The sequence below is a fragment of the Passer montanus genome, unplaced genomic scaffold, assembly GCF_014805655.1.
Source record: "Passer montanus isolate IOZ18808 unplaced genomic scaffold, ASM1480565v1 scaffold10, whole genome shotgun sequence".
NCBI lineage: Eukaryota > Metazoa > Chordata > Aves > Passeriformes > Passeridae > Passer > Passer montanus.
Genome location: NW_024356505.1, coordinates 30,260,549 through 30,548,906, shown reverse-complemented (window position 1 = coordinate 30,548,906; position 288,358 = coordinate 30,260,549). Strand labels below are relative to the sequence as shown.

Sequence of the window (288,358 nt, the reverse complement as noted above, 5' to 3'; positions counted from 1 at the left end):
AGGGTATTAGAATTTTACCATATTTTTGCTGGAGTAAGGTGACCTTTGCTTGACAATCCTCCTGCTTTCTGGGCCTCTGGAACTGCTCTGGATGGTTGCAATCAATGTGATCTCCAAGGGAAATGCCACAGTGGGGGTTATCTTGGAGCCAATTCTGGGTCAAAATCCATCAATAAAGTGCCAATAGAAGGAGAAATTATCTTCCTCAGGGTCCAAGCAAGACTTTCATCTGCTGGAAGAAGCCAATGTTAACAATAGAGCAATGACCACATTTCTGATTATCAGCCCAATCAGTGTCCAAACCTGATCTCAGGTCAAACAGCTCAATAATTTACTTTGAGGCTCCAAACAACCACTAACTCACCCTCTGCCAGAAAGCCCTGCACTGTGCACGGGAACAGAACACTCCCCAACCCACACCCCCTTTCTCCTGTGCCTCCCCCTCTGCAGAGACTGAAAGAATCCCCAGCCACCTGTCAAGCTGTGCTTTTCCTCCTGCACTCTTGGCATCTTGCTTTTTATTCCCTACCTGTCACACGCAGGCAGCAGAGCTGGCCACCCAACACCTTCTGCTGTGAGTCATCCCCCAGAAAAATGCTGCAGAAAATCCTCAATCCTGCCAATCATTTTAAAGAGCCCTTCAATAGTTTTCACAGTGGGTGGTATTTTTTTTTTAAGAGCCATGATTTTTTTTGTCAGTTGCTAATCTGGAAAGAAGGTCAAAACCTCTGTGAATATATACACTGTTGAAAGTTCTATTGCTGGTGTATGTTTAAGTTATCATAAAGACCTGTGAGAGGGAAAAGTGTCTCAATTTCTAATTGCAAAAGCAAAAATCTTCAGAAGGGGAGCAGCAGAGAAGATCAAGGAATTTGGCAGTGTATATACTCTGGAAACAAATGATTTTCATTTCTTTCAAGGGTGAATAAAAATGAAATATTAAAGGAGAGAAAAAAAAACCTTTTACAATAACTTTTGAGGCTATACCTCATCCTATTGTTTCAGTAATCAAATACTTTACCAAGCAAAAAGAGATTTTAATTTGCTATTTTAAAAATTCCCCAGCTGGAAATAGTCTAATCTCTAAAGGAAAGAGTGCCAGATGCATAGGACAAGAACAGTAAAAGCTCTAACCCAGCAGTCTTCCTCTTATCTTCACTGATAAGAGGAAATGAATGAGTCAGCAGATCAGAGAGGGAGAAATGGAGTGTGTCGCTCCAGCAGTTCTAAAACATGTGAACCCAAGAAAATGTCTGAGTTATCAAGCAAACTTTTAATGTTAATAAAGAATTTCTTTGGAAGTCAATGGAAGGATTTCAAGTTTGACAGCATAATAAGCCAGAGTTTCTTTGTACCCATCGCTATTTTGGACCTTGGTTCAGTAATACCTAATTCTCACAAAGTATTTTTCATCATTTAATCAGAGACTGCTTTAGGAAGTAGTTCAGTATTCTTCTGTTGCTAAATTGAAGCAAAAAATAGTCTAAAAAAGAAGTGAATCTTTATTGATAAGACATTACAAAGCTACAGAGGCATCAGTGTCATGTGATCTAAACTAAAAGAAAACACACAAACGAGTTTCCATATTTGCCTTTGATTGATTAGATTGTGCTGTTCTTGCAATGATAAGCATGTTAACTAAGATTGTAACATTTCTTAAATGGCAGGAAACTGTCAAAGACTCTAAGAAGTCTTTGACTAAATTAATTTAGTATTGAAGGAATGTTAAAAAGAAAAACATTGGGGGAGAGAAATAACCAAAACCAGTTTAAAGTAAAATTCTAAAAGCTTCAGAATTTTTTAGATAAATATTTCATGTGCTAAAGGTCAATCAATTTCTTTTAGCCATCAGTCTGATTGAAAAGCTGCAAATCCCACAAATTCTAAGAAGATTTCAAAAACTAGTTGCTGTCACACAATCTGGAATATTCTCAAAATACAAGTCTGTTTAAAAGTACTTTGGTGTTTTCACTTGTGATCATAGATGTATGTGTTATTTTTTTAAAATTCTTCCATTTTGGATTAAAGATATCAACTAAACCACTTCAAACCTACTAGGACAGCTGAATTTTTAACCTCCCTTGTATTTATTTAACTTTGCATGGATAGAAGCTACTTAACATATTTCTGATGACCTGTATATCATACGAACCTAGAATGAACTCAAATAAGGAGCTTTACCATTTTCCCATTTTTCCTACAGTCAATAACTTCAGAGATTCTTGTTAGTTGACCAACTGCAATAGTCTAATTATCTTACAATTTTAATTCCACAGTTTATACGGAAGGAAAAAAATTTCAGAAAATAAAAAATGGTAATCCAAATTGAAAAGGTGAATTCATGAGGCAGAATTTTTAGCTTGTTTTGGTAACCTGTGAGAAGGTGAAATTAGACCCCACTAGTTTTCATTTTGCTGTGGACTGGCTAGAGAAGTATGCCACTCATAATTAGAGCACGTGAACTGCTGTTTTTGAGGAGCTCTGACATTCTGTGTACATAAGAGGAGACATCTCAGACACTCTTGTTGCAAAACCAGGCCTCAGAAATGTAGGGTGAAACTCTCCTGCCCTGCAAAGGTCTACCAGGCAAAAGCCACCAGCTTTTCCAGGACAGATTTCTTCAAATGCTGGTAGGAGAATCTAGTACCTACAAAAATAAAAGCATTCTTGTCTCAGCTTGTTTCTACATTTTTCCTGAGATCTGGCACTGATCATGGTATTATGTATGGTGATTGCATTGACACTGTGCTCTCTGAGCACGGGCTCCTGTCTAGTTTCACTGGAATCACACTGAGCAGATACATTTCCTTTACCTAATGAAAATATATAGCCCCCCACCTCCATGGTGCCCACCAGGCAGCAAAGGTGGCTGTCACTGGGAGAGGACACTCTGTCCCCACTCCCCCTGCTCCTTCCTGAGCTGCATTTGCTTGACTTTCACAGGCAAAGTCAAACCTGGAAAGCGTGGACTCATTAACAGATTACTCTCAAATTCTTAGGCTGAAAGTCTAATAAACATGTCTGGAGAACCATTTTAAAACAGCAGCTCCTGGACATGCCATTGCCAGTAGCTAATTCTCATTCAAATGAAGCAACATGAATGAGAATCTGGGCTGCTTTATTAGGAGTAGAATCACTCAGGCGTGGCATTCAGCTTTGGTCCAAAATGAGCTTTCCCTCACCGAATGGCTTCCTTTAGCAGGGTAAACAGTGACCACCTGCTATTCTCTGAGCTGCAACCAAAGCACAAGGAGCACTTTTTTATTTTAACTAGCTTGCAGCCTGAGTTGCATATCCCCATGGATATTAATCAGCAAATTTAGAGCTGTAGTGCTATCAAAAAATGTAACGTTTTAAATTTATTTTCATAAAGTACAGGGTCAAAGTGAATGTTAATCTTTAACGGGATGAAAATATGTCATTTCCTTGTGGGAATTAAAAAGTAGACATAATCTATAACTGACTTATAAAGTAGACAATAAGGCAGTCAGCTTTATCCAGGAATAAAATATTTGGCATTTTAGAGGAGTATTTTCTATGAATTATTCAAAACAGAGATAGAACTATGCCTCGGCTGTGAAATTATTTCCTGGCATTCGTCAAAGCTCTTTTCCACTAATTAACTAAATATCTTCAATCAGTGATTTCTGTGTTTATTTATTAAATAGGCCACAATACATTGCAAGCCACATTGCCAAGCTGTCTTTTATTTTAAAGAAATAATATTTAGAAACCAAATCCCCAATTAGAATGCAAGCCTTTGAATTTCAGGGTGCCATTCAGATATTAGTAGAAATTACTTATGTCAGTGTTTATATCTTAGTCTCCTGCTACCTGTTGTGAGAGTCCCACTTTGGAATTCAGTATATGGTCTCTTAGATGATTTCTCTATTTAAAAACATGAAAATTGTTTACAAAATATGATCCATAAGTACCTTAAACAACTGTTTGATTGGTCACAGCTTTTCCATAGTTTAGTCTTCTAAAGTGAAAAAGGCAGGGAAGTTTAAGAGTATCTCTATTTCCTATAAAGAAAGAGAGCATAAGTTCTGACACGCACTGGGAAAAATCGTTTTAACTTTAATTGTGTTATGCAAATATAAAACTGGAGTGGTTGCACTAGTTATTTTTCCTGTTTTTAATTATAGTTTAGGTGTAATGATTGTTTCAGGGTTTGCTAGTGAGCTGAAATTTTATGAATTGTTACTCATTAATATAATACTTCAAAAATTAAAAATACTCCACAAAAATACACACTTCTGCACAGAAATCATTATGTCCTTTTTGGCAAATAATAGCCACTTTCTGTGTAAAGACAAAGCTACTGTTCAACAGGGCACAATGCCACTACTCAGTAGAGTAATAAACTGAGGATCTAGCTCTCCCTCTTACAATTACTGTTCAACAAGGCACAATGCCACTACTCAGTAGAGTAATAAACTCTCCCTCTTACAACAAACCTGCTTTCATACCCTTTTTGTTCTGCCTGTTTGCTGCCATCTAAATAAGGTTCAGGTTCAGATGCTCACAGGCACCAATGCCTGGGAGTTCTGGTTGGACTTAGGCTGGAGAATGTGATTTTTTTTTTTGTCAGGGTAGTAACATTAACCACATTTTCCAGACTCGGAGTTCTGGTTGGACTTAGGCTGGAGAATGTGATTTTTTTTGTCAGGGTAGTAATATTAACCACATTTTCCAGACTCGCTTTGTTTTGTATACATGGATGAGGAAGTAAATGTGGTGTTGGGGAGCTGTGGCGTGCCTGGGGAGGGGCTGGGGCTGCAGGGTCCCCAGGGGTGGGCAGGGACAACCAGCAGGGACAGGACAGGCTCGGTGGGGATGGGGATGGCTGAGGCTGGGTGGACATCAGCCCTGGGAGCTCCGTGGGGCAGGAGGCCGGGCAGGGCACAGCAGTGGCAGGGCTGGAGCCAGCACGCCATGCGTGGGGCAGGACAGGCTGAGGTAGGGCCCGGGCAGATGTGAAGGCCTGTGGGCGCCCTCAGGGCCCTGATAGCACAAAAGCTTGCTTACTACAGAGAAAGAGGAAAAAAAAACCTGATTTTAAAGTGTGGTTGTGTTGTTATTTGTCTTTAGAGCAAATATTTCTAGGTGGAACACCAGCAGACAGGAGGCAGGGGAGTGAAAGTCCAAACTACCCAAGGGCCAATTGAGACAATGAGGAGCATTTCCAAACATCCCATTTCAGAGGTGGGAGACACTCTCAGGTGCTGGCTGGCTTTGGTCAGAATTTGGAAAAAAAACTTTGGAAAATAGATAACCTTAGTGCACATTAGAAAGCATGCATCCCCCAAGACAAGAATTTTAGGGCAGGCAGAATTTTTTTGAAACCAAACCTCTCAGTTCAGTGAGTACATTTCTATCATTTTGAGGTATTATTAACTAATGATTGGCATCTCTTCTGCTATGCTCTTTTTCTTTAAATAAGCTGCTTTGAATTTTGTGACCTGAAGTGTTCCTGATACTTTTAAACCCTTATTTAAAAATGTGCAATTTGGCCAACTTAAAGAGAAAGACTTTTTCCCACAAATTTTATTTGCTCAATCTTCTTTTTACCTTTTTTACTGTCATTTAATATTTGGTTGGTGCATTCAGACAACTCCCCACAATTATTATATCTCATAAAAATATGTTTACAACCTTTCACAGTGTACCTGGAGCAAAACTTTCCTTTTTGTGCACACTTCCCTGCTTTCACTGACATTGACTTTTATTTGGTAAGTTATTCTGTAGTTTTTCATAGCTGTGAGATCCTTTTGTAACTTTTCAGAGTCAGCTTCAAGACAGACTATGCCAAAAATGTCTGTGTTCTGAAGAGACTTAAGAGTGACTGACAATAGATTCATCCTCATTTTCAGTTCCAGACTATGTTGAACTTAGATATGTCCCAGTACTGATCTTAAGAAGATTTAGGAAATTTTTGGGTACATAAACCTTCTCCATTTCTCCATTATATAAACATGTCATTTGTTTCTAACCTTCTTTGATCACCCATTAATCCATAAGAAATATTCCTATGTTAACCCAGGAGTGCTTAGTTTCTTTAAAAGAGATAATGTCAAATGCCTTTTGAAAATCCACATACATTGTATCCTTTGGATCAGCCATATGCACATGTTTTTTTATTCTTTTTTCAAATGTAAGAAAACTATGACTTTCACCAAAAGCCTATTCCAAAATATGTCATATTCTTCACTGTATTACTATATTTATTCATTATCAGGTCATTTAATGTCAATGGTTTTGTGGAAATCAGATTTACTGATTCATATTTCCCAGAATCATGAGGGGAGCTTTACTTTAAAGCTTGATGACATATTTCTCATGTTCTTTTCTCTGACAATAAAACAGATATAAACAATAACCTTGTGTTAATTAGCAGCTCAAAAATTTAATATTTACCTTTTTTAAGTCTAGGAGCAGTGCTACTAAGTTTTAGTGATTTGTTACTCTTAAGTGTGTTAATTTATTTTAAAACTCTTTCATTGACAGATCAGTCTGAAACATTTCCTCCAGCTCATTCCCTTTATAGAATGATTGTGATATAGGAATGATTCAGTCAGCCTGTCTGCAATCACTACATGTTAGAAAAATATTCTTTCTTAACAATATCTTGGAACTAGGCTGGCTTTCTTTTTCTGGCAGGTTTGAATAAGAAGCAGCTTCTCTTCACTAAAGATTAGTTTCTCCAAAATTTTGGCTTTTTTTTTGTGATTTTGGTTTTAACTTGGTTAAAGGATTATGGTTCTTTTTAGACTTCTTTCCTGGACATCTTTATCACATTTTGAATTTTAGACTTATCCCAGAATTTGCCCATATACTTGCACTTTCTTGTTTTTCCTGCACTCTAGTTTTTTTCCTTTCTTTTTAAATTAATTTTTAAAACATTTCCTTTAGTTTCCTTTTTAAAAAAATTTCCACTTTACCTAAAAATTTAGAATATGGGGGAGAACTTTTTCTCTTTTACATATGAAATATGAATATAGAAAATTTCTTCAAGAGAAGAGATTCTTTTATGTGAGCAGAGATCACACCATCAACAGGTTTATTCTCTATGTCTTCAGGTATGAATGGAGTACCTTTAAATAATGTTTTAATACACTTATGAAAATGAATTAACAGTAGGTGGCCTTAAAATCTCACTAACAAAACTTAAATCTCTGAGATGAAATTTAAGAGTCAAGCCATTTCTAATATCACCTGATTGATAGCTTTAAGAGGGGAACCTTACTTATTCCTAGTTCTCCCATTCACCCAAGACTACTAAAATAATCAGGTTTATATAGCTTTCTGTATAATTTACAGTCTGCTCACATGTGATAAAACTGAAGAATTATTATGACTAATAGATAAAATGGTTTCTTAGATTAATAGATTCCCTATATCTCTGACAATATTTAGCAGCCAGTCTGTAATATACTGCTCTTTAATTACCACCTACAAAGGAGAATTTTTTTCAATTTCATATTATTAAGGTTAATATTCATATAACTTTTAGGGATGAAAACTTCAAAAGGTTGAGCAATCTTGTTTTTCAGGAAGCATATGATTGCCTGAGTGTATCCCAGTATTTTTCTGGTTCTTCTACTAACTACTCTCTTCTGTCACACATATCTTTTAAGGAAGACTGTCTTTGAGCACCGGTCTTTGTATTTTTTTGACTTTGTCATTGACCTTGCAACCAGCTGTGTCTACTGGTGGAATTGTAAATTTAATAAACATTTTGGCTGACTCATGCAGGGTCTTTCAGACCTTTCCTACTCTCTTTAAAGGTTCTTCTTTTACCTTAACCTCATATGTCTTCACACAAACCCCACAGAGCTTCTCATTTTTGTCCCACTGTACTGTCCGTGTGACAGTAAGAGATGCAGCAAAGTCAGAAGAACAGTATTAAACCTATATAATTTTTCCCTTGATCATAGTGCATATAACATTGGACATCAGCTGACAGCCAAGAGTTGATTCCCTTAATGGCTAAAGCTCTTCAACAGAAGGGTCAAATGCCAAGGGAAAAGTCTGGATGGGAGTGTAAGTCAGTTGTGGGAGGTGGAGTCAGAAAATTACTCTTATCAGGGCAGTTAGAGCACAAGGTTAAAATTTCTACTTTAACTTACACTTGTGGTTTTTCCAAACTAATCTGTCACTCCCTAATTAATGCTAAGAAATAATAATCAGCAACATTATGGAGTGCCACCACTTAGGATAATGCTAGTATCCCATACTACCCATCTATAAAAATTCCCTCTGAGCCAGAGGTCCTTAGCCTTTTGTGCAGCAAAATACAACATTTACCACTCTGACAGCCTAAGGGTTGTGTTGAATTTGCATATACATCTAAATCTATTCACATACATAAGTTGTCTTACAAATGCTCTGTAAAACCCAATAGTTGTTATTAAGACTTAATTGAAAATTGTAGGTAAAAGCTGTATTTAATGACAAAAGAAAAAAGACAATACAAAGAGAAAGTGATGTGTTATAAAACTTATGCAATGTTTTTTCACAGAATATTTTATTTACAATTTAATTATGTCCATTCTGAGAATGGTTTCATAAGGGACTTACATAAATCCATTTCAGACCAAATAATTTATGGCTTAAAATGGACTAAAATGTACTTGGCATGTTTCTAGAAGCTGATGGATTTTCAACACTATTCACCAATTCTAAACAAAGTTCTTCTTTAATTGAACATTCTTTCCAGGAAAATACAACAAACAAACAAACAAATGAAACCAAAGACATGAAAATAGATACAGCTTGTCTTTTTAATTTTCTTTTTTCCTCTTTCCTTTTTTTTTCTCTTTTATTTTCTTCCTTCTGTTTCATTCTCACTCCTTGATTTGAAAGAGCTTTTACACTGTTGTTGCAATTTCAGCATGAGAACATGTTGACATTCCTGGGTAACCACAAGAATAGTGAGAAGAGAAAAGAGCATCTCAGAAAAGCCAAGCTCATTACAACAGCCTGTAGTGAGAGCTGGCAGGAACAGGCCTTAAGAGCTGCATGTGAACAGCTCTTCTGATCACTGATTTTTTCCTCCTGCAGGGGAAAGCCACTTTCCAGAAAGATTCCCATAACCCAGATTTGAAACAGAACACAAGCTGCAAACAACAGGTCCAAAGGCACGTGCACTGATGGCTTATGAGCTTTGTGAGGGAAATGTAATACAGTGCCCCCACACCTCACCACTTCATACATTTGGTGATCCCTTAACACAGGTGGACCTACTGACCTCCTAAGGGAATCATGGAATTGCTTTGAAGACAGTTGATTATGCCTGATGGTCAATGAATGGTGCTTGCTACAGAATATATTTTCCTGCCAGATAAGCTTTTTTCCAAAAGATTTCCGGTGGATCACTCAGAATGTTCCTGAAAAATAGGGGTGTGACCTGCTTTCCCAGTGGACCAGTTTCTCTTACCCCTTTCCTCAGATTTTCTGTTGGGAAAAGACAGTCAAAAAATGCAGTGTGTCTTCAAGTTTCATTTTTTTAATACCCCTTTGTTTTGCATCCAATTTTAAGATTTAGATGTATGTTTATTTTCATGTAGGTAAATATATCCATAGAGTGTCAGCATAATATATTTGTACAGTCCTGCAAAGATGCTCATAAAAACTGTATTGTTTTCTCTGTCTCAGCCTATGAATTTAGTCATGGTATTTATTGTCTTTAGCTGATAAATGGCCTCTTCCATAAATATTGCTTTCATATACAACAAGAATCCAAGTCTTACCCATAACATTGGCATTGTCACAGAGAGGAGATATATTTCACTTTTAGCAAGCAAAAAAATTAGTGATTTTGTTGGTGTGACTAATTAAATTTTTACTACATTTATGCTGTACTGAGGTATAATGATTTGGAGATAATTTCTGGAGCCCGTCAGTTTTATTTAATATTCTTCAAACACAGTCAAGAGCATCCAGAGTTTGAAACTGGCATTTATTTTGTTTTGTGTAGGTAAAAATCTAGGCTAGGTAAATTCTCCTCATATCAGCGTAAATCTGGAGTAATTCTACTGAAGGTAAAATGAGTCAGATTTGTGCAAAGACAGTAAAAATAAATTCAGACCTCATAATTTCTTCATTGCTATACCCAATGCCATGCTATGAACTTGGAAAAGATGGCTCTCTGTTTTTCTTAGTGGAAACTGACAGCATCTTCAACAAACATGCACCCCCATAGACATTTTCATACTTCAGGTAAGAGGATGTCTATATTAGTATTGGAACCTGAAATTGACAAAGTATGCTGAGTTTTTGTTCTGAAATATTTCACCATTGTAAAAGCCACAAAGGGTTTGCAAAAAAAAAAATTTTAAATTCCTACAGAATTTTGTTAGTGGTTTAAGCCTTTTAAACCTATATTTTGGCAGATACAGGAACTTTTTTCCAGCTAGAAATTTCGCTCAAGTAGAATTTGAGGACTGTGCACCTGATTATATTACAAACAAGATTTCCCATGATCATATTAGATCATATTAAATCATATTATATCATATAATGTGCACATTAGCATATTAGAAACAAGATTTGCCCAACAATCAAATCAGAGCAACAACAGAGCAACAGCATGTATGGGGATCAAGAGGACAGCAAATGCTCAGAAAGAATTCAGACAGCACTGCACCTCTCACAAATGTGCTGAATGGTTGTGGGAGCACATGAGTGTAAACCACATAGATCAGATGCTGCCTGGACCTGCTGGGCTTGTGAACTTCAGCCTGTCTGAGAAAACATGGAAAAGAATATGCCAGCTAGTCCTTACCTGCATTCCCCTCATTGATGAAGCAAAGCAATGGCCTCTCATTGGGAACTGATCCTGTTATCCTCTCTAGTGTAAAGCACAGGCAGTTCCCACCAGAATCTTTTGCATCAAAACTGTCAGAGACTGGAGCATGTGATGTGGGAGACTTGGTTCAGTGTCTTTCTCAGATGGAGATTATCCAGACTCCTATTTTGCACCTCCCAGAAGGGTGTCCTAACCATAGAAATAGAAATGAGGAACCTCTGAGCTCCTTAATGCATCTCCCAGCTATGCTGGGCTGCATTAAAGCAAGCCCACATCTGTCTCCATGAACAGCAACTACTGCCATGAGACTGTGCAGCACAGTTTGACAAGATGCCCAGATTTTAAGATTTGGATTTACAAATGCCTTCTCAGGTTTTCTATGCTTCCAAGGGACCTAGGGGACTGATTTCCACAGGTCCTTGGATATCACTAAGCATCCAGTTCCCTGCTCCAGCTGATGTGACTGCTTATGTGCATGTGTCAGTCTTGTATGTCTGCACAACTTACCCTCTTCTGTAGAGTGAGATGGGGTCTGGTATTGAATATGCATCAGGGACACATGGATCTGAGCCCATGGCAACCTTCACAGGAGTCCTGTGGAGCAGACAGAGAGGCTGTCAGGCTGACACAGCCGAGTGCCTTGCATATTATTATCTGTTTCTTCCAGTCTCCAGCTGACTCTTACTGACTTTGCCACTGGGGTTTAAATTTGTGACCACCTTACACTTCAAATCTTATTTATGCAGTCAGTTTAGTAAAATGGTATTAAAATAGCACCACTGCACCTCACATATTCACCATTCCTTCATGTCTGTAGTAGTTTAACCAGGGTCAGTAGTATTTTTAAATGACTTGCAGCAAATGTGTAAAGTACTTAAACAATAGGCTCCATCAGTTGCAGAAAAGCTGTTTTATTCTACTAAGTCAATTATCAGTAGTTTCAAAAGTCCCTAAATAAGTAGTTGTCTGACAGATCATAATAGCTCCTTCTGTTACTCTATGCCAACTCATATACTGCTGCAGAATAATTTGCCTTATTCTTTTGTTTAGTATTTGAAAAACAATCATGTTGAAAGGAAGCAGAAGAAATATTATAATAATGGTACAACAAAACAAAAGCAATTTGGAGAAAAATAAACTTCCTGCTCTAAATATTGCTGTGTTCTTTTAGCAATGCATTTTGCCATATAAGCAATGGATTTACCAAATCTCTCAGTTCTCTGGCAATAACATTAACATGCCAGGGTTGCATTGGCTGAAATCATCTTCCCCTTATTGCCATCAGATTGGTATTCATCACCAGCCCCTTTCGCAGCTGATGCTGAGCCTTGGGGAAACCCCCGGATTGTCTGTGCTGTAAAGGAAAAACCTCACTTCTTGAATATCTTTTATGCCAAAAGCATCCAGGCTGGAAGTAACACTACCAAAAAAGCAAAAAAAAAAGGAAAAGGTTGTGGCTTTATTAATGGGCTCCCATCAGGTGTGCTGTATCCTTTCACGTTCCATAATTGCTTTGGCGATCGAGCTTTGCTGAGTGTTCACAGAGGTCAGTCTTCAAATGCAATGTGCAAATGGCCGTGGTGCTTGGTTGCCCAGGATTAGCTTGTAGGCTCTCCATTCAAAGGGAGAAAAACAATACTGCAAGCCACTTGTGATCTGCTGTGGCTCTCCAAACCAGTCAGCAGACACATGAAGAAAACCCTTTGTGACCACTTGCCAGACACACCTCGGATAACGCCTGCAAAGCTATGGGATCCCCACGGATACCGTGGGATATGGACAGGCAGACAGCCTCTGAGATAGCAGCAACTGGAGCTGGCAGCAGCTTCAGGATCAAAGCCAAGGGAAGGTAATGCTGAGCAGTGCTGAGGCTGCAGCAATGTGCTCTTTGTAGCCCATAGCAGCAATAACCTGAATATAGCCTCTGAAGCATTTTCATGCGGTGTCCCAGATACAGGAACAGGAATTTCACCAACAATGAATTGAGGTGTTCATTACATCCTTAGCCAAGGCCAAATTTTAGGTTGGGAAGAAGCCACTGATTCCTACTTATAGCAAGAAGACATAGAAGAGTGGGATGTTTTGCCTTCCATTGTGCACATGGGACAAATGTGTAACAGGAACACAGTCATTTAATGAACAGAGGCACATACTCTGGTTTGGCTCCTCATCCCAATCATCCATCCTTTTCAGCCAGCATTATTCTACTCCTGCATGTCTGCTATTGGAGCCACTGCACCTACAGTCAGTATTGTGTGGAGACTCACTCTGTGAAAAACCAATGTCCAGGAAGGAGACAATGGATCCTCAGCTTTATTTCAATACTGGGAGAGAGTCTACTGGGGCATTCCCCAGTGGAGTTTCTCTCTTGAGGTTTCAGAGGACACAGCCTCCTTCAATGCTGAACTCTGGGTCTCATGTTACCCTCTTTCTTTCCCCACTGGCTGAGGTACTAGAAAGGTACAGCCTTCCTGAACTGCCTACCACATATTCCTCCCTTGACCATATCATTTTGCCCCAAAGCTCAGAAGTTCAGGCTGTCTGGGTTCTGTGGTTCCACCAGAAGTTCCGATTGTCTGGGCTCTGCAAAAGGCTTTGCATAGACCCATTTGTCTATTACCTTGAAGTTCAGGAGTTCAAGCTGTAGTCAAACTGTCTTGAGCTCTGTAAGAAATGTGTGGGGGTTGAGGTGGGCAGAGAATTAAGACTAATTTCAAAGACATTAACACCCATTTCTCCTAAAGACCTTCACCCGTCAAGTTTTTTGTTAAGATGTTAGCACTCATCTTTCCTATCAGTATCTGCAGGCATCGTGAAAATGCCGAGTTAGGACAATATCCAGTGAAAATGTTGATTTCAGACAATATCCATTTGGATGTGGATCACCACACTTCCAAATACTGTTTTTATGGACTTCCAGTTTTAGTCTAGAAGCACCTGCTAACCCCATAAATTTAGAAGACGTGTAGAAACCACTATAAAGGAAATTATAAAATAAACTGACATGGGCATGTGGAGACCCCTTTCTGAGCAGAAATCCATTTACAGTGGAATAATAAAAGAAAATAAATTCAGTTACCACAAATCTTCAAAGAATAGCTTAAGCTGGCTTTATCTGTGCTTGTTGCTGAGCAGAGAAAAGCAGACAAAAATTTGACCTGGTGGTTTTGTTTAGCTTATGCTTCATATGCAGTTCACTATTTGCCTTCATTGCTCACATTATCAGATGTCTTTCCCTCTCCACGCATGACATGTATTCCTACTGTCCAAGGTTTGGTTAATATTCATACATAAATCCAAACATTTGTAGCAACTCTTGGGTCAATTTGTGGAGAAGTTCTTGAAAATCCACAAGTTGTTCTAATGGGTTTGCATTCTTTGTCCCTCTTTCTGCATGTATTGTGATAGGGGGAAATGGAAGGAAATAATGTCTTCTTCATTAGAATTCAAAGACAAAGTTTCTTTGATGCTTTGCTCATTATTTTTATAAATAGCCATAAAATAGTGCATTCTTTATCCATACTTTAACAGATCACTATGTTTGCTTCCCCGTACTTTTTTTTTCCCCCTGCAAACTGCAGATAAGGAGTTACTCATATGTGGCATAAAGCTCTTTTTTAAAAAAAATTAGTCATGGTGACTAATAGTTGGTATCTTTCAAACTTCTGGCTATTCAGTTACTACATGATTGAGATGCAGAATCAAAATTCATAAGAAATATCAAAAGCCTTTTGTCAGACTCAGAAAACCAAAGGAGTATGGAGTTATATTATCTCAGAGACAGTTAGATGAGAAACTGTGGCATACTCAAATGAGAAATTTTAAAAGGTTTAGCCAACAGTACTCAATGAACATTGCTTTACTGAGACAAAATTATCTGAAATATTTCAGAACATTTCTTAAGGTTACCTATCAGGGCAAAAAAAGAAGAGGATATTATATATTATTAGTGTTGGGCTTTTAAATACATTTGACCACAGGCCATTGAAGCAGAAGATAATGTGTTTTTTTAGCATGAACATGTTTTCCATGCATAATAAGTAGTGATCAAAAATGCATAAAAAGGAGTAGCCCAATGATAGAAGACTATTTGTGGGTTTTCTTACTGTAATGGGAAATGGACTTTAATTACTTCTCAGAATTTGTATCAAAGGAGACTATTTTTATCTACTTGGCTGTTGTAGTCCAACACAACAGCCAAGGAGATAAACACAACTCCCTCCCTCTGTGTGGGAGGCTGTGCTAATGATCTCCACATACATCTCAAAGCATTGCTCTTTGAAAGAACAAATCAAATTTGAAGATATCTGAGACATTTTTAATTTCTTTTCTTTTGAGTGGACTTTTCAGCCACACACATATGTAGCCCATGAGAACTGTTGCTCACTGGCAACTAAATAGGCTGTCAGGCTAGGTGCTCACTTATTTTTCTAACAAGACTGAAAGCATACATATTTTCTAAGAAAAAACATGCTCCCTGGAAGAATACTTGAACCACTAGCAGGACACCCAAAGACTTTCTAAATTTTCTTTGATAGCTTTACCTTTAAATCATTTTGATGCCTTTCACGGAAAGGTATTGAAATTCTCAGTTATGTCTTAGGAAACTACTCTTGTGTCAGAGGAAATAACCAAAACCAAAACAAACAAATACACACACACACACAAAAGGTACCAACAAAATTTAAAGAAACCACAGATTTATATCTTCAGTGCCCCACAGGAAGCCCTCCAAGACATGATCCTTAGTGGTGATCCCTGGATTTCCCTGTCTGCAATCTATTTGTACTTCCCACAGCAGCTCCTTCCTGCTCTGTGCACAGCCTTCTCGGTCCACCTCATTTTTAAATTTTGCTCACTTCTTCTCCTATTGATCCCTCACTAACATCACTGTTTCTAAATCTGCTTGCAGGATTTAATCTCTCCGTCACATTTTCCCCATCATCCCCCCATGTTTCTCTTTTTCAGGGTACTTGTATGACTCTGTTTTCCAGGGCTCTCATCCTCCCAAATCTCCCCTACTGTTTGCATGGCACTTCCTTCTTAGACCTACAGACATCTTTCAGCTCCTCATTTGGTTCACTATTTTAAAAGCATAAGCCCTCTACTGCCTGTACCATCATTTGCTTCTCGTACTTGTCTCTCCCTCCTGGTGCTGCTCTGCACACATGGGCTGGGCAGCTGCAGAAAACATGAAATGGCCATTCTCTTCCTTGCCTAGGGGCAGGATTTATTAGATGCTGAACCTCAGAAAGCTCAATTCTCTCAAGATAGTTCAAGATATGGGGCAAATTCTCAAAAATGGCTTTTATGGGCCAGACTACAGGAGAGCAGTTTGGGCAGGCAGTGTGGGAGGAACACAGGAGCAGCATCTCTCCCTCCTGCAGCTGGGTGCTGGCAGAGCCAAACAGGGATTGCACTCTCCTGCTTCCCATCTCAGTGGGTTTCAGAGCAGAGGTGCAGGTTTCTCTGCTTTAGTCATTAGCACTGTTTATGGAGTTGTACTGTAGCCCTCCAGAAAGTGTAACACCAAGAGCCCTGGCTTTTTTTTTTCCTAGGTCAGTGCAACTTCCTGCATTCCCCTGGCTGTCACTGCTGTAAATACCCCTGACTGACCCAGTCAAAGCATGATACTTCTCTATGCAAACCAATGTTTTAGAGTTCCTGTGGATGAAAGTCTCTCATCTGAAGTCTATTATCTGCATGGCCATGTCATCTGCTTGCAAAGTATACCGGGCAGGACAGAGAAAAATATGACCCTAAAATACTGTTCAAATTTAGATTAATACTTCCCCAAGCTCTATTTCCATTAGTGCTAATACAGGAATGCATAGATCGTAAATTGTCCTTTCAGGCTCTGACAATTCTAAATTTAGTGCCAATGTTAATTAAGCAAGAGAAAATTAGGCAATGCAACAGATTTGGGGAGCAGGCAGTAGAAGGGGAGAGATAGGTCAGCAATTTCATAGTTTCGGGACGTAACAATTTAGTGAACAAATATCATGAAGATAAACCTGAATATTTCAGTGCTTTTAATAATTTGTAGCATTTAAGGACGGCAGATTATTTTTTAATTATCTGGATTCCATAAAACTAGAGAATAATCTTGATTTACCCTTCTCCTGGCCTTTTCTGTGTTGACAGAAAGAGTTCATTTGTTACTCTGACATACATGCTAATTACTGTGCCCATATGTACACCCAGCACGTTTTACTGACTACTGTATGAGAGAGATTTTGAGGGGTTAATAAATGTCAAAAATCTTATGTAAACATTTTCTTCCCTTTTCTTTCATACAATATAGGAGTCTGTTTAATAAACCCCAAATCAGTATAAGGTCACAATGTGTTTGGCTTTAAAAGTGAAGTTAGGGTAAGTAATTACAAAGGGTCCACTGTGTTCCTTATTTAGTTGCATATTACAGAGAACTGAATGGGATGATTAATAATCATGTTCTACACTGAAAGAATGTAATTTGTAAAGGTTTATGTAAATACAGCAGCAGAATTAGTTGTTCATTTGCCATTGCCCTGTTAGCACATATGAGAATTCTAGCATTTTTAGAAATCAACAAAGCCAAGATCCTCACAGGAGTTCTGTGCTTAAATACCTTTGAGAATGTGAGAAGGTACTAAAATAGCTTAGTATTATTGAATGTTTAGTTAAAATTAGACAGAATACTGGCATGTGTAGTAATGTTTGCTGAGAAGTCTGGGTTATACTGAGCTATGTTGGCAGTAGAAGAAGACTGGAGAGAATGAAAAGCTTTTACAAGATCATTGAACTGAAAAAGAGCAAAATAAATAAAATTAATCATCAGTATAGAGTAAATTGCATTTTTTAAATGAACATAACTCAGAATCCAGGACAGGGTGTTCTTTTAATTAATTCATTAATGTCAAAATTTTGATTTAAATCATGTTGATTTTTTTTTAATCAGCACGATCTGCAAGAAGCCTGGAAAAAAATGAGTTTTCTCCAGCATTGTCCATAGCCCATGGTGCACTGCCATGAGAGTAGTGAGGTGGTACTTACCTGCAGTAAGCACGAGTAGGCACATACTGACCATCAACACAATCAACAATAACTCTGCTCCGTCATGTCACTAATAGTAATTTAGGTCATTAAATTAGACCACAACAAATACATCTCTCTCACCTTCTCAATGGAAGCTGTTATCACACAGATTCAGTGAGGCTACAAAGATTTTGGTTCTTAAATATCTCAGTGGACCCAGGAGTTAGTAAGGAGTATGGTAAGGTAACTACTAGTTTCTGAGAGAGGAGTAAACTTGCTTCACCCTTCCTCATGAAGACTGAGTGCTAAGTAGAAAGTATTCTATAATTTTCACTTTGGAATACAGCATGGTTAGTCTTTTATGAAGATAACCAGATCCAGGGTTGTATTACCCTTTTAATTCATTATACTTTTTACTGCTATTCATAGAGTTTCATGTTAAGAGCAAATACCGAGTTTGTATCTATTTATATTTCAGATCATATTAAACTCCCAAATGTGGTTCATAAATAGGGCAGTAAATGGAGTTGCTTTTTTGAATGAAAAGTCCTTGGTAACTTATTGACCAGGTAATAAAAGGAAAGTGCTTGCATTCCGTACTGAAAAGGCTGGATCATGCACTGCCATGGCCGGTGGGAGTTCTGCCACTGACTTCACTGGGAGTGCATAGTGAAGCTGTTTTGTTCCTCATTCAGTTTGGTTAACAAGATTTGTGCTCCAGTTCCTTTTCACCAAAATGCTGGCAGGCTTCTTACAACATTACTGGAAACGAGGCCCTATACAAATTGCTAAGGCCTTTTGTATTTTAATGTCTTTTCTGTAATGATATTCAGTCCTTTGGGGCAGCTGCCTAAGAGAGACATTTGTCAACTTCACTTTGTTTTTAGGACAGATGAGCCAGAGCCAAAACCATAGACCTGAATAACTTGAAAATCCAGAGGAGCTTGGATCCAGATTTGAGCCCCACAATTTGAGGCCCTTGCTGATTAGCGGGCCAAAGTTTCAACCTCTGATCATGTGCTGTGCTTTAACAAGCTGTGCTCATGCTTAGAAAGGGGCTCAATATTTGCTGCCAGCATCGTCGGGATGGAAGCACAGGACTCCCTAGCAGTGTCCTGGCCCTGACACTGTCCTACAGCCATTGCCTACAAAAGAGTACAGAAACAGGGCAAACACAGCAATATTCCCCAGCACAGCTCCCCATCTTCAGCAGCACGCTGGGGTGGAGTCTTTGCATTGCCAGAAAATTTTCTTTGTTAGCACCAGCCATTCCCTTCTGGATTACCTATTGCTGTTCCTGGTCCTCCTGCTCCCGAGGCAAACATTTGTAAGGGAGAGCTTGTAAAATCCCACTGCTGCTATGTGCATGTGAGAGAGCTGAGATGAGCAGGTCTGAAACTGAGATCATGGGGAAGAACAAAGAGAGAAAGAGGAATGGCTGCAGAAACTCTGTGCTTGGAAAGATTAAAATCCCGGGCTCTAGGATACCCATGATAGCTTTATAGAGAAGCGTAACAATGGCCAGTTAGAAAATGGTTGGACTTAAATTAGTACAACATTCTTGTTTAGATAAAGTTGTCACTTATAACTGCAGTTCTGCCTTTTTAGGATAAATTACATGCACACAGACCAAAAAGTAGTGAAAGTAAGGGCAAAGTATTTGAAATTATGTCTGTGAAATGCATATGCAAAACTAATTAATTTATAGATGGCATTTGTCCATATCCCCCATGTGATGCACTGAGAATCTCTCTGGTATTGTAGAATTCAAACACTTTGAAAAGAAATTGCCCGAGGGATTGAATGTCTTTCCTTTACATTGTTTTTAAAAGGAAGAATTTCTCACACTGTGTTTATTTGCTGCTAAGATACTGTTACACTAGCACCATCACAGCCTGTTTCTCACTGCAGTATCCCATAAATTAGGTTGTTGCAGGGAGTATCAAGAATGTGCATACACTGCCTGACTGGAGCAATTTTATCTGAATAATGTTTTGTGACCTTTCTTGCAAAAAGGTCCTGGCTAAAAAAGCATAGATTTACCAGGCATCCTGGCTGTACTGAAAGATTGCAATTACCATTCTATTTTATCAGTATTAGTAGAGAGAATTCCTGCCCTGACATCCCCTCTCCAAACACAAATGAAAAGTTGGGAAGCTGTATGACTCAAGTAATGAAGTACATTAAATCCAGGTACCTGTTTCAAATTCAACAATTGTGGAAATGATGGAAGAGCCATCACCATCAAGATGACTTTCCAACAGGCTCAATGAGATGGTTTTGTGGACTCAGTCCAATCCTTAATGGACATAAGTCCACATTACAAAAAGCAACACACAACTGGCAGTAATTGATACTCTTTTGGCACTCAACAGAGAAGTGAAGTATTGAATGAGCATGAAGAATGGACTAACCTTTCACCTCCCCTCCTGCATTCCAGGTCAGGGATGAGACATCTGATAGAGCTACATAGGAAGCTTGGGCTGCTGCTCTCCGTGCCGCCCAGTGCTGTACCCAAACAAAGAACTTCCTTCTTAACAAGCATTGGGCTGACACTTTTCATGAACTTTAAACTTTTGTTAAAAATTTGGAGGCTTTGGAAGTTAGTGTATAACCCTCAGGATTCTGCCTAAAGAGTACAAACCACTGCTCCACATAAAGCTGTCTCTCCCTGACTGCCAGCTGCATTAAAATCTATTACATTAATTCCCTGTTATACATATGCATATATAATGTATATGTACATGCATAGCAGAAGTAAATGCATTAGTTATTCATGTATGTTTATACATAATAGGAAAAGTAATGCCTTTAGCTAAGATTGCCTAATGCTCATTTGTAAGAACTTACTCTCAATTACTTATACAGCTTGCCAAAATTTAACTGTTACAGCTTAAATTTTCCATGGTGGGTATCTGAGTCTAACTGAATTTGGTTTGGAAAGTCTTGACTAAAATGGCTCAGATAATTCCAAGAATACAGATAATAAAAATACATCCTTTTAGTCATATTAAGAACTCTTGCAGCCATCATATTGAGAGACTCTAGCATATCTAAGTTTTGGAGCTGAAGTTTGAAACTCCATGAGGAAATCACTTTGATGTCAACACTTATCTTCTGTCACTCCTGTGGAAATCTGATCCAGCTGTAATCTCCTAAAAAACTAAATTCTCACACACTCATATTCTGTTAAAATGTAAATTCTCCAAATACTCTATTTGCAGTAAGCGTGCTGTCTTTTCATACAGCTGTGACATCTGAGACGCAGTGTATATTTGCTTTCTCTGTGGAGAATATCCACACACACATATATATATATAAATACGTCCAAGGACTCTCCCTGTCATTTGTACACGTTGTGTATACCAGCAATGATAGCCCTACAGACCCATCTATCCACTGCATTAGAGTTCAGCTCTTCCCAGGGACTGTGTAGATGGTTTTAGTTACAGCCATGAGGACAGCAGCACCTGCAGTAAGGACCAGGAAACACCTGCACCATGGATCAGGATGCTTAAGCCTACTCTGAAGGCTTCATCTCACAGTGAACTCACTAGGTATTTAATGCCTCATGTCTCAAAGGGGCCGTGCCCAAAACCACTGAGGGCTGCCCTGATCAGTCTGTATGACCACAGCAGCCAACTGCTTTGACCTGAGCTTTGCTGAACCCTCTGCAGGGACTGGATATTGCTCGCAGGGTGCTTTACAAACAAGTTTAAGGAAGCCATGGGAAAAAGGGTGAGCAGTTAACATGTAGAAGGGTCGTTAAGTTCTGAAGGATTCAGAAGTGACAAAGTGCTTGAATTAACATTGTCATTTTAAGAGTTCCAGAGTGTGCAGGTGAGGTAGAAATCTACACTTCTGTAAGCACTGAAAATGAGGACTAGAGGCCAAAATATCCTAATGAGCTCCCACCCTCTGATCATTATATAAACACACAAGAGGAAGTGTAATGATTTTTGTTAGTGGTAAAGGTTTGAGTAGTGTGTATTAAAAGCAAAGGCTTAGACACATCACAAAGTGAACTAAGTCAGCTTAGAAAACACCAACATCTAATTCCTCTTTTGAGAGCTCTCTAAATCCAGTGCATTAAATAATATAAGGGCAAAATGGGAAAAAAAAGTTTAACTTACATAATCAAAGTTCTGTTTAAATGCATACTGAGGGAAAAGATAAGGTTATACAGACCACTTAAAAATTAGTATTTCCTCACTTTTCAATCCTTGTCTCTGTTAAAAGGGTTGGATAAGATGACCTATAGAAGTCCCTTGCAACCACAACCATTCTGTAATTCTAACAATCTCTTAATATAATTGGTATGATAGACATACATGTTTAATTTCTAGATTCCCCCTCTCCCCCCAAAAAGAAACTATATACCAAACATAATGTTTTCTTCCCTTTCTGTGACATATTTTGAATTTTGTTTGTTTTGCAAGCTAACTCTCATGCTGCAAGCACTTTTCCACTTTGCCAGCCAAATGAATATGATGAAAGGACACCTGTAGGCATACGCAGAAGCCAAGAACATTTTGTACATCCATTATTTATTTTGTTTCCTTCTTTAGGTCTTTTATAAAAGAAAAAAAAAACAGGTAGAAAGAGGAGAAAAGTTAATCTGCTATATGGCTACAGTAAGAAAAAGCACAGAAAACACTACTTTTGTTACCTTGGCAAATAAAATAAAAATGTTCTCCAATGCGCAGTCTGTGCAAAATAAGTCCCACAGGAATTATGCAAACACATTCTCATTATGGTAGTTATGATTTAGATTGCATTACAAAAGTGAAAACAATCATTCAGAGAGGCTTGGGTGCAGTGATTTGGAGTGAAGCAGCCACTGTGCCAAAAAGAGAAAGAGAGGAAAGGGATGGGGGCAATGAAAGAAATATATCCTGCCAAAATGAACTCATGCAAAGGTGAAGCCAAAATGCCAAGAGGTGCAGATTAAATGCTCTTTCAAATGTCCCAAATGTGTGTGTCAGCAAACTGCCCAAATAAGGTTTTGAACTGAAAGCTCAGGCTTCTGCTGGAAACTCCCAGAAACACAGAGATTAGATATTGTTTGGAAAAAGGGATTCTGGCTTGGTTGTCTAGAATGAGCATTGAAAATCACACATCTCACCAGAGCACATGTTAATGGAATAGAAATGGGGTGTTTTTTTTTGAAACTGAAAAACTGTCCTTTAGTAAATTCGCAGCACAAGAATTAAAGTACCACAGAAATTGCTTCCTTTTAATTCCAGTTCTATTTTTGTTAGGTTTTTTTTTTAAGTTTAAGGCCTGTAATGGCCATTTAAAAAATTGAATCATTCAGATAATTCTTTATTTGCCCCTGACTTTAATGAAAAATTCACAGGCAAAAAACTTCTTATCTTAAACATAGCTACAGCCCTCCAATATCTCATTTTTCTCACACAATAATCCCAGTGTTCAAAGTAGGTATTGTATTTATCATCTTTGTATGGAGCAGAATTTCACTTCACTTTTCTTTATGGTCTTATCACATCGTTTACAAACACTTTATCTCTGTTACTGAAAATAAATGAAATCCTGGGCTTTCGATGAAATGCCATGATGAAATGAATGGTCCAAAAATCTATATTGAGATGACTGACTCCTGTTTGTAGAAGACATGATAAATGTTTCACGCATATAAACTGAAGGATGATGGATTTAATGATCATAGTTTAACAGGGAAATGTTATTTTGGAATAATTAAGTTCTATCATTTGCAAGTCTAAATAGTCCATTGTTAGATGGTGCTTTTGTCTGTCAACAAGTCATTCCACTTTGTGAGGGTTATTTATTACTAAAACAATTGATGCAATGGAAATACACTACCAGTATATGTTGTTAACAACACATTTTGTGAGACCTTGATTTGAATCCATATTTCAGGAGTCGTTAATTGATGTATGTTTCTGTCTTACAGAAGAAATATATGGTAAGAATCTTTGAAGGATTGGAGGTGTCTTTCTCATGTGACGTGTTACATGTGAACTGTATTTATTATCCTTCCTATAAAGATTTTCAGAGTCAAAAATACCTCAGTTTTAAAGCACACATGTGAGAGGAGTTTACACTGGGGTGTACTGCCCAGTTTCCAGTTGTCACTCCAAGAGGGCGTAAGTATCTGCAGATTTTGGTTTGTGTCTGCTGGCCCTTACAACTGTCCTGGACACCCAGATAGTGTCTCAAATGGACGTCTTTGTTTACACAGGTTAATCTCTCCATGAGGAATATCTCAGTGGGAAGTACACTGTGCCTATGCTATTTTTTATTTTTAATATTGGCATCAAAACAACTGCAATCAAGACAGTTACAATATTCTGATTTCCCCTGTTGTGCATACACAATTTTTTATTGACTGTATAGAGAACTGAATGTGAGTGCCTTTTTTTCTTGGCATTCAATAGCAAAGAAAATAATAAGAAATATAAGTGCTGGGAAGTAATATAAAAAAGGTAATTATTTTGACCAAAAAAAAAGTGGTTATAAATTTGGTTCTGTGAGAATAGTGTGTGATATTTAATATCTGAATGATCATCAAAGCATGGGAAGGTATAAAAAAATATTAATTTGTATTTCAATCACAATCACTATTTTCTGGGTTGCATTATATTTATAAATATTAGAACACTCCATATATCTTCTTGGCTTCTGATACATATATTTTTTTACCACTCAATCCCAATCCAGGTTTAAAAGTATTTTGTGTCTTTTCTTCACTTCATAGTTAAGGACTAGAAGATATAAAGGTGAGGATCAGTGATAATATTTAACCAAAGGCTTCAATCTCCTGATTTCCCACTCTGCTCTGGTGAGCAGTGACTCTGTGAAATATCTTATCACACCCGTTTCTATACTTTGCCAGATACAGAAGCCTTTTAGCACAGCTCTGAGAGGCAACAGTCTCCTTTTTACTGTCCAGTTCATTGCCCTGCCATGAGTCTCTGCTCTCTGAACTCGTACAGCCACACACACGGCTAGCAAGGCTAGTCAAGCAGAAATCCAAGCACACACAGGTGTGGAAGCTGTGAAATGGATAGATCTGATCATCAATGATTTTGCCCTGGGCTGTGGGCAGAAGTACTGAAAGTGTTCCCAGATGCCTAGAGCTGGCATCCACAGTTCAGACCTTGACAAAACTGGCTGATATGTTGTGGTATATATATTTAAGTCTCACAGCTCTTTAGAGATTTCTTTTGCAGGTTTTCCCATGAGAGAGTCTTCTATGCCTCTGCTTTCAGGTCATTTTCCTTACCCTGGGTGTAGACAGGAAGGAATGTCTTCAGCAGTCCCTTGAGAAGAGGAAAAGGGGCAGCAAGGGAAAAGCGTGTCTGTTCCAAGAAAACTTTGAATAGGAGAGTATCGACAGGATTGGGGGATTTTTTTTCCTCTTTTAAGAGAAAATATTATTTGAGCTTTTTTACTGAAGGGCTTTTTCCTAGTTCTAAAGGATACTAAACTCTGATATTAATCATAAGTCTTGATTTAATGAGTGGGTGGAATTGTCAGGCATAGGATACTTTTTTTTTCTTTAAAAACATTTTGTCACTTTTTTTTTTAATAGTTCCACAAACATATGTAAGGTTAGCAACTATTTAGATGCATTGTCCTAATGAGACAAATACTCTGGAACTTCAACACAGCTTTTAGCATACAATTTTGCTACAATATAATTCTCCATTTATCTTTTTGCCATAATATCCATTTCTTGTTAAAATCAATTCTTTATTTATGGGCATAATCTATTCAATTCTATGCTCCATAGCCTAATTACCTAACAAAGATAAACTTTGTTCTTTTTCGAGCAGACTTCCCTGAGGGCCTGGATTTCAAGTCCATAAAGCCAGGACAGTTCTACAGAAATCCGACATGCTTTGGGGGGACAGTACCCTGAACTTGGAGTCACTGTCTTGAAACTGAAGCCAGTAAGGGAAATACTTCAGCTGGCCCCAAACACAGCTCCTTAATATCTGTAGGGTAGAACAAAGGACCAGTGGGGCCACATCTCACCCTGTTCATGCTGAGGATGCACAGAGGCCTGAGCAGAAGCTCAGTGCTGCCAGGGCATTGCTCCATTCCACAGTTGTCCCAGAAGAGGGACCTTTGTGCTCATCTTCCAGTTAATGGCAGATATTGCCACTTGTAAGGGAAAAATCATTTGTAGTCTTTCCAGCAAAAAGTAGTGAAGTATCATTATTTCACTGATTGCTTACACTCAGATACAATTACAATTTAGTTAAAGCAGAAGAGGCCCAGAATAGTCCTGATGACCCCGGTCTGAACAGACATAAGACCATAAACATCCAGGCAAACAAATAACCTTTGAGTTCCATTAGTCACAGAAATTAAGATGCTGAAATGCTCAAGCACTTGCAGAATCAGACATTTTGTTCATAGTCATCTCTAAATATGGCATAAAGAGCGGGTCTGAAGGAGTGATTTCAATATTAAGTCCATTTTTCATTCCTAAAACAGTGGAAGTCTTAATGGCAAACCCATTAAAATTATTTTCATGACACACAGTGAATATTTTGAATATATCAAGTCAAGGTTTCTGTTAAGTGTGTTCATAGCATGTCAAGCTTAGCAATTTATTGGCGAATCTTTACCTAATTTGATATAATTGATGTTAAAGCCTTTTTTCCTAATACACTGTTTGTGCATTCCTTTTAAATGTGGATAAGAAGAAATGGATTTGTAGAAGATATTTTTAATTGATTCCAAAGGGAATAGCTACCATGGAATCTGCTGATGAGTTCTGTGGGGGTCTAGACTCCAATCATTCAGCATCTATATTTTTAATGACAAGATGCTGCAGTGTTTAAAGAATGAATTTGAATTATGAACACAGATAATTAATGTCTGCTCTCTCGTAACATCTTATCAATAACCACCAAGCCTCCAGTTAAGGCAAGGACCTCTGTGTTGGCTTAGAGACTCAAATTGCATAAAAACCCAATGGCAGTAAAGCTGCATTCAAGGTCTTTGAAAGCTTCAGTCAGACACTGCATGTTAAATCCTTGATTTTCAGTTACAGAGGAGAGATTTTTTTGCCACCACTGGTTATTTTGGCTTTTTTTCCTCCTCAGTTTTCACATAGGTCAATATCCATTCAAAACTAAATAGTGTTAATCCTTTGGCTACCTTCTTTAGTCATCCTCTCTGTGTGAAGAATCTCACTGACTGCAGGAGAACAAGTTGTACAACTGAAGGGTGCTCAGAATTAATAATGACCAGGCTTGTCGTTTGTAGTGTGATGTAAGTCTACCTTTGGGTAATAAGAAGCAAAACTCTTGGGATGCTGCTGGTATTGATTCACTGTGTAACAACTGGACAAGATATTTAACAACATAACTTTAAAACCAAAACCACAGTGTTGTTATGCATCGCATAGCTGCAGCTTGATTTAGTGAATGCTTCGTATTACATTCTGTAGAGTCATCTCTCCAAACTGTAAGCATTTTGCTAGGATATGAATTTGTAAGCAGGAATGTAGCCTATAGGATATACTAAGTAATCTGTCACTTCAACAATGACAGGGACTTAGAAAAAATATTTCTACTAGTTTTGGCTAATATACTCCAAAAACCACCTGTGGACTTGGTGTGGATGCCTTGAGGAGAGGAACAAAAACAATCAGTGGAACAAAAAATATGAGCTATCAGGAAAGATTGACAGAAGAGAATGTACAGCCTAAAGCAGAGAAGTCTGTGGTGCCACACAATAACAACCTCCAGGTGAAAGAGAAAAGGAAACTGAACATGTGCACAAACAACATTCTAGCAACACACAAATAAGGAAGTGCAGATTTCTTGAGGATAATATTTTATGGAGTGTTTAAAGGATAAGACACCTGCCAAGAATGGCAAATATAATCAATGTGGTCTTTGGGCAGGGACAGACTAACTGAAAACTTCACACTGCTTTGTAATGTTACAATTCTACAGCTCTGTGATTGAAAGATGTTATATAAATGATTGAAAGATGTTATATAAATGAGAGTGGCTTTTGCATTACTACATTTTCACTGCCACTTACCAGTTAGATAAAATTACTGGGAATACAGGCATCACCTATACATGGAATTTGTTTAAAAAGTCACCAGGACCCTGCCTATCACTACACAGATTTACTGTAGTTAAAGAGTATCCAAAAAAATATTGCTTAAAAAGTAGGGCAAAATAGTGTGATACTTCCAGCTTGGCAAGGACAGATGGAGATGTACTCTATCCATGCAGGCATGAGCAGAGTAGAAGTGACCTGGAGCAGAAGGCCTGTTCAGACTGTGAGGTCCTGGTGAAAAAATAATCCACTTCTTATTTAACTCCTTATCTCCAAAATGTTTCCAAGTCCTCAAGTATTAGTCAGGTAAAGATCAGACAGAGTATGCCTTTAAAAGTTGAACAGATGGACACATCTCTTTGTTTGACAGGAAAATGTATGTGTTGCTTGACCTGGCAAACCCTTCGTGGTGCAGTGGAAGCATTGCACAAAATATCTCAGACAGTATCTGAAAAGGATCCCCCAGAAAGAAATCAGTAATTGGGATATGATGGTACAAAGCCAACAACAAAATTAGTTTGATAGTTCAATCTTAGTAAAGAGGCATTGTTCAGTTTGATGACTCTGAAATTAGCTGTGCTAACCTGTGCTACATGACTCTCTTGTTGTGTTACTCATGAGAGATGTTCCATTATTTTTTTCTTTTCAGTGGATCAAGTTCTATGAGGATACACTCACGACAAGGAAAAAAAATCAAAAAACAACAGAGCTAGTATTTTCAGAAAGGTATTCTACTCATCAGGGATTTGTTCCTTCCCTCTGTCTCTGATGATAATTTTAACAGGTAAATACTGCAAAGTTAGTTCTTACTGACTCAGGCCTAGCAATATGCCTCCAGTCTTAGCTTTCAGAATCATATAATGGAATTAGTTTCAATCTAATCCTATTTTTTCATTAAAAAGAGAGATTTCTGTCCTATGTTTAACACTTGCAGTGATATCTGCTGATAGCATCAATGTCAGTAATATAATTGTTTGGCATCAGGTGTTGGCACAAACAAGAAAGATATCCCTGTATCCATCAAAAATACTTTATCCTCTATCACAAAGAGATCCTTGGGTTAGTAGTGGCCAATCTGGTATAACACAGCTCTGATTTCTGCTGGAAATATTAGCTCTAGTCCTAAAAGCTGCATAATTACATTAGTGTTGTTCCATGCCTGAGGGAACCAGCTCTGCTTCTCTGCTGTGTGACCAGCCGGAGCTCAGCGCCGCTCCAAATGCTGCACCCAAAGTGGCTCAGCAATAACAGCAGAGCTTTTACTCTGCTAAAAATGGTGCCACATTTTGTTCCACAAAAGAAGTAGACTGAGTTTCTGAAAGTCCGGATTCTCCAGGTTTCCAAATCTACCTGTAAATTCAGTAGAAACTTTATTATTGTTGAAAATCAGATGCAGTGTCTGTATCGTGAGGGCATCAGGATTGCTAGTCACACAAGTCTTGCTTACTCACAGCACTGTCTCCGGATATTTTTATAAAATCTACATTCTCAGCAATAAAATATGTGTTGCTATGGGGCATCTGTTTATGTTTTTATGTGAACTGATAATTACCCTGGAGTTCCTTCTGTCTACAAAAATGGTAGAGTTTTACAGTGAGCCTATAAACAATTATCAGTCAAATGTAAGGATAGTCCTGAATTTATACGAGAAAAAACAAATACGTGGGATAAATCAGAGCAAGCATCTATCCAGGTAATTGCAGGTATGAATCATATGTTTTACATATGTGACAAAATACAGTTTTGGGCCTTTATAACCTTGTAAGCTCAGCTCTCCTTTGAGCTCAGGACACAGTGCATTCACCTGCCAACTCCTAGACCTCACAGCGAAGTATCCTAGGCGGGGTAGATCTCATTCTGTGTTTCTCTAAGCAACAAGTGCCAGGCAAGTGATAGAAACACTTCCATAGGTAGATAGGAAGATTTTATGTTTTTATATGTTTTATATGTCTATATGTATAGACAATTCTATTATGATATTCACAAGCTTCAAACACTGCAAAAATACAATATTTACTATGAATAAGTCAGGAAAAGGAAAGTAAAAGAAAGTAAACTATGGTTGCACCCAACTCACCAAGTGCAAATATTAATCCTGTGAGAGAAAATCTGCAAGAACAGATGGCCTTATGGGCCAGCTTCTCAATATATGTTTGGTGTTTTGGCCCCAAAGACACCCCAGCACTACCACAACCACTGGTACAGATGCTGTTGGTTAACTGCTCCTCACATTCTTTTGGTAAGTCCAGTCATGCTCTTTAGTATGAAATTTTTCTGACTCCATTATCTCACCCCTCAAATGCAGTTACAAAAAAGTTCTCTGAAAATGCTACCAAGAGTCTCACAGTTACATGGGGAATTTTTGATCCTGGATTTTTTCTCCTGTCACAGGACTCTGAGCGAGGATAAAGTCTTTTTTTTAGAGCTGACTTCCACAAGAAGTGCATTAAGACCTTCACTTTAAAAAAAATCATGATTTACAGCCTACTTATTCTGATTAGAGGTTTCAGTTTGTGTCCAGTTCATTTTTCCTTTAAAAAAGATAGGGTTCATATTTTCTTACAGCTTCCCAACTTTGTTCTGTTCTGTGTCCGATGTAATTGATGACAGATTAATGCCCATCTGTCACAGTTCCACACTGTTCATTTTTAGTGTAAATATTCTGTGCTTACTCTTCTGGGTGTTACAACCTGAAAAGAACCAAATCCAAATCTGTAATAATAACATTACCAGAATTAGATATCAATGACAAGTCAAGGAAGCATTGCATATGCACATACATATGTGCTTTGTAACACCATGGTCAGACAGAGAAAACTACCAGTGGCTCTAGGATAAGGGTGTATGCAACAGAAAGAACCACAAAACTGAGGAGCGAGGACCTTGGAACTACAGGAAGAAAAGGGGACCAGAGACCCAGCAGACAGACACAGGGATGCTGATTAAAACAGATGTGTAGATGCCCTTAAGGATAGCACAGGTAGAGTTTTAAGATAAATCCTTAAGATTTATCAACACAACAGCAACAAAAGCAATTTTTTGTGTTTAAGCTGTACTTCAGAATCAGGTGTGAGATTATGGCTCAGACCCTGTCCTCAACTCCTGTCTTAATGCTGCGGTAGTGGCATGACAGTGTTTAGTACTAGGGTATTACTGCTTTACTATGATAAACATAACTGTGTTGTTGGTGCCTGATTATGCATGACTGATCTGATGAACTCCTCTTGGGGCCTCACTTAACTCTGCTTGCAGCAACTGATGGAGGATGGAGACAATCTAGGAAACCAAGCAATGCTGAAAATATGACATGAGGACAGAAACATCCTCTACCTTGCTTGCATGATGTAGTTGCCATTCAGTCCCACAGCCCAAGTAAAACATTTGTCTTTTTACCTTCACCATTGGGTACTAACACTTTTAGGTATCCAAACACGCTGTGAAATCAGGAATCAGTACCAGATTCTGTAACAGACCCATAACAGCAAAAATTGAAAATTATTACAAGCTTTGTGTTGTCATATGTAGGAAACAGGAAAATGAATTCTCAGCTAGAATCATGGATCTGACAATGGGGGTCCCAACACATGAACAGAGGATGTTTTCCATGGGTCATTAGAAAATGCACTATGAGTTCTTAATGTCTAAGTGTTAATATGAAATGAGAAATTTGGTTACAATGTGTTCAAAAGATGAGACATTTGGATATCACAGTGTACAGGAGAAGGAACCAGAGCTAGAAGAAACTGAAAACAAAACCACAGACAGCATGGCAAAAAAAAAAAAAAAAGGATAAAAGAGCCCCAACAACATAGGACAAAGAAGGTAAATATTAAACAAAAGAAGATTAAAAAAATAATGAGAATCAAAGACCAGAAGGTGAACTATGGGAACTGAAACAGGAGGTAGAAAAAAAATAATGCAGACAATGTAGCAGAAAAGGACTCTGAGGAGCAGTAATGCTGAGGTTTCTAGAAAAAGGAACATACCATAATAAAAATGAATAACCAATCCTTGTAAGAGGAAGCAAGAACTAAACCAAAATTAAGTGACACCAGGCTACTTTCAAGTTGTGCTGGAAGATAAAAAGCAGAATCAGAGGAGAAATGTGATCACATGCTGTGTTACCAGGAAATATGAAAGTCTGAAAACATTTTTTAAAATACCAACTTAAAAGCATAAGCATAAAAAATAGATATTGCAACAGCTGTACGAGTGAGGAATAACAACTTGAACAGAGATATCTACTATGACCCAAATTGCATAAAACTTAGTGTGAATCCACAAGATTATCACACACTCTCTTCATTAAAAAGAGTATGCAAATTAGTAACATTAAAACAATAAAGAAAAGAAATAGCAAAACTAGTTATCACCAAATTAATTTCCAAATCAAGGACAAATTAACAAGTCACTATTGCAGCAGAACTGGATAGTGATCATGCTAGAACAACCAAAAAGGGACATAGAGTCCTTAAATAGGAAATCTGTACAAGTTGGGTAGTAGCACTGGAGGAATATCCAGGGCTAAACAGTGAAGATCAATCTTTAATTGATCAACCAGCCCAAACAAATTTTAGCTGGGATTTACTTACTCAAAATTGCAAAGTAACCCAAAAGGCAAAAGTGTATTAAGGAAGGGAACTTGACAGGTTTGACAGTTCATTTAAGGTGCTCATAAATTGTTGGTACATTTTTTCATCCTGCAGAATAAAGATCAAATTAAAATCACCAATGGATACACACAAGAAAATAAATTATTGGGTACCAGAACCAGGATATAGTTACTGAGAACATTGGTGAATATTTATAAAGAGAGTTTCACACTAGCCATACATGAAGCACTGAAGCAGGCTGAAGAGACAACTAAGCTCAGTAAATCCAGTAACCATGAAATTGGAGAATTTTGTAGATGTTACGTGAAGAGCTGAAGAAATTTTACCAGAACAATGTGAGGGTTAAAATCCTACCAAATTAATAAGTGGGGGAGTGGTGCAAAATTATTCAAGTGGTAGCATTCTCTAATCAATGTCTAAAGGGGTTGAAAAGATTTCACAGGTGAATAGAATCATGGATAAGACTGTAATGGATGCAGCTGTGTATCCAGCAAACAGGGTGAAAGCATTAGCCTGGTCCTAAAAGATACTGCAGACAAAAGCATGCGATGGCAGAAAGAAACAGCAAAGGAATAAAGAGAGTAATTAAATGTTTTATTGTTATTCTCAGTGAAATCCATGGAGAGAAGCCTACATATTTGAAGCCACCATGGAAAACGGAAAGGTTTTTTCAAATTTAAATACTTGCATTTTGCACAACTCAAATATTCCTTTGAACACAATTTTTTGAATTGGAACATATTTTGGGTTAAATCCATGCAGACAGTGGACTGAAAAATAGATGAGTGTGATGGAAAGATAGATACCTAAGTACTTTATTGATAATTGTGTGGGTAGTGAGCAGGACATTAAATAGTACAGATTTCACATGCTTACCTAATGTATTTGCATTCATCTTTGATGGGCAATGACATTGTGAAAGCATCGATATGGGAAAATGGAAGTTTACACATTCTAGGACATTACAAAGTGGGTCCATGTTCTTTCCATGTTCTTTATCTACTTTTCGTTAGTTCCAAGTGTTATATGCACTGCATAAGAATCTATCTGGATTGTTACCTGCCCTATGTGATGATCTGGTAGGCAAACCTTATTACAAAAGAAAATTTTCAAAAATTTAAAAAGAGTAACAATGAAAAAAAGTTGGCTTCAGGAAGATCTATTTCAGAAGGCTGCATACCATTATATGAAGCTTTGCAATATTATATTTTATTCATATTTTTTGTGATCAAAGACAGTTTCTATAGTGTTGTATTGGGAATATTTTGAAATAAAGATATGTAAGTTAAAGGCCTTGCATTTGTCTTAAGAAATACTAAACAATGGTAGAGGCCATAAATTCTTTAACTGCGGAGATATACTGATAATGAAAATACTAGGAATGTGTATGTGCAAGCATGTACTAATTTAGTAGAAAGATTCTTTCATTTTCAAGGAACTAATCAAGTGGCTTTAGAAATGTCCAACAATTGTTCTCTTGCTTCGGGAGAATAACAGCAAATATCCATCACCATGAAGAATCACTCAATGCAAAAGTTATCTTTTTCAGTCTGGAAAAAACACTCACTTTATGTACTTTGTCATGTGGTATCTTGGCAGTTAGATCACACTTTGTAATTGAAAACCAAACTTTATCCAAAGATGTTTGGCGCTCCGTGCTCTCAGTCAGATGGCTTCAAGTGCATAATAAAACTTTCACACTTGCCATTGTTGTAATTGAAAATAACACACTGGCTTTAAGCTCATTTAAAACTATTCCAACAGAGCCAATTGATGGAAGAAATTATGAAAAAACCCTTATACCTACATATATAATGAGCTATTCAGGAATAGAATTCCAGAAAAATTATGGGAAGCTTCAATAAATCCAGGAAAATGTTCAAACATGGGCATAACAATTTGAATCAACAGCAATGTTTTTATAGGATTATATATTTTGCAGTTCCACAGCATCTAAACTACTGCATGTCTTATTTCATCCACTCACTGCATTGTTAGTAATATAGGTTTGGAATCTTCGAGGTATCATTATAATATTAAAATGTTTATTAAAAAATTTTGCATATTACAGCAATGTTATTTGCAAACAATTAGCAAAAGGTCAGTATCTGGTGAAGCAAGACCAAAGCATTCACAATGCTGTCCGAGCAGCAGGTACACAGCAATAACCAGCCCATGCAGCTTTGAGAGTGCATGGTTTAGGCAACTGAATCAAAAAAATCAGCATTACCTGAATATACCTCTGTAGTGAAAGGTGTTTGAAACATGAACAGGACCAACATAGGAGAAAGCAATCCTAACAGTGCGGCAGGGATCCCCAGAAAGCCAGATACCAGAGACCCTTGGATGCAGGAAGAGGAGGGGACCAGAGACCAGGCAGACATTACTGCTCCCCACTGATACAGATGTGTATCAGTGCAATGAAGCTGTACCTATAACAGGTACCACACATGGGCTCATTTTAAGGTGTGTGTATTACAAGACTGCCATGAGAGCAACTGGTTGCCCTCACCCTGTATTTCAGAGCCACATATGCCCCCTACATGGTAAATACTGCTTGAATCAAAACTTTAAAGGGATCTGTGTTTGGGTGTTTGGGTTAACATTTTGTTAATTGAGTTGGGCTGGTTTGGCTGGATGCTTTTGAGGAGTAACTTAAATTTAGATGTATGGGAGATGAGTGGCTGGAAAAATAGATTAAAACTCTGGTGTTTTGTCCTTCTTCTTTGAAGTCTGCATATTTTGTGTCTGTGTAGGTCAAGAATTTCAGTCCTAAGTAAGAATGTTAACCTCAGAAGACTGGTCGCCTCAAGACAAGGACAGATTTGACAGGTTCAGAGGGCGATACAAATGAAAACACAGTGATGGTGAAGCCATCAGCTTTGGTGCTATTCATTTAAGAGTAATTTGTCATCAGTGTTAGGAACTCTATGTTGATGCTTGAGCATTTAATGCAATTGCAGAGATGTTTTAAAACAACTTCCAGTACAAAATGAAGTCGAAGCTTGTGGAGCTCTTCAGCAGAGAAAAATCCTTACTGAGCTGTATAGCAGTACGTTATAAATGAACATAGAGTGTCTGAGCTGGGACCAAATGTCCATTGCTAGCCAACTTTATTTTGTAGTGGAATTGATCTTCCTTCTTTCAAAGCTCAGCATTCATAAATTGTTCTGGAAAACCTCAAAGTTATTTGAAAAGGTCTATAGCAATATAAATTTCTCTATGCAAAATGGCTGTTTAACAAGATTGTCTCCTTGAACTTTTCACATGATTGTGACAGCCACTTTCATTAACTAATGGAAGTTTTATAGCGGATTTTCCCCACTACTCCCACATCACTGTTTACTATTATTTTATGGAGAATACTTTACCAACTGGGCCTTTGAAACAAAGGAAAAGGCATTTGGTGACATTCCCAGACTGCTTTGTGGCGTGTTAGTGGGGCTGCCCAAGAGACAGCTTTCAGGAGAACCCCAGCTCGCATGGGCTGCAAAGTTGTGCTGCAACTAATTGGCCCATGGGGGTTAATTCAACAGTCATTACGGTCATTGCTGAAAAACTCCTTTTGTGTTAACCCTGCTTAGAATAAAATTAGGAAAAACTGACGCTTCGTGAGGAATTGTTCCTCATCAGTCATGGTGCAGACAGCAGAAGGATGGTGTATGTGTGCAGTCAGATTTTACAATAATAGTGATCATTTAAGAGAAAAAGGAAGAGAGAAGTTTAAGGAGTAAGTGGTTTGGAAGGCATCTGAGGCTTCATGAACCCAATATCCATCATACTGTACCTGGATAAGTGTTGGAACTGATCAGGAACTGACTCTTTCTCAGCTCACCAGCAGAGAAAGTGTTCACTTGGTATTTTAGGAAATGTCCCTTACATTCCATCTGGAGAATCCCTGGGTAATTTTATGTGAAATGGCTGCATTCCCTCAGGGCAACAAGTAAAGTTGTTTTCAGTTGCCTGGTGAGAAAGAAGAGACTAGAAAAGAAGAAAAAATATTTGGAGAAAGAAGACAGCTAGTCTACAGCTAAGTGTAGCCTAGCATTTAGGGAAGAAGAAAAGTGTGAGTAACAGAAGTGAAGGAATGATTTATTTGTCTTTTATTTTTCCAAGTTATGTGTCTTTGTGAAGTCTCTGTTGCAAAAGACAAACCTCAAGTTTGCCTGATTTGCCATTTTTCATTTTGTGAAGGAAAGGCAGTAACATTTCTCCTAGCAACTAAAGATTTTTTCCTCCAATAAGTTACAAATGTGGGAAAAAAATAAATAATAAATGTTCTGACTTTGAACTTCAGTGGAAAATCTTGTTTTTACAGTCAAACTTCATCTTTCAGAACAGTAAAACAAGAAAGATGTTTACAAATGTAGTTTTGTTTTTTACCAAAAAAGTAGTTTTCATTTTCAGTGAAGTTTCAAAACTTCGCAGAACCTCGAATATTTTTTTATCAGTCCAAAAGAATATTTTGTACATTATTAAATGTGACAAAATGAACACTTCTTAACTTTGGAAGATGGGTCATCCTTCTGAACCAGGGTCATCCAAGGCCAATGCACTATCCTCAGCTCTAACAGTGTGAAGACTATGATTAATCATTTTTATACACAGGATAAAGGCATGAGACTGCATTTTCCTTCCAGGTACACTCATTACATTGCACAAAAATTGGTGGGGAAAAAATTAGCCTCGAGACAAGCAGAATGTCACATCTCTAATTGAGATGGCTTGTGCTTACTTCAAGTTTAAATTTGATATAGTGGTTGTACATTGTTGACTAAGAATCGTTTTGATTCTGGCTGTGTGGTTTCATAGCAGCAACATTCACTTTAATGCATACTGGTATCACTGTAATTAAATAAAATTCATAAAATACAGTTAATTTAAAAAAAAAACTTTTAATTTACTTTTGTTTCTATATAAATGCTAAAATTGAAAAATTTAAGCCCTCATAGTCACAGCAGGCACCAAGGAACTAAATATGCAGTCCTACTTCCAGACCCCTTAAATTGGCTACTGTTGAGGCACATCATTTACATCAAAAGGACAGAATTCCAGCAGAGTATGTCCTCATTCATTACTGTGGCAAGTGAGGAGATGCACGATCAGATTACCATTACACTATGTAGATGCAAAGGATCAGAATAGGACCTCAAAGACATATACTCTGGGCTTCTCAAGTAAAAGATTTCCTAAATGTTATGCAAAATATTATGTGTCATTTAATCTTCTAAGAGACTTAAAGAAAATGTCTTCTACTTTATAAGGGAAAAAGTCTTTTCTTCATCACGTTGAACAGAACTTTTATCCTTAAACTGTCAAGATGATAAAGGTATCAGCATACATTTAAATTCCTTACCTTGAAAGATGGTAAATGATGTATGCAAAAGAAAACCAGATTGCACAAGAAATTTCTTTACACAGGGATTGTACCATGGAATACAGTCAATGTAAAAGACGTAGGTGTGGGTTTCTTAAGCTAATGTTAATGCATGTAGAGGTCAAGTTCCAAAGAAATCCAGCCAACTAGAGGCTTTTTTTTAATAAGGAAAAAGCACACTTTTTTCAGATAGAAGACTTTTTTTGCTTTGCTTTTGCTTATATTGACAGACTGTGAAGGTCAAGAAGAGATTGATTCACAGAGGCCAGTAGAAGTTAGAAGTAATTTAATTAGAGTTGTCCAAATCTGAAATATCTTCTAATCCGATTATATACTTATTTCTTGAGGGACAGTGTGTGGGCATCTATATTTGCTATAAAAGATCATTTTTTGTAGTCTAAAGGATTCTGTTATCAAGTCTTTTTCAAGAAGCAGAATGAGTCAAGAAAATAAAAAGTTGTAGAATTTTTTCCATAGTTAAAAAATAGAGTATGCTTATATTAGTTTATATTTCAAATTAACTGTATGTATGTGTACATGTCTTTTGTACATTATATCTATACAACATTAAATAGTCTTTTGGAATCCAAGTGAGTGGAGGCACAGTTGCTTAGATGTGTCGTGAGGATCTGTTTTCATGGTGTGCTGCCTGCCTTATGTAGCTGGTGTGATTCATGTTAACAAAGGGCACGGTCTGGGACATTTAGAGATGTAATTTTGTCTGACTCTCTTAATATAAAATAGACAAAATGCTTTCTGTGAAGAGGAAGGGTGTCATCCATCAAACCTTTTTAATCCCTGCTTTGCCATGGTCATCCTTTGAGGGTTTTAAGGGTACAAAATGTACAGTAAGTGTGCATACAAAACCTGAGGTGACTCTTAACAACTGTGAAAGCAAATGAGTCATCATGTGAAGGTGAATATGCTGGAAATGAGAGCAGACAGGCTGAGAAGCAAACTGGAGTATTGACTAAGGGCAGTGCAGTCAGTATTACAGAACCCTGAGCTGTAGAGAAAGGCCTTCTTCCACTGCCCCAAAATAGCAGTGCTATAGAGAGGTTTCTAAGAATGCATCCCACCCTCAGATAAGCAGGAACTGCAGTACAGGAAAAGAAATTTGCTTGAAAACTGTTCACTAAAAATCCTGAGGTAAAGTAGGTTTGGGTGTATAGAAAGTATAGGAGAGTGAGTCCCTTCCTCTCCCTGTGCCTATTTGTAGAACCAAAATAGAAACAAAGGGGATTTTTTTAAAGAGTGAATTACGTTTTTTAAATTTCCCCTCCCTTTCTGTTCTTAAGTCCAGGGCCAGAAATAGCAGTGCCAAAATTCTGTGAGAAAGACCACTCTTGTCCTTCTGGGAAATACCATCGTTATCTCTATGAAGTCTGTTGCTATAAGATTTGGAGATGTTTTGCTGACTGCAGAGGTCTGGATGTTCTTCAGATAAGGAGTTGAAAGTTTGTCTCATTACCAGATGCAAATCTCCACTCTAAGGTCCATCCATTAACAGGTTAGACTGTTGAAGTACGTTGAAGTATAACTACCGTACAAATCTGGTCAGCTGTCCTTGACATGAGAGTTTGCAGCACTGCTTTCAAGAGATTTATAAATATGAATGGACTGGTGATGCCAGCCAACATGATTAAGATGCTCCCTAAATCAACACTACCAGTTGCCCACAAATGGCACAGAAATAATTTTATTTTGATAAATAAAATGTCAGAGATAAAAAGGCCTGTGAACTGAGTGCTGTGCCTCCTAAGCTTTCACTTTTTTACCTTAGATGAGCAACTGATACAAACAGCAATTAAGGGCTTACTTTAAGCAAGGACTTAAGTTCCATATGCTCAAGTGCTTTGCCAAGCAGGAGTGAGGTTATTCATATAATTAAATATTTTTCCTGCTATTAGACAAAGAATGCAAAGTTTATATCCATGCAAATTTATCCACATATAACAGTTTTGCAAATCAAGGAATGTGTTGTATTTTTTGGAGCTATCTGCACCCTGGGAAATGGAGAATATATTCTCTTTTTCACTGGTTATTTCACTGCACAACTGAATTTCTTGAGGAGTATTGGGCAGACCATGCATTCCTAATGATAAATATGCCAGCATGATAACAACTAGTTTTACCTTGAACATTTCCCTGAATAGTGAATTTTTTCTAAGCTGATAATAATATGGCTCAGTCTCCCAGAGGGGAATAAAACACTTTCCTAAGAGCCATGTTAGTCCATGTTGAATGAGTGCTCTAAAAGTAAGAAGTCACACGTATGGTTTCTTAGACAAAAAAAAAAAAAAAAAAAGAAAAAAGACTGGCCTAAAAGAGTTTACACAGCTGTGAGTGATAAAATATAGCAGCCATGGCAACCCACTCTCCAGTATTCTGATAATGCATCAGAAATGAGGCTATTAGAATTATTAATTCACATTAGCGGCTATTAAAATTACTACCTGCAGATTCACAGCCTGAAAATCCTTTTCTATTTCTAAGAGAAGGTTCAATTGCAGAGGGAACCTTTTTGCTAAATAGGTGCACTGTATTGTATGCTAGACATTATGGGAAGTCCAACAGATAATAAAGCTCACATTGAGCTTTATGAAGCTGCTTTGTAATGCAAGCTTAGCAGATGTAATACTTCATTCTTTTAATGATGGCAAAGAACCAATACACCCCTAATAGCAGTAACAATAACTGGACTCTTACTGGTTTCCTGGAAGCTAATACTAGAAATCCAACTTACTGCAGGGTATTTCATTAAATAGCAAGTGACATACAAAACGTTCTACACTGGTCGGTAATAAACAAAGCCAACAGAAACCAGCAGAAAAACTGAGCCAGGCCCATAGAAAGGTTTTGTAGAGATGCTGTGGTGAGACTCAGGGAGTCCTGCAGAGATTTGGCTACATCCTCTCCATCCCCCATTAACTTAACTCAAAATGCAATTGCATGCTGTTTTAAGTAAAAGAAGAAACACTATTACACCAAGGCCACAGCAGGAAATAATCAGGGGGAACAGCAACATGGCAGAGAAAGAACATTTTATTTATGGAAATGAGCAGAAAAGTAACACACCAGCTAGAAGCCAAATAGGTACCAGCAAAAATGAAAAACAAGCTAAGAACACGAACTTGGATCACAACCAGTTTTTAGGAATTCACATCACAGTCTATCTCCTTTAAGATCCCATGCACCAAAAATGGTTATGACATCCAATGTTCTTTTTAAAAACTATCATCCTCAGAAAGAGAAGAGGAAAACAAAAGTGACTGTAAAATGAAATTTAGCACATCCCCACAGGCTAGATACAGCAAATGATGTAGGTGTACACAATGGGGCTTGAGTAGCCTTAACACTAAATCCTATTCTAAATTCTTTTCCCCTGGTCACTACCTAACTCAAAAGCAGCCAGAATTTCTTAGGGATTTATTATTTTACAAAGCTCCCTATGTGCCTACAGACATCTGTTTCTACATATTCAAATTTTACTTCCTGTCAATAATATCTGTAGAAGTAGATATTTGGCCACCTAAGCTTCCTTTGGAGCATGGAATGAGGGTCTCAGCAAAGGAAGACACTTATTTTCAGAAATGGTGGCAAATAATATTCTAACAAATAAAAAGGTGGTAATGCTTAAGATAATTAATTAGATGACCTGGGGTTTATTTCTTGCTGGGGATGTCCAGACTGACAAACACTGGATGTGTATATCACAGTCTCCCCAAAGCTCTTGGGGCTGAGAAAAGTTTAGTGCCACCACAGAACAACTAAAGGTGCAATTATAATACTAAGAAGGCAGAAGTAGAAACTGGGCTTAGACCTGTTTGGAATGTGAAGTCAAAGAAAGTAGGCATGCTAGAAAATTTTATTTATGGTCCTTATAAGAGATGACCAAGTAACAAAAATATTTGTCAGTGACCTTAACTGTAAAATTTCCAAGAGCTACAATTCTGTGGTATCAGCACCCTGCCCTTTTCCCATTTCTCCTCAGGCATTCAGACAAACATTGCTGGATATGGCATTACTCACACAGATAACAGCATCCCTGCACAACCAAAGGGCTTCATGCATGAAGAAAAGTATTTGTTATTTCTCTTCCCCTACTTGCTGTTCATCAGCTCAAGTTCATGTCAGCAGGATGACTCACATGCTTCTGTTCAGCACGTGCTTAATGCTCAGCTGAGTGGAGCAGAGCCTGCTGTGGCTGCAGAGCCCAGTTTCCAGCAGGGATGGGAGAGCAGAGCAGCTCGTGCCCCACGGACCAGCACACTGGTGCCACCACACTGGCAATTACTGAGCACTGCTTCGTGCCGTGGGGAGTGCTCACCCAGGAGCCCGCAGATACAGCCACCCTTCCTAAGGTCACAGAAGTGTCAGGGAAGTATTTTTGCCTCAGAACTTGCTGACTTGTGAAAAATGAAAGTTTCAGCAGAAGTGGATTTGTTTTCACGTCAAGTTTTGTTTTGTTTTCCAAATTAATGCTGGGAAAAAAGCAATTAAAATATTAAAATTTTCTAAAAGGTGAAATTACCTTTCTCTATACAGTTTCTGCACAATGGACTAATGAGCAGTTATTTTTCCCTGGATCAAAAAGAGATTTTTAGGAAACATTTGAAGTAAGAAACAAATAAAACATTGGAGGGAATAGCTGGAGAGATCAGGTGAATCAGAGCAGGCATTCGAAAACAATACAGAGTGGAGTAGGCAAAAATCACAAAGTGTTTTTTCAACTTTTTCACCTTTTTTCAGCTTTTCACCTCACAAGGTGGAGACCCCAAAAAGTTGGCTGAAGGCGGCAGAGGAAGTAGTGGATGTGATAAAACACTTCCTTTTCTCTTTCTCATACACCATGAGTACATTTGCAGAGATTTTCAGTACGACATGATAAGCCCCTAAAAATACACCGGAGTACCTATCCCAGAAAGCAGCCCAGTACTGGAAGGAGAGGAAAAGTTGAAGTATCCAAGTACATTATCATTCCTTACAAAAGTGTCCACGGTTTAAAGAAAGAGTCAGGCTTATAATAAAATATAGTTAGACACTTGCTGAAGGATACAAGATGAAGTTCTCCAGTGGGCCAAGGGAGATGGACTCCAGGAATGCACAGGTCACTCCAGGCATGACTCCTGGGAGGTGCTCCCCACGCCCCACACGTCACTGCTTCAGAGTGGCTCTGCAGAGGGAGCAGACACTAGCACAGCAAAATGGGCTTTCCCCATTAAACTATTTCTGCTAATAATGTCATCTGACAAAAGCAGTTTAAAATCATTTGCTTCTTTTTACTTTAACATTTTCTGTGTGTTTTCCTTCAGATCATCTTTTACGTCACAACAAAGGAGTAGCTTCCATACATTGCCCGTTGACTAAATGACTGCTGCTACTTGTAGTCAATTTGATTTTAAATTAATCTCACATTAAAATCTAAATAAGGGATGATTTCAGCTTTTACTTGGAAGATGGAGGGAAGAGCAATGTGGGACTGTACCAGCTGCAGCTTTAGAGCTTTATTTGGAAGGCTACAAGGACACACTTTATTTCCTTAAGGATCTCAAAAGGCCTGAACTAATTAGTACTTATTAGAAAACAAATTAGAAATGCATTTTATTTCTCCATATGGTGAAAGACAGAGCTACAGTAAAGGGGTGGGATATCATAAAAGCTGAGATGTTGATTTGCAGTGCATAATTTATTTGACTAATTTTGCCTTTTCTTTTATGTCTGTGCATTGTCTATGAAGAGGTAACGACTTCCTTCAATGTAACCATTGTTTTGAGTTATTCATCAAATAATTTTTGCTATGTAATTCATCTGTGAACAATTCATTGCATATATTTGATCATTACAATTCAAAATTATAGTGGCAAAAATAATTGATATGCAGGTTACCCTATTTTTTTTTATAACATGGATACCACTATGACCTTTTTTATGTGAACGTGCTTGATTTTACTTTTTTCATTTTTGTCATCATAAATTCTTCAAAATTAACTTAAAACTGCTTGAACTAGAATTGCTGTGGAAGAGAAAACAGGTACTACCAGAATTAAGTAGAATTCACAGAAGTTCAGACCTTATTCTCACTGTTTTGTGAATGTTTTCCCCAAGATATTCTTCATGGATGTAGAAGGTAAACATAACCAGTGAGTAAACACAGATATAGAAATCTGATCTTTAAATGTTAATGAATACTCAAAGTAGAACTGATCTCAATAGCTGCTGTCAGAGACACCTTATGGCAACCCTGTCATAACCTCATAACCAATTCATTTGTTACATTCATTTACAAATTCTGTTTGTAAAAGACAGGGATTTCCAGTATTTGGGGCTGGAAGGAAGAATTTGCAGAATGCCACCATAGAGATGGCTCCTATCCTGTGCAGTTGGAGGTCAGATCACCTCAAATCCACAGCTCTTACCTCTCTTTCCTGAGGAGGACATCAACATTAAGCCATGGCTTTCAGCCCAAATCCTCACCTCTAGCTCTGGGACTAATTCAAATATGGAAGATGGTGTTTTCCCCATGCTCACATTCCAGGTCTTTAATTTCTGAGTAGACTGCTATTCAACAGGCTCTTATAGGAACTGTTTCTTGTAACCTGCCACCCACGTTTGTTGTGAACATCATGTGGTGTGGATGTCAGTATTGCCAGTGTACTAGGTGTGCTTTCAACCCACCTACAAAACAGGGTTCTTTAGGGAAGAATGGGCGCAAATGCTAGATTTGTTCATTGCTCAACAATTTCTCATATTTTTCGGCTCTAGGCAATTTCAAAAGAGAAAATTATGCACAGATAGAAGTAATTATATCTATATGCATGCTGACCATGTAATTGCAAGAACAATTATTCCAAATATTCCTTTTAATTCCCCCTACACCTGCCTCACTCTAAACTGTCATCTTTAGATCCCAGTGTATGGAGGGCAGCCTAGTCCCATCAGTAAGGCATCTACATCCTTTGGAAACAGCCACATACCCTTCACACTACTGAATGTTCCAAGAAAAGGCATTTTATATACCTACTACTAATATAAAATAAAAAAGCATCTATGTAAGCATTCAAATTTGGAGGAATTGATTTCACCCCTGTACTAAATGTTTTTTCACTATTTGTAGATTCCAGCCAGACATTATTTTACTCCAGTGAGAGGAAAAGGATAGGATGTTTGTTATCTTCCTTAAATTTTTTTTTTTGCTAGAAAATGTTTCTAATTTGTATGATGCATTTCTCCATCAATGTTATAGAACTACATGCTTAATTTATACAAATGTAACTATGCATGGATCATATATAGGTTTTCAAATTATGAAAAACTTGTTTTTCTCTGTTTATTTCCTTTCTTGACAGGACTGAGCTCACCTTTCAACCACCTCCTTTAACAGCACTTTGCTAATCTCTATGCAGTTTATAAACTCTTTTTTCTCTTCAAAAATGTTTTCTTGGGTATGTTCCACACTCTGAACTATATTTCAAAGTGCCACTTTAATCCTTTTTATCTTTCTGATAACTTAGGGGGTTGGTCATTACTTGGTTATTCTGGTCACATTTCACTGTTCTTCACTGAAATCTCAATAGAGAAAGAATGCTTTAGGCAAAATGAACTCTGAACTTTTGTGTCATCAAAATCTTAATGTAAGTATATTGAATATAGCCTGCACAGCTAAGCCTAAAATCATAAGAAACATATCACATCATAAAAATTGCACCAACGCAAAAGTGGATGATTTTGTGAAAAACAAATTTCATTTCTTGGTGCTATTTCTTACAACTCCAGGTATTTACTGAATTGAAAAATAATTTTTTTTAAAGTTTTGAAAATATTTATATAACATACAAGAATGACAATGCAAGGAAGATAACACCCAGAACTTTCTGCTACCTCCTATACAAAACATAATGATTTTTACTCTCCATAAACTATTAAATTATTTTGTTTTCTACAATTACAAAACTAGGATGTTTTCTTCATTTGAATACTTACAGGTCATGATGAGACCATAAAAGCTAATGTGAATGCTCTTTTTTAAATACCATTACAGCTCTAAGGAAGTAGTGCTTATCATAAAATTATGTTTAAATTAAAAAGACATATTAGCATGAGTTAAAGTATCCTTTTCTCTTTCATTCTTTTAATACTTTATCTCTCAGGGATCAGAAGGAAACTAATTGTTTTCTAAAATAGCCATTTCTGTCATAGGTGTTTAGGTATACACTTTTCATGTATGTCCCCACATCACTATTACATTAAATTATCACTTTTGAAAAGGATTTTGTCTTCTTCTCTTCATGTTCTGCATTAGTTATCAAACCTCCTGCTTCCTCCTTGGTACAGACCAATTTTTCACAGTTTAATACTCAAATTATTATCTTAAAATTCCTAAAATGCAGTTCCACTGTGGCTTAGCCACTGCTGCCGCTTTTAAAATCGCTTCTTATTAATGTTAATCATGTTAGAATGCTGGGTTTTCTTAACTAGTATAAGAGCTTAAGTTTTTAATCTGAGTCTTTTTTTCCCCCTCACAAATTTCCAGAAAATTGCTAGGATTAAAATACCACAAAGATTTCCTTTCAACCCATGTGAGCCTGTAAGCCAGGTTGCTGAGAAGCGAACCTTTTATCTCATTCAAAGGACATATGTGCAGACTGATGGAAAGCATGATCTGCAGTACATGTGTGCTCACTCCAGCAGGACATCTGCACACCTTGCATGCTGTGGTTAACGAAAAAGTAAGAACTGAGGAAATCTGGTTACAAGCAGCTATTTCTTCCTTTTCACCTTCATGCTGTATGTATCTATCACTTATTTTTTGTACACATTTTGAGTGTCATTCTAGGTTAAATACATAAGGCTTTTAAGCTGTGCAGACACTGAGGGATAGTGAAAGCTGGGTTTCCATTCAGAAGAATAAAGGTGACCCTACAGAGGAAGCCAAGACAATCTACTTCACTGTAATTGATTACCTGGGGGAAAGGAGATGGACAAATGAACCCTTCACCCTCAGTGCTCTCCAAGACAGGCAGTGTATCCACCTGTGGTCACACTGGGACTGCAATAGATAAATGCGACTTCTTCTCTGGCAATATGTCAGCCAGTTTAAGCAGCAGCTTGGAAGTTTGAGGAACGACTTAATTTTGTAACTTGGATTTTGGAACTGAGTTGAGCACAAATGCATTAGACCAGATATTTCTGATTCCTCATAAGACCTAAAGACAGCAAGACTATATAACCATTAGTTGTCTTAAACGATGCATGTCTCAGTCTTTGCAATTCTGTTGTTATTATATTGCTCCACAATCTCCTCTCTGTGGGTCTTCAAGAAGGAAGATGAGTATAAATAAACCAGTTTGGAGCCTTAATGTGTCCTTCAACTTTTTTTCATGTCCATTTGTGTTAGGAGAGGCTGTTCTAGTCTCACTGGTTGGTGGTTTCTCCCTTGCAGTGGACAAAATCTTAGATGTCTGTTGTAAATTCTTAGACCAGTCAGTGGTGTTTGATACCCATGGCCCTTGGTTGTGATAAACAGCACAGCTTTTATGCTATGACTCACTTGAGTGATTTTGTTCTTTCCTCTCCAAACGTCAACTCCAGTTCCCACTGAACTCAACTGCAAAACTGCTTTAGGCTTCAACTAAAACAGGTTTGGGCCCCAGGAGATGAAAGAAAGTGATTTTGATCAATTGCTCATCTGCCCAAAGAACACTTTCACACAGGTTCTGCCAGGCTATACTTTAGTGCACCTCCTCTATGTGATGCTGAGAGAGATAATAACACAGTTTGGGCTGTTGTGCTTTCAAGATGCAGGTGACACGCTGCTCTGTGCCTCATTTTCATCAAACCCAGATGGTGCAGCATCTTTGCTTTGCCTGCGCCTGGCAGAGATTGATACTTAGATAAGGGCAAGCCGACAGAAGCTTCATTTGGACAAGATGGAGGAGGGGCTATCGTGTAAGGGAAAATAGGTGTAATCTTGCTTCTTTTCCACTTCCCATTTGAGAGGATTTTGACCTGGAGTGCATTTGGATTCCTATTGGTATTTGAAATTGCAGGTGGCTTTGAGGGCCCAAGACAGATTTTCATATCTGCTTCAGTTAGACATCTATCACATTTCTTCTTGGCTTTGGACAGTGCCACCTCCAATCCATGCCTTTTTAAATTCCAGACTTAATTATTGTGATGTGCTCTATATGGGGCTACAGATGAGGACCAACTGGAAACAATAGTGCGTGCTGAAACCAGCTGCTTGCCTGGCTGGCAACGGGAACCGCTGAGCACATACTAGATAGCTTCTCTGGCAAAAGTTCTGTTTTCCTCCCCATCAAAGGAATGGCTCTCTCCCTATTGAAACTGGCTCCTACACTGAATTAGTGTTAAATGACCTGGGTCCTATCTTCTTGAAAAAACATCTCCTGCCAAGTGAAGTCTCAAAGCAATTTCTGACAGTATAATGTTAGAGCTCTAGATTTAAACAAATAGGAGGCAGTAGCAAGGCTTTTAAAACAAACAGCTCTCAGCTTCAAAATTGGCTTCCCCAACTACTCCAACAGAGCCCAAATGTGTTAAACTTGGCACAGTAAATGACCCTTCACTTTTCCCTAGCTTTGGATTATCACCACACTTATCACAATGGACTAGTTTGAGAATCCTGTAGTAATTGCCTCTGTATTCATGAGCTTTTTAACAACATCATTAATACTGCACTGGAGTTATGGACTCCTCATGAAATTATACTAAACTGACACCAAGAGCTTGAACTTTGGATTCTTATTTTAGAGATTCCATCCGTGACCCATTGCCCCTCAAAATGTGTGGTTCAGATAAGCACTCTCAGGATTCAATATTTTTCTGACCTGCCTCTTGGGTCAGCAAAGTGATTTGGAAAGCTCAAGAGAGTAGCCTTATTTATTACATTTCAACACTTATTTTTTCTAATTCTTGCTAAAACCAGGACCTACAGAAAGAAATTCTTAGGACATCAAAAATCTCCTCTCAAATTCCAGAAGGCCTTTTTGTTTAGTCTTAAGATAGGAAAAGCCTGTCATTTCTTATTGCAGCCAAATCATCAATTACAGCAAACAGCTTAAGCAGAATACCCCTTTCAGAAGTTTTACTACAATTTATCTAATGCAGAATACAGAAACATTTTCTATTAGACAAATATTGTTATCTGTATCCATGTAGATAATGCCATTCTCCATCAGCAGTGAAACTGCCAAAATGGTGTAAAATACTCAGGACTGAGCTATGATTTCATGAGAGTAACAGTGGCAGAATCTGTTTTTTATGATAATAGACCCAAGAATCTAATTCCTTCCTCCATTACTCCAGCTGACCAGTTCAGACATTGTTATCTGAATACAACGTCTCTGTCTCAAATACTCTGAGTAAATGGGATTTAGATGTAATTTATAATTCTTGGAAGGGAAAATATTTCATTACTTCCGATATGGACTACATATGCCAGTAATAATTTAAATTCCTAAAGATATGCAGGTGCTTGGATAGAAAAAGTAGACATTTTGATTCCTTAGTCCCTGCTTTGCTTAATTGGATTTTACTGAGCTTTTAAAATCGGCTGAGACTTTTGATCAACTGCACATTCGCCATCACTTCCAAGAGCTTTCACAACACTACAGACCTGAATATCTATCTGACAGACATATTTTTGAATCTACTAACAGTTCCTTACTAAGATATTTTCATCAAAAATGTAAAACCTTATAAAAAATTCAAATGTTTTGGTTCAGTTGAGGCCCTCAGTTGGAATAATGTCATCTCATGTCTACATGGCATGGTGTTGTTTTTATTTGGGGGCTTTTAATGCTACAGTGATAGTGATTTCAAAGGTTCTAGCTCCTTTTTAAGAGATAACTGCACTATTCTTGATTTTGATCTGTCACCACCTTGCCACAATATGATATTCCAGGTTTCTTGTTTTGAGTAAATGCATTTTTTTTATCATTGCAGCTTGATAAAACAGAAGCCCATTTTGAACAATAAAGCATAAGTAATGTATTTCTATTTTTATATGTTTTCTTGGACATGATTGCAATTTATGAGAAAAACCACTATAATTATGAATGCAAATGATTTCACAGTTACTGCAACAGATTTTGTTTATATATGTTAAACTATGCTGAGAAAGAGCCGGCTTTGATCTGGGAAACTCATTAATGTCTTTGCAAAACAGCAATCAGAACATGGTATACAGCAGCGATAGGGACTGTGGTTCACCAGGATGTGAGTCAAACAACGCCAGCTTTGAAATTCAGACACCCTCTTGTGTCAGTACACAGAGGTGGATCATAGGCAACATAGTAAGACTTTTTAAATGAAATTGTTTTAAGATTGTGTTTCTAGTCTGATAGAAATAATGCTGTCATTTATTAAATCAATAGAATTTTGTTTCTTACCAAGGCAAGGCAAAAGTTCCAGGGAGGACTGACAGTGCATATCCATTTCCCGTGAAATCAAAGAGGCTGAGGGTGCAAGCTTGAGCATTCAGCCCTTGATGTCTGCTCTCATTCTCTTTCATAGTGGTTTGGACTATTCCCCTTACATCTCTTCAACAGGAAGCTTGGGTTCATCCTGAGGTTAGCTTCCACCAAAGAGCAGCATGGATGAGGCCATACTGTGTTTAGCTGTCTCCATCTGTCACCATCCTCCAACATTAACCCAGAAGACCTCGTACTCTCACATGCAACCCAAAATATTCACACAACACTCCAGGGCATGTGTATACTCTCCACATCACACTTATTAAAATCCCACTCTTGAGGCTGTAAGGCGGTTTCCTCATTAGCAGCCTGGCCTGTGGACCCAGGCCTGACGACAAGTGCTGTTAACACCATGTCAACAGATGTCTGAGGAACACTGTGGAGCCAGCCTGAGCCTCACAGAGGCAGCAGCCCTCCTTTCAGCGTACAAAAGGAAAGCCCAGGAGGGGAGAGCCAGCCAGATGCCCCGAAGGAATCATCAGGGTATTGCACCATTCACAGGCCATACCAATAGCACCACAAGTTCAAAAACAGTAGTTACCCCAAGGTATCCCAACAGAGATATCTAAAAGTCATTCCTTACCCTTACACAGTTTCCTGATATCTATTCACACTTTGGTGCTTAACTCATTCACAGCTGGCCCAGGTGAGCTTACAAGGATGCAGGTGGGCCTTACACAAAGCATAGGGAATATCTGTGAGTTGTCCAGCAAACAGGCACGGATGGGCACTGTGCTGGACAGGCTTCAGACCTGGAAGAGAAAGCCAGAAGATATGGCATGAGAAGGGTCATTTACCACTGCCTTTGGTGTTTTCTCAGTTCTCACCACCACACAGATGGCCTTCTACAGCGTGGTGGAAACATATGCAGACCCCTCTTGTGGAAAATGTGAGATCCACTCCTGGATGTGGTGGGGAGCAGATCAGCACAGCAACATGGGGTGGTGCCCCTCTATCCCTCTCAAAGACACCTTCTCCTTCCAGCATTTGAAGTCACAGACACTGTACCCACTCCCCCTTGCCAAAGAGCAAGATCTCACACTGTGGAATACTGAAATGCTTCAGTAGACATGTCAGCCAGAGCAACTGAAAGCCTTGTGCACCCTGGTTTTTATACAGAAATCTGAGCTATCACCTAGTACATGAATAATAGGCATTTCAGAAGGGGAGGGATGATGAATCCTTTGCATGTCCTCATGCTCAAAACCCTCCTAGAAACCCTGCCTGGAGGTATCAGCAGAGGGACTGCTCTCCGCAGCGGGCAGCTGAGCAACAAGTGGAGGTATGCAGGGTCACCCTGCACTTTGATTGCTTCCTCTCCATACCAAAAATGTGTTCATCAAAAGTAGCCCCTCATTTTGGTTAACTCTCACATTAATAGTTTTCTGTTTGCTGGACAGCATCAGTTTTTGCAAAGATGTAGTAATTGTGCAGCTATTAAAGCTGCGTCTATATTTGTTGACCAAATGGATTAGAGATTGTGCCCTGGCCTGATGTCAAATAACTCACCTGCTTTCTGCAGGACAGCTTCATCCAGACTTCCTTTGGGGAATGCTTCCTGACCCATGCTGACTCCCCTAGGCACTGCCGGCATGCACTAGCTCACAGTGAGTAAAACCACACTGAAATCATGATGACAATTACCAGTAGTGCTCAGGTCCATCCCACATCCTCATCAGTATATCAGTATATACAAAATTAACCTAATATCTTTTAATACATATGAATTAGAGTTTGATGAAGACAATTTTCAATGGGGCATAGGCAAGCAGCAGAGTCTCAGAAACTTTGACTTTGTTCAGTGTTTCGTAGGTATATCTTCTGATTGGTTGCCAAGGAATTGTTTCTTTTCAATGTTTGCAGTACCTTACTCTTCAATGAGAGCCAACTATTGCTGGCAGCATTCTCATCCTGAGGCAGTGGGTCAATAGGTTAATGTCTTGGCTAAAGACCCTGAGTGTGTCTTGGCAGAGCAGCAGCGTGGGCCAGAATGCAGCCACAGACCATAATAGTGATCTTCACTGCCCAACACTCCCCTGTCACCTAGGGAGATAGTACACTCAAATATCCCCAGCCTCTCTAAATACCTGTTGCTGCTTTTCTGCTGGGTTTTAGCATCTACATGCAGTCTTGTCACTGTGTCTAGGCATACTAAACTTTTAAGCTTCTTTTTTTTTCTTTTTAAAGCAGTCAATGCAGAAAATCTCATTTCATTTGCAAAAGTGTGGGCCTTTGGAAAAATGAACTCCGGCATGCCGATGGTCTTCTTTAGCCATAAAAAAGATTACATTTAAAGCAGAAATTGTTTATTACCACCGTCTCATTACTAACCTAATTTATTTTTTTTTCAGGTACCACATTTACATAATTAAGAACAATTTATACACTTTGGTTCTAAATTTTAATTCACCTTAAATTCTCCAAAACAGTGTGTCTATACTTTACTTCAATGGAGACTTGGAGAGATTCTGAATATACAAATGAATGCAAAATGTGTTATTTATTCACTGATTGCAACCGGACCATATATGTGTGCCACAAAATTATCTTGTAAGACAAAAATCAAGGCAGCAAATAAAAAAGAAGCCCCTTCAATAAATTGAAAGTTCTGGTCGTTCTCAAAAATATTATTTCAATTAGATTCAGGGAGTGATACTGCACATGTCAAAAAATCAATTTCATTAATTTTCTCATGTTTCATCCAGATACTGTATCACAAAGGTCTGGAAGCCCTTTTCTAATTATGGGTAATTGGGTGAAAGAACATTTGAATTTATATTAACATGTGAACTTTCTGCATGAAAGATGCAGAGCTCTCCAGCAACATGCTCGGTGTTGTACTAAGGAGCTGAAAAAACATCAGCTCCTATCGTGTTGTAGGGCAGCTCAGGTTACTCACTCTTTTATAAGATTGCTCAGTATCTTGCAGGATTAATTTGAAGTGGGGTTCTTGGCCATTGGTCACAGCATGTTATTTTCTGCCTAGCTGAAATCATCTTCATTCCAGTCAATAAAACCCAAGCACCTTTTGGATTCACTACATGCAATTGCCAAGCTGTTAAAGTGGGCTTTGACCTTTTTCTAGTCTATATGTAGTACCTGGTTTTTGTCTGTTTATTACTCATTAAGATCTTTGTGATTGAAGAATTTGCCCCAAAGGAGGAGAAAATAATTGAAGGTTTTATGATATGCTATGGCATGATGAACAAGCCATGAAGGAAATCTCTAAAACAGCATAACATATAAATGTCAGAGAGTTTGTATCCAAACACAAATCTCACTAGAATAAATAAAGGACTGTTACTGATCAGAGTCTGAAATAATGTTAAAGAACAAAGGTATGTGTAAGACTTTAACTACAGGGATGAAAAAAGAGACTATGTCATGATTATAAATTCTACAATGATGACAAAGAAACTTCAACATGGTAAAGCCAACAGAGCAGTTGAGAACAAAAAAAGCAATGTCTCTGGATAGATTTAAAATAACATTGAATTTAATTTTTTTTTCACAGCAAACAAGATGTTCTCTGGCAAATGATATGAATCCTTTGTCAAGGCTGTCCAGATGGCCTTTGTGAATAAAATACTGCACACAGCAGTGACATACTTGTTGGACAGATAACTTGCAGATTTGGAAACAGCCTGTTGGAGAGCTTCTTCATTAAACTAATAATGTTTCTGGTGATTTGGTTACAAGAAGCCAAAGGCCTGGTGACAATTTCACAGAAAAGAAAGTTTTAGCTGCTATGACAACCTGAACAACTGTGTTTCTCCTCATGACAACCTGTCTGAATTATATAAAGTCATGAACCCACAATGGAAAATAGATTGCAGAAAGGTCTGTAAGAAATGTTAAACTATACCTGGGAGATGACAAAAAAAAAAAACTTAATATAATGATTCTGTTACCCTTTTCGTGAAATAAGATTGAGAAGATTGTAAGGATGTGGAAAGCTGCTTTGGTTATTGCTTTGATGCTTCTTTTACAAACCTTTTTTTCCCCAGCAAAATAGGTACAGCTCAAAACAGGAGTTCTTCAGTTGCCTTTATTGGCAACAAAGTGGTCTCAACACAGTTAAAAATAAAGCAGAAAAGACAGGATGAAGAAAAAAGATGAACAAGACAAATTTTTAAGAAAAGCGAGGCTTGAATAAAAGACAAACACAACAAATTTCCAATAAATGTGAGGCTTTTAAAAATATAATTCTCTATTCCTAAAAGACTGTCTTTTAATTTCTTTTTCTAATTCTATACCAGAGAGTTTGCCAATCCAATTTTCTAACACGCCCATTGGGTTTCTCTGATATCTCTCTACTTTCCCCTGTAAATTCAGCTTTAAAAAATTTTCCACATGTATTCCAAAATACCAAAAATGTCTTTCTTTTTTGACTGTGCCTTCCTGAAAAAGTAACAAAACAAACTTCCATGTTGTGATGGGGGTTTTTTTCAAAGAAATTTTATGAAACATGATATTTAATATTCCTACAAACATAGCAACAAGGAGACAATATTGAAAGAAACCAACATTCTGGAAATGAACCCAGTAGATCAGACCAGTATGTTTCTTGCTTTGTACTTTCAAGCACTGATGTGAAACAAAATTTACCCATGCAGAGCCTTAGAGCTCCTTCCAGATCTCAGTCCAAATTCTTGCACTGCAAGAACAAGAGCAGCAGACATATAATTTGTTTGAATAGTACTCCTACCATTATATGCAATCACCTGAATACAGATCTGTGTGCTAGTGGTTGTTTCCATCTCCTCCAATGAAGCTAACTGACTGGAGGTAATCCACTGCCTAAGAGTTAATCCCTCTGAATACGATTCCCTGAATTTCTAGTTAATCCACTATAGCCTACAAATGGGTTCTCCATTGCAGGTTTAACATCAAAGTCTGCCAATGTAAATGTTCCCTAGTTAATAAATAACCCAAACAAGCATTTAGCTGAAAAGCCATTTAACATCAGCTGTAATAAGTGACAAAGAAAATTATGATAGAGAACATCTCTTGAAGAAGATGAGAGAGGGCAGAGGAAGGGAATCTGATCTGTAATGAACGCGGTCCTACTGCTTGTTTACCCTGATTGCTGCACTGGAGCTAAAGGGGGTGCATGACAACCATGCAGTGTGGCTGTGACAGCTTCCATTCCCCTAATAACATTGCACCCTTCCCAGTATTATTCTATCAGGTGTAGCACGTATAAAGTAGTGCACATCATTCTCAATAATATGATATAATCACAAGGACCTTTATGGATGAATAGATTATTTGAGCAGGACACTAATTTTCCAGACAAAAATGGAGCAAGACAAGAAATACAAAGGTACATCTAGCACTGTTTTTTACCTACTTCTTAATGATTATAGACCTTCAGTCTGGCAAAACCTTACTTTGAAAGAGCTGCTATTTTTGTTTTTTTGCAGCAGTTATCTTTTAGTGTAAACACAGACACTGATATACCCATTATGCAAGCAAATGGAAACAACTGAAGCTGATAAAAACAAGTTTATAATCTAAGGGTCCATTATCATCATACAGGGCCTGCTTTTCTCCTTTGAAGTCAGTGGGATTTTGTCATTGCCACCAATGGAAATATAGTCAGATATTTAGTCCATATGGTGAATTTGCTATGTATTACTTCCTTAATCACAGAAACAGCTACTTCAGAACCTTTGAGTTGATCAGGCATTATTATTAAAAACCCTACTTTAAATCATATGTTGTATGTGCTGTCTACTTCCTATTTTAGATAAAAGCAAATTACTCTGAAAATATGCAAATATTAGTGAAGAAAGGAAAAAAAAAGAAAAGAAATGTTAAAAAGAGGAGTGGGACCATTTGGAGGAACATGGTGACCATGTCTAGATTTTGGCAGCTGTAGCAATGCAAGCAATAGAGGAATTAGGCTGTGGAGAGACCTGATGAGCTTGTTGTCAAATTGAAAATGGGAGTATAATGATATGTGAGATAATTTGCCTTTGACACAAATGAAAACATTGGACTTCTGATGATCAGATAATCAGCTAATAAAGCCTGGGGCTGTGCTAATTTTTTTGAGTGGAATGTGTTTAGACAGGATGATGGACATTGATAAGGCATTTATGTCATGGCACAGTTGTGATTCCAAAGAGTTTGGTAAGATATTTGTAAAATGAATCTGAGCCTAACAATGTAGTGAGTGTGGAGATGATATAAAAGCAAATGAATCTGATCTCTAACCAATAGAGACTAGGATATGAGTGTATATTGCAACACATGGCCATATGTAAATTTAAATAATGTATAAATCAGATGGCACAGTTTATGAAAATCAATGTATTTGCAGTGGTTCTTTGGAGAAGGCTAAGATGTGCAGTGAAAGAAGAAGGATCATTTAGATGTGTGTGGCTGTGCGTGGAAAAGAGGTGTAACGTGAGAGGACAGGGTGAAAAAGCATTGGGTGTGAGAGACTGAGTAGGAGGATAAAAGATGTAGGAGATAAAAGGGCTGAGAGAGGAGAGATATAGACAAGGTAAAATGTATGTCTGATCTTAAAGATAAGGGTAAATAGCTTTGGTTCAGTACAGTGAGCAACAGGAAGCCAAGTAGTGATTCATATGGCCAAAACAACAGAAGAGGAGATGACACAGAAGCCTAGTTTTGGAGAGATTATTGGGGAAGATAAGTGGAAAAAAAAAGGAAAACATTAGAGAAAAGGATATAAATGAGCATCAGACTGTATATGAAGATATTAGTAGACACAGTCATAAAGCAAATATACTTATATTCTGCACTACATACTCACAGGAAGTCTCCATTTTCAGGCTTTTAATATTATGGATGAGTTTAATTTGTTGTGTTTCTTTTTCAAAATAATTCCAAATAAAGGTGTCTTCAGCCATTGATTAATCATTTGCCAAACTTAGTTTTTAATTAAAAGTGCTGTGTGAGTACATAAAGGGATAAACATCAAAGTTGCTCCATTTTGCTATTGTTAAAATGGGAAAAATGGTTTTTTCCTTTGGAATTTTAAGTTTTATATTACATTATTTAGCCCAAGGCAAATATTTTTTTATGGCTGAATTATAAACTTCTTGAGAAACAGGTTTATAACAGAAGTGCAGACAATCTTCAAAAAAGCATTATAAACACCAAGTCAAATTATGAAGCAAAGATGGGCCTGAACCCAAACCCCAAAGCTAGCCACTCCATTAACTTTTACATACGTTGGATTCAGATTCAGTCTTTGTAACACTAACTTGCCATAAAATCCCATTACTGATGTGAAAATGGAGAGCTGAACAAATGTGTAAGCAGTTGCAGGATCAGGACCTAAAATTCCATGACTAAAATGTGAGAAGTGGATTATAAAAAGACACTTCTGAATGTTTCATTTGATGCCAGTTTATATTCAAGATTATTAAAGATTAAACATTTTCAGGTAAATACATGTAAACCAAGGGTAGAATGTCTTCACTCATCATTCCAGGGCAATTCATATACAGGAGAAAACTGTGTTTATATAGAGAGAAAAAGGTGGGTGGAAAAATTCGACTGGTGTCATTCATGTTATGATAGGGAAGGACATTAATGTACCAGACTCTGGTACATTGGCCAGGCCTTGAGACATCAACAGGGAAAAAATAAAATAAAGTCCCATTGTGGGATCCAAAATGCCCACACAGTGCTGAGGAAGGGCAGAAATCCTCTTCTATGGGCCATGGTAGCCCCAACAGAGGCCATTTCTGTCCAGCTGTCTCTGCAGCCTGTTGCACATCTCTGTCTCTGCAAGAAGAGGAAGCACTGATATTTGAGACCCAGGCATGTTGAAATAAACCTTGGTATATGGATTAGTGATTACTGGCTAGGCTCAGGTGATAAAAGCAACTTTCACCATTATTTTACAATTTATCACATTGTACCATCTTCCTTAATGTACATGTTCTGTCTGCATTTAAGTGTTTTCTTCCAGAGAAAGGAATTTCTTTAAAATACATTAGCTACTAAAAACTATGTCTCCATCTGTAAAATGCAACTTATTAATCAGACAGGGAAAAAAAAATCAATGAAACACAGTGGTTGGTTGGTTGGTTGGTTGGTTGGTTGGTTGGTTGGTTGGTTGGTTGGGAGCATCTTTACAGTGTACAGCTGGCAATGATTATTTCCTTTCTGCAGATTCCTAGAAATCACCTGACAGAAAATGCTAATCCAAAAGCAGGAGGGCCATCACTGTCCTGTAGTAAGTGTGTTTTTTGATGTACATGCTTTCTGGGTATTGTCACTTAGAGAATTAATCTTGGTTGCTGGAACTGGTTTTAAAACAAACATGTATCTATATATTTCTGCAAACCCTTAGTAAGCAACCATCAGCAGGTAATTTCTGTTTTCAAAAATAGATTTACTTTATTTTAAAAGCTATATTGTTGCTCAAACAATCAAACTACGATCAGGTCAGAACCCATTTATCTCAAAGACTGTCCAGCAGAATGAGTTTTAATAATCAGAAAGCACTGTTAACTCTCCTCTTCCCCCGTGTTCTGGGAATGTCTCTAAAAGAAAAAAAAATAAAGGGGGCTTAATGTGCTACCCATAAAATATACATCCCAATCAATCAGGAAAATGCATAAGTATTGCAAATGATGATCCAGAGACTGCCTAAAGATGGGGAAATGAGACTGAACCCAATAACTCAATCTGACTAGTTCCAGCCTGCCTGTTTCTAGCCTGCCTGCAGACACAGGCATGGGCAGAAGCAGGGTCATGGGCAGGGGCAGAAGCAGAAGCCAACAAAAGAAAGAATTAAGTGTACAGAGAGTATAACAGGATCAAACTGCATTTTAGTGTACAATATTAGGGAATTGTAATAATGGAACAGAAGGGGAATGTCTGGAAAAAACTCAGAAAGTAGTGGTGAGAGAGTATGCAGCATGAAACCAGCAGACAAATTTCCTAGAGACTTAATCTCCAGACTTCAGCTGACCTTAAACTCAGGGCTTCAAAAGGGCAGCAAGGGAGAGTGAGAGTAGAAATCTCAGACTCAGGGCTAGAGACAAAGGGATGGATTTGAGTATGGTTTCTGTACACAGATGTAACATGTTTGTAGTTAATCTGTGCGGCTGCAGACTGACAACTATGTTTGAAAACTATTTCTAACAGGGCTATATCTTCAAAGTGGACAGGGGTTTACTGCCTTTGGAGGATGACCCTGTCCCCAGCAAAACTCAGCTCTTTTCCCACTGCATCCTTCAGAAAAACTCCTTATGGAGTAGGTCTTCTATCAGGCCTTTTTCCTGAGGAAGCATTAACAGAGTTTGCCTTGACTGTGCACCAGTGACAAATTGTTTTCAAATTGCCCTGGGACATGACAGTGGCTGACATCACCACTGGCTGCAGGTAATTCTCCTAGCACAGACACATCTTTGGGAACCTTTAAGACTGTGTTTCAGCTTTCAGCCTTGGAGCTCTTCCTGTAACCCCTATCCCAGCAACTGGATTGCCCTCACATAGAGGGTGTGCAATGTACTCCACGTAAAAGAAGGAGTTGTGTTCAGCAAGGTGATGGCTCCCCAGGTGCAGGGACAGCCTGTAAGGCAGGGTAATAGGGCAAGGAAGAGACAGGGCCCGTAGGCTGTGAGCACCAGGCTGTGCAGCCAAAGCAGCAGGATTCAGAGCCTGATATGTCCCTGCTTTGTTCCACTCCTATGGTGCCAGAGTGGAGGGAGAATGCTCAGGAGGAGAGACACACTCCCCAGTGGGGATTTCACACTGCACAGCCTCCTTCGGGAGCAGAGCCGGCCCTGGGGGACCCCAGCAGCTCCTCAGCCTCTCAAGAGACTTCATGAGAGACAGACAGACTGAGGGGGGCAAAGCTGCAACGGGAGCTGAGAGAGACGGGAACGACAGCAAGAGTGGGTGAGAAAGGAGGTGGGAAAAGAGTCGGAAGGGAGGGGATACAGGGAGGTGCAGATATGCAGTGGCCAGATGAGCCTGACACCTGGGGCTAGGTACTCTGACGGGGAATCCTGGCAGCTCACCCCACATCAGCACAGCCTGCTTCCCCTAGGACAAGAAGGGACGGTGGTGTCCCAATGGGGAAAGGGCAGGGACTTCGAGGGACACGCACTCTCGCACGAAACAAAAAAAGAGTGTTGGAAGGGGTAGAAGGTGGCGGAGGAGGGAAAGGTGGCAGAGGGGATGGCCCGGGAAGGGACGGGGCAGGGATCCCGCGGGGTACCCGAGGCGGGCGAGCCGGGAGGTGGGCAGGGATGCGTGCGTGTGTGCGTGTCTGTGTGTGGGGCCGGGGCGACGGGGGCGGCCGGGCAGGGCATGGCAGGACACGGCAGGGCAGGGCTGGCAGGACACGGCAGGGCAGGGCGGGCAGGACACGGCAGGGCAGGGCGGGCAGGACACGGCAGGGCAGGGCTGGCGGGGCCGCGCAGGAGCCCGCGGGGCGCAGGTGGTGCCGCCGCCCGCATCGGCTCTACCTGCCGGGGCGGGGGCCTCTCGCCCCCCTGCGCTCCCCGCGTTCCCCCTCGCCAGTCCCCGCCTCGGCTGAGTGCCAGAGCTAGGGCTTGCCGTGTTTGTTTGTTCGTTCTTCCGCGCTGCCGATGTCTTGGGGGGCTGAGGAGGAGAAGGAGGAGGAGGAGAAGGAGGAGGGCGGGGAGGGGGAGGGGACTGGGGCTTGGGAGACGGCGGTTCCTCGGCCTCTCTTATTGCCGCTGAGTTGCGCTCCTCTTCCTCAGGCTGCGAGCAGGAGCCGCCCGGGCGCTTCCCACTTCCCCGCCGGCCGGCAGTGCCTGCTGCGGCAGCGCTCGCCCGCTCGCCTCCCGCCGGGGCAGGTGAGTGCGGGGCACCCCGGGCACCCCGGGCACCCCGGGCACCCCGGCACCGCCGCTCCACGGTCCGGCCCCGCTGGAGCCGCGGCCGCCGGAGAGCGGGCAGGCAGGGGGGACGCAGTTTGCCAAACTCCAGCCCCGGCTGGTCCCCGCTCACGGCCGCTTTCCCTTCCTTATCTCCCCTCTGCAGAGCACCCTCGCCCAGCAGAGCGCTCCCGAGGTGTCGGCAGCCGCCAGTATTTTTTTGTCTGTCTTGTTTGTGTGTTTGTTGGGTTTTGTTTTTGTTATTTTTTTCCCCTCGTTTTTATTTGGCTCTCTAGTCTCGCTGGGAATGGCAGGGGCAGCGGCTCCTGGAGAAGGAACAAGTGTGGGGAAAGGGAGAGGGAGCCGGAGCTAAATGACAGGATGCGGGCGGCTTGAGGCACAGAGAGAAGCCAGCCTCCTTCTGTCCCCGAGACTGCCCCTGCGGACCGTGCTTTCTGCTCCTCACTCCGGCTGGAGGATTTAAGGAAGAGTTGTGCGTGGAAGGCATTTTTATTTTTTTTTTTCCTCCTTTCCCTGCTGTCGGAAGGGAAAATGGATTGGGGACTTCTCCTACACTGTGCAGCCCTCACCTTCACCCTCGCCAGGGCTCTGCGGAGCGGTGAGTGTCACGGGGGCCGCCGGGTGTCAGCTCGGGCAGTGCGGGGCCGGGCTCGGGGCTGCCGGCGGGGGCGGGCGGCGGTGCCCGGCGGGCCGTGGGACCGGCACCGGCACAAACCCACCGGGGGGAACTTTCTGCCAGAGGAGGGATGCGCCGCATCCCCGACATTGCTCTTCGACTTTATTTTCTGCTTTTTTTGGGTTATTGTATAAAGCAGGCTGTTCATTCTCACTAGATTAGGACAGCCAATTATCTTAATAGCGTCCCGTCCCATAGGCAATTAAACGTCTCTCCTTCGATATCTGGAAGATAATGAACGCTTTAAAGGGAAGGCTCTCTTCCCCGCCCGCCCTTTCTGTTTTCCAAAGCGTAAAATTTTAGATCGTGCCTACTGCTAGCTGTTGTGTACCTGCGAATAATCTTCACACGGAGCACTCTCTAGAGTACCCCTTTCCCAAGTCTGCAGTTTACGTGCAACTTACACTGTGCCAAGAGGGGAGCTGAGCTTCTCTGAAGGCTCGAGACTCCCTTCCAAGAGGAGAAATCCCATAACGAATGAGTGGTGTGTCTAGTTTACTGTCAGGCAACCCTTGAAAACACAACTAATTAAAAGCAGCGTGCTCCTCCTTCCCCGAACAATGCCAGGGCACTGTGAATATTTTACTGCATGATGCATTTTTAAAGATGGTCTAATTGTGGGACTGCTTGACGTTTAGCTCTTGCACATGAAACAGCTCATGTGAGTCTTCCTGTCCGGAGAAATCCTGAGCAATTATTATTAACTAATTATCAAATATTTACTTTTGCCTGACTGGGTTTTCAATCAAAGTAATTAAAAGAAGTGAGCATCCTCCACTTACACTGGTATATTGTTTTAATAAGGGACCACAAGTGGAGTGTCAAGCAAGAGTATTAAAATCACGTGTTTTATGATGGAAGTTAATCTCTTTCCCAATATGTTTTGAGGAGGCTGCTTAGTTTAATCAGGAGCTTCCTCCTCCAGTGCTGTGGCACAGGAGCAAAGGTGCTAGAGGGGTGCATCAAGCCTGGTGTGGGGATGCTCTGAGAGGTGCACTTTGCTCATCCCCCCAGCCCAGCTCGGGGTGTGGGCAGCTGCCTCCCACATAGACCCATACTGCCACCCTGTCCCTCTGAGGGACAGAAGGGAGCCACCCCCATGCTCCTGTTGATCATTTCTCCCTGTGAAAAGAGGAAGAGGAGAGCAAGTTGCTGGGCAGAAGCCTCCACCACGAGTGGCTAATGTGGTGGTCCTGCTGGAGTCACCAAGGCCATTAACCTCCTCTACCACCTACCAGACCTACTAATGCCACCTTCACCTACACGCAGTATTAGTGTCCACTAAATTAATTCATTAACCTTATTTGGAACTAATGGTCCAAAGTCATTAGAAACTGCTCTTCTTAATCAAGTGTGAGAGAGATTGCACAGAGCCAAGGAGTCTAGCAGACTGCATTATCTTATTACACTGTCACTTTCCCAGAAGTCGCAGATTAAGGAGCGCTGGTGGTACTGAGTCCACCTCAGTGTCCTCTGAAGTGACTCTGTCAAGTGACTAGAAGCAGCACTGCTTTATTTCAGGCGTTTAACAGATGCCAGACCCTGCCATGATGTTTGCAGGGCTGGAGTGGGCTTAATGAGACAAGATCACTTTCCGAGTATGCTTACACAGGGAGGAAAAGGCAAGATTCCCTGAGAGCCCCAGACAGCGGATTAGCAAGATCGCCAGTGACAGCTTTTGAGCTTTAAGCACCAATGCCTTTTGTTCTGGTCAGAGGAAAACAGCCTGTTTGCAAAGGCACAGCAGAAATATAATAAGATAGCTTTTCCTAGAGACGTGCTTGGCAGTATCTTGGTTTTGACCATACATCTGAGTACCTATCAACCCCTTCCCTCCTAATTTATGGCAAATAATTTCTATAAAGAGTGTTGCTTTATGCATTTTTGATGTGTGCTTGCTCATTCATTTCCATTTGACCTGGTTTTTCCTACAACAAAATTCTGTATATTTATAAATTCATGCTGTGAGCAAGGATTGCCATTTTGCTTTCACAGGGAATGTATTAGATAGAGCACTGCAGTCTGTATATACCATTATTGAGATGTAGTGATATATAGTCTGGCTTTAGTGGAACATTCTTCCTACCCATAGTTTACTGTCATGTTTTATTGCTCAAAATTAAACAACCAACACTTGGAGAAAGTTTTTCCTACCTGAAGGTCCACAGAAAGAAATCCATAGTAGTAAAAAAGTGATAACACAAAATTGCACTGGACAGTGAAGTGAGTGACTGTGTGGAGGTTGGATGTTTTTGTCTCTTTTTTTTTTCTATGAACCTTAAAATGCAACCCTGACAATGCTGACCAAAGGAGCAAGATGCAGCATACCACATTTCACCGTCACACTTTGTGATTCTAGAAACTTTTGCAACTATTTTGCTATTAGAAATAAATCTTTGTTGTTGTTCAGGGGAGGAAGGAATGAGGGGAAGAGGAAGGGAGGTTGTTCTGCTCCATTACTTTGATGCAGTCTCCAAGCATGAACAAACGTCCTTGAAAGAGTAAATAGCGGATGATTTCTGCTTCACTAGAGCTACTTTGTTCTCTTCTATCCTGGGTTTGAAGAGCACAGATAGTTTCAACCTGCCTAGATTTATAGACTGATAAAACAAAGGGAGGGTGTCCTGCTTGGATCCACCAATACAATCCCAATGGTCGGTGACACAGACCAGACTTATCCCATAGCTGGGCAGGGGGTCAAATAGCATCTCTTAACATCTCCTCCCAGCTTTTCTTGAAACTTCACACTTAAGAAGAGTATAGTTTTTGGAGTTAGTTGTGTCCCATGTACACTTCTCAGCCAATATTTACGCTGTTATGAAGGGGCAAGGCCTTTACGCTGTAAGGGGTACTGTTGGAGTGGAGGGCTTTTTAAAAGCATACTGTGTAGAAATGGGGATGCCTTCTGCTATCTGCTGTCTCTCCAGCCACCGGATTTAAGGAATGGGAGACGGAGAGGGAGTCCTCTTCTCTCCGGTAGAAAGTAGCTCAGATGCCTTTAAAGGCAGAAGGATGCTAAGTTAGCCTGGAGAAGGCTGCGGCCCCGCAGCACTCCCACGGCAGTCTGCCGGGTCCGCTGCTGCCGGGGGCACTGAGACCAGCCCGTGTGTTCGCTTCCCCCGCAGACAAGTGTGGCGACACGATCAAAATTTTAAGCCCCGGGTACCTGACGTCTCCCGGCTACCCGCAGTCCTACCACCCCAGCCAGAAGTGCGAGTGGCTGATCCAGGCGCCGGAGCCGTACCAGCGCATCATGATCAACTTCAACCCGCACTTCGACCTGGAGGACCGCGACTGCAAGTGAGTGAGCCAGGGGCGATGGGCGAGGGGCGAGGGGCGAGGGGCGAGGAGCGAGCGGCGAGGGGCGAGCGGCGAGCGGCGAGGGGCGAGGGGCGAGGAGAGAGGAGCGGGCGAGCGGCGCCCGCGCAGCGCTGCGGAGCGCCACAGCGACACCTGCCGGCCGCGGCGGGCGTGCTGCGGGCCGGGGCCGAGCGGGAGGGAGCTCTGTGTGCGTGAGGGTGTTTCTGTGTCTGTGTCTGTCTCTGGGTGTGAGAGTGCTTCTGTGTCTGTGTGTGTGCGTGTTAAAAAGGTCTTCACCGCTTTCTGAGGTTTGCAAGCCGCGGCTGAGCTGCGCCCGCCCGGCGCGCTGCGGGCGGTGGTGATGCGCGGAGTGGGGGCGCGGCGGTGGCGAGGCAGCGCTTGCTGGCCCGCTGGCTTTTGTACGTCTCTTGTTTGAGTTCGAGTTTCAAAAAGGAGCTCCTTTTCCTTTTGTACCCCCACGACTACAAACAGTCCATGGAAGAGACAGGCCATTTATAAATGGGCAAATCTTCTTAACGCAGAGTTAGTCTGGCAATTACCCTCACCCTTCAAGGGGCGGCGGACTGCAGAACTGATAGTCGTATTTCCTTCTTTCCCCCTTTGCTGCTGATTTATAGCCAGTAGCTTTTCTTTCCCCTCCTCCTGCTCTCCTGTAGTGCCCTGAGAGGAGAAAGGAGGGAGCTGAGCTCCCTTTGTCCCCTGTCCTCGCATTCCCTTTGACCACCCATTCCAAAAGTGAGAAGGAGAATCGGAACCTCCCAGAAGCTGTTCTCCACTTTTCCCCAAATCTGTAAATCTCACAGCTTGCACAAGGCAACATATGGTCAGATCGTTCCCCTCTTCAACATGCCCTCTGAATTCAGCCAGCTTGTTACATGAAGAAAATATTTTAGTGATTCATTATTTAAATATTTCTGGAGTATCATAGTTATTTAAATATTTCTTGTATTTCATAATTTTTTATGCCCTACTGATAACTGCAAGAGAGTTGCTGTTGATTAATGCTACCAGTCAAGATTTTCTCTGCATGTCAGAAAGATTAAACTCAATAGCCAGGGGTGTTTGGTATTTCACGGTAGTATACAGGATTTGGTCCCATAAAATGATGCTCGGTTTATCAGGAGTGCTTGTGATAGACCATGAGATGAGAGTGTTAGACTTAGGGAAAGAGAGCAACTGTACTCAAGCACTTAATTTTTACTATGCATGTCTTTGTCCTATTATTTAATAAATCGATTACTTTGATCATAATTATAGTTTTCTTAAAATGAAGTTTTTAATGATGCATTGTGGTACTTAGGGTTTTTTTATTATATTTTATAACCACTTATAGATGAGCATTGCAGTGCCATAGTTATTCCTGATAATGCAGGAAAACCCTGTGCTCATAAAACTAAACTTTGAGAAGATGAGTTTTTACTGTGGTGTTGGAGCTGCAGCTCATATTCACACCATATGTTCACACGCTGACTTCCTATTCTTTAATTTTTAATGTCTTGTACTCAGGCAATGGTTCACTTCTCTGTGTCTTCTTGATACAGGTTTTGCTTTCATTCTATGGCATGCTGCTAATGCTTTAAAATATTTGTCAATCTCTGCCTCTTAGAGAGAAATTAGGAAACTAAATCAAGCATATTTCAGTGTCAAATCCTTTTTCTCCCTTGCTAGAATGCATGTTTTTCCAACTCTGTAAAACCAACATGGTCTTTGGCAGCAGTAAAATGGTGTACAGCATACAATTATTTGAAGAACAAGTAATCTTTGTGACACAGTGTTGTGCTAAACAGTGCTAGGCTGAGCTGAACTGGGTCCAGGGAAAGGACTGACTCCCTCCCTCTGTTTCTTCCTTCTCAGTGTTCATTGTCCACTCTCCCTGCTGTATTATTTCTGCCCCTGAAATGGAGCCCAAAGCAGTAATGAGATGGTAGTGGGTGGAAGGAAGTCTCTCAACAGGGTTGTTTGCATTGTGTTTGCAGTGTATGATGGTGATGACTTTACCATTATTTTCTCTGTGCTGAAACACTAATTTTCTAGGCTATGCTAAATTACTCAGCTGCTACTTCATTTATATTGAAAATTGCTCTTTTTAACTTGAGAGGGATTGTATTTGTGGGGAAAAAAAACCAAAAATAACAACCAAAAAAACCCCTTAGGACCAGAACAATTATTTCAGAAACAGGAATTTGTCAACAATCTCCGTGGTTTGAAATTTCAGCATCTACTTACAAAATTCACATTCCTTGTGCTGAATATTGAATACAACAGCGATTAATGCAATAAATGTATCACAAGATTTTTTTCTTTTCCAGCTAAGTACATTTTGTTTCTCTAATATGCTTAGCTTATTAGAAACCCGGTTTGCAATCTTGAAATGTGTGATTTAGGTTACAGTCTAGTTTATTGAAAGGTTTAGCACTGGAAATTAATAACCACTTAAATATGAAATGCAGATAGAAAATGAGAGATAAGGGAATTCATGTCTGGGAACAAAAAATGTCCCATACAATTAGAGTAGACTAGAGAAGATTAGCTTGCTGGCCTAGCTCCCAAAATCCTCTTTATAATGCTGTTCATTGCAACTTGGACCTTAGTTAGCATTGAAAACAGCTTTAATAACAGGGACCCCCTGAGCCCAGGAAGGGAAACATTTTGACTTTGGAAAGGTTACCTTCTTGTTCCGCAGTGCCAACAAGAAAATCAAGAGGCTTTGCCTAACTTTAAAAAATATTGCTCTATATAGAGAGCTATATGTATTGAAATGTAAAACTGGTGAAAGGTTGATTCTCTGGGGAGAATCAAAAGCAGCAGATTTAAGCACTAGCTGTTACTGAAGCTGTTCCCAGTTAGTCTCTTTGTATGTTAGGGTTTGGAATTAATTTAAGAATATGCCCTTGATTTACCTACTTATTATGCTATGCTTTAATGAATAAGTATTTCTCAAATGACTGCTAATAAAATTCATATATGTATGTTTTTCTGACAATCAGGACCATTTGAGTTGTTTTAAATTTCAAGTAAACATGGTGAAAATTCCTTTTTCTCTGGAGGTATTCCAAAGGACTCAACTTTCACAGTTTTGAAGAATAAAGATACGCAAATAATTAAAAATATGTTCATACAAGCTAGGTTCATCTAATAAAGAATCTTCTAGACAGAACCACTGTACCAGCATTATGGAAATACTGGGTTTCGAGAGGAAGTACAAAAACATGTTGACCACAGATTGTTATCAAGGACATATATAATGAAAAATTCACAGTGTCTTTTTAACATTTAACTCTAATGAGTGTTATGCCTCCTCTTCAGGAAGCCAAGAAACAGAAATTATGGTTGTACTTTAGGAGAAAAGTAGTTTTTGTTTGCCATTTTGCCTTTTCTCAAGCAAGTCCCAATAATAAGCATGCATTCTTGGAGTCAGGAACATGGTTTAAATGAATAGAAGAGACAAAACATATGGCCACATATTAGTTAAAATGCTCCAGTGTTTGTTGCATGTGGTAAATGCTTTTCAGCACTTAGTGCAAGCTGTATAAGTCTCGTGTTGCTGAAGTATCCTACTGTGTAAATGTAGCCATCTTGAATCTAGTAAAACTTTATACCTAGATAATAAACAGGAATGTCACTGATACAGTACTTTGAATTTATGGAACTTTTCCGGTTTCCCAGCAATGCACACTATCAGCATGATAATTTATAATGGTTTGTGACAAATGTTGCTGAGCAAAGAGGTGTGTGGTTACATTCAGATCAGATGTCATTATCTAGGGAGCAATAAAAATTTCACAGACACTAGGTTAAAAACATTAAGAAAATGAATGTGAAGCTTCAGAAGAAAAGGGCTTAAGAAAGGTGGAGGGTTGGGTAGAAAAAGCCCAACAGTGGTTTTCTTACTGACAAATTATTAACTTTGTTGCCAGACTTGACTGTATTGTTTTACAAGATTTTCATAGATATGCCACACAGCATTATTATTTTAATGGCCATCATTTATAGATGTAGTAAATAAATATCATTCTTGCTTAACACTTGTGGATTATATACAACAGTGCTGTCAAATCTCTCAGAATAGAAAAATTGCCCATTTTGGAAACATTCAAGTTATAGGAGAGATGTCATAGATAATTACTCTTCATACTGCATTTACTAGGGATTAGTTACACGAATGAGAGCAGAGCTGTATAGAAATTGCGGTCAGTTATAGAATACAGAGAAAAAAATATCTATGTTTGTTTATATAGAGGAAAATGCCTCCTCCAGATCCTTGGGTAAGGAAGAAAGCATAGGTATTCAGGCCTACAGAGTGAAAGTATAGCTCCACATAACTCCCACAGACCTTAATGATGTTAGAAATTCATTCATCCATTTTACTTCTAAATAATGTCGATGGATTTATGCTACAAATCTGTAGGTATAACAAACTCAGGCTGGTAAAATAAACAGGGGCAAGCGAAGTCATGGCTCAGTCTTCCTTTTAGTTTCTGCATAGTTTAAGCTTTCAATTGCTTTTGTCTAAATCCTGGTTCCTATTCTTCCATGCAGGAAGGTCTGCTTTGTGCGGGCCTCGTGCCGTGCGTTTGTTCCTTCTGTGCAGGGGCGGTTCCAAAGGCAGTCCCTTTGGGCTGAGCCGGTGGCAGTAAGAGTGCCCATGTCCTTGCTGCCCAGCTGCAGAACCATCCATGAGTGATCCTGCTGGGCTGCCACTGGGCCTGTCAGAAGCTTCTGCCATCAGCTGCACACAACAGCTGCTTCTTGACTGCCCCAGGGGCACCTGGAGCTGGACAGCCCTGAGCTGCTCCCACAAACTGCCCCAAGGTTTCTGGGATCAGTGCAGCCCCGCTGCCCATGGAAGCAGTGGGAACTTCCCACAGAGCTTTATCCCATCATTCATGGTGACTGTGGGGAAGGGTTCAGCACAGGATGGTTAATGACTGTATCAGTTGTTTGGATAGCAAATGTCAGTCAGAGCTTCCTAATTCCCTCTGCCTGACCACCATGGGGCTCGGCAGGCAGAGTGCCTGCAGCTGACAAGGCAGGAGGGGCAGCAAAGGAACAGAGTTGTTCAGGTCCGTGGAAGGTAGGGGTTGTGTTTGCCACTGCTGAGCAGAGAGGTCTGAAGGAGCCAAGGCCTCTGAGCTTTCCAACAGAAATATGGCTTGGCCCCATCAGCTAGCGTCAGCACTGGCCTTTAGTGGATTTCAGCAGGACGAGGTATCCAGGAGACATGGGAATGCCCTCCCCTCACTGCTGAGGGCAGCTGGAAGATGTCTGCACTCCCCCGCTTGCTCTGGACTGGATTCACTAATCCACCCAGCCCACAGGTGTGGAGTCACCCACCATGGGCTGCACTTTCCAGGCAGAGGTGGGCAGTGACCTGGACATCTCTCAGCAGGACGAGGTATCCAGGAGACATGGGAATGCCCTCCCCTCACTGCTGAGAGCATCTGGAAGGATGCTTGCACTCCCCTGCTTGCTCTGGACTAGATTCACTAATCCACCCACCGTGGGCTGCAGTGCCCGAGCAGAGGTGGGCAGTGACCTGGACATCTTTGTGTCAAAGCCAGAGTGGGATGTGGGCACTGACACACTGGGAAGGCCATATCTGGGTTAAAGAGGCAGCATCTTATCTTTTTTTGTCTCCCTCAAAAATCTATCCCTCAAGAGCTGTTTGGTGGTACCAAGAGATAATTTGAAATACTAAAGGGATGAAGGGGACCATCCTTCATTCTGTTCCTAAAACAAGAAACAAGTGGTTTTTGGCTTAGTTTGAGATGAGTTGTTGCAGTAGATTGGGGGCCATGTGGTATCTCATGTTTCTGGGGGTACTTTGAGGGCATTTCTCTGCTATATATATTAAGCACATGAAAAGCTTTCTCAGGGAGCACTCAGCTAGACCCAGACAGCCCTTCTGGAGACTTCTGCTGTTTTGTACCCTCCATATGGCTGCATGAAAGGTTCCTGTCAAGGAAAGGAATCAGTTCAGACCCTGTGCAGGGTCAGGAAAGAAGAAAACACTTGTACCCCAAAAACTTTTCTCTAACTTGAAGATTTTGCATTATGAAAGTATATATATAATGTCTCTTTGCCAAAAGATTCCACATGTATTTGCACACACAGATGCAAGTATTTAAAGATAAAGATGCTGTTATTTTATTGTAGGGACTAAATGAGAGTTAAAAGAAGTTGGAAAGTATATTATTTTCTGATTATACAGGGTAATGAAACAATTCCTTTTTTTTTTATCCAAGCATTTAACTCTAGTGAAAGTCTCTATTGACAAACTGTTCAACAATTTGTTCTTTTAGAGTAATTGTTTTAGTTTAAGTTTTCTCAGGAAAAGGTATTAGGAAATCCATGACCAAAGTGCCTGGTCATAGCTAGAGAGTCTGTGCAGGACTGTGTTCAGGGCTGAGGGGTGGGATGCAGAGCCCATTATTGCACTCTGTGTATGGGTGTATCCCCTGTAACAGCAAAGTCTTGACTTGGGTCTCAGCACAGCAGCACATTAAAACTGTAAAACCAGTCATATATGGATGTTTCTATTAATCCGAACACTTAACTGTGAGGACAATTGTGTCTAGATGTGCTACAGCCAGATGCCCTTCAGACGGGAAAAATTTGAGGGTCAAATGTGGATTCCCTTAAGCCTAATCCTTCATCCTTTCTGTGAACAGAGATAAACAAATTCAGAACAAAGGTCTAAGTCCTTTCTAAATTGAAACCCAGAGTTGTTGGAATTAGCTCTGTGAAACTCTCAATATGTTTTCAGTCAACCCCACTCTGCCCTTCTCTCCACCCTCCTCTCCTGTGCTAATCCAATTGGAACAAAAACCTATCTGTTTCTGTTAGTTTCTTAGTTTCTTAATTATAGTTCATTGAAAGCTATAACATTGGATCATAATTTAATAATTATGATATAGAGATCTTTTTACAGCTAATGCAAAACCAAATTAAATTATTTTCTTTTGCACTATTTCCAAAGAATGAAATTATGTCTGAAAACTGGATATATATGTACTTACATGTATATGTCTAAGTTTATACATCACACCAAACTGCTTGGATATAGTGCATATAGGCATATTTTATGTGCACCTTTTTAGGGCTGTGCATATATGACTGTATTTATGTATATGTTATAGATTTCTTAGTTTATGTAGAAGTTCCTAAAGCAAATCTACCAATTAAAGCCTAATACCCATCTTAAGGCTGATAATTAGGTATAAAGAGAAAAAGAGACAGGATTAGTTGTTCAGATCATGTTCCAAATGCCTCTTAATTGGGTGTTTGCAATCAATCCTGATTGCAAGAGGCAGTGGTTTGGCAGAATAAAGAATGAAAAAGGCTTAGCCCTACTATTCTCCTGTTAGTTGACTTGGCCGTAGTATTTTAGGACAGGATCCAGTGTTAAACAAGGTAATTTTGTCAGCCTTAGCAATCCTTATAAAACATTTAGAAAATATTTTCTAATGATATTTTTTTCAAGCTAATAACTCTCTCAAGCTAGAGAGTTATTTTTACCCATAATCTTAAAAATTGTTTTCAAGTGAACCACAGGAAAGACTTTGTTCTCCTGGCCTCTATCCACCACTGACTTCGGAAATCATGTCTGAGTTCACTGTGGGTTTTTCATTGCATTGACCTTGGTACTTTTCTCACCAAGCCACAGTTTTCCATCATAAAACCACACAGCTTGGTATAATGATTATTTCTTTATCCCGAGTAACCAAACAATTTTTTAAACAGAGTGACAGATTTCCCTCTTGCACTGTGGGAAGCAAGCACCTGGCCATTTCCAAATAGACTTTTAATTAACTTCCTGAAGGAGATTTGAGAGAAGTTTAATAAGTCACCTGCCAACTTTTTGGGAGCATAGGTCATTTGCTTTTCTGTAGGAATTCACAAAAATGTGAGAATAACCCCCTTCCCAAGTCCTAAACTTCCATGGAGGAAATTGATTTTCATGGGCAGTATCAAAGGTTTTTAAAAGTGTAACTTCAGAAATCGAATTTCTGATTGTTTCTCATGCATAAGGTACTGTGAAACTCTGTGATTCACAGAGCTGGTTATGAACTGCGTGAACTTTATAATAATTTATTTAAACATGATCAGATTGTGCATATTTAGACTCATCTTGAAGGTTAATATAATTACAAGGGTTTTATGTAATGCTATAAAATGAAGAATTCAGATGGCTCAAAAGGACCATTGAGAAAATATCTCCATATGTGGAAGGGACACCCATTTAATGTGATGATTTTGTCCAGAAGAAACGATGCACATCCCAGAAGCACAATAACCAGCTGCTGTTCTGGAGAAACTGGGCAGTTGTCTGCTGCCTTCCACACTGACGTGGAGTTGCAGTGGCCACATGTCCCACGCATTCCCTAAATACAGATGGGCTGAGCCTCCCTCTGAGTGATAGCCTGGTTTAATCTCTTCCCTACGCTCCCAGCACTGGGGCCCTGTTGCACATTTGTGCTCTGGGCTGCTCTGTGCCCCCACATGAAGACAGAGCCCCTCAGAGCTGTGCTGTGGCATGAGATTGGGGCACCCCACTGAAGGTGGGGCAGGACTGAGCTCACATCTCAGCCATGCCATTCTTTGAAAAAAATACGGTCCTTTTCCTTTTGTTTTTTTCTTACAACACTCTGAATTAAATTGAAAGTTGGTAACCTAGAGAAAACTAGAGCTCTGTTCACACCAGAGTGATTATTCTGCCTTGAGCTTTGAGAAATGCTCCCTCAAAGCCAGAGTTTTGCTCATTCACATAAACAGTCACACTGAAGTCAATTAAAACCACAGACTCACTTGAACAGGGCTAATGAGTAGGACATACATTTCTGGCACTACACAAATTAATAATCGCTTTTTATAACAGTGGTTTTCAGATGTTTGCAGAATAATTTACAGAACAGTAGAAGATTCAGCCTCAAACTTCATAGATCACCATAAATAGGTTATTTGTTATTCTCCAGCTCTTAGGTCTTACAAGGGGAACAAGTTCCTAAGTGCATGAGTAACAATCAAAGTTTGCCTTCTTATGCCAATCTGTCATTAAGCCAGACAACTTCTACTGACTTTCTTCTGATGTATTCATCTGTAACAAGGAAAGCAGATCAGCAATTTAGAAAAGGTTTAGTTTGATCGCCATGTAGAAATGCAGGCTACACTGCCTATTTCCATAGTGATCACACCACTTTGCCAGATGCAAAATGAGAGGCTTATATCCCTCATGCTAAAAGCCCTTCTTAGAGGAAATCCTAGGCTGTCGCTTCATTTGAGTAGCTTTAGCTAAGTCTAGAAAAATATGCAAAGGTACCTCTTAAATGAAAACTCTTCCTTTTTTTCATGTTTCAAAGTCATCTCTATAATCTCTTTTGGAGACAGAGGCATAAGATATATTAACATGGAAGGCGTATGTTCTGATTGCTGAGTGTTTTTTGACATTCCCAGAAAACCCCTGGGACTTTGTGTCACAGTTCTGTAAACTTTATCTATTTGTATATTCATATCTGGGCCTAAATCCAAAACTCCTTTACATGCATTACAGCAGACAGTTTAGGTTCATCTCCTTGTGTTCCAGATGGCAAGCAGTTAAATCAGGTACATATTTTAACCACTCCACATAGTCTAATGCTCTAATGCATTTCAAAAGTTTTCCAATGCATTCTTATAGGCTATAAAATGTACATATATAAAATAGATACAGGACTACATTGAGCTGTAGAGCAAGTGAAGACAGCTCCACTGATGCCAGTAGAGCTGCACCTGCTAATAGCTCAAACACAAAATACCATAAGTATATTGTATTATGTTCCTTACTGGTTTCCATTTTCATTTATTCTCCACAGCTACACTAGATGATGGCCTTCCAACAGTATAATAGTCATCTTTATCTCATTTCTCTGACATAATTTTCAAGCTCCTTATTACTGTTGAGCAGGGTAGCTAATAGTGCCCAAATTGCTTCTCATTCTTTTTATTATAGTAAGTCATTATTCAAGAAACCATCCTTTTCCGCACAAATAGCTCTCCCCTAAACTAAACTTAAAACTTACCTCCAAGCACCAGTCTCACATTTGCCAATTAGACTACTTCTACTGGCTATTACATTTATACTTTGCACATTTTTACACTTTTTTTACTAACTGTACCTGTCTACTCCTTGGAATTTTAATCTTTGTCTTCTAAGCCTAGTCTTCATGCTCTCATTTTTGGACCAATTTAATGATTTCAATTAAGGTTTTGTTTATGTATAGTTAAAATAATTCAGCATGCATTGGGGAATACATATATTCTAGTATAAAGGTATCTAATGCTAGTATTTTCCCAGAATAAACCTTGCTAATGTCAGCACTTTGCAGCAAACACTGTCCTGCTTTATCTAAAAAGGTTTCTAAACTGGTGAAGCTATAGTGCCTGTAAAAACAATGTACAAACCTACTTCTGTGTGACATAACTAGTCACCAAGGCTAGCAGAGGATTTGGGATCCTGTATGAGCCACATTTGTCAGCAAAAGTTAATTGGATTGCCTTACTGAAAAAATTGCAATGTAGATGTAGATGTGCATATCGAGGGCCTTCCTGACACATCCATTTTCTCCCAGGTTTTAGTCTTCAAACAAAAGCTTAGCCAAAGTGTCTAAGCTAAGCAGTTCCTCTGCCTGCTGTAACTTATGCTTTCCAGGAAGGGTTTTTTTGCACTTGTGTTACTAGGCAGCTACATAAATTACTGTGGTATGACCTTCAAGCACCTGACTTACTCCATGGAAATTATCCATATGCACACTCTCACCTTGTGATCTTCTATATGACATGCAACTTTCTCAGTTGTTCCTCCCCCATACCTGAAATTACAAAGTAAAAACATGCTCATAAGTGTAACCACAGCCCATCTGATGCTCAGAAATCAAACTCTGAGTACTCTGAAAATAAGGATCCGATTATCAGGTAACTTTTGCATGTCCCCATATGCTCAGCATAGAAAAGAAAACAAATCCTTCCTTTCAACATCTCAGGTTTAGCTCTTTCTCATCTGAGAAATACCATATAATTTTGATTTAAATATGTAAAGAAAGAAAGCTGTTTTTCATGGACTATATTCCTAATTTGTTTAAAGATCATTCCACTGAACTTAGTAGAACCCCAGTGATTTATATCAGCTGAGTGAGGAGCTGACTCTACACTTCCACAGTTCCCTAGAAATTCTCAGAAGAAAGGTCAGTATTGTAGCTGAACAAATGTTAACTCAGAGTGAAGGCAGTTAAAGTTTTGCCATTCATCAGGATTGCACTTTAATACTTAGATCAAATGGGTAAGAGCTTCTTAAAAGTAGATGAAATAAAGACAAAAGTAGTTCTGTATGTGTACAAAACTCTCTTTTCACTAACATCTTTAAAGAAATGCACAGGATTGGAGGCTGTGGTACTGTGACTCTTTATAGTGATAACTCTGTCCTAATGCTTGATCTTGGGACAGTCAATCATCATCTTTGTGCCTCTGTTTCCTTAGAGAGCATAATATTTCTCTGGTTTTCAAATATCTGAGGGTGTCCTTATTAGTGTTTGCAAAATCCTTAGAGACTGCTGGTGGAGATGTAAAGCAGTATAATAGTAATTTTCCATTGTTTTGTGGTGTTCATCTTCTAGCTGTTAATTTTTTTTAACAATATACTGCTATGTAAAAATGCATATGCCAATCTTCTAACGTTCAGAGAGAAGTGTTATCCAAACAAAAATAAAGAATAGGGCTCATGCTCACAGGAGACACATTATCTGTGATGAGGAGAATCTGTAACAGACATGGCACTAAGTCAAAACTGTGCAGCAAACAGCATCCAAATGCAAGCAATTTCAGATGTGTGTATATTGCCAGTACAAAACCAGGCCATTCTGCAAATGCAGAGTCCCCCAAGGAGCAGTGAACCTCACAGCAGCAGCACTAATGGCTGCCTTCTCATGTGCAGCAGGGGAAAGCAGCACTTTAGAGCCGCCTTGGGCAGCTGTTAAGTTATTCATTCTTAACTTACTTCTATAAAGCTGTTATTGGGTGGAAGCAGATGACACAGAAGATTTTGGACTTGTTCTGTCTGCTGTGGGGGGAGCATTCCCCATTCTTGCACACAGGGTGAAATTCTGACTTCTTCCAAGTCAATGGAAAAATTTCTCCCCAGTCTTGCTTGGATTGAAAAAAAAATTATTTTAGACCCCAGAAAACCCTTTTCTGAAGAACACTTTAGTGGTGCCAATGTCTCTTGTAGGATTTTTTTTCACTTTGGACATTATTTTCCTTTCAATGCACACTATTCAAAGGCATTTGTACTGCTAGAAAAATAATTAAATAAAATCCAAAAAAAAACAACCAACCACAAACAAAGCCAAAAACACCCCACAACCATTTTCTGTTGTTAGAGTACATGCAATGCATGAGGTACTGTGCTGGTCATCTGCCTTGTTTCTTAACCTCCTTTCAGAACATTTTAGGCTGGTTTATGATTTACTTGTTCCAATTGATGCCTTGTCCTTCCCTATCTCCTCTCTACAGCTGATGTGAAAACTCAGACTCTCCTCAGTAAAACACAGCAGTTCCCTTTATCAGTTTTGTCCACTCCAAATTTTGGACATCATAAGTCTGACCTCAAAAAATTGCAAAACTTTATAAAAATCCTTGCATCTCAAAAATTACTACTGGTTCCCGTTTCATTTTTTATCAAGTATATTTTGGGTGCTTTCTTCTGCCATAAATGAGAAGTTTGGCAATATCACAATATCAACAGCTGATGCTTTAAAATATGCAACCAAACTTCATGCTACTCATGCTAAAAATAATAAGAGCTGATAATGTTAGATTCTTCCTAAAGTCACAGCTTCCTGATGCTTTTGCTGTTCTGAGTCATAGCCCTGAAACTCCCACTGAAGGGAAGATTTATAGAAGAAAAATAGAACCAAAAGGAAATTGAAGTGTTAATTTATATTGATTTAACTGCATCACTATGTTTCTTCATCTTGTGATCTATGTTTGATCACTGTATGATCAAAATTTGCAGAAATCAAAATTCATCCCAGAAATAAAAAAATACCTCTGAGTTTACCATCCTTTTCTCTGAGAACAAATGAAGTAGCATCAGGAGTAGAATCGTTATGGTGGCTACATATTTGCTTGGCTTCAAAGCCAGATTACACCAATGAGAAAAAATTTGATTGAAAGCCATTAAATACCAGGACATGACTTTTGGCTCAGGAAGAACCTGATCTGCGAATTGCTGGCATGGTTGGTAGAAAGTCACACTGGCTGCTTCAGGATCCTTTCCCTGTGCACAGCTGTCCTCTGCCAGTCCTGCTTTCGATAAATGAGGTGCACTGACACAGAAGAAACTTGCCTATGTCGTGTTTTTTTATGTGTTGTGTGGGCTTATGTTTTCAGGGGATTATTCTCATTCAGATATTACACTAAAATGTGGTGCAAAGCAGCTAACACTGGCATTAAGGGGCCCATCCTGCACTTAACTATACAATTTTTTTGCCAGCATGTTTCTAGTGAAGTAAATGAAGTTGTGGCTGACCACTTTGTATTTCCTTAATGGTTTGGATCCTTCCCTGCTGCAGTTACAATAACTGCAGTGGGTCTAATCTGATGTGCACAAGCTGAGAAGTGGATGCATAGCTCTAAACTCAGGGGCTGTTCTGAAGACAAAACTAATTTTTTGAAATGTTTTTATAAACTCAAGGAAATCTTAATGTTTTTATTCTGTTATTGCTTTGCAATAATAATCCCAAACTGGCCTGGGAGCCATTACTCAGTGAGCACTGGCCCCTTGGAAGGTTTCAACTTGTCAAGTTTAGCCATTTTTTGAATGCACAGAGGAAGTCATTAAGGCACATCAGGCTGCTGATTGCTATTAAACTCTGCAGAGACTTCTGTGCAAAAATCAATGCCATAACAGGGGTACAAGAACCTAAGAGGTGGGAAAAGCATTTCTTTACCCTCTGGTAACTCAAAAAATGGATTAATAGACTTTGTGATACTTCAAAAAAAATATCACCCATAAGCTAGGGGCCAAATGTAAACCTCTGTGACAAAATAATACAGCTCAGAAAGCTCCACATGTGAAAATGGGTTTATAATGAAACTGTCACTGCTGTAACCTCAATTGTATGTTTCTGTGCTGGGGAAATCTCACACATCTGCACATCTACGCACGCACGTGCTTATTTATTGCATCCCAAGGAATACCTTTTTTTGCTGTATTGCCACTAAGGAACCCGAAGGGAAAATGCTTTTTTAGTAAGGTGTGATCTTAGATAGCTTTCGGCAGGAAAGTAAGACAAGAATTTTCCAGATGAGTTCCATCTCAGCATCAGAGAAAGTGTTATTTAGATGACTGGCTGGTTTTGAGTGGGGTGGGGGGAACTGCACTGAAAAATGCAACACAGTTGCAGCAATTGCTAACAGTTGAAGACTTCTGTAGAAAATATCTTTATAATGGGAAAAACTAGTTTAAATTACATTAGGAAGTTTTATTGTAAACATATATTGTATAAACCTCACAAAGTCCATTGTCTGACTCTGGAATGTCTTAAATTCCAACTGTTCAGTTTTCTTCCCCCACAAAGCAAAAGGGAAGCATTCAATTCAATTTTTGTCATGAATTTCATTTGAATTGTGATGATAAAATGATGAAACATTTATTCCTTTTGATTTTTTATTACTATTCTTATATGAAAATAAAATTTTACTGAGTTGTATTAGATTTTTTTCACCCTATCCTAGGAATATTTGGGTTGGAAGGGTCTAGGAGGTGACCTCATTCAACTTACTAATCAAAGAAATTGCATTTTATTTGATTCAAAAGATAAAATTAAGCAATCCGTGTCAACCAAATGTTTGTTTCCATAAAAACAAAGATCTAATTATGGTGTTTCAGAGCCTTTATTTCACTGACTATCCCAGCCTTTCTGCTTAAGTCAATACCACTTTGTCACTAGCTCTGCCTATTAGTTTTAAAATTTTAGATTGAATGTTTTTATTGAAAAGAAGGTTCCCTTCTGGTTTTCTTTTTAAAATACATGGAAGTGTCATGTAGGGTTGGCCTTCCCTAGGAGTGTCCCTACACAGCAGTTGCAGATCCCTGCTGGGTCATGGTCAGTACCCTCAGCTAAGCCCAGAAAAGACTTTTTAAAAGAAAGAACACGAAGATGAGACCCCTCAGTGTTAAAGCTCAGGGCAGACAGGACTTAGGACCAAAAATACCCAGCTTTGGTCCAGGTGGAGGCAAGTTTTTCACAAAGCTCTTCAGGGCTGCTGTTGCCTGACAATGTCCACCCTGTACTGAGGAATCACCACTGTACCTCACCCATGGCCAGAGCATGTGGTCATGGCTGCAGCCAGCATGGCAAACCCTCCCAAAGTATCAGGAACCAAGACTGAGGTCTGGAGAAAAGGATCAAAAATAGTCTTTCTCTTAAGGACTGTATCAAGCACAGTCAATGGAAAAGCTTTTAGCAAATGAGTTGTTAAAGCCTGTTGTAGCGTGTATGGTCTGGACCAGCTGCAGTGAGGGGGCAGATTGTGGACCATTGCCCCAGCATGGTGCTGGGGAAGGAGGCTCCTATATTCTCATTATAGCAGGGGAAAATCCACTTTTCTTGCATGGATAATTTAGAAGTTATGAATCAGCCTGTTGTTTTTATTTCAGCAGAGTACAGACAAGAGTTGTGCAAAATGAGGCTGCTGCCTGTCTGTCAGGCAGCTGTAGTTTTTTACCCTGCAGCTTCTTTTAATGTGCATTCTTGGCAAATTCTGAAGAGAAGCAGTCACAACTGTGCAGTCAGACATTAGAGCAGACCTCATTCCCTCGCCATTGAGCCAGGGACTTCACTCATGCATCGTCCTGTGTCTGACGCAGGCATTAAGTGCCCTGACCCAGTAACCAGAAAACTGAATTGGCGTCTAAGTTAAAAGGCACTCTAAAAATATGCTCTTGAATCATCTGTTTTTGAAAAGAGATTAATATTTTCTTGCAGTGTATCTGCTTTTCCCAGGTGTTAAATAGACCGTTTGCAGTCTGCTGTCCTTAGGATTTTTTAAAGTAGGTGTTAAAGGCTATTCCAGACTAGCTCTACAGGGTTTTAAGGCATGAGAGACAGTTACCTGCAGAAAAGTGCCCATCTCTCTCAAATAATTAGCAATTATCTGTCAAAAAAAGCTTCTGAGCTGACTACAGTGAGAAAAATACTTTTTATCTTTGGCTTTTTTGACTCTCTCCTTCCCTCTCCTCTTCGCCTCCCTCCCACCTTTCCCCTAGCATTTTTTTGAGCAGCCTTTTCCAAAAGAAACACTGATGAAAGTATCTTTCAGTGCCTGAGCAGTTCCCTTGGACACCTCCTCCCTGTCCACCCCTGAGATTGCAGGAGACGTCTGCCTTTGTACACACCATGTCAGCGTCCTGCAGAGACATTTTATGTTCGTTGTTTCTCCAAAATAAATAAGAGCAGCACAGACGATGCAAACTGGCTGTAGATGTCCCATTGCTAATAACACAGCTATGCTGGTAATTGCTAATAATGATGCAGTGTTTCAGCATGGGAACACTCTTCTAGCTGCAATGTGCATTGGGCTTGAATAGAGCGACACAGATGGTAACATTATTGCATATTTCTTTGTAGAAGAAGTTGAAATTTTGCTGTGGGAAATAAAAAAAACAACATTCCTACATTTTGTTCCAATTATTTCTTTAATATTAGCAGCACTGGCATGCTTGATCTGTGAACTGTGTCAGTGCCACCTAAGGAAACACCAGGAAGAGTCTGCAAAGTGAGGAGAAGCAATTGTTTCCACTTAGCAAAGGAAGCACTTAGATGCTATTTGACAGAATTGCATTTGCCTTCTTTGGCAAGAATGACCCATTTTGATCACACGCAACAGCCAAGCAACATCCAATTTGCAATAAATCAGACTTTAAACATTTCTGTAGCTCCTAGGCTGATTCTGGAGTTTTGTCTCATGTACCAGAGCTCCCACATCTGTACCTCAGTTGTCCGGGAGTGCTTCACTGCATTTTGCAGGCCACAAACAGCAGGAACACATGGTTCATGGGCCAACTCCTGGGTTTCAACTTCCTTTGATGCCTGCAAACTACGTGCTCCTCTGGGAATGCCTGACATCCTCCCTGCTTGCATGCACAACCACTTCAGCACCCTAGTGAGTCCCATGGAAGCACACAGTGCTACTTTGGCCCGACTGCAGCACGTTTCCTTTGGAAGGTGTTTGGAGAGCTGTGGCAGCATGTCAAAGATAAGAGAGGCAGGAATTGGTTGTATTTGCCAAGCGCCTGCCTTTGTTGGCTCTGTCCACAGGAGCAGCTACCCTCACTTTTGAACTCTCCGGTCTTGCTGCACGTTCATCTACAAAAATTGCTAACTCACCCAGAGCCAGAATGTTAGGACCAGAGCTGTTCTTCCTGCAAGATTAGGTCATATCATTAGATCAAAGTCCTATTATGCCATTTTACACCACGTGGATGCAGCACCAGCCAAGTTTCAAGTCCCAAGCACAGGTGTCTAGTAACTGTATGCTGCACACATGAAAATTAGAGCCATAAGCCAAACTTAGAAGCTAAATTTCCTGTCTTCCCCAATGTTACTCCTTTCTCATCCACACTTTTAACTGCATTTCCAACTTAGATTTCAGAAGAGTGCTGCTAATGTCTGAAACTATCCTACCTGTTGTTCCTTTGCAAATTTTTCTCTCCATCTGGCAATTCAAAACTGCTCTTAATGAGGCCCTTTTAAACAGCTGAAAAACAGTGATCTGCCAAAGAGGCTTTTTCCTGGCAAAAGGAGTGCTGCCCAGTATTAATTTCGTTGTAGAGGGAACGTGTAGCAGACAACAGTGTTGGCACATGGGTAGGTATTTTGCTGCAGAGTTGTTGTGTAGATGGAAGAGCAAGGCATAAGCAGGAATTATAAGCGTCATTTAAAAATATCATGAAGAAAATTATTATAAAGCATCAAAACCCACATAATTTTACCTAATTCATCTTCCAAAAAAATGTGTGTGTCCTGTAATCTGGGTATGTGGGTTTTTTCTGTGGCTTATGGAACAAAAATAAATCCCACCTTAAGACTGATCACCAGGATAAATCATTCTTTCCAGGTGCCTTTATCTCTCTCCCCAGACTACCAAGGGATAACTAGCTCAGAGTATCTCCCTGGGTTTTAGACAACTATCATAAGGTGAAATAAATTCCACCCAAAATCCTCAGAAATGGCTGCCCTAAGTGGACAGGAAAGCTGGCAGACTCAGATAGCTGCTGGAACTCATTTCTGTCATGGCAGGCACCGAGCTGATTGCCAAGGTTGGTACAGCATTGCCCATGTCAATGAGGTTAAAAAATGTTTCTACTGCTTTGAAATGTTTTGTTCTGTCACAGGCTTAATGCACAACAAGTGGCACAATTTGTTTACAAGTGAAAATTAAAACAGAAAATGAGCACAAGACCTTTATGTTCTGCTTTTATGAAAGTAAATTTTCTTCAAGAACTGAACCAGTTGTGTTGCACTGTATCACACATTGAAGATAGTGTCAGATTGGGTTGGCTTAGGCAGCCCCAGTGGCTTGGCTCAAAGCCTGTGGGAGTCTGGTGGGACAGGCTGACAGACCTGTGCTCGCTGGGCTGTGGCGTTCAGCCACTCCTGCAGAGCACAGGCACTGCAGGAGCACAGGGGTCAGCAGTCAGAGATCTCCTGCAGCAAAGATACTTGGTGTAGGACACAGTGATATGAGCAACATCCCTGACGTGGAAGGCAATGGAAAGAAAAATACTGGAGTGTAAGTGCACACAACACAGGCTACGTAATTCAACAAATGGCATTAATTCACTTAGCCTTCCTCATTCTTCTCTCAGCACACGCTCAGTCCTGTTTGACATATGCTTGAATCCTGCTTAATATAACGTAGCCAACTCACAATTAAGCACATGCTTAGTAATGTGCCTGAATTAAGGCCCAAAACATTCCTGCTTTAACACATGGACAAGACTGTTTCCATTAAGATGGAGCACTGCACGCTAGGATTTGTGATCAGAACAGACCACAGCACATGGATGGTGAAGCACTATGAAATGCTTCTGTTCAGAAGTCTGTTCATGTGCATCCATTTGGGTCTGAGCTCAAAACTCTTTTTTAATCAGGGTCAAAGCAATGACTGTCTTAGACCAATTTATGAAGCCCAAATTCTGAAGATCCTGTTGCTTTCAAAACTCCCACAGGCTTGAAACGTGCAAACTGGATGCAGTTCATGGATTCCTGGCATATGGTCAGGCCAGTGTCCTTATGTTTGTGATGTTTTGCTAAACTGTAGTAAGAGGTTCTGTTTAAAATTCAGGAAAAACACAGGACACTTACAGTATCACTTACAGTCTGATTTGTTGTCTCTACCTTATGTAACTAAAATAGGGTGGACTGGAACACCAATAGGTTAAGCAGTAATGACGCCAGAAATTTCTTTTGCTGAGGCTTTAGTCTGGCTAGGGACACAATGTTAATCTGGGGTTGTTTCTCTTTTTCCTTAAATAATATTTTTATTGAGCAAGAAGCGGATGTCAGAATGGCCTTTTGATCAGCTAAAAACAACAGTGTCTCTAAGGGAATCTTTCCTGTTTACTGTATGGTGCTGCATTTGAAAAATGCTAGCCTACAGTAGAGCAAGACTCCTTAACATACAAGAAGCAGGGCAAAACAGGATGAGGCCAAAATGGGAACTGTATATCACAGGAACTTGGAAAGACAGGAAGTTACAAAAGAAGTAGCAATTCTTGATTAAAAGTATAATTGTACCAGCTTGTGCAAGAGGATAATGACTTTCAAATGTCAGCCTTTGTGCCTGTTCATAATGATAAAGCTATTAAACCATATGTACTGTTCTTAATTTCATTTCTCGTGGCAAGTTATTTAGGATCTATAACTATTCTGTCCACTAAAATCCAGAGTATTTCTTCAGTTGTGTATTCAAATAGTAGATTAAAAGGAGTGCTACCTAAAGCAGAGGCAACCAGGACTGCTGCACAGTAGTTTAAACTGAATTGGAGATTCTGTTATAAGACCCTATTTTCAAGGGTTTAAATATCAGCCATAAAAATTCACTCCTGGGATTAAAGTCAGGCAATGAGTGAATATTTAAAACCAAATAATTAAAATTAAAAGACATAATTTTTACACTTTAGAAGTTTCATGTATTAAAAAAAAAAAAAGAATAAGCTTTTAAAACATTTTTCATAGATCTATGACTGAAAAGTAAATCTACTTTAAAAATTACCTCAAGATAAGAAGGTAAGAAATTAGCCCTCAAAGCAGTCAGTGGTTTTGTTATTTCACTAAATCAGTCCTAGCAGAGATAGTCGCAAAAAGTTACACTATTCAGCTTGGTCCAGCTCTGTCTTGCAAATGGAAAAACCTCATTTGTATCAGTGAGAATTAGATCAATGCTAACTTCCTCCTCAGGAAGTTGAAGTCTGGAAGAAAAACTAAGAGCTCAGTTTTACAACTACTATGCTTGTTAAAATTGTCACCTATAATATCAGCACAGTTACCTCCAAAGGGAGGAAGACAAACACTGTGCTGGTGTCACCATGGGTGCCTCAACCTTACCAACATTTCAGTCAAAGTGTCAGTCAGTGCTCCTGATCCCAGGCTGTGGGATAGTGCTGCTTCCAGACCAAAGCTGCTAATAACAGGTTCACGTGAAAACAGGAAAGCTATAAAATAAATTGCCATTATAAGATGGGTCAATGTTTTTGGTGAGGAGATATTATTGGAAATTCTGCAGCAGCTTCTGCAAATCTTACCCAGCAGGTGATATTTACGGACTGTTTACAAGATTTTCACATATGGTGTTTTAAAGAGGTTTGTAACTTTTATGCTCGTCCCTCCAGTTCATTTCTTTTGCAAAAATCCCGCTCCAAAGGTCAACTATGTTCTGTCTGTCTCAGCAACTCCAGGCCTAGGGAAAAATGCTGAATGTAATCTCAGCATGAAGTAGTTATACAAATGTGCTTTTAAACATGGTAGAGTTGGTTTCGTGTCTTGTTCTCATATATCTTAGACTTTGTGTCTCTTGGCTTTATACATCATTTAGCTGAGAACACTGTTTAGCACCTCTTTCACATTCAAATGATGTATTTGTTCTCTTTTGTGTGGAAATGTCTGTATATTTTCAACACTTCTCAGTTCATGTGAAAGCAGACAGGAATAAACCAAGGAGACAAAGATTATGTCAAAGTGGCTGAATAATACTGAAATGATCATGATGTATCTATTCTTCTTTTCAAAATCTTCAGAATAAACCCTTCTCTTCTTTCTAGTTCCAGCTTTCAAGCAGTGGAAGGAAATTTATTTCCAACCTCTTCCAGCCTGACACTCTGCTCTTGGTGTTGGGTTCCCTGCTCTGACTCTTCTCCTCTGCTCCAGCAGATTCATGCCTGGAGGCCAAACCCTATTACTGCCTTTTCCTCCTTACCTGACAAGACAAGCAGAACAAAATACCTTCTCCCTTTTTTTTTACTGTACCTTATCCATATAACTGAATAGATCCCACGCTTAGTAATAAATTGCAGGTGAATTTATGCAAACGCACCTGCTCTCATCTGATTGATTCATTTTGCAGGTAAAAAGCATGCTTGCACACAGGGAAGTCACAGATCAGCTTTTTTATGTATATCCTAAAAGTCACTGTAGCTGGGAGGCATTAAGTACCTCAAAGTTATATTTCCTGCATGTCTTGGTTTAACCTGGCAGGTAGCTAAACACCACACAGCTGCTCGATTGATCCTCCCCCCACCCAGTGGGATGGGGGAGAGAATGTGGGACAAAAAAGAATAGAATTTGTGAGTTGAGCTAAAGACAGTGTAATAGGAGAGAAATGGAAGGGAAAATGGTAATAACAATAACAGTAACGGTAATAGTAATGTACAAAACAAGTGATGCACATTGCAGTTGCTAACCATCCACCGACCAATGCCCAGCCAAGTGCATGCAGCCACTGGCCAAATTTCACTGTAGTTTATAAACTGAAACCACTGTATGGTCTGGAACATCCTTTTGGTCAGCTGGGGTCAGCCGTCCCAGCTGTGTCTCTTCCCAGTTCTTGCACCCCCAGCCTACTCCCTTGTCAGGTGATGTGAGAAGCTGAAAGTAAGTAAACACTCTGTGAACACTGTTTAGTGTAAACACTGATCAGGAACAACTGAAAGATACATCACTGTTATCAATATAATTTTTAGCTTAAATTCAAAATACAGCACTGTACTACCCACTAGGAAGAACATTAACTCTATTATGGTCAAAGCTGGGACACTGTAGAAGACCAGCTATAAAAATTCAACCAATACTTGAATAGTCGAATATCTCATTCACAATACTTGAATAGTTGAATAGTTGAATAGTTGAATATCTCATTCACAAAAGCAATATGATTACAGAGAAACTATTATTTGTATAATGTTTGATTTGTGATATATGTGTATAATCAACTGCAAATTATGTGCTTTTCAAACATCTGCTGCAGTTTATTGTGAGTCTATTAGAGGATATCTTATATCCAGTAAGAAATGATGTGTAAGAAATCCATTACCTCTTTTCTGTCAGGAGAGCCCTGTAATTCAAACAGAAGCTGTCTATCTTCTTTTTTATATCAGCCTTCTGGATTTGAGGATCTGAGGCTTCCTGCTGAACTACCATGAAAATACATTCATGATGTTTTCATGTGTGCCATAATTAACCTGTTTTTTGACCAAGAGGAAAGAAGGTGTACAGTATGTGAAAACTGGCACAGCTTTAAAACAGGCACTGGTTTAAAGTCATGAAAGAATGTTCTTAGAAAAATAAAATCTGTGTCTTCAAGTCAAAATCACAAAATTCTTATTTTCATCAGCTACCTGGTAATATCACAAGCACTGTTTCTTTTAGGAATACAACCCAGGAGTACAGATTCCCTTTGCCCTTAGGAGTCTGGCAGAAGCCAGATATCTGGCTGCTCATAGGATACACTGGGAGGTTTGCACTTTCTGGTCTTATGTGAGTTTTGTCAAACCACCACAGTTTATGAATTCCACATTCTTCACTCAAGAAATTCCACAATTCAGCTGCAAGGTATAAAAGCAGCTATTAAATATACTAGGAGGACTTGCCTTGAGCAAAACCTCAGCTGGTTAAATTGCCTCCACTTAAACTAATGAAGCTGTGTCAGTTTTCAGCTTTGGTGGAGCTGGAGTGGTGGGACAGGACAGGGTTCACATCCTGCAAGCAGAACTAGTAAAGCTCTGTGAGAAAGACTTGAACATAATTTCCAAGTGCAGATTTCATATTGATCTTTAAGACCTGAGATTCTCCACTCAGTATTGTCTTTTCCCCTTTGTGCTACCATGCACTCTGCTACCAAAATCTGAAGAGTTTGGCTGGATGCCAGAGAGGAGAGTGTGGTTGCAGAGTGCAGATTTTTTGGGTTCTCTGTTGGGTAAGGTGTCTGTCATGGTCCTCTGCCCAGGACAGTTGTTGCATGTCTTTGTTGGGGGTCCTGGTCTCAGACACAGGGCAGAGTGCTGGGCATGCTTTTCCTTTTTATTTTCTTCTCAGCCTGGAAAAAGTTCTGTTCTCTCTGTGGGAATTTAACTTATGTAGAGACTGTGGGATTGGGGCTGCAGCTTACTGTGTTATACCTAATTAACCTTGGGAATTCATTTCCACAACACAGAACTAGGCCAAGTATATAGGTAGCTTTACAAAAGAAAATTAGGGATTTTCAATGAAGACATGGAATATCCACAATTACATTTCATATGATACAAAATAATTAAGGGATATAAGCCATAATGGTTCATGGCACAATCCAAGTTCTAACAGATGGGGATATGATAAAATTTACCCATGGGAAAGTGATTTTGTAATTGTAGAGGTGGGTGTATTCCATTTACTTCTGTATTTATTTTAGATGAATGTTTATATTTGTATAAACATTAAGGAACAGCGTCATTCTATAACCTCTGGGTATTTTTACCATTTCTTTAAAATACAGTAGTAATTGTTGCATACTTCTTACAGAATAAAAGGAAAAAAATTAAAACTTGGTTTTCCCACCCACACATTTCTCTTCATATATCCAGCCCTCAGATTACCCCTCCCTCTGCAAAAGCCTGGGAAAAGATTCACAAGCACATGTGAAAAATGATAGTTTCACATGGCTGTAGTAGGTTCACATCCTTATTATGTAAATGAGTGGTTTTGGTTTGGGCGTCTCTTTTGTGGTTTTTGTGCAGATGGTTAAATGCTTAAAGACAGTGGGCCAAATTGTTCCTACTGGAATTTCACTGGCTTTGGCTAAACTACACCAGGAATCGAAATGGGCCATGGAACCAAAATCTATTTTTGCATATAATGAAATAGTCAAATGGGTAATGGGATTGCTGCACAGTAGCAGAAAGGAAGAAGCAGCCATGAGGAGATTTCCCTTTGTCTTTGGTAACTAATGAAGTACCTGGAGAACAACAGATCTGAGAAGCTTCACTTTGCTCCTGTTATCTGCACTTCCTCCAGCCAGGTAAGCACAGAGCTGTGTGTGCTGGAGACTGATTAATTAGCCCAAGCCAGTTGTAAAATCGTTAGGAAACAAGTGGTGTCTGTTTTCTTCTGCACAGGATGCCGAGAGATGTATTTAAAGTGTGAGAGTCAAAGGTCACTTTGACATCATGTACTCTAAGAAGGAGCCCTTGCTTAGATCCCTGTTTCATGTTAGAAATGCTGTCTGCAAGCCGTGAAGTTATTCTACTTGATAAGAGAAGGAGTAGGATTAATCTGAAGCAAGGAAAATTTAGGTTAAATATTATGAAAAATGTTGTAACTGTGAGATCACTTAAACAAAGTAGCAGGCTGTCAGGGGAGACAGTCAAGGCTGGAAGTGACACTTTTCTATCAGTGCTGGTTGGAAGAATAATTAATAAGCATTTCCCTGTGAAGGGGGAGTGGCACCCGGCTCCCCCAGAGGCTTCTGCCGAACCAAAGGAGCCGACGGATCTCACAGATATGCTTGGAGCTAATGCTTATGTACAGATAAAATGGAGCTTTCTGAAAGGACTTTTACAACCTCTTCTCAGCTTGTGTTACAAATTCTAAATGTAAATTGAATGCAAATGCTTTGAGCTGTTTGCCACAAAGCAATTTACAATCTCCTATGCTAAATCTGAGCCACTGGAAATATAAGGGTCTGTAGTAATGCTTCATGTAATTCTTTAGAAACTAATTGGGTTACAACAGGAAAAAGTCTGCTCCCAATCTCTATGATTTCTCATGCCTATTTCATTTTTTTTCACAAAATTCTTGTTATAATTCAATATCGCTACATTTTTAAGTAATGTCTTCCTCTGTTGAAGTTAATTATCATGTTGACATCACATTTAGTGGAAAATAAGTAAGTTAGATGTGTGGCTCCAGTTCTAAACATTCAGCTAAGTTTCTTATCCTCAAATTGTTCAGGCTTATCTACTCTCACTGAACCAGTGATAATAAGGTATCTTTCTTTCTGTCTTTGTTCTGGAAAGATAAAATTTGTCATTTCCAAGCATTATATCCAAGTACAGCAAATTGCAAAACAAACCCCTTTACATGATTTTGGAGATCCAGTGAGTATTATGTTGATTTTCAAAATCAGATTAATCTCGGTCCCTAATTTGTGCCAACAAAATTGTCAAATCTTAACAAAGGGGCTAAGAATTATTGCCTTGATGATAACAGAAAATCTGAACTTGGCAGTTGTATAGATTGGCCCGTGTCTAAAAATCTTCAGTAAAGGTTGTTCTCCACCATCTCCAGTGGAGCAGTGTTTCATAAAAGCAAACATTCATTTTGTCCACTAACAGGGGTTTTGGCAAAGTGAAGGGCGGCATAGGCAACATGGCATTTAATCCATAGCTTTCTGTCTACTGCACCCTACAGAGCCACAACCCAGGCAACCAGAAGAAAGAGATCAAAAGGCTTTAAAAATGTCAGGCAACAGGATCTCATTTAAATTATTAGGTGAGATGCCCTCTTGGGTTTGACAATAGCAAAACATACCACATAGCCTGTTTTCTTCTCTCCCTTTATGCTGATTTTGACAGGCTGGTGCAATTGCATGTAGAAATTGTATTTCTGCTCTCCAGCATTAATTTGGACACCATTTGAAAATGTGTTTTTGTACAACAGTGTAATATACAAAGGTATTTGAGTCATGCAGAAACTTGTAACCGGTTTTTAACCTGTATTGATTGAAATAAAACTTATTTGACAAAAAATAACCCAGAAACCTGCCTTAGGTGAAGCTGATAAGCACTTGGGGAACACAGAAGGGCTTATCTGTAATTCTGTTAAGTGGTTCAACTTTAAGAATTGTGCATTTGTAATTCACATACATATGCTAAAAGGCTTTTTTGAGTTTTCAATAATTGAAATTGTTAAAACCCTATAAGAAGATATTTTTTTCTTGTTATTTGGATTTGCTTTATTGCAGAAAGACAGATACAGTTCCAACCTGATGTCATACTGCGGAACATTAAAACCTTTTTCCCAAGCTCTGTGTGTAACCTCTATGCTGCTAAATCCTTGTGCATGAATAGTCTCACTGACGTCAGCAAAAGCAGGGCTGCACAGTCTAATTCTTAAAATAAGTCATGTTCATATGAATTCTTGCTGCTGTCGTTTTTATCTCAGATTTTGTATGGTAGAGCATATGGCCTGAATATGAGACTGGCTGAGTATTAAAATTCTCTAGCTTAGTGAGTAATTCATGTTTCTAAGTCGTACGAGTAGCGGATAGTACCGATTTAAAGAGCTCCAATCAGTCAAGATTTATGTGCTTAACATGAAAGAAATACAAATAGATGGTCATCAATATACACATGATTAACAATCACACTTAAAAGCAGTTTTAACCATGCCTCTTAATCATGGATTTGCATGTCTGTGTGTCTGTCTGTATGAAGGATGGGCTGAAAGAAGGGGAAAAAAGATCTCAGCACTGTTCTGTGTTCCTTACTTGTGTTAATGCCTTTGGGATTCTTTACAGAGTAACACAGATATTGCAGATTTAGGAGAACAAAACAGGCTATTTTTAGGATTCAATTCATATGAAACCATGTTCACTTACCTTATAGCAACTCCCTGATTTTCTTCTCATAATTGCGTTGGCTAAATGCAGATGGGCAGGAGACTGCAAAATTGAACAAAGCAGAACTTGCATCCCTAAGGATTAAAAGCATCAGGAGACAAAATGCATGTTGAGGAGGAGCAAGCTCCTGGGTGTAAAGAGTGCTGGTCATACTGGGTGAAAGTCACATCGCATTCAGAATGCCTCACCATAGCAAAGTGTTTGCTAATGTGCTCTCATCCTCTCATGTTGCCCCAGGTATCTAAGACAATTCCTGCATGGCAAATGAAGGGAGAGTCATTTATAACGTGACAGACTCATGCTAAGGCTGGCAGGGAATATCGTTAACCTCACGAGTCTTGATGTGACTGAAGAGGCTCAAGATCTGTATGGGAGACAAGTCTGAAAATTAACAGCCTCATTAATCAAATCACAATGTTTTGACAACTTCATGGTGTGTGTGCAATCTACCCGGTATACAATTTAGCTAAGGTTTTTATGCGAGAGGTTTTTTTGCAGTAACTTCATGTGAAAAGACTCTACCTCACAGCAAAATTACTGGATTGTATGTGGATTATCAGAGTAAATAAGAGTAATAAAATGAGATTCAAATAGAAAATTCTGCCAGGATTATGAAGGAGGTAGCACACCTCCTTTTTTCCTACTCAGTTTTACTGACAGCAGTATAATCATCATCACCACTTATTTAGATAGTCTGGGGGAAAGCTGGCCAACTTCTCACACCTGAGCTCAGGTACTGGAAATACTCCTCTTCAAAGCAGAAATCCTTTGAATCCACTTGCCCAATGTGTTTAGTCAAGAGTGAAACAAGAGTGGATAACCTGCTGGGGCACCCTACCATGACGTGCCAGAGCACGTCCCTCAGATAAGCAGTTCTCCAAAGCAACAGGTCACTCAGGGTGACTCAAAGAAACTCTGCATCCCTCAGATGTCAAACACTCATTTTCTGCTGCAGTACAGACTGTGCCCCAAATCCTTTGTTTTTCAGGCACCTTGTAAGTACTTGCCCTAAGGAGCTTAGGGATACTCTTTTGCTTCTTCTGCACCTAGGGATTAATGCAGGGGGCTTATTAATACTTCTGAGTATTAATTGTCTAAATCCCTGCACATCTAGGCAAGGCTACATCAATGATTATTTCTGGGTTATAAAGAAATGTTGTTTCTTGTTATAATGGGCTTCATAGAAGGTTTGATGTAGTGGCAAGAGTTACAAAACACTGTATTTCACTATAAATGTTTTGGAATGAGGAGTTCAAAAAATACATAGTATTTTAGGTCTCTGTTTTTATTATTGTCCATCTTCAAGGGTAAAAATTTGAAATCACAGCTAAAAAGGGTTAGAAGCAGGAATAAAGAGCTGTCCACTAAATATATCTACTTACAAGAGATGTATTGAATCACAAAATTAATGACAGTCACTAGTACTGTGGTCATCTCAGCTCATCCTGTGCCTTCAAATTCTTTCAGGGAAATATCAATATCTGATTTTCCAATCCAGAAAGCTGTGGCACAAGAAAGTTAGCTCACACTTGGCTTCACTGAATAGCCATGGCAGATGAAAAGAACTTGCTTTCAGCCTTCCAGTCCAGTGTCTGCCCACTTTCTCCCACCAGCTCCTATGTCCCTAAATGACCTAACTAAGCCCCATGAGGGTCATCTAGGCTCAATTTGCATCTTAAAATACCAACTCTGTCTCTAACCTCACAGGTTTATGGCCCTGCTAACTACTGTGTGAACAGAACAGAGCTGTAACAAACCAGAAAGCATACAGCTGACTGGACAGGCGACCCTGGGCAGCCCAATTCCTTTCCAATGCTCCTGCCTTCCCAGACAGGGGCTCTGATGAAAGCAGAATGACTCTTAGCTTCCACCCTGCTGCAGGTTGGGCATTTGCATCTGCACTGCAGTCAAAGCTGTGACTGCAGCATCCACAGCAGTGCCAGATTCTTGCCCAGTTAGGGGCAAAGCTGTGGTGGCACAGGATTTATTGTTCCTGGTGGGAACATTCAGCACTGAGCAGAGTCTGTGACATTATAAGTACCTCAGCCAGTTAAATAAAAACAGTTCAGACATGTGTTGTAATCCTCCAAATGCAAGGATTGCAGTTTTTGGTAGAGTTTATCACTGTTCTGAGCAGCACCATTAACAAGCAAGACTCTGATTTTCCCAGAGCACAGGGCTGTGTAGAAACCTCAGGTTCTTTCCAGCTGACATATCCTTTTGTTGCTGGCATGAGACATGTTTCCATGATCCTTATCCCTGTGGGGAAAAAAGAGGTAATCCTTCATCACTTTGTCTATTATCCGTCTGCTAGTTCTGATTTTTGTTAATTCCCATGTGGAATTTTTACAGGGGGAAGGGACTAAGGTTGGAAATTTTTCTCAAAGTTGGCTGGAGTGCTTCCTATAGTAGCCATGCAGCAATCTTGTGAGGACAGAGGACACTTTGTGGTGTCTGTCTGAGGAGTAATGTGCAGTAATTGAGGAAAAGCTGAAAAACGGGATGTTATATGCCAAATATGTGAAAATTCAGTTCAGTGGAGCTGTTTCAGGAATCTGTTCATCACAACGTGTTGGTACTGTGAGTCAGGCAGGATTGTGCCTCTCCAATGGTCTGTAAGTCTCCTAACATCCCTTTGTTCAGGGAGAAAGAGGGACTGGCTTTACAGTGCCCGCGAGACCAAATCCAGGTTAAAGCTAATGAGGAATGCATACAATTAATTTGTTGATGGGGTTTTCTGCATGTTTCAGGGAAGAGGGGGGGTTATTACCATTTTCCCCATAATAAAAAACAGGATCCTGTGTCTTGGAAATGTTTACAGTGTAACAAAATGAGGTTATGTTACACTATAAAATTTTAAAGGAGGACTAGCAGGGACACCTAGGCTCAGCAGCATGAAACCCATGAGCTGTTTGGAGAGAAAGGGTTTGTATTAAGAAAATTATGAAAATAATGTTTCAGTCTGAGATTTTTAAAAAAGTGGTTTTGACACAAACGTTGGGACTTTTTGAGCTGCAGATCCTCCCATGCCAGGTACCAACAGGTTTATTCAGAGTAGGGGCTGAACAGTATGCATTTACCACCTGGCTCAAAGCTGGGTGGCTGTTGATTGTTTGGGTCCTGAGAGAGCAAACCCACAGGTTCCTGTTTCATTGCTACACTGCAAGGTGACAGTGTCTGGCAGGACACTCCAGAGGGGCACCCTGGGGTCTGCACCACCTCAGACACAGCGCAGGGAGTGTTTGCAGCAGAAGGATGGAGGCTGTGCTGCCAAAAGGAGTCCCCCAGTCCCTCTGTGCAAGGCAGACATCTCTGTCAGCCTGCTCAGAACGCTCAAAGTGAGGAAAGGGATGGTGTATTATCTCATTTCCTTCCCAGACTTCCTACTACTGTTTTGGGCAATTCATACCTTTAAGAATGCATAAGGCAAACAAACCTTGTTCTCCCCAGTGTGTGAAAGCCTGTCTTTTGCATTATTAAACCATAAAGGAAAGCCTGGCGTTATCTTGCCAGATTCTCTGCACGTATGAGAGGATCCGGCCCAAACACATTTCACGGCTTGTCTGTCTGAGTTAGTGTGCTGCTTGCCAGGAGTGAAGGAGAGGAAAGAATCAATGCTTAATACCACTGAGTCTTACACAGGTTGCTCTTGGATGTGCTTATCACCACTGAGTAGACAAACAAAAGTAAAAGCATTTATAGATACCTACTGAAAGGGTAAACTAAACAAAAGCCATCAAATCAGGATTTTATCCATTTAATTGCAAATGTTCTCATCAGCTGTATAATAGTTTATTGTCTTTCAAGGCTTATTTATTGTAATAATTAAAGAAGACTTAGAGCACCACTCTCTTATGGATTACAAAAGGAAAGAAGATGCAATGCCATTTTTGTTTGCAACTCATTGTGTTATTTGCAGATCCCCTTGGCCTGTCAGGTAATTTATTATTATAGCCCCATGTCACACTGTCCATTTCTCTAAGTAGAAAGCAAGGGCAGAAACCTGACCCATGAAATGCAGAAAACATAACATCATAATCCATACTTTCTTGGACCCAGTAACAGCTCTTTCCTGAAGAGTGTCTTTTTCTTGATTACAGCTGTCGAAGCAGCCTGTACAAGGATGGGAGAGTGGTTCTAGGAGAACATTACTTCTGACCTCAAAAGCAGCAATTTCTTTGTGAGTGTGCTACTCCTGACTTAGGTTTTACACTGCCCTGATTTCAAAGGCAGGGGTCATCTCACATCCATGCCACTCCAAAATAGTTCTAGCATCCACTGAGTATGAGCCCAAATGCTCAGCAGATTTAAGAGCGCGTATAACTCAAGAAGTTGCACTGATGAGGGAGGAAAAGGAAGTGGAAAGAAGACAAACTCAGTCCCATTTAATGAATACTTTCTTGACATTTGTGCAGCTCCTGCTGGGGATTTAGGCTGGCATGCATAGATTCAGTATGGTCCCAATTACTGAAGCCCATGAGCTGTGTATGTGTTTTTGTTGTGTGTATGTCCATTACCCTGCTTGCTTTCCAAAGTATTAAGTACCAGAAGAAAACAATGCAAAACAAATTTCTTAGCAAACACTTGTGAATTCTAGGTTTTCCACTTTGTTTTCCATTTTAAATTAGTCTAAGACAATGCACCTCAGATGCAATGCCACTAAACCCTGTAAATCTCTACCAGAGATGACGCTGATCTTCTGTGCACAAATTTCCTTCCTGTAAGTCATTATCACATGCCTCTCTTTCTAAGAAAGACATTTTTATGAAAGGTGGATCACTGGGGTGGGTTTTTGGTTTTTTTTGCATGGCTGGTTTTCCCTACATTCCAGCTATAACAATGCAGTTTCACTGGGCACTGGGTCATATGGCTGACCTCAGCTAACAAGCTGTTCCTGTTTTTAGGCTACTGGGAATGTTTATTGGCCACTGTTTTCCTCTTTTCTAAAGACATCGTTATTTCTTAAGACCCATATAAATTATAATGTCACAAAACACATAAAAACTGTGACATTCTCTGTGATATAGGATAAAAACATGAACTAAATTCAGGTTTAGCAGTTTTAAACATCTATGGTATATTTTATCATAAGATAAATACATTTATTTAAGTTATATATACTTTTCAGTTCTAGGATATACATAATAAAATGGCAATAAAGTTGCTCATTGGGACAAACTTTTATATACTGATGTTTCAAATTGGTACAGTTTAACTGTGAGGTCTATTACAAAAAGAAAGTACTGTATCTCTGAAACACTTTAAATAGTGATTTGTTTGCAATAAACATTAAGTAATCATGTACTTTATAAGAAAATTATAATTCTGAGGGTAATATTGAATTCCCTAATGCAGATTTCAAGAGAAGAATCTCAGGGAGAGGCTGCACTCATATTGGATTGACACACTGATGTGTGCAAAATCAGACTACACCTGTGAGGACATGCATAAGTCATGCATTATCAACAGGGGTTTTATTTATAATGTCTCTACTGAAATTAGACAACAAATTAATAGAAAAGCATTGGTAGCAATTACTATCGTTTAAATCTACACAGATGCTCTGCTTCCCTGTTCTCATCTGCTTTAGTGGTTTTGAAATTAACATCTCCCAGGCTGTTTCCCAGGCCATTCTCTGGCTGAGAATGAACTTTAGGAAAAAAAAATCTGAAATCATTCAGGTCTTTTATTTTATAAAGAATATAAAAATATACACACAGAAGCACACACACATATGTGCATACACATCCCAATTACAAAACAGAGCACAAGCCATGGGACTTTTTCAGGCAGCTCTTCAACCACACTTAGTCAGATCAGAAGTCTGGAATTTGAGAGCACCATGCTTGAGTAAATGTTCCTTGCACTGCTCTTAGGAAATATCATTCAGATTTCACAAAGCCAGGGCTCCTTTAAAGTTGCCAACCCTAAGTATTACTCATGTTCTTAAGGGTTGTTTGTTAAAGTGGCAATGTACACAACCAAATGATTTTGTGCTGAGATAGCGGCTCGCCAGCAAACATGCAGACATTGTAAATGGGTTGATCTCTGAACTACAAATGTTTCTTATTCAGCTTTGTGTGCCTCCTGTGCGAGAGAGCACTCCTGGATGCTATGGCCAGGCACTTTGCCTTCCCAAGTTTGTATTATAAGAAAGAAGTAAGGAGATGGTTTTCATCTAGATGTTACAATAGTCTGCCAAAGATCTTCTCAGCATTATGAGAATATTTACCTAATAATGCCATGCATCTCACACACTTAAGGACTCTGTTTTCAATACAGAGAAGACTTGAAAGTTTGGATCTCCTTTATGTAGTTCAAACTCTTTTTTCCCTGGTGATAGCTCAAAAGAGTCTGACCCTCCTTTCCCCAGTAAAAATCCATGGGAAAAACTCTAATACATGCACATGATGAAACACTGACAAGCCAAAAAGTTTCAAAAGCAAAGCTGGACGTTTTCCAATAACTCCACTTGTTTGTACATATGCCTAATTGTGTGGCTATATACAGGTTTGAGATACAGTCTCAGCAAAAATCCATCCAATCATTTACATATGTCACACTTTCAGGCAAGGAAGATCCACAGTAGTCATTTATATCACTACACACTAAGTTTGTGAAGACACTAATCCCACAGTGGATTTTCCACTTGGCCCAAGGTCTGCCCACAGGGCATGTGATGCAGAAATCACAACAAAGGGAACAACACTAAGAAATACTGAACTCCAAGTGCCTAAAACTGCATCTTTAATATTCCCTTATATAGTTCCTAACTGGAAATAAATGAAAGTGCCCATCATTTTACTGTATTTACAGAGCTTCAGGACATGGTTGCTATGGAAGAGAATTGCTATAGCTTCTGATCTAAAGCTGATATGTATGTCTGTAATTTCCTTTCTCCTTTAGCCTTTTTTAGTTTCATTAATTACAAGTATTGGTCAGAGAGGTTGTAGACAACCCACAAGGGACAAATATCTGAGTTTCCAAAGTGTGGAACTTATTTTATGTTCTGAACTTTCACAGTCTCTGCGAAAAACTAACATCTACCTTATACTTTTAAAAGTTGAGTTCCTAAGGTTGTGATTAATATACTACATAAATCCCCAAAGGATCATTACAAATTAATCAGCGGTTCAAACTCCCAAATGGAGTGCTATAAGGTTGCCATAACTTTAAAGCATTTCTTTTCTCCTTTCATGGAAAGAAAAAGGAATCACAACCGATTCTGGTCTCCATTTGATACAGCTCTTTCTCTGTTCTTTCGGCATTCGAGGAGGCAAACCCAAGGCTTCTCTAACTTACCAATTAGGCAGGCTTTTTAGTGAATTCAGCAGTACATGCACAGAGCACTAATCCAACCACAAATCATTAAACTTGTTAGGCACATGAAAACAATGTTTGATGGATATAGAGGTGTACAGTGAGTGTGAGTGTGTATATATGCATGAGTCTCTGTATGCAAGTTATTTAGTCTAGTTCTCCTACAGAAATGTATTTGTGATTCTGTGTGAGACTTTGCAGCCCCTTCTTCCAGTCATTCTATAGCTTAGGAAAACTTCCAAGTTTCAAGCCTCTGTTAAGAAGCTTTATTTGAAACCCACAGAAGCCACTAGGAATCTTTCCATTATTTTGGGAGAAGCTAGACTGGGCTCTCATGTTTAAAACACAGTATATGGCTATCTCTGCTTTGTTCCTTGCTGTTTGCAAAATTTCTGTAAGACTGCTGGCACTCAGTCTCTCTTTCCTGTCTCCACATATGTAAAATGAGAATGACAACTTTACCTCAGAGGAATGTCGCAAAGCTTCGCTTATAAACAGATTGGCATACTTGGATGAAGTTGCTGTACTAACAAGAAGTTTTCTGATTGATGGGCATCTCTTGGGAGGTCATAGAAACAAAAACAAAACCATATAGTCGAGTTTCTGGAGATTTTTTTTTTTCTTTAAAGAGCCTGTTCTTATGCATGATGGCTGTTTGTGTCATCTTTCTTCTCTCTCTTATCACCTACGATATCTTTGCAAATCTAAACGTGTCAAATTAGTGGCTAAATACTAAAATAAGCCTAGGCATAACCCTCACACCTGAAACATCCACATGAAAATCTTGAGGTACAGTGAGTAATAAGAAAGTTAGGTTTTTAAAAATGTAACTATTTTTCCAGTCTCTAAAACCCTTAGCTGTCTCAACATAGATAAAGTAACTATTAAACAACCAGTAAAAATTAGACTGCATTTCATTTTGTGAAGAACACTGGAAAGTTGGCAAGAGGTAAGATTTTGCAGTGAAATAGGGAAGTGAACAAGTTGTAAATGACTCTAATATCTTCCAGATGGCATATTTTACTTGGGAACTGAGTTTAGAGTAATTAGAGGCATGTGAAATTCCTATAAATACTAAACTTCACCAGTTTGACACTAGAAAGCTCCTTCCTCTCTGAAGTCTTTAAACTGCTAAGTGTTTCTTTTTCCCCCACTTAAAGTGGAAGTCAAGCATTTGTAAATTTGTCTTATGTGACAGACAGAATACTTTTCCATGAAAAGATAGCATTTCTTTATGCCAGAAAGTTATGAACTGAAGTTTCTCACTGAAGAGGTTTAAAATTGAATGTTTCTTCCCAAAAGAGGTTTTCATTTTTATATACTGGGATCATTATACTATAATTTATTACAGTATGTGGCGAGCAGTGAAATCAGTGGAATTTACTGTAACTTCAAGATCAAGTCTTTTCATTGGTGAAATGCTTTTTGCAAATAGATGTGCTGAAGACCTTAACAGATTAATTTTGCTTTTACTTCCCTTAGGACATTGTAATGCTAAAACGTCAAAACCCAGTCCATAACCTCTGGTTCTTCTTCATGTTCTGCATTACAATGTTACACACATTCCAAAAGTGAATCCTGGTGTTCTCATTTCTGTTGAAGAAATTTCCAGACTTTATTTGGTATTAATAGAATAGAACCAAGTAAATACAAGGTAAAATATTCTGTCACCACTTGCACCCTCTTTAGCCATATATCAGTGCAAACCGACTTAGATCCATTGGTATAAAGGGCCTAATCTCATTTGCAGCAGATAAAGATCTGGCTATTGTTCTCAGTGGAGCTGTACAGATAAAAGTGCAGATACAATCTTGCTTATTTGGTTCAGATCTTCAGTTCTGCCAGTCCCAGGTACTCAAAAAAACATGAGCCAAAATACAAGGAGCATGTGATAAGATGCAGGATACTCAGATTTTAAAATAGTAATGATTGTTTTTGTTACTTCTGGGTTTTGAAATGTTATTGGTTAAGATATAAGGCATTTCAGATTTCTTTGTTCAGCAAAGAATTAAAAGCTTAATCTTAAATGAAAGTGCAAATCCCAATACATTTAATTATTCTAGAAACCAGTGTAATAACAAGACTGCTGCTAACATTAGTTGGAGTTTAACTGTTGCAGTGGGTAACTGTAGATCTCCGTTGATGTCTTTGTTACATCTTTTCTCTTTTTCTGTACAGCATTGTCTTGCACTAAAATAGACCCTCAGTAGTTCATTCTTAATGGAGACCCACCGTCAGTTAATGGCATTAGTAAATTACTGAACAGTGGCCAAATCCCAATGGCCTTATTCCCAGAAATCTCTTAGGTTGACAGGACCTTTGTATGAATAACTCCAGTGAATTTTGGCCCTGGGTGAGCACCATAAAAACACCAGCTCACAAAAGACCAATGGAAACAAAGGCCCCCCAAACTGACAGTAAATTACGAATCATTAATTGATTGCAAATTGTGCATTTAAATATCCAGCACTTTAGAGAACTCTGGGATTTAGATTATATGTTGTCTCCCTCAGGGGGCTGCATCTGCACCATGAATCCAATACAGACAAATCTAATTTAAAAGCTTCTGCCATGGGCACTGACTCCCACCTTCCCTTCTCACGGAGTTTGCACTGCCTGGCTCATCCTAATTCAACTGTGTGCATGTCCATCCGTGGAGAAATGAGCTGTTGGGCATTTTAATAGACTTGAAGAAAAAAGGAAGGAAGGGGAAATGGAAAAAAGAGTCGTTTGTCAAAGACATGCCCACACCAACAGGTGACTTGTGAAGATGGAGAAGGGCCTCTCCATTGAGAAGACTGCAGTGTGTGACAGGAGCAAGCAGCCTGGTAGGAACACACCATGCAGGATCCCATGGCACTCAGCACACTCGGAAGGAGCTTCAAAAGGGAAAACACCCTGCAATTCCCATGTGACCCAGTGATCAGGGAGCACTTGTGCCCTGCTTAGACTTGTTGAGGGTGCAGTAGTCACCCAGAATCCTTGGAGGGCTGCATGCTACTTTCACCTCCATCGAGGTGTCTTGTGAGGCCCATGTGTGAGGAATTATATCCCCTTGGTGTAGACACCTGCACTGACAGTCCCAGTGTCAGTGGGGAAGGCTGGTGTGTCTTCACACGATGGGTCAGTCCCCCAGTGCCCACGAGATGGGTTTCCTTACAGAAGGCCCTGGACTCTGCTCAGGCTGTACAGAGGAGGCTCAGATGAAGAGAAATGCAACAGATGCTGAGGTTACAGGCAGAAAATCAGCCCTTTCAGGGCTATGCCTAATTTTTTATTTTTTATAGCATGTACTTCTTTTTCTTGTTGCTAATAAACTGGGATTAAGGTTGGTGTCCCTCGAGTGCCTGCAGCTTTTAAGCTTTTAGCTCTGGGATACAGATTGCCTTGTGCCACAAGCACTGCAGTAAATCCCACACCTCTAACCCTCAGTAACTAATGGGGCACAAAGCCACAGTGCAGAACAACTTGAAGCTCTTTATTTAGATTTCTTCTTGCGATGCCTTCTGTTCGACTAAAGTGGAGACTTGTGAGGAATAAAAAAAAAATCTTTATAAAATAAAGGCAAAATAAGAAAGAACTAAGAACTAACTAACATACTAAGAAGAAAATTTTCACTAAGAACTAACTAACATACTAAGAAGAAAATTTTCACAACCAAAGATAGTCTGACCAGGGCAGATAATTCATGTCAGGGAGAAATTTAGCATCTTGGTTGGATGTGGAAAAAGAGTGATAAAATAAAGAAACACTTCGGAAATTTTTCCATCCTAACAGGTGAATAGCCAAAGTATTCACATCAACCATATAGATCACAGTTGGCTGCAGAAAAATATGGTATATTTGGATGTAAATTATAGTTTTATATATTTCACTGACTGTTTCATAAGATTAAATGGCAAATATTTAGATTTCAGCTGAGTTCTGCCTGGTTTTGAAAAGGAATTTTTTAAGGAAAAAGGCAGGAGATCTCACTGCCCTGGTAATAGGCAAATGTGTAGCAGCAGAATGTAGCTTGGCAGAACGGCTGGCTTCAGGAGCAGGCAGGGTTTTCCAGCACTTGCACCTCACTTTGTGCAGTCCAGCACACAATGGTGCTTTTCAGGGATCTCCAGCATGTTCAGAACTGAATCCCTATATAAACACTGTTACTGCTTACTAGAAACTGGTACTAAACAATTCACCAAAATTTAATTCTGCAGCTCTTTATGTTTTTCACTGTCCAGGGCTCATTTTATAGGTATTGTTTGGCCTTTTCCTTAAAACTGTAACTTACACTTTACAAAAAAGAACAAGTTCTTTGCAATTCCTTAAAGACTTTGTAGAGGAATTCTAGATTCCCTTATCTTTGCACTCAGAATCTCTCCCACACATGGCTTTACTAAACCATAAAATTAGGGCTGACTAGTATGGCCTGTCCAGGCAGTAGCTGGGAGGAGCAGGAAGTGTGTGTGAGCTCTTGCACAGCTGCTCATCAGTCTCCCACCCAAAAGCTTTGCACAATACAGAGGGTGCAAACTGAAGTGGGATATCTGGAAAGACCGAGGCAAGCAAAAAGAAAATGCTTTTTGCATCGTGGCAAAGTGGCTCCATGAACATATTAACTGACTGTCCTCTCTTCTGGGCTGGCATCTCCTATTTTCACATCTGAACTCATGCTCTAGTCTTTCACCCGAAACTACACTCAATGGCTAGCACCATGTTTATATTTACATCTCGCTGCCATAAGCCCTAAAGGACTATAAAATTACAAGAAATATTTGCCACACCATTGACAGCAGTAACTGAGTGAAGAATTGCCAAATGGGAAATCCAAATTTGCAAACTCAGTATTCTGGGCTGGGTGCCAAGTCTGTCTGGGTGCTGTGGAGGTGACACATTCAGTCTTCTCACAGGGATGCCAACGTGCCAACTGTGTCCCTGGCACGGCATCTTCTGACAAACTTATGGAAAAGAACTGCTACCAAGTCCAGAGGGACATGCAAGCTGCTTTCTGAGCTTCCTTGGCAGCAACTCCATTTCCAAGTTGTGACTGTACTTTCTCCTATTTACAAGACCAGTTGTTTGTGATATGCTGTGGTCTCTGGTAGGATTTTGAAAAGTGCAAAAATGACAGCAGGATGTTGGTTTCCAAGTATAAACTAGTAAAATCCAGAGTAATTTTATTTCTCTAAGAAAAAAATAATATAGATACTCATTTACTGCAGGCCAGATATCATATGTTGCCACCAGTGTGGGAGAATCAAAATCCATGTGTTAGCTGCCAAATGTAAAACATGATCATTAGAATATGAGGGTTGTGGGGAAGATCTCTAAAGTTTCCTCTTTCCAAACTCTTCTTGCCCATTGTCTCACAGCTAAACTTCTTCTCTGTCTGTCAGTAATTTTTCAAAATGAAAGAAAAAAAAATTGAAAAATCCTCCAATCTTCCATGGGGCTGCATGACCTCTAACTTGCAAAAATCCATTAGAAGAAAGCCTTTTAGTAACCAAATTGTGTCATTTACAACTGCAGAGCAGCCAGGAAGAGCACCATAAATTACGATTCTGTCACTACAGCAGACAATGGAAAGTGTGGGCAGGCTATTGCTATAAAGGAGGAAAACTAGGAGAGTGATAGAATTTAATTTAAATGGGGAGTTTTGGCTAATTTACTTCATATAATAGCACAATTGGTATTTACAGGTTAGTTATTTTTTGGCTGTATATGGAAGATTTAGCAAGATTATATAACATTGTTTATTTTAAAGGTGTTCCAGAATAAAAACACCAAATCCAAGCCTTTTGAATTTTTAATCTCCTTTATATATGAAGGAAAAAAGAATGTAAAATTTGCTTAGCATATTTAGTTAATTTTTTTCATAGCATTTGAAAATTTGTCTACTGTTGAAGCATGAGCAAAGAATGATGTCTGGGAAAGTGGTGAAATAATGTCACTGTGGGGTAAATGGAGGAAAGACTGTCACTGAGCTGCTGTGGGTTTATGTGGTTGCTCTTTCTTTTTAACAAGCATTTGATTATTTGGAGAAAGGTTGTCTTGTTAAAAATTCTCAGCATACTTTTTTTTCCCTAAAATATAAAAACTAGTAGCATGTATCTCTGAGTAATTTATACAAGTTTTGCAGGGAACCTAGAGCTGGAACTTTAAAGGATATTTCTGAAAAGGGAAAATAAAAAACAAAACCCCACCAATTCTGAAGTCTCTTTACAACTCTTCTCCTGACTTTTAAATCCTGTTATACACATACCATAAAGATATTATAGAAAGAACAAGAGTCTTATTTTAAAAACTACAGACTACTTAAGTATCTGTAAAATTATCTCAGAAATGCATATTTCCACTTTGTATTTCCACCAGTCTGCACTGGGACAGGAAAGCTAGTGAGCTGAGCAATTGCTACTAGAAAAACCAAATACATAAGAAAAAATGCAGTTAACACAATATTTCACATATGTTAATGCTTACAGTTCCATCAGTGTCAGCTTTATTTTCTATTTGATATACACCAAAGCTGGCACACAATTTTAACTGATGAGGTAATGTCATTTTTAATTTAAGGAGCCTTAAGCTGTCCACTTTAACTAGTGATATCATCTTTGCAGCTGTCTCACAGGACTTCATGTAAACATAAGTAATGTGCCCTGGATGGTTTGGAGCAGAGTTGTTAAAAATGACATTGGTCATCATGAAGACATTTTTTTCCTTTGATCTCTTTAAAAATGCCAGACACACTTTATTGTCCTGTCATTTTTAGCTCTTCCTTGTATATTAATATGCTTGGAACATTTCAGTAAGCATAACAGTAGAATATAAAGGTCTAAACAAATTAATGGCAACATTTTAATGTCAGTCGTAGTAAGATAATGAAAAGTAAATGAGATTGTCTGGCTAACAGCAACTTGTTAAATGAAAGGGCAGCGTGGCTGAGACACAGACCACGACAGACCCACACAGAGGCAGGGAAAAGCCTTTTGCTGCTGTCTGAAAGAGTCACAGGACACAACCCGAGCTCCAAATGCCACCACCTTCTAGGAGAAGATAAAACTGGTTCTACAGATTTGGTCTGATCATCTTTTCTGTCTGGGGTCAAGTGAAATCATCTGCTAATAAAACTTAAGAGCATCCCTGTCTCTGCACCTGCCCTCCCTTCGATCTCAGTTGTATTCCCTGGGCTGGTTTAGCACCAGCCTGCTGGGCTTGCTCTCCTCAGCCCTTGAACACCAAATCTGTCAGACCAGACACCACACGCTGGCATCTCTGGTGACAGAGCTGAGGAGCCCTAAAGTGTTGCTCACAGGCAAACTTTTGCTACCAATCATTATTTGGTTATGACATGCTTTTCCTTATACAGTCTTAGGTTTGATGCAAATAATCACAGAGGTTTTTAGCCCAGTCTGTCTAGTAATCACATGCTGTACAAATATAAATGTGGGAACACCACTTCTTGATTCAAATACCTAAGCAAAGGTGATTTGTATTGAAACTTTTTTTTTCTGAGAAAAACCAACTGCTGACTGACTTGAGGATTTTGTGATATGCTCTAAACTAATTGTCCAGATAATAAGGAAAAGAACAGATTTTTCTACCACTGATCTGCAGCATCATGGAGTTTTGAACAAAATATAATGTTTAGGGATTTATTTATTATTCTGTGGACATATGTTTGGAGGACAGCATATGGAAATCAAAGTATTGTTCATAAAGAGCTACAGCCAAGAAGACATTTTTGAATTCATAACAGAACTTCACAGTTTGAAAAGAATGCTATGCATTATGTATTGATAACAACACTACACAGACAAAGGAGCACAATTTAATAATACAGAATTGAGCTCGTGAGATTTCCTTTTTTTTTTTTTGTTAATTGGTTACTTTAGCTGACATTGTCTGCAAGCATAATGGACACCATTCTTCCTAATAGTTCCATGTTGCCAGATGATGTCTACAGACATAATGTAGTCCATTTTAATTATTTCATTTTGCTTACATCTTTCAGCATAATGCATTTTCCAAGCAAGCTAGCATTTTTCTTGATTATCTATGTTGTGTTATGGTTTCTAAATTAATTAGGTCTCCTTCTTTCCTGGAAGTTAAAAGTTTCTTCCTTCCATTTGTCTACCAGGTATGATTATGTTGAAGTGATTGATGGAGATAATGCTGAAGGACGCTTATGGGGAAAGTACTGTGGAAAAATTGCTCCCCCTCCTTTAGTGTCTTCAGGACCATATCTTTTTATTAAATTTGTTTCTGACTATGAGACACATGGAGCAGGATTTTCCATCCGTTATGAAGTTTTCAAAAGAGGTAAGAAACCATTCATTTTTACATTGTTCATTGTGATTTTTACTTGCATCAGAAAGTTCACATTAATTCTTTGGAATGGAGAAAATGCGTGACAATGCTTGAAAGAGAAAATCTTATTACCCTAGTCATTCCAAGGTGGGGTGTGTGTTCAGTGGGTGTAAATCATCATGAATCCAGTGGGTCAGCTGTGTCTGAGGGTTGACCCCTTTGCATGAAATATGGTAGTTTTTGTCAGCTGTTCATTTCAACCATCTTAAAACCATTAGCTTTATTGCTTTCCTTTTTTTTAATAATAATTACTGTATGATTTACAATGTTACTGCCTCAACAGCACTGCAACCTTCTGAGTCCCTGGGTTATTTTGGTTAGTGTTTTGCTCTGTGCTCCCAAGAGATGGCTGCGGGCTCGGAAAGGACCCGAGAACACGTGGGCAGCAGATGATGTTGCTGCTGCTTTCACAAATCATGTTTGGGAGGTAAAGGAGAGAAGCAGCTCACACTGATCACAGGCATGAACTGCTGGATGCTCATGCCAGGAGTTTGTGCCAGTGGGCACAATTAACTTTATGGGACACAGAGAAATAGAGAGTGCAGGATTAACCAGACAGAGAGACACTCCCTCTTTTACAACACTCTTCCCAAGTCAATAGCTAGAAGGGCTGTAAGGTCACTCTTTTTGGCATACATCTTCCCTATAGCTGGATGGAGAGTAATAATTCATGTATTCCATTTCTGGAGAATACAGGACCAAAACTCATCATATATGAAAAGACAATAACATTCATTTTATAGGGGAAAAAATTGGCTGCAACATCAATGTTTAGCGTCATATTCACAAAAGCAGCTCAAAACTTCAAATTTCCACCACTCCCAGTCAGTGCCCCATTTTCAGAACCAGTCCAAGTCCCTTTAATGCACCTAAGCCAGAGCCAGACTTTCAGCTGTGTTCAGCACACACTCTTGGTGGCAGCTGCACTGTTAATGAGGAGAAGCACAGTAGTGAAGTCTCTTTTCTATTGCTATTGCTGCTCTGCACAGTGCTAATTGGGGCCACAGACCTCTTGTTCACCATCTTCCCTGTCTGTAAATCCACTCTTGACTCCCAGAAATTCCTTTGTTGACCTTCAGGGTCACATTTTTTGAAAGAATTCAGCATCCAAATGACACCAAGCTTTCTGAAAAAATATCTTTATTTATTTTGATATCCTTTGGAGCCTAAACTCTTGAAAATGTGTTCTGACGTTTCTCAGTGCTTATATATGCAGTACCATCTTTCATAAAGAACAAGGCTGAAACACAAGAAGAAGTGAAAGAATGATCTGTGAAACAATCTATTTTAGTAACTGAACTCTTTCAAAAAAAAAGGTTTTATTTATTTCCTGACAGTGCAGTGACAACTCAGAACTCTGACAGAAACATTGTGTTTATTTCCTTGTGTGGTCATTTACATGCCTCAAAGATGCACATTTACCATGTTAAGATGGCATTATGAATGCGATTTTACACACATGGACGTCAGGAAATGCAAAATTATGGCTCCCAGAGCAACTTTAACTCCAGTTCATTCCACATAAACTGTATATTAAGTCAGGACAGTTATCACCATGCAGTGTTAGAAAATGCCATGTGTACACAAAGGATAAAAATTATCATTGCTGTGGGAACACAGCCCTATTTAACGTCTGAAAAAATGCATATATGCTGTACCAGTTTTGCATTTTAATATCTGTGCCAAATAAAGCAGTTCACCCTTTTGCACAGGTGAAACTCAGCTGCTCACACCAGACAAGTATGTCTGGTTTATCACATTCATGACTTTGCTCTTCATTTTCCAGGTATGGGAAGAATGATCCCAAGCCCAAGGTCCTGTGGTGCTGAGCTGAAGGCTGAGCTTCACTCCAGCACACAGTCTATTTTTGCCCATTACTCTTTACTTCTCATTCAGCTGCACAGCCAGAGAGATACTGAAGAAGTTGTAAAACTAAAACAGGACTAAAACATGAAACACATTTTGCCCAACACTTAGCCCACATGAAATGTTCATCATTTTGGCTTGGGCAAACATTCTATTTTAGGGTGCACGAGTGACGTATTCACTAGGAAAGGATCTACACAGTTCACATTCAACATTCCTGACTTTAGTCAACTACATTTATAGTGTAAACTGAAAGAAAAGAAAGTGTCAACCAAGAAGGCAAATGATTTTCTGGCTCAGTAACACCCACAGATAGCAGATTAAATTATCCCCAATGTCATCTCTTTTTCTTTGCTCTCTCTGGAGTTCCTTCAGTTCATATCTCTTTCTTTGTTTCATACACATGTACATATGTAGTTTCTCCACCTCAGAAGTATCTACTTTTGGTATCTCCACTAGAACCTTTTCTGCCAGTTTTCCATGCACATTGTCCCATGGAGCTCCTCGTAGCCTCAGTATTGATGTAATTCCTGCAGCTGCTTCACAGTGTCAATAAAGGGTCAGAATCTTTGGAGGGCATTTTAGTGAGACAGCTCCCCTGAAAACAGTTTCTGTTTCTTGCACCAGATTGATTCAAACATGTTTAAAATAAAGCAAGCTGGCATTGAGATACTATGTGTGAGTGTAAGAGCCCAACGATTGCGCACTCAGAGCCAGGATCTGGCTGTATTTAATAAAGCAATAATGATCCTGGCTTACATTTTATATTGCATCTTTTATTGGATTCCAAGAGGAGTACAGAGCACTTTATACTATGAATGGCATAGCAAAGCTATTTTATCCTGGAACAGCAGCTACTGGTGGGAGTGAAGAGCAACAAGCAGAATACAACCCTCCCCTACATGACAAGGAGACAAGGGAATGACAGGGAGAGAAGAGGAATATTCAACTAATGTGTAAGGGGGTGATTTAATTATAGGCAAAATGTAATTTCCCAAATTGGAATGGGTCAGGTTACATGAGCATCGATATCCACATCTTCCAAAACATGCCATGAAGTGTTCTGAATATTGATGTGATAGTTCAAGAATTTCCTCTCAGTGTCTGTTGAAGGGCAAAAATACCTGAACTGAGTAAATTCATTCAGACCTCTCTCCTGCGTGCTGAATTTACCTGGGAGGTGGCCAGATCTGTGGGGGGTAATATGTTTGGCACATTCACAATGAAAACATTTTCTATAGTGAAATAAGAGTATTCATATATGCAACAAGCCAGACTGTTTTCCTTCAATGATCTGTGTTAGGCATTGGAAATCCTCTAAGGCTCCTAACTACAGTCTCTAAGGATGCTGAGCATCCTCATCCACACTGGGGCCTCACACACTTCATCCTCCTGCACAGACCTGCAGCCAAGCTGTGCTCTCCATGTCCTTCCTCTCCTCCATGTCTGAGGACCTTCATTTGAGACATCCTATCCAAACTCCCCAAGCCAGCTGATATCCACCAATGCCCCAAGTACTGTAAATCACTCTATTAAATTTGGAGTGTCAAAAGGCAGACCTTGTGGGAAGATGTGTGGGCAGTGCCAGCAGCTGACTTCTGAGCACACCTGCAAGTCTGGGATCCACAGAGAGGATTCCTGAGGGTCCTGAATAAAGAAGAAATGAGATCCATCAACAAGAAAGGGATTCCAGTTTGTCCCCTGTATTCACAAAGGCAAATCTAGTGACCTGGCCTTTTATACCCTCACATCTTTACTGCCAGTTTCCTGCTCCACCAAGAGCACTGTTTGGAGCATCCCATTATGCCATGGTGGGAACATCAGGAAAAGCTGTTGTGTCAACACTGACATTAGGTGACTTCTAGCAACAGTGCCTGTAATCACACAGTTTATCATGCCCACACTAACAGCAACATTTTACTGGTGCACCTGTGTCAACACCACTCAGAATGAGTCACTCACCCTCAGTACATGTACGAATTACCTTTCACATTTAGTTTGTCAAGGAGGCATAGGTCACATCTGGCAGAGTTACTGAGTCAGTGCTCCAGGAATCTGAAACCACTACTCCCTCTACTGAATTCACTCACCCGCTTTTGTAAAAAGTTCTATTTCACCAATAAAAGCCTGTCAGCTGTAAGATTTAAAGATTTGAGCTTGAAGGGGCTATAATTATTTCTCTAGGGCTCTGTCGAGATTTCTGCAGCTTACACTTTCATTGTTCCCACATGACTTTGTATTTGTCATAATTTTTTCTAGAGCTGGTACAAGTTTTCATATTGTTCCATACAAATTGAAAATTGAAGATCAGACAGTATATGTGGATTGGGCTTTAAATGACTGACTATCAATAATAGGAACAAGCTGGCTGAATGATTAATGCGGCGATTAAAATGAGGTGTTTCATTGAAAAGCCACCTTTGCTGCTGGAGAGACAATACAACCTAATTTGTTTTCCAGCTAACTGCTTTGCTTAGTAGCACAGTGTTAACCCAGTTGATTTTTCTCCTTCTCCTACAGGACCTGAATGTTCCAGAAACTTTACTTCATCAAGTGGAGTGATAAAGTCCCCTGGATTCCCTGAAAAATATCCCAATAGCCTTGAATGCACTTACATTATCTTTGCACCAAAGATGTCAGAGATTATACTGGAATTTGAAAGCTTTGAGCTAGAACCTGATTCAAATACTCCAGGGGGAGCATTCTGTCGCTATGACCGATTGGAAATCTGGGATGGATTCCCTGATGGTAAGAGAAAAATGGACTGTAATATGCATAACCATTACTATGTCGTGGCCTGCAGAAGGCATAGTCCCATTTTTTAAACTGTCATGCTAGAGAGATCCTTGCTTGATTTATGTGAAGTGAGTTGAATTAAAAAGAAATGGAGAAAATGCTCTGTAAATTCATTCAGTAAAACATATCATAGTGTGAATGATTTTTTTTTAATGAAATATGTTCAGTTTTAACAGTTGGCTTAGCAGAAACCTCTGTGTTCAGTGGAAACATGTGATGAACCTTCTACACCAAAATAAATTAAATGTGAAGTCTTATAATGAGTCCTCAAATTTTCACAGCTAACCCAAGAGTATAGTCCAGACATTTCCAACAAATTGCAGAAACTGGACTTTAGGTACTGACCCTCTGACTTGCAAAGGAATTGTGTTACAGACCAGCTACCACAGCAGAGAATTTCTCTGTCAGAGAAAATGTGGTGTCCATGCAGTTGAAATCCTAGTGACTAAACAATTACCCAGGTCAGTAAACAGTCACTGAGTTATTCATTCAGGTGACTTCAGTGACTGGGCACTGCAGGATTCCTCCATTATAGTGATCTCTCTTCCAACAGTTTAAGCAAATCCAAAGGTTTTATCTTAATTTGTTAATTTATAATCTCTGATTAGATGGCCTCATGTGTCAGGGTGGGTGTGTTGGGTACCCTTCTGGAACATCTCTGCCATCTCAGTAATTTTCCACTTAGTTGTTGACCACACTTGACCTTGTGCACATTCACTAAGTGCATAGCTAGATATTAGCTCACCCTATAGAGCCAGAGAGCCCTCATTTCACCTTCTGCCAACCCCATATCCCTGTTTTACATTGAGTCTGACAAACAAAATAGCTACATGATTTCTCTATGTTTTTCATGTACAATCTTGGGTCTGCAAGATTCAAATCTCCGCCAGGCAGGGCAGCCCTCTATCAGTTCTCCAAGGGCACAGAGCTAAAGGCTGCAGCTCCAGCCTAAAAGGGATTGCTCAAGCTGAATGCCCAACCTTTAGGGTGCCCAAATGCCTATATGAGCTGTGTGGAAACAGCTGATTATTAGTGATGCCTTTTTCACTGTTTCTATGTTTGGCATAAGCTGATAAAGAGAAGCATCTTGAAGCTGTCCTTTTTCTTCTTAGATTTGTAGCAAAATTCAGTGACTGAAGATTTATGTTGTTTGTATTGGGCACTAATTACAACTATTTCAGTTTTCCACTAGTGTGATAATTCATATTAATAGATTTTTTTTGTTTGTTTTATGAGCAGCAGTGGCAGTTTCTACAAACTGCTAATCCTACATTAATATTTGATTTAAATGAAAATATATAACTTAAGGAATATATTTTAATAATGCATTAAAACTTGACTGTTTTCCTAAATAAATCCCTGAGATAATTTTTCTTAAATCTTCCATTGGTGCTGCAGGAAATATATGTCTTTTAACATATATTTGCACCTTTTTGTTCATATTTTATGCTTAATGGGTTTATCATGGCTCTTTTCAACCCATTTCAATAAAGAGTGAAGAAAGACCCATAACAGTAGCTAAAAGACTATTTAGTATTTAATGCCTCAATTAGAAAAACAATATTTTAATAGTATAATAATGATGTCTGGAACATTTAATAATAGGTTTATTTGTATATAGGCCAAATCTGTCCTGTAGAGCTTGCATTTAAACTGATATTTGAAAAGATGATCCAGTAAATCAATTTATGTGTAATATAACCAAAAATAAATGCATTATTGTCAGTGTAGAGGGTTTCAAAGCCGTAATTTCCTGGTTCAAGAAAGTGGCTGAGCCACACTGAAGACCAATTATCAACAGGCATTATCAGCCTTCTGCAAACTGTCTCACAAACTCTCTGCACTCAAAATCATCCTGACATCCACTAAGGGTACTTGCATGTTTACTTGTAAATATTCAACAGAATTTGTAGGCTGGAAAAAATGTTTTCTTTGATATAAACTGTTGGAGGTTGCAGCAGTTGTAGGAAAAATGTTTGCTGCATCATTTCACTGTAGGATGATCCTCAGCCAGCAGTCAGTGTCTCTTGTTTAACTTAACACTACAAAGAAAGAGGGAATGTGATTGCTTTCCTATAAATGCATCACAGAATGAATCCCTGGGAGGGACAACTATTTCAACTGAAGAGCAAAGCTGGCAGAGGAAACCGCTGGTACAACCTGGCCATGAACTGAAGATAGAGAATGTCAGGATACTGGAGAATATATATAGAGAGAGTATCTGGGGGAAAAAATCTAATTTACATCCACATGGAAATAGTAAAATTCGACACAGTGGTAAATTAGACAGTATGGTTCCCTTTGATGGAGGGAGACTCACCCAGGGTGAGTCTTTGAGCCATTTCTCCATTTCCCTTTAGTCTGTGCAAAAGTATTCTGCATTATTAACTGATATTAACTAACATGGTTGTGTGCACTTCTAATTTGCTGGTGTACCCCTTGCACAGTTTTAGCACACATCAATTTGTACTTTCCCAAGAAATTCCTAAGCATGATTTGGAGGATAGTGAAATCCAGGGAATATTCTCAACAGGCAAGTTGGACATGGTCAGCCAGTTCCAGAGGGAAGAACCTCACAGGGGCAAGTTGTGTCACTCTCTTAGTCTGGTCCCAGGAGCATTCCCTGGTGACTGGCTGCAGGTCCAAAGGGCGTCCCTTGGCCCACTCTGTTCAGTGATATGTCCATAGAAAAGGAAGTTATTTTTATTTGTTGTAATGCATTGCTGCTCACATGCCCGGTTGTGTTAAAGCTGCTATTGCATTGATATAAATGTGACAGAAAGGGGTTTTTTTTAATATGTGGAGAAAAATGTTTATCCCTCAGTTCACATCCCCTGCTCCACAGCATCACAGCTGTGGTTTCCTGGGATGATGGCAGTATTGTAATAGGAGAGAGAGAACAGGTTTTTGGAAAATAGTTGTGGTCTCAACTAGAGCAGAATTCAGTGGACAGCCCCCTGAACATGCATCTCTGGAAAATAGGCATGAGCATTTGAGCCAGGCACAGCTAGTCCCTAGCAAGGAACAGCTTCCCACTCTGGCCTGTCTCAACATCTACTTTAGGACACAGTTAAAGGACCTCTGGAGTGTCTTGTCTCTTTGACTGTAGTGAAAGCTATGAATCCCTAAGTCAGATATAAACTTCAGATGCCTAAGTTAGAGCAGATGAAACCCAACATAAGTGGAAAATATTTTCACTATATAATTTAATAAGCTACAGTCCCTAGAGAACAGCAGGAAATAAATTTGCTGTTTTATACAGTTGTGATTATTTTTTCCTCCCTTCCCCCCCCCAAAAAAAAAGCAAAAAATAAAGAGATGTTCTTTTAAACAAATTTTCACAATGATGTTTAAAAGGATATGTCAAAGTCAGTAAGCTTCCATTTACATTTTACTTCTACATAATTTCCATTTCACTGATGGAAAACAATTTTCTGTTAGAGAATTTGACAGCAAGTGTAACAGTCATTCAAAAAGACGTTAATCCTGAAATGCTTTGTCACAATCATGGAGTCCTCAGCCTACCTGGCTGTCCTTTCAGTGGATTGAAGCTGGCAAGTGCTGAGTATTTGCTACTTGATTCTACAAAATACGTGCTTATCTTTGAAGCATGTGAACAGTTAGATTGACTTCAAAAGGAATTCACCAAGGACACTTACAGGACTGAAGTTAAACAGTGGTGTAAGTGTTTTGCTGTTTCAAGAGGGGAATGGTAGGCATTCAGGAAAGTCTCAAACCTGGCATTTTGTTTTGTGAAAAAACCCTGTTGAGGAATATCTGAGAACTATAGGTGCTTGTTGTAAATATTGTATAGAAAAGGGACCATGGTTTGAAAGAGATAACAGGTGGATTTGGAGCAGGAGAGTGAGTAGATCTCAGAAGAGAAAGATATGATTTTGCATGAATAAACTAGATACCAAAAATATCTTTGCCCAAGGCACAGATATATCTCAGCCAGCATCTGCTGAGAACACTCCATTGATGACTTTGAAGAAAAATAGCCCACTCAAGACGAGGACTAGCTTTAGTGATGAATTGCACATATTCATCATGCAGCTCTCTTTGAAGCTCTATAGGCTGTCTACTAGAGCTCAAACGTAATTTAAAGAAGTTTACATATGGTTTGAGAACCACAGCCTAAGCATTGCTGCTTCAGTCAATACCACAAGAGCTTCCACTGAATTACAGAGCAAAGCAGAATGCTTTACTGCAGTCATTAACATCAGTGCAAATGAAGGTTGCTATTAATCTCAGTGTGTTTCTCCTGTTGTGGTTGCTTTCTACACTCTTGTGAGAAGCCATTAAGATCTAAGAGCATACACAAGCTCAGTGTAGTTGACTACTGGAATGTGAAGATGGAATTAATTTTTTGGTTGTTTCTTCTTCAGCGTCCTAAATTGGGTGCAAATATGTTTTCAATAAAAATCATAATGATGTGAAAATATTGTCCACAACATACGTGCAAACTTATAAAAAACAGCTTTAAAGTTAAATATATGGCTAGTTAACATAAGATTTGTACTAATATTTTAGAAGTCTGATATACATTTTTTCCTTGCTTTTGGGGTGGTTTTTTTTGGGGTGGTTCTTAACCTAATAAAGTTAATATTTCAGCTAGTGTATTTCAGTATTATTCAGAATTTTCTCATATCAATATTATTTGTGCAGAAGGGGAAACAATAGTAAAGAAGAGAGTAATCAGTAAAGATAAGGTTTCTTTTTAGTCTTGAACCAGCAGCCACTTACTATATATTCTGCACTCTCATCTGTAAACCTTCCAAAATACTTATTAAGACTAATCAAGGGTTTATTCAAGCTGTAGAATTAGATTCTGCATTTTGGGAAACACATGCAAAATAGACTTCTTAGTTTTCTCTCCATCTTTTAACCAGAAAGTTACTCAGTTTTCCACTGTATAATACTGTGTCAGTGAGAAGAGGAGCCAAGGTGTCAGAAATTGCTACAGCAGCCAGATGAGGTAGCTGGCTCACTGAAATGCCTTTGTTCTGCAGGTAGTGTAGAAGCATCCTTGAGTGAGGACATAATCCAAGTGACTCACATTTGGAGTAGCCCTTCCTTGGGGATGCTGTCGTAGCAACATGATGGCCCAAAGTTAGAGGTTGGCCTAGTGACTTTTCAGCACCTTCTGCCCCAAAATTCCCATTTAGAACTCTACACAGTCTAATATGAAATCCCATGTCATTTCCTAAGGAATTGTCAGGAAGATGGTAAAAAATAACCAGTGGCATAGTCTACCTAAACAGACAGCAGTCTCACCCCATGAACGACTCCTCAGATGGGTTTCCTGCACAGCATTTATTTGATGTGGTGACACACTAAATATTTGATAATTTATTGTCATTCAAAAGTTTTCAAGACTTGAACGGAAAAAAGAGTAGAAGGGAGGAACTTTGTGTTAGCTATTTATGGAAGAAGGAGCATTTCTATTTCATCCAGTTGTGCTCAGATCAATATCATATTAGCTCAGCAGGCTAAGGTTTACACGTTGCACAAAAAAATTCAATACCTCTTTGTGTCATATTCTGCACATTTTTGGCACTTGGATCCACATAGCTGGCAAAGGGAATAGTACTGTGATGGCAGGGCCAATCTGTTGAAGACTCAAATGCATAATCACTAAATATGTCTTAAAAATTATAAACCAGTGAGTCATGGGGAATCTTAAAGCCTGTCTGCTTTAAACAAAGTTCTCTTCTGTTTGTCCTTTCAAAGAGGCTTCCCTACAGGAAATGGGAGGAGGGAGGCTCAGAGTGCCATAACATGGTAGCCTTATCCTCCTTATATTCTTGCAGTTCAGAGCACCATCAGCAGCTATAATCTTGAAAGCCATTCTGAGAAAGAGCAGGATCAGAGTTGTTTGCAGATAGAAAATGCAAAATAAAGCAAAAACAAACAGAAAACCAAAAACCTGCAGCACCTGGAATGTGGGGCATTATTTTGTGTTTTTAAAAAGCTGCTAATGGTAACAATCTAAACAAATTTCTCTCTCTGAAAAATAAAACCATGAAGCTTTAGTGATGTTTATGATGAGGAAGAACTCAATTCATGTCCTCTATAGGATGTTTCATTCTATCAATGCTGCATTGAACAACCTTAGTGGAAAAAGTCTGAATTGGCAGGTATTTCAAATGCCATGGGATTGTCAAGGCAACTGAAGAGTAACTGTGGCCAGAATATGGATAGAAAAGCACATGCTGGCAGCAAGAACTATAACATCTGAGCTCCCTCTTTCTGGCAACTCTAGGGCCTTACAGAAATGTGTAGCTTACATAAGGAAGTATTAAGTTATTCCAAGCTGGAACTGTTTTTCTTGTTGAAAATGCCAACAAAGGACTAGAAAATTATGTTAGTTGTAGATTTTCTTTGAACTGTGAATAATTAGGATATCTAAACATTTTATATTTTAAACTGAAAGTGTAATGGACTTCCTAGAGAAATGACAAGGTGTTAATTTAAGCCTGGAAAGCCAGTGGTGTAAGCATTAGAATGACACCTCATGATTATTTTCATGATTGACTCCATGGGTGGGTTTTAGCATTATCTTCTCTTTTTGTTTGTAAGCACAGATGTACCACCATTCCACAGCCTAAGGACCTATCTGTAGGGAATGCTCAAGTGCTAGAAGGCCACATATGTTGGTTGTGAATTGAGTAGCTTAATTAAGGAAAAAGATTATCTCACTGCACAGGAAATGTTGAAAAATACCAAAATCTGGTTTATACGGTATTAACATGAAGAGAGACCATGTAACTCTGTATGTGTGTGTATTCTGTGACATGGAGATATACTTAAGAAATTCTTGCTCTTTTGAAAGGATTAAGATTTCACTCTCAAATTATTTTACAATATTCTTTAATATTGACCATGTAGGCAAAAGAGCTATGGGGGTCTGAAAGATAAATAAAGGGGGAAGAAGGAGGAATATAGCCACTGGTCATAGCCTCAATATGTGTCAAAAATGTTTTTCAAAGATCAATGTTTGAGATGAAATTAACTGATCATCTGCAATATAGAGCATAAAACCTGGAAGGCACTGTTTGAACCCCCCACAGCATCTTGTGTACTAGGTTGGCAAATCAGGCCATTCAGTTGCTCTTGTCATAAATTGGTGCTTCAATCACACTTTGGAAAATACTTGTGGTGCTTTGTATGAGTAATTTTGTGCATCACTGCCCTCTCTGCACAGTTTGAAGGACACTTTTCTAAATCCTGGTTCTGTACCTTTTCAGAGGTTCATGGAGCATTTTAGAAGCACGATTGCTAGGGTAGGATAAACAATTTATTGTTCATGGCTAAATCATTGATGGCATTGTTATTTCGAGCTGTTACAGAGGTTGACTGTTTCCTGCTGAGGGACTGTCTTTGGGAGGATATTGTGGTGGCACCTATTGTTACAGCAGCACTGGCAGTTTACTATTGTATCCTGTTTCTTTGCAGTTGGCCCACACATCGGGCGTTATTGTGGGCAAAACAACCCAGGACGTGTCCGGTCTTCAACAGGGATTCTTTCAATGGTATTTTACACCGACAGTGCAATAGCAAAGGAGGGCTTCTCAGCAAACTACAGTGTGTCACAGAGCAGTGTCTCAGAAGGTCAGTATTTATCTATCCCGCAGAGCTCCTTGGAAAATACTCTCTGTTATGTCTTCTTGCACACCAGGTGTTGTCTGAAGCTTTAAAGAAACCTTAAATAATAAGAGGGTAGAGAAGGATTGGTTCTGTTTTCCTTTTTTCCCTTTTTTTTTTTTTAAAGAACAGCTGCCCTTTGAAAAGAAGTGCAAGAAGCAGAATTCTCCTTACAGTTTTATTCCACTGTATTGCCAGGAAGTTGGGATAATTATTGGGAAAAACTGTGCTGACCAAGGAAACGCAGGAATGCAGAGCAATTGAACACTTGCATTAAAACAATGAAACATGAACAATGAATGCACTATCCAAAGCCTTCTTTTATTACATGGAATAAGCTTTGATGATCGATTTCTTGAATAAAAAGAACCCATTTAATATATGTGCTCTTGTTAAACTATTTCATAAGCTAGCTCAGCTTTGTTCTCTGTCTCGTATTTTTTTCTCAGTTGACTCCTTTTCATGCTTACCCTTTGGACAGAGAATGAAATGAAGTGAAGGAAACAGGAAAATAACACACTGTGTTACACCATGTCCTTGCAGATTTCATTGCCTTCCTCACTGATAAAACACACACTTTATATCAAACTCCCTCTCCTTTCTATGTCTTTACTGAATTTTGAGCAGATTCATACAGATTTTATGTACTTGTTTAATCAAAAAAAAGACAAAAGAAAAATAAGTAAACTGAAAATTTAGCTGTAACTCCCCATCTCTCCTCCACTCCATGCCTTTCTAACAGCTTTCTTACACACATGTAGGCAGGAAGAGGGAATGGGGGACTCACAGCCTCTGTGGATGGGAAGCATTGTACCTTCAGCTAGTTTGGTTTCTCCTTGTGTAAGTGCTGCTCCCATCCCTTCACAACTAGCACAAACAACTTGTGTCCCCCATGTCCCCCTCCTCCCCAGGCTGCAGATGCACCATCACACTGGAGTCAGAATTAATAATATCTGCAATGCTAAGATGCCTTCAGCTCTTAAACACAGGACAGCAGAACAGAGGTTGATGTGTATGAAAACCCTTTTGGATGACAAAAGGAAGCATTTTATATGCTGCAGACTTAGACAGAGAAGCGAATTCGCTCGTTTAATTTCAGCCACCCTTACTCTTTATGCTGTCTGATCACCTCTAGAGGAGAGCCCAATCTACTTATCTCAGACATGTGAGGTGTCCTCAGGAGTTACTTGTCCCTCTCAGTAGACTAGAGGGAAAGCCAATGTGTCTAGATCAAAGTAGACACTTTTTAGGTATTTTGGTATTACTTCCACCTCTCATGTTTTGCATTCTCTGTAGTGGCTTATGGCTTTCCTTTAGGTTTCAAGCAAAAGTTCCTTTCCTTTGAGTCTTACCCTACTGTAGTTCAGGTTTAGTACTTCACCATGTACCTAATACACTGAAGCAGCACAGAACTGGGGGAGAGCGTCCTATTCCACAGGAAATGCTCTTGGTATGATTGAGTTATGGGAAGCCCCAGCTACAGTTCCTGTAAAATACCCTGGTAACATTGCTCACTGTAAATTTTTGGATCCCTGATAAAAGATTTAAGACTTTTTTTTCACAATACTTTAAGTTTCATTGAAAGCCCAAAATTTTGTGTCTTTAAAGCTCATTTTTCCAACTCATGGTAGTTGAAACTTTCAGCTCAGCACCCACCCTTATTAGACAAACATCAGCTCCAGAGAAGGTGCAATAAAACAATAAAAGGAGCAACATATATCCAACCCCAACATATATCCAACTCCATATCACAGAGTTATTTAGCTTAAATTCTAATAAAGGAATTAATTCTATTTTATAGTGAGAAGTCCTTGAACAGAAGCACAGGCCCATGGGGTTTTTTCTCTTGCCCTTGTACTGGGGTGCCCTTGTACAGACATGAAGGCCCAGGAGCACCTGGGTGTGAGGATCTGCCTGAAGCTCGTGGCTTCCCCTGCCTTAATAGGGGTTGGAGCCTTTATTTTAAAGACTGAGAGAATTGAGTCACTCTGCCCTATCAACCTTTGAACTCACTGTAGTGATTAGGAAGTCAATTGATTCTAAATTAGCTAGGTAATTTTTGTGTAAACAAAAAGAGATTGAATGGAGATGATCAACTCATTTACAATAGACCACATTACAGAAGAGCTGGTAATTTCCTTAGGTCAATAATTTTGTGGCCTGAATTCAAATTTTGTTCACCTATTTAATTCCAGTGTCCAGAATCCAAAGAGAATGATTAAAATTTTAATAATATTTTTTAACCATTTTATATTTTTTATACTGAAGTAAATAGTTTTAAAATCAAATTATTTGATAAGGTCATCTAATTTGTCTTTTCTGGGATTTTGCACAATTTTGAGGTGAACATGCATTGTTCTATATTACGAATCCACAGGAGTGTCTGTGCTAGCCTAGGATAGACACTTCTATTGTCCTATACTGAAATGGCCAAAATACTGGGCTAAAATATTTGTATGGCATTATTATTGCAGGAATTGCCATGGCAACTCAAATGGCAGTATTAAGAATGACACCATAAGCCCAACACTGCCTCACTTAAAGTTGCTAAAGTATTCAAAGTCACATAAAAATAAATTCTTTAGATATTCATATTCAAAGCAGGTAAATGTTCTTATTATTCAAAGTCTAAATAAAAAAGCTGACCATAATAATGATGGTAATTTATTTTTCTTCAGATTTCCAGTGCATGGAACCACTGGGCATGGAGTCAGGAGAAATTCACTCTGATCAAATCACTGTCTCCTCCCAGTACAGCGCGATCTGGTCTTCAGAAAGGTCCCGGCTAAATTACCCTGAGAATGGATGGACCCCAGGGGAAGATTCTGTCAGAGAATGGATACAGGTAAAAAGATAACATTTTAAAGATGTTATTAATAATACTCCGTGGAGTTTATTGGATGTGAAGAATGCAAAAGAAAGAAAAAAAATAACACAGTGAAGTACTTCTACATAATTTAAGAATCGTTGCAAGTGAATTGCTCATATTCCCCATTAGACAGACAAAAAAAGACTTACTCCCAAAGGCATAGAAAAAGAAAAGGTCAGGAAGATTAATTCTTCTACTTCCCACATCCATTGTTTTTGCAGTCTTCTGGGCACAAATAACAGAGATTTTGGTTTAGTGGAAAAGTCAATATTAGTTTAACATGCACTTAAAGTGGAATGTCCCAGTAAACTGAGCATGTGCTACATCTCTAGCTGATTACAGTTAAGCATTAATACAATGTGGTGTTTTCATGCACTCAGATTTCACCTCAGAAGACCTATGTCCCTTCTAGAATGTTTTAGTCACAGAATGAGCTCAATGGTCTCTGTCTGGTGGCTATTCTTCCACGTCCTTAAACACAACATTCATTACCAAGATGGGCTGCCTTGGCTTTGCTCTGTTAGAACGGGAGAAATCCTGCAAACATTTGTTACCATGAAGAAGCTCCTTGAGTTCAGTCAGTCTCTTTGGACTTGTTGTTTTTTATATATTATCAGGTCCATAGCTGAATGGTACATAACCCCTGAACAGGTTCAGATTATTCATGTCAATTACCGTGTACAAAAAAACTATACTAGCAGACAGGTATTAATATCATTATATGAAATAACTGATTATCCTCAATTTTAAATTGACTTACACTACTTACCTGAAACTTAGGATATATTTCTGTTGGCAAAAGCTAAGAGAAATGCTTAAGCATATTATATCTAAATTACTAATATTGAAAACTTGTTCATACCTTTGAAACATTCCTCCTACTTCTGTTATTTTCTATAGGAAATTACTAACTGACATATGAAAACAATGCCTTATTAGCCTTTCATACAAGTGTTCACACTGATGTTTCCTGTGAGGTTTGATGTCTGCAAGAAAGCTTAAAAACATGTTGAGCAGTAGTTAGTAAAGGGAAGAAAGAGGGGGAAATCTTTCATTTCTGATTCCTGGCACACAACGGGACTCTCAGGTGTCCTGCTTGGGGGCCCCTATGCATCCTGAGCTCTTGGCAGTCGAGTACAATGGACCTAATCAGACTTCAGAGAGGCAAAAAAAAAAAAAATTGTTCATCCTTTTTCATTATTTAGGAATAAACACTAAAATCTCCTCAACCTTATCTAAGTGCAAGGCTTGTTATTAATCGTTGCCACTTGCAATCCATGGAATGCACATGGAAAAAGGGTGGAATGAATCAGAATCAAATTCCATGTGTTTCATCTGGTCACAGAGCCACCACTTTTCCTTTGTTTCCTTCTTTTCTGCTGTCACTTGCACATTTATGATAAGATAATCAAAACAAGAGAGTTAGTCAAATATCATTCATGTGTTCTGTGTGTTTATTAACTTTATTAAGTTATGATAACTATGTACGTATATATTACCTATATATATAACTTAATCCTTTCACTTAGAACTAGATCTTTCTGTGAAAGAGTTTCAAAGGACTTCTTTTGACCATAAACTTCTTTAATAACAGACACAGCAGAATTCAAACTACTCCAGGTTTTATGCTTAAAACAGCTCAGGGTACCTCAGACCTCCTGCACATGAATTTCTCAGCCTCCTTTTCCTCCTGCCATAAACCGGGGTGCTCAGGGGCTGAAAAAACCACATAATTTCTAGCAGCTTTTTGCTGCCTTCAGCTACCACATCCGCCCAGAAGCTGGTGGTTATTTGCATGCTCTGCTGCTCATGCCACAGCTCTCATCTTCTTCACCAGCTCCTGGGTCTGGAAAAAGCAGCAGGAACCATTTCCCTGAGCAGTCCCTTGGACATCTCATTTGCTGCCTGGGACCCATGTGGAGGGACCAGCACCCTCAAGGCAGATTTCATCACAGAGCAATTAGGCTGTAGCTGTGTCCTGTTGGCAGGAAGGAGACTACAAGTTCTTGCTTGAAAGTTCACTGTGTTGAGTAGAGATGCTTTACACATACTGCAGAACACAACCTGTGCTGCAGAAGGAACTGAGCCAGTTCAGAGATTCTGTATACCATGCCCTTTCACAAGGTACACCATAACTCATCTTTGCTTTTGCCTCTGATAATTCTTATTTGCCTCTGATAATTCTTATTTGCCTCTGATTATGCTTATTGTGGTTTAGTTCTACACTGATGTTGATAATTCAAACTTCCAACTGTGTTCTAAATGCTTTCCTGTTAATTGACAATCTTGTGATGAGTGCTAAGGGCTTCAGACCCCCAGAAACCTCAATAAGAGGGTCCTTGTGCATATGAACCTCCATCTTCTACAGTCTTGATGCCACTGGCTGTAAGTGCATGTTGTGAATTTGTGTCTGGATAAAATATTGAAGTCCCATGTTTCCTCTGTACAAATATCCCTGGGAACAGATGTTCATCTCCATAAGAGCTTACAGACAAACAACCAAGGACATGTAACTGATAAAGTACTCTGAAATTACCCATAGGAAAAAAATTGTAATATTTTATAAAAAGGAGGAAGGCACTTGTATGTGAAGGACTGAGGTCACTTTGTTCTGCTTTGTTGTGCATGCTATTGTAAACTAGTCATTTATGTGAAGTATTTGCTTTTGTGCAGTGCAGCATAAATAGATTTTTGCTGCACAGTGCAGAACTCTAGAAGATATTCAACAGCAAAAAAAACAAAGCTGAAGGATACAGCAATGCTGAACTTAGAACTTTCAAAGTGAAAATTTCTGCCTATATGCCCTTGTCTGAGAGACAGAAGTTTTGTGTGTATCAGTTAACCATTAATTTTTTCGTAATTGCAGGTTTCCATACCTACACAAACACTGCAGCTGGTTAAATAGTGATATCTGTCTTTGAGCTGCTAATGTGCATATGCAACTAGGTCATCTATATGAGCCGTGTACAGTCATACATGGGCAGAACAGCTTGAAAATTCAGCTCCAAATATTAATTTCCTCAGTGTGTTGGGGTTTTTTTGTATAGGGGAAATATTATAGTTCTACTTTCTCTTCCTTTTACCTCTCTTCAAGGTTAATGTTTTTGTTAAGACAAAAGAAACAGAAAACCTGAGTATCAGCCAAAGGAGATTGGTATCTATAGAGGACGTCTAGAGGGCATGAGATATTATTATCTCCTTTGAGCTCTTGAAGTCTTTTGGACTATTTTGATGAAAATAATTAGGAAAATCGTGTTGGCTCGTTATTAGTAATGGATTTGCATGAGTTCCATCTGTGGACCTGAATCCTATTCATTTGTGGAAAAACTAGATTGCTCCTTTGTGGCTGACAGGTATGAACTCCTGAGTCCATCTGAGTTCCACCTGCTTACAGGGCTCTGTTAAGTGAGAGTTGACTTTCCCCTCCTTTCCTTAGTTGTTTGAAAGTCAATTTCAAATCTTAGATTCAAAATAACCATAGTACAGTCACACTGCAAGTCTGCACAGCACTTTATCCATTTTATTTTTACCGTCAAACACACTTTGAAAATTGCTCAACTAACATGAGCTTTGGCGTGATTCCTTAATCAGAAACAGAGTCGCTCTAGATTGAATTTCTTCTTTAAAAACACATTAATAAGTCTGTGAATTTTCCAATATGAATGGAATAAAGATATGCATGAGGGAACAAGGGCTGCCAAAAATATATGTGAAGGTAGTTTATTGTTATATGGGATGTTATTAGCATCTCAACCTTAAGCCCAGCCTACTTGTTTATTGCACTTATGTTTCACACACTTGACTGCCCTTCAGTTTGAAACAGAATAATTTAAGATAAAAAATAAAGCCAGACCTTTAATTTAATCAAGAGCAGGGAACTGCCATTGCAATGTAAGTCATTGTCCCTCATTAACGTATCCTTTCACAGGAAAAATAGTATAGTGTTTCCATTTCTGTAATCTGAACAACAAACATGTTAATAGGTATCAATTACCAGCCAGTTTCAGTACTTAGAACCAGTAAGAAGGTCCATGCAAGGGTTTCACATCTGGTTTTAGTGAAATTGTTCCTGTCTGTGGTATTTAAAATTTAAAGAACTCCTGTTATTGTGCAATTGGGAATCCTAGGGGAGTACAATGTTAATGAAATCCATAATGCACAAGGATTTTATGATTGCATTTTCAAGGCATTCCTTCAAAAGGGACAACTGATGCCTTCCATGGCAGCAGTAATTGTGTTTTTACAGAGTAGATTTAATGTTCACATTTAAGAAAGCAGTTACATTTACACTTATCTGAAAAAATAACATGCAAAATCTTTATACTTAGGGGTCTTTTTGCATCTTATTTCTCAGTCCTTTGAGAAGGAGCCACGGGCCATTGTGCATGGCAAGCCCTTCTGGCTCAGGGATGCCCCAATGGGTTGTGGCCAGCAGCCCCAGGGCAGGAGCAGGGGGAGCCCCAGAGGAGCCCCCACAGGGACACTTGAAACCCACGTGTGTGGCTTTGGGGGGAGACTGATTGCCTATTACCAGGGTCACTGGGAACCTCTGCTGCCATCAATCCTCATCATGGGGTGGGTTTTCAAACCCACAAGGAGCAACACCTTCTGGGTACTTTTACTGCAGGATCTGTATGTTTTCTATCAAAATGTTTCTTCTAATGCATATAACACAAATGTTTGTGCTCCCACCAAGCTGGATGACAGTTTCTGGGTGGCACAATTTTTCTCTCATCCTGTGAATGAGACCTCCAGCTTGCCCAGAGACCAAAATGTGTTTGTTAATAATGTGAGATGTTCAGTTCACATTATGTCTGAGGTAGGATAAAACCATAAATCCAGCTTTAAGAATCCTGGTATCAGATCAAAACTTTGCAGCCACAAACCAAAAAGCACTGGTATGGTATAAACACACTCTGCCAGTTCAAATTTGTTCAAAAACATTAACAGAGGGTTAACATAAGTAGACAGTATGCTCTGGATTGAGCATTATCCATCATTCTGCAGCTGTCATAGGGCCTTACACTAAGATAAACTATTTATTGTGTGTTCTGGCTAATATGACATAAATCCAGCCAAACCAGCCCAAATTTATACTGCTGGGTTTTTCAGCAGGCCACAGACCTGACACCATGTGTGAACCTCCAGACTCAGGGGCTGGCACAGGGAGCACCAGGCTCCCTCTGGCCTCTGCCTGCCAGTCCCTCTCACTGCCTCCCATCCCTTTGGAACCTATAACCCCTGCAGCAATTTGAGACCTCTAGACCACTCAGCCCTAGGAGTGTCAGCTGATCTGGTGCAAAATTCTCCCTCTGCATCTTTCAGCATCCAGGGATCTGGAGAAAGGCCAGAGAGGTAACAATATGTCTCCTCAAAAAACAAGCTGGGAGATCTCCCTTTCCTTCACTGATTGAAATATCAGTTGTTTATTTAACACTAACTCTGCTGTGCAAGGAAAATATACTCCCATTGATTTAAAGCATTTCCCTGTATACACTACTTCACCTGAATTGAGAGGGAACTCTGAGATGGAATTTGCCTTCCACATTTGTCTTCATTCCTTTAGTTTTTAACCTACATTTTTCATTATTTGCTCCTTTGTAAGCGTAACCCAGGAGCATACATCAACTGATGTGAACTGGTATATAGATTAATACTGATTTATTTCCATATCACTTCTGAAAATAATTGCAGTTCATTATTTGGTGTCTTGACCTTTCATCTGTGTCATAGCTGATTTCCTTATCAGGTATTCACTTAAAAATATAGTCAGTATTTATATTTGCTGCTGCACAGCACATTCATTTCATTAACAGGTATATTCTTACAGTAGGCAGATGTTTAGGCTGACTTTGCCCAGAAAACTTTTCTTAATACTTCACATAAAAAGTCATGGATGTTCTAGTCAACAGTGCCTGTTATTTTTATTATTATTTCCATTTCTTTTGTAGTTTGGTACAGAAGTGACGCATATTACTGTATAGAATAGCATGAAAACTGGGAAATCTCAGCCTCCCAGTTTTCCTGGCCTTTGAAGGACAGCCTAAGAGATGGAGTTCAAGGCTTTGTGGTGGGGCTTGCCCATCATTAGGGAGCACACTGACATTAAAGCACAAAAACTGTCAGTCCTTTGTCTTCTCTACCACTTTAGATTACAAGTCATGAATTTAGTTCATGCCATTTTACAGTTCATAACTGCACTCCAGAAATCACAAAAAGCAGAGTTAGCTTTGTGTAGAAAAGTGTTACAGTTATCTTAGCGGTCTTAACATGCTTTGCACATGGGCAAAGAATGACAAAAGAATATTCCTTTCTGGAAATCACAGCCAGCACAGACTGTGACACAGCACAGAACCAGGGTTAATTGACCCAGCTGGATACATTCATACCTTTATTTACTGTGACATGGGAATAAATGGTAGAGTTTCACAAAGGCAAGTACTGAAATTAAACTAGAGGGAGAGGGAGAAATAAAAGGGCCCTACAAAGTATGAAGGTTTTTTGATTATTCAAAGTGCTTTAAGAGCTATTTTAGTACCAGAAAGTTCCCAGCCATAGATTTATCACTCTGGGGAGGCTGAAGAGATGCTCAGAGAACTGTGCAAAACCATTGGCAGCCTTATTGCTCTGGAAGTGCAGGTGCAAAATGCAGTTTAGAAGAAAATCCTCTCTACCTCCCTCTGAAATGTTTCAACATCAGACCTAATACAGAGGGGAGTCCTGTGTGGCTTCAAGCAATCCTGAGTGCAACATATGGAGGAGCAGCAGAAGCAGAGCCCCTCCGAGCCTCCACTGCCAGCCTAATCATTATAATAGTTTCAGTTTTTCAGGGGATCCACTGTGCAGAGATCTGAGCTACATACATTTGTATGTAGCTCTGTAATTACCTATGCATCTACTCCCCAGTCCAGCCCTACATCCCCTCAATGGCTGTGAGACAGATGGCCCTTTAGAGCTGAGATAGCAAATTAAAAATGTGTCCACCAAAAGCACTGATTCAGCAACTACTAAAATAATTTTGTAGATTTATTTCACTTTCACTAGTTGGTTCCAGGAGGCAAAGAAATTAAAATCTTTAAATCCGAACTAAAACTAATTTTAAACTAACCACCACTGGCTTGTTTAGTTTCATTTTTGGTTTTTTTTACATCATGTCTTGTTCTTCTTTATTTCACAGAAATTAAATCTGCTTTGTACAAAGTGGTTCTTCTCTCTCTCTTTTGGTTTTGTTTTTATTTTTCCCATTCACCAGGTTCAGATGTTTGACTTGACTCAAAATATTTGTTATAGTTTGCTGGGTTTTAAGCTGCCATCACACCAAGAAATCAGTTTGTGCCATTCTGCTGGGTAGGGGAGCTCTCTCCCAGATGATTTGCAGACCCTGTGGGGGCTGAGGCAGCTTTGCCCACCCAGTAACAAAAACACATCTTAAGCAACACCACAGCCAGGACCTTGTGCAGATGTGAAGGAAGGTATCTCAGAGGGAGATTTTTCTGAGTCTGGCAGAAATAAATTAATCTATGAGACTAGGCAGGTGTCAGACTAGGGTGAGGTAAAGCTCAAGGCTAGAAGTTAAGTGGCTGAGGGCAGTGGCTAGAAACAGAGCCTCGGCGAGGAACGCACAGCTGAGGTGTGTTCTAATAAGCAGAGTTATTACTGAGCTAAAGGTCTCTGTTCTCGTGGGGCTGACCCTGGGCTGGAGATGAGAGGTGTGCTGCTGAGTGCTTTGCAGAGACGATTATGCATTTTTATTCACTCTTTCCACACCTGCACAGTAGTATGAAGCTGTAGAGTTGATGAGTCCTATGGGCCCTTCCCCATCCCAGCATCCAGGCTCCAGATTTTCTGTTGCTGAGCTATTATTTGCCTCTCCTGTCCTTGTGTCATCCTGCTTTTCTGTCCCAGTTCAATTCTGTTCTGCCCATTAGGTGACATTTTCACAGCAGTAGCAAAATGGGTAGAGTGGAAGGATAAATGAGATTTCTTCCAAGTGGTAAATACCTGCCCTTTAGAAAGCAATTTGTCTTCTTTCCCCCGCATTAAAAAAAAGAAAAAAAATGTATCTTTCAAAAAGGAAACACTTAATTTAATTTTATCTTTGCCTTTAATGTTTTCATTTAAGGTTTCAAAAAAAGTCTTTTAAAAGGCATCAGAATAACCTCCAAAGCTGTCTGGTAAACAAAAGCTGCTAGCAGAGAAAATACAGTTTACCAAACATTAAGCTGAGATTCAGTTCCTCTGTTTTCAGGCACAACTGGCTTCTCACCAGGGAAGTACTGTTTACATATAACTTCACCAACCAGCTGTACCTGTGTAGTCTGGTCTTTCTCTTCATTGCAGCATTCTGTGTTGAACACTTCAGGCTAAACTCATTTCTGGTGTTGATCATCTTGAAGATGATGAAAGGATCAATCTGTCCCATCACATGTTAGACCAGGATACATTTTAACTGGTTGTATTTAGGTTAGAGATTATTGTACTAAAGTTTCTTTCAGCCATAACAGACACAGGAGCAGGTTCTTCTCCAATGCAAATACTATTAACTTCAGGCAATAGACTGAAAGGTTAACATAGACCAGAATATTTTTTTTTAATGTTCTTACCAGGCCTTAAAAATTAGCTGTCCATAGGAGGGTTTCCCCCTTTCATGATATGCTTAACTAAGAAAATACATCCTGTGTTTATTTTTAAAAGTCACAGCACTTAAAAATCAATGGCTTTTCTCTTTACATAACTGCAGATAGAGCAACTTTCAGATAGGTAGAGTGGGGATACAAAAACCAGGCATCATTATCTGTCCAAAGAAACCCTGTAAATAAAGTCTTCCTGCCTAATTTTTGAGCATGCTCTGCTGAGGGAAGAACAGGGCTGGGGGCAGCCAGTCTCCCAGGTTTGCTTTAGCACTTGGGGGAAGTTGTCTTGGTAGTCAGTGACCTGTGCATCCCTTCTGCTGTCCCACTTCCTCCTCTGGCACAGGACAAGAGCACCACTCTCAGCAGTGGGTTTTCCAAGTCACAGTCTCAGAAGTATTTAATCTACATGTGTTCATTTCCTCAGAGCTGTGAGGAATATAACAGAAAAAGTGAAATAATCTTTGCATGTGCAGTCTGTCTCTCATTTTTCATCATACATTTACAGCATCCTCACCACACTGTCTAACTGTAGCTACCTGACATTTTTCTAGAAGGTAGCAGAAACTCATATTGTAAAAAAGCAGTGACTTGCTTGGTGACCCAGCAGTAAATTAAAATCATCATATACAATGTGTATGAAATAGAAAATCGAATTTTGATGCAACAAAACTGACAGTTCCATTTAACAGAGAATAAATGAATGCAGACTCCTGTGGATGAATGACTGATTTAAAGAGACTGTGCCGATTTTCCAAGATGAGAAAGCTGATCAAAAGAAAATACATGTATTTCCATGTGACACAGGTTGTACACCTATTCCAGTGAAATTAGGCTTAAAAAGTATTATATCACAGACACTGACACTTTTTCCTCATTTTGCAGTGATTTTTTATAGAAAACCCAAATCCTGAACTCTCAAAAACATCTGAGTGTAGTAAATTCCAGTTATTTTAGTGGAACTGATGGTGAACACAGTGATTGCACAGTCAGATCTATCTATGCCATCAAGGTGTGCTGTCTGAGACAGAAGAGGTTTAATTTTGCATGGCATATCATCCCTTGCTTAGCAGCTTCCTACCATTAGCATAGGTATGCTGTGAAACAGGAAGGAGAAGTTCTTACTGTGTGTTTACACATGTAGTATTGTACTTATGCTCAAAATACCACAATTATAAATCAAGCCCTTCTGCCTGTACCCCCTGGTTTTGACAGGACAGCAGCTGGCAGAAAAAAAACCAAAAGAACTTATAAAGCAAAATTCAATTTTTTCCACCCAAAGTCTGGTTATTCCCATGTGAAGAAGGCTGAATGAGAAACTTTGGATTACTTGTTTCCCATTTGTGCATTAGTTGTTCAGTACACTTAGGGGAAAGAAAGTCCTACAATTATGTCCCTCTCTCAGAAAAGAGTGGTTCTGCAAGTATTGCTATAGAGTTTCCCTTTTCTATAGTTTCTAACACAAACCAGGGAAGGTCACATTCAAACCGCACTAAATAGTTGTCTTCATTCCAGATCAGAGGATTAAGCTCAGGTTTAAAATTAAATGTAAATTACAAATAAGTATTCAGAAAACGTTAATTAAAAGTATTACGTTCCTGACTCATTTATTGCTCAGCAAGGGTTCCTAAGTATCTTAGCTGGAGAAAGGGGCCATTCACATTCCTCCTTTTTTTTTTTGACCAAGTCATTGTACATGTCTTAGGTTATCCATTTGCAAGTTAATGTAGTGCTGAAGCAAAGGTTTTCATTTTAAAGAAGTAATATTTCACAGCAAGATATGTTCCTGCAAGATGTAAAACAATCTTTTTCTAAAGCACTGGGAGTTAATCAGCCTTTCTCTCCATTGCTACAGAGAGGATTTGAATGGCATAAGATGCTGATTGCTTAGATCCCAGAGTCTATAGAAAACCCAATACGATTACATTTTCCTCCCTTTGTTATCAGAGTTTATTGTATCTTGGTGCTCAGGTTTTAAATAGTGTTCAAGTAAGAAAAATAAATTAGGAAAAAGGTATTTTCTGAGTCTTCTGAATGGCGTTGCATCAAAGCCGCTCATGAATGCGTGAGACGGAGCTCGCAGATGGGTGGCGGGGATGGCTCCGTGTCCCTCCCTGTGCCCGGAGCGCGTTTCAGCCGCGTCTCCGGGACTGCCCGCGCTGCGAGCCCGGCCCTGCCAGCGCTCCTCTGGCACACTGTGCCCATCCCGGCTGGCACATTGTTCCCATCCCCTCTGGCACACTGTGCCCATCCCGGCTGGCACATTGTTCCCATCCCCTCTGGCACACTGTGCCCATCCCGGCTGGCACATTGTTCCCATCCCCTCTGGCACACTGTGCCCATCCCTGCCAGTGCTCCGGCCCCGCCGGCACACTGTGCCATCCCAGCTGGCACACTATGCCCATCCCTGCCAGCACACTGTGCCCATCCCAGCTGGCACATTGTACCCATCCCCACCGGCACACTGTGCCCATCCCCTCTGGCACACTGTGCCCAGCCACTCTGGCACACTGTGCCCATCCCTGCTGGCACACTGTGCCCAGTCCCACCAGCACACTGTGCCCATCCCTGCTGGCACACTGTGCCCATCCCCACTGGCACACTGTGCCCATTCCCACCAGCACACTGTGCCCAGTCCCACCGGCACACTGTGCCCATCCCTGCTGGCACACTGTGCCCATCCCCACCGGCACACTGTGCCCATCCCCTCTTACACACTGTGCCCATCCCCGCCAGTGCTCTGGCCCCGCCGGCACACTGTGCCCAGCCACACTGGCACAGTGTGCCTATCCCAGCTGGCACACTGTGCCCATCCCCTCTTACACACTGTGCCCATCCCCACCGGCACACTGTGCCCATCCCTGCTGGCACACTGTGCCCATCCCCTCTGGCACACTGTGCCCAGCCACTCTGGCACACTGTGCCCATCCCCTCTTACACACTGTGCCCATCCCCTCTGGCACACTGTGCCCATCCCCACCGGCACACTGTGCCCATCCCCTCTGGCACACTGTGCCCATCCCCACCGGCACACTGTGCCCAGTCCCACCGGCACACTGTGCCCATCCCTGCTGGCACACTGTGCCCATCCCCACCGGCACACTGTGCCCAGCCACTCTGGCACACTGTGCTCCAGTGCCGCCGGCAGCGCCGCTCCCGGCCCTCGCAACTCTTCTCTTTCCCATTTGATCTTTATGGTTTCCATACTGGAGCGATTTGGTTTGCTGAATTCTGGAAATGTCTCCAGTTAAAATGCTAGTGTATTAACCTGCTGTACTGAGTCTCTTTTGTTTCTCTTTACCAGAGTGCTGCTTGCCAATTTTTATGACTACAGCAGATTTTACTATTCAAACAGAACCAGATGGAACACCAGTTCAAAGAACATGTCAGAATTAAATATTTCTTTTTTAATTAGTTGCTTCTGATTTATGCAAAAAAAAAAATTAACATAAGAGTGGGAGAATGTGCCATGAATCCAGATGCAACACAGCCCACACAAGCATTATCTTTTCTCTGTCAGAGACACAGAAGCTTTTCTTTTATTCTTTTCTTTTCTTTTTTTCCTTCATGTTTCTGGATTTCATTTTTCTTAGGGTTTTTGCATCTTTTCCTTCTTAAGCCAGCCTCATCATGATGACTGAGTTCTCTTATGTTTACTTTTTCACCACTATCCTAAATTTTCTCCCACAGAAACTGGCTGATCTGCTTCTGAGAAAAGTTGCTGTACTCAATTCTGTGACCACAGCATCAGTAGCTCAACTTGATAGCATCTTTTGACTCTATTCTTTGTTTGCAGGGGGGGGAATCTTTACACTTATGTTTCTTTCTTCTGCAGAAAGGGATTTGAGCAGAAGGTGAAGATTGTGAGAAATATATATTTCAGCTGCTAAAGAAAGGTTCATTTTCCTTTTGCTGCCAAGAATTCCTATGAGTTTGGCTGAATGCTTTCTAATCTCTTCTTGCATGCTTCCCCATTTTGCCAAGTCACATAAGCATCAGTTCAGTAAAGCAAGCTGACTGGGGACAGTTGTTAGGCACAACTGTTGTTTGCCAAGTCACTGCTTTCCCTTTTGGGGCTTTCAGGATGTTGCTGTCAAGGTCAGTGAGAAAGACTTCAGTCTCTTCAGGAGAGATTTTAATAAGAACAATATTTTCTCCCCACCTTCTTTTGGAGCTGCCGCAAGTATTACTGAGAGTTTTACACAAAGATTTGAGGTAGTTTACAGGATTAACTATTTTCACTTAAATCCAGGATGAATATTTACAACCTGTCATTAATCAAGGAGTTGTGCTCTTGTAATGACTACTCATGTCAAGAATGAAGACTTTTGGAAGTAATTTTCCAACCAAATTAATTAGACTATTTTCAGAATTTCTACTGGAGCCTGTCCCATTTCTACTTAGCATTACAATCTAAGAAATTAAGGAATTAAGTCATAGTTGTATATACCCCATGAGAAAGCATGATTGGCCAAATCAACAGCAGTGTTAAGAAAGTAGATCAACTCTTGTTTAATTAAATATTTGACAGAACAGTGGAGCGTCACAACAGTTAATCTGACTCAGAGCACTGTATGCTATCTAGGGAAATGACACGGTTCTCTAAAAATATTTGCTTTGGTATGTTGTGTCAAGTGATGGATTGTACAGCTTTTCAGGCCACAAGAGATGCCCACAACAAAAAGCTTCCTGTTGTTAATCAAACTCCAGCACTCAGTACTTTATTTTCTCAGGCTGTTGAACAGACCTACAGTAGGAGTGTAAAAAGCTGGCAGAACTGCTCCCTTGCTACAGCTCCCTCAATTACTGTATTTTATTTAACAAGGCAGATTTTCATTCTGAAGATAAGGTCTTCCATACTACAACCTAGTTCTGTATGATGACAGGAAGAAGCAAGATTAATTTCAAGCCGTGTATGTTGTGTGTCATTCTTTATCCAGCAGTTTGCTCAGATTTGCTACGTGATGCATTGTGCAGAGCTAAATGTTATCTTTTTCCTTCTCTTTAACTAGTCTCAAGTAAAATGCATATGCCAGCCCTTGCATATGTTTGTCTTAAAAATGTGTCATCCACCTGCATTTTTTGGAGATAGTGATACAGCAATAAGAATATTTCTCTTGGATGCTAGAAGATACTGTAGAATAAATAGAGAGGAAGTAATTCATATGTAGAAACAGCTAGTGCCTTGCGATATGTTTCTGTACAAAATAAATTGATTTTAGAAATAGGAACAAGTGAGTCTTTTTTGAAAAAAGCTATGAACATTTCTCTCCTGGAAAAAAAAATACACACTCGAGGTGCTCCTCATTTTTTGTAAGGTAGGGGCTCATTCCTATAGGCAAGTCTGCTCCCAGATTTGCACTTTCAAATAAAGATGTTCACATTGCAGCACAGGCAACTATCAAAGGCTGTGTTTTTGGATAAGACCCTTAGGCATCATTTTCCAAGAGAGATATGCTTCTTAAGCTGAATGAAAGTGAAAATTTGAAAAAAAAAAAAAAGAACTTGAAACATGCTGCTGTTAGTCAAAGCTGAAAGTCTGGTCATGGAAATGAAATGTGAAGATTTCAGGTTTGTAGACAGCTGCCTATCTCAGATCACAGCCATAAGGCTTGCAATAACTTACAAAATCGCTTGCATTTTCTGAAATAAATACCAGATGTTTGTTTATCATATGTGCAGAACGTTAAATGTCAAATAATTGCAGAGAAATGCATTTGATGTTCATCTTCAAAAGTACTGTATTTCAACACCACATCTCTTCACAGTCACTCTAACATGAAACACAAGTTCTTGAAACAAAAAGGACAAGAGGGCCAAAACAAAAAGCTAGTTATTAAAGACTTACATTACAATCATATCTGGAGTAGCCTGCATGTGAGAAAAATGGGTTACCTCTGGTCACGTTAATGCTTGGAGACTTCTTTGGAAAGGACATACTGTGTTGACTGGAACTTTTACAGAGAGGCGGACTCTCTAGACATAAGCCTTCAAGATGCAGAAGACTTCCTGTCTGGTGACACAGCAGTTCCAGAGCTATTACCCTCTGGGAAAAATAGAGAAGACCTGTGACTTATCACAGCTACGCTTTGGTACCTTCGGGTTCCAGTTGTTACTAGTAATTGATGTGGCTGAACTTCAGTTCTGAACAGTTCCAGTGACTTTTAGAAGCTGTGTTTTTTGGACAACTTTTTGCATTTTATAAAAAGCAAACTTTCAAAACCCACTGGAACAACAACAAAATGCATCACAAAGTGATTAATGAGGGGAAGCTTAACAGCCCATTAAAATGTGTCATGCAGTTTCCAAGGTAGTTTTCTACATAATTCATTTCTATCACATTTCTTAGACAAGATTGCTACATTTAGAGCTTAATTTGCAAACATACTTAGGCACCACAGAGGGGTGCACAGTTGCAATTCTGTTTGCATGCACCTGGAGAGGGGCAGCTCCCCTCCAGGGACCACTGCAAAGAACTGTCAAGGGGAAGTAAATGCCTTAAGCTCTACCTTTCTCCTGGACTTTTTCACTGACACAGAGTTAGTACTAAAAATTCCAAGAGACCCTTCTGTTTCTCTGTTGTTTAATCTCACCTTTCGTGTTTGCACTGCTTCTTTCTCACAAAACACCAATGGAGAAATGTTATTCTTCTTTCCTTTATCAGCTTGAGAGCAAACAGCCCCTGGCACGCAGCAGGTCTGGTGTCTGCTTTTGCAAGGGCTTTAAAGCTGTGCTGAGCACTCGAGCTGCCAGACTCCAGGCACTCCAGGAGAGGACTACTGTTGACATAGTTCCAGTTTTCAAGAGCACCTAAAGATTTGCTGACCTGGAGAGAAAGCACATCCATGTGAAGAAATGTGCTCCCTAACGAAGAGAGCCCCCCTTCCTCCAGTAATGTCTTCTCAGTTACTGGAGCCAGGAGTGCTAATGAGGTTGCCTTTCCTTCCTTACTTATAGGCAATAAATCAGAAGTCCTCTCAGAGTCTCCCTCTCTCCCAGTGAGAGAGTTCTGCCAGGTTCTAGGCATGAAAGTACATGTCTATATCCATTGTGTGTTTGGGACTTTATCCTGGGCAGTAAGACAGATGCTGTAGGATATTCAGTGCCCTGGAGTTAAGAAGGTCCATTGAATCCCTGAATTCAGGACTGAGCAAAATTTGGGAGCCTGAAGTTTTCTGACAGGACAAGCCTGAGGCCTGAATGGTCAGTGACTGGTAGCAATTGATAAGACAGGCATCAAATAATCAAATCTTCCTAAGCCACCAGTGTTAAATTTTAACTTGGCTTCAAATACCTAGAACTCTTCTAAAAGGCCATTGCTTGACTTTATTCACAATGAAGTACTTACTGTATATTAAAAAGCCTCTACTGGAATAATTTCAAATCAGTTGGAATGGTACAGGCTTGGGACCCTAATCATTTCAAAACTGAAGAGCTGTTTCAAATTGTAAGAGAGGCAGATCATTTAAATAACTTAGCTCTGTGCTCCCTCAGACTTCCAGATTTTCAAGTGCACTTCAGCCTGGAAGTGAATGTGGTATTGGACATAACTCAGTGCAGCACACTTTACAATCAGCAGAGTACAGCTTGGAGAGCATTTGAAGTTAAGCTGAGATTGCTCAGAGCAATGATGCCCAGATTCCCCCATTAACTTTCAGATTGCAACAATCTAACATCTGAGACTCTCCAGTTACTTTAAATCACTTGATTGTTTTTGTGAGGTGGCGCTGGGATTTAATATTTTTTTAATACTGATTTTTTTTTTTTATCATACAAAAACAAAATGTTGCAGTATTTCACCCTTAAAGACAAGGGCTAAAATGTTACATATAGACTTTATGAGCCTTACAAACTGGGGCAGGGGCTTTGCCCTGAAAGCCAGTTCTATCTGTCACACACAAGGCTGCTATTCTTGTGTTGGAGTACTCCAAAATGCCTTGCATATGACATGGGCACTGAGAGAGCAGACACTCTGTCCTCAATAGCACTTCCTTCAGCCTTTTGGCAGAGAATGCACAGCATGTTGATTTAACTGCTCCACTGCCTTTGGATATATGACATACATCCAGGAAAAAGGATGCCTGTGGGACACAGGAGGCATATATTCTGCATCCTATGTACTTTGGAAATAATGAAAGACTGGGGCATTCATGGGGCCATTCACTTGAGAAGAGTTAATTCAACCTATTATCCTACTAAACTCTGGGCAACTCAAGTTAGGGGAATAAATTGCACTGATTAATATTTTGTGAATAGGGTCATTTTATACTGAAATGAAATTACCTGCTTTAGGAAACAAATGTTCTCACTGCAGAGAAAGAGGGTGAAGAATTTGATTTTAATTGGTTTGTTGTTATGGCTAAAAAAGGCTGTAAGGAAATGGCAGAGGTTTCAAAAATGTGCTCACCAACCTGACTGAGAATTTTTTTTGCCCAGTTTCAGCTATTTGGCAGCTATTTGGACTTGTGCACTGGGATAAGGGGTTCTTTGCCAGCAGAACTGAGTGGCCAGCTACTTGAGTAGCTGTATTCCTGCTCCTCATGTCATTCTCCCAAATATGTTGATACTTCTTTGATGCCACATGATGAACTAGATAAGGAAAAGACCTGGATGGAAAATAAATGATGGGGGAGAGCAAGGTTAACCTAAATCACTTGGCCATTTGTAATGGACAATGTAGTTCCGTGAGAAAAGGAGGAGACTGAAGCATGAATAAGAGAGATGATCTCCAATGCACATTCATGTGCACTTCTCCAGCAAGTTCAAAATGACATTGTTTTCTAATGATAGAAGTTCATGGCATTTGACAGTTGGAACAGAAGCACTACACTTGTGCTAATGCTTCTTTCTGTTTTCCTCAAATACATCATGCAGTACTAGCAACTAATTTGCTTTTTCCCTGACAAAATCACACAGTGATTTGCAATTATCTTGTGACCAACGAATATGCATTGGGATTCTTCTCTTCTATTTGCAAGTGATGATCTCTTCTGGGTTTTAGCAGAATTCTTGTTACCACTCCATAAGCACAACTTTGACATTATCCTGGTGAATTCCATCCCATTTCTACTGCCACAGTCCTCAGGGTCACTCAGCTCTCACTGCATGAGTCTCCTCTGTGTTGACAACACCTCACAGCTGAGTGTTCTCAGGGAATTTCATTAGCATCTATGCAAGTGCTTAATGAAAGTATTAAGTAAGGTTGTTCAGCAGACTGGCCCTTGAGGAATTTCTCTAGCAGCTCCTCTGCAGTCTGGTGGTTCCCACTTGCACTGATGGTGTCTGGTTCTCCCTCACAGAGGAAAGAGAATTCTCTGGTGTGTGAATAACATTCCTGGCTAATTAGGCAATTTTTTCCGAATTCTGTGATAACACTCTTTAAGAAAGAGGAGATAATGTCTATGTTATTGTCAACAATATTTGGCAGTTTGCTTTATATAAAATCCTTATTATTTTTGTAAGACAGGGTGAGGTACAGAGGGTGCCACTGCTGCAATGTTGTTATGCTCTGAACTGGCTGTCCTCACACTCCAAATTCTTCTTTACCACAGGTAGACCTGGGCCTTCTCCGCTTTGTTTCTGGAATTGGGACCCAAGGAGCCATCTCAAAAGAAACAAAGAAGGAATATTATCTGAAAACATACCGTGTAGATGTCAGCTCCAATGGAGAGGACTGGATTACCCTGAAGGAGGGAAACAAGCCTGTTGTAAGTATTTTTTTCTATCTCTCTTCAGCTGAGAAATAGTCTGTTGAACTGTTTAGTTGTTATTATCTGTTTAAAAAAGAGGAATAAAGTTTAGTCAGGTTGATAAGCACTATTTTCCAAATCCAAAAGCCAGCTTGTGTCTCAGTAGTAATGGGACACAGAGATTGTTTACGCAAAACCTAGAGCAGCTGAAAATGGTGTAAGGTGATGCCCCATGTATTGAACTCACCATAATTTGAGTCATTTTGTGTCTTTTTCCTGGACTGTTCTGCTGTTTCCCTGTTTCTCAGAGATTTTCTATGTGACCTTGAGAAAAACATTATGCAGAACTTTTAAAAAAATGTGTCTGTCTGTTATGTGCAGTGAAGCTCTGGATATGCAATGTGTCAGTGCCTCAGCTCCCTGTGCATGGCCATGCAGGACTGCTAGCAGATGATTAGTGGTTTGTTAGACTTCCAAGTATCTCAGTGACGGGGGTCATGCAGACAGATGATTAGGCACATCTTTCCATCCTTATAGATTTTTATCACCTTTCCATTTATCAGCAGATTTGCTCTCTGTGACCTCCCAATGAAACAGCTTTAGACGCTCATAAGAAAAATTGTCATTATCCGCTACCATGAGCATAAAGCTCATTACTGAGGAGTCAGTTCTGCTCCAGCTCGCACATGAATAGCCCCAGTGAGGCTGTGCCTCCCTTCCCACCTCGCTCAGGATGTGCCTGAGAGCAGCATCCCCAGAGGCTGCCAGGGGCTGATGCAATTGGAATAGTTTTGTGGTACCTCCCTTCAAAACAGCTTTGTTGTGACCCCTCTCTAAAGACACAGAAGAGCTGTACAATATCAAAATCTATCAGTGTAACCCTATCTAGCTCTAAATATTTGGTTACTGGTTTGTCTCTGACTCATCTGTAAGTGTTATGCCAAGTCCACTACATTTATCTAATCAATGTGGCAGCAGTGTTTAACAAATACATCTTGCTTTTTTGAAGCTCTTTGGAAAACAGTAAAAAATGAATACTGAAAGCTTCTCTCTGATAGATATTATCCTGGTTTTACTGGAAGTTCTGAAAGTCAGATGACACAATGTGGGCACTGTACAGTGATGTATATAAAGATACAACAATTGACTTGCCCAAAGTCACAAGAGGGGCCAGCACAGTGGCTGGTATGAGACACGGGGTTTCCTGACTCTGGATTCTGCAATCTGAACAAATGCTTCTTTCAAAATCAGACCATGCCTGATTTTCATTACCAGCTTCAATTTGTAAACTCTCCAAAAGTGTATTTTACATGAGTTTCTCTTGCACATGCTGTCTTTAATTAGTGAGAACATTTCCTAAACCTGTGTCACTTGTACAAAGGGTTCATTTAAAAAATCAGTTTTCTAAAATGGCAGTATTTTGCTGTTGATCAAGACAAGAAAAACGTATGCACCAGTCTCCCTCACAGATATTTTAATTCAAATTAAAAGTTTGCAGCTGCAGGTCTCAAGGCAACCATACCCCAGTGTTGTACTAACTACATATAAGAATCTCTTGTACTTTTGAGAAAAGACTCATTTTCTGTGTCAGATACAAACTTTGAGAAAACTATAGCAGGTTCTCACAGAAAAAAAAAAGTTGAGGGAAAGAAATACAGTTCCATTAAAAAATCTCTTACTAGATATGAAACTGTGGTGTTAAATTACTTGAGCTGTAACTGAGCCTTATGAGTTGACAGCTGTGCGCTGTTGGCCTCCGCTCCAAATTAATGCAGCTACTGTAAGGAACAAACAGGAAAATAGGATAGTGTGTGTAAGAAATGGGAGAATCTCCCATAAAAGGAGAGGGGTCTGCATCCATGGAAAACAACAGGAAATTAGTCCCCTCTGCGTGAGGAAGAAGCAGGAAGCTGAATCACCTTCTTTGGACTGGAACATTGCAAGATTTTGGCTGGGCTAGGAAGGAGTGTGTCTGCAGGATCCTCAACATGAAAGTACAGCTCAGTACTTCTGGTGGAAGTCTCATTGTTCATCTAATTTGACTGCCAGCCTCAGGGGATGCAGGGAAAATCTTGGAGCCTGCTATACAGATTTTAAATAGACTTCAATCTCAATATGCAAGGAGAAAGAAATTCTGAGACCTTGCTGAAAAGGATTTGAAAACAGGGTGTTAACAAAGCAAGGTTTGCACTATACACTATAAAAAATCTTAAGCCCAAGGTCAGCAAAATAATATATATTTCTATCATAACCATATAGGATTTTTATGTAGTCTAATTGAAATCCAAATCTTCAATTTGAGCCTGAGATTGTTTAGCTTTCTGCATCATTCCATGAGTGTACAAGAAATAAAACTGCTCTAATGGGGCATTGGGGGATTCTTCCAGGACACAAAAGTCGTCGGGTGACGAAGACCAGTGTTTGTCATTCCTGCATATAGATCTGGGCATTAGGAACAACTTTTTTAGTATCATTGAACACCTTACATCTTCATTTTTCCTCCCCAAGGAAAGCAAACCTGTCTGCAAAAGTTGTGTTAGGAGATTAATGAAATAGTTTCCCATGCAAGTCTTTTGTCTCAGGCCCTACAACAAACCCTGGTTAGACCTCATATCATAACTGTCTGTAAAACACAGAACTGTAAACACCAGTTAAGAGAAAGCCTAACAAATATATATTTTTTCTTTCCACACAAAGGTGTTTCAAGGGAATAGCAACCCCACTGATGTTGTTTACAGAGCTTTTGCCAAACCAGTTTTAACACGATTTGTGAGAATTAGACCTGTGTCTTGGGAAAATGGAGTTTCACTGAGATTTGAAGTGTATGGCTGCAAGATAACAGGTAGGTCTTGGGAAAGATTATAAAATATGGGGAATTTATTGTGCCTATACTGTGGGATTTATTTTTAGGAGGAAAATTCATGAACATGATTTCCACCACAATCTGAATGTAGAAATGTTTTAAAAAAAAGATAACAAAACACCACAGCCCAAACATCCAGCATTATCTGAATGTTTTCCTGACACTATATTTTAGTTTTAATTACTTTTATTGCAGTCCCTTTACAGCTTCATGCATAGTTCCTGACACACACAGATACTTTGCAAATTCTCATCTCATTTTTTTCCTTTCTAACCCTCCAGTCTCTCTCTCTTATGTCTGCTGTTCATAGGTAGTTCTGAGCAGGTTTCTCAAGGAACAAACACACATTACTAGGTTTAAAAGGATTGCAAGGTACAAACACTTAGATCCGAAATTGTGCAAATAATGGTGGTTGTAGTCAAGTTCCCCATCATGATCAGTATTGTAATGTAATTCCTTTATATCACAGAGTTGCCTGTCAAAAATTTTTTAGAAATATCTTTTTTACAGTTTTAAGTTTTCTATAATTTCTACACAGTGGAAGTGCCTTTATATGTAAAATAGAAATACAACTTACAGTTGAAAGAAAATGATAATGATTTATTAGACTTTAGAAAGCTAATTTTTCTAACACATTTCTTAGCACTTAATACAGTTCAATGGCACTAATTTTTAATATTTAGGGGTTTTTTTTCCTTTTAAAATGTTTATTTAGTCTTGAAAATGTTTCTTAGAACTGGTTTCCGTACAGAAGGAAGATAAGATTACTGATTAATTTGTTAGAGAATTCCAAGTCATTGTATGAAATCTTTTCAGATCAGATGTAGGTAATCAGATCTACTCTTTCATTCTATATTAGAATTCTTAATTTTTTGTTAGCAGGTACTTCTAATTTATTTTTATCTGGAATCATAAAAGAAGCAAATATTTAGTTCCCATGTCACCTGAAAAAGTCTGAGAGAAAAAAAATGCATTAGGAAAATCTCAAGTGCAACAGTAAATTATATTTTCATGTATAAAGATTTCCATTTCCGATGTCACCAAAATTAGGTAATCTGCAACCAGATTTTGGCTGGTTTTGGAAGTTTTCTCTGAGGAAATATTTACAAATTCAGATGGCCCTGCCCTATTTGCCTTAGCAAGAAGAATAGAAAACAATAGAATAGGATTTTCTGATCCTTTTGGTTCCCACCAAGCCAAAAATACTTGTGGTATTTTGGTACTTCCTGCTAAAACTAGGATGTGCAATTTGAACAAACGAAAATTATTTACAAAACCAGTAGATTACTTTGAATATAAGAAATAAATAAGTAATCAATTATGATAGTTGAATTGACTGACATGTCCTGTTTCTGTTTTGGTGCTTGTTCAGAATAACTATTTAATTTTTTATTTTTTTCTCTGTAGATTATCCTTGTTCTGGGATGCTGGGTATGGTGTCTGGCCTTATTCCTGACTCTCAGATTACTGCATCTACTCAAGTGGATCGAAACTGGATCCCAGAAAATGCTCGCCTCATAACGAGCCGCTCAGGCTGGGCGCTGCCACCAACCACTCACCCCTACACAAATGAATGGCTTCAAATAGACCTCGGGGAGGAAAAGATAGTGAGGGGCATCATTGTCCAAGGAGGCAAGCACCGAGAAAACAAAGTGTTCATGAAAAAATTCAAAATTGGCTACAGCAACAATGGATCAGATTGGAAAATGATCATGGATTCCAGCAAGAAAAAGATAAAGGTAGGGGCGAAAACTGCACTTAAGAAAAGTTGAGTCAAAAAAAGTTTGCTTTAATTTCTACACATCTCTATCTCACCTTAGGAAGGGCACACAGTTGGGGTGAAGCCAAGCACGGGGACTCCAAGGGCAGCAGCCCTGAAGGAATTCTGTGGGAGCTGTCCCATGCCTGAGGGCAAGAGCTGGCCTTGGGACATTTACCTCTCTGGCAGCAAGTTTTGCTGATTCAACAGTTAGTTCAGGCTTGACTCCTGGCAGAATTGGTGCCTCTATGGCTCACAATTTACTGCAAAATCCCAAGCAATCGGTTTTTAAAGTCTGCTCTAAAAAGCTGAACTCTAAACTGAGAGTGAACAAACTTGTTTGAGACAAATTCATTTGAATTACTTTTATTTTGCTTCTTTCTGTCAGACCTATAGAATGAGAATGGTGTTAGCTCAGTGGGGTACCTGTTGTGTTTCTCAACTGCCTGTAGATTGCTTTGAGACTTTCACAGTTCTCTGTAATGATCTGATCCAAGTGCCTCCAAAAGAAAGTGATGAAGTTTTGGTCATGTTATCCCATCCCAAGTGAGAAATACTGTTGTACTTGCACAAGGGGAGCATCTTGGAGAATGCTTGGGAATACATTTCCAGAGGAGGGCCAAATGAATTGCTGGGTTAGATTCCAAGGAAAAGAAAATAATTGTGGCCCAGAAGAGTTTCTGGGATTGTATCTGTTTTGATTTGGTTTTGGATGTGTGTATTTCAGGACCTAAATTACACTGGGTGTTTAGCTTATTTACACTAAATCTCATTAAAATCTTCCATCCCATTTTGCTATCTCTGCTCACAAAGTGCCTTTTTGCCTCAAAAGACACAACTCTTTCTTAGTCCTCCTGCCCAGTTCCTTGAGGAAGTGAGTAGGCATGCAGCCCTGCTCACAAGTTGGTGCTGTAGTACTGGGATGACCAGGGAATCATACACCAAAACATGCCCTCAAAAGACAAATTGTTGTGGTGCTTGGCAGATGGGAATCCTGGGAGTTGCTCCATATCTCATCTGTGTTACTTTGAAAATTAGATGTAAAAGCTGTTTTGCTGTATAGACTCATCCATTGGAGGAACCTGTGTTTCCTTAAAGGAAAAGCTGAGTGGGCCTATGGATGCAGCTTTTCCAAGCACATTTGGTAAATATTGGACTTCATTCTCTCCTGTTTTAATCTCACTGAATATGTCTGCATTTTCTCACTTTTCATCATTTGTTTGGGGGATTAAAACTAAATGGATTCAGCCTTTGCAGTCATCTCCTTTCTCTTGTTACCATGAGTTTTGACTTCATCATAAAGTGTGAAGGGAGTGTAAATCAACAATGGGATCTTACCATTTTCTTTCTAAAATAGATGTTGTTTTGACATGTACTTCTACTCTGTGGCTCAACGAGGGAAAAAAATAATGCCATATGCTTTCGAAGCAGCGCGCCGTCTGCTGCATGGCTTTCTGTTTTCTAATACAGGCACTTGCCATCATTGTCAGAAGTTAGCAGTTTGACAAGAAAACTAGTGTGCTAACTAATGCACTGAGCCCATCCTCAGTTTTCATCACCACCAGAAATTAACTTTCAAGATTAATGGAACAGAGAGGGCTGGAATTCAAATCTCTTGTGGCATAATTATAATCCTTCCTAAAAATTCAATATATTTAATAAACTTTATTCCAAAGCAAAAGTCTTCTTTAAAGAGAATAGGATAAATCCCATGATTTTGGAGCCTGAGGAATTTAAAATGTTAATACTGGAATGTAGTGTTTTCAACTGTAAGTAGAGCTGGATGGGACAGGATGCTATAATGAGTCACAGCAGGAACGTGGATTAGAAACAGCCCTGTTATATGAAATGAAACACATCGTTTCACTTTGTTAAAGTCGTGACTTTCAATAAACAAACAACTGCATTTCAGAGAAGAAAGAGCAGTGATAGGCTAAACATAAACAACAGAATGTGTCCAAAGGGTGAAACATCACCTTGTTTCTTAACATGATCTTGTCATTCATGCCTGCAGCTGCTTTCACAAAGACTACCATAACTCCCTCCTCTTTGGCTGACCCAATTTCAGCTACTTTTGAGTGTGCAAAATGTTTCCCACTTTGAGTGCTTTAGCTCAAGCACTCAAAGGAGTGAAAATCACAAGTCATCAAATAACCATGCAGAACTCCGTTTCAAGATCCAATTTGTATTTCTTGTCCATGGGCTTGCTTGCTCAAGCTTACTCCATAAAGTCATCTTTCTCTTTTATGCTTCTTTCCTCCTTCCGCTTTTTATGGGGGTGGGGTGAGTTGTTTTGTGGGAGTTTTTTGCTGTTGTTTTTACAGTTCCTCTCATAATTTCTGGTACAAAAAACTTCAGAACATCCTGCCATTTGGAACATCCTTTTAAAATTTTTCTGCAATGTTTATTTTGATTTTAAAATAAGTTAGGCAGATTTTTTTTCTGCTCACCATCTTAGCTCCTCTTTTGTTTAACTATTATTTGTTATACCTTATCTTTGTAGTGGAGTAAAGCAATTTGTGACACAGCTTGTATAAAGGACACTCACAAAATGAAGTTTTTCTGAACACTCCTCTCTCCTCTCCCACAAAGAGTATCAGTATGTGTTTTAAATGAACAGTCAAAATTGAATCACAGGCAGCTCTGCTCTACAAAGGACAGTGATTCAATGTAATTCTAGATGCCTATTGAATCCTAATGTCTATGTGTCAGTACTCCATAGTGATGTCTTTTATAAATCAGTTTTCATTATTATATGTTGCTATTAAGACTACTATTAAAAAGGGGAGCAAGGATTCCTCAGATACATGTGTCTGTCTACTTTTTACACATAAAATGGCATTCATTCTTTTTCATATAGTAGGTAGCTTTTCTGATCATTTGCACTATATTGTTATTCAAATATAATAATATGTAATTCCATGTCAATTAGATCTGACAGGCCCTCTACACATGAATTTGTGACAACTGTCTTCCAAGCACTGGCAGCACAGGTCAACCAGTGCCCCTTGAAGCCACCTTGGAGGTGCAATTTCCCTAGGAAGTAGGAGAAGCGGCATTGATGTTAAAATTATTTTTTTGGTTTAATTCTTCACAGTCTCCCATAACTATTGGCTTTTGCAACTGGCACTTTGTAAGCAGTGACTGGAAGGATTGTGATCATAATGCAGAGGTGTACAGTAAAAACAAAGAAGGCTTTTAGAACTGCACTGAAAATACAAAAAGAAGCAATCAGGATTACCTGTGCTAGTTTTCTGCCCTAGGAATTCAGCCAGCTTTTCCCATGGCCTCTGTTTTCTCTGCTACAGATGAATAGAAGGAGTTCATTGCAGGTTGGGTTTTGTTCTCATCCAAAATGAAGGCATTTGATGGTTTCTTCCTGAAGAATGATTCTGGTTTCACAGCAATATCTTAGAAGTATCTTATGGTAGCACTTCTAATCTTAAATTTGAACTGCAGTTCAAAGATGTTTTTTAGAGTTTTGCCATTTCACTAATTCATGGAAAACGTGAAAATACTGTTACATGCATTTTCATATTTTGTACTTTAAAGACTTTTGTACATTATATTCTGAAGGCATTTTTTTGCTATAAAATAGGCATTTTTTGCTTTTGCCTATCTTGGGCTATAAAGCTTTCATGGCAAAGACATGAACAATTTCTTTGTTCAGGCATTTTTTTGCTATAAAATAGGCATTTTTTGCTTTTGCCTATCTTGGGCTATAAAGCTTTCATGGCAAGGACCATTTCTTTGTTCAATTGATTCCTTCTAAGGTTTGATCATCTACATGGAGGCACTTGAGGTGTTGCTATAAGTACAAATTATAATGTGTTCTATATGCAAAAGATTAGTGAAAAGGAGAAACTGAAGGTATCAAACAAATGCCATTGAGAGTTGTATAATGCCTGAAGAGCCCAAAGTGCAATTCAGAGATGAGATTCTTTTGTCTGAAATATACATTTGCTGACCTGCCTTGCCTGTTGGATTATATTGCAGTTTTGTCAGGAAGCTGCTTTTTTCTCTTTCTTCTAAATCTTCTTCAAATGCCGGCTCACTGGAAGAACTCTTGCAGCTACTGCTCCTGAAGTTTAATTTATGCCTTTTGAAATAGCTACAACTTGTGAAGCTCTGTCACTGGGGGAAATCAGATTGAAATTTTCTCTTGAATAGTTGGATTATTATTGTAACCACTTAAAAGGTGACAGGATCTTCACCTCAGCCATTTTTTTTCCCTGAGAAGTGTTGGAAATGTCACCCAGTTAAACCTCAGATCAGAGCGTCATTTAAAAACATGTCTCATTAAACACTCAGCTCTTGTTATGACCCTGATGGATTAGTTGCTACTGAGTTTATGAAAAATGAAATGCATTACTTTTCCGAGAAGCTTTAACAATGTATTTTCCATTCTCATTTAGGATGGGAATGCCTGACACTTACTAAGCCGTTAGAATATGGCCTACGGCTCACCTAATTCAAAGGCAGGAGAATGAAGGAAAAAAGATGAGGGTGGAAAATAGACTTTTCTTTCTTTTTTAACAAGTAGCATTTGTCATGCTTTGCAGACTTTTGAAGGCAACACCAACTATGACACGCCTGAGCTGCGGACTTTTGAACCTGTATCGACACGATTCATACGTGTCTACCCTGAGAGAGCCACGCACGGGGGACTGGGGCTGCGAATGGAGCTGCTGGGCTGTGAACTTGAAGGTAATTGCTCTGCTAGAAATGAATGCACTTTATTATTTTCATAAATACATTCTCTGCTTGGTCTGCTGCTGAAGACTGCTGTGTCTGCACAGGCAGCACATCGGACTCTCACTTCCATGACTGCCATTAGTGCTGTTTCTTGGCCTATTCAGCTCCTCTCTGCAACATTTGAATGTGCCCAAGGCACAATTATTATTCTTTTTCCCGTTCCTTTGTTGAATCACAGTGATATTCTCCACATGGTTTTCCATTCCCTTAAACAGCCTTATGATTATACTTTTGAGAATCATAGAGCTATTAGGAGAGAATAAAGACAGGAACTTAAATTTTATGTTACCATGATACAACCCTGGAGGAGATGTTTTCTGAGAATGCAGAGGGAGCTTTGCACTAAATATAGTAATTACCTCCCTCTATCCTCCAAAGGACCTGAAAGTCACACCACAAACTATGGTAGGCAAAGATCACTTGACTGGACAGTGTCTATGGTGTTACTTTGGGGGGTAAAGGGGCCCTCTTTGTTGTTTACTAAGCCTTAATTTTGCAAGAGTATGTAGGAGATGAAAGACCAGGAAAAGCAAAGTTTAGACATTTGTCCTTGGATTGTGACATGAAGTCCGCTTTGATTTTTGTTATATAAACATAATTATTTAACTTCATAGATAACTACAGATAACACTGTGAATTTAACAATTTTATCTGGTGGATGATGACACAGTGGTGAGGTTTATAATCCACACAGCTTAAAAATACAGAATAACAAACCATATTATTTGGGGTTTCATATGACACCTCTTATAGAAGCAGCTGAACAGTCTCCCAAGATGAATGGAAACAACTGCTCTACCTCCATTTCTTTCTCACCATTTCTCCCCCAAGAGGGAAGTGTGGGAGGCATTTGCTGTGAGAACTGATGAGTTCTGTGTTGTTTTTTTTAGTTTAGAGATTGAATTAGTATGATTTTACTTGGCCCGGAAAGTGGAGAGGCTGGAAATACTTCTTAGTTCCCGCAGGAAGTCCTCATTTCCTGTGGGAATACTTAGTTCCTGCAAACTATTGTGCTGCTTGATCAGAAAAAAAGAAAACCCAGCACCTGCCTTATGTAAACTCACAACCTCTGGACAAAGCCCTTCAGCCACAGGGTTCCTGTAGCCACCCAGCCTTCCAGGAGTGAGTCTGTGGACCACCTCACAAGAATATATTGCTCGGTGAGATGGAGGACCCTTTGCTTTTAGGCAAACTGAAATAGCAAGTACATTCTTGTTTTTCCATGGGACACATCTTTTCACATTCTTTCTTCTTGCTATGGTACACTTTTGATGTATGTTCACCTGTAGGTCACCCATGGACTGGTGAGGTCAGTTCCCATTTGCCTGTGGGAGAAGCACAATAATGCTTAATGTTGTATAATTGCATCTTAAGGAGGGAGTTGAATGGAGTCACCTGAGATTTACTGAGCAAGAAAAGAGTTGAGATGAGAAAAGAAGCATGGAGGTTGGCACAGAGAGGAGCAGAAATCAGTTCTCCAGCAGTAATGAGCAAGGGCAAGTTTTGTGTGCTTGAAACATCCCAGGGGGACATATATGAAATGATGGCAGAGATGTAGGCAAGCTTGAGGCTATACAGGGACACAAAGATCAAGATAAGAAACTTAACTGGATGTAGAAAGCTAGAGGGATCCCCCAGATGGGTTTTTATAGCAATGTGGGTAACAAATGTTCTGCATAATTCATAACAGGTACAGAACTGTAACTAGGGATAGATTGAACCTGTAAAGCATAGATCAGGGTCCTAAAGAGGCATGTTTTATCCCATAATATTGCTACTTCAAAAACTACCACCTCTCCTGACATTTTCAAGCCAAGAATTCAGTGTATGTGATCTTCTGTGGTCAACGGATGCTGAGGGCAGTAGAAAGGAAAAGAAGAATCTGCAGAAGACATACATTATTGCATAGCCTATAATGAGTAAAAAAGATTGCTAATGAAAATAACAGTAAGTGAGAAGAGACAAAAGCCTGGATCACATTCCAGGAGTGCTTATCTTAAGCCAGGGAACTATACGTGCAGCATGAAACACAAACGTAAACGTAGCACCAAGTCTCTGTGTTCTGGTTTTCCAGATGTGGCGTGCCTTGCAGATTCTATGCTATGTGTTTTCTGGCATCTAAGCTTTTAATTGTAATAACAACATTCAGACTTTTACTGGTTAGGCAGCAGCTACCGGAAAGTCATCAGCAGTGAGAAGCAGGCAGGTGGCTGGGAGGGATGACTGACATCACTGATATCTTATTTATTTATAACTTCAACAAAAAACAAAAGAAACACCTTCCATGTGTCCTCATTGAGCACAAAGTGATTCCACATCACACTGCCTTCCTGCTGCTGCTACCAGAACCATACTTAGACATTTCCTCTCTTATGTGTGCTCTGCAGAGAGGTTTCTTCAGTAACTCATTGGGTGCTAGAGAATTGCCACCTTCAGTATGCACTCCCCTGCTCCTCTGCACAGGCCCACTTCCTGGGACTTCGGAGAGCAATAAAATTATGGGGTCTCTACCCCACACACAACCCTCCAGGACCCTCATTCTGCCTTGCCAGGCTTTCACTATTCCTTGACAGGAACAAACACCCAGTGAATAGACAATATGGGGCTTTGCTGACCAGCTCTGCTCAGCCCTTGAGCTCAGATATGCCTCAGTGCAGGAGGCGGAGCAGATACTCCTCATTCCAAAGTACCAAGCAACCTGCAAAGTGGCTTCAGACACAACACATGGTGCTCATCAGGAGGTTACTCCCAGCTGCAGCCTGGTTCTCCAGCTCGTGTTTTAACCAAACAACTGGGTTTTGTTTCAGCTCCCACCGCTGTCCCTACCGTTTCCGAAGGCAAGCCTGTGGATGAGTGTGATGATGACCAGGCAAACTGTCACAGTGGCACAGGTGATGACTACCAACTGACAGGTGCAGAAACCATCCTCATTCCATTGCAGCTTCATTGTAGCTCATATCCATCACCAGCTTAATGTTTGCACTGATTTAACCACTCAGTATTAATGGGCATTAGTATGCAGTTTGTATTGTTAGTGCTGTCAAAACATGGGCATCTGCCTTTTACATATGACAATACTTTTGATTGTTTTCTCAGCTATGTAATTTTTGAGGAAAATAATAGTGACTAGATGGAAGAGAGGGCAATTTTTTGAGCAGTAATTGTGTCTAATCAAATCTTCTAATCAAACTTTCTCTTACTAAGAAGAAAAGCTGGACAATACTCTTGACATTTCTTTTCTGAGATTGAAGAACTTGAATTATTGCTTGGTTTACATAGAGGCTTCCTACCTAAAACTTAGTATAGGACTCAAATCTCATCCCCAAACCTTTCCCAGTCAGAAACAAAACAGATTTGTTTCATCAAAGTGCACTGCCACATACTCACACTGCCAGAAATATTTCCATGAGCTTCCCTGCCTACACAGCATTACAGCCACAGAGGGGCTGGTGTTCTCCAAGCCGCCATCACCAGCAGAAAAGTAGGAGGGGGAGATGTAACATAGACAGCGCATGAAATAGAGGAAGCTTGCTACATTTCATATCCACACACTTCTGCATGGAATCATTAGTTCTTCTAAGACAGCTGACACTGCACCTCTATGTTTTTGATCTCTTGTTGGAGGTCACTTGTTCCACAAATCTCTGTGTCTGTTTGATTAGATCTATACATCTGCAGTAATTGAGGTTGTTTTTAGATGCAGTGACACAAGTTATTTCATCACTGCTCCCTGATGTGCTCATCTAATAAATGTTTATTGCTTCTTATATCCATGACATAAAATAGCATTAAAATCTGGCAATAGCTGTCCGAGAGGTCATTGGGTGAGCTTAGGTAAGAGATTGGCTTTTTGGAATGAGCCAAGTAGAACATCAGGCAACAGATACAAATGAAAGTGAAATTTCAATATCAAACCCTTTCTGAGCTTTGCCAATATCTCCTGTAATTGCAAGTTGCAAATCATAAATTGAAAAAATAATTCTTGAGTGGAAAAGACAGTGCATGGTCACTGTCACTGCTTTTCAAATCAGTGTCTCAGACTAACCTTATTCTTTTTGAAAACAACCATGAAGGGAGTCTGATAAAATAGTCTGTATTGTGTTAAGGTAGCTCAGAAAGATTTCAATGTTACTAAACAATGTCATTTATTTATTATTCAGAAAAGAAGGAGGCAGGTCATGAAGAACTAGAGCTTCCTGCAGAGCCCTACATTGTCTTGCAAAGCCCAATAGGTAGAGACATATTGCACATAGAGGAGGCTCTGTCAGGGAAAGCAGACAGATCTATGCAAGCACCTTCCATGCACATAGTCTCTGCACTTCAAGGAGCTCAGGACTCCATCCCACATGTCCCTTAGGGAACGTTTATTGAGCAGAAGAAAAACCTTCCACAGTTTCTGCTGGTTGTGCTTAGGGGGCAATTTATAATCTCTAAGACAAGGGAACAGCCGCCAACCTTCCTGTGCACTATCTCTTCCAGGGAACTGAATGTTTTTCAGCATTAATATTGAAAATTACTGCATTGCCCTCCTATAAAAGTGCAGACACTTAAGTACAATTTATTACTACACCTAGAATCCCTAAGCAGTGCATGCCCAGTTGTTCTGGACACTGGAAGAATGATGCACTGTACATATGGTTTTACTTAGAAATGCACAGCAAAATGCACAGAACTGGTTTTACCAATAAATTATTGTAAACATTCTTTTCTCCCTCCAAACTGCATAGAAGGCAAGTGTGTAAGTCCTGTGGCCCATTAAGGCTAGCAGGGCAGTGCAGAGGGGATTTCATGAGTGCCCTGCCCTCTCCCATCCGTTCCCGGTGCAGGCGCAGTGCGCGGGCGCCACCGCAGAGTCGCTTCCCTGACAGCACTTGCACATATGTGAGCAGCACAGTGAAGCCTCCCTTGCAATTAACTGTAATTGTGCTGTAGGCCAAATTCCTTCCTGCTCTATTTGGACCCCATACAGAGCTACTCTATTTGCATGGTTTATAGCATTTCCCATCAGATCATTCTCACAAACATAAAGCTGATACAGCTTGGGCATTCATTCTCATTGGAAGTCATCATAGTCATCCTTTCTATAATGCTTTAAGCACTTGCTTGCTGGAGAAAAGAAAAACAGAAGTCATTGACTGGTAATCAGCACCCCACCGTGCATTTATAATTGTACTAATTTCCTTTTTGTTTCCTTATGAATATGAGGCTTGCTTTAAAAAGTCAAGTATTTTAAAAATATCAATTAGTAGAACTAGGAGAGGGCCATGACCCCACTCACCTCTTGTTTTTCTGCATGAAGAAAAGGACAAAGGGGAAGTCCTTAATTCTTCCTTCACTTTGAGACAGAAGTGAAACCTACCTTAGACTAGATCCTAAAGTCTGGCAATTTCCATGCATCTCTCCTGTGAACTGGTCTCACAACACAGCTATGAAACCACTTACAGGGAGCCCCAGTTTTACTTCACATCCCTGGTATGAGAAACAGCAGGTCATGGGTAAATGAACAAAATCGTGACTCTTAAGAGGTGTCATGAAGACCAGCTGCTCACTTCCCATGTGATTTGGAGCAAATCAGTGTCTATAAATCAAGGACGGTCACAGGCACATGTTGAGGATGATTTAGTTGGTGTTTGCAAGGACTCCAAAGATACACAGCTTTATTTAATGAAGAGTTCTTGTGGGGCTTTTTTGATAAAGAAAACCAGACTTTTAATGTCATATTTTCATGCTTTAGCTTGCATACTCAGTTACCTACATGTCTAATAAAGACAGTAATATTTCAGGTTTATATATAGGTTATTCCTAATGACTGCTGTGTCCTTTGTTGTGTCACATGTATCATGATACGCATAATTTCTTTTCCAGGTGGGACTACAGTGCTGAATACAGAAAAGCCAACAGTAATTGACAATACATTACAACCAGGTAAAAAAAAAAAATTCTTATTAAAACCACAATAAATTCCATACCCAAATTTCATGCCAGAGACAAAATAATGAATTGCAGCACTTCCTGACTTACCATTCCTTGAAGTCTCTGAAGTAAAGAAGCATCTGGTCTCTTAGCTCTGTACAGTAAATATTTTATTCCTTTCATCCACATGTAGATACAGCAGAGAACAAGATTTCCTTCTGCATCAGCAAATGCCAAGTGCTGACAAAATTAAACTAACTTAATCACACAGTGCACTGTTTAAATGTGGCATGTCAGTGACACAAAGTGTGTTTGCAAACTCCAGGAAAACAAAAACAGCCACACAGGCCCACTCACTATTTATATCCATGGTTTTACAAAACTGAGACAAGTAAAGTTTGCCAGTTTTTTTTTCCACCAGGGAGCTGGCAGTTCTACAATATTGTTTTCTAGCAAGTTTTCTTGAAATGGGGTTACATAAACTGCTACCATGTACTTGAAAAGGGAAAACCAAGTTGTCACTGGCAGCAGGTCCTTGTTACTTAATACAATAGCTAGAAGCTTTTAAATTCCTTAGTTTGCTGCTTCCTCAGCTTTCAACCATTTTTTTAATATCCTGTACAATTTACTGGGAGTGGGGGAGAGGATGGATTTGGGCAGAAAACCCAAACTCCAAAAACTATAAGCACTGGTTAAAAATCCTTTGCATCAATAATTGTGGAGCAGTAAAGAGGTCAGTTTTCAGTTACTCCCATTTCCTCCATTAAAGCACAGGCAGGCACAGTCTTGCAAGTGATTTATTAACAGGGTGGGTAAATGTTTATCATTGTTTCCTCAACCATGTGACACAATCCACTCTTGCTTCAAGTGAAAGAAAGTGACTAATAATGTAAAAAAATTCCTAAAGGACACTTACGATGTTGATCTGATTAAGAGATAGAGCTGACTTAGCTCAGACGTTGTTCCCACTCTCAGCCTCTGCATACACATATTGCAGAGGCCAATGCTTTTACTCTCCTCAAAATTTGTCTCCAGGGTCATCCAACTGGCTAAGTCAGCATACACTATTTTTACCTCTGCCCTGCTTTATGAGCAGAGGCAAATCGTGGAGCACCAATGCAATGAGAAACACAACAGTGAGCCAGTCCCCCCTGTTGGGACACCTCTCCACCCTCCTCTTCACAGTCAGTGCTGCTGAAGGGCTGGAAGGCTGCTGCTGATCTCACAGTTCTGCAAAGGGGTTGGGGATGCAGAGGAAGAAAAGATTCTGTGCAGTGTACTTAGAGCAAAGCATTTTCATTTTTATGTCTGAAATTATCTGTTAGGTTTCTATTTTGATGACATTAAGGATTTTTTTAGAGTTTTTTTAATTGTCTTCTTGCATTTAAACAAATTTCAGATTTAGACAGTGCCTCTGTGCAGTGCAGTTTCACTCCCTCCCGAGCAGTGCCAGCTGCTCTGCAGTTTGTGCTCAATCCCCTTGGCTTGGGCAGGACTCTCCAGTAACAGATTCACTCTTACTACCAGAGATTAAGATATCCTCATTTTCTCTCCTTACTTCCCTCCTGCACCACCTTTGCTTACTCTGCGATGTGCCAAGTTTTTTCTCTATTAAAAGAGTTTCTGAGGCTCTGTTCAGAGCATGGCAGTGTTACTTCCCTGCATTGTGCTCGTAGGAACCATTTCCTTCCGGGGAATAAGGGACGAGTTCACATCCCAAACTCCAGGCTCCCACATGGCAGCACATTACAAAGATCTTAGATAGAGATCAGCCAGACGCTAATAAATAAGAATAAGGTTTCCAGAATTTCCAGTTTAAGAAATAAAGGTTTCCAGCTGCCTCATAATCCCTCACTGAAAACCAGCCAAAAACTCCCAAAAACAGTCAGACAGAAATTTTCCTCAGCATGGGGAAACCCCTCCTGGCCTGGAGGTGGTATGAACATTTCCCTCTGCTGAAGGGGCATGGCTGGACCCGAGGGCCACAGTGAAGCACAGGGAGCAGGGCCCATGGAGCCAGCAGTGAGTCTGTCCTGTCAGCCACAAATAACGTGGTTTAAACTGCTCTTGAAGCTCCACGGCTGCTTGGGGCCCCTGGCCCTCTGCTGCCTGAGGAGAAGTGCACTCTTTCAGCTCTTCTCAAGCTGAACAAGGTAGGAATTTAACACATCAAGGACTGAGCCTTCAGCTTTGGCCTGAATTCCCTTTCAGGCTGGTTTACCTTTAGATGCTAATGCACCGTGAGGTAAATGATGGAATATCTTGAATATGGAATGGATGGAAGCTCCAAGCCAAGGAGCTATTCCAGATCAGTTGCAGTTTGCAGGCTCCAGCAGGTGACCCTGCATCAGTTCCGTGGTGCCAGTGGTGGCCACAGCAGCTTGTGCCACAGTGCCTGGGGACAGAGGTTGACCAGCCCAACCAGCAGCAGCACAGGTACTCTGCAGTCGGTGCCAGCACCACGTACTGCTGTCCTCCTGCCTGCATTCCAGGCTGCAAATATCCCTAATCTTGTTATCCCAGACTAACGTGCTTGTGTGTGTCAAAGCCTGAGATTATCCTATTCCAACCAGCTTTCATACACTATGGAAACAGTTAAGAGCAAATAGCTGGAAAGCCTCGGTGTATAAACAAGCTGTTCCATCAAGGAGTCGTTTACATTTCATTTCAAGGGGACTCAATTGAAAGAAAATAAAAAGAATAATTATTTCAAACCACTAAAAGTGTTTAAAGGTTTGGATTTTTTTTTTTAAGAGAGGATCTAGTTTCCTCCTCAAACTTAAAAAGATGCCTTTTACAAATCCATTTGTCAAGGTAAATACCTCAGTTCTCAGCCCTAAGTCTTTCTAACATCTAGTCGTTTTTGAACACATATTTTTCAATTCTAAAGGACTATTTGAAATGCTTGTCTCTTAGCTATTTACATACAGAGCAAGCTGTTAATTTACATTACGTGCTCTCAGTGTGTAATCTGAGTCCTTTGTAAAGAAGACTGTTCTGAGAAGTACCTTGTTTTTCACACATGTAATAGCTATGTCAGAAAAATATAACTAAAAATATTGAAGTTAAAATCTCTGCTAAAAATAATTTAAAGGTAGAATAGGTCTGATTCTCATTTATGCTGGAGCAACTTTGTATCAGTAAAAGGATATTAAGGCAGTTAAATTATCATTTACTATCATTTAAGGTAATTCTGTGCTGCCAGCATAAATGGTATAAAAATGCAAATACAAATCAAACCAAATATACTACTTTGAAGTGGTCCAAATTATGTTTGTAATTTCCTATTTTAATGTTGATTTACCCTTTGGCAAGAGCATCTTAGAGAGCACTTTCATATCATTTTTAATGCCATCATGCTTCTTCTTGCCTCTTGTTGAAGGAGTTATAAAAATATGTCAAAGTCTGTGGGCCATGAAAGATTAATGGACTCACAAGAAACTCACTCAACTAGATTTTCAAATTACTTTCTTGTTCATGTGCAGTAATGGTCCCAGCTGTGAGCAAGATGTGGTCAAAAAGTACAGCTGTTGGTTATTCTTTGAGAGGATAAATCTGTTTTAATTCAGTATCACGTACCCTACATTTTGAAAAAGGCATATGGGATTTCGTCACACCTCCCTCTCAGATTCTCATCTGAGCTGCTGCTATTTGATTACATAATAGCTGGTTTTCTTTGTCCTCTCAATACACACAAACCCAGAGATCAATCACCTATTGGCAGGAGAATTATGCTAGCATGGGAATGGGCCAGCAATGCAGAGGGAGCCCAACAATTGCTACTTGTCCCTAGTTTCCTTCCTTCCACCAGAGCTGCCAAGCTATAGTTCAAGGACAAAAAAAAGGACAGATTGCCTGGAGCTTGCTGTGAGCTACTGTATCAGCCCCCTGGGACCTTTAATAGGAGGGCTGAACTAGCCTGTCCTTTCTGGGGCAGATCCATTGTCCATACTGAACCCTAATGATCCTATCCTGATGCTACAAGTGTCCATTATTAATTGGCTAGCAGGCCTATTTTTCCTTTTTTATGAGTCCCTGGGAGAAGCACTGGAAGAGACATAAGAATAGGCAATAAGAGATGGCATGTTTAAGAAGCTCGTAAAATAAGAGCACTCTGAAATGCCTTGCCTTTGACCTTCAATCCCATTGCTGTGATTGTCTAAGGAGCATAGTAACACAATCACTTCTGAGAAAACAATGGGAACCTAGCAAGAAACAGCTAACTGCGTGCAGGTATTGGTCAAATTCTCCTCAGTTTCAGTGGATTCTAGTTCTGCATGGAAAACAAGTTCATTTTTATGCTACACCATGCTCTCTCTGAGTCTGAAGCCAAGGAACACAGGCATGGCCAAAGCATATCAGACTTAGGCTCTTTGCCAATTTCCTGGACTATATATTTCAAATGAAAGTGTAAGAAACTATTTATTAGATGGAGCTGTGAAATTTAGCTCTGTTTTGAATCTCTCCTTCTGATCCCAGTGTTCAGAACAGTCATCAGAGCATGAAGTAAAAGGCTTTTGTCACTTCCTGCACTTTAGAATGAACTGTTAAATTCTGGATGTTTTTCTTGTCCATGTCAGTGTCCAGTTCTCTTTGAATTGTGCTCAATCTTAGCAGCATTCAAGGGAGCAAGTACCACTCACATCATATGAGAATTTTTTTTCTTTGATCCACATTGAGCTTAACTGGGTATCTCACATTACTTAGTGTGTGAAATGGAGAAACCAGAATATTGTTCTGTTCTGAGTCTCTGGGTTCATCATTCATTTACATACTTCTCCTATGTATTCTGATATTTATTTTTATTCAGAGTTGAACAATACCAGTCCTGTCTTTGTGCTATGTGCTCATTTCTGCTGCGTGGCATCTTCAGATGGATGTGATCTATCTACCACTGTTCTCCTTTCTTGTGGTTTAAATACCACACGGGCTATCAGTAATATAATCCTTTGGGATTAATAAGATTAATTTTGTTCTACATTTTCTAAAACCTTTTCTAAAGTTCTGTCTCATGGCTCTGATGTCAAAGCCATGCAATATAGCTCTCCCTAGGCCTCCTTGACAATGAAAGGCTATTTGTCACAATCTTAAAACTCTTTAATTCATTGCAATGTCACTCTGTTTCTTTTAAAACCCCCCTTGATTTTCAGATGTCCCCTTTTGGGCAAGATGTCTTTGATCATGGCCCCATTGTCTAGAAAAAAATACCTAATACACTGACGAAAGAGACATAGTTGCAGGATTGCCTTTTTGCACTCATGTGTGCATAGACTGAGTTCTGCTTCTTCAACATTTTGAGCCCAAAGAGAGATTATTCACCACGATCTGCTTTTTTCCTAGAAAAGGCTAAGGTGCTCCAGGAAACATCTTTCCTCCACATTGAATTCCTGTGCCAGACATTATCTGCTGAATTCATTTGTTCCCAACTAGGATGCTGCATTCGTGACAATGTGGAGTGGACTCCTCTGGAGGCCAGCAGGAGAGAGGGCAGAGGCAGATGGAGTGGGAAGGATGAAAGAAAGGAGTGAAGAATGAGGGCTCAGTGCCGAGAGACACCACAGCTCAGCCGAGGCACTGACAGGCAGAGCAGAGGGGCAGGAGCTGCCATAGGCTCAGATGTCTCTGCTGACAGAATGAAATTTTCTAGGGGCCAGAGGGGAGAGGGCACAGTGGCCACAATGCAGGAATCCAGTGAGTTGAGAAAAAACTGGGTCTGGGAGCAAGGGCCTGCCAAACAAGGACACAGCAGGCAAGGAGAGAATGATAGATGAACCCTTTTTATATCCATTCTGTCTCAACCTACTCACCTGAGGTTTTGTGTTGTTAAAATTATTATTCTAGTTTGCCTTCCATTAAAATCTGGGTTGTGAGTTCAAAAGCCTTACCAGTCTTCTCTGGCAGCTCAGTACATGCAGGAGTTCTTTGCCTCTTCAGACTGGAAGAGCTCTACCTCAAAGGTCTGGCCAACTGCAGGTCTCAACAATTCAACAAAATATAATTCCCATATTTCTCATTATTTTCCCACAATAAACAAGCACATTCTAAGAGCTGCATTATCTTTCCTGGCTTTTTTTATTAATAATGGGCAAGAAATAGAATTCTTCCCCTTGAGCTGATATTGATGGAAGCATAGAGTCCTTTGTTCTTAGTTCATACTTGCACAAAGCATCTCATTAAAGTAAACCTAAGTTATTCCTTTAATAAGGTGTGAGTCATGCCTGAGAAAATACTCCAAGATTTGGTCACATTGCTGTTGGGAGGGTATTGCTCTACTGGGAGTTGTCACTGCCCTAGGTGAGATAAAAGTTCATACCAATGGGGTAGGAACCAAGTGCTCGAAAGATTTCAAACTGCTTCTGAAAATAAGAAATGCAAAGGATTTATACGCTATCTTTGTATAATCTTTCCATTGAAATTCCTAGTTCTATTGAAGAAAATAAGCTACAATGTATTAAACCTTTGGGCAGAATTGAAAAGAAGCTGAAAACAAGATATGATCTCATCCTGACCATAATACCAGACTTCCCTTATTTTACGCAGAGCTTGTTTTGAAGCTTATTTTGAGTTCATTTGGCAATCAGCCACATTTGTCCCTTTTCCCTCTCAATTTGTCCATTTCAATGCTGCCATCTTGTGGGCCTACTTAACTGTCTGGAAGATGCTGAAAAAAGTTCCTATTGAAGCCAAGAACTGTAGACTTCACCAGAAATCCTTTTCTGCCAAGGACATTCCATAAATGTTCCTGATTGTTCTTATTTTTTTGCAAATCTCATTGAGACTTGCAAATTGTGGCACCATTACGGTGCAGAGATATTGATAACCAGAAAATACATCTGATAAGTAAGCCAGAGCTTGCTTTATGAGTCTTCTGTGCTGCAATGCGGTTATCAGATAATGTGGGCAAATCAGAAGACTTAATCTAACCACAGGAAAAAAAATCCCATCATGTGGGTCATGAAGAGACAAGAAGTAACCACATCTTTTACAAAAAATAGTGATTTTTCATCTGTTTCCCAGGAGGGCTGTTCTTGCTATGGCTTCTCAGAGTCTCGGGAAGGAATGGTTCTGCTGATGCTCAAATGTATGCATTTGTTTTGAAGTAAAAAATCTGAATTATGCAATTAATAATCACATTTCATTCCTCCTTTTCCATCTTTCCTTGCAGAGCAGCCACTATACAACTGTGGCTTTGGCTGGGGATCCCAAAAGACTTTGTGCCACTGGGAGCATGACAACCAGGTGGATTTAAGGTGGGCAATCCTGACCAGCAAAACCGGGCCAATTCAAGACCACTCAGGTAATCATGAGTTCATGATATTCTATTTAACTCAGGATGAGATTGTTCTGTTTAATACCAATGTCTTCCAAAAGGAGAGTGAATTATATCTAAAATACATAAAGTCACAAAGATGGTTCTCTAGTAAACCTAATCCATTACCGGTAATCACAACTGACTGTAATTGTCCTTTCTGTTGGGGAATAAAGATTGCTTCTTGTCAGGAGCTGAAGATATTCCCTTCCCCTGACTTGCCTTTGGGTAATCATCACCTGGGGTAGAAAAAAACCTGAATGACCAAATATTTTGCAAATATCCCTGACCAACTAATACAGTCAGTCAGTTAATGACCTCACATTATTCCTGTTTGTAGTTACAGGGACTACCCACCACAGGAAAGTGTTGTATGTAAGTGAAACTTCCCAGATGGGTGTGTTACCACGCCCCTCTCCTTTCCAGCAGGAGTTGGAGGTTATGGCCATCCTCTGCTCACAAACAGTTTTTCAAGAAATATCACACTGGGGAATTGATTGGTTTGTTTTGCAGTAACTAACTCATAGCTCAGCATAATTAGGCAATAAATTTGCTGCAGGCTAGTGGAGAAGGGAGGGCAATGTGTGACCTGCACAGCCTCTTACTTTAGCATTCTTGCTTGCATACGTGCAGATTAATCAAATGGGTTGAGATTAATCCCCCTTCCCACTTCTGCTACCCTTTGCTTAATGAGAATGACAAGGAAATTAGACAAAATTGGACTTTTTAAATTCTGAGACACTTTCAATTGAATCTTAAGACAAGTACAGTAGTTTCAGGGGGAAAAAAAAAAACTTGTAATACTTTGACTATAAATGGCATTGTACAAATAAATGGCATCAAATTAACTAAATGCAGTTAGCTGAAGTGAAGGCTGTAATGGTGGAAAAATTGATGTAGAGTAAAGTGAAATGGCTCAGTAGGATCTGACATTGAAAGGAGGTTAAAAGCTATGTTAGCCAGAGACTGACAAAATCTAAAAGGCATGCATAAGTAAAGCTCTAATTAAGACAATGAAGACAGAGTTCCTGACCTGGCACTGCAATAATATTCTGAAAATGAGAGCTATCTGCACTTTGCCATCAAGGATTATAGAGAGAGAACCTGTCTTCAATCAGGACATGAAGAAATTATATTCTTCAAATGAGATTTTGTTGTTTCCACTGGGCCCTGCTAGTACAGAAAACTTATTTGTTCCATGAGCTATAGCTTTAGTAAATCTTAAAGGCAGCCCCTTTTTTCTTCTCCTGCACTTCCAATATTTTCCAAAATTCTCCTTGAATTCTAAGGGCACCTTCACTTGCCAGGTTTGTGGCCTGCCTGCCAGCAGGCACAGAGCGAGTGGGGTGGGTGTGAACGCAGACCATGAGCAGTCTGAATGGCACTGATGTCCCAAACAAACCCTCAGCTGCAAAACAAGGCCACCCTATGTATTGGGAAAACCACAGTGAGCAACTCCCAGGTGTATTTTTTTCTCAGACACATGTGTAAAGCTGAAAAAATACACAGAAGAGATTTTCAACAGCAATTGCTTGTAGACGGCAGGATACACTGCATGTCACTTCAAATTATATACCTTGTGATGAAATCTGGCCAGTGTTGGGTCTTCCAACTCAGACAGCCATACTAATGCTGTGATTATTTTCCTTTTTTCCTCCCAATGGATTTCCCCATTCTTTGAAGAGATTTGCACGTTGTGCTTCTCTGCACAGAAGTGAAATTGGAAAGAATGTATAGACAAAAACATTCCTGCTTAAGAAGCTGGACAAGATGTTACTGCAGAAACACAGGGGGAAAAAAGCCTAATTTTTTTTTTTGCAATATAACATCATCTTCTCCTATAAAATTCTTCAACATGCATATTGGGCAGGATACCTCTACTGCTCATGGAAAGATCCAAACAAAAGAAAACAACTTTGTCTCATGTTAGAAGAAATATGTTCCTTTACTATTTTTTAGGTCTAGCCACTGGGTTTAACCCACTCCTTTTCATTCCTGGTTCCCATCTCACTACTCTGTTTTTCTTATGCTTACCAGAGCAGCAATGCTCATCTTCCTGTCTTCATTGGTGTGAGACTATACCATTGCAATCCAATTATACACTATTTCACATGAAATTCAAGGATGTTATGTATAGCAAAGACTAATGCTGACAAAACACCACCCTTCCAAAATGCCTTTGCCTCTTTTTACTTTTCTTTCTTTTGAGTGTTGGTATAAACAGTGATATGTATACTTATTTCGGCAATACTCAAGAAATAGTATTTTTATTCTTATTTTTTCCTTCCTACTCGCAATAGCATGATGTCAATAAATGCTGACTCCATCCTTTTGTGTGAGTGCATTGCACATGCAATCTATTCTTACACACACCAGGATGAACTTCGTGTTTTTCCACCATGACTCTCTGCAAAGACGCTATTCAAAAGCTGACTGGAATGGATGTGTGGCTGATGTAATTCAGAAGCACATCTCTATAGTCAGTACCTTACTTAGCAATTTTCTGTTACCAAACTAATCACACTCCCACATGCTTCTCTCTCAGTGTGATTGAGAAAGTAAGTTTCCAAGTTAAGGGTATTAGGTGTTCAGATTTCAACAAGTATAAATCCATTATGCCCTTGAGAAAGCTATAATCAGCTATATATGATAAGCTATAATCTTACTCTTTCAGAAAAAAGGGCTCACAAATATACAGAGCCTGACATATTGTTACAAAAATCAAGGGCATAATTCTGACACCATCTGTGAAAATGCTCAGCCTCTGTTTGGGAACATGCTTTAAATCTCAGTGCCTGATCTCTGGTCATGGCTGTTCAAAGCCATTTCACCCTTCTCAGTCTTCTTCCCATTCTAATCTTGCCCCTTGAGCACAGATTATTTCAAACAGAATTTTTTTTTAATAGCTCTGCACAATTAACATAGAGTAGGCCCCAGGGACTTCTCTCTAGACTGCTGAACCAGGGATGGCTGTTTTCAGGAGGTGCACACTGACTAATGGAGCACATAATGCTGTCTCACCAAACATGCTTGTGCCTCCTTCCCTTAACATAACAAAATGCCTTGTGTGTTTCATGTGGTGAGCACATTGTAAGGGCACAAAATATCCCAGTGAACAGCAGAGCAGATGGCCAAAAGAAAGTGCAGAATAACAGAATTTCCTGGGTTGGACAGGACCTTTAAAGGTCATCTAGTCCAACCTCCCTGCAGTGACCAGGGACATCTTCAAGCCTGACCCTGAATGTTTCTGGAGGTGGTGTGTCTGCTTCCTTTCTGGACAACTTGTGTCAGTGATTCACCACCCACCAAATTTCTTCCTTATATCTACTCTGAATCTACACTTTTTTAGTTTAAAACAATTACCCTTTAGGCTGTCACTATGGGCCCTGTTAAAAAGTTTGTCCTCATCTTTGCTGTAAGTCCCCTTTAGTGGCTGAAAGGGTCTCCCAAGAGCCTACTCTGCTCCAAGTTGAATAACACCAACTCTCAGCCTGTCCTCATAGGAGAGGTACTCTAGCCCTCTGATCAGCTTTGTGGCCCTTTTCTCAAAGCATATCAGCTTTCCTACAACTCCCAAAACAACACACTCTGACTCTCTTGTTTGTGATGCTTGACCCATCAGCACAGAAAGAAAGCAAAAGATATGGCGTGGTCAGGGATTCTTGTGTTAACAAAGAAAATTAAAGCTGGTGGCTATTCTTAACACAGTCCTTCTGTCACAGTAGGAGATGGCAATTTCATTTACTCACAAGCTGATGAAAGCCAGAAAGGCAAAGTGGCCCGGCTGCTGAGCCCCGTGATTTACTCGCAGAACTCCGCGCACTGCATGACGTTCTGGTACCACATGTCCGGCGCGCACGTCGGCACCCTCAGGATCAAACTGCGCTACCAAAAGCCGGATGAATACGACCAGGTGCTGTGGACCCTGAGCGGGCACCAGGCAAACTACTGGAAGGAAGGACGTGTTCTTCTTCACAAGTCTGTGAAACACTACCAGGTGAGCTTGGCTGCTCCTCGCTGAGCTACCGCGGCCAAGGCCAGCAACACCTTGCTGCTGGTGTGTCATACACCGCAGTAAAAAGTGTCACCCAAGGATTCATGCAGGCAGTATTACACCTACAGATGAGCTACGTTTGCTGTGACTAATAATATTGAAATATCTCATGGTATCTCAGATTACTGTGATACAAGCACTTTCTTATTAGAGGCCAAATAAATACTTTATATATCATTTATCATCAGTCACAAAACTGCCTCTTTGCCACCATTTTGCTGATGTAAAATCTCTCATAAAGTTGTGTCAGTACATAATTTATATTTACCTGTATAAGTTCATAAAAGCAATGCAGATTTTCAGGCCACAATTGAAGCACAAGTGTGTCATCAAGTGAAGATGTGTGTTAACGACTAATTAAGAAATCCTGACTGCTACAGTTGTATGCTAACGTGAAAACAATGTGAACACTCTGTTGTTTTTCCAGGTGGTTATTGAGGGAGAAATTGGAAAAGGAACCGGAGGAATTGCTGTGGATGATATTAAAATTGACAATCACATAGCGCAGGAGGATTGCCGAAGTAAGTGTGACTAGCAAGAGCATAGAGAGTTCTCATCCAAAATATTGTTTATTTTGTTTTGATAACTGGTTCTATCTGTGAGAAAAGGATAATTATTAGCTATGTTTCTACTGTAAATATCCTGATTCAGCCCATAGCTTTATTCATAGTAAGTGCCATTGGTGTCATCTTGGTATGGCAGCAGTTTGGATCAGAATTGGCATCCTACTGACATGGATGACAGCATATTCACAATTTCATGTCTCTCCCTGTATTTCATATTGCTTCACCCTTTAAATTTCTCTGCTTTTTCTGTTGCAGGACCTTGTTTTATCTAATGCAAAAAATCCATTTTTATTTCTTTGCCCATTTTAGATAACTTACTATGAAGCCTTCTTAATTTTTTTAAGGGCCATTTCAAACCGTTACAGGATAAGCAGGGTGAAAAGGCCCCTGCTCTGTCCTCTGCTGTCCTGCTATTCTGGGTTTGCTGTGGCTCATTTGCTGTAGTCGTCAGCTCCCAGACATGTAGGACACAAAGCAGTGTTAGGACATGGCCTTTCCCATCTCTGAGCCAGGTTATTCCTGAGATGCTCTTTGAGCCCTTTTATTCCTGGCCAGTCTCAAGTTATTCCAGTCACTGCTGATCACATGCACATTGCATACTGCACGTAATTTGGCAGCAGCAGCCCCAAATAAACACAAGCAACAGAACACTCTCCTTCATAGCTGAGATAAAGCAATTACTTTTAGCATTAAGAAGATAAATCTATTCTGTGTGAGTTAACAATACAACTAAGAGCAATAATAGAGGGTGTTCCCGACCTATTGTAGCCAACTACCTTCTGAGGGTAACATGACAGTCTTCAGCTACGTGGTAATTTCACTGCAGGATGAGGAAACAATCTCTTTTTACCACGTGGACCAACTCCTGGGATTTATCAAATGCCACCAGAGTGGCAGTTGGCAGGAAAGGGAGGCAGGACACGCTGCTTAGTCCTCCTGCAGTGTCCCCAGTGCCAAGAGAGGTACTGAGACCACAGTGTCTGCATTTAATTGACTCCAGCATGAGAAAGGGAAACAACTTCTTTCCTACCTCCGTGTTTTGGTTTTTCAAACCAAATGTTGAGCAAAGATTTCTGCCTGAGGGAGCTAAACCCAAAAGCTCAGTCTGAAATCCAAACACAAGTGGTCTCGCTGCAGCCAGTGAAACTATTCTTGTGATTAACTATGCCCATGCTGATGAAGTGTTATGGAATTGGGCTCCAAAATTGTAAATACAGTGAACAAGATGCTAATTCATCACACTGATTTCTCTTTCCCAGGCATGGAAAACCCCTGCTGATATCTATAACTGTGCCAAGACTGGGCGGAGGGGAGTTTTTTAATCTTTCTTTTTTTTCTCCATTAATTTTCAGAGCCCATTATAATGAACAGCTCTGTCAAGCCGCCATAATAATGCTCTGACACAGGAAAATCTGCTGTACCATTATTGCCAGCAAGATAGTCAATCAGTGTTTGTAACCCTAATAATCAATGTCAATTCTTTTGCTTCATTAGAATCAACTGATGTGGAGAATGAAATAGATGAAGAAGAAGACCCAGAAAGTAATCAAACAGGTAAAATTTGTGTTATTTCTAAAAAGGGAATGAATTTTAATGTGTATTTTAATGTGAATTTTTGCATTCTATTTATTTATTTATAGATTTGTTCTCTAACTGCATATTGTATTAAGGTGTTATGATTTTTCTGGATGAGATGATAAGAAGATTTACATTTATTTGAAGGTTGTAATAGTTTTATTCTTCCATGTCATATGGACTTACGTCCTTTTTATTATTTTGTCCTATCTCAAACATTTCAAATTTCATATACCTCATTTGTTACATTATATTCCTATATATGCAAGCACATTATAGCCCCTCAATATTTTGTTATGTAGAAGGCTTGTCCACTGCTGAAGAAAGCACTAACATTATATCTTATAATTTATGACTCGCATTATGCCTCAGTAATTAGGCTCAAAACTCTTCAGGTTAAATGTTCCACAGACCTGGCTGAAAATGCCATTTTATGACCAGTCTAGCAAAGCATTATCATTTCCAATGATGATAATGGTAAATGGATCATTAAGTGGATCATAATTGTCATATTGTTCCAATAATAAAATATATTTGCATTTTTCAGGCAATAAGCTTAATTTTTTCTGTTACAGTCAACAGGATTGCTATAATTTATTTCAGTGAAAGAGAGTGAGTTTGTCCAAAAAGACTTTTTGGCTTTTCCAGCAACAATTATAGGGTTTGCTGCTTTTGGATCATTTTCATAAACTAAAAAAGTTAAGGGAAAACATTATGATACCCAGTGAATATTTTACACAAGAGGGCAGAGTGCTCTTTTGTCTCAGTTCTGCCACTACTTGCACTTCAAGATCCAATACTAAAGTCATTGAAGTAGAAATTAAATGGCTGGATATTCCAAACCAATGTCTAATGCTCTAACCTCTCACACTAAGCTGAGTAGGATTTGATTAACATTTTTGAGCTATATACTGCAACATGGCAAAACATAATTAAAAGACCTCCTTATTCACTCCCAAGACTCCCACTTAATCCAAGGCAGAACCACAGCTCTACTAACAGGAAGGAGATTTAAAGATTGGAGAACAATCTGGAAAAAATCCACAGCTATTTGGGCCACGTTACAGTTTTCAGCTATTTATGACCACCTTGCAGAAGCTAGGTTTTAAAATCGTGTAAAAAACTTATGTTAAAAAAATCAATCATCTTCTCAAAATTTCCAATTCATTAAACAAAGTTCTCACTAGGATCAGTTCTGAAAATTTTGCAATTCTTTATTCAATTTCAGGGTTTACACCTCCATACCGTAGCACAGGTGAAGACTATGATGACAACATCTCCAGGAAGCCAGGCAATGTCCTGAAGACCCTAGATCCAATCCTCATTACCATCATAGCCATGAGTGCACTCGGGGTGCTTTTAGGAGCCATCTGTGGAGTTGTGCTGTACTGTGCCTGTTGGCACAATGGGATGTCGGAGAGGAACTTGTCTGCACTGGAGAATTATAACTTTGAACTGGTCGATGGTGTAAAACTGAAAAAAGATAAACTAAACACACAGAATTCATACTCAGAAGCATGAAGGCATAAAGCAACTGGAGACGTCAGAGAATCGGGATGGAAGGACATAGCTCGGTCGTGCTGGGGAACTGTTGATCTTTTACTGTACAGGCTGAAAAGTGCATTGATGACACTGAGCCAAGCTTTTCTCAGGAGCTTCAATGAGTGTGTAACCGATGAACATGGACAACAATCTGTGTTAACAACCTGAATCATGTACAGTCTGCTTTTTCTGTTGGTTTTATTTGAAATAATCGAATGCTGGTGTTGAGACCAAGTATGATTGACTTATAGTTCATTTTGTCTTTCTTTCTCTCCCTCTCTTTTGTTTTCCGTTAATGGATAATTTCGTTTTTACTGTGCAAAATCCAAGATGCTGTCACAAAATGTATTCAGTGGGGTCCTTTGGATGGACATGCTGTCTGTAGCTCAGTGCCCAGAAAATATTGGAGTAACAGCAATTTAGTGGACTTCTGCACCTGTATTTGTGTATAATTGCTCGTGTTGTGCATAGGCAAAGAAGGGTTAGGATGTTTTTGAAAGTACTGCTGCATCAGTACCGATATAGCGTGTCAGCTCTGTTTACGAAGCAATACTGTCAAATTTTATTGATGTTTTTCAGTGTTGTACTGAATTTTGTGCTTGTGAACTCCATAAAAGAGTATGTGCCATCATCAGACACAACTGGTAACCAAGTGTACTGCCTAAAAACTAAACAAAAAAAGTCCTTGGCACTGGCTAGTGTATGTCCTCTCAAGTGCCTTTTTGTTTGTACTGCTTCTCATTGTGTTAACATTAACTACAGCTTCTCTGCAGTTACGCCCTTGTCTTTAATCATATTCTGATGGGTCACTGACTAAAAGAAAAGTATATTTTAGTGTAAGAAAACAGCCTCAGCCAAGGCAAGGGCTAATCAGATTTGACAACCTGGCTTGATTGTTCTGCTTTCTGTATTCCAACTTCATGTCTCTTGACCCTTTTGTATAAAGCTGCAATATCCCCTTTTATTGTTCTTTCATATAGAATGTATTTTCAAATGTAAAATCTCTCTCCCTTTCTCTTCTCTTTCTCTCTCTTTGTCTCTCTGAGTAGGTTTCATAAGCATTTGCCATTGCCAAGGAAAGAAAACTTCAGCTTTAACTTGCTGGTAATGGCAAAGGATTTTATTAGAGTTTGTGTTAAAAAATAAGGGAAAATTCTTAACTTTATCCTCCAAAGTCGAACTTTGGGTTTCTTCTTAACAGCATAAAGTGACAGTATCTTTTTTCCTGATGTCATGAAACACGTCTTTTATCCTGAACAGCTTGCCTGTTAATTACACTGGGGAAAATGCTTCCCTTACAGAAAAAATTGCCTTTAAACCAAGAAACTTTCCTCCTCTTGCCCCTACCTGAACTCCTAGTTCTATTCTCTCAGTAACCATGTATTTTCATGCTAATCAATGCTAATTGGGCTTAGGAGTATGTACTGAGGGCAGAATGAAATCCCACAATGTATGTAGGGTATGTTCTTACCATCATGTTTAATCCAATTGGCATTTCATACCAGGAGGTTTCTGTTTGACCACAAGTGCAGGCAGTGACCAATGCAGTGAACTGAGTACTCTAAGCCATTGGGAAAACGTGCTTGACAATGATGGGGAATTTTTTTTTTATATTTTAGGGCAAATACTATTGGTCAAATAATATTCTACAGCCTATGCAGCTGGTGCAACAGGGTAAAAAGAAACAAGAGCATGTTTCCCACAGGGGTCTGTACAAGGCAGTGAGAGAGCAGAGGGGTCACTCCCCTCCTGCAGGTGCAAGGGGAGCCCCTGGGTTTCTGCGGTGACCTGCACACAGCACAGCCATAACTGGAGGGCAGCATCAGCCTCCCCTGGGTATCCACCAACCAGCAGAGAAAACCAGTGCAAACATGGGGAAGGGAACATCCCACAAAGTGCTGAACTCATATTTTTCCTCATTGAAGTTCCTGAGTAGAGTCAGGGAAGTGATTGGGACTTTCTGAGTTAGTCTTTTTCCAAAATTGCTTTTGTAGAAGAGCAATAAAATATCCTGTCCAGGATTAGGATTAAAGAAGGGCTAATTCAGCCTTGGATTACTTGGAGCAAAAGAATCTACCCCTGTCTATACACCAAATGCTTTGAAGTGTATAATTTCACCAGTATGAACTATTAAATAGGAAAATATACAGAAAATCCACTAGTAACCCAGAAATTGAATAAAAATGAGGGAGACTGTAGGTGAAAATGAAGTTTGAAGTTGAAAATATTTTAAAGGAAGACCCAATAGAAAAAAACATGGAAAGTTGCTACTTCAGAGTCCTAAAGGCAATGACTATCGTAAAAACCCAAACACCCACCTTCAGGTCATCAAACCTTAGACTGATGGAAGAGCTACCTCCCCAGCCTCTCAACCTTGGGTCCTCCAGAGGGTGAGACAGTGCACCTAAGGCCTGAAAGTTTTGCCTAAAAGTTAGTCCATGAGATGTCCCAAGCAGCAGACTCACTTTGTCACAGGTAGAATTTTCATTGATTTCTAACACTGTAATTTGACCATAATGGCATTGCAGCAGCTAGTTAATTAACCCAAAGAAGAAAAGGATTTTTCAAAACTATTTTGAGCAGACCACCACTGTGTGAGTCAGGAATTAAGGGTCTATTCTCCTTAGCTGAAAACCTTCTAGTCCACGAACTTGACGAAGAGTTACATGCTTATATTGCCTTGAAGAGAAAATCCCGTTGGGGAGCCCAAGCCCAAAACCTTTTGAAATATTCCCACTGATTTCAATAGATTCCAGACCAGCTCTGTGTCTTGATCTATTTGAACAGAAAAGCTGGTATTTGGTGGGTTTTTTCCTTCTTTTAACATACAGAGAATAGTGAACCTAAAAAAAATTTATCTCCTTTGTGGTCTTCAGATGTTACTATGATAATGAGGATCTAGCACTGAAGATTTGATTTCTCTGAAGGTAATAGAATTAAAGTTGCCCTTCAATAAAGGAAAAATGATACTGCAACTTTACATTGAAAAGTATCTTGCACTGATAAATATATTTAAAAAAATTATATGTTTATAAAGTTATTAATTTGTAAAGGCAGTGTTACAAAATGTTCAGTTTATATTGTTTTAGATTGTTTCATAATTTTTAAAGTGTAAAATAACATATTTTTTTCTTTATTGAAAAACTATAAAAATCTTCTGTAGTAAAATGATTTCATTTTACTGGTATATTATTGCTTCATGTTTTGTACCATCATAAAACTTTGTGCAAATTTTTTTTACAGAAATTTTTATTTTCTATGACAATATGACACTTGTAAATTGTTGTTTCAAAATGAACAGCGAAGCCTTAACTTTAAATGACATTTGTATTCTCAGACACTGAGTAGCATAAAAAAACCACATAGAACTGAACTGTAACTTAAATTTCCAAACTATGACTACTACATTCCAAAGAAACAGTTGAATTAAACATTTTCATAAAATATCCCATAGCTGATGTATTTTATTATACTAGAATGGATTGGTATTATTAAATGGATGGTTTTATTTAGCATCGTGCCACAAGCACAGTGTTTCAATCACATTTGTATTTGTTAGTAGGCAGCTCCAACAGACACCTTGGTGGGTTTGTTCATTGTTTAGGATAGAGGCATTCACCTTAGCCTGACCCATTCTCTTTCCTTGCTGTGTTTTGGCCAAACAGCTGTGATTGAAGAGGACAAATTTGCCACCACTGCCCGTTGCCATGGCCCGCCCAATGTAACGCCCTGTGCAGGTGCTACACCCCCCTTGGGCAGGGGTGAGATTTATTGCCAAGTACTGCCCATTTTTGATGTGTTACTGCACTAAGCCTCTGCTCCTGTGGAAAGGTTTGCACAAATAAGCTCCCTGCAAATTTCCAGGGGAGTCATCCAGACTTACTCAACCGTGGCCAAATTTCCCAAGGCAGAGCACAAGATGATGATTGGAGCAAATGCAGCCAGGATGGCCTATTGGGCCTGGTTTGGCACCAGCTGGGTGGAACACATGGTCATGTGCAGAGAGACCTTGACAAAGTTTACATCCGGATCAGAAGCTTTAGATTTAACGTTTCCTGTTTTATGCAATACTTACCTATTTTGTTTCCTTTTAATACTCAGCACTCTGCACGTTAAGGTTTGACAAATCTTTTCTTTACATTGCACACATGAACAAAGCACAGACTGTCAATGTGTCATTAGGTGCAGTATAAACATTTTACTTCAGCTACTTTACTACTCATGGGAAAAATACCGTACTTATTACCATGTACTTGATCATTGTTAACATTTGAAAAGAATGTATTGAATCTTGTCTCCTCAAGGGAGCAGCGTTGTGTGTACCTGTTTAAAACACGAGATGGAACTCCAGCAAGCATGTGAGCAAAATCCCTGCTCAGAGTAGGGATTGCTCCCGAAAGGTGCTTGTGAAAGTTGCTGTCCATAAACCACCATACTCATTAGAGGTGTACTTCATGGCAGTCTGTGTGTTTCTGTGGTAACCAGCCCAAACTAATGGCAATGAAATTGATCCATGAAAAGGGGAAATCTATAAAGTGAATCTGTTGAGGATGAAGCTCAAGAAAGACAGACAAGTATTTAAAGTTAAGAAATTTCTCTTTCTTTCATTCAGGGATTTGCCTAGAAGCTTACAAGTGCTTGGCACTAAACCTTCAGTTTTCCATACTAAACGGGCTGCACAAAGCAAGAACAAAAATGGTTCAATGTGATCTGAATTACTTTTCAGAATATAACTTGTAAACTTGAAGAAAAAGAGCAGATGGAAATAACAGAGGGGTCAGCTACAGACAAACAGTGCCAGAAGTGCACAGCTATGAGGGTCATGGTCTGTAAGAGGGGTCTTTGGCAGGTAGTAAAGGTAAACCCCTCCCCTCCAATCAAATGTACCACTCCACATCCAGCAGCCACATAGCCAGTCCCATTTCCTTTCCTTTTGGCAGGACATCAAATTGTTCAGCAAAGGGCAGGTGCAGAGGAGAGGGTGGGGGCAGCACTGCTGGTGTTGCATGAGGCCCGTGAGCAGCATGGAAATTGCAGCAGTGCCCACCTCCCTCTGGAGGGAAGCTCCCAGTCCTGTTGGAGATGAAGCCCCACCAGCCTCAGAACCTACCTGTATGAGGCATTTGAAGACCTGACAGGTGCAAGAAAATACAGCCATAATTTTGACTCTCACAAGTATGTATATATTTTCATATATACAATTAGTCCATTCATAAGTCAATTCTTCTAAGCTGCTTTGCCAAAGTCAAATGTCAAAGTTGGTTTGGACTTTCAGATTGTAGCATCTGGACATTTCATCCCAAAAGTAATTCCCTTCCCATTCCTTAATTGTTCTGTCCTTTGCAATGCATTATGCCTAACAGCATATTGGTTCAAGCAACATTAATTTATTAGAGCTTTAATTTCCTATTTTAGATCATTTTATGCCTCAAGTCACCCATAACCACAATTTTATCTACAAATGTCTGTTAAATTATAACAGAGTATGTCTGGGTTTTTTTCTTCTTCTTTTTTTTTTTGCCATGGGATATGTTGTATAGCTGTTTTATTTGCTGATTAGTCCCCCAGTAGTCCCTAATTGCTTTTCCACAGTAGGTCAGTTCTCTATATACATTTCCATTCTCATAGCTACACACAATCAAGTTCTAATCTTATCACCTCAGGACTGATGGTGTCTCAACGTTTATAACTGAAAATCTCATTAAAAAAATCTTCTGGCATTTTTCACAGATGGATGGAGTCTTATCATGTGTCCAAACCTAATTCCATCTTCAATAATCATATTCTCCTATTTAAATTTACATTGTTTTTGCTCATCTCTCAGCCACTTGATTCATGTCCCTGTCACCGTACTGCATCGCTGTGCACCGTGCGCTGTATTTTATTACAGATGGTTGTGCTCCATAATGGGTGAGGTGGGTCTGAATTGAAAAAGGAATTGCAGTCTTACTGAAGCACTGTTGGTACCAGAGAGAGAGGTCAGGTGTTTCTCTCAAGGGTAGAAGGTAAGAACAAGGTTTGCCAGGGTTTGGCAGGTGCTGCCATGGCAAAGACTGAGGGATCCAGTGTTGAGAGTCTGGAGGATAAAGGGTTTGCCTGAGGAAACAAGTGCTTCTGGTGACAGGAGCTGCTGAGAGAATTACCAGGAAACTCCCTTCATTTTGATTACTTCATTTTCCCTGACAGAATAAAAAAAACAACCTCACAATTCCAAGAAAAAATATCTGCAATATAAAAATGTCTCTGGCATCTGCCAGGCACTTTTTAAATCCACAGGCACAGAAGAAGGGAGCAGGGGTACCAACCCATCTGTTAGCTGAACTTAAATGGCAGATTCCTTAACTCAGAGAGGCAACAGGTGTGGGTGTGCCTTTGAAAATCCAGGCAGCATCTCAGGGCTGTAACACTAGCATTCTTCATGCATCATTTTCATCTTGAAATCTCTTCACCTTTATTCCCTTTCCTCTGCAACATGTTTGCTTATTCCACTTGTTTCAAACTAATTTGCCTGGGCTGAGCTACTGGCTTGTGTGGTCTTCTACTATCAATGTATTTTTCTGTAGTCCAATTTATGCTTCCTTCACTGCTCAGATACTTTTATAACATTTCTCTATGCATTAGTAAGGAATGAATAGCAGGAAATAAGCCACCTAATGCTACACATACTGTGTGTCAGAAGGAAGAAGAGCCCACTTTGTCCAACACCTCCTCTTCCACATCCCTGCCAGGGATGTGTACTCCATGTCAGAGACTCAGACACTACATCTTTAATAAATAATCTACCTTTCAGGGAGCCTCAATGCTTTCAACATCATGCCTGATATCTTTGCATTAATTAAATATTGATATCAATATTCTTACTAAATATTTACTTACTAGCTTTAGAACTGCGAGCATACCAGAGTGGGTCAGAGGGTCACTCTCATTTTGCCTTTTGAGACTACTAAGTAGACCATAATGTTTCATCTTTCTCTACTTTTAACTTGCTAATCTATGTTTCTCATAACTCTATCATCAAGAAAAACAAAACAAACAACGCCAAAGAAAGACAGTTCTATCCAACTTTATCCAACATGACTGAAAACAATCCACTAAATATGTGAAGAAATATAAATTTATTTTTACTTTAAAATGTGTTTTTGTGGAATGAAGAGGAAAGTCACCAGAGTGGTTGAAGGTAACTTCACAAAACTACCGTATTTGAGATGTTTGTGAAGCAGTAAGGAGACTGCCACTGAAACCTTCTGAAAATTAACCTGTAACATCTGGAAAGGGTTAACAAGTCTGTCAAGTGATGAGAACACAGGGCTATCAAAGTAGGCAAGTATTGGTTTCACCCCAAGCATGACTGACAAAATGGAATAAAAGCAGGAAAATACTTAGTATCAAGAGTAAATCAGAAAGGGCCTTCTTATTCTCCATTCTATTAGTTTCTCTTTTAATCAGTCTTCAGAGGATGGGAGGCAAAACAAGGAGCTGACTGAACTACAACTCAGTCCCACCTACAGTTCCATATCCTAGAGTCACCACATGTTGCATACAGATAAAACCTTACAAAGGGGAGGTTGTAAAATCACAGCTCAGGCCTGCTACTTTGGCTGAGCAGAAAAGGACTGTGGGAAAGGGACTCAGCAGAATTAGAGGCAGAAAAACAAGTTATGTAACCATTGCATGTTCACATCGTGATGTGTGGTGGTTGGTGAATTATGTTTGTTATGATTAAAAATTGTGCAGCTGATGACCAGCTAATTACTTTTAAAGGGCAGGTTTTTGGAATAAAGGGCTCTCCTTTGCACCTTCCTGGGGACCCTGTGTTGCTTCAGACCACCTCCACACAACCATGCACCTCTGAGACTGAGGCAAGGAGAAGGTGTACCATGACTCTTCCTGTGCACGATCACAGACCCTCAACACCTTTGCGTGTTCTCCAAACAGTTATATGCAGGAAGTGACACCACTTAGTACTCATAACCTGCATTTCAAGTGCATTTTTCATGTCATACACCACATTATCTTCTTTTCACATTTCTTTGGCCTTTCTTCTTCTTAAGATAAGGGCTGCCAATTAAGCCACATTTCCCCAGGCTCTGTCTTGTATGGTACAGAGCACCCAGATCCCATTTACCAGCCTGGGAAGCCCAGTGTGGGACCAATCTCCCATTCTCCCAGCTGATGCTGCTCTGCTGACTCCTGGCTTGATGGTTGTTTTACATCACTATCCTGTTTGTAAGAGGAGGTCACTGAAAGTTCACCTGAGATCCGGACTCTTATTTCACTGCCATAGTCTCTAGGTGACTAAGGATCATCTTTGCTACTTTTAACAAGTCTTTTCACAATCTATACCCTTTTCTTCATGCGTACTGAGGTCTTAAAGTGGTCAACTTAAAGCCATATATCTTGATAAAGTGGCTGAATTACTGCTGCTGAATGGGAGGCCATTATCTACAATTAGTTTATGGCTCTTAATAGCCATTATTGCAAAAGATGGATTTCTCCATAGGGTAAGTGTCTTACCAAAGATCCTGTTAGTAGTCCTGCTTATGAAAACCTAAATCGTAGCTGCTTTCTGGAAAAGATCAGGTTGCTCTCCAAGTGAAATAAACCATTACCAGCTTATTACTATGGGTAATAAATAGGTTATATGCATTATAATAATCATTATAACCTAATATGAGAACTATTTGGCTCTCTGTGCTGTATACTGATGCAAATGCATGCAGCACTAGACAGACAGACTGAAAAAATGCTGTGAGGATGTCACCATATGGTTTACGAGAAAAATACCAAACATCTCACAACTAGAAGATGTAGTAACTTGCCTCAGAGTAGCAGCTTTTCTTTCTGTGTTTACAGAAGTATGGTGGCTAAAAGAGTTAGAATGTGTGCCTGCCAAGTCATTGGGGAAAACTATGGATTTATGAATCTCCTTGAGGAAGTGCCTCCTGATGAAGGACACGAAGGAGCAAAGAGTAGAGGCAGAGTAGATGGGGTCATGAACTTCATTTTACTTCTCATCATGAGTAATAGTGCTAAACTGATAGTCAGTCAGATCTCTCATTTTCTTTAATTTAACGCTATACTTCTTGCTCCTTGCATTACTGACCCCACATTACAACTGAGCCATGTGTTTTATTACAATCCTAAGCACTGCTTTAAATGCACGAGAAGATTTCACTGCTTTTTATACTGAACAGTTATGTGTGGTAAGTTTTGTTCTTTTCACATGAAGAACCAATTCAGAGCTAACAACTTGTATAATTTTAATCAAGTCTCATTTCACACAGGCTGTGAACTTTAATATAGATTACTGTTTCTTTTAGGTCTCAAGTACAGTGTGCAGTTCAACACAAGCCTGACCTTTGTGGTTTCATATGAGCACATACTTGCTAAAGTCACTTCATTAGACATCAATGGCAATAGAGCTTTCAGCCTTGTTGCCAAGTTTCTTCAGAGCTGCTGCTGATTAACAATATATACATTTTAACCAATGTCACATTGTTCATGCATTAAATACAGAAAGCACACATATGTACATATCTGCTGAGATGCAGCCATGGTTCTACATCAGAAAGTGAAGGAGTACTAGAAGCACTAGAATGGAGTGTTTGCCTAAAAGTAAGGGTGTGTAAAGTTATTTGATATCTGAAGGTTTTATTCAGGCTTGTGGATTCCTTCTGATGGTGTAATGCATTTAGAAATGCAAAGAGCTCCTCTACAAGCAGAAGTGTTTTCAGGCTGTTCTTCCTGCTCTTTTAGTTCACTTCATAACTCAGATTTGAGAAAGTCTTTAATATTTGGCAAATACTTTGCTCTACTATTTTATGCATATGATATTCTTTGGGATAAATGAATTTGTATTTCATTTGTGTTTATATTGCGATAGTCCCTACAGGATCACAGTTGATGGTCATGTAAAGCTAAGAAATATTAAAATATACAGAAAATGTGCTTTCCAGCCTCACAGAGAGGAGCTGTAATGGCTGCTGTGACCACATCTGGTTTTGAACATAGTGTCTTCATCAAGCACCTTTATTTCCTGCTCTGTCTCTTGCATTTTCCAGAGCAGTTACTGGATTTTAGGATCAATATACCAAAAGCATTGGATGCTAAGAAAAAATGTGGTCAATTATTCTTCCAGAGTAGCATCCAGCTTGTCTATCATTGGCTATGTTGGACATCATGTCCAAAGTGTGAGTTACATTCACTGCTTCAAACACCTACCTGATGGGGTGAATTTTCCTTTTACAACCCCAGTTTCTCTTGTCTGTACAGTAGCTTGACTTAATAATTAGAATTTAAGGGCCTATATTTTAGATTGATAAAATTAAATGGAAAAAAACCCTCATAATAATTTCTAATTACATGCAAACTAGTTGTGGCTTTGTTTGGTTTTACCAAGGACAAGGATCTTAACTGCTTTGACTGATTTTTACCATAGCTCATTTTGACATCTGGAAGAATTGTTCACTTGCTAGTCAGTGAGCAGAAGCAAAATTCCACCACTTAGTCCATGGTAGGAGTCTCAAAACCCACTGGCTCAGGTTTGGTAGTGGATGCAAATATGTAGTTTGAAGGTAGTAGAACAGTGGATCCTTCATCACTGTGTCAGCCACTGCTACTTCCAGATTTATGATACACCTTGAAAAAGAAGAAGCTTTATCCTACCCTCATACTTAGGTAGCCTTGGGTCTAGTCATGTCGTTATTCAAAGTCTAGAACTAAGAATTCTACTTGGGTTTTTTTTATAGGCCTGCTAAATTTGCTTCCTAAATTGGTTTTGCTCTGGCTCTACAAGGTAATTATAGTGTTTCCTACAGTGCTGCAGTTCAGACCCATAGTCACCTACCTCACAATCATCTATTCATTTCCTCACCTCTTTTTGGGTTTTGGTTTTGTTCTGATCTATGTGTGAAACTTCACATACAGCTGAGGGTTTTCTTCTTAGAGATTTGCTCTACCTAGTTTTATTCCCTTGTGACTCTGTGAATAAAAAGCATCTATTTCAGAGGTGCAGGTCTTAATTCTCTCTAGAAAGTCTCAAAGTTCTGAACCTTACAGCTTTATTTTATAACTTCACACACATTCCTAACCATTACTTTAGATAGTTTGTTAAGTATTTTTCTGAGCAACAAGGATATTTATGTCCATGACAGGCAGCATGAGGATGACCCAAAATCATAGTCTGCTTTTAATACAGAAGAAGGCTTAGTGAGTATATTAATGAAACTGACAGAACCCTGAAATGAGCTGGAAGAAACTATCATCAGAAGTGTTAGTAAGAATTATTACTGTTATTATTATTGGCATCACTGTGCTTACAGCAAACCTCCAGTTCTTTTCTGATTCTTTTTTACTAGGAAAAATCATATTTCTTATCTGAATATACATTTTAACAAAAGGACCATGACATGTCTTCTTTCTTTTTGCATTTATGTGGGCAAACAGGACAGGTCCCAGTAGATGCCGTATGAATCACCACATTGAAGAAGCCTGTTCCGATGTTTTGGTGCTTGGTACACTAAAGAAACAGAGGAATTCATCTTATTTTCCTGTTACTTTGCAATATATTTGCAAATCTCTATGGTTCATATTATAGTCACTTCCAAGCACAATTTCTGTTTCTCCATCCTCACTGTGCAGAATGAAGATAAAGTTAGATTTCTGAGTGTCTCTTCAATCATTCTAAAAAACACACTTTTTTTCTTTTATAATTATTGTCTCAGCTTGGTGCATGTTCTAAAACAAATATGAGTGGGTACAGGAGACACCTGAGATCTCTTAGGTGCATATGTTATCAAATGTCTGAAGATATTGTGCAAACAAAATGTGCAGAGTATAGAGAAATGGAAAATGGCTAGTCATTCCAAGCCCTTTAAATTGGAGTAATCAGACATCCCCAAATCTGCTGAGCTCTGTTGAAGCTGGAGAAAGTACAGAGCAATCAAAATGTCACTGTTCTTCCTGCTAATGGTGCTGCCAGACCCAGTTTGACAGGTCTTACTCAAGTAAAGCAGCACAGAAAGTCAGATGGAGCTTTTTTGGAGAAATGTTCAGGGCTACTGCTCACTCTTGCCAGCTGAAAAACAATGTCAGTGTCTTAGAGGACTACTAGCAGAGAAGTAGTAATTGCCATAGTAAAAAAGACTGTAGAAGAAATTGAAAATGCAAAGTTAATGTTAACTGATTGAAGAAGCAGAGAAAACTGGTCATTAGCAATTCACACAGGGTTTCAAATATGAAATTATCATTATAACTGTTTGCACAGATCACAGCTTCAGCCTTTTATCATAACAGCTTAGCTATATCTCCTAGCACTGAACCTATTTTTACATTCAGTGCAGTATATTTGTTGATTTTACTGTATGAAAACCAGGGTCTGTAAGTTTGTAATGTACATTAAGAACATAATAAGCCCCCAGACAGCAAGTTTCAAACAACTCCTGATGCTAACAAATATACAAAGCCACTTTTTACATCATTCTCTAAGGTTAGTAGCTCCTCATTCCTCAAGCAGTTGAAACAACTTCTGCTCCCTAGGCATGCTGTTTGGAGCATGACTACAGCAGATATGGGCTCACTTCAGGCACGTAGCTCACAGAACTCATTAAACATCCAATTTAGCTGCTCTGAATTACAGTTTGTGAGAGCTTATTTCTCTCAATAGAAAAGGAACTTTAGAAGACAAGTCTCATCTTCTCCTCTCCCCCAAATCAGTTCCAGTGCTCAACTCCTGCTCTAAATTATTATTCAGTGCAAGCCAAAGTCTCGAGAAACTTGCTGGCCTGTTTGCTATTGGCAAGCATATCACAATCATTCAGCAGTTTTTCAGGTTTTTTTAAACTCTTCTGCTCTTTATTTCACTGGAAGGGATAAAAACAGAGGAGGCTGATTAACATGGGCATAGGATCTATCCAAGATTTTTGACCCAAGAATGTGGTAGCCATCATGTGCATCACCAAGAATACTTTAAAATAGATCTGTAAGGTTTGGCATCATCTCAATATTCCAAACACAACAAAACTATATTACTGTAAAATCTGTTTGATGGCCATTGGTAGTGACAGGATTTGTCTTTTTAAATTCCATCTCATCTCTAGAGTAATTGAACTCTATTTGCACCATAGTTCAGATCTTAGAAGCTTGAATTCTACCTTCCAATAAATCATTATCCTTTGACTGCAAAGACTTCACTCTTTTCCAAACACTGAAGAGCAATGCAAGTCCAGCTCTGAGAATTAATATTCCAAAGACCATGGGTATTTTTAGACCTTTAAAACAAACTACCCCTGTGGAGTGAATAAAAACATACCTTGTCAGCCAATCAAGATGAAATGATCCCCTGAAGCAGGGATTTGGCACTGTGAGAATATTTTTAAAACTTGCTTTGAAACCTGCTTGAACACTAGCTCAAGTATATTGAAAGAGTTACTGAGGAGTAGTTAAAATACTATATATTTTATATGTGACCCTAGATTCTACATAGATAGAACAATTAAATACAAGTGAAGAGAAATAGTTCATTAAGCAATGAGTGTAACTGCAGTTTCCTAACATATGTCTTCATCTCTGTACAGACAATGGTTTCTATTGTTTTCTTTAGCTTTTGAAATAGAACCAGCTGTCACCAACACTGTTGCCTTTTCACAAAACAGAGCATTTGGCTGTGGCAAATTGTTCCATTTTTCTAACTATTCAACATACAGGTTCATCTGTCTCGTTTCTGAAGATTTTGCACTGAATGGCTAACAAGAAGATACACAGCTTAGTCATATTACCACCTTAATTAAAGAGGGTGTACTAGAAAAGTGGATTTAATCCAAGTGTTTTAATTGAGTTCTAGCTTGGCACAAGTCCACCTGTCTGGATTCAATTGGATATATTTCATTCCTTCTTGCTCCAGACATTATTGTTTCCTGCTACCATTGAATGGCTGCAGTGATTCTCCCCTCACATCTGAGCACATATAAAGGTAATTCTAGAATACAGAAAGTCTCCTGCATAAAAGGGATGTAACATAAAGCTACTATTTAAAACTAAAGCATTTCACTGCTTACGTGTTCAATTGTCTGAGGAAGGCAGTTGTGTTCACACTCTGACCCCATACAGAGTGTGGTGGTGCAGCCACAACACGGAGCTCAGCACAGACGACTCAAATTAGTTCAGAAAGGCATCATCTGTCCTGTCAGCAAAACCCAAGTTATCACTTCAAAATCATACTGGACAAGTTTATGCATGGTGCAGTGACTTCATAATGTCACAAACAAAGGGGACAGAGATTTCCCACCCAGAGTCACAGAATGGGTGAAGCCAAAATCCAGAATGTATTGACAGTGGGCAGTATCTTGCAGCTTCATTTTGCTCATCTTTGAAAATCCTACCTAGTTTAACACAAAGGCTTTCAGAGGTGTAGATTTCTACTCCTTCTTCTGCTATTAAAAATCTTCTGCTATTAAAATTCCTATGTTAGTTGTCCATAGGTGGTAGATTTCCTATAAGTGGAGAGGAACCCAGTGCAAGCCAAGGTCACAGTTCAGTTGATCTTAGGGCAGAGAGGGCTCTGAATCCTGTAGGTAAGTATGGTCACCAGGACATCCAACAGTCACCAAAAGAAAAACAAAATAACATGAAATGGGGATCTCATCTTTTTTTTTGCACTTCAAACACATTTTAAAACTTAATATTGCAATCTTTCAACTCAGGATATTCTATGATCCTGTTCCAGCATTCTATTTGCTGTCTCTAGCCAAAGAGCTGTTCTGGCATATCATGAGGAAGAGGAAAGGACAAGCGTGGAAAGAAGAAAAGAAAAGGACATGGAAACCAGAAACTTTAAAGGAGTGAGTTAACATCCTCCTGCAAAACACCAAAGAAAGAGATCAAGCGCTGAGTCACAGCAGTGGGATTCATCTTCATCTCTAGTCATTCAAAGTGAGGTCTAAACCAGCCATGTAATTTCCTTCTGTGAATAGAGATGGGCATCTCCACATGGCATTCAGCTCACAATTCTCAGGTGTCTGCCTGGGTAAGAAATGTCCCCTCGTGTTCCAGCAGCCATGTAGCTACATCCACCTCTGAATCAAGGCTTCTTGGTTCATTGAGATTTGAAATGTCAATGTATATATTGCTCACCACTCCCACAGCCTTGATCCTCTCTCACATCTAACTTGCATAACTCATCCTTTTAGTCCCTCCTTCAGACACAGGAAGCAACTCTTGGAAGATACTTGAACTTTTAGAATCGATGAGATTCGTTATATTTCAGAGTTACCGAAAAAAAACCTGGTCTCAGCACAGACACCAGTACACCTGCTCTGTACCAGTATGATGGCTCTGTTTCCCCTGAAGTGACACATGTGAAATACTGAGACTACACCCCCTCCCCACATGAAAGCAGATACTGAGAATTGCACATGTTTACCAGCCTGAAAGCCCTGCCACATAATACAACCATGATCTGTCAAGCACTTGCCAGTTTCACTCTCTGCAAAGAGCATTTTGCCACTCTCGGTTTGCCCGTCCATGCTGCTGCTGAAAAGAAGACTTTTTGCCAAATAAGATTAATAATAGAGAAGGAGATATTAAAGAGGAGGAAGAGTGCTACATTTCTTATTGAAAATAACTGCACAATTAAATATCACAATGTGCATTGTTAGGCCTGTTGAACTAGTTGACTGCAACATATTATGAAACTAAATTCATTCACTTACCTGGCAGGAGGCAAATGTCTAACTCAAACTAACATGTCCCCAGATTCATGTTTATAGAGAATTATAAGATAACCAGAGGCATGGGGTTTTTTTCTGTTGTTTTAATTTAGGATAGACCCACTAGACTTCATACTGAGCAAATTCTGGAGATTAAAAAGTGCTTTCTAAACTCATCTAAACCTCAAGTGCCCAATATGCTCATGATTTTGAGAATCACCCCAGCCTCAGCACTCAAACAGCTGGTCCAGGGAGCAGCTCTCTCTCTCCTCTCCTCTGCACAGATCTGCTTATTCCCAAAGGTGAAACCATGATTCATATCTGCAGTTTTGCCTTACTTCTCTCTTTCATGACTTCTGCTTTTAAGACGATGCCAATGTCACTGGCAGGGAATTTTCCTCCATGAGGCTGTTCTCTCTTCTCTGTCTAATGTTGTAGATATCTTGCTATTTTGTGAGTTACTGTATTGTTGTGATCAATCTTCAGCTTCTTCAAAGGCTGGAATATGGGCTGGCTGCCCTTAAAAATCAGTGATACAGAAGTGTTTTCATTCTCTAAGCTCCCCTACATCAGTTCAGCCATTACTTGGGCTGGTTTTTATCTTACACTGATGGAAGGAGGTATTGCAGAGGAGGAAATGATGGCCCTATTCAAATGAGAACCTAAACCTCACTGTTCTTTTACCAACAGAGACAAGTTACAGGCACCAAACAAAAGTCCTATCAACTTTCATGAGTCACCTTCCCCTTGGAATAACTGTGCAGTTTTTGCTCTCCCCCACCTACCAATCCCACCAGTCTGCAGGAGACCCAGTTTTGGTCTCACACCTTCTGTGGCAGTACTAAGGCTGCAAGAGGATCTGGGAAAAAGAGAAACTGCAGGCAGCCAAATTCCTTGCCTGTGCCTAACAGGGGGATCACGTCAGCTGAGCATGAAGCTGAAAGCGTTTCCTAAAGTGTAAATATCTCCTCACTTTCAGAGGTGACCTCCCACAGCGGCACCATCATTTTATAGTCCCAGCACTTGGTGACCACAAGGCAGGGTTCCACTCATAGTCTGGATTGCCATTACTCCCAGCATGCCCTCACTTTCTTACAGCACACGTACCAGACCTGGGGAGAACAGCAGCTCAGACTAGAGGACGGGGGATGTGTGTGGCAGGTGAGATCACTTTGCTCATGGAGGCCTGCTGGAGGCAGGAGGGATGATTCACACCTGCTTGTCTCTGCAGCTCAGGAAGCTCCATGATGTGTGAGGAGCCAGCAGATTGCAGAACTCGCCTGCGCCATGTGGCACTTGGAAGGAGCAGCTTGTGGCACTGCAGGTGCTGGAGCTGCTGCTGCTGCTGGCACTGCCTGCCTCTGTCAGGGCTGCTGCTGGACCAAGCAGGGACACACAGCAGGGAGGGTGGGCTAGCAGCAGCAAGGTGTGATGGCCCAGGCTGTTTGGAGATGTGGGAGCTGGGGGAGGCAGCGAAGGATTCAGGTTGTTGGGGGGACGTTGAGGGGGATTGTGTCAGTGTCTGGGGGGACATCTGCGTTGGGGCAGTGGGACCCACAGGATGGCTGAGAGATTCACTGGGGAGGGAAGGGCTCCCAGCCAAATGAACATGTTGGATTGTTGCTTGCAGGACCTGGCAATCTGGGCACCCCTGTCATAAGCATTTAGAGGCACTTTGGGTTCTGTCTTTCCCAAATGAGTACTTGTAAGTCGCCTTGATGTTAATGAGAATTACATGCACGCATCAGGGAAAGAATAGTCCCTCTACAATGGGCATGTGACAGCTAAAGAGCATCAGTCAGGAGGGAAACAAAAGAGGTCATAATTTATGTAAAAGGTTCATTTTTAATGTAAATTCTGCCCCCAAATGTTCTGCTTACCAGCCTGAATATGTGGTATTTGGCAGCGGAAAATGAAAGGGGTGAAAAACTCACTGCTGGCAGGTAACTGCATAATGTGATAGATTGATTTAAAATCCTTGTCATCTTTCTTTTTCACCTGCATACATAACGACCCTCTGTTAGTCATTAGGGCTCCTTGTACCTTCAGCACTCTAAAAAAATATTGGCTTTGAAATGATACTTCATTGTTAAGGAATTTTTGTCAGCTAGCTCCATTTATCGATGTATCAAAGCCATTTTACAAGAGATAGGCTCCACTTTGGCACGGATAGCGCATACATTACACGCCTTTCGAGGACTCATCTCATTCCAGCACTGAGTGGAAGTGCCAATTGCCAGCACAGTACATAATGAGCCATGTCACCCGTGCTGGGGACAGCAAGGAGACGTGCATGAATCAGCCCCCAGTGCTGCCTGTGGCCAGCGATGAGAGGAGCGGGGACACGAGGGTCACAGCAGACACATGCTTGGGGTGCTCCTCTGCCCAGACGACTCTGCTGTCAGGGCTCCCAGGTGAGGGGGAACATATGCCACCAAGCTGCAGCTTTGTGTTGTTCTATTTACACCTCCTCCCCCGACAGCAAGAGCCAAGCCAGGAAACACTCATTTCTGCAGCCATATGTGTGTCTGCAACAAGGATTTTTTCAGCGTATCGGTGATAACTGAGGGTGTCACCCTGCTTTGTGAGCAAAATTTTGTAGCATGTTGTTTGGCTAAACAACAGAAAAGCTACTTCCAGCAACTACCTCCAAATCTGTTCAGGCTGTCTTGGGAATTAAATCATTTTTCTTTGTCCTTTTGTTTAGATTTTTACCTTGTGTTGCCAAGCAACTGCACATGGAAGGTTAATGGCAAAGCTCTCCTTTTGGACCAGGCAGGTAGGAGATCTCTGAACTGAGTCGATCTGGTATGGAAAAGACAATGATTAACAGAGGAGAAAAAGCTCAGGTTGTCTGGACCTTCTTGTATTTTCCATGCATCCTGGAAACAGAGGATGCTGCAGCAGAGATAGCCAAAGACAGGGCTTTCCTGTGCATGGGTTATAGTAATAAAAGTAAGTTCAAGGAAACTGAACCCAAGTGCAGGCTATGTCAGAAAGAAAATATCATTGCACCAGTGATTTCCACTCTGAATTACCCTACCAACAAGCTTCCTCCCTCAAAAGGAGAATCTCAATTCACTACCACTCAAGCACTCACAGTCTGAGCCTCTGCAGCCCAAGAAGGGATCTCTGTCTCCATTAAATCACAGTGAAGATATAAACAATGTCACAGCTTCCTACCAGCAACACCTATTTCACCTTACAATGAAAAACCCAAAGCCCACAGATTCTCTGTAAACTGGGACATGCATTTTTTTTAGGCTGAATGTTCATAGCTTGAACAGTAAAAGAGGAGCCTGACATTCTGTCTCATACTGCCTGCCACACTCAATTTGCACAATTCGCTGAGCACAGTCACAGGAATTGAAGAGTCCTGACCATTAAGCACTTCCATACCCAGCCATCAGACTCCTGAGCCTGGTCTTTTCCATTCACTGCCTTGCTTTTTCTTTTAGGAATATTATTAATGATCCTAATCCTGTTTTCTAGTTACACCACATAACATCCATGTGTCTCAAAGCCAGAATTTCAAAGGACTCACATTATTCCTAATTGCATCCTTCATTTTGTAAACTCCTGGGTTTAGAAGGTATTAATTAGATTGGCCTAGTTAGTACTATTTTCAATTCATGATTTTTTCTATGCCTCATATATTTGGCATTACTCCCAGGAGCTCTACTGCTGGCCTCAGGACACTGCACAGGGACACTTCCAGCTCTCTTTGCAGAGAAGAAACCCAATGAAAGTCAAAGCTTTTGCACCTACAGGCTTAGAAGAGCACCGATAAAAGTGTTAGTTCAAACAAGCCTCTTGAGTTTTTAAACCAATCAAGCTGTACAATGACATTAGAGGTTCTGATTTTAATACCAGTACTAATAAGCTGAACTAGTGTGAGCTCAACTATTTAAACTCTGGTCCAGACATAGCCAAAATAAAGGAATTCATCTCCAAAAGCTCTATGTGCTATTTGTGCCTCACTTAATCTCCAAAGGCCAATAAATACATCAGCAGGATCATGAAAGAGCTATGCATGCAAGCCAGAGACTCAGTAAAAAGATGGTTTAGTTTCTGCTGGTTTTCTATGGGAACCAGAGGGAACATGAAAAAAGACATAAGAAAGGCAGAGAGCTGCTGAGGGCTCATGGGATGGCTTCAGTTGAGCCAAATGGAGCACGACCTCTCTCCCTCTGTCTCTCTCACTGAACAAACCTATTTAGAAGTGAACATTATTCTGTGTTCATTATTCACACTGGAAAAAAGTTACAATTGGAGATGAAAAACTATAGCATGATAAAAAGAAACTGCAATCAAGCCTAATTTTTGTCACACAGTATCATAGGTGCAGTCATGAGAGCTGTGCTGAGGCTTGGTTAAAAATACTCCTATGGTATTTTGCAAAGCTTGCAGGCTGAACTGACCTGGCAGTTTCTGTGTTTCTATCAAGTCTAGCATCCTGTCTCAGAGAGACATTTATACCAGCAGCTTCAAACAAGAAATGAAACCTCTCACAACAAATGATTGATTACTGAAGGCAAACTGGCTCAGCTTTGTAACAAATTCCCCATGTGCAATAACAGCATTGTAGTTACAACTCATGTATGTTAAAAATCAAGAAGTCTGCTTTATCACTAACAGCACCATGGACCTTTAGCAGCTGTAGAACTGCTGTCAGCTCTCTCTAACTATTTTCTGAACACAGTAAATGTTAGCTTATTTAACCTAGCAAGGTAAATTCAGCTGTGAGCTTTAAGAAAGAATAAATACTCCTGTATGGTTAAAATTGAGGAGATACAAATTTAATATCTCAGCCAAAACTATAGAAATCCATCAATGTGCCGACATCATAATGTAATTGTACACATCCCAACTCACAGAACTAATATGGTTTAATTTTTCCTTCAAATTTTGCCTGAAATTAACAAACATTTTATTCTAGTTTGAAAATGTTTCATTTCTTTTAATTCAAAGTATTTGTGTTCATATATATGACTGATAACCTCTTCGTTCTCTTCTAAACAGGAAATTACACTGTAGAGTTTTCTTCTAAAATCTCTGATAAAGTTCACACCTGATAAAGTTAGGTGTGAACTTTAGTTATGGCACTCACTCTAAACCAGAACTTTTCAGTTTTTCATGCTCTGCCAGCAAGCAAGTGTGCAAGAAGCCTGGAAGGTGCACAACCAGGATTAACCCAAGCTGGCCACAGAGGTGTTTCATGCCACAGAACATGGTGCTCAGTATATAAACTCGAGGGGTTGTCCAGGAACCACAGATTGCTGCTCAGGGATGGGCTGGGTATTTGTGGCGAGGAATTGCACTGTGCATTACGTGTTGTTTCTAAGTTTTATTCTTCTTTCTCCCGCTTTTCCATTACAGTTATTGTTGTTGTTGTTTTCATTTGTGTTATCAGTAGCATTATGTTTTACTCTGTTTCAATTATTAAACTGTTCTTGTCTCAACCCACAAGTTTTAATTTTTTTCCAATTCTCCCTACCCAGGGACAGAGATGTGTGAGTGAGTGGTGCTGTGTGGTGCTTAGTTGTTGGCAGGGGTTAAACCACAAGACAATATTTGTTTTTAACTTGTATTTCTGTGTGACACTATGTGTTCACACCTGAAAAATCACTTTACCAGGAAAGACAATTATAAATTTCTCTTTGCAAGCATTCTGTGTCTCTAGAATTCCCTAAACACCATTAAAGCCTTTCTGGTTCTTTGCAATCCATGTTAATTAATATTAATTATACATTAATAAGAATACTCTGTGGTAGACAGCAATTCTAGACAGACCATAGACAGATCAAATTGTACCTTTAATTGTGTTTTAAAACATGCAAAGTATAAATTCTATATAAGGCTTTTGAAGCTGAGAGGACTAGGAGGATGTTGCGGTGGTCTCTGTTCTCCCTAGGAGAGATGAGAGAACTCACTGACAGGAAACCAGCACACAAATACATATTCAGAGCTCAAGGAAAGTGTTTTATGAGTTCCATGTTCATTACCCTCCCTCCTCACACACACACTGCTTCCCAGTGGGCAAACACACCAGTGTGGCTGAGCGCATTTCAGGTACACACAGGTTGTTTGCCAAAAAGCACCAAAGTCTGGAGGCATCAGACACAGCCTAAGAGAGGCATCTGCACCTGGGACTGCTGCCACCAGAGTGAGAGAAGGCCACCTCCAGAGAGACTTGAGGAATTAACCAGGAAGAAGCCCTTGTACAGGCTGGCAGGCAGAACTGGCAGCCTGTGATGCTGGAAGTCTGAGCTGCAGAACCTTCTGGTGCCCAGGAGATAAGGACAGGTGCTGAGCCTGCCAGAAAAACCAGGATGCAGGATTTGTAGGGAGCAATCACGTGCACACACCAATAACTGAATTACACTATCTTGGCCAAGCACTTGACAGACACTGCCTGAAACTCACATTCTCCTCTGATGAACAAGACACATTCTTCAGATGGTATTCAGAGACAAGGTTCAGGATGTGGAGAGTTATTGGGAACACAGGATGAGTTATGGAAGGGTGCCTGTAGATACTGGGGCACCTTTGTGGCTCTGCAGAGGATTTTCTGCCCCTTCAGGAAATGCCATGCAAACAGCTGAGCACTCGGACCATGCTGACATTTTTCCCACTGGCTTCTCATGCTCATAAATTTTAATTTAGCAGAGTACACTCTTCTTGCTATTTTAACATTCCAGTTTTCTTCACGTCTTTTTTTTTTTTTTTTTTCAAGAAAGATATTAGGTTAATGCAAAATGTTGTAGTCAGGAGATCAAGAGCTGTCTTTTCTGTCCCCAGTTCTGGAAGTGCCTCCCTCCATGCCAACAGCATTGCCTCAGGGCTCTCACCCTCCCAGTGCCCACAAAAGATTGTAATGCTCCCACAATTGGAAGAACTTGCTGGTTACATTTGACCAGCCCCATATAAATAGCAGGAATTTTAAGAGCAAGAAACTCTCTATAAACCATATGGCATTAACATTAATATATTAATAAATTCCTCCCTAATTGCAACAGATGCTCAAGTCAGTAGTTTCACCATACAATGCAATGCACTGTTATGTCCTTTTCTGTGAGCAAGAATAAGCCAGATGCTTTTCCACAACATACTGGCAGAAATATGGTGCTATACAGCCAGAAAAAGCAAACTTTACCTTAGCTACAGATGAACATCTACAGAACAGCTTTTTTAATCTATCTTCCTTAAAACTGATTAATTTTGAAGGAGGATTTTCCTACTGATGTCTATCCAGATGATCAAATACTGTTGGAGCTGAGATGGGTTCATCATCAAGGAATATGAAATTCCCCTGATGTTACAAATATATTTTTTCTTTCTATAATACCATTATACAAAGGAAAAAAATAGTGATTTTCATTTTCCCACATTAACTACGTTTTTTCTTATTTATCTTCTCTATTCACTCTTATTTACCTTTCTTCTCATTTCCTCAGAGAGAAAAGAGTGCTAACCTGCTTTCCTACTTCACTCATTAAATATAATTTTAATTATTTTTACTTCACCCATACCCATTAGTTCTCTAAAGTTCTCTTCCAGCTGCATAAATTAGCACCTCACTATTCTAAATCATACTCTGTTGCAAGTATCACCACCTAATTTTTGCATTTGGTTCTTTGCTCTTTGATCCTTTAATTGGCATCTACTGCTGAATTCCTGTGGAGCTACAGACCTCTCAGTAATTCACATTACCAACTCTTACCTGACCATACATCACAAATTGTTCAAGCCACCTGAAGACTGCATGGCCACCAACCAAGTGTTATCCCACCATCCCAGGATCCCACCCCACTGCTGGCACTGGCATTGCCACTGGTGCAGCCACACAGCCAACCAGACCACAGCTGCTCTTTGAGCCATTTTTGGGAGCTAAATTTTCTGCCAGATCATGCCCAAGGGAGCCAGCAAGGAGAGGAGCAGAGAGGGAGAAAGGCTGGACTGCCTTTTTTGCCCACAGGGCACACAGGAGGATTCACAGCAAGTATGAAACTGCCATCTGGTAAGTGCAAAAAGCACACAGTTACAGGAGGAAATGTGCATTTAGATTCTTTCCAGCTACCACTTTTCTGTTTTAATCACAATCACAGTTTCATGTGGGCAGTGCATTGCCCTTGTGGGGAGGGGGTTGCTGTGTGCTTCACTGAACTGTTGAACTTCTCCAGGCCCTCAGATCAGCCAAGAGCAGAACACACAAGAAAGGGGCAGGTTTTGCAATCCTCAGCCATCAGCTTCAGCAGGAGTTTGTCTGGAGGGGAGGAGGGAAAACCGTTAACGAATAAGCCTAAAAATAAATGCAAGGGTTTCCTGGCATTGTTTTCTGATCCTCTGTATTCCCCCTATGAAGGAAAAAGAACAGTGGGATTCAAACTGCATTTCAGTTTGTTGTTAAAATTCAGATCCCAAGAAAATATATGACAGGACTCGGAAACAAAAGCAGGTCTTGGATGATGACCTTCACTTCTGCTGTCCCTGGGGTTTGTGAAAGACAAAGAAAATCACCTATCATTACCAATACCCCTTCAAATTATTAGGTACAAGATTAGGTATCAAATACCATACACTTAGAGGATCTTCTTTCCTCCAAAAGCTAGAACACTTTTACAGAAGAAACCAGTACATTACTTTTATAGGTGATATCTTAAACTTTTCCATGTCAGAGAATATAATGAAAGCTCTAATTTTTTCTTTCAGTATATTTAGGGAACCTGTCAGAAATTCTCCCACATCTGCAGCAGGCAAATATACAACTTTTCTAGCTATGTATCTATCTATGTCACAGGAGAGGCTTAAAAAAGAAGCAGCCATATTGATCTTTCAGAAATCTATACAAAAACTATTTAGCTTCATCTATCTTGGATACCATAATTATAGAGCACGGCTCTGTCTGGCTGTTAGGTTTCTCAAAACAAGCTGAAAAGTAGTAGTTTGAGTATTTATTTTCTCTTTTGGAATACCTCATTGCAATTGCCCTGAAGATAAAAAATCAACAAGTTTTCCTAATGGTTTTCAAAAGCAAAAAAGGCCATTTTTAGTGGGAGGACTGTACAAAATGTATATAACAGGCAAACTCCACTGGAGTCTGGATGTGTCTGGGTCTGTTGTGCTGATGTAGCAGTGTATGAGTTTTCTCACTGTTGCCCTTCTGGTGCCCTCGCCCAGCTGCTGTGGAGGAGTGAGCCAGGGTCTCTGTGAGGCTGAGCTACCTACCAAGGTTAAACTAAACTTATTTCACATTTTTTCTGTCCTAGTCATTCTTGACTTCATGTTACAGAACTAAAGAACACCCAGCTTATTGTTGGTTGACCTATAAGACCTTCTGTACACAGAAATAAAGTAAAACTCACACAGTTAGGTGAAAGAAATTTGCTTGACTAAAGGTTTCCAGAGTGGGGAACAAGAGCCAGTTTAACTGGTATGATTTGCTGCAGGGATGGCTCCTCTCCTGGTTTGATGCTTGCCAGATGCTTGTCCTGGTCCTCTGCTCCTGCACTACCATCAGCTGCTTCAGCTGTTTCCCCCAGTGCCCTCAGGCATTTTGCTGCCTCTTGCACATCTGCCGGCATCCTGAGTCCTTTTGACCTGAGTCAGCAAGTCTCCATCACCACCCTGACTTCTGCTAGACAAGAATTACTGATGCCCAGAGCCACCTGCTACTCTTCCATCTCTTATTTCCTACCCATCAAGTCACACTGTTCTTGTTTGTTAGGGGCCAGAGTGCTTTGAACACAAGACAAAGATGTTATCAGCATTATTTCTGTGTACATATCCTGTTTCAGTCTTTTTTTCTTCTAGGTCCTGCCCTCCTTGTGACTTCTCCATGACCTTACCACTTGCTCTGTGAGAGTGCCTCTGGTTATTGTGCTTCTAAGCTTAGATGCTTTCCTGTTATTGCTTTACCTTGATCTGCTGCGTGTGTTCCCAGCAGACAAACAAGTGGAAAAAGGCTGAAGCTGTAGTCCAAATGCATTCATTTGGAAGTATAGCATATCTATCTGAGGGACAGGGGGATGAAAAAGATCTCTAAACCAAGGAAGTGGATAATATAATAGAAAATATATCCACAGCTTGCCATTTTTCTTCTGCTGCAGTTTAACATGACAGTTCAGCTTACAGAGATGATCTGGATGCTGTCCTTCACCACTCTGACCAGCAAGCACTAGCTCAGGAAAGTGGATAAATATTACATAAATTATTATCAGAGATAGCTTTGTAAAATATACTCTACAGAGCTATACCTACAGACCCAGGGCTACCTGGGTTTGTTTGAATTTTAGCTCTCCATCTGAGAGATGCCTGTCAAAGCCTGTGTTCTGCTGAGGACAGGCTGTTCCTGGCTGGCTGGTGAAGCTGGAGCAGAGGAGTGGAGGCAGAACCTACAGACCCAGGGCTACCTGGGTTTGTTTGAATTTTAGCTCTCCATCTGAGAGATGCCTGTCAAAGCCTGTGTTCTGCTGAGGACAGGCTGTTCCTGGCTGGCTGGTGAAGCTGGAGCATCATCAGTGGAGGCAGAGCCCAGCCAGGAGCCAGCCAGGCCAGGAGGCAGATGCCATCATCTGCAGTGATGCAGACAGCAGCCACCAGCTCAAATCCCTTCTCCAGCTCCTCTTCATCTCCTGATAATATAATTACTTGATCAAGACCCAAATTCATCAAAGACAAACTCGATCTCTGAATCATGACGTGATCTTGGGACAATGAAATTTTTACAGTCAGGATGAAATGCACAACAGGAGCTTTTACAGGAGCTGGGAACAGAACATTTTTGGATGCTGAGAATTGACACTCTTCTTCCTGAAAAAAGACAAGACTCAAGTCTGATTCATAGACTAAAAATAAATATTATACATGAATATAAAATTGGTGAACTTTTTCTATAAAGCTATGACTATAATTTAAAATAGGAATGGACCACCAGGATAATTTGTTTTGATCTCCTACAAGGTATTAACTGTATGAATTCCCTGAATTTTTGATTTAAAAAAACAGTTTGAGAATATTTATTACAAGCCTGTTACTAATTATCCTCCATACTAATAAACTGTACTTTTATCAGTGAAAATTAAAATAAAATGTTGTCATTCTACAGTGAATGTAGTGTGTGGTAATACATTAGTTCATTTTCTTAGAAAATATTAAATTTACAGGTCAAAATTCATATCAAATTGCAAATATGTAAATACAGATTTCCACTGTTCTGAGAGTTTTTAGAAATAATCAAATACACATAATGTTGGCATCATTGAAAACCTGTATAGAAACCTAGTTTGTATCCAAAGTAAATTAATCTCCTTCCAAAATGCATTCTAAATAAGAATTGATTTGGTAACATTTTAAAATTGTATTATCAAGAAAGCCAGGTCTAAACGTACCATTTTAACTTGATTTGCCATTTCTCATTATCATTTTACTATTTATTTTGTCTCATTTTTCAATTGAATGACTTAAGTATTGCCCTTGAGATGCTCCTATTTATAGCATATCTTAGAATTTATTAGGTTCACAAAAATTCAGTCAATGATGTTGACCTTTACAAGAAAGAATCACTCAGACTCCTTAATTCCATTTCACTGCATTGCAGTGGTAGCTATCTTTCTCCATTTAATCTAAATTTTACCTATTTATTTCACTATCCTAAGGTTCCCTCAAGCAGGAGGACATTTTCAAGCTTCAATTTTTCATAGCCTCTTTATTAAATGCAAATTTCCTCTTTTTGTACTTTTCCTTTTCACTGAAAACATAGGACAACAGATGAAAAGTCCCTAAGATCTAAGAAAAAAATGTTGGTTAGTAAGATATTGTAAGGTATATTCTGCAAAGACAGAGAAGCCTTTCCTTCCCCAAAAACAAGGACAAGTCCAGACCAGGGTTAAAAATCAAACTGAAGGTAACCATCCAGGGGACTTTACAGTAATGTGGAATTTTCTGCTTCCAAATTAACAGTAAGACCATTAACTAAGACTAAGAATAGTCTTAATAAGGAAAAAAAAAAAGCCAAAGGAAAAAAAGCCATAAGGAAAAAAAAGCCAAAACAACTCATGCAAAACTGAATTAACTCAGTAGATTACCAAGAGGTTAAATAAAATGTCTGCACAGGGAAGAACATATATCACTGAAAAGCTTCAGCATACCAAGAAGATAATGGGACTGGATTCACGGAAAATAAGGTGATGGCAGGTTAATTAACCACATTTCATGTAGCCCTAGAAAGATCACAAAAGGGGAAGAGTCTCAGAAATGGTAGTAAAAAAGCTACATTTCAACTTTCAAAGTCAGAATTGGATGGATTTTGTTTGCAGTAGCTGTCACTAACTACTGACTGCTCCATGCTGGGTTCAGGAGTATGTGCCCAGTGAGAAATGCCCCAGCACAGAGGTTCTTTTAGAAACTCAGGAGGAGCTAGAAGGATGGCAAGCCCAGACAGAATCATGATATTTACTCAACCAGAGCCAAAAGCAAAAGCACCAGCTCCACTGCAATGACACACAGAGGAGGCAGATATTTATCAGGACCATAAAGTGATTTTGTCACACCTAAGGGTCAGCAAAGTTCATACTTCCAATCTTTCTTCTCACTTTCTTATGATTATGAAAAAAAAAGTGGCAAAGTAGCTTCCTCTTTGCAAATAAAAGACCTTTTCTACCTCACAAGCCATCTCTGCCACCCAGAGTCACCTGGATCCTGGCTGCTGGGAGAGCCAGCAGAGCAGAAGAGGACACCAGCCCCTCTGGGGCATCACAAGGCAAATGGAGTGATGCCCAGATCCAGCCTCTGGAAAACTCTCCTCCTCTTAACTTTGGAAAGCCAAACTTACCAGTTTACAGCATGCACTTGCAGAAAAATGGATGCTCCCGAACAGACTCTGCAGGGACTTGAAACCACAGAGTGTGTGGTGCTGAAGGAGAAATCCCACAGCTCCAGTGACCACAACTACAGCATCCAGTGTCTGCCTGGTAATAGCAGCTCAGTTCTATCCCTACAAAATGGGGATGAAAGATAAGGACCATTTAATTTTGTAAGACACAGATTAAAACAGAGATCTGCAATAATAAAATTGTGACAGAAAAATACAAGGCAGGTTTTTTCCAGTAAGGCCAGCACCTTCTCAGCTGTTCTGGTGAGACATGTCTGTTCCTGTCTATCACCTTTGCCATGCTTGAAACACCTCCTTCTTTTCTGTCAGGATTTTCCAGTGACAGTATTCTCTGTGACAAGTCGCATGGCAATGTGAAAAACTAGATTATCCTTTCTATTCTTCCTTGATGTTTCCATGAATCACATATTCATTGGATCCCTCTGCTACTTTTCCCAGGAGGAGTATTTCAGTGTGGGGAGGGTGAAAATAAAAGGAGGGTGAGATTTGTCAGCACATAGACAAAAAACTCTGGAGTGTGCTATTTATGGGGCACATCTACCTTCTCACTGACCTTACTTTCTCTGCACATTTATATATCCATTAGAATTTATTAACTATGAATACATTAGGCTCCAGGTGCATAACATTGTGTCTAGAAAATGTATTTTAATAAAATATCCCAACAGCATGTCCAGATAATGCCTGCAATGCCCCCATATGTCTCACTACACAGATCACACAACTTAGTATGACCTGGTAAAATATGAGCTGCAATGGTATCATCAGCTACACTCATTACCATTTAAGATAGGACAAAAAGGCAAGCTCCTATTAAGTGGTTTTCGGTTTCTAACTGTTCTCTTTGATACTTAAGAGCATAATATTTTAATTAAGGGGGTTGTTTTCCCATTATGGAAATAATTTTGAAGCAACTTTCCTCCTGGTTGCTTAAGCAGGTTCATTACAATGCAATGCAATTTACCCAGCTGGACAGGTCTGCAGGTGGCCAGAAACCCATTAGAGAGGTATCTACCTACTACAGGGGAAACTAATATTCAGGAGACAGGAAATCTCACAGGGACTTCGATTTTGCCAGGCATTAACACAGCTGACTGGGTAGCAGGTGGCTGGAAGCATAAATTTCCCTGTAACTTATTTATTAGGTGTCCCTTGCCTCCCTTCTTCTAGAATTATGATATGCTCTTGGCATTGATAAACCCCAGCAAGGGCACACTGTAAAGACACAAGTAGAAAAGTCTTGATAAATATTTTTTATCTATTTGACCTGAGCTATTTGAACCAAACTGGAGTCTTTTTCTTTTCTTCTTTGTGGAGAAAATAAAATATTCCTATGATGCAAACCTCCCCATTTAGAAATAATTTATAACAGCCTGTCTTCCTGAATAGAATAAGAGTCAAAGTGGAATTAGATTCTTCTGTCACAGCTCCAAACCTCCTTTCAGCCAGCTCTCTGCCTGGAAAGCTTTCCATCAGCTTTTTTTTTTTCCTACACTATAATCTGGTTTTCCTCTCTGTTTTTTCTCCACTCCGTATTTCCATGATGTTTTCTCTACCACTAAAGTTTTAGTCCCTCTGCTCATTCCTGTGGAAATTATTTGAGCTACAAAGTTTGGTTTTCACCTACCATATGCCTGTGTACTGTTTATATGTTTCAGTTACCTGGTGCCCCCAAGGAGCTCATCTGAAGTTCATGCTTCGTGGAAGGCTCATCGTCACACTCACCAGCTCTAAAGAAGTTTACTTCTGTGTAAACCAGAACACAGAAAAGAAGAATATTTTCCATTCATTCTGGCAGGAAAAGCATGGACAATTCTCTCATGAGTGCTTTGGGAGTAGTTGTTCAAATTCCCTAGAATATTCTGAAAATTTCAGCATTAATCCATGGAAGCCAAGGTCTGTGTGACCGCACTGCACGGCTTACAGAGCAGCTGGTGAAGCAGCACTCACCACACCTTCAGGTTCACAGCACACTCACCTGCTCTGCTACAGCATACCAGACACTTGCATTTAGATTATTTTTTTTTTCATGGTTCATTCAAGACAATCTCATCTTCCCCTTCCAGCTCCATGACCACATGTGCCACTTGTGGATGGCTGTGGATTTGTGCAGATGTAACGGAGCTGCCTCAGTCCTCCCTGCTCCATGTGCCACACACGTCCCATGTCACAGTCTGACACACCACTGACTCTTGTACTGCACAAAGAGGCCCTGGAGGGGCACAGGAGTATATGGAGAGCTATGGTATCCATCTTTCAAGACCAGAAGTTTTTGGAAAAAGCATTGCCTTATGCATACTGAAGAAATAATTCTCCCTGCTAACACCCACACAGGTTTTCCTGGAACTCACTGTCTCCAAGCAGGCAACAGATCCAGAAAGTTGATATAGTTACTGTAAGTGGTTTGGAGAATGAAGTAGGTCTTACATCTACTTCTAAGAAATTTCATTAATAAGTAAACATATCCATAAATATTCTGAATAAAACAGGGACAAGAAAGACATACATTTCATCCACTTAGCAGCAGGAAAGCAAGAAAGGATTTCTTTTCATAGGCTTTTCCTGTAAATTATATGGAAGAGCTGCATAAATCTTCTTTGAGCCAGTTTAGCCATACACTATGTTTTCCTGTTAAAATATTCACATACAATTAAGTATCCACTAAGCAGACAGACAGGAGCAGAGACCATGGAGATGCAGGAGGAGGGTGTCAGAAAAACAGACTACTTCTCACAATACAAATTACAAAAATCTCTGAAGTGGTCAATGTAAATTGAATCTCTTCAAAACTGGCTTTAACATATTGTCATTTCCTTTTTCCTTTCTCCCAAATCACTCCAACTTTTCTCTGTTACAGATGGCACACAGGAAACAAATCATTACAGTACCACACACTGTTACTAGACAAATCCTGCTGGCTTCATTCACATCTTAATGACAGTGTAAGGCCTTTAAAATAAGGCTTTAAATATTAAACTCAACCACAAATATACCACCATTGCAATAAATTCATATAAGACATGCAGACACTACAGCAGTAAGAGGTTAGATGGCTAGCAAGATACACTCTTAAAGCCACTTAAAACACAATTACAAAGGAAAAGCTTTCAGCTGTGTTTTTCCTTTATAGAAAGCAATGCACTGTCCCCTCAACACCTTCTGTTCCTGCCTTCCTTCCAAGTGAAAGAGAAAAGGTCCACTTTGCAATCTCTTGACCCTAAAGAAAGCAATTGCATCAACCTTAGGAATTTCTGGGTTTGGCCCTAAAACATTTTCTTCATTGGTGTCCTGGACTGTCATGGTAAAACCACTAGTCTGGGGGTGTATAAGTTTCTTAGGAATTACCCTTCAACCCATATACCTGCCTATGAGCAGTCCTGATCAGCTTCAGAGTAAGCAAATGTCATCACATCCTCCACAGCAAGTGGGCACCTTCCCTGAAAAACACAAATGCATCTAACTCCAAATCATCAAGACACCCATTCCAAATGGAGCCAAGCCTCAGGCACATCAGGTACATCCAAAGAAGTATTGTTTGATGTTGGCTGGTCCCAGAGCACTTTGTTCCACATACAGGAGTCTTACATCAACCTACATAAGAAAGTAAGCTCCCTACTAAAACAAAGGAAAAAGCATTTGATTCACGTTCTCTACATGGGTCTGCAGAGGTGCTCAGTCCCTGCAGTCACTGCAGAATCCTGTGCACCTGATTTCAGCAGTGTGAATTCCCCCTGCCAAGACTAAACACTGGCAAGGTTTTTTCACTGCCTAAGTAATGATGGTAGGTGATCAGAATCTGGCTTAATATCACGTAAAAGTCCTTGGAAGTGAATCATTCCCGAAAATTTATTCAGTTTAATTTCCTGGTAAGAAAAGTGTCTGCTCATGATGACCCTTTGTGAAGTGGTTGTAAGCTATAAATTTTACTTGTTTCTTCTCTAATGTTTGGTCTTAATTTTTCTACATCTTTCCATGCTTTCTCCTCCCTCCTTCTTGTTATGTATTTAGGCACAGAATATTGTATTGTATTGAATTTAGGCACAGAAGTATTGTTTACTATCTCATTAAGCTCATCTGAGAACAATCACAAGCTCCATTAGACCACACTGGCAATATATGGCTTTAATTATTTTTTCATAGAAAATTCTCACACTGGAGTAGAGTAATAGAGTGGTTGTGACATCTTGCTACAAACTCTTATGTGGGAGTGTATGTGGTGGGAATAGGGCCTGGGGAGGGCTAATGGAGAGGCAGGAGAAGGCAGAACTGTTCTTTGGGGGTTCTCTAAGGAGTAGGATCTTGGAAATATATCCATATGCTGCACATTCTAAAAGTACTTCCATCTTCAATGTCATATGGTCAGGATTAGAGATTCATCGTGCACTAAAATCTAAATCAGGTCACTAGTCACTCATTGAGATGATAGTCATACTTTATTAAAACTTTTAAGCAATTTTGATCTGATAGATTTTCATAATACTTGATCTCTAAGCCATATGCCACTATTCCTGTATTTGCTGTTCAACCTACCTTATGGCACAGTAAAAAGTCCTACCATCTGGCAGAACAATCAAAATCTTGCAAATTAGAACATAATTCTAAGCTTTCTTAGTATGTTTTTTTGGCAAAGCCTTTGTCCCAGAGTATGAATTCTCCTTACGAGCTAGAAAATATTTCCTAAGATATTTACAGCCAGAAAAACTTTGGTACAAAGTGTCTCTTTTTACCAACTCATGCTGCTTCTAAAAGCAGGGGAAAATAGGCCTCAACATCCTTAATGCACTTGGCTTTCACTTCATCAAGGCTTTTCTGTTGAAACATTCAATACTGTCGATAGGAGAATTCTTGTGCTGGCAAGACAGTTTTCCCTTTTCAAGGGATCATAAAATAGCATTATGCATTTATTCAAATCCTACATAGTAGAGGTTATTCCACTGCCAAGGCTGTCAAGGTCTAAATCTTGGCCTCCCTTTTCCATCTCCAGGATATTTGCCATTACTTCATCTCCAAAGAACTATTTCTTTTTCTCCAATCTCCCCTAAACACACCTAAAGAAAAGCCTTGAATCCTCCAATAAGTCAGCTTAAGAGCATATGAGCAGCCTGTGAACACTCCCCAGAGAAGCCAGCAGAGTCTGTGTGAATATTCCAGCTGGGATGAGGACTGCCATGACTGGTTTTCCTGCAGGCAAGAGGCTGCTGCCCATTGAGGGGTAGGGCAGCTTTGCAGGGGTCTGAGAAAAGCTGTGTGGAAAGCTCTTTAGTCCTTCAGCTTCCTCGCAGTTTCGTGATATTTTTCAAGGCACCTGGCTGGGGCCTGTGAATTGGCAGGCACTACTGACCTTCTGGCAATTTAATGAGACCCATTGTTTCAGTTCCAGACTCCACTTCTTTAAAACAAATAGCTGGTGTACAGTGAGTGTATAAATATGCACAGAACTCCAGAAAATTCCAGTCTCCCAATTCCATTGTTCTGCTGTGATCTCTGCTTCTCAGGGGCCTTTAGCCCTTGTCAGTAAAATCCTGATGGTGAGGAACAGATAACTTAATTACCTTGAAATTGAAGTTTCAGCCTCAGTGTTACCTAGCAATGCGTGCATCGAAAGCATTATGTTTTAAAAGCCATCTGAAAGCATGGGAAGGTTGCCAACTATTCAAGTATTGTCATAGTTCTGATTTTCTCCAGCTCCCCTGATAGCACTCACAAATGGGACCAGCCTTCCAAAGAGGAAAGACAGCTGGAATAAAGACAACTCCATTTACGTATGCTGAAATCTTTCAAAGCAAAGAATTGCACTTGGCTTCAGTGTTGCCATGTGGGTGCCCTCACCTCTCACTGGGGAAGAAGTGCCTCCCTCCACTCTCTGCTGCCTGGAGGAGTCAGGTTCCCATTGAATCAGCTCATCAGGAGCCCTACAACCACAGCTTTTTTAACAGGAAGCTTTGTCAAGGTATCTCTGACAGGCCCACAAGATTGCCACAGTGACTATATTTGGTTTAGTGTGTATTTCTGCCTCGTGGTTCTCACAGTGAAAGCTTGAGTTCAAGGTAAAGGGAAGCCCAGGAAGCCATGGTAGACCCTGGGAGATTCACCCTGATTCATCTTTTCACCATCACTTCCTAGATTACCTGTCTGTCCAGGCCTGTTACCTCTCTCCAGACAAACTCTGAAGATTGACAAAGGGCTGGCTGTCATCCTGGCTGAGGTGCTCTACTCACTGCTTGGCTGTTTAGGCCTTTGCTGCTTTTGCAGACTTTGGGGCAGGACCTGTCATTTCATGGTGGAGCTGCTCTGACAGGCACTGGTCCAAGATGAAGGCTGCTAAGCTCTACCATGATAAAAATAAATAAATGAGACTCTGGGCAGACTTTGTCCCCCTTCACATTACAGAGCCCAGAAGATTTTTACCATATGATTTCATCTATGTATGTTTGTTCAAGGGAGAGCCTTGTCACAAAAATGTGACTGGTGACTATAACTCATTCTCAGAGATCTGTGTTCTTCTCCTTGGAAATGTTCTACATTTTAATATGTTGCACTGTCTTCTCTGGAAGCACCTTCAGAATGAAGCACCTTCAGAGCTAGAAAGAATAAAACAGGAAGTGAAGGAACACTGAAATCAAACAATGTGGAATGTCAGAGGAGAGTGTAAACAACCTCATAAACATTTACCTCTCCCAACCCTCCCCAGGATGGAGCAGCTCCCCTCTTCAAAGCAATGACAAAGCTCCTCTGCACAACACTTTTGCCATTCTCCCTTCCTTCCACTGCTGCTAACAATCCTATAGATGCTGCCTTAAAGAATCTGCTGATTTGAGCTAAAGCCCTGTGTTTGTACTGAAACACAGAGGTAGCTCATTAAACTCCTCTTAGATAAATTGTTTAGACTTAGTAATTCTCTCCTTTCCTCCCCTTACGTATCCAGCCTATTGTTTATAGCTAACATTCCAGGCTGTGTGTGATGAAAATGCTGATGTGTTTCCTGAGTTACAGACTCAAGCTTTATCTCATCTGTCATTTAGGAAACTGGCTGCATTATCATTTTATACTGGTGTGTGCAATGTTTATTTTTCCCCCATTATTAACATTGTATAGGAGGAAGTGCCCAGCCCCATCAGCTGGTAGCTGTATTGTGCATACCATACAGAAACACACACAAAATAAAAGGGAATATGTAATGTAAAGGTTTGGAGAAATTTGTGAACACACATGCTTTACAAATTCTCTGTGATATTGGGGACAGCCTCTGGGTGACAGTGTCCATATGTATTTATATCCTTCACACACTATCTTGGTGCAGAGCTTGCTGGTATCCTCTGCTGTCTTTAAGTTCCATTTTTCAATCAAAATTCATAGGATCTGATTTTAAAAAAACTCCTGCCCTTTGTACAGACCTAAAAATGATCATCTATGCATGTGGAGTCCTCCTAGGAATACCTCCTTCCCAGATTTTCCTCTGTTTGAATTCCAGGGGAGATATCACTAAGCAGTGACTCACCCAGGAACAGGAAAGCAGCAAAGGCGACCCGGGTTGCATGTGAATCTCTGACTAGATATTCTGGTCAATAACAAACTAATTGAAAAAGTCAAAGACAAGCCCATGATTTAGAGAAGCTATGTTTAAGAGAAAAAGAATCCTGAATTTCCGATAAGATTTTGACTTAAATCCAAAGAATGCACAAGTGGTTAGTAAAAAGAGGCACATGCTTATTCATTTGTCTACAAGAGATATCTCTTGGGCTAGCTCATGTGCATGGATTTTTTAATCAATTTTTGCAAAGCCTGTTTAACTTTTTGCTTTAACTACTGAAAGCAGTAAGTATTGGGAGAAAAAAATTGTTTATTCTAAAGTACTAAAAAAGAGAAAGAGCAGAGGTTGTAGGGACCAAAAGCAATTGAATTAAAAGATAACATCACTGTGAAGGTGTAAAATTGCCTATTTTGGGCTTTGTACTGTGTATGAGGACAGCTTCTAAATCTGCAACATTCTCACATGTGGTCGTCACCACAATTGTTTTGAGTTACTGTTTTTATCAAATGGGCTCATTACATGCACACAGTGGATTGCCCTGGATTTCTGAAGGATCCCAAAAATAAGATTATCATACTCTCTTAATGTCAGACAGTTCAACTCTTCCTAGAGATTCTATCAAGTGCTCTTCTTGAACCAATTTTCTTTTCATAATAATAAGCATTCTAAAAATAACCATTCTACTAAAAAGCACATTCTTTCTAAATTTCACCTACAACCATGGAATGCCCGGGGAATTAGTTACCAGTTCAATCTTTCTTTCAACATGGTTTATCTACAGTTGCTTATGCTGACCTTTTTTGTAAAGAATTATCTCTCCAAAATAACTTACATATGCCTAAACTGAACAAAGAGTCCTGACAAAAATATGTCCTGTCAAAATCCAGCTTGAACTTAGACTTGTTGCTCAGGTCTGCTTCCTTCCCTTTCCGCACCCAGTAGTATTTTTTTCTCTAATTCAAATGGTTTCAATTCCATTTAATATTCTCTTTCTTAACACCTCACTTCCTCATTAATTCCCAGAACAATGTGTGGTTTCAAATGTTTGCCCTGTGGTCATCCACAAAACTCACATTGTCAGTGCCAGAGCTGCATAACAATCTCCATGGATTAGTTGTCAGAGGCTTGGGCCGGGTGGATTCAATTTTCTGAATTTTCACAAACTTCTCATAATAACCTTGGCAAGATTCAAACCACCTTGGAGTTGCTGACTTTCCAGCAAGTTTTTCAGCTCTCCAGACATATTTTTTTTACACCACTTAAAATTAGTCGCTTACTAGAACACCCATCTCAAGGTATTTGGTGCAGTTATTTTGGGATCAGTGAAAACAGACATACTGGAAGAGCTACAGACTAAACCAAAATAGTTTAGAGATGAAGTGTGTAAACTGCTCTTTTCTTTCTGAGCGTGGTATCCCCTGCAGGGGCCCTGGAGGCAAAGCCTGTGCAGTACCAAAACAGGATCTGAGTCTATATTAGACTTACACTATATCCAGCAGGGGACATTTATATTAGATTGACACTATGTCCAGCAGGGGACATTTATATCAGACTTGCACTATGTTCAGCTGCAGCACAGGGACATTCTGTCCATTTGCTTTAAGCCAAATTTCTCTTCTTCCCATTCAGGGCTGTCCCAGCATTGATGTGCTGCATTCTGCTGCATTGTGGTTCTGATGTGATCTAGCGGTTGTAATACTCTCGTGCAAGTTGCAGGTGATGTTTAAACTGTGCTATCTATCTATAATCTGAAGGAGCCATTTCAGTGCTCTCCCCTCCCATGGCTCTCCCTCCTCCATCCCTTTTCCAGCCCTGGAGGCGGCAGCACCAGGGTCCGCCTGCCGCCGGCCAGCGCCGCGCAGGGAAGGCAGGACTGCGAAGGTCTGCCAGGGCAGGATGCGGGACATCCTCCCCCTGCAACACAGGCGAACCTGCCCAGCAATTCTCTGCATGTAGAGAACGCTAGATGGCACACAACAACCGCTGTATTGCTGCTTTTTTCGGTTCGGAAGCCAAAAATTTGTTTCAAAGCATCAGCCTGGAATGTGGCTAAAAGGACCAAGCAAAACATGAGCCTAAGTACACTATTAAACGGCACTGGGCAGATAACCTTTCCAATAAAATTTCACCCCTCTTACTCTGTCAGAGTTATTTTGCTATTTATAGCTCTGCCTAACTTGGCAGCCTCGGAAAGTACACAGATACTTTATTTAGTGGCTTGTTGACAGGCAAGGGGATGCTCATTTTGGTGCAATGTGAAATAACAGAGTGGCATGCAAAGTAAAGCCCACTTGGCCCAGCAACGTCCAGAGTTCAAAATATAACTGCTGGGATAAAACTCAAGTGATATAATTACCTATCACAGAGAGTCTGCTAAACGACTTGTGCTTCACTTTGCAAGTAAAAGCAAGTACTCGTTTTCACTCTTTACATAGCTATGAGGTTTTTTTTTTCTTCCCTGTCCCAAGAGACCCAGAAGCCCAGAAACAAAAATTTGCTATTACAACTTAATACACTTTATTGGATCTCTGCTTACTGTGGGTCTGTTTTAATTCTGGTGTCAGGAGGTGGAAAACCAAAGGAAAGCATTTACAGAAGAAACCTTCACACTTAATTTCCAAAACATTAAAGCAGTCAGTTCTTGATATTACTTCTCAGATTCAACAAGCATAAAGTGATAAAGGGTCTGGAGCACATCTTATGAGGAGTGACTGAGGGAGCCGGGGATGTTTAGCCTGGAGAAAACAAAGCTCATAGGGGATCTTATCAATCTCTGCAACTGCCCTAAAAGAGGGTGTAGCCAGGTTGGGGTTGATTCTTCTTCCAAGTAACAAGTGACAGGACAAGAGGAAATGGCCTCAATTTGAATTTGAGGTTCAAACTGCATATTAGGAAAAATACCTTGAAAAGACTTGTCAAGCATTGGAACAGGCTGCTGAGGCAAGTGGTTGAGCCACCATCCCTGGAGGTATTTACAAAATGCATAGATGTGGCACTTGGGGACATGGTTTTGTGCTGGACTTCGCAGTGCTGGGTCAATGGCTGGACTTATTGATCTTAGAGTTTTTTCCCAACCTAAAAGATTCTATTACTCTATGAGGCTGCTGAGGCAAGTGGTTGAGCCACCATCCCTGGAGGTATTTACAAAATGCATAGATGTGGCACTTGGGGACATGGTTTTGTGCTGGACTTCGCAGTGCTGGGTCAATGGCTGGACTTATTGATCTTAGAGTTTTATTCCCAACCTAAATGATTCTATTACTCTATGACTCTAACTTCTATGAATGTGTGACATTACAATTTAACTGAAAAAAATGTGAACTTTCAATTTCCTGCCTACTGCTAGTAATTGGCATGGCTTCTTTAGAAAAGAGAACCATGTCCATGATTACACGGTTGAGGTTCCATCCTAAACTCATTGAAGCAGGAAACTGTAAACACCAGTTTACTGGCAGAAGGGTGCAAATCCTTCCTTGCCTGTATTACCTAGCTGACACAGGGCTGGGGAGGGACTCTGAAGGTGGCTAGGAAGAGACCTAGGGGCCCCCTAGGTGGGGACTTTTCTGAGAAAGCAACTTCAAGCTGTAGAATGAAGACCAGTGTAAAGCACCCACCAGGTTGAGAGATGACTCGTCCAGGGTGAAAGGACATTCAGTGCTAACCAGAGCATCTGCCAGATATGAGTGTTGGGGGTTTTTTTTCTACTTTCATTTCCGTTCATGTATTTTTGCATGTTCTGCATTTCATGGGTTTTTTTCCAACTATATAAATATGTAGTTTTATTTGTTTTTAACTTGCTCCTGTTCGTGTCAAGAATAACTTCTGAGTAACTAGCTGAACTTTATAGTATCCCAGTCCTCCATGATGGCCATCCTAAAAACACAGAACTCTGGATACCTCTTCCCTGCTCCTCTTTGCCACTCATAACAAGGTATATTTCCACATAGTTTCAGGGACCAGTTTGAGGTGGAAAAAATAGATGCCTTGGGAGAAGAATTTATGCCTGGAAGTATCATTAACCTAGAAAATTCTTCAGCATTAAGTCAAAAAGAGGGGAGGAAGAACAGATAAATTCATGGGCTTTGTAAGGGTCGTGTAACTTATTTTTCAGTTTCAAGTTAAATTCCTCTCCTACCAAACATTCCAGCCAGTTTGAGCTAAGTGATCTCTATTTCAAGGATGCCATGGTAAGCAAACTGATGAAAAAACTGTGAACTGTGTAAATCCACATTCTGGCTTACATGACATACTCTTCCAAAAATACTGTTGCAAAGTTGTGAGTGTGTGCTGACAGTTTGCTGTAAGAGCTACATATAATTAACGGAAGTATAGAAACTTGTGAGTGTGTGCTGACAGTTTGCTGTAAGAGCTGCATATAATTAATGGAAGTATATAAACAATTCTCCCATCTAAAAAAAAAAAAAAACCCTCATATTTTTTTATGGTAGAAACAATTCTCCTATCTAAAAAAAAAAAAAAAAACCTCATATTTTTTATGCTACTTGGAACTGTAGTTGCTTATTTTGTATTTGTTGCTTGAAATGCTTTTTTAACATCATCACATCATTAATCACATCAAATTAATGAAGAGCGATTGCAACAGCATGGGAATGCTTGAAGACACCTGTCTCATGCACAGGGACAGACAGTGAGAAGCAACTCCAGGCACAACAATCCTCTGCCTGGAACCAGATGAATGCTGATCCAGCTCCAGCACTTTCAGAGCCACACTAATACCTGCACTTGATGTTGACCTCTTTCAATTGTGTTGGACCGATGGGAAGTGACTCAGAGGTTACTTTACAAAGACATTGAGGTTTCTCGGGTTTCTTAGCCAAATTCCTACCAGCATGTCTGAAAATGCCCTTGGGGTTTACCTGCATCTGTAACACATACACACCTAAATATTTCTCACTGACATTCTATGGTAAATCTTGAAAATTGATAGTAGAAACTATTTTAATAAAACTACAGAGAAATTGAATGTTAATATTTTAACTAACATTTTTTTTCTCTAAACATATGGTATTATTCTAGTCTACACTTTGTTCTATATACTGTGCAAGAAAAAGTAAAAAATGCGAGTTGGTCACAGTCCAGAGGAAAAAAGAGCAGATTAGAAACAGAAGCAGTGTGATCTAGGCTGTACACCAGCAACAGACTTCAGGCTGTAAATTGCAAACAGTAAAAGAACATGCAAGAGCTGGTTGTGGTGGATTCCTCATCAGTTGAGGCTTTCAAGCAAAAAGTGAAAAGCCCTCTGAAAGATATGCTTTATTCAAGCAGGCATTTATGCAAGGCTTGTGTTATGTAGGAGATCATCTAGTTTGATCTCGAGGATCCCTTATGGCTTTACAGTCTATGAATAAAGAGCCTCTTTCACTATAAGAGACTCAGTATTTCAGCTACTTTGGACCCAACGTGGTGTAAGCAGGACTGCTACAAAGCAGGAATTGTGTCAGATGCTTCCAATGCTGTGAAGGCCCCTGCAGAACACAATGGGGGACAAGTGTGTGAAAGAAGTCCTTTCAGTACCCCATCAGGTCAGTTGTTTGAGCACAAAGCTGGGCTGAGTAAAGAATTACAGTATCTTACTCCTCTTCTCACATTGTGAATCTCTTTCACTGACATATCCACGGACCCAGTAAATTTGATATTATGGCAGCACAAACATGAAGTCTTCGGTGATTGGTGAGAGGTATACAGGTCTTCTGTGTTGCCATTTTATGTGGTCGTTGCTGTTTGGAGGGAAAAAGAGCAATTCAGAATAGAATTAAACGTGGTTTATGAGAGAATTTTTCACACTCAAAAGCTGATCAGAAAAGTGACTAGTTTTTTTAAAAGGTAAAATAGAAATATTGACAGCTTGTCTACCCTGAATAATTAGAGACAATTAGCTCCACTAATAGAAGCTATCAGTAATAGGGTCTAGACAATGGAAGAACTGGGTTATAAAAAGGGGTTACATCTGACAAACAAAGATACTTTGTTTCCTACTTATAAAAAAGAAAACAATTTCATGGATATAATCAGCAACAACTTGATTTTAGGAAGCACTTGAAACAGTAACTACGATATCTTAAATGGTATTTGGCTTGAAGAAACCCCAGAAGCTCCACTGTAGCTTCTGCAGTAATTTTGGCTGATGTGCAGAAATGCATAAACAAGCTCTTCCCCAGCTACTTCAGATATTACAAAGGAACATAACCATGACACCACAGAGCTCATCTCCAGCTAACCACAGGGCCTTCCCAGCCCTCCTAGACACCCACTGCAAACCCTTCCATGTTTCCTTCGGCCATTGCTATAGAGCCACCAGTTACTAAGCTAATTTCTACTGGAAGCCAGTTCAGATCCTTTTTCATTTAACACCAGTTACAGCAGTAAGCAAAAGACAGGCATACTCATAGTAGCTGGTGATGAAAACCAAAATAATTCTGAGTAAAATAATTATGACCTAAAAAAAAGAACAGTATATGCCCAACAGGAAAATTGTTATAAGTCTTATTTAAAATATTTGTTAAAGATTTAGAAGAGGGATAAACACTACATTTTGAAAGGAAAATTATACTGATTTAGAATGGGTTGCATATCTACAGCTCATATAAAACACCAGCTATTTCTGGAATGTAAAAAATATTTCAAGCAGAAATATTTACTCTCACAATCCACTCTCAGAACTCAAGTTGTTGTCTTGTTTACTGGAGTAAACTTCAGTTCAAAGGTTACTAATTGATGTCCCTCAAAAATAAGCATATTATACACATCCTTTTTGTGGGCTAGCTTCATGGGGGTTTGTGTTTCTCTTGCTCATTAACTAGGAATAAAGGCCAAAGTCCTCAGTTCAGCAAGGCAGAAGCTAGGAAGAAGCAGAAGAGGAATGGCCCCTGTTCAGGCTGGATCTTAAGCATGTACATTCTTTCCCTCCTCACCACATTTTTTCCCCTCTTGCTGAGAGTGCCACACTATTTAATGAGTAAGAGCTTCCTTTTTGTTTTTGCACCCTCATTTCCTGCTGCTTCTACCCTGTAAGCCTCCTTCAGGATTTTCAAAATTTTTCCAGTCAAGCTGGGAGAATGCACTGAACTGAACAGATGATGGAGGAACTGATGTGCAAGAAAAATAGAAAAGGAAGTAAGAGAGAAAAAGATGTGAAGATATGGAAACAGGGAAGAAAATATGTCCTTCTGTATGCAGAGGCCCTAAGGTGGGTTTAATGAGTAACTAAGGAGTACAACTCTAAGTGCAGGTCTTGAGAAGGCTTCATTTGATGCAATTTCATGTCTTAAAAATAGATAATTTTATGGTGTGGCTGCATTTCCAATGCTACGTGCATTTCTGATCCCTCAGTGAAAAAAATTGAATGCTTAATACACTAAAAGTCATGTAACACTGACTCAGAAAGCAGAACAGAGATTGCTACTGGTCTCATACCTTCATCTCAACAGTGCAGACTTCATATAATTTCAAATACATTCCCTAAGTAAGTTATAGGGTTGATATTTTCCAGTTACAATTTTTAAAAATAGAAAGCCAATGTTTTTGTACATGAGAAAATAAATGTCCAAAACTAAAATAAAGTGCCCCCAAGCAGTTTTCTGTACAGCTTCTGTACATAAGTCCCATAACAAGACAACAAACACAGGTTTGGGGCTTGTTTTGCATTGTCCTGTAATCATCTGGTTTGCAAAAGCTTCTCATTTTCCTAGAAAGGGACTTGGAGGCCAAACCACAAACACATTCAAGAGCCAACCATTTTCAGACAAGTTACTTGAAAAAATTAAGGGGAAGGGCAGTTTCTTCTCTACTCACAGATCAGATTAGTCAGGCAGACAAGTCCATTCTGGTATCATGTAAGGATGTCTGAACACGCACCAGCAACTTGTGTACCTGATCCTGGGCAGGGAAGCACTCTCTGAAACTGCTGGGATTCTCTTTTAACAGCAAAGAGGCACCTCTGCCACTTTTTAGAAGAGGACAAAGACATTGAATAGGAAAGATGGAGTAGATGAGTGATTGCCATCAGGAATTAAGTCTCCCAGAGCTCCAGATCAAACACCTGAACACCCAGCATGGTGCTACCTGCACACTCAGTGCATACAAGCTGAAGCTGAGTCTCTTGGCACAGATCTTCCTCTGCAGCCAGATATGCAGCTCTGCAAAGCCCTCCAGGCACTGGAATTCCACAGTCCCATGTCTCCAGGGTTCATCTCTCCAGACCCAATTGCAGATCAGAGCTTTAGTCTCCAAGTCCCTCAGGGCATGGGTGAGCCTTTCCCTTCAGTCTTATTTTCTGTCTGTAGAAACATGCCATCATACAAATGACACCAATAACAAATCTGTTTCTTCCTAGAGAACTTCAATCATGACTCTTGGGTCACCTTTTCCATCCTTCTACTGCAGGCTTCTATCCGCAGAATTCCAGAGGACTTTATAAATGACGAGACAAAAGAGTTTTATTTCTGGAGTCTCGTCCACAAAGCAGTAAACCTTGGAGGTTTTTTCCTTGTACTTGTCCAAAAATACATTTTTGCTCTGGTTTTAGTTATTTTTGAGTCTAGTACAAAGTCTTGGATACTCCTAACAAATTCCTCTCCTTCCTTGATGTCAGCATCCTTTGAATACTTGTAGAGGTTAATCCTCCTCCCTCCATTTGCCAGCAAAATTCTGTATGTTTATATTGTTTAATTTTCTTACATAGATTGAGGAAAAAAAAAAAAAAAACTTAGCAGAGAGACAGAAATTTCTTCAGAAAATTACTTGCTTATAAAAATGTGCAGATGACAGAAATCTGTTAAATGCCCTCACAGACACAAAGGCTCCAACATCAGCTGAGGTCGTGGTAAGCAGCAGAAAATGTATTTAGAAGCAAGTCTACAGGAAGAGGGAATACTGAAGCAGAAGAGGCTTCAGTAAGGCCTGTACACTAAAAAAGTAAGAATGGTCATAGCACATCCACTTGATCTATTTTGTGTGTCCAGCAGTGACCAATAGCCTTGGGAAGAACCAGAGCAAGCAGGCATTGTCACTTTCCTCAAAGTCCTGCTCCAGAGCCATCTGGCCCAGGGTCACAGTTCCTGTTCCTAGTCCTGCCAGGGAAAGGATGCTAGCAAGTTCCAGCAAGCTGATACCTGCATCACAAAGTTTATGAAGGGTCAGAAAAGTGAAACTCTGCTTACAAGCTCCATTAAAATTATTATTTAAGCTAAAACTAGTCCAAGGTCACACTAAAAGGTTGTATCCCTTATCTCCATGCTTGGTGCCATAGCCAAAGATAAGACAGAGATCAATCCTGCAACCAAGTTTTGTCCAAAAAAAATCTGCATTGTTGAATGTGAAATGGTCTGTCTGGAATATCTCTTACTTGGCAGCAGTTTCTGAGGAAGCCCAGCAGATGTGGGCTGGACAACACCAGAGGCAGCAGAACTTTACAGCACTGAGATCAGGTACAGCTCTGAGCTGGAGACAGGCAGGTCCAACAACTTCTGGCTCACAAAAATGTTAAGCTGGGGGGGAAAAAATGCTTCTTACTTGCTTTCTTTCTTTCTTTTTCATATAGATGCATTGCAAATGGAAAGTCTTCTTTTTAATAAGTTGCAGTAAACTCTGTTGATGCTCAGCCCTGAGGTACGTTTCTCCATTACTGGACTCAATTTAATGCAGCAATGAAGAAAAATACTAGAGTTTCAAATCTGTTGGTACTATTTCAATTTTCTTCCATAGTTTTATTAGAAAACTATGGAGAAACATCTTTCCTTTCTTCTTGCTCAAGAAAACAAGAGACAGGACAGTCCATGCCAGCCATGCCTTTTCCCTATTCTCCAGTGGAGGATTAGTTTTTGTATACTAAACTCAAGTACTTTTCATTCTCTTCAAAAGGTTGCTGCCTTTTTTTTAATAATTATTTGTGTGTGACAAAGTCTGACCTGTTTTAAAAATATTTTGGCAATATTTAGTGGGAAAAGAAATCATAATGTAACCACTCTTTTAACAGTCTTAAAATGAGACAATCCCACATGAAGCAATGCTGCCCTGCCTTGAAGAATCATTACCCAGAGGAAAAGCACACCACACCTATTGCACAGTTTATATCTTCAGAAGACTCTGCCAGGACCTTCAGGGTGTTATTTTCTCTCACTGTCTGTAGAACTGAGGAACACAAAAAATAAAAAACCAGCTATATGCTATGAAAATAGAAACTCAAAAGAAATTATAACACAGAAAAATTATATAAGGTAGTAGAAAAAAAAATCAGGTTTGTCATATGAAATAGAATTGTTCTGAAGTACTCACATTTCTCTTTTTTCCCTTTATATAGGTATTATATCAAACATATACTCTGACTAAGATACCTATCCTCACAGGGAACTCTAAATTTAGGAGCTCAGAATAAAACTAGTCCATCATTTGCAAAAAGAACTGCACAGGATATCTTGCAAACATCAAAACCATTCTTGATTTTGACTAATTTCCCTTTTCAGTATTGCAATTTAAATGAGCCTATGAGGCCAATGGACTCTAGATTAACAGGTTTACCAAACTATTACAATCAAATTGGTAATTATTAATGGTCATACTTTCTGGATTAAGTTCATGGACTTGTAAAAGATATAATGAAAATTGTCCACACAGTAGAAATGTGAAGGGAAAATCTTGGAAGTCTGTCAGGGAGGAAACCACAAGATTTACACTTTAATAGATCCACTGGTTACAGTGGAGTTGTGGATGAGGACAACAGCTGGAATCAGAGCTGACAACCCCACAGTTTCCATGGAGTTTCCACCACATCCTATTATTTATTCAGAAGCTATTTTCCAGGAAAACAGCCAGCCAGCTCGTGAAAGTGTTTTCAATAAAATAATTTTCAAAGGATGGTGGAACAATAGAATAAGGAGGCCACAGAGAACAGGTGGTCAGGCTTTGCTTTCGGGTTACCTGATTTGCATGTTTGAATAATCATTTCAAGTGCATGGTAGTATATTAGAAAGTTGTATATATGCAGTATCTCAGTTTTATACAGCCAAATTATATTTTTACACTACTGGCTCATTTTTTAGCCCAGTTAACATGGACACATGAAAGTTTTTTCATCTCATCACTAGCAACTGGTGTATTTACGTGTGCCCTATAGTGTTTGGACCCCATTAGTGGATCTCTAGCAAATGCATAAAGAGATGAGACATGAATATTTTTGGTTGCCTGAGGAATATTTTTAACAGAAGAATGTATTTTGAACCGGAATTAGCCAGCAGCACCAGTAGCCAAAAGTACTGCAGCAGCTGAGCATCTGGGAAAACACTCAAGGACAGGCACAACGTTTAGAGCAGCAGCAAGGCTGACAGCAGCAGCCTGGGATGAGGGTTTGTGGGCAGGCTGACCTGGGGTGGGGACTTGGGGCACCAGTAGAAAAAGGGTTGTGAAACAAAAAGCTTTGGCAGTTACCATGGGACATTTCCTCACTGAGATATCTCAAGCCAGGGGCCTAATATGAAGCAAATGGCACAAGCCCAGGGCTGCTGAGCCATGCCAGGAGCACAGCACTGTCCTTCATGGTGTCAGGAACTGGGTGCAGCAACCATAAATACCGCAGTCTGCATGCTGCTGCCCAAACAGCCCACAGGAGAAAGGAAGAACAGTTTAGTTGCACAATGAATTTTGATATCAAATTGAAATGTTGCCATAGCCCATCTAAAAAGCAAGCAAACCATAAAGATACAAGCACTAAGCAGAAGAGGCTTCCCTAGTTTCTCATGAACTCACGTGCTCCCTAAGGTTCATGTTTTCCCTAGAAAAGTCATGAGCAGTGGTGGCACCTCAGGGTCATAGAGCAGCATAAGTTAGAACAATTACCTATCCAACATAAAGAGTGACAAATCTTATTTCTAGAACAAATAGGTACACCAGTGGGGGTATGAAACATGGGAACTTAAATGCTTATAAGAAACTTGTTACTCTTCTCAGAGAATATTGTAATAACACTGCTAAATAAATCAAAAGCAGAACTATTTTTGTCCTGAGTTTAGCCCATACAATTTAGCCCATAAAGTTTTAAGAAATCAGTAAATAGCTACTTCATCTAGATGAGTTATTTAAATGTTCTCAATGAGTATTAAAACCAGACAGTGTAGAGAGTTACCACTCTGATACAGTTAAAAAAAAGATTTTTAGTGCAAAAGAGAAAAATCTTTATAAATCACATACATACATATATGTATATGCATCTATGTGTATGCATATATATGTACAGACATAAACAGATCAAGATTCAGATTCCACTTACACAATAATTAATCCACCTCCTTTCCCTCACTTCAAGAAATGTAATCACATAAATTATTTGTCTTTTATTTACCAGTACTGGAAAGAAAAGAAGATAACAGCTGGTGACATCTAAAATTTAAGGAGCCAGCCACCAGAATTCACATTCCCTCCTCAGCCAGGAAAGCACTGTATCATTGAGGGGATGCTCTGTCACTGGATATAAGCATAAGGATATGAAACCCTAAATACCAAAAGAGAGTGCCATGTGAGAAAACTGTCAATGAACTCCTATATGAGATTAACTGCATATTGTGGATGAGATCTCCTCTATCATACAGCAAGACATTTCATATAACCACCCTGGGATTTTCTTTTAGACATAAATTGTCTCATAACTGAGTATTTCCTTTACTAGGTTATTCAATGACTTCCGTGAGAAGAAAAAATTATAAAAATTACCTAGTGAAAAAAATTAATATCTTTTAAATTTTAAATTTAATTTCCTGTATTCCAGGAAAAAAAGCTTATTTCCAGAAACACCACAGTGTTCTTAAGACCGTAAGTCCAGTAAGATAACAAGAGTAAGGTGATACAAGTAGTTCAGTACATGGATTTATCAGTGCTGTGTCATTTGAATAAGAGCAAAGGACAAACCTTCTCCTGCAGGTGAAGTGTCGCAAACAAGTCTGCACCTTTTCCCACAAGTGACTCAAGTTCCTGTTTGCACTTAGAAGTCAAGGCTGAGAGTATGACTAAAGCAAAAATGTCCAGACAACAAGAATGACAGCCTTCATTTTCACTTCAGTCCCATCCTTTCCCAACCGTGCCTTCAAACAAAAATTACACCACTTGTATTCAGTTTACCTCCAGTAAGAGGATGAGGTGCAGCAGATAAAATTGTTACATAAATACCCAAGGCTTGCCTGGAATAAAATTAAATTTTAAATAAGGAAGAACAAACAAGTCACTTGAAAGCCTTAAGCATGTTGTATAAATAACCTGCGATGCTATCCAGAATCAGCTGAGCTGTAAGCTTCATCTGCCCCAACCATGAGTCAGCTTGAGTCAGTTCACTGTACTTTTATGGTACTTTCAAAGGCAGAAAATGCATCTCCCAGCAGCATGAAAGAACTCTCTGAAATATGAAACAAGTATTTGGTGGGAAGGTGTTCTCTACTATAAGATGGTAGTGAAATTAGTGGAATAAATAAAATACCAGTATACTTAATATTTCTGTCTTCTTATTTTTAGCCCAAACAGAGGACTGAAATCAAAGCATGCAATGAAAAGCAAATCATGTGCTCTTACAGCCAAGCAATTTTAAACTCTTTGTGAACTGCTCCTTCTGCACAGCAAGTCTCCAACTGTGCAAAGCAGCACTATGGCAATATGGATTCAGTAAACAGGGAATGCTCCCAGCTGTTTGCATCCCTCCCACTCCCAGTATGCATAACATCCTGGCTGGCAGAAGTTATATTTGTGTTTAAACACGATAAGACTGATTTACATTAGGGGAATGTTTCTGATCAATCATTTGTGCTGAATAGCCAGTGACTAAGTGGAAATGTTTCACAGAGCAGAACTGAGTAAGAAGTTTATAAAACTTCAGGACGTGGTTACAGTCTCTAATCTACTTAGCAGAGAGCTCACAACTTCCTGTGGCCGCCTGCACGGGGCACGCACACATTTCTCCCAGTGCTCAGATCCATTATCCACAACTGTGGAACATAAAAGGGAGGGAGGGCTCCCCACACTTCACTTTGCCCATGGAAAGTTAAATGCCAAGTTCAAACTGGTTATTACAGTCAAGGGAGAGAGATGCAGGACTTTTCAGGCACTAATCGTCAGGCAGCATGAATCACTGTGTCCACTGGCTGGTGTCAGCCCGGAATCTAAGGAGCTGCTCTGGCTGGGATGGATCTCAGGGAAGGTTTGGTGCTGCTGCTTCCAGGATGGATCACAGGCTGGGCTCCTTTGGCAAGCTGTCAGTAGTGATGGGGCCAGTGGGGCTGTGGAAAGCAGCAGAGGTGAGGAGCTGCTCTTTCTTTAGCAAGCTGAGAATCCACTGGCCTGAGAACAGCAGATGTGCTCTTGAGGACGCCTTGCAGAATAGTTTCATAGTCCACAAATAGATATGTACACCAGTATAACATTTCTGCTTTGATATTTGAAAAATAATAAAAGAAAGTAAAATAGCTTAAAATTAGGTATTAGACTTTTATGATATTTTCATGAAGAAAAAACTAAAACGAGGGGGTTTGGGGCAAAAATGCCACCTTTTTTTTTTTTAAGATTTGCGCTGTCAAAAGAGAGTCTATCAAAATGGATATGTTTCAAAGCTAATTTAATATATACCATTAATCACGGCTTTTAAACTTAATCTGTCAGATCTTTTTAGACAATGAAATTACCCAGCACAGACCAATTTTAATTCAGGATTTACATGCTATCTCACAGCTATGTCACCTAAGATAATTATTTAAATTGAGCACCATCTTCTTTTCATTATACAGCTTTTTACAAATCTCAGTTCTAGAAAATTTATAATATGACTTCAGCAATGTCCCTGTAAACCTACAAAACTAGTATGTAAGTATTACTGCCTTCAGTCAAGGCCAGATTTCTCTTTATAACCCCATTTTACTATTATACAGATTGGCAATATTAATGCATGAGGCTGAAGGCATAATTTTCCTGAAGCTGTGTGTTTTGCTTCAGAAAGTAAAAACAGACCTGCCATTTTTAATAGTGTAAAACAAAGACAACAAAAATGAAGTTAAAATAATTCCTGAAGCCTCTCATCCTCAGGGCAAAGGTCTTAAAGCCATGAGAAGCATCCCTGGCCTTTCTTATGACAGCTTTGTAAATCAGGCTACTTTATGAGACTGGACATGTATACTTGATAGAAACTAGAATTTGACATTTTTCAAAACTTTGTTTATAGCATGCAGACTCCAAACTGGAAAGTAGCTTGGTGGAGTTTTCTTGGAACCTGCAGGTTCATTTTCAGAAGACATTGTGTGCCTCATCAGCTCCTGGAATTCCTCTTTTCTGAATGGGACTCAGGGACAGATCAGTGCAGCAGGAATGTAAGCATGAGGGTGTGTGTGCCACTGGCAAAAGGAACAGCCCAGAGCCCACACTGCAGACCAAAGAAAAAGGACTGTTGAAAGCAGGTGAGGAAATCTGAAAGATCACAGATGAAAATGGGGAGAATAAAAAGGAAGGACAGGGTAAGATGGAGGGTGGGTCATATACAGCACAAGATTTTTTGTGATACAGATACCAGACAAGCAAAGAGAATTAAGATTTATGTTTACTAGTCTGAAGACAGTCTAATTTTAGCTAAACCTCAGCTACAGCAGAAAGCCAATGCCACATACTCAAATATGTGGTTACAGAAAATACCACAGATCCTGGGTAAGCTGCGAGGCAAAAGGCTGAAAGCCAAATGCTTTCCTACCATCTGAGCAATGGGACATCCAGGATGGCCTACATGTGCATTAGAATCACAGTAACTTTAAAATACATTTATAACCTGTACTAGAGTGATCAATTCACCTCCTTGCAATGTTCAACCTTGTTCTTTTTGAGCTTTTCTCAAAATTGTTTGTGAATCTCTCTGTTGTATGTAAGTTCATCAACAGTTATCTTTTCACTTTCATTCCTTGTTGGTTCATCACACCCAGCTAAAATCAGAACTTTGTGTTTTTAAATTCTGTGGCCAGAATATCCTACTGCCAAGGATACTAACAAACTACAATTCTCACTACCTGATGATGAATTTTATTTAAGAGCCTGAACCTGTAGACTGAGAAACTCAATTCTTTGCTTGATGAGTCCTGTGAGTTACAGAGCCTACTGCTGCAAAATAACTGCAACTGCTGTCAGAATCATAAAGAAGGCAAGAAAAGCTGGCTGAACAGACAACACAAAGTCAGAATTTCTTTCTGTTAGACTCTGCTTAGATGACAAGGTAGTGGGATAAATCAATATTCAAGCAAAACTGCTATTAACGTCCAGACATAACCTCTTAAGAAAAAGAATATTGATGACACTTGTTCTAGAAAGATGACATCATATGGGGATCATTGAGAGTGCACAAGCAAGAGATTCTGGCTGTAAAGCTCTGGCATCTTCATCCAAACATCATTACTGCCAAAGCATTTTAGAGATGAGCCTTAAAAAAATAACTTTTTTAAAAAGTTAATGAAATTATTTGAAGAAACACAATCATGAAAATAACTTCAGGAGTGTAATAATGGGGAGGATACATTGGGGGTTTCAGAACAATCTCAATATAGGACTCTACTACTTGACAGAAATAGTATTAGAAAAAATATTCTGTTCTGCTTTTTTGCCATTGTTTTCTATTGGAACAGCCAATCACCTCATACAATAGTCATTCCATTTCCCCAAATCTCTTTTCCCAGTGGTACCATTACTATTTATTTCCTTCAGACTATTTTTGCCTTTTTTTCTTGCCTACTAGTCTTGCTTGAAATATTCTGTTTTCCACATAGCTCCTCTTTCCCCTATATATCAATGACCATTAAATCTGTCCTTACTCCCGCTCTCATGACAGACTCTCAGTACTAGTAGACTGCTACCATCTCCTATTTTTTCTACAGCTGATACCAAAATCCTCCTTTCTCCTTTCTATCCTTCCTCTCCTCTGCACAAGTCTAAATTTCAGTAATTTTATGCATTAATAACTACTGCATTGAGCTTAAAATGTTGCAGGATGTCCCTCTGGGCAAAACCAAAGCAGAAGAATTCTTCAGGGAAAGCTCTTGCAATCGTCCTTGTTCATTTCTTTGGGAGCAGTGGAATTCATTTTTCCCCTGAATGAGCATGAGCTGCTTGTCTAAATAGTGGGAATCCCCTGAGAAGGAGGGAACAGAATATGCAGGCACGTGATCCCAGAGTCTCACAAAATAAAAGCAGCACATGGTAAGAATTAACTAACTGCTGAATCTCAGAAATTTGCTGTGCATTCAAAATTATCATCCTTTGGGGGTATTTTTAATCTCCCGAAGGCATTTTTTCTTGGGTAATTAAACACTAAAATATCTTCAAGCCTGAATTTTTTAATCTAGTTCTCTAGAAAACAATATTCATTTCAAGCAACATAAGGAGTTGCAGAAGTTCTCTGCCCTGTCTTATCATGAGAATGAGTGCTTGAACATAAATCTCAAAGGCTTTAGTCACTTCACTTAACTCCTACTCACTTCTTTACTTTGGAGCACAGGGGGCAACCTGCAGTTCATGCCTAACCATGAAAAAGGATTCCTGCCTTGCTTACTGAAGATCAAAAATCGTATAGAATTTGTGCATAAAACAAACTCTCTTCACAATGACATAGGAGTCGCACAGAAATGCTTTGGAAGATATAAATGTGACAAACAAGAAGGAATGTGTATGCTAATGGCAGCAGGGGTTGTAACAGCAACAGCTCAGCCCACCCAAACATAGGCACAGAGGGGAGAGCAGCTCTTCAGCTGAAGGAAGTGCAGAAAACCAGCCAGAGAAGCATCAGAAGGCAAAGTGCAGCTCTAACACAGCTGCCCCCAGCCCCTCTACTCCAACAGCCTGCCCTGTGCCAGCAAGGGCACAGTCCCACAGAGGGGCCATGTGCTCTGGTGCCCTCTCTTTCTTCTTGCCTGACAGCCACAAGTTGCTTTTTAAATGCTGGCGAGCCTGAAGGAAGGGCTTGGTGGACTCTGACCTTTTCAGGCTCATGTTAAACACAGGACTGTGGATTGAACAAAGCAGAGATCTAAGCATTGATCATAAACCAGGTAAATATATCAGCTTTATTGCACCTTAGTGCTGCACATTGCTCCCGTGAACAGCAGGCAGGCAATCTTGCAGAGCACACCTTTGCCCGCAGGATACAAGCTGTGGCAATCTCCTGGCTGAACATTTGTGACTCACTTCACTCCTTGTGTGGGGCAGGAGAACATGGCTCCAGTGTAAACAGAGCATTCCATATCAGGGGCACCCTGCACATGGCCACAGGCTGCCTCCAGAGAAGTACTGCTCATTCCTCACAAGCAGCCAAATAGAGGCTGTTATCAAAAGCAATGACCACAACCATTGAGCACCATCACTTCCTGTACTAAGTGAGCCTTCTAATAATACTTTCTCTGTGAATCTTCTGTCCAAGCCCTAACATCTCCTCCATCCTCCACGCTGGAAGCCAGAGCCCCGTGCTGACCAGCTGCCAGTGAGCTCTCAGCGCTCACGGTGCCCCTTGGCGACTGCACAGCTGCTGCTGGAATAAAAACAGCGGCTGCAGCTGCTGCTCCCTGCTCCAAGGTCAGGCCAGGAACACTGGGTGCTCCTGCAGCCAGCTCAGCCCAGGTGGCTGCAGTCTGATGTGCTCCCAGGAGACCTGCTTTCTTTTCCTGGCTTCATTCCTATGCTTGGGAAAATGACTTTGACTTCCTATTTTCTGTCCATTTATCTATCTTTTGTGATCAGACCGTGATTTTTTACCTCAGGTTTATAATTTGGTTTGGAAAGAAAAAATACCTTAAGTAGGGTAGGAGCATTTTGAAGAGGCAGGGAAGGAAAAGAAGAGGGGTGGAAAGGGAAAGTACTCTGCTGTCAGTAACAAAGTTTGTTGGGAAAGTGGAGCAGCACAGATAAATTATCACGCCCTGGGGCAGAGGTGACAGAGGTACTTAGTACAGTATGGAGAAGTGAAGGTGGAAGTTCCAGTGGCTGGTGAGATTATGATGTTGCCTAATGGGTGCCTTGATGGGAGGCATTTGCATTTGGGTATTAATGTGCAAACCATGCACATTAAAACACATCCTGTGTTTGTTATCACTGAGGCCCAGTTGAAAAACATCGTCCCTCTAAACCCTTTGCAAGCTGCAGGAGTGGAGAAGAGGCTGGAGAACAGAGTGACAGCTCCCTGGATGTGTGGGCTTTGGTAAGTCAGAGTTCAGCAGCTTGGCAGCAACGTGGGGCAAACGGGAAACTGCAGCCAAGGAAATACCCTGGTAACTGGTCAGGAGATGCTGCAGCTTCTCCTACCAACCAGCTCCTCCTTCTCTGGAGGCAGCGGCTCCCGAGGCACCCAAGTGACCCCTCACTCCAGAGGCTCCAGCCAGGCACTGGGAGGGATTGCAGCAGAGCTGCCTGGCACAGGGATACTCATCCCCAGCCCTCGAGTGCAGCTGGGCACCCCTCATTTACACAGCTGGCTTCTTTACAAAGGCAACACTGGGCACACCAAAACCTGGTTTGGGGTTTGTGTTTGCGTAAAAGTTGTAATAAAATCTGTATCTGCAAGATAAGTTAGCAGTGAACGAAACACTTCCCAGCTTCCCACTCAATCCATGAAAACCCATCTTTTCTTGAGCCCTCCTGTGCAAAACTGCTCACTCACTCTCCCAGATGTCATGTATACTGCAGTATAGAGATGCTACATTAAACATTTTGACATCACCTACAATTGTGTCTACTGGCTCAGACACCTCCAGTATTTTTTTTTTATTTCTGACATCTTTAGTGTTTCACAAGTGTTGGAAAATAACTCATGATTTTCATACCCATCTGTGCTCTCCAAAGGAGTCCAGAAAGCAGCCAAATAATTCAGTGGGGTTTTTTTCAGCCATTTGCGAGACTTTTTCCTGTTGATTTCCTATTGCTCAGCACAGCCAGCCACTGGCTACTTGACACAGTAAGATCTGAGCAGAGCATTGGGTAGCACTTGAACCAGTCTGTTGAACAGTTTTATTTACTCCTCAGAGCCTCAGTGATCTCAGTAGCACATCTTTGCCACCACTTCTTTGCAGTACACTGTAGTGGACAGCTGCTCACTATTTGCATATTCTGGCAAAATCACAGAATATGGATTATCAAATCCATCTTTTAAGTGAATGGCCATACAAGGATTAAAATCCACAACTTTGTCATAATTAACACCAGATGTGCTTTTTTCCCCCTGCAATAAAGAAGCAGAGAAGAATACCTTGGATAAAACTAATTTTTATCTGCCAATACTTAACTTTCCCACATTTTTTGCAGACGACTATCCTTCTGGCATTTGCTTTTACTTTGCATGGCATTAATTTTTACTGTTTTTAAAACTTTGGCTTTCTGGTGGCTTTCTTCTTTCCTGTCAGTATTAATATTATATATTGATTTACCCGTTGAAACATATAGTCCTTGCTGTGCTTATCTCTGGATGTCAGAGTTATTTAGCTACCATTTAATTTGGCCAGTGCTTGCTTTTGATGGAGCTGCTTGGAGCAGCAGTCTGTCATTTCAATCTCATTTTCCAACACCACTGAAACAGTTTTGCAATTACAGCTGTACCAGCATTAAAAGCTTCTGCTAAAACAGCTGTTATGAGACTGCACCCTAAACCACTGCACTGCCCAAGTGGAACACGGGGTTGAATCACAGGCCACACTTGAGTAAACTAGAAACATCATTCCTTTCTTATTCCAAAATGCACCTAGAAAGCAAGCAGGGGGAAAGTGATTAAAATTATAAACGAGTTGCAGCACTGCTGGTTAAGTTAACCATATAAAAACAAGAACTGACACAAGCTCCAGCAGCCACACATAAAGGCACAGTGCTTAGAGCTCTGAACTGTGAGCAGATAGCTTGTTTCCCAACACCTTACCTTCACAAATGGCACGCTTTTTCATTTTTTAAAACCGGTAATTTCCCAAGTACCTATTTTAAGGGGCACTTTAAAATACCAAGAGCATGCCCCGAACACCAGCAGGCTCCGGCCGAGGGATTTGGGAACAGCGACTTTTTAGCCCAGAGTTTGTGTTGGCACCGACAAGCCCACTCCTCACTCAGCGACTTCCACTGCCCTTGGCAACAGCTGCCAGCAAGAGGGACAGGGAACCCCCCTCTGCCCGGATTCCCCGCAGTGTCCGCGCGTGGAACCAGGCAGGGAGAGGAGCAGGAGAAGACCTCGGGAAAAGGGCTGGGGTCGAAGAGCCTTTCCACACCACCGGCAGACCCGTCTCCGTCCCACCCACCGGCCCAGCCCGGGGGCGGCCGGCCCGCCGGCAAACCCCGCCAAATAAGGCGCTGGCGGGCGGCACGGATGGGAGCGGGCACCGAGCCCCGCCTCAGGCACGGCTCTCCCGTCCCTGCCCGCCGCGCCGCAGACGCCTCCCCGGCCCGCTTGACGGCAGCGGGGAGGAATGTGTTTCCGGGGCGGGTAAAGCGGAGCGCGGACCTCCCCTCCCCTCCCCCGCGGGCCGGGCTCCCGCAGCAGCTCCGAGCAGGCGGCGGCGGGCAGCCAGCGAGCAGCGAGCCCGGGCGTCCCGCCGCGCCCAGCCCAGCCCAGCCCTGCCCTGCCCAGGACGCCGCCGCCGCAGCGAGCCGGGCGGGCCGGAGCGCGCCCGCTGCCCGGAGCCATGGCCGAGGTAACGGGAGGACGGGCGGGGGTCGCAGCCGGCCGGGAGCGAGATGAGCGGTGCTTATGGCTGCGCCGGGGCTCAGCGCCGCGGGCGGGCGGCGCGGGACTGCGAGCGCCGCTTCCCGCGCCCGGAGCCGCCGCCGCCCCGTGTGCGGGTCCCCCGGCGCCGGTCCGGGCGGAGGAGGGGGCGCCGCCTCCCGCCGTGCCCGCCCGGCGCTGTGGGCGGGAAGGTGTCGGGCCCAGCCTGCGGCTTCCTGTGGCGGCGGGACGGCGGCCTCGGGCCTCCCGTGCTGCCGGGGCCGGCCGGGCCTTTGTCCGCTCGGGGCCGGCCCTACCCCTGCCAGCGGGGTAGCGGCTGCCCCGGGCAGCGCCCCGAGCCCTCCTCTCCGAGAGGGACGGAACCCGTGCCGGTGCCCTGCCCGGTGCCGGCCGCCGCCTCCCGCCGGTGCTGCCCGGGACGGCGGCAGCACTCGGCCGGGAAAGTTTCGGGCGGCTTCCCGGGAGGGCGGGCGAGGGCGGGCGTCCGGAGGGGGAAGCTGCCTTCCGCGGGAAGCGGGTGCTGGAGTTACAGGAATGGGACCGAAATGAGTGAGGCAGTGCAGGAGCTTGAGTACCCCGGGTTTTGACCTGCACAAATCCGCAGAAAGCGAGCGCTGAGAGCAGTCTATACGAGGTGAATAAGCCAAAGCAGCTGACAAAAAAAACTAATGCTACTCTGCATGTTCACAGAGCGATTGCTCTGGGCAGTTTGAATGACGGGATGGTCGCAGTGCAGCGTTTGGCTGCTCGATCGTCCAAACTGGCTCTGAGCCTCTGTTGCTTGCTGTAAACTTATGTCGGGATGCAGTGGGAATGTGAGGCCTCTATGCCATGTCCCACAGGGGGATTTTACAGAAGTAGTGCAGTGCTTTGTCTCCTGTTACTGCCTTCAGTTGCTGATGGTTGGAAGGAAACATGAAGTGATGGGAAATTCATTCTGACTCACTGTTCAGGCCCATGGCAGATGTCTTTATGTTATGGAATAAGTATCTGACTGCCTGTTAAACTCACTAGGTAGACTTTGTGACTGTTTATGAAAAGAAACTGATCAGCGTTCCTGTTTGGTTCTTCATTTGTCCTTGATAGAATACAACAGTCCATTCATGCCAGCACATGTGCACATAGCTGTTGGGTGAAAAATGTTGATTTTTCTGGTAGATTTGCCATTGCTGCTACAATCCTCTTCATGCCAAGATACACAAACCTTTAGGAGTAACGATTGTCTCCATTTAGGTTTGTGGAACCACTCATGGCTAATGCTACTTGTGTGCTAAGGTGTTGAAATTAAGCAGGACATTATGTATGTGGAAAGAGATTTAAATAACTTGTACTCCTGGCACGCAGATCATTTGGTAGGTGATGGTGGCAGCGCTTGAAAAATTAGTTTTGAGAAATGAGGCAGCTTGGTAGCAGTGAGGGGATTTTGTTGTTCTTGGTTTATTGTTTGGACCTTTTAATAGTAGTATTATACTACCAGAAGGATGTAAATGAGACTGAATTAAAGAAGACTAAGAGCAAAGACATTCATTGTCCACATCCATCCCAGCGATGAAACCGATGATTCATTCTTCTGTCACAAAAAATATTACTTGCCTCTGGGTAATGATTAAGTAGCATTTTGCAAGCTTGCCTAAGGCTCTATTTATAAGGGTTGCAAAAACAGTGAGCCATTGGCAATAGATTGGCAAGACAAGACAAGTTTAAGATGTGAACACCTTCAACTTTTGTCCTTTTCAAAGATGTTTCAGCTGAAAGGTGAAAAGCTGACAGGCATGCATAGTTTTACCTTAATCAAAGTTGGAGCTGCTAAGTGCTGTATCTGTTTGCCAGCCACATGATAAATGAACCATATTTATTTCAAAATGAAATGTCAGCAGTTAAAACTCTGTTGTTCTCTGTGGGTGCAGCCAGGGAGCTCATTCTGCTCTCTGTTCAGGTGTCTGATCTGTGCCATGTCCCCAGTAATGCCCACCCTTGTGAAGGACTGATTTGGAGGCATCCTTGTTTCTCTAAGAATGTGCATGAATTTCTGATGGGAGTGCAGAATTTTAGTGTTTTGTCTTGAGTATTTTAAATGACTCAAGTGGTTAGCCTTACACCACTTCCTTTGGGAAGCGATTCCCAAAGCTGAAAAAAAACTGTCTGAGAACTTTTCCTGCTGTTCTTTCTTCCTGATTCATTATTTCATTCCTCTCTCTAAACCATCCTCTCTCTATACCTCTCATTGGGTAGCTCGGCTGCAGTTCAGATTTGAAAAAACCTTGTTTGCTGTAGCAGCAGCTCAGGAAGTAGATAACTTGGGGAGAGCTGTGCACACATGGGGTGGGCACGTGCTGTGGTCTCCCTTGCCCTGAATATAATTCCCTTGCTGCTGCTGGTATGAGTGGCCCAGTTGTTTGTAAATAGTTGTCATGCCTGCCTTTCCACCCAGTCTCGATTTAGTTGGGTGATGTGATGCACATGTAGCTTGTGGTTCTGACAGCTTCTCATCAGTCTGCTGCAGGCTTTGTGCTTGGCTGTGGCTCTTGGTACTGAAACAAGGTGCTGCAGCTGTGATTGCTCAGCAGGCTGTTAAGTACCTTCTCTTGATGGAACTCTTTTAGTTAGCAAAGGCTTTAGCTCTGCATCAGGCTCCCTTTCCTTCTGGTGGACAGCCATGCAGAGTCCCTGCTGTTCCTCTCCTGCACATGGTCCGAGGGCCTGGGTTTCTTCAGTGAGGACCTGCTCGTGATGCCTCCTGCAGCCTTTGCTTGTGTCCCCTGTCACTGCTGCACAGGAGCTGGATGTGTGACAGTGCTACTTTCTCTGGTAGTTCTCCTCATGTGGTGTGGGGAGTGGGTTTTGTGGGGGAAGGCTGGATGGAGCTTGCTGGCCATTGGTATACGTGACCTTCCTCTTCATTCCTTTCCAAAAGTGGCTTGTACCCCTTCCACGTAAGACAGGCTGTTGTAATCAGTGAGACATTGCTCAAATGAAGTTAAATCAGTATTAATCACTAGCTTTAAGATTGCTCATGTCACCTCATGTGGCACTTGGAAAAGGCATTGGTTAGATAGATCCAGAAAAGACAGAATCCATACTTAAAATAGCAGAGCCTATTCTGCCTCCTTTGCTTTTCTAGAATGTCAAGTGATTTGTTTTTTCCAACTTTTTTTTTTTTAGGATAGCCAATCCTCTTGGCATCCTTTTAATTCTTAGGACCTGTCATCAGCCTTCTGAGTGGGAATCCTTGTTGGGAGTGCCTTTTTTTCTTCTTTTTTTTTTCCTTTGACTTTTAAGCTGCGTCTATTGGTAGAGCTCATAAAGCAATTACATAAATTTAATCAATCTTAAAAATGTAATTAAGGCAATATGTAGTTAGATTTATTTTGGAAGTGTCATTAAAAAGTGCTTGCCAGTATGTGTACTATTCCCCTATGACTAGATTTTTAAGTCAGCTGTTATATTCTGTGCCTGGTAGAAAATTTCTGGTCTCCCAGCAGCAGAAAACTCAGAGTTCAGTCTGTGTTGTCCTGCCTCTCATCTCCCATCTGTCTTTATATTGCTGATTCCTCAAATTGTTTCACTTGCTCCACTCGCCTTGCTTTGAAGTCACCTTCTCATAGCAGCGTTCTCACTGCCACTTCTGCTCCAGGTTTTTCAGGCTTTGCTCTGGTGTAGGTGGGCAGGGACATTTTTTAGAACAACACATGTCAGACCTGTACATGACAATAAATTTTTGTTGTAGGGGAGAGTTAGCTGTTTTTGTTGGTTTTTTGTTTTTTTTTTTCTCTGAAGAGGATGTTTGTTTGCTTTTCAAAAGGAGGGAGTATCACAGATTTGAGAACAAATTCATAGATGAACAAATTCTGTGGCTCTTTCTCCTGGACAGATACTGGCAATATCTGTGTGTGATTTAATGCTCCTTTTGTGTCAGAAAATTAAAATCTGTTGGATAGTTCTAATGCTGCTGAATATTGTCATTTATGGTAGCAGATATGTTCTACTTTTTACTGTGTAGTTCCTCCTTGCTCTGCTCTGTGGTGTATTGTGTTGACAACTTTCTAAAAAGGTTGATGTGGTAACCAGAGGGGACCACAATATTGGCCAGTATCTGTCAGTTGTTGTGGTTATGGCATTTCTGGGGTCGCCTACAAAGCCATTTTTGCGTTTACCCACAAATGGGAAGACATATTCTATTTCTTCTTTTTTTTTTTTTTTTTTTCTAATTTGTCCTGCAGAGGTGTGGTCGAGTAACCCAAACTTCTAAAACTGTAAGTCAGAATAAATTTATGAGAAGACTTTTTCTCTGAACTTTTTTCTCTCCCACCATGTGGATTATTAGTGTAAGAACCAGCAGAAGGTATATATGGCTTCATTGTAAGAAATTGTTGTGTGCTTTAGCTGTGTGAGTTTCTAGCCCAATGCAAGACACATCTAAGCTTGCTGAACAGCTTCTGTTTGGAATGTTATGCAGAGAATGAAAATTCTGACTTCTATGGATGAAAAATGAGACACACCTTGTTATACGTCACTAAATAATATGATTGCCTTTTTCAGTACTAAAGGTGCTCTCTTTAGAAGAATGTTGTTATTAAACATCCTGTATTTTTGTAATAACCACCTTCTATTTCATTTCTATTCATAAATTAATCAGAGTGGTTATTGGACTTCCTAGGCTATTGTATTTTCTCATTAATGGATTGGATATGTTCAGAAAGATGATAAAGACACTTTAACAAAATTTGCATATAACCAAGCACGTGGTGGGGAAATTAGCCTGATGAGGCTATAGTATTCATGTTTTGTTTTGCAAAAGCTGATAGAATTCCTACTTGTAATCATCTTTAGGGTGTCACTGAGCAGAGGCTGGTAAATATTTTTAGTGGGGTTTTTTGTGCTATATCTTTTTAATTTCTCTTTACAGTTGGCTGCAGAATGGCTTATGAAACATGCTTTCTGTCTTAAAAGCAGTTTCATGTGTTTCATTTTTTTCTTTTTCAACAGCAGCAACAAAATGCCACTAGTATTCTTGTGGTTTTATTAGCGGGGTTTTGAGTAACAAAGCTGAGGCTGGAATCTTAACTTTGTTGTTGCTCATAAGAGCTAAAAAGATCCTGGTCTTTTCTCACCATCCTTTCCATTCCTTTGTCACAGAAAAAATGTTTTGCAAATCTTTGTTAAATTAATGTAGTTCTCACATTTTGTCAGCAAATCATTAGACTATAAAAGTCACTTTCTCAAAAATTCTAATCTGTAAGACCATGTTTAAGTGCAGATTCCTCTTTATAATGCTCATAAACTGCAACATATACAATAACCAATGCCAGTATTTCCTCCCCCAAATGTTTTGCTTTGTGTTTGTAGTTCTCCTATTTCTCATTTGGGTTTTGTATGAGATCACTTACATATACTTAACTTAGTCATAGTTTTGACTCACTTAGTTTTAACTTCTGCTCTTGGTACATTCTAGTGTAAAAGCAGGAAGTATGGCTGTTGTCTGTACAAATTCTTGTTGTTTTAAACTACAAATTTCTCTGTAGTATTTATACTACAAAAAAGTACCTGTATTTAATTTTCTGTTATAGCTATTAACAATTTTTTTAAACTTTGTAGATGTACAAGTAAAAGCATTTTTGATGTGGAAGTTGAACAGAAAGAGAGAAATCTTTCTTTTCTCATCCTTTGTGGTAAAATGGAAAACAGTAATTATATATTGGGCTGAACTGAAACACTGAACTTACTCTCATTCAAAGATGACTGATCTGTGGTTATTTAAGAGAAGAAAAATAATTGTATCAGATTAATTTAGAAGAAGTCAGTATTTCACTTAGGAAATGGTGATGAGTCAAAGGTGGTATCTTGGATATCAGTGCATACTTGGTCTCTGGAAAACAAGTCTGAGACTGGGATATGTAGTTTGGCATAATCTTGCCGTTGAAGTAAATATTGAAATGAGGATATGTCCGTTTGCAATGGGGAATAAGCTGTCATTCTAGTGTTTCTTAATTTTCTTTGGTGGAATTGTAGTTTAATGTGTCTTAACACATGCTATACCTTGGGCAGTGGCACCAAGAGTCACATCATCTCCTTCTGCAGGAAGCTGCATCTGATCTGTCCTCATCTGCTTTGCGTCCTTGTAGCTGGCAAGACCTGCTGGGAGTGATCTTCCACAAAGCAGAGGATGCCCTTCCAGTGAGCAGTGGGGTAACCAGAGTGTCCAGGAGCATCCTGGGGACCATAGGAGGTCATTTGGAGGACCTGGGATTCTAGTAGCTTGGCCAGCATCGTCCACAAATTCAGCTTGTTAAGTATTAAATTGGCAACATCCAGCTCTGCCTATACCCTGAGCTGTCTGGTGTTCCAAATCTTGGGTAAAGAGGTTTTGTATAAGGATGAGTACAACTAAAAGGAAGGCCTGTTTCTGAAGTGAAGATAAATATGAAAGAATGTGATCTTTTTGATGTTAAATCAAAGCACTCTCCCAGGTGTCAAAAGATGACACACTTTAGTAGTTGGTTATCAGTAAATTTGGAATAAATTTTGTATCAGAATGACTTCTGATATTGCTAACACATCTTTGAGAATGGAGTGGCTGAAGGCTTTATGCTTGTCCAGTCAGCAAGTGAAATGCTCCCTCTTCTGTTAATGAAAAGGAGAAATGAGGAAATCTTTGCTATCATCATTTGCAAGGTTGGCTAGGGAAGGCATGGTTGATGTGCTGCCAGTGAATTCTGGCTGGGCTTTTTTCTTATTACACTGATGTTTTATTTTCTTGTGTATTAGGAAATTAGTTTTAGTGGGCTTAGGATAAAGTCAATAATTACTTTCTCAGAGCTTCATTCTGTGCTTTTGCGAGGTTGTATTTAGTGTGTGTTACTGTGCTGACTTTGTGATGCCAGGTGGAGATTGTCCCACAGCTGAAAGGCACTGCAAAAAATAATAAAAGGCACGCTATAGCCCATCTGCATAAAACACAAGGCTTGAGAGTTTTTGAATTGTTAATTTGCTGATTTTGTGGCAGAATAGATTAAAAATTTGTCTTTCAGTTACATATGAATATCACTTATGTGCGTTTCCAGGACATCTGAAAGTGTAACATTTTAGAAGGTGACACTTGTTCTTTGCTTTTACTGTGTAGTTCAAAAATGGGGATGATTTTTTGTGTTGTTTTTGTCACTTCTATGCAAATACAAATCAGTGTGAGAAATTAATGTACAAGAACTTGAGTGTAATTTTTCCTGGGTGTGGACTTCAGCATAAAAAAGGAAACAGCAAATTTCCTTTTTTGGAAGAACATGCTGTACATACCAGCTATAGGTTGTTAAAAACGCATAATCAATAAACAGCAGCAAACATTTTTTCTATGTATGTATTATCTCTCTCCACTACACATCTTGTTTACATAACTTTTCAAAAGCTAGACTAAAATGTTACACAGCCATGTTAGAGATGTCTCCTTTCAGTGAAAAACTCAACTTCAGCTTTAGGGAGTAACTATACTGTGTAAGATTGTTGCCAGCATTTTTGCCATTGCCAGCTGCCTGGTTTGGGCAGTAATAAAAGAGTTTGCACAAATACTGCCTCTTTTTGGTGCATAATTCACAATGCAGTTTCACTTTCTAAATGAAGAATGTCTGCATTTAATATGATTAACATTTGCTTTTAGCTGGAAGCAGTTTTAATGCTGTGTCGCTACAGAATTTTAAAAAAAATCTCAGTCATTAGTGATCACTCAAAACTCTGCAGCAAACAATTGATTTTCAAATTTATCTGAATTTCATATTTTGTAAAATGTTCGAGTGGCTTTTGAGCCATGAATTCAACTAAAATTGTGTTTAATTTTCTTAGGAATGTGGTTCTGCAGCAATTTATACCAGTGCTAGGTCTCAACTGTCCCTCCTGCCTGTAGTGTTCAGTTTTCCCATCCTGCTTGCATCAGCTGTGGAAGTTATAGGGCTGTACATTGAGTTATTGAAAGAACTATTCTGGCTGAAAAATAGCTTGGCCAAAAATTAATTTTTAGCTAGGTCAGTCGTTGCAGCGGGAGATCACATGCATTGCCAGGGCAGGAAGGGGAAAACGTGCAACTCATAGAGAGAGCGTGTGCCACTGTGGCAGTCCAGAGATAAGTTGGCATAAACTGCTGTGGAACCTCACAGCATCTGCTCGTGCCTGCTTCAGTGCTCTTCTGACTTGAGTAATCCATCTTAACTTGCTAGATCAGGTGAGAAATCACTCAGTAAGGTGTTATTGCTCAGCTTGTTCCACTGGCTCAGCTAAGAGGCAAAAGTATCATCCGTAGTTGGCACCAGAGAGATAAAGGGTGCAAAGCAGGGAATTTTAGGGTCTGGAGAAGTTGAGCTGTCTCCTGGGTTCCCTAGTAGCAAACTGGTAGATGTACTTGGCTGCTACAAGAAACCTCATCTTTTATTATCTTTTGCAGTGCTCTTAAAGCAGCTTGTGGACTCCAGGCTTAAAATCCTGCTCTGGAAAGCAGCAGAAGTGTATGAATAGGCAGATTGTTCAGGCCAGCATTGCTTTTTATGAAGTACTTTGTGATGAGTCTGGGTGGTTTTGGTTTTGATTTTTTTATTAAAAAGTCTTTTAAGGTTGAAGTTATTTTTTTCCTGAGATTGATGAGCTTTTTGCAAGTGCTCAAATTTGCATCAAAATCTGTATAAAGTTCACTGTTTGTGCTTCTGCCTAGCCAGTTATCACTGCTGTTGAATTAATAATCATTAGTTATGTACAGAAAAATATATAACACGTGCATGAAAAATTAAATATATATAGAATTAAATTCAAAATCTCATAGATACAGATTTATAAGGCTGTATGTAGTTCTGTGGTATGACCAGGTTTTTATCGTTTCTACATGATCATTTTTATGGACACTTACCTGGCAGTAAAAGAATGTTGAGGATGAAAGTTGTTTCATTCTAAATTGTGTTTGAATAGTGAATCTTTTTAAAAACTTGATGTTAAATATTTGAATATTGTCTGTAAATATTATTTTATGTGCTTGCTATTCAAATTCTGAAGAAAAATATGAACAAAGAACAACAAACCTAAAATCCTTCAGTATTTTATTCTTTGTGTCTGTTAATTTTTTTGGCCTGCTAATTTATTCTGATAACCTGTAAAAATAAAATCAGAATAGTTCCCCAAACTGGCTGTGTTGCAGAGCATTTATAAACAGTTCATCCAAGATCAGCTTAGGATGGTTGGCCTGTGACAGCCTGAATTTGGGCTGGGTTAGCAGCGAAGAGCCCAGTGTAGTTTTGAAGGGCAGTCAGTCTGACAGCCACCTGCCCCTTCTTAGAAGCTGTTTCCTCAGCCCTTCTCTGTCCATGAGAATGTCTGGTTTTCACTGAGGCTTACAGAAAGTGGCATTTGACACAGAGGAGAGAGGGATGGCCCAAGGTCCAAGTGGAGCTGGCTTGGGATAGAGGTGGGGAGGTCCCTGAGAGGTAGCGCAGAGTCAGAGGTTGCTGTTGTGGAGGTGCTGCAGCACTGCTGATTCTTTCAGCTGCAGTTTGCTTTCATCTGGGTTTTGGCTGCTGAAACTGTACCCGAGTGTTAATGATAGCTCCTGGTGGGTGAACTCTGCCATGTAACGACAGATGAGTTTCCGCTGAGTTTTGTCTTTGTGGTGTGCCAGCTGCTGGCTTCCTGCAGTACCTACAGCAGTAGCCAGCAACACATTTGAAATTGTTTTTTCTTAAAGAAATAGATGAGTGAGACACTGCATTTACTGAAATTCTCTAGCTTTTTACTAAGAACATACTTGCCTCTGTTCTGCTTTTCCTTGAACAGAAAAGCTTGGATTAAAGTAAGTTTAGCCAGATGTTGTGACACTCATGGAGGCAGTGCAGCCTCAGAAGCATCAGTTACAGTCAGCTGTGTAAGAGCTATATTTATATGCTTAACTAAACTTCTCATTTCCCCGTGTGGATAAATGTGAGGTTTAAGTTGCACAAAATTAAATAGTGTCTTTATGGGAGTAGTAAGTGGTGAAGAGTATGCAGGAATTTAATACTACCACATGGAACAGACCCCCATGTTTTCTACTAGAATGGCTTAAATCATTATGTGGCATTCTTGATTGTAATCTGTCTCTGATGGAAATGCTAAACGTAGCCAAGAAGTCTTGTAGGCTGGAAAAAACTATGTAAACAAGTTAAGTATCCTATTCACACTTTCTCCCACCAAAAAAATGGTGTTATATTTAGACTGGAGAAGAAATAAGGTTATGACAAAAACAACTCATGGTTTTAAAAGCATTTGAAAAGTACTGAAACAACAGATTTTTAAAATTCTGTTGTAATCACAGTTGTGTGAAGAGATGCAACTGTGATAGAAAAATCCTGAAATATTTGTTACAAAAAAATGCCTGCTGATAACAGCAAGATTGAGTACAGTGATATTTCTTACCAACTTCTGGAGACAGCATGCTCTGAGTCAGTTGTGATGAACTATTGGAAGCCAATGTTTGAAAGAGTATGGAAAAGGGATATTCCTGACAGTGACAGTTTTAATGGGAAAAAAAAATACATATATTTGTTATTGGCACATGTCTGCATTGTATATTTATCCTTAAAGAGGAAACTTTCTAGTTGTGCACGTATAGAGGTGCGGTAGGTGTAGCAAACACTTTAAACCACAGTAACAATGGGCTTGGTGTGTTTTAGTGGTTTAGGCTTGGAGAGGTGCTGCCTTGGCAGGGTGCTTGCACACCAGCATAAGCAGCACAGGACATTGTTATGTCCTTTCCTAAAATTCAAGAGCTTCATTGTATCATTGTATGAATCCTTGGGTTCTGTGGGGGGGATGCAACAACATGGGCTTTCATAGGCACAACAGTTTGAGAAGTGTAGAGCAAGATGTATTTGGAGACTGGATTGTCAGAGATGTAAATGTTATAGCTTAAACTAGATATAAGCCATAGGTAGTCAACACGTAAAGCACACTGCTGATGTTTTAATGAGGTGTAGCTGCAAGTCTGAGTGCTCTGATGGAGAGCATGCAGAGTTGTATTTCTCTCCTAATTTAGTGTTGAACTTTGAGCACAATACACCTGCTTGTTAATCTGGTTTTCCAAAATACACCTGTCAGATTTCATGCTGTAAATTGCAGTTCATGTGTAACTGCCTGGTAAAAATATTTAAATAAAAAGGAACATTTTCATGGGAAAGAATACCTGACTTGACTCTTGAACAGTTTCATATATGTGGTCATCTTGCACAGGTTGCTTGTTCTTGTGAGCTGTGTTGAAGTAGTACCCGCCTTTCAAGCATTGAGATGCTTTCCAGAGTAACTCCTAAGCTGTGGGACTTGGCTTTAAATTCTGATTCAACAGGTTAAGAAAGTGTTATACAAATTATCCCTTCATGTGCATTACAAACCAAGCCAGGGACAAAGGTAGTTAATACAGCAAAGCAGTGTTCTTAAATTAGTAATGATTTGTGGTGTGGTAGTACTGTGAAGATCTAGTCATGAGTTACAAGCTGTCTGTGCATGGCAGTGTGTCCACACACTGTTTGAAAAAGGGTCCTTCCTTCAGAGGTGGTGCTGACTAACCAATGTTAATCCTGTCTGCACTACAGTGCTCTCCAAAAAGCCTGAGAACAAAGGACAGAGATCAAGGTTGCTCTTGGGGTTTGCTGACTAGAAAGATGAAGGGTCTTTGTCAGTAGCTGCATCTTCAAGTTGCCTCTGTGCATCTTTTTTCCCCGTTCTTTTAACTTCTGTCACCATCGTCAGCATGAAATTCTGACATGTGTGGGTTCTGAAATAGAGATATTTAATGAAAAGGTAAATCATGGTGTGATTCTTGGGACTGTCCTGTGCAGGGACAGGAGTTGGACTTCAGTGATCCTTGCGTGTCCTTTCCATTTCAGAATGTTCTATGAATAAACTGAGTGGGCTTTAGTAGTAGTAGTCTTCTTTACAATTTGCTATGGCACTCATGTTTCTTGTGAGTATTACTTAGGTGTGCAGCCAGTTAGAGGAGTTTGTGATTAAGAGAAATTGTCAATAGATTTTGCTAGTGAAAACACAGAAATACGATGAAACACATACAGAAATACAGTGAAATCTGGCATGGTATGTAACTTGCCCTGCCTTTATAGGTTTGCTATAGGCTGCCTTTGGTTCCTTGTATTGAGCTCCTTGCATTCACTTTTAACCTAAGTCCCTGGAGAAGTCCATATAGTTTGGATTGGTCAGGTGGGCAGGTAGAGGGGGATTTCAGCCCAGCATGCACAGGTCAGAGTCGTCATCCACGACACACGAGGTTTGCAGTTGAGGCTCTCTTATGTGTCTGTGTGAACATACATCTGTTTCCTTTCAGTTTCCTTCAGGGTAGAGCATTTGGTGAGAAAGAAATAAAGTTCGTACTCCACACTATGAACCCAAGTCTGGTTTTTCTCATGGACAGTATGCTGTAAATCTGTAAATATTACAGGGAACAGTAACTGGAACCCCACTCATACCGTTTTATCTAGCTCCTGCTATATGAGCCCTTCTAGACAATCTAGAAACAAAAGTATCAGTTTTTCTGTCTGTGCTTTTTTTCTGTGTAGCAGAACAAAGGTTTAATTAAAGCTCATAGTAGTATATCCTGTAGGATGATAGAGCATTCCCAGAAATGGGAATACAAACCCTTTGGGGCTGAGGAGGGACTGGAGGCCATTTACCTTCCTGTGTATGCCACAGTACTGTGAAATATCTGGGATCCATTACCACCTTCTGTCATGTCCCAACTGGATCTACTGCATTTTATCTTTCTCATTGTACAGTGATGTCAGATACCAGAAAACTTTATTATCTGCAGTTGTTCTGAAACCGCTACCTGTATTTTTTTCTGATTATAGATGAAATTTCTGTCTTCAAACTTTCCCTCAAGAAAAATCTTCCCCACCACAATTCCCTGCAGCCAAGCACCTAACTTGGGCAGATTTGTTTCTATTCCTTATAATTCAAATCAAAACCAAGAGATACTTTGCATAAAAATACCCAGTTGCTTTTCATTCCATTATTTAGAACTGTCAGAAAGTTGAGAGCTCGTGTGAAACCCATGAAACAAACATGAGCAAATTCTGTGTAAAAGCAATAGTATGGTCAAACCTTGTGAGTGCTTGTGAAGTTAGTGGTTCAGTCTTGAAGCAGCTGTGTCCTATATAAACTAACACCCCATACTCTGGGGACACAAGATGATACCATGAACAGCCTTCCAGCTCTGTTCTCATGAGCTGTGGCCTCAGCCTGCTCCTACTTGTACATGAACATTTCCATTTATTCTGCTGAAGAGACCATGTGTTGTAGGTGCCCATGCTGGGATTTCAGCATGAGACACAAGGGTATTTTAGAACCTAACACCTACGGATTTTTCCCACTGCATTCAGTCCTTTTTGGTGAATTTTAAGCTACTTGATTTCATGGGAAATTTTTTAGAGCAGCATGAATAAACTGTGGGTAGTAATGTAGTGTAACTCAGTCTTAGCAGTTGCGTTACTCTTCGTGTTTGTCTGCCTTACTGGGCACGGGAGCACGGCACAGGAGTTTCGATGTCAAACTTGTACAATTGTGATATCTTTTCTCATTGTTTGGGCTTGCAGAAATGTGTATTCTCATCTCTTTTTGGACTTGCAGCAGGGGAATCTTCTGCTGTAACAGTGGCATACACTAATTGTGGCAGGTGACCTTACAGAACCCTACTGGAATGGAGGAGCCGGTCTCCCTAATCTGAGCAGAAAATCAGTTTTCTGTAGATTTTAACTCTCTTGTAATTGAAAGTTAGGTCTTAACTAGTTTATTCTATATTATTTAACTATTTAATGCCCTGCTAAAACAGTGTTTATGGAAGTGATTCTCATGAGTATTTGGAGATTTGATTTATTCCATTAACTTAGAAATAGCCAACAGAAGTTAAGTTCAGTGTAAAATACTATTGATTCTTTTATGCTGTAACATCACAGTAGCTGAAGTGGGTATGCCTTAAAGTTTTCTCAGGAAACATTTTGAGTAAGCAGTCTTGATGTGCTGAACTTTTTGTGTAAAAGTTATTTCAGTGCTAAAGAATTTTTTATTTTGCACTTCAGTCTGTGATAACATCCCATTCTTTCCATATTACTTCAAGCAGTTCAAAACCTGCTGCGTTCATGTCTGTAAAGTTACCAGGGGCAGAAGGAACTTTGTGGTCTTGAGCCATGGCGTTAGGCTGGTTAGATAGGCTGTTGAAGGAAGGTTTACTTCTAGCATTCCCATTTGGATTGGTGTGTTGCAAAGCCCTGCTCTGGGAACTGCACTTTTGTTGTCCATCTTGACTTTTCCCATCAAATTCACTTTCCCTACATGGGGATGCTCTGCTACTTCATCCCTCATGATGCAGGGTCAGGAGCTGGGCCTCTGTGAAGGGCAACCATCACAAGGCTGGTCTGCATCCAGGGAACAAATACTTTTGCTGGCTGAGTTTAGGATTGGGTTCTTTGATTAAAATTGCTGGCAATTCAAGCACCAGTGTTTATCCCAAATCTCTACTTGTTTAATGAAAAATGCATCACGTAGTTTCTTAATGGTGGTCCTGGAATTTACTGTGTGGTGTATTCTGACTATACTTCAGTATCACAGTAACACTGATTAAGTAAATAAGATAGCAGTGAAGGTCATAAATGAAGAATTACCAATTTAAGATTTGTGGGAAAATCTATACCACAGGCTTGAAAGCTTTCATCAAAAGTAACTTCTTAGTGTAAAACTTTTTTTTTTTTTTTTGTACTGGTGCCTTAGTAACATGTCTCTCTCAGAACAGCAAGATACCATTTTAGTGCTTTCTTTTATAGTGCATTGCTTCTTTACAGTGAATAGTTGTACAAGCAGATATGTTTAGAGTTGTTTCATGTGCAGGCAACTTGGGGATTGTAATTAATGACATCTCTTGTGGGAGTTCTGCTGTCAAGAGTATTTGCAGGTCATTGCTAGAGGTTTGTAGTCTCTCTGTAATTGCTGTCCCGTGTCACTAAGGTTGTTTGATTCTTCAGTCCTTCTTTTCCCCTCACTTTTTTTTTCAGAAATATCAATGGGATTCACTCTACCAGTCAGTAAGATCCACACTGAAAAGCATGGCCCTCAGCTAATGCTAGGAAACCTTCTGGAGTGAGGGAAGAAGGAATTGTTTTAGCAGGGTAGCCATCGAGTTCTGAAACAGGCATCTCTAGAGACTATTTAATTCTGCTTATTTTAGAAACGTGTCTCTTCCTGCTCCCTTTTGAACCAGAGCCTTCATGGCTGGGGGTGGGGGCTTGGCTGTGTGACCAGTGTAGTCCAGCACACAACCACAGCCTCTGGCTGAGCAGCAGGAGCTTTTGCTTCCTCACCCCCTCCAAGTTCTCTTTTTCTCCATCCTCATCTCATCACATCTCCCACACCAGGATAAGTGATTTTGTACCCAGGTGGAAGGAACAAGATGTTTTCTTTGTTGGATTAGTTTTAGACAGATCTTTTCTTGTTCCAGCCCTTTTGGTGGCCACAGTAATACTGGCATTGATCCAAAGGAAAGCAGCAGAGTAATCAGCCAGGAGGGTGACTGACAAGAGGGAATAATCAGCAAGGAGAATGGGGCAGCTCTCTTCAGTGACTTTCCATCCTAGCACTATGTGAAAGTGGCTGTAAATGTAACATCAGCTCCAGGAGGAATCAATTCCCTGCAGCATTTCTGAACCAAGATCTAAACCCATGAAAATACAGCTCATGCTAAGAGGTGTCAGACTGAGGAAAGCACGAATGCAAGTCCAAAAGTGTGAGTTGTGTATTCATTTCTAGGTTTATAAGTGCAATTAGAGTGGTGTGTGAGGGATGAGTCAGTTGGCTGTCTGGATACTGCTCTAAAAAGGTGCTGTCTGCACAACAGCTCAGCTCTTACTGCACACTGAAATGTTTCCCCCGTGGTCTGGTTGCATGTTTCAGTGGAAAGCTTTGCAGTGAGGCACAGTTCAGAATGCACTAGGGCAGATGCCATGGAGTGTTTTCCTGTGCTTGCCATCAGCTTGGTGGATTCTGCATTACTGGGTGAGATGAGCAGCTCAGCTGAGGGGAATAATACTGCAGGAACCAGCACATTGTTGATACTGCCTTAATAACTGTATAAACTGTGGCCTGTGGCAGTGCTGAGCTGGAGAGTGATGAGAGGAGAGCAGCATAGCCATAAGTATTTAATTTCAAAGGAATAAATGTATAACTCTTACCTTTCTTCCTTGATCCTCTTTACCCAGTTAAGTTTCTTCAGGGATGTTATTGCCATTCTAATGAATAAACTTAAAAAGGCTTCAATAATGTGGAGTGGTTAATTTCTAAATAGCTTGATGTTCAGCAGAATGTGAAGGTTCTAAATACTTAATTTACAAATTCAAAATTCTGTGGAGAAATTGTCCTTCCTTCTTTCTGTTGTCACTTAATGAGTCTCTCATTTCAAATTAAAATCTCCAGAAATTTCCATCAAAGCTGATTTTATAAATAAAAAATTTTCTTCAAGCATTACAGTTTGTCGAGACGGTTAAAAAAAAAAAAACCAGCTTGAAAAGCATTGAATCTAAACATTTAAGGTTATGTCCGTGTTTGTTTTCCTAAAATATTTAACAAAAATAGAGTATGGTTCACATATATGCAGAAATAATTTTAAAATCAGTTTTTCAACAGCACACCATTTGCAGCCTTTTAAAAAGGATCCAAGCGGTGATACAGTATTAAAGAGATATCAGTCTCTTGCCTTTGAGTTGCTTTTTTTCAGGGAGGTAAAAAACCACTTTTTCAAGGATTCTGGAATCTTTTTCAAGGCTTTAGAAAGTGGAGAACAAGTATAATAGAAAATAGTTAAATGTTAATTGTAACAATTGGGGTTTTTTTCAGTTGCAGTCATCTCTGGTTGAATACTGACACGACATTTGGTTGTAGCTCCACCAAGGGTTTCCAAAGGCTTCCTTTGGCCAGCCCGTGTACTCGGGAGTCATTTGTTTGGGTTTATTCCCTCAATGGAAGAATGTGCAGGAGGGCAGTTCCTGGGGGAACTGCTGCTGAGTGGGGGCTCGCAGGGGAGCGCATTCCCGGCCGCAGGAGGGTGGGAGCACAGGGACGTGCATGGGACAGCAGTCACAGCCCAGTCCAGCGCAGCCGATCCGTGCTCGCGTTTCCCCAGCTCCCAGCAGCTGGAAAAGCTGTTAAGCTGTGGAGGCAGAGGAAGCCACGCCGCCCGGAGAGGCCTTGGCGCAGCCTTATATGGGAAAGGACATTTTCCTGGTTAGCTTCACCGGCGCTCGGCGCCCAGAGCCGCATTCATCATGCGGATGCGTTTGCACTGGAACGTTTCTCTTCCAAACGGTCTTAATCATAGCTTCAGCACTGTGTCACATCTTTGCGGACTTATATATAGTCTGTGTGGACTCGCTGTGCATCCACTCCTAGTCTGCCCTAAAAAGGTGAACTGTTTATAATTTTCTCGTCCAGGCTGACAGAAAAGATGGTGCTCACCTGGTGCCAGCAGCTTGGCTTTTTTCTTACTGAAAAGCTCACCCCATTCTGGGCTGTACTAAAAGCAAAACTGCTTCTCGAGTAACAAAATATTTAACTTGAGGGAAGCAAGGTTTGCTGTACACAACATATACCTACCATTAAATTAGGAAAGAAGAACCCAAAAGTTGAGCAACCTGGTAAGGACTTGCTGTCCAGACTGCTACTCTGGTAGGTGAGCCCATAACCTTGTCTTTCCAAGCCTTGGTTCAGTCCCTTCATCTGTCTTCCACCCGCTCACATTCCTTGAGTCACTGTTCCCCTCTGAGCAAGGTTTGTGGTCGCACAGGTTGAATTTAGGTGATTGCTTATAAAGAGACTTAATAAAAGTGTTCTGGAAGAGAGTTTTTGTGAATGAAGGACTGGTCACTTGCAGTAGTGTGCAGAGAGAAATTCAAGTTGCATCTATGCAGAAAGTAGTGTTTAAAAGTTGAATAGGGTATAATTCACATAATTCACAGTTCAATTTTTTCCTCTTTTTTTTGACCAGTAATTTGTTTTGTGCTTATGCATAGCATCTGTCAAAGTAGTTCAACAGAATATTCTCTTAATTCTACTGTGTCTAAACTCCACTGCCTGTCCTCTCACCATAGCATCCAGTGAAAAGTGAGCCAAAATGATTTATCAGAAAAATATGAGCCATGTAATACTGTTGTTGGATACAATTTGCTAGCAAAGGGTTGGCTTCTGTTTGAAACTTTCCCCATCTGATTTTGGAGCGGCCATCCCTTCTCTGGTAGGTCTGGCTGGATGCACAAAGTAACAACTGTGTTTCAGTGTGCAAAAACCACAGCTCAACTGCTGGACTAATTTGAGCATTGCTTACTTTGTTGCTGATTTATATGAAAAACAGTACATCTTCTAGAAAAATGACATCTTCAGTTTAGGTGATTCTGCCAAATTCACTTTTCCTTGGCTATACTGCAAGATGGTTTTTAGAACAAAAAGTTATTAAGAGTACTTTTGTTTCCAGGATGACTGGAGAGGCTTTAATTAGCAACATTTTAGGGTGTTGAAGAAAACTGGCCGCTATCTAAGTTCTCAGAACTCTTATAGTGAAGAGAAATAGAATTTAAAATAGTACCAAAATTTAAAAGGCAACTGACCCTGGCTGGCTACCTGCTATTAAGGTAGGAAACAATTTAGAAAAATTTAGTCTTGCATTAATACTTATAGCACTGAACTTTTTTTTTTCTTTGATATGGGTGGTATCCATTAATTTTCTGTTGTCTAAAGAAGAAAAAACAGGGTTGGAGTTTATGTCAGGGATGCTTTATGGTGCATATTTTGAGATGAAATTTCTAGGTTGTTGTATAAAGTGAAATGCCCTTTGAAGATTATGAAGAAAATGTTTTGTAAAGGGCCTTGGTGTTTATCTTGAAACAGAGATGTGAGTAGAGAAGCGCTGTTTCCGTCCTGTATTGCTGTGGTAGCTTTATTTAGAAGTCTCTCTCTGATAACATTCAGAGCATATGTATTTTTTATAAGGTGTTAAAAAATTGGTCTGGGTTCTTCCTCCCAAGTCAACAGCATTTCCGAATTTCTCATAGCTTGCTGGTTTACCTAGCAGAAGAGCATTGCAAAATAATTTAAAAATCTACCCTGTTTGATGTCTTCTAAATACAGAGTAGCCCACAAGCATGGTTTGTATTAGGACAAAGCTGCCCAGCTAAGAAATTAGGTTTTCATTTGTTCTGTGTTCCTTGTCTCCTCTGAAACACTGTTATATGTCCACAGCTTCGTGAAATTATCTTTTTTGCACTTACTCATAAGAGTAAATCATCCAGTTTGCTTTCTGTTTTGTCTTCCAGACTAATTTCAAATGGCTCACGTGTGCTGGCGTCCTCTGTTGCTTGCTATGGAATGGATTTGCCCAGCAAGGTAAGGCACTTGATTGCACTGCAGTAATTAATTGCTGCCTTAAAGCTGTATCTGTTTAGCAGTCATTTATGTGGGTAGGTACATCCTCACTAGACAAATGCTAATGGCAGTGGGTCAGTCCTATCTCATGTTAATAACCTGTAGTTGGAACTTAGTTTACAAAACCACAGTGAACCAAAGTGAAATGCTGTTGTTGTAAAACACCTTTTTATAACTGAAGTGACGGATTTGCGTTCCTCGCTAGGTGGAAGCGACTGCATAAAAGCAAATGCAAAGTCATGTGGGGAGTGTATACAAGCAGGACCAAACTGTGGCTGGTGTAAAAAAACAGTAAGTGTTGCAAAAATCTTTTCATGGTTTGGTTTTTCCCTTGGTTTCAAACTTTAGTAAATACCTGTATAGAAATGTCTGTTTTCATTAATAGTAATTTCCTGTAGTTCTTCAATTCGATACTTATTTGTACTTTAAAAATCAAATACTGTGATTTTTCTGATTTGAGTATAAACGTTTTTCACAATGTGTTTACTTCTCCTTTTCTAAATCCTAAGTGCATACAGAGCCTATAAGCTGTCTCATAGTTATTTAAAATTGCTCCAATGTGGAATCTGTCTGAGTATGCTTAATTATAGTCTTCCAGTGTCATTAGAGTTAAAACAGATGTAGGTGGAGTAGGGAAAGAGATTGAAGGGGATTTTTCTTCTAAAAGAAAAGGTTTTCAGATTTAGTTTTCTGTTGGTAGACCTGAAGAGTAGGAGATAGGTTTGTGTGGGTGGGTAGTTTGTTTCATTATGAAACAAAAAGGGTAAGTTAAGAAAAATTAAATTCAGGAAACTGCAAAATATAAGATATAACCACTGTATGCTGGCATATCTTCTTTGGGTTAGAAACAGAAGAAAATATTTTCTATAGCTCTTCTTAGGTTTGTTATTGAAAATGAGAAATTTTCCTTCTTCTTGCTAGGAAATGATAATTTATTTTTGTTTCTATGTATTGCCTACTTACTATTCCCCAAACTAGCTTATAAACTTGCAATATTTAATTAAATTGACTGAATTTATAATTTCACCTTGAGCCATCAGATTTCCTGTAGGTCTGTGTCACCAAAAACTGACAAGCTTTAGTATACATTTATTTATATGCATATTTTAGGGAAGGGGGCAAAATCAAACTTGCCAAGTTTCTCAATTACAAGCCTTATTTATTTATATTTGAGGTTAGAGCTTTTCTGAGGTTTGATATAATGATAATTTGTTGCTGAGAACGAAGATAAGGATTGATTTTGTTTATGGGTGTTATTTTCAGATTGAATTTCCTCAAAATAAGAGTTGTCTGTCTTTGCCCTGCTCTGTTGGCATATAGCTGTTACGTTGTTGTGGAGTACCAAGGTACACTTATATGTCCTAATTAAAAAAGGAAAGAATGTTAAAAGTAGGCCGTATGAGTAGGTTCACATTATTAGTAACCATGTAAAAACGAAAGATTTTTCTACTCGCAGTCACTTTTAGAATAGCCAGTTTTAACAGATGTCCCACTTCTGGTGGAGATGGCATTGGGTTTTATTTTTTTTCACTCTTGCATCTTATACACAGATAAGTATAAGTAGATGCAAACTCCTGGAGTAAATAGTAGTCATTGAATATATGTGGTATCATTTAAAATAGTTCAAGACCGTGTGTTTTATGACTGAACTTTCGAAAAAAAAAATAGATGTGATCCTTGTAGAAAGAGCAGTTGTGGGTAGAATATAACAACTTGCACACAGCTGTAAATGTGATTCTGTTTTGCTGTGTTTTCTAGGACTTTTTGCAAGAAGGAGAGCCAACGTCTGCCCGGTGTGATGACTTGGCAGCACTGAAGAGTAAAGGCTGCCCTATGGAGGATATAGAGAATCCCAGAGGCAGCAAACAGGTGCTCGAAAATAGAGAAGTAACAAATCGTAAGAAAGGTGCTGCAGAGAAGCTGAAACCAGAAGCCATTACCCAGATCCAGCCACAGAAATTATCACTGCATCTAAGAGTCGGTAAGGACAGTTTCGTTCCAGTTTTGGGATGATTCTCTGCCACCACCACGTCTGCATTTTTTGGTTTGCATGTGTAACCATTTTGTTACAGAAATTACTATTTTTCAGATAATGTGAATGGTAGCAGAGCCATTCAGTTCAGCTCTAGGTGTTTACGTACTCCAAATACTGTTTGATTTTTGAGAGAGATTAGATATTATCACTTCTTCTATTTGCCCAATAGAACTTAGGAGAAAATTGATACAACATGGATTGTTAGATATATCAGGTAAAATTGTTTTGTTTTCAGTATTTTGTAGTTGATTTTCTACGGTGTGCCTGTAGGATGGAAGTAGAGGAGTCAGCAAAAACTTCAAGTTACTAGAGCATTTCCTTTTGCTTGAAGCACTGCTGTTTCCTGAAGTCTGCATGTCTGAACAAAGTGGTTTTGTAGTTATGCAGCACAATTTTTGGATTGCTACATAAAATACCTTCCAGATCTAAAGATGTGGGCACAGAACCACAGAAATGAAAACACAAAGTAGTTGTGTACCATTTCTAGCCCCTAAAGAGAACTTTATCTAGTTCAAATGGGGGGGGCGGGAGGAACAGGGCGAGTGGTTCACTTGAGCACCATGGAGATTGTCCTCAGGGAGAGTTCCTAGGTACTGTAGCTGCCTTGTATTTTCCTGGAAGAAGAGCTTGTACTTGGGTTCAGCTGCTTTGGTAGTAGTTGCAGTAATAATTGGAAGGTGATGTGAAGCAGGCTCAGCATGATGCAGAGAGAAAAGTAATGAAAATTATTTTGCAATTTTGGTATGGCTCCTATTTATTTCTAATGTGAACCTTTTTGCTTCAAACCAAATTATTGTTCCTCTGTTGACACAGAAGTTTCTTCATCAGAACACAGCAGGGACCTGGGCAACCAGAATCTAATAACCAAAAGATGTTTGTAAGCACTTCTGTTGGTATTAGTTCTCTGAGGGACTGAAAACTAATCTGCAGAGAGAGATACTTGCTTTCTTCTTTTTTCTTGCTTTTATATTTGAAATAATATAAGGCTTTTTGAAATAATAGCTAAGGAAAATCTAAACAGATTTTTGTCCTGGGTTTTTTGTGGTATAGCTTTTTTTCTCCTTTTGTTGTTTGGGGGTTTTTTGGTGAAAACCATGTTACATAGCTCTGTGATCCATATGCTGTTCAACTTGCCCATTTAATTTTTTTCTCACTTTACTAATTTTTCTGATGTTTAGCAAATGTTTCCTAATTTTTAAGCAGACTTAAGTAGCAGCAATACTATCATTTAAGTTCAATGACCGAGGGGAGTGGGAAATCCTATCGATTTAATTCCTTATGTCATATAAAATAGGCAGAAGATTACAGTTCCAGTTTCTGGGAAAGGGGGTGTGTGGTATGGGTGTGTAATCCTTCTGCACTGTCTTTCAGCATCAGAGTGAGACTACATTCTTCTGTAGGTAAAATGCAGGGTCTGGTTTACAATCACAACAAACACTAACTTGTTCTCTCACTGCCAGTTCTGTGTTCTGAGCTTGGTAGATGCAAAGTAACTTGCAATAGTCCATCCAGAACTAATTTTTATTTTATAAACCTGTTAAAGCAATGTGGTTTTTTAACTTTTGAGAATTACTGAAGTCATCTTGGATGAAAATAAATGTTGAAAATTTGTGCTGTTGGGTCTTAGGAACATTCTTAAAATGATTGCAAGTATGAAGATTTGAAATTGCAGCAACTACAAGAAGCTTGGGTTTTGGCATGCTAATATTTCTGTGGGGAGATAAAGTACCTCGGAAATAGAAAGCTGAACATTTGAAAGAAACACTTGCTGACATTTTTTTTTAAATCATAATTTGATGTTAAGCATTTCAGTCAACAGGAGAAAAAATTACTCACCTGTAATCAAAATCTTCAAAAGGATTTACAAGCCTTTCCTTAGAAAGACATTTTTCTTGCCATTGCAGTTATGGAATTTTTAATGGTTTCTGTCTGTTGTTTAATCTCTGAAACAGGGGAACCCCAGACATTTTCATTAAAATTCAAGAGAGCTGAAGACTACCCCATTGACCTTTATTATCTTATGGACCTCTCCTATTCTATGAAAGATGATTTAGAGAATGTGAAAAGTCTCGGAACAGCTCTGATGTTAGAGATGGAAAAAATAACTTCAGACTTTCGGATTGGTAAGAAAGATTTGCCTATTCTAAAAATACAATCATTTTCTTCCAAGTTTCCTTCCTGATGTTTTTCACATGATTGTATGTGAAGTGTATTTTTTTTTCAGTTTAGCAGTATTATGGCAGATGTTCTAATACAAAGGCAGCATAAGGGTATTTGGCATTGGTGGAGAAGGTGGGACATAAACCAGTATAAGAGCTGTTTCTGATGTCAGTTCAGCTATAATGCATTTGAATTCTGTTGTGTGATAATAGAAATGAGACTTCCATTCAGCTTACAGGGATTTTATTGTTCTTGTCTTAGGCTTCGGTTCTTTTGTGGAGAAAACTGTGATGCCTTATATAAGTACAACACCAGCCAAACTCAGAAATCCTTGTACAGGGGACCAGAACTGTACAAGTCCATTTAGCTATAAAAATGTGCTCAGCCTTACCAGTGAAGGAAACAAATTCAATGAACTTGTAGGCAAACAGCACATTTCTGGGAACTTAGATTCTCCTGAAGGTGGATTTGATGCAATAATGCAGGTTGCAGTTTGTGGGGTAAGTGTGTATTTTATTTTTTTTTAACTGTTCTGTTAGTTGAAATTGTTTGAATGTAGCCTTAGTGTTTTATGATGACTGGCATTTGAATATGTCACCACCTGTGAGCAAAACAGGGTAGATGAGGAAGAATTCAGTGAGTGAATGAAACTGGAAAATGTGAAGGTGCCAAACAGAGGTTGTAATCAGAGCACATAGAGACAAAGCTTTTAAAGTTTGCTGTAGAGGAAGAGTGGGGTTGTGCTTAATAGTGTATGAGATCCTGAGTGAGCAATTATTCTGATTATTTGAAAGGTCTGTAAGCTTCTTGTGTTTGTAGTTGCAGAAATTTAGTGTATTGTGACTTCTACTAGTTTCTCAGAAAGTAGATGGAAAACTGGTTTTTTACGTATTTTTGAAGGCCTAAGTATTTTTTGTTTCTGTCATTTTTTCAGACATTTCTATGCACCTGTACAAAATGGACTCCCAAAAAAGCAATACCCAAGTTTATTGCTTTGTTTCCATATTATTTTTGCTGTTGATCAATGAATTCAAGACTCTGAAATAAATGATCTGGAGTCTTGATTTAAAATGCAGTGTTTATTATAAGTCTTTTTGGGTTTTTTTGGTGGTAACTTAGTATATGACACTTTTACATGGTCTTCTTTTGTTAAATTAGCTAGGGCTTCAACTCCATGGATAAATTTTAAAAAATAGGAATGGGCAGTTTACATAATTAAACAGTTGTGCGGTTGTGAGCCAGGATGCTCATTTGCCAGTCCTCTGGCAAGCACTGTGCACTAGGTTGGCAAAGCCTGATGATTCCTGAGAGTCCAATGCTGGGCAGTTCAGTACTGCAGCACTGCTGCACACCAGCATCCCGGAGCTGCCTGTCATGGCACAGGAGTGGAACTGGCACTGAAGAGCCTGATTTCTAAACCTGTCACTCTTCAGATACTCCAATGAGAACTGAACAGGGTCTATCTCAAAAAGAATCTTTTTTGCCTTTGATGAAAAATCTGCAGCAGATGTTTTGGAGCAGACATTTAATGAAACACAAGTGTTTCCAAGGTTTACATGAATTAATGTTTTCCAGGGTGACACTTCTGCAATGTGACTTCTCCTAAGTCTCTACCTTTCCATGCACTTCTCTCTCAAGTGTTGGTTCCCCAATGCTTTAAAATAAATTGGTACAAAATACCAAAAATATGTTTGGTTTTTCCTAAGGAACAAATTGGCTGGAGGAATGTTACAAGACTATTAGTGTTTTCCACGGATGCTGGATTCCACTTTGCAGGAGATGGTAAACTTGGTGGAATTGTTCTGCCAAATGATGGGAAATGTCATCTGGAAAATAATGTGTACACAATGAGCCACTATTACGTAAGTCTTTATATCATCTTCTAGGGAAATGAATATTTTATGATGCTTAGGCTCAAAAGAACTCATTGGGTCATCTGGTGTAGTTTCAGACCACTATGTCTTAGAAAATGAATCTGTTTACATCAAGTGACTTTTTTTAAAATAAAGCAAATGTGCAAGAATTAATCTAGTCTTAATTGGAAAATTTCAGGAAATGGCAACTGTCATGCTATGATTATGTGTTGCTGGATTTTACCTTTTTGATGACTAATAGTCCTGTATGCCACACTGAATCACAGAATATTCTGAGTTGGAAGGGGTGCACAAGGGTCACAGAGTCCAACTCCTAAGCTGGACTTGTATGTCCATTGGAAAACTGTGGTGGTTGTTTCATTATTTTATCATTTCACCAGTCTTCATTTTCAGAATAGTTTACTAGTGAAAAATACTGTAAAATACCTGCTTGAATAGTTTTTTAAGACTGAAATCTTATGATGCAAAGTTTATGGTAAGAGTATGGTTAACATTGCCTTCGTGGTTTACTGGGAGGGAGTTCTGACAAAAAAATGCAAAGAGAAACATTTACCAGAGGGGGTAACCACAATAAGCTTCACCAAGTTTGTGTGTTCATATATACCTAACTTTGAGTGAAAGAATTGTTCTGCCAAATGATGGGAAATGTCATCTGGAAAATAATGTGTACACAATGAGCCACTATTACGTAAGTCTTTATATCATCTTCTAGGGAAATGAATATTTTATGATGCTTAGGCTCAAAAGAACTCATTGGGTCATCTGGTGTAGTTTCAGACCACTATGTCTTAGAAATGAATCTGTTTACATCAAGTGACTTTTGTTAAACTAAAGCAAATGTGCAAGAATTAATCTAGTCTTAATTGGAAAATTTCAGGAAATGGCAACTGTCATGCTATGATTATGTGTTGCTGGATTTTACCTTTTTGATGACTAATAGTCCTGTATGCCACACTGAATCACAGAATATTCTGAGTTGGAAGGGGTGCACAAGGGTCACAGAGTCCAACTCCTAAGCTGGACTTGTATGTCCATTGGAAAACTGTGGTGGTTGTTTCATTATTTTATCATTTCACCAGTCTTCATAGTTTACTATGAAGAATAGTAATAGTGAAAGTTTACTAGTGAAAAATAGAATAGTTTACTAGTGAAAAATACTGTAAAATACCTGCTTGAATAGTTTTTTAAGACTGAAATCTTATGATGCAAAGTTTATGGTAAGAGTATGGTTAACATTGCCTTCGTGGTTTACTGGGAGGGAGTTCTGACAAAAAAATGCAAAGAGAAACATTTACCAGAGGGGGTAACCACAATAAGCTTCACCAAGTTTGTGTGTTCATATATTCCTAACTTTGAGTGAAAATAGTACAATAAAAACCTAAAATTAATTCCATTTCATTTCATCCTTCCTTTGTGAAACAGTGTAAAAAATAATGGTTTGAGGGACTGAAGATAATTTTCTGAGGACATTGAGAGTAAGGATTTAAGCTTTTGTATGGCATGGAATGTGATAATGTCCATGTGAAGAAACACCTATCTTCATGAGGCATATATGAACTCTTACCAATGTCTGTTTTCAGAGGTTGTTTTGCTTTAGAACTGTGACATGAGCTGGAGTTCTGTGTATGTTTCTAAAGATTATTTGTATTTATGATGTCAGAGTCTTTTTGATTATTTTCTAGCAACATGTCTTAAATTGGAATTTAATTTTATGCTTTATTTTTTTAGGATTATCCCTCTATTGCTCACCTGGTACAGAAACTTAGTGAGAACAATATTCAGACAATCTTTGCTGTTACTGAAGAGTTTCAGGCAGTCTATAAGGTAAAGAAATTACTCTGAAGTCATTAAAATTTACTTATTTGAAATTAAAGTAATTGTGGAAGTAAGTGATCATGGAAGTAATATTTTGCTACCCACATACTTTATTATTAAGCTTTTTTTATTTCTTCAAATCAAAACTGGCTCTGTAATTTCCAGTGAGAAAGTGCCCCTTCTCCTTGCTACTCTTTATAGGTATGAGTGAGTGGAGAGCACATTTGCAGTTCTAATTTTTGTGAACGTTTTTACATCAAAATAGCTGAGGGGGGTGTGGACACTGAATCAGGGGACACACTTATGAAAGAACATATTTTGTCTCTTTTGTTCTATTTATATATCCCATGTTTAAAATTAACTAAGCTGCTGGATGTGATTGTGCAATAGGAAATGACTGTGTAAAGGACATGCATATTTTTTCTTCTTTTAACCTGTTTTTTTTGGTTTTGGGGTTCTTTTTAAAACTGTATTCAAATTTTTGTTGGAAAATTATGCCTGCCTATTTTTAATGTATTCTAAGTATGGTTGAAGAGAGATTGTGGTCAGCTTGTACAAGAGAAGAGCTTAGTATTCTCTTACAAATGCAGAGTTTGTGCCAGTAAGGCTGTGTATGACCTCAAAAATTGTGTTCATCACTGGCAACATAGCTTTATTTTCTGAAGTACTTGACTAGTTAACACATTATATCACCATTTGTACTGCAAATTTTACTCTGTTTTCTAGTAAGACTGTACTTTTCCCTCTTTTTTGTCAATATTGAAAGGAACTGAAAAATTTGATACCAAAATCAGCAGTGGGAACATTGTCTTCAAATTCCAGCAATGTGATTCAGCTGATCATTGATGCATACAATGTAAGTTCAGATTTTATGTATTAATTTCTCTTGCTCCTAAGCTTTTCAAGCAGAGGCTCTAAGGTGGATTACTTAGTGTTCTACACTATAAATACACTCCATTGCTGTAAATCCAGACTAAATATTAAGCCTCTATGGCAGTAAGAGGTTAGATGAGTAAAAAGATACACTCTTAAAGTCATTTAAAATGGCATTACAAGGAAAACTTACAATCCACATTTTCCCTTTCAAAAAACAAAATTCACAACCAAAACCCACACTGTTTCTTCAGCTTCTTCACTTGTACCTTCTTTCCAAGTGTTAGCAAAAAAGGCTATTTTGTTGGGTTTGGCCCCACAATATTTTCTTCATTGCTGCATTGTGTGTAAATGAGCCTCACTTCTGCTTTGGAGTACATGGGGTAAAAACAAGTGCCTCCAACATCTGTGGAAACCTGTCCTGACCTTGTAACAAGTTCAGACATGGGAAGGAGTCACCACAGAGTGACTTTGGGCAGCCCTGGGCTGGTGTTTCTCAGCACATTGGAACTTAAATAATCCCAGTGTGCCTCTGGGGTGGGTGCTTAGACTGGCATAGTTGTATAATGTCTGTTCTTCAACAGAACACTTCTGCAACTCAGTTTGAAGTTAGCTGATAACTGTTGTTTCAGTCCCTTTCTTCAGAGGTTATCCTGGAAAATACTAAGCTACCAAAAGGAGTGACAATCAGTTACAAGTCTTTCTGCAAGAATGGAGTGAATGACACACAAGAAGATGGAAGGAAGTGTTCTAACATTTCAATTGGAGATGAGGTAACTCAGACTATATGTGCTGCTGCTCAAATCCAAAATGCACTTAAAATGTCCAACACACCCTTTCTTTTTAATAGTACAGACAAAACTCCTTGTAGTAACATAACACTCCTTTTTTTTTTTTTTGCAGGTTAGATTTGAGATTAATATAACAGCTAATGAATGTCCAAAGAAAGAACAAAATGAAACAATTAAAATTAAACCACTGGGATTCACGGAAGAAGTTGAAATTAATCTCCAGTTCATCTGTGAGTGTCAGTGTCAGAGTGAAGGAGAACCTAATAGTCCAGCCTGCCATGCAGGCAATGGAACATTTGAATGTGGTGCGTGCAGGTAAATAAATAGAAGTTTTCTTTATTTTTGTAAAGAGAAATATGAGCAAGATCTTTGTTTCCTTAATGAGGGTTTACTAATTTTTTTTTTGTTAAAGAACAAGAATTGCTGTTACAGGCCTGTTTCTTTTCGGATACTCTGAAATACTGCCATATCTCTGCAAATAATCCATATGCTTAAATGTTGATCATTAGATCAGCATTATTGTATGAGTCAGAATTCAAAATTGGCCTTGAGTCAGTACTTTAAAGGATATAGATCGGTTTTTGGTGTTCCTTTTTAAATCAAGAGAACAGATTTTCCCATCTATGTGTAGAAAAACTTCTTCTCCTTGATGTCACTATCACTGGTGTCCACTTGGTTTCACATGGGTGAGAACAGGCCTGTGGTAAGCACAGCCTTTTGTTTTTGTACATGCAGCACTTTCCCAATGATCTGTTGTCTCTGGTGGACACCGTGTAACAGTCTGTCGATCACAGATGGGAACAAGAGCAACCTCCATTTGCTCATCTGTACCCTACGCTCAATAATGAGACATGCTGATCCCTGAAGATCTCAGTTTGGCAGCTCTGAAGATCATCTACTCTCCTTCTTAATTGCTGTTCATAGGAAACCTTTTCACTGAAATACGACAGCAGCTACAGGGAACAGTTATTGTCACTTGAGAAATAATTATTGTTCTGTCACATGAGAGGGATTAATAATGATTATGTGACAGTTTAGTTAGAGGGAGTGACACACAGTCTCTCACCTGGAATATCAGATAAGATAATCAGTATAAAAGCAACTTCGTCCAGTTTGTTCCAGTGCCCTCAAGAACTGGTACATAGGTGTCTGCTGGAAACCTCATTTGAAGTTTAGGTTGGAACATCCCTTGAGAGAGTAGTCACTTTTACTGCTGTTCTTTGTGCTATTCTTGTGGCCTTTTTTTTTTTTTTTTGGTGACTTTCAATTAAGGTTACATTTTCAGTCGTGCTTTTACCTTGCAGATGTAATGAAGGACGTATCGGAAGACTATGTGAATGTAGCACAGATGAAGTAAATAGTGAGGATATGGATGCTTACTGCAGGAGGGAGAACAGCACAGAAATCTGCAGTAACAATGGAGAATGTATTTGTGGACAATGTGTGTGCAAGAAAAGGGAGAACACCAATGAGGTGTATTCTGGCAAATACTGTGAATGTGACAACTTCAACTGTGATCGATCAAATGGTTTAATCTGTGGAGGTGAGAGATGCTTCAGCTTTCTGCAGGAAAAGCTGGTCAGCAGTTTACAAGTCTGTCTTCTTACCCAGCAGAGTAGGGATCCTTTAGGTGAAAGCTCAAAACCACTTAATAACAGAGATGAGGACACTCACAGATTTAGTGATTGCAAACACTTGTCAGTTAATAAAACAGCCCTCTGGAAATGTAGTCTGGTAATGCACATTTCACCTTCCTTCAATCACAGCTCCAAGGAGGGTGTAAAGTGAACTTGACTTCTGCTGTTTATTACAGAATTACCCTCAGGTATTTCAGTAAAGAAGGCTGAGACAACTGTCCTGGGATTGTAATGTTGTACTGGCTCAGTGTAAGCACTGTGTCAATAGAGAGAATGCCCTCAGCTTATTTGTAATAGTGAGTGCTTAACCTTGGTGCTTGACAGGATACCAGTGAACTGCTTGACACTGTTCTGAAAGGTAAGTGAAGACCAGAATGTGCAAGATCCAGAAAAACACCTTAAGCACTTCAAGCAAGACTTTGATGATAGTTAATTCCTGAAATCAAAAGCAATTTTAAAAACCATTCAGCAGCCAGTGTCTAAATTATTTTGCTGCTTTGCATGTGGAAGTATCTGGTGGGAATATAACTACTACCTCCATGTTGTCTGTGCTGCAAAAATAAAACAGAGAAGCCACTAAGCTCTAACTGAGTGATGAGAATACCTCATGTGTCTGATTTGCTCAGAATCCACTATTGCTCTGCAAAGGATGGGAGCAATGGTGGTGATGTTCCAGAATACACAGTGACAGGGAAGTGTTGACTGAAACACTTCATTCACTGGAGAAGAGGAGTATAGCCGAAGACCTTTCCTTGTCATCCAGATCAGTATAAAGGCATCTTGTTTCTTGTGCAGAGAGTATAAAGGAGCGTGAAGTTGGGTTGGGTGTGTGAGGTCAGAAGTACAGCAGCACATTGGTGTCCTGTGGAGCAAAAGCTGTTTCATTTTTCTGGTTTAAATACTCAGTGCATTCCTCATCTTTTTAAGTCTTGCTTTATACATTTGTATAGTGATAGATGTGAAGACAGGAGCAGTGAATTTATCTGTAGTGGTCTATATTGATCTATATTTTCATATAGCAGTCAATGCATACAAGATTGTGAACTGAAGCAGTGCTGTCATGCTTCTCCACCCAGGGGATATGGTCATCACATTATACTATTCTTGATCTGATATTCCTGAGTCTTGTTATTTTGTTTATGAAAAGAAATCCAGATGTATAGGAGAATGGGAAAAGGGGACAAATGCCTCCAAGTAGTCTTTCAAGGAGCTAAAATTTATTTTGTACTTCTTAATGCATTCTTCATTATCTCACCATGGTTTCTTTTTCTTTTATCTACCCTGAGGTGGTGAACATTTATTTCTCACTGTCACAGATGTTTTTATATTAGACTTGATTTCATTGCAATGCCTTTTTGCTGCACAGGAAATGGGATCTGCAAGTGCAGAGTGTGCGAGTGCTTCCCCAACTTCACTGGCAGTGCCTGCGATTGTTCCTTGGATACTACACCCTGTATGGCATCCAATGGGCAGATCTGCAATGGAAGAGGAACCTGTGAATGTGGCACCTGTAACTGTACAGATCCCAAATTCCAAGGCCCCACCTGTGAAATGTGTCAGACTTGCCTCGGTGTCTGTGCAGAGCATAAGTACGTACCCAGAAAACCAAGTCCCAGCTTCTGTGCATTTTGAGTTTGTGATATGTGAGGATTTAAAAAAAAAAAAAGCTTTTGATAGGTAAAACTTCAGCTGAGGTTTTTGCTTTAAAAAATACTACTGAAATTACTAACTTGACAGTCAATAACTAAACCTAGACCTGTGGATTTCCTTCCCTTTGGAAATCCAGGTTTTTAGAAACCTAGCGTTTTCTGCATGAAAAGTTTGAAATATGTTTAGGATTAGTGGCTAAGTGGATTCATGTGCAACTCACTTCATGCTGAGAAAAAAAATTTGGTCTTTTTAGTATAAAAACCCTGTTCAATCTGCCTTTTTAAATGAATTATTCAGTGATACCCCATTGTAAAGCTCATCACTGAATTTGTTCTTTTTAACCTGTTGTGTTCCACTGTAAGTACCCTGTTCTTACAGTGCCTTCTCTGAGAGTATTCATTTCCCAGGTAGAGATGTTGAAAAAGTTTGGGGTTTTTTCTATCCTTGAAACCTGTGGGTCATTCAGGGAAAGAGGAGTTTTTGAAAAGGACTTTTGTTAATCTCAAGGTATATAAATGTTCTGACTGGTACAACTCCATGTCTTTATTTTTTTCCTAACCTTTATGGCAGTAGGGTTGGTTTTCTTGGGCTTTTCCCCCTGTGTTTTCTCCATAACATTTCATGAGATTAAATGCTAGAAACCTTCCATGAACACACTGAAAAGCACTGCTTGTGTTTTGTTCTTGCCCAGGGACTGTGTTCAGTGCAGAGCTTTCGACAAGGGGGAGAAGAAGGAGACGTGTTCCCAGGAGTGCATGCACTTCAACATGACGCGCGTGGAGAGCCGGGACAAGCTGCCGCAGCCCGGCCAGCCCGACCCCCTGTCCCACTGCAAAGAGAAGGACGTTGATGACTGCTGGTTCTACTTCACTTACTCTGTCAACTCAAACGGTGAAGCCAATGTCCACGTGGTGGAGACCCCAGGTAGGAGCATGGTGTTGCCTGTTCCTCCTTTGTTGTTAATTGGTGCAGTTGTTGGGTGCCTCTGGTCCATTTTGGTGAGTTGAATGCACACAGAAACAGGTGCCTGTTACCCGAGTGACAGTTGTGTTGTCTGAGTGGCTTTAGAAAAACATATGTCTCCCTAGATCTAGATTTTTCAAACCCTTGGGCTGATAGAAACAGGTTCTATTTTTCAAAAACAAAAGGTAAATCAGATATGTATTTGTTGAAACATTTCCTGTTTGCACTTGATGTACTCTGACTTACTTTATCTCTCCTGTAGCAAGGAGAGATATTTAGATAAATTTTATTATTTAGATAAATTTTGATATTTTTTTTTACTAGGCTTCTGCTCCAGGTTATAAACAATGGTGTCTGTGGGGTTTCGTTCCTTTTTTTCTTAATAATTTGAGATCAGTCTACTAAAATTGTGTATTATGCTGCAAACTGCTTGAACTTTTTTATGCTGAAAACCTTTTGTTTTTACTTGACTGTGGTACCTTCGATAATAGATCCCAAAATAATTTTGTTTAGTTAATCCCTCGTAGATCAATCTTCTGTTAGAAAAAAAAAAAAGTGAGAACAATTCTCTACCTCCACCAGTAATTTACCATTTATTTACCAAGAGTATTGTTAGTTTGAATCACTGGATATTGCATCTAACAGTGCAGAATTTATGGTTCTGTACATTAGCAGTTTGTGGTGTCCTGATTCTTAAAAGTCTGATGGAAAATACACGTATTATAGATTTAGTGCTGTTTTATATACTTGAGGAATTTTCAGAATTGATCATTTTGATGATCATGACTTAACACAATCCCGTGGCTAGTGGCTGTCAGAAATAAATACTGCTTTCATTCAGAATGCTTTAAATTCTGTACAAAAGTAGTCCACAGTATAGTGGAGGAACTTGAGCTCTGTCTCCTAGACAAGCTATACATGCCCTATGCTTTTGGGGCCTGACCTTTTCATGTACAAACTTCTGCCTTAGCTCAAAGGTGAATCAAGGACATCATGCACGAGGAGGCACCTTAATTTGTGCCATCCAAGAGCTGAAGGAACAAGCTCTGGCCGGTAGAGCTGTGTTCTGTGGAGCAGACACTTGTTCCTTAGTGGCTGCTGAGGAATTCCTGTCGTGTCCCTTCCCACTTCCCTCACTCCTGCAGAGGCAGCTATGAAGGCAGGGAGTCTGCAGTGTGGGGGAAGCTGTGTTCTATCCACAGTTGTTCTATTGCACAGGACTTGCATTAATTTGCTTTTGACTCCTTCAGTCTGTGCACTGAGCTCTGCAAAAGCCTTTCTTCAGTTTGTGATTATTGGGAATTTATGTTAATAGTGGTGTTGGATTTTAGTTTGGAGGATTATTATTTCTGTATCAGCCACTTTAAATCACCTTGCATCTCGTGACAGTCTATGGCTTCTTTGTGAGGGGAAGAGGAGGGGCACATACTGACTGATCTCTGTGGTGACCAGTGACAGGACCCAAAGGAATGGCCTGAAGTTGTGTCAGGGAAGGTTTTGGTGGGATGTTAGGAAAGGTTCTTCACCCAGGGCATGGTTGGGCACTGGAACAGGCTCCCCAGGGAAGTGATCACAGCACCAGCCTGACAGAGTTCAAGAAGTGTTTGGACAGTGTTCTCAGGCACAGGGTGTGACTCTTGGGACTTCCCTGTGCAGGGGCAGGAGTTGGACTCAATGATCCTTGTGGGTCCCTTCCAACTCAGGATATTCTGTTTCTGTGTGTGGGGCCTGTTCTGCTCGTCAGCATTTGTGCTCCAGCTGCCACAGCTTTGACTTGGAGCTCTTGCATGTTTAAATACAATTGCCAGTTATTTTACTCTCAATACTGTAAATAATTAGCTGAAGGGGTTAGCAGTGTATAGACTTTGTCTTCAGAACAGGTTGTTCTGTTGCCAAGATCAAACACAAATTAGAAGGATAAAAATAAGCTGGAATGTTACAGTATGTACATATTCCAAAAACTCTGTTATTTGAAAGAAAAGTAGTATTGGCATATCTGATACTCAAAATACTGGCTTCAGTACAAAATCAAACATTAACAGCTTCTGATACGCATTACCTCTACCATTTTGGAAAATCATGTTTCACTTACTTTGTTCCCCAGAGTGTCCCAGCGGTCCTGACATCATTCCCATTGTAGCTGGTGTGGTTGCTGGAATTGTTCTTATTGGACTTGCATTATTATTGATTTGGAAACTACTAATGATCATTCATGACAGAAGAGAATTTGCTAAATTTGAAAAGGAGAAGATGAATGCCAAGTGGGATACGGTGAGTCAAGAAGCTTTTCTATGTATAGAAGCTGCAGTAGCAGAGGAAAAATAGAAGATTTTTGTTCATGTGCTTCAAAGTGTATCAGATTATAACCAGTCCTCTTGGAGAGGTGTTTCTTGAGGCAGAAAAGAGAGTAGTAACTCAGGTTTAAATAACATTTCAGAGAGGAAATGTGATGGTGACAGAACAGTTCAGCTTTGCAGTTCTACCACGCTTTACACCAAGATGAGTCACTTTTTATTACAAAGATGAGTCACTTCTGTAGAAAGCAAAGAAGAAAATATTGCACTGATTGAGGAAATCTTGTAAATACTCACACAGGGTTAGTTGGGAGATTTCCATAAAGTCACAAAGTCATGGCTGGTGCTGGTTTGTTGAAATCTCCCCAGCTCTTTGTCAACAGAGAAGTGGGCAAGAAAAACAAGCCTGTGGTGTGTAGGCTTCCACAGAATATGGAATCGCTGCCTCTGGGCAGTGTCAGGAGTTTGCTGATCAAGAGCCCTTTCACTACAGTTCTGTAGAAGTCAACGCCCCCATGTGCTTGATGAGAAAATATCTTTTTAAAGAATTGTCCTAGGAAGCCTTTTGGTTTCATTTAAGTAAATTGATTAACCTCATACTGGGGAAAAAAAATTACTAACACTTTATATACAGCATGATTCCTTTTCAGTGATAGTTGAGAATGTTGCTTTTTTTTCCTGTTGAATTATTCGACATTGACCATTTCTTTTACTTCAGCAAGAAAATCCAATATACAAGAGCCCTATTAACAATTTCAAGAATCCAAACTATGGACGTAAAGCTGGTCTCTAAGTCTCAGTTTGTATCTCCTTTCATTTTCTTTCCTTTTTTTCCCCTTTGCATGTTACTTCAAACTCACTGTGTGTCACAGTCCGTTAATCACAGTTTGAGTCTTGCTCAGTGTACTACTTCTGCTTTGATTGTGGGGTTTTCAAGAATGCAGCTTGAAAATTTTTAACTGCGTTTGACAGTGAGATTGCTTACTTACTAATACTGCAGTACTGGCTTAAACTATTCTACAAGTGGTTTTTTAGGTTTTTTTCTAGATGTGTGGATACATAATAGAGCAGGTCCTAGGACTGAAGAATATTTTTGGATTGTAGAGAGACACACAGGGGATGTTTTGTCTTCTGCTTCTTCAAATCAACAGTCAGTTTGCTTAAAATCAATATTTTTGCTAAGCTAGGTTAGATACTCCTAAAATATCACAGCCTATAAATATCACTGTTTTTATTGGAATAGCTCTGTGAACATGCAGAGTAGCATTACTTTTTTTTTGTCAACTGCATTGGCTTATTGACCTAGTACAGACCTAGTCTGTAATTAAGGTATGAAATGCATAGACTACTAATTTTATAATTAAATATGTACCTTATTTTTTTCATCCTTATTTCTATTGAAACTGGCAATATCACAGTCCTTGTAACCTAGCCAGCTTTAGGGTGTGCATAGATATGGAACATTAATAGGACAGGAGGAAATATCCTTGTCCCCTCTAGATGCATTTTTCACTCAGTTTCTTACTCCCTCCTGAACTCAGCCTGAGCACCTCGTTTGACTGGAGCTGCTGAGTTCAGTTCCCTTCACACCCAACACACCACAGTAACTGCAGGATCCAGGAGAGGAAGTCAGTGAAGCACAAGATGAGTGATACCTTCTGCAGACTCTGAGATTGCCCTTCCATGAGTGCTGGAGGTGTTCTTCTTCCCTGGGACCCCCAGCTGCTGGGGAAGGAGGGAAAGGGAGGCTGAGATGGGGAACGGCTGTCAGAGGAGCTCTAAGAGAAAGTATTGCAGAGATGAGACTAGAGGGAGGGGTGTGAAGAAGTTGTGAAGGCAGCACATCCATTAGACATCCATGGAGTTTTTTTCAGAAGCCAGAGCAAGGGAACAATCTGTATCTCTAATTTTATACTGCTGTCTCCCTTTTTCAGTGTTGCATTCAAAAGATTTTGTAAAGGAAAAATAAGGGGAGAAAGCAGAAACTGAGAATATTTAAGCTCTTACTGTGACAACAGTTCCAAATACTTTGTGTAGCAGTCCAAGCCCTTCCTGATGAAATACACTTTCCTTTTCCCTTCACAATCATTTCGCTTTGCAGTGTATCCAAAATGGATTGTAAACAACATTCCTTTTGCCTGCTGCATCAACCACATTCACCTCCTTTTCATTTTTCTTCCCAGAGCCAATTATTCTGGGGAGGAAATTGAGTTTTGGGTCCTTTCTAACACTTCACATACTCCATCTGGTTAAGTCTCTGTTACCTGTTCTTCTGCCATTCACTTAATTGTGTACTTTCTGTTGCATGCAGGACAAGCACCTAACAAACCATACGGTGTGTAACTTCCATTCTGTGCTCTTGTTCTCTACCCTGTGGCTCTTCAGGATGTAATGTTTGGTCCTCAAAATGTATTTCCTGCTAAAAGCTTTCCTCTGGTGTAAATGGAGAGATTGACTTCCGCCTTTTTGGTTCACTCAGATGTGAAGGTTAAAAGTGTAAAAGGGTGTGGTTTGGGTTTTTTAAACATGACTTCATAATTTTTGGTATTCATAGAAATATTAGAAGTCTAGGGATAGAGGGAGGTGGGTTTATTCTTATGGACCACTGGAAAGGAGGAGGTCAGAATTGTCAAAGTAGGTGAGCCATGGGATGTAGAACAAGGTCCTTCTTTTCCCTATAGATAAGATTTTCTGGTGATATTACAGTATTGCCATAGCCTCTCATTTAGACGAAGAGTTGCCTTGTAATGTGAAGGCAGGAAAGTCATCTGAAATCCCATTGTATGAAAATTACACTGTAGTGGATTCCCTTCAGGAGTGTGCATACACAAATTAACTTTGTGCAGTTTGTGTGACCCTTCCCCTCTCCCACAGCCATTGTCCACACTCGGGCTGGGGCTGGTGGGGGAACTGCAGCACCATGGAGTTTGCCATGGCCCAGGTACTCAGGTATTTCCCTGCTGCTGGTCCGTGGTGGTGCAGATGATGCCACAGCATCCCAGTGCTCAGTGCTCAAGGCAGCTGGGTCAAGCAGAGTTCTCTTTGCCCAGGTTCTGCCCCAGTCAGCCATAAAAGCTTTGGTGCAATCATGCTTGTTACAAGTCTAAGGATAAATTTCTTCTGGACTGAAAAGCTACATCACAAATTTAAAACACAAAGTTGCTATCTGTAGTGAGTGCCATTACCACTCCTGCATGGGGATAGCTGGTGCATTGCTAAGCATCTTCAAACAGACTCCAAATTCAGTCATCTTGAATTTCACAAGTGATAAACGCATTTATATTAGACACTAATACTAAAATTAAAGAAATTTAGGTCTGTTGTAGTTTGGTTAGCCTTATTATCAGCTACTGGTTACAATGAAAAAAACCACAAGCAGTTCAAAGTGTTCAAAATTGCAGGGACTTGTTCTTCTCCCCGAGTTGGATTTTGTGCTGTAATTTACCTTGCTGCTGAATGGTGGAGGTGCTCTGGCTGTGGGAGTGGAGATGCCGTGGTTTTCAGTCCCTTTCCTGTAAATTGCTGTGTTCAGTGAGCGCTGCTTTGTGACCCAGAGAGGGAGGGACAGACGGACGGACTGGTGGATGGACGGACGGACGGACGGACAGACAGGCGTGGGGCCTCTGGCGGCCGCTGCGGGAAGCGGCGCCGGAGCGCAGCGGGGCTGCCGCGGGCACAGCCTGCTCTCGAGCAGACGAGTTTGGCTCTGTTCCTTACGGTGCCTTAGGTCTGAAACCCACCATGGAGGTCATTTCAGTGACTGCTGAAACGCTGAGCCCCTGCAGCAAAAGCAATAAGAAGGTTGATTGAACACAGAGCTATTCTGTGTAAAATTTTCATCTTCATGCGACACTGGAGTGAACTGGTGTCCTCTGAACAGCCAAAAGGGAATATTGTTGCAAGAACATAGCTCTTTAGTCTCGGTTGAGGGTACTTTTAAAAAGTACCTCCATCTTTATTTTGCTCAGTATTTCACTGAGTCTTATATGTAGTTACTGTTTGTTAATTTTAATTTTGGTTTAAGTGTGTGTGGAGTTTTCAGTTGTAGGGGCATGTGGCAAATGTGTTTTCCCTAAATCTGCATGCTTAAACCAGTATACACTGGTTTCTCTGCAGTGCCATGAAGAAGAGTGGGCATTTAAAATCATACTATTTGTCTAGGACAGCAAGTTTGAATCCCATGTTTTAGTGGCCAATTAAAAAACTGAATGCTGAAAATGTACCCTCTGCCAGCTGTGAGGGGCCCTGAGCAAGGGGAGCATCGTGTTGGATTAGTGGACATTTATTTCCATGAAGAGCTGTCTGCAGGAGACCCTGCCAAGCCAGGCCCAAGGCAGGGTGGTGGGGCTGGAGCAGCCAGGGCTTTACCAGAAGAGAGCAGGGAAGGAATCTGCAGCTCCATCAGGTGCCTATGTTGCAGTTATAGGCAGTAGAGCCTCAGGAGCCATTTAGCTGATCAAATGTCAGGTTGGGTTAAGCTGAAGAGTTGTGAATATTGAGTAAATGTCCATTATTTGTAATGGGAACTGGGACACTGACCTGACGTGGGGAGACAGCTAGTCAAGTGCTTTATCCAGTGACCTGAATCCCACTGTGTGCTTCTGAGAAGTGCAAGGGAAGGCAGGACAGAGTTTCAATATCCTTATAGGGCTTATGCTAAATCAAGAGCATGAAAACTTCAATTCTGACTTCTCTTCAAAAAGCAGTATAGTAAAAAATTTGCAATCTTGTTATACAAATTGTATGTTAACCCTGATTTCAGTTTCAAATTAGTTGTATGATTACCATCTGGCAAATTTCAAAGTTTTAGTCCTTACCTTTAGACCATTCCTAGGCTATGTGGTAGAAGTTATCTCTCTTACGACTGGAAGATGTGAGTGTGCACCCCCTGTGTGTGCTGGGGGGAGTCTGTTCTGTAAAATGCTGGATGCTAACAGCACAAGTGTTACATAATGCCTTGCCATGGAGGAGCTGTACAATAACTTCTGCTCTGCCTATGATGCAGCCTCTTATGCTTACAGACTTCCTTTGCATCATAAACTTTACCAGTTTATATTTATATTTTTAAGAATTCTCCATTAAAGCTTGTCAAGGAAATAAGCAATGTACATTGCCAAGAACTTTGAGAGATAAAGAGATACTTCAGTACCAGATTAAGTCCCTCATCTGTGGATGTTCTTCCCATTTTGTTTGCATATTACTCTTGCACACCTTTTGCTAAAAGTATTGGGGGAAGTCATAATTTTGCATTGATTAATTAGTCTGTCTGAGAACTAGCCACATCACATGATTTTCCATTATTTAAAATTTTAAAAAACCCAAGCAAATGTTACTCCTCATCTCCTCCCAGACCAGGAGGTGATACACTTCTGCTCAAGAGAGCATTTGCCTGGGAGCTGATAGAAGGGGGAAGGGACTTTTGCTGTCACGCTGTATTTGTGAAGCACAGCCAGCACTGAACACCCAGCTCCTCCTTCACCTCTGTCCAGGTGACATTGACTCAGGTCTTGAGAAGACTGAACAGAGAGCTTTGACTTCCATTGTCTGGCAGTCAGGTTCTGGCTGGACAAGTCTCTTGGATCTAGGCAAGACTGGATGTGCCTCCTTGCTCTCTGCATGTTAGAGAAGGTGGCTGTGAGGAGAAAATCTCTTTTGCTGTGAAAGGAACCACAGGAGCAGCTGCAGGGGCTCCCTCAGCACCCTGCTGTTGTTGGGGTAGACCATTACTCATCCTCTGCTGGGCCTTGCAAACAGGAGGCAGCAAACTTCCCAGGAGCCACAATGAGAAAATTGCACACCACGTGAGGTTCTTGCTTGCCTTTGGCACATTCTGTGGTATTCCAAGCTGTTTTTTCCAGGTTTATGACCCTGAAAAATAGACACCTGGTGTTTGTGCATCCTTTAATTGAGTGTAGGAAAAATTGGTTTAACCTGAAATATTGCAAATGGAGTTAATTGAGTTAATGTGATTGTATAACCCATCTCAGATTGGGGTGGGGGGAGCTCTGAAGGGTCAGAGATTCCTCCAGTGCTGCTGAAGGCCAGATACAGCCCTGGCCAGGGCAGCACTCGCGCTGACATTGCACTGAGCTCAGTTTTCTCAGGAATCAGTTGTGTGTGCACAGAAGGGCTTCATGCTGGCAGACAGCATCATTTAGGCTGAGCTGCAGGCTGTGCCAAGAGCTCAGAGCTGCAGCTCCAGCAGTTCCAGCAGTGGTCCTTTCTCCTGTGAGAATTTATGTGTTAATTTTGTGTTCAAGCCATTCATCTGAGGTGTGCAAGGATGTCATAAATGGAGTAAGAGGTACTGAGATAGAAGGAAACCTGGGGGGAAAGGAAGCTTAAAATAAGCTTAATTTAGGGGGGGGGGGTTTAAATCTCAGCAAGAGAGATGTAAGAAATTGTTCTGTAGGCTTGTCTCATAACAGTAGAAATAATTGTTTTATTACAGTATCTGCACCAGTACAAAAATGTCTTTGTTTTATCTGTACATTTTACCCTTCTGGTGGTTGGGGAAACCTGCAGGAATAAAATGAAAATGACAAGTACAGAATGCTCACTGTAAATATTGACTGTGTATTAGCAAAATACTAGAAGTCTTTCCACATTGTTTCTAGAATTCAATTACAATGTAAGATAAGCTATTTAAATGTTTATTATAGCAGAATGTGGTCTGTGGTCAGTCCTGGTGTCAAACAATGTTTACAATTCTGTTCTTCTCTATAAAATGCCCTGGGCTGCAGAGCCCTGGGTGATGGTTCAGCTGCCTCCAAGGAATTCTGTGGTGCAAATGGAACAGGATCCTGCTAACCCTTTGCTTTATTTATTAGCTGTGCATGCCTTTGTTCAAGTTGCTAGAAGGAAAACTAGTTTGACTTAAGCTCTTTGTGTGTACAAACAAAGCATTAATGGGTAATTTCTTACGCTAATTTTTATGCTTCTTGCAAACAAGTATCTCTTTTCATATCTTTAAATGTTAATTTTTTTTTTTCTTTTCCTAGGGTGAAAATCCTATTTACAAGAGTGCAGTGACGACTGTGGTCAATCCTAAATATGAGGGAAAATGAACACTGCTTGTATAACTTCACAACACTGTATGCAGTATAGCAACTTTTGTAGTCACAATAAGATAGATTTAGGGCAAGCTGCAGTGATTTTACTAATTGATTACATATAGATTTGTTTTCCTATGTGAAAATAGACTGTATGTAATTTTTTTTTTTAATTTTTTTTTTTTTTTTTGCAAATAAGAGTAATTGGTGCCGGAGGTTGGACAAAAAAAAACTTGAGACTGTGTAGCCTAGTCAGCCCAGGACACATGGTGCCTTTTTGACCTTTCCCATTCCCGTGCTGTGAATCCAGGTCTTGTGCAGGGCGTGATGCTGCATGGCATGACTGGGAGGGAAGGGGTTAAAGCAATCAGCATGAGGGCTCTGCCTAGCCATTTAGTATTAAACTTTTTAGCTTTACAGGGAAATCAGGGCTTGAGTTTGCAGATGTAATTAAACTCATGTAGCATGGAGCTGGTGGTTGACTTGCTAGATGTGTGATTAAGTATTTGGTAAGTTGAGTAAGCTGGAGGGGAGCAGTGTAAAAGACTGAAAAGCGTGTGCATACTTATCTTTGATTTTCAAGTTGCATATTGCCAGGTTATGGTTAAAATGAAAAGTTTTGAGAAGAATGTTAAGAAGGAAAAAATAGCTTTAAAACATGTGCCATTACTGAAGAAGTTGCTGACTGGTAACTTAGTTTTCCTTTGTAAATTCAAGCCCTGGGTGACAGTATCATGAAGTACCTTACCAAGACATCCTCAGATCACCTAAGGGCCTTACGTGATGCTGTGTCTTTATTCTGTAATGTTTCTTTGCTTTCAAGCCTGGTGCTTTGTCACCTTCTAATCTTTTTAATGTATTTGGTTGCCATTCTCTTTGTAATATTTTTGTATCAACACAAGCTTTTTTTTCTCCTTTTTTTTTTTGAGCAGTCTTAGCTGTAAATTTGCGTTTACCCCATAGCTGAGATTGCATAGTTTGTCATGTGATGAGTCACACATCATTCTTGACACGTGCCATGTATATTTGCCTCTGACCATTCAAAGTGCATCATAGTCATATTCTTGTTTTAAGTGCCTTTTTATTTTAACAGATGTTCACTTTTTACCGTGCTATTACTGAAGTTATTTATTAAATAAAAGTACCTTAAAATACTTGATCTTGTCTCTCTATCTTGTAGAGGTTATTGTTCAAAATCCTGAGAATTGTGTCTCTGTCAGGTAGTAATTGTAATAATACCAAATATGCCCTGAGAGGAGTTAATGTCACACAGGAAGCTGACCTTTAGGAGCACTGACCCCTATGCAGTGTTACCAGTGTTCCCAAATTAGGCCAGTATTTAATTACATGTTCATTAACTTGGTTGTAGCTACTTATTATATTACATGTTCTGCACTTTGCTTAACAAGTCTGGTTTCAAAATGCTTCTGTAGATTTTGTGGCTGCTTTTCCATAGAGATGCTGAAGGCTTTGAATTTGAGTGGCCCATTAAGAGAGCTTTTCTAAACCCTTGTCTGAACTGGGTTTCCTGTAGAGGCTTCCAGGCAGATGGAAGCTGCTTAATATCTCCAAGTGAACAGTTGCTTAAAGAGAGAGAACAGCTGCCACCCTCCAGGATCAGATTCAAGATAAGTGCCACAGATTGTGGGATTTGCCTTAACCAGGATTGGATGATGCAATAAGAGAGAAGATGTAGTTCAAGGAGGATAAAATCTAGATGCTGGGAAGCAGGAGCAGTTGTGAATCCTCCTTGGTTTGTAAACAGTGTCCTCAGGTGCTTACCTGAATTCTGCCAGCTGACAGAGCAGTGCACTCATACAGTCAGTAGCAGTGCATCGACCCAGAAGACTGATCCCACACAAGCCACATGTAAGATCCCAGCAGTTTCTCTGTTTTAAAATAATTACAGTTTATATACCCATAGTCTCACTCTCCTTACTCCATCCATCTCAACTCCTGTCTAGTAACTAAAGAGCCAAGCTAGAATTGTTTTATGGCAGTTGTAATAATCAGAGTTTCTTATCCTGGATAGAAACTAACAACAAAAATACAAGTCAGCTAAAGAAAATAATTCTCTGTGATCATCTGGTTTATTAATTAGCTAATTTTGCAGTAGTATGTTGAGCCTCCTATCTTAAAACTACCTCTGAGTCTGCTTGGAAAGTAGTCTAAGCACAGTTTTGAGCACCTACACATGAGGAATCTGGACTGATAAATTGATGCTCTGGGGCTGCTGATGAGTTTTTTCCTTTTCTGCAAAAGCTACAATATGTTCTTTTCTATAACAAGTAAAAATTCATTCTCAGAGGAACATAGAATGTGAGTAGGATAAAAAGGAGAAGCTTTTACTTAAGTAAAATACTGATGAAGTAGAGATGGTGAATATGTTCTAGCTACACACTTCTACTATTTAGAGGGTGTTTTTCAAGCACTTCTGATTTTCTTTTTGAAAAATCAGTTGCTGCCAAGGCATTTATCTAGCAGAAAGAAAATATTTGCTAGCAGCTATGAATACAAGTCTCAGAACACAGATTGCTGCAATGTAACTCCAGTGAATGTTCATTAATGATAATAAATAAACTAATCCCATCTCAATAAAATTTGTAAATTGCAGATTTTAAAAAAACCACTGTAGGACATAATTTCAAAGTACTTGGGAATGTTTTTAATGAGAGTGCTGACGTAGCATGGTATCAGAATAATAATACAATCAGAATAATATCAGAAACTAAAAATATGACAATTATTAGTCAAACCATCTACTAATGCCTAACAGCAAAATGGGAAAATAAAATTTATTCAAGGAGGTAACTATAAGTATGTTTGAATGGAGCCACCAAATTTTTCTTGGGCACCAGAGAACCTGTTCAAGGAAGATTTTAGAAAGATTACACAAAGAGAAGGCTGGATTAAAAGGCCAGTAAAAGCAGCTGATCAAATGTCCTTGAAAAGGCTGAAAATATAAAAGAAATTAAAACATTAGAAATATGCTAAAGAGGATTCAGCTGCTCATAAAAGGCACAAGAAATAATAAATACACTAAAAAGAAATCTGACACCAAAATTAAGAATGACAGTTGGAATAAAGAAATGACAGAATATGAAAACTCATTCTTTGGTTATATATTTCTTATTGAAGAGTTTCATGAGACAGCAAACCTAACATTCCCCAGCAGAGGGCAAATACCAGAGAAATTATTCAAAATGGAGTGTCAACAAAATATTCTAGAGAGGAATCAACAGAAGGAATAGCAGCAAAGTGCCAAAAAGCCAATGGTAATCATTTGAGAAGGCTTAAGGAACTCAAGGATGATGCCTGGTCTCATTGCCATATGAATGGGAAATGGCTAACATACATGGTTTCAGTTTTTAGGTGGCTTTCTGGGACTTAAAATTTTTTAAAACAGAGTTACCCAGATGTTTCTGCCACTGGTAGGAATTATAAGTGGACACAGGGATAAGTGTGACATGTGGAAGAATCCAAGGGCAGAGGGATGTCCTATCTCACAAAGGTGAACTTTGAGGGAATCAGCAACATGCAAAGAGATCATTTCATACAACTGGACTTCCAAAGCTTTCTAGCAATGCTTTGCATCAAGGACCATTGCAGAAACCTCCAGGGGATGTGAAGAAAGTTAAAAAGAGTAAACAGCTACTAGGGCAGATGGTTAAAAAGCACATCATAGGAGCTCAGTTACCAGTTCTCTGATCTGAAGGGTGCCATGGGTGAGTCTTCAACCTGTTGGCAGCACCCTCTGTGCAGTCCAGGACACCACTGGCCACCTTTGCCTTGGGGGCACTGAGTCACTGCCAGGTCCTTGAGTTGTCACCAGGACCAGCAAGGTCCTTCTGCAGGGCTGCTCTCCACACACTGAGCCCCAGGGTGTGCTGCTGCTTGGGGTTATTCCTCCCCAGGGCTGGTCTTGGCCCTTCCCTTTATTGAATGTCAAAAGGTTTCTTCCATTCCCAGTTTCTTTCCACTCCCAGTCTGCCAGGTCCCCCTGCAGTGAACCAGCCACTCCTCCCAGTTTTGTTGGTCTCTGGATGTGCTGAGGGTGTGTCCCATCCTTCAGGTCAGTCCAGGGGATGCTGAACTGGGAGGGGTCCAGTGTCAAGCCCTTGGATCCACCACTGGTGGCTGCCCCCCAGATTTGTGCCACCAATCACAGCTCTCCCAGCCCTGGCATTCCAGGCAGTTTTCAACCACCTCACTGCCCTCTTGTCTGCCATAAACTCCATCACCCCGTCTGCAATGGTGTTGTGGCAAACAGTGTCAAAACCTTTACTGAGGGGGAGATAACATCCACTGCTGTCCCCTGGGAAAACCAAATCCATACATTTAAACCAAGCTAAAGGGTACAAATCAGTCATTGCCTGGATGTGTTCAGGGACAGTGCCTGAACTACCTGGTGCCTACTCAGGAAAGAAGATCCAGACCAGCTTAATGCTCATTAACAGTCAATAAAACATGCAGCAGAAGTAGGGATTACTAGAAAAAGAGTAAAAAGCAAGAGAAAACAGTAATTTTTTTTTTAAGGAAAAAAGGACTGGTGTGACTAAATCTTGAGTATCACTTCAGTTTCAGCCTTCACAGCAAAGATAAAGTAAAATGAGAAAAGACACAGAGGAGGATGACATAACAAAAGTTGCACACCAGTTTCTGTAAGGGAATTACTAAATACAAAGGGATTTTCAGCCTGGAAAAGACAGCAAGGATATCATAGTGACTTACTGTGAGAGGCAGTGGAGAAGGCAAATAGGGGAAGACCAAAGAGTTATCAAACAAAGACAGCCCCAAGAAATAAATGTAAGGTACATCTTCCCATAACCCATAATTTGTAAAAGATTCTGACACACTTACTGTGAGAGGCAGTGGAGAAGGCAAATAGGGGAAGACCAAAGAGTTATCAGACAAAGACAGCCCCAGTGTAAGGTACATCTTCCCATAACCCGTAAGTTGTAAAAGATTCTGACATATTGTGGGTAGCACATATTAAAAATGAGCAGATAAATTCACAAAAGAGCAATTCATCATGGGATATTAGCTGCAGAATCTAGTAAATATTGCTTAAGTTGAAATTGGAGATTATGCTGGGAAGAATAAATATTTTTTTTCTCTACACATTTGCTCATGAACACAGATGGAGAGAGGGCACTGGATTATAGGAACCCTTAAAGTGACCCAGGAAGGTGAGAAACCTTTATGTTCTTTGGTATTCACCATCCATGTCCCAACACTGGCCAGCTGAAAGAGCCCAAACTTCTTACAGACCTTTCCAGTTTGATTCCAGTCTTGTAAGCAAATGCTTCCAGTTACCTCCTGCATTTTCCTTTCCATCACAAGAGAAATACTTTGCAGCAATAATTAGAAGTAAATTACATTTACTATTTTAAAATATGAATCAAAAGAAATAATAGACTTATTTCAGTAAGGCTGTCTGCCCTGCTCCTTTGTGTCATGCTAATGGGCTCATCAAAACATCCCTCCCAGAACAGAAAACAACAAATTCTTTTAATTTCCAGGCTCTCCACTGATGTACAGCTAGAGCACTTTCCCATAAATCTCTCAAACAGCAGTAGTATGTAGAGTGTATTAAGAGATCTGGGAGCTGTTGCAGAAGAGACTCCTGGCAGTAAGAGACACTTCACTTGAGTGTGATACATCACAAAAAACTATCTAGGCTGCTAACAGCACCTGATTAAGGAGACACCCCCAGCTCACTGCTTCACATTCAATTTTTCACATGATGCATGAATTCTCCTACCAGAACAGAAAGTGCAGCCATTTTGAGGTAGTTTACAGATTCTGGAGTTACCAAAGCCACCTCTAACTTGGAAGCATCCAAGTACACGTTACATTTCTGTAAGAACTGGTGTTTCAGTGAAATGATCCAAGTGCCAATTCATTTAATCCCCAAACTGAAATACGGTCATTCTCTGCTTCTGTTTGAAATGTTGTCTACAGTGAGCAAACAGAAAATACTAAAAGTGAAATTTTATGTCATTTATTTCCTTTCACTGGCACCTTCATCCATACAGGATCCAGAGACCTGAGCGCTCCCTGGGTGTGGGCAAGTATGACACAGCTCAGTGGCTGGAGAACACCAGAGTAAGAGTTTAGATGGACTCCATTCCTTGTTGAAGCTGGATCACTGTGCAGTCAGAAACCTGGAAATCTTTTGGACAGTTGAAAACCAGGAAGGCATGTTACTCTATAAACAGGTAATTATTTGCTGGTCTGCTCTCTTTGACTTGGGCACCTCAGTTTTCTGTGGAAGATTCTGCCTTAAGTGCCAAAGCAGGTAAGGTCTGACCTTGGCACTGAATTCAGGGTCCTGCATAACACTGGCCATCAGGTTTTCCTCAGCTGATTCCTTTTGAGATAGAAAATTAAAATGAAAACACCCTATTTTAATTTTACATTGGTAAGGAACACACCACACAAAGCTGACAAATACTCAGCTGGAATTACTTGGCAGAACAGTTAATTCCATATTTATCTCATTTTGTAGTAAAAATATCTTTCTGTAAAACTCTACTAACTTGCAGATCTCAGCTCTGCCAGCATTATAATTGCTATTAATAAACAGGGTACCTTCAACACTGCTAAAAAAAAATAAAGGTTGGTTTGCATCTTATCTTCTATAAAACAAGAGTGAGTGACATCAGCTATATTTTCTTCCCTTAGAATCATTTAGCAGGGCAATATTATAGAAAACTATCTGATATAAAACTGATATTGTCCCCTATATTAATTTAAAACACTAGCACAACCGTTGGTTTTAAAACACTTGCACAACAGTAGCTCCATTGCAGTTTCCTGGAAACTCTCCACAGCTCCAAGAATGACAATAAATTATCTGTCCCAGCAGCTCCCTGACCAGCCCATTTGTTCAGTACCTTTCCCAGACAACCCTCAGCTCACAGATAAGAACTCTGCTCATGCACATGCAGACTGGGGCACTACCTGTGCCCTTGTAGTACAACATTTTGTAGTGTAACAAGGTTAATATTTCTTTCCTGTTATCTGAAGCATCCCATCAGTTTCATTAGAGTTTAATAAAATCAGAATCTGGCAAAAAATAGTATGAAATTTTTTTCTGAACAAAGCTTTTCCTGCTCTTGGAAAATAAATCAAAGATTTGTTATTTATTTCAGTAGTTCCCAAATAGATATTATCAGAATTTATAGTCTATCAACAGTTTATAGCAAAATGGTTTCTTACAACTACAATATTTTATCATCAAATTTTCATATTAAGTTCATATACTAAAATGTCACTAGCCACATAACAATTGCAGAGAGTAATTAAGAGTTATATTTAGATATAAAACATGTCCTAGCCAACACCTAAATCATAGCACAGGTTTTCAGAGGCTTGCAGAAGGAAGGCAGCTGCAGCTGAGCAGGGAAGATGAATACAGCCCATAAGGGTTCTGCATCTTCAGTAGAACTGCAGGGACACAAAGCAGCAATGACTGCAGTGAGCAGAACACCAAGGAAAAGTCTACATAAATTATCTCTGCCTCCTGTGCCTTAGAACACTGCTCTTCAAAGGTCAAAGTTGGCTGCAACATCACATAATTGTATTTCAAAACTCACTGAGAACTTACAGGTAAATTTGATTAATGTTAGAAATACTTCAGTACATATTTGGATCATTAACTTTATATTTTCTGTTCTATTAGTTAAATTCCAAATTAGAAAGAGACTGAGGCACCTACCAAAAAAAAAAAGAATTTAGAATCCCCTGACTTGTCTTCCCATCTTGTCAGGGAGAAAGACTCTTAAGGCTAATTATCTTTTATCGATAATTATCTGCATAGCTCAGTTTAGAATATTCACATTTCATCTGGCATATTCCAAATCACACACAAGTGTCAATAATATGTATTTTCGCTTAAAATAAAAATGAAAAAATAAAAAAAAACTTTTAAGTATCCATCCTAGGACTGTCTACCAAAGCCATAATTTCTACTGGCTGTCCATGCAGATGAATGCCCACAGAGGGTCTCACCCTCTGACCCCTGTTCTGCTGAAGAATTCCTCACTTGCTGCAGGTCTTTCAAATTTTCTTTCAGACTTGCTGCTAAAATTCTTTTCAGCTCATATCCTTTCTTCCCTATAGGAAATGAGAGATATATTACTCAAAGTTTTACAAGCTTTTGCAATGTAAGATTTTAAGCTAGAGTGCTTACTGTTGAAAAGTTGTCTTTGCATTCTCATAGTAAACACAGTATACTGAAATTAGGCACATAAAATATTAATATTAAATATATTTAAAATGAAAAAAATCTACAAAAAAGGAAAAAAGCCTGTAAACCAGAACATGCTACGACAAGGATATAATGCAAGTGTGTAACACACCCTCTCTCTGTACAGCTTACAGAATAAAAGCAACTAATTCCTACCTGCTGAAATTTATACCTTTGATAATATTTTCCATGTATAGTGACGATCTACTATTGCAGGCATAGATCAGAAATTTATTTTTATGCATCTTTAATATGCTCCTATGTTATCAGTCTTCTAATGTGTTTTTTTTTATTTAAAAATGCTTAAGTAGCTCTCAGACAATCTAAAACAGCATTCCCCCATGTCAGAAGTTCGGTCAATGTCCACTGTCACCTATGTCAAAACAGATATTTCCTTCAACTTCCTTTTCTTCACATCTCAAGGGAAAGAATTTTAAACATTAAAAATTGCTAAAAATATTTTCCATGTTTATAAAAAGCCAGCCCTGCACTCATAGTCCTGAGAGATATGAATGTCCCCATGATTCTACTCCATGGACACACATGAATAAATAATCCAGCATCAGGCTGCAGCTGTGTGCTGCCTGCCTGGCTGCCTGCCAGACCCAGCCTTTCCTGCAGGTCTTTCAGATTTCATTCCAAAGCTGCAAGAAGCCTTCACTGGTTTGATAGCTCCTTTAGCTGGAAAACTAAATTCATATTTTTCTTTAAAAATTGAATCCTAACAGATGGATCTTGAGCTTAAAGCTTATTCTATGTTAGAAATAACATCCATGATAAATTATTAGCCTATACTGTGAGTGATGTTGAGAAAGAAATGTCTAAGATGTGAAAGAAAATTTACATTTAAGCAATACCAAAATTTAAAAGTGCATAAGGAATGGAAAACAATAGCATTTCTATTATCTTGTTAATTCTTCCCTCCTGAATGTGTTGTACTTTACATTTAAGCCCTTCAAAACACAGATTATCTTCTTGTTTTTATCACAATACAGCTGTGATTCTCCTTCCAGCCCCTAGATCATAATAAATTATTTTCCCACCTTACACATTGCAATAGCAAGAAGGAATAATGGTCAGACAGAGGCTTGGGGATGAGTGCCTGACTCTAATGAAGCCAATGACCAAATTCCCCTTACCTGTGCCCGGGTCCAGCAGCAGCCCCGAGTGCAGTGAGGTACCCAGCACGGCCTGGGCCTCTGCCAGGGCTGCCTCAGCAATGGAGCTGGGGACAAAGCTGTAGCCATGATATTTTATGAAAAATCCTCTGCTGGGATTTTTCCCATCCTGAGGAGCTGAGAGCCTCAGGAAAGAAATGTAAACAATAACTATCTGCTGCTGTGGAATGCAACAGGTGCATCTTCCATTGGTCCATGTGGATTGTTTGCAATTGGAGACGCATCACAGCCAGGTGTAGCAAGGCTGTGAGCAGTCACAGGATTTTGTTATAGATTCTATTCTTGTTCTTTGTAGCCTTCTGATCATTCTTCTCTCTCTGTTCTTTTAGTATAGTTTTAATGTAGTATTTTAGTATAATATATAACATAATAAACCAGCCTTCTGAAAAAAATAAAATCAAACCTCATGTCCCTACACTTAGAGCATTCACCACAACACAAAGCTGAGCAAAGAGCTAGGCCAGAGCCAGTCCCTTCTGCCCAGGCAGAGTGAGAGAGCCAGTCCCTTCTGCCCTGTGAGTGCCCAGCCCTGCTGGGCTCTGCTGAGGGTTTGGTTTGCCTGGCCGTGGCCTCATGGCCCTGCTGAGCTGTGCCCTGCCATGGCCTCAGGCCTGGGCTTCTGCCTGAGCTGTGACTGAAGCTGGCTGCTGCTGCCAGCCCTGGTTCTGACCTGACCTCTCATCATTTTGCACTGCCTTGTGATCTGGAGTGTTTGGTGACACCAACAGCCACAACCTGACCAGCTCAGCTTGCCTTGCACAGCTTCTGTGGGATTGTGCCCCGGTCAGTACCCCCAACCATCTTGCTGTCATTGTCACCTCCCAGAAGGCCTCCCTGTTGTCACCTTATTGCAAAAGCCCCATACCCTCTTGGCGCTGTCTCGTGGGCAGCTCCTCCCAGTTCTGACTCCTTCCTCACAACACAGCCAACAAATTCTAAGTGACTTCTCAACCAGCCAAGCTACTCTTTTACAATACCCATCCCAACTGGATCTAGCTGTGGCATATTAAGGGCAGGCCTGTTCCTAATTCTTGGTAATTAGCACAGCTGTAACTCCTTGGGGTGAAATTACCGTCATCCTATCTCTATTCTCCTACATTCCATCCATCCACACCCCCCCATGTGGAAAAGCCTACTCCTGCTGCTCCTTGACATGCATCATCTCCCTGTCCTTCATCCTCATACTTACATTCTTTTACCTTCTTCCAATTTTTGATGCCATTGATCATTCTTGCCTTCCTGGCATTCTACACCCACTAGACTTGATGGGTTTTTTCACTCCAGTTCTTTTCAAGACTGTTCTTGTAGTTGATCTTTTGATGAGTATTTTTGCTCTTGCCCCACTCTCATTATTCCCCTGGGCAGTATCTATAGCTTTTGCTCATCTTACATTATGCTCTCTCTCCAAGCAATTTCATCACCTGACACATCCTCAGTTATCATCTCTATGCTGATGACTAACAAATCAAGCTCAGCATCATTACTTGTTCTTCTAGCAATAGTCTCCCTCTGTCCTTCTCTCAAATTATGCCATTTCAAGGTTTTATCAGCTTTAACCAAACCTGAGAAAAATAATTAGTATTTTCCAAAAACTTGCCATACCTTTGCTTTCTGCACATTCAGGTAGGTGTTCTCAGGATACTTTCAAAGTTTTTTTCCGCACATTGGTCTTATAAAAGAAAATCCACATGCCATTTTGGGATCTTCATCTACTTGACATCTTCCTTCCCTCTTTGTCCAAACAGAATGGGCTTCCTTTAAGTCCCAATAAAATGTTATTAAAAAACCTTTTAAAAACCCTTTCAATTCGTTCATGCAACACCCTTACCTCAAGACTGTACTACCTGAATTTTTCCATCATAGCCCAGTTCCCTTTGATATCAAACTTGCATTTTTCAGTATTGCTTTTAAATGTCCAAGTAACATAAATCTGCATGTTAAAAAAAATAATAAATTTGACACTATACAAGATAAACTATATCCAATTGCCAAGTAGAAGAAATATCTGAGCTAGTTTAAAATTAGAACCAGGGAAGTACCCCCAGCAACAGTGGTAGTGAGCTCCTTGGCAGGATGTATTAGTTCATGCACAAATCTATGCATTTGTGGGTATTCTTCCTGTTCATCTGTACAGCTCTACAGTTCCCTCATAACATATTTTCTCGTTAAGCTTGATGCCTATTTATATTTTGTACATTCTGCCAGTATTCCCAGTCTTGTGTAACATGTTTGACAGTCTGTCATCTATGTATCATATAAAGTGCTTTACCCTATTTAAGTTCCTCTTAAAATAATTCTCCTTTTCACGGCATCTCCAGTAACTTTCACTAGCATCTGTTTCTTCATCCTGAGACTGGGAATGGCCAGAGCAGTAACATCTCTTGAATAAGTGCATGTTAGATGGTAGAGTAAATTAAACAGGGACCTAAATAATAGAATACAGATTTCTGTATCTGTGCTGCATTTAGCAGTGCTCCTGTCTATTTAACTGTCTTCAAAAGCTCCTTTGCCTTTCAGATCTTCTGTACCTGATGACAGCTTAGCAAGTTTTACTGTGCCAAAGCTCCACTGTTTCCTTGCAAAGATAAAAGCTACTCAGAAAGATGTTCAATAGAGAAAACATCTAAACAGTGTCTGCTTTTCCTCTAGAAACTGGCACACGGTGTTTTCAGAAAAGACTGAAGAAAACTCTCTATAACTCCTAAGAATTGGCCTTTCTGGCATTTCTTGCTGCAGGCCCATGCAGTCCCTGCATTTTCAGTCGGTGATGAAGGCAATGTCAGAACCAATCCAGACACAGGAGTTTGGGCCCATTTTGGAAAGCACTTGCACAGCACAGAGGTTGGCAATTTCATCCTCAGACAATTCTACACTTCACTGTAGCATATCTTCACCTCATCCTTTATTATATCCTTACCTCATCCTTTAGCAGCCATTTCATGCAGATGGATGAGAAACTGGCACAAAGTTAAGATTTTATGGAGCTAGTCAGGTTTCAGTAATAGCAGGGGGAAAAAAGCCCACAAGAAGATAAATAGCACTTCACTAAGGGAGGGAAAACTGTCAATATCCTCATGACATGTTTAATGTTCTCTGATCAGGACTCACTCAAACAGCTTTCCATTTGGCAGTTTCCAGGCCAGCTTCTGCTGCTGCTGCCTGTTGGATTTTACTCACTTGAGTTATTGATGGCAGTCTTTTGCCATCTAGCAGAAGTTCTAGTTCCTTGGGAATTGTGAAAAAAACAAAGTTTACTTTAGAAAAATACATCAGCTTTAATCTAGGACATAGAGTAACATATTTTATTTTAAAACTATGCTCTATATTTAATTCTATGATCTTTTTGGACTATAGGATCTTATATATAACTACATAATACATTACAGCCTTGATAATAATTTATAATAAAGCTACTGCATACTTTCCTGATATAATAATAATGAAGCATTAAAATAGCTGAAGCACCACTTAGTACAAAACAAGATCAAAAAAAGGATTAATATGTATCATGGTTCTGTTGTTCTATATTTACCTAAAAACCACTTAAAGACTTAAAATTTTGCTATGTTACAAACCTATTTGCATGATGAGAATATGTTCCCAACAAGGCAAAGCCATCTGCAGACATAAGAATCATTATTTATTTTTACAGAAGCAAAAACTCAAGATTCAGGAGACAGGAATGAAAAAGTTTAAGAAATAAATTAATTGCCAATGTGGAAATATCAGTGCAACATCCAAACAGTACCTTTCTTTTGCCACCTGAAAAGACAGAACGCAGATAAATTTCACTCTTCTTGGCTACCTATTGAACAAAATGATTTCACTAATTTTTAGAATTTTAGAAAGTACTTATGTTGCCATATTTTTAGCCCACAAACAAGGAGCATGTAAGGCTGACAGTGATTTCAGGAATTGCAGCAGAAACTTTAAAAGGCCAGGTGTGTTTGATTTCTCCTGCTCACCCTGCAGGTTCAAAGCATTTAGCAATTAAGGAGACATAATGTAGTCATTCAAGGAAGAGTGACTGCCACAGAAGATAACTCTAATAATTTATGGAGTCACTTTGAAAGTAATCATTGTCATTGTAAGGACCCTATATTATTGTTTGTCTGGACCTAATTTAATTATGGGTATTTTCTGCTTCTGGTGTAGGCTCCTCATTTGACAGCTATTATAAAAGTATAAGCTTTACTTGTATAAATATTCCCCATACAGCAAAAATATTTTTAACGTCAAAGCACATTAATGCACATAAATTTTCATATAATTGTCATCACATATTATGTTTTACAATTATTTAACATTCATACTTTCTGTATGTCAGCATGACTGAATATCTTTTATATATAATCAGCTCAGTTGGAAACATGTTCATTGGTACAACAAATTCCCAGTGCAGCAGAGAGAAATGGTCTTTAATATTGTTAAAACACTGGGTTTGGGAAGCAAATTCCACGGTCTCTGGTGATTTTTGGCATGATGGTAATAGTTACAATCAGATAATCTTCTTTCTAAAGAAAAGAGAACATTTATCTTTAACATCTACTACTTCCTTTTAAAATAATCCATGGAAGATTTTCTTCTTCAGGTAAGATTATTTCCAAAGCGACATTCTATAATGAAAAATTGTAACATTATATGATATTGTTTACTTTCATTACAATATTAGTCGGCTGATAAATGCTTTTATTTTAACGTATCCAGGTCCTGAGTAAACTCATTCAAACTACAAATTAAGGAGCTACCTTTAAGAACTCAGAAGCAGTTGATTAATTTAATAGAACTAATTTCAAAACTGATAAATTGAATAATGTTTCCCTTTTCCCCCCCCTCAATTTTATTTATACAAATTCACAGAACCTTATTCAGAAATTGAGTTCCTTCTTCACTTTTTTCCATCAGCTTTTTCAAGATTGAGAAGTCTGATATGAAACTGATAAAATGTTGGCAGTTGATAACTTCACAGAAATCCTTCAATATTTGGAAAACTACAGAATATCTATTATTGTTGAGGTTTTGGTGTGTATTTTGAACTGCTGAGTATGGGAACAAATATGACAAAGAAGAGTAGTGCTGGATGGGCTGTGTCATCTTCCAATGCTCAAAGGAAAACAGAGATAATAAAGGTTTGCTGTAGGTTACCACTGCTGCTGGAAACCCCTTTAGAATCATATTCATGGTTTCCACATGGCTTAGCAACCATGGAAGTATTTTGCTCCAAAATATGTTATTGATTATATTTTAATGCTTTTAAAGGTAATCCTATAAATTTCAATTTCTGTGTTAGGTTTTTACTTCTGTCCATCATGAGACTCTTCTGTCCATCATGAGACTCTTGTAGATGGCTCTGAAATCAAGTACTGCAGCCTAAGAACCATGTAACAGTCCAAAACATTCCACTACAGTCTCTGTTAATGTCATGTAGAGGAACTTATGAAGTCCAAGACAGAAAAGATTTTCATGCAAAAGTCCCCAAAAGCCAAACATGCTGTGTTCAAGTGCTGGAAATTAATTTCTGGGAAGGTTATGTTGTTCACTACTGTTTAAGGAAGCAAAACTCATTAATACATTCAAACTTGGGAACTAAGAATTCCCAAGAGACAACAGATTGTTTTGGAAATAGAGGAAATATTTTGTTTCACATTATAATCTAGATTCAGTTCCTTTATGTTGGTATTTTTCTGTCACAAAACAATGAGAAAAGTTAAACATTTTCAATCCTGGGAATTTCACAAAACTGAAAAAATTAAAGGACAGGTAGGAAAACAAAGAATTCTTTCTCCTGAAATCAATTTCTCCAGGTTTAAACAGCTGCAGTTCAGGTTATGAACAAGAGTGTTTTCTCACTGAATTAAGCTAAGTGTCAATTGCTAACAGACAGAGAGCACTGACACAGTAATACTGTGGTAATAAAAAATTATTAATTTCACCTGTCTGTTGTATGAGAAAATTTAATAACCTCTGTCCTCATTGCTTCTGTTTCTTCTGGAATGTTTTACTACTATACTAAGTTCATAAAACAACAATTCACAATTGGAATAGGCAAAATGCAGTGCAAATGTGCAGTCAATTTGATGACAAACACCTTGGAAAATAGGACTCTACCATCTCCTGTCATCTAGTTCCTTTAGACTAAAACCACCCATAAAATGCATCTTGCTGTAGCTGAACTGAGCTCAGTAATTTGATCAGGTTTTCCAGTCTTGGGTTTCTGCCTATTTACAGTAAAACAAAGGGAGGTAGTTATGGCTGATTCTTGATACTATATTAGCCAGAAGGAAAAAAAAAATATGACTTGTTTGGAAAAGGACAAGCACAAATATCAAATGGGATGGGATCCTGTCCCATCCCATTCTCCTTCAAAAGAACCCTTTTTTCCTAAGAATATGAAGGAAACCTGCCTGAAGGCTGGATGAATTTAGAGTTTCCAGGAGTGAAATACAAGGCTTTCTATTTAGATGGAGAGGAAAGAAATCAAACAGCCCCTGAACACAGACATAACTCAGCACTATCATTAGAGGTGCTGTAAATTACAGTGACA

General features: G+C 39.8%; 3 protein-coding genes across 7 annotated transcripts; 2 read left to right on the top strand and 1 right to left on the bottom strand.

Moving 5' to 3' along the window:
- Positions 1 to 58,824: 58,824 nt before the first annotated feature.
- On the bottom strand, positions 58,825 to 61,740 carry LOC120500579 (collagen alpha-1(II) chain-like). Its single transcript, XM_039705660.1, has 3 exons — positions 61,611 to 61,740; positions 60,858 to 61,505; positions 58,825 to 58,922 (listed from the first exon to the last, which is right to left on the bottom strand). Exons 1-3 carry the CDS (start codon positions 61,738 to 61,740, stop codon positions 58,867 to 58,869), a joined length of 834 nt encoding a protein of 277 aa, XP_039561594.1. The 3' UTR covers positions 58,825 to 58,866.
- On the top strand, positions 61,128 to 175,456 carry NRP1 (neuropilin 1). Of its 4 annotated transcripts, none has more exons than XM_039706764.1 (17): positions 61,128 to 61,851; positions 65,055 to 65,229; positions 107,882 to 108,063; positions 112,498 to 112,725; positions 120,232 to 120,387; positions 123,099 to 123,265; positions 141,471 to 141,626; positions 144,306 to 144,450; positions 145,879 to 146,210; positions 150,793 to 150,937; positions 153,793 to 153,876; positions 156,851 to 156,910; positions 164,064 to 164,195; positions 167,930 to 168,204; positions 168,689 to 168,782; positions 170,322 to 170,381; positions 171,631 to 175,456. In XM_039706764.1, the coding sequence occupies exons 1-17, from the start codon at positions 61,785 to 61,787 to the stop codon at positions 171,921 to 171,923; spliced, it is 2,751 nt and encodes a 916-aa protein (XP_039562698.1). In that variant the 5' UTR covers positions 61,128 to 61,784; the 3' UTR covers positions 171,924 to 175,456. The 4 variants fall into 4 exon arrangements, with proteins under 4 accessions (XP_039562698.1, XP_039562691.1, XP_039562686.1 ...); XM_039706757.1 differs by having other exon boundaries at positions 61,486 to 61,851; positions 167,933 to 168,204; XM_039706752.1 differs by having other exon boundaries at positions 61,486 to 61,851; positions 153,793 to 153,897; positions 167,933 to 168,204.
- Positions 175,457 to 229,590: 54,134 nt separating this feature from the next.
- ITGB1 (integrin subunit beta 1) lies at positions 229,591 to 273,541 on the top strand. 2 transcript variants are annotated; one of them, XM_039709135.1, is made up of 17 exons: positions 229,591 to 229,742; positions 249,130 to 249,199; positions 249,444 to 249,529; positions 250,997 to 251,219; positions 253,226 to 253,396; positions 253,695 to 253,933; positions 255,140 to 255,295; positions 257,036 to 257,131; positions 257,889 to 257,978; positions 258,628 to 258,768; positions 258,899 to 259,101; positions 260,091 to 260,329; positions 261,790 to 262,012; positions 262,765 to 262,997; positions 265,141 to 265,307; positions 266,049 to 266,129; positions 272,332 to 273,541. In XM_039709135.1, exons 1-16 carry the CDS (start codon positions 229,734 to 229,736, stop codon positions 266,121 to 266,123), a joined length of 2,421 nt encoding a protein of 806 aa, XP_039565069.1. In that variant the 5' UTR covers positions 229,591 to 229,733; the 3' UTR covers positions 266,124 to 266,129; positions 272,332 to 273,541. The 2 variants fall into 2 exon arrangements, with proteins under 2 accessions (XP_039565069.1, XP_039565075.1); XM_039709141.1 differs by lacking the exon at positions 266,049 to 266,129.
- Positions 273,542 to 288,358: the final 14,817 nt, after the last annotated feature.

Excerpts from the sequence above, each read along its gene's own strand:
- LOC120500579 (XM_039705660.1), bottom strand. The coding sequence starts at position 61,740 with ATGCCTTCCACGCACAACTCTTCCTTAAATCCTCCAGCCGGAGTGAGG. Across the intron at positions 61,506-61,610 it reads CCTCAAGCCGCCCGCATCCT|GGGAAAAAAATAACAAAAAC; the intron begins GTCATTTAGCTC and ends AATAAAAACGAG. Across the intron at positions 58,923-60,857 it reads AGAGGCCCCCGCCCCGGCAG|AGACATTCCCAGAACACGGG; the intron begins GTAGAGCCGATG and ends TTTTTCTTTTAG.
- NRP1 (XM_039706744.1), top strand. The coding sequence starts at position 61,785 with ATGGATTGGGGACTTCTCCTACACTGTGCAGCCCTCACCTTCACCCTC. Across the intron at positions 123,266-141,470 it reads CTGTCAGAGAATGGATACAG|GTAGACCTGGGCCTTCTCCG; the intron begins GTAAAAAGATAA and ends TCTTTACCACAG. Across the intron at positions 170,382-171,630 it reads CCCAGAAAGTAATCAAACAG|GGTTTACACCTCCATACCGT; the intron begins GTAAAATTTGTG and ends ATTCAATTTCAG.
- ITGB1 (XM_039709135.1), top strand. Across the intron at positions 251,220-253,225 it reads ATCACTGCATCTAAGAGTCG|GGGAACCCCAGACATTTTCA; the intron begins GTAAGGACAGTT and ends TCTCTGAAACAG. Across the intron at positions 265,308-266,048 it reads TGAATGCCAAGTGGGATACG|CAAGAAAATCCAATATACAA; the intron begins GTGAGTCAAGAA and ends CTTTTACTTCAG.